The 288,358-nt window shown below is 42.3% G+C and overlaps 1 protein-coding gene across 3 annotated transcripts; it reads right to left on the bottom strand.

Annotated features, from left to right (window-relative positions):
- Positions 1–22,885: 22,885 nt before the first annotated feature.
- FREM2 (FRAS1 related extracellular matrix 2) lies at positions 22,886–224,617 on the bottom strand. 3 transcript variants are annotated; one of them, XM_005305633.5, is made up of 24 exons: positions 219,335–224,617; positions 211,142–211,231; positions 116,902–117,048; positions 110,161–110,391; positions 105,691–105,816; positions 101,975–102,226; positions 80,593–80,742; positions 77,909–78,118; positions 77,057–77,254; positions 74,690–74,854; positions 74,410–74,592; positions 68,240–68,370; positions 65,533–65,691; positions 62,375–62,678; positions 59,261–59,392; positions 52,596–52,927; positions 42,884–43,076; positions 42,022–42,126; positions 40,704–40,831; positions 40,477–40,611; positions 36,375–36,501; positions 33,780–33,967; positions 28,929–29,075; positions 22,886–26,809 (listed from the first exon to the last, which is right to left on the bottom strand). In XM_005305633.5, the coding sequence occupies exons 1-24, from the start codon at positions 224,478–224,480 to the stop codon at positions 26,297–26,299; spliced, it is 9,492 nt and encodes a 3,163-aa protein (XP_005305690.2). In that variant the 5' UTR covers positions 224,481–224,617; the 3' UTR covers positions 22,886–26,296. The 3 variants fall into 3 exon arrangements, 2 of the variants coding, with proteins under 2 accessions (XP_005305690.2, XP_065437357.1); XR_006172745.2 differs by lacking the exon at positions 33,780–33,967 and having other exon boundaries at positions 26,671–26,809; XM_065581285.1 differs by lacking the exons at positions 22,886–26,809; positions 28,929–29,075; positions 33,780–33,967; ... (4 more) ...; positions 42,884–43,076; positions 52,596–52,927 and adding an exon at positions 56,490–56,536.
- Between the last annotated feature and the right edge of the window lie 63,741 nt (positions 224,618–288,358).

Consider the following 288,358-nt stretch of genomic DNA (forward strand, 5'->3'; position numbering starts at 1 on the left):
TGAAACACCAATTGCACTACCTCCTCTCTCCACTGTTGAATGTCAGAGCTAACTTTGATTCCCTTAGGAGTCTAGTTACAGACTGCTGAGCTGAGTTCGCTTTGGGCCAATAGTGCACCAGCACTGGGGCTCCCCTACTACTAGCTGAAATCACTAAGAGCTGAAATCACAAAAGAGCTAAAGCTATTTAAGAGCTGAGATCACTGAGGCTGTGTAAACTAGTGGGGGAGCCTGAAGCTATAGCTAAGCTAACTTAGCTTAGCGGGGAGTGAGCGGAGCGGAGCGGCTCACAGGTCGGTGAGCGGAGCGGCTGGAGGAGCAGCTAGCAGAGCAGAGCAGAGCCTTGTGGGAGCGGCCCAAGGGACAGCTGGAGCGGAGCGGTGCAGCTCACAGGTCGGTGAGCGGAGCGGCTCACAGGTCGGTGAGCGGAGCGGAGCGGCTCACAGGTCGGGGAGCGGAGCGGAGCAGCGCGGCTCACAGGTCGGTGAGCGGAGCGGAGCGGAGCAGCTGCCAGAGCAGTTCGTGGGACTGCGGGTGGAGTGGAGCAGTTCGTGGTGAAGGCTGCAGTGGAACCCCACGGAGAAGCAGCCGGTTGGCCTCGGATCACGTAAGGTGCCCCTTAACACCCTGCTCACCCCCCCCCTTGAACTCTGGGGCTGCACTGATCATGGACAGAGACTTTGGGGGGTTGTCGGACTTTTGGGACTTTTGTGATTCTTGGGTTGCTGGACCCAAGAGACTTTGGGATTGGTGGACTTTTGGGACTTTGGTGATTCTTGGGTCGCTGGTTTCAAGAACCAACGGGAGAGGACACGGCCCAATTTGCTGGGGTGGGTTTTCGCTCATGGTTTGGTCTAAAAACTCTAGTTGTGGTGCGTTTTCCATTTAATGCTGATGTTGTTTACCTCATGTTATTAAACATTTTCTGTTACACTCAGACTCCGTGCTTGCGAGAGGGGAAGTATTGCCTCTTAGAGGTGCCCAGGGGGTGGTATGTAATTGTCCCAGGTCACTGGGTGGGGGCTCGAGCCGGTTTTGCATTGCGTTATTGAAACGGAACCCCTAGATACAGAACCCGGCCCTTGTTGCTGCCAACTTAGATGGGCAGAAGGGTTACACATGTAAAGAAAAAAATAAAGTACTGGGACTTTAGAGGTGCTTACATCTTACCGACACTCTGGGTGTTTACAGCAGCGTTGTATGAGTGTGGATGCATGACGTGCATTGCTGGGAGTGCAGCAACTTCTCTACCATAGTTATAGCAGCAGGAGAGAGATTTCCACATTACAGCCCCACTGCAAAGGGGAGGCTAAAGTCTGTGGGTGCTAAGAAAGAAAGAACAGCCCATGAGCTCATGTCCCCTACAGGTTTTAAAGGACACTGGATGAACTTGCTCTTCCCTCACTTCCAATAATAGTGGTGTGAGATTGCCCTACCATCTGGTTTCCTTGTTAACCCTTTAGTGACAGTGTGTGTGGAAGGGGCTGGGGTCCTAATAGAGAGTGGGGCTATAGAAGAATCTGTGAATCCATGTAAGTTGATCATCAGAGGGTGGATGGCTGTGAGCTGTGCAAAAAGAAGTTATTTTTCAGAGCTGTGATTCGGGTATAATATTTTTAAAGAACAGTGGGTGGTATTAATCACCTGAGGTGGATATATTAAAGGTTTAGCTTAGACACTGAGCAAAGGCATTAAGACAAGGTAAAAGAACACTGCTAGATTATAAAGCTCATTAAAAAGTGTCCATCACTCTGCTATAAAAACACTTTATTAAAACTGAAAGAATTTTAGAAACCTAACTTACTACTCCCTACTTGTGCTGTTTTTTCAGACAGTGAATAGAGACTGATCAGTTTCTACTCAATTCCACTTTCAAGGCTGCAAGGTTTGTATTGCAAACTGTAAAAGGGGATGGGTACTTAGTTTAACCCCCCCCCCCCCACACACACACAAAACCTGTTTCTCACTGGAACTGAAAAAAACGTTATGTGAACAGTTTAACAAGATCTACATTTGAGACCTTGCCCTTACAGTGTTTCTAAGCTAAATATGTAAAAGAGACAGCCTGAACTTAAAGGCCATGGGGTCAAAACAGGTCACACACATGGGAAATAAAGTTTAGATGCCAGCCAGGTCGGTGAAGGGTGCACCGTTTTAGCACTGGCTCGGGGGAAACCCTCTAATTGGCTGCTTTCTCAACTTGCTCGCCTCCTGGGCTAGAGCAGCCAATTGGGCCTGCTGCAAGAAGCAGACAGAGATGTTCCCCTCCTCTTCGGAGCAGACCCCCTTCTCACAGGAGGGAGTAGAAAGAGCCCAGCAGTTCAGGGATACTCTGCTTTCTCCTTTCCAAAACACACAGCCTGGGAAGCTGGCAGGCGGATCCCACTGAAGCCCTCCAAGCCTGGGAGAGAGGGATGAAGGACCACAGAGGTGAAGCTAGCGCACAGGGGGCAGAACTGATGCAGCGAATGGGGGGGAAAGGATTGATTTGGGGCTGAAGGGGAGAATTAAATCCTGGGCAGGGGGACAGGCAGAAGTAGGGCCTATGATAGTCCTCCCTTCCTCCCTGCATACTTCGTTCAGACCTCTTTGCCCTGGAGCCAGCTCAGGGCAAACTGAGAAAGGGAGAAAATTAACCCACTTTTGCTAGAAAAGAAAATCAAGAGATTAATTTGGAGACCGTGGCTGCATCCTTTTATTTTTCAGCCCAGGACAACGTTTTTTTGAAGGAATCAATTGGTTAACTACCCAACCAATCTCCAGCCATCCTCTGGGCCCTTTTGTTGGTGGTGGTGGTTCATTTTTCTCTTGTTTTTGGAAAGCAAACATTTACCTATTCATGCATATTTCTTTAAAACCAACATTTCCACAACTGTTTGGGAGATCCTTTCATGAGAGATGCCCCTCTTACCAGCGTTATTGGTCATTCACTAGGAATCCCAACTATGCTCTGTTCAATAAGTAGGGGCATTGCCAGCAGATCGAGGGACATGATCATTCCCTTCTATTCAACATTGGTGAGGCCTCATCTGAAGTACTGTGTCCAGTTCTGGACCCCACACTACAAGAGGGATGTGGAAAAATTGGAAAGAGTCCAGCGGAGGGCAACAAAAATGATTAGCGGGCTGGAACACATGACTTATGAGGAGAGGCTGAGGGAACTGAGATTGTTTAGTCTGCAGAAGAGAAGAATGAGGGGGGATTTGATAGCTGCTTTCAACTGCCTGAACGGGGGTTCCAAAGAAGATGGATCTAGACTGTTCTCAGTGCTACCAGATGACAGAACAAGGAATAATGGTCTCAAGTTGCAGTGGGGGAGGTTTAGGTTGGATATTAGGAAAACCTTTTTCACTAGGAGGATGGTGAAGCACTGGAATGGGTTACCTAGGGAGGTGGTGGAATCGCCTTCCTTAGAAGTTTTTAAGGCCAGGCTTGACAAAGCCCTGGCTGGGATGACTTAGTTTGGGATTGGTCCTGCTTTGAGCAGGGGGTTAGACTAGATAACCTCCTGAGGTCCCTTCCAACCCTGAGATTCTATGATTCACATTTTGAAGGCAAGCTTCACAACCGTAAGGGCTAGGAATTTAATTATTTAAAAAGAAAAGCATAGATTGTGGAGGACAAGGTGGAGCATCTTACCATCTGGCTGAGCTGCTGTGAGTGGGCCCAGGTTGACCTTGGCTCCATCTTCAGGAGCCAGAGGTGTGGGTGGGCAAAGAGGAGTTAAAATATACATTTATGATGGTACTTGTTCAGTGAGTTTGTGCCTCTCTTGCTGCTTTCAGAAATCTTGGAGTCAGTCCTACAGCAGATGTCTCTTTTTTGTTTACAAGCCAAATTCACTTGCTTCCCAGGCTCCTGATTAGGGTTTAACTTCATACTTTAGCTGAATGAGGCTTTATTGAAATGTCTGGGGACTTGAAAAAAGATTGGACTCAGGCAGCCAATCAGCTTTCATAGCACTCAAAAGCAAACAAATTGTCTGACGTGGGTTCCAGTTCTAATCTGCGATCTTTGCCCTCCATACGAGGAATTTCCACGCTGCAGTATTATTTAGTAACACCAAAAAAATCTCACAGCAATTGCAAAACGGAAGCCAAACTGGCAAAATAGAACTTCACAAAAAAGAGCCTTTTGTCACAGCTGTTATTTTCCAACTGCACTGCTGCCATCACAAAGGATGGGGAAATACTGCTATTACTGCATTTTGAGATAAGGCTGGTGGATTAAGCATTAAAGTGTGGGATTCTGGGGTACTTCTTTTTCAAAGTATTGTTAATGATTTACAACCTATCCCTGTGCACAGGGACCAGCCTGGAGAGTTTCAAACGATTTTTGTTACTTCATCTGATATATGGTACCAGATGTTGAGTGACAAAATCTGGCAGGAGGTGGTGGTGACCAGATGCATGGTCAGTCTCTTCCAGGAGGTGCTAATGCTGAACTCCCATCCTTAAGAAAGTCCCGGGGCAATTTCAGTGTCTTTTCTACATCAAGAGCATCTTGGTCAAATCAACCTTAATGACTCACCAAATTGATTGATGCATTTCTAGTCCTTGACTGTGCAGTAAAGCTGGGCTCTTTCTGGCCAAATGCTGCTTTTCCAGCTACTACCACACACATGGAGGAAAGCAGTCCCTACCCCCCAAAAGGTTAATATCTAAAACAAGAAACATATGCAGCATTGCCAACCCATCACAATCACAAATCATGAGTCAGGCCCTTCAAAATCTTGAGATTGGCATTAAAAATCATGAGATTAAAATATACATTTTTGGTTCTTTTCATTTACCTTTCTGATTTTTGAATCTTTGGGTTACACTTAGGTCCCATTTTCAAACTTCTCTTTGCAACCATGAGGGCAAGAAACTTTCTTTTATTAAAAAAAATAAAGCTGAGATTCTCACATATTCCCAAGACTCCAGGAGCTGGGGAGTCAAGAAACACCAAATATTATGAGATTCATGATAAAACTGGCAGTACTGCAAAGGGTGGAGGAGAGATAGCGTGTGTAAAACAGATAAATTTTTAATGAACCTACATTATATACATTTTAAAAACAAGTAAATAAAATCATCTCTATCCAGTTGATCTTACCCTACATGATCTTGGGTCATTCCTTGATGTTACCATCAGAGAAGAAGTGGATTTTGAGGAGGGACTAGAAGAGACGGGACTGGAGGGACGGGAACCTCTGTGGGTATTGACATGGAAGAAAACAACGGCCTCCACTGTGATTTTCACGCACATAAGCATTTGGCTGGGTAGCTACACTGTCTTGCCAGTGGGACCCCGGGGGTTCTGATGTCTGGATAAGGTGGAAGGGATCTGGGCACACCTTTCCCCCAGTTTTTAGCTCTCAGAGACTAGTGCTAGTCTTTGGGGTTAGTAGCATGACAGTGATTATTATGTTAAAAAACTTGTGACTGTTCTGTTTTTTCTGCAGACAAAGAACAAATAGAATAATTGGAGTCCAAAGGACCTGTATAAAGAACAAAGAGAGTCTTCCTAAGCGAGGATGTACTGAGCACTGAGAACAACATGGCTGCTGAACTCTGCACCCAGGAAGAGCTTTGAAATGTAAAGGACATCTCAGTCTCAGATATGTTCCACAATAGTTAAATTTCCCCCACGTCAGTCAGTGTCTTGCTTCTGCTGTGTCTGTAGAAATGACTGGGAGGTAATGGTGAGCTCCACACTGCATGCATGGAGTTCTTTTAGTTTAAAATTTTCTTACCCACACTGTTTCCTACCACAGACAATAACAAATTGGTGCAGCAATACCTCTTTTAATGGCTGGGAACCTTATGCATGCTTCTGTGATATGTTCACTTTCCTTGTTCTTTTGTTGTGTGAAACAAGCAACTTATTACTCATTTATAATTATTATTTGTATTACAGCAGTGCCTGGAGATCCCAGCAGAGACCAGTGCATGATGTACACAAGGTAAGAGATAATTGTTGCCTCAAAGTTTTACAATCTAAATAGACAAACATGGAGAAAGGGTGGGAGAAAAGAAAATATTATTACCTCATCTTGCAGGTGGGAAACTGAGTCAAGTGACTTGCCACGGTCACACAGGAAGTCTGTGGGTAGGGTGACCAGCTAGCAAGTGTGAAAAACTGGGTGTGGGGGTGAAGGGGGGGAAATAGGCGGCTATATAAGACAAAGCCCTGAATATCAGGACTGTCCCAGAGATGAAAGTAAGCTGGTATGGCCCGATAAGAAAGTGGCTGCTGGTACGGGCCGGGACACAGCCGACCATACTGACAGGGCGGCTGATGGAGTGTGAGGGGGCACAAAAGGGACAGCTGCCCTGGGGCCTGGCGATTTAAAAGGGCTCGGGGCTCTGGGCAGCGACTGGAGCCCCGGGCAGCGTGGGCCGGGCAGCACTGAAGGGTCTGCCCCAGCCCCGCCCCTTCCGCCCAAGGCCCCGCCCCTTCTGGAGGCCCAGAGCCACCCCACACACACACCTTGCCCAGGACCCCAGCCGCCTTGCATACCGGTAAGTCTTTTAAGTTACTTTCACCCCTGGACTGTCCCTATAAAATCAGGACATCTGATCACCCTATGTGTGGGATAACTGGGGACTGAACTCAGAGCTCCTGAGTCTCACTAGTTTTGCATGCACATCTGTATTGTCTGGCCATGCTATTGCTGAGCCGGAAATTCAGGATTACATTTCTGCATGAGTAATTTAATGATGGTGTTTATTTTTTAATTTTTCCCTCTTTTTGGTTAATTGTTAAAAATTATGACCCACAGGTAAATATTGTTATAGCTGATAATGGAATCATTGCAACCATTTGGACAGTGTTTGCTCAAGGTTGTTATAATAAAAATAGTCTGAAAAGGTTAAATGAGTGAACAATATTCTGACACAATGTATCAAGATTAGATATTGTATAAAATATTCCCCTCTGGGCACATTGAAAGCAATTGATAGATTCTGCCTTACAACTGACAGTAATATAAAAAGACTTACCATAAGACATCTGAAATATGCAGGACAATGTTTATTGACAGTGTTTTAGAACATTAGATCACAAGAACACAAACCTAATGATCTGCTGCATTTGAAAAACAAAGTGTCATACAGCAGTGTCTCTCAACCTTTCCAGACTACTGTACCCCTTTCAGGAGTCTGATTTGTCTCGTATACCCAAAGTTTCACCTCACTTAAAAACTTAGATAATCAGACATAAAAATCCAAAAGTGTCACAGCACATTACTGAAAAATTGCTTACTTTCTCATTTTTACCATTATAAAATAAATCAATTGGAATATAAATATTGTACTTACATGTACATCCCTGGCTGGGATGGGGTTGGTCCTGCTTTGAGCAGGAGTTTGGACTAGGTGACCTCCTGAGGTCTCTTCCAACCATAATCTTCTATGATTCTATGTCAGTGTATAGTCTATAGAGCAGTATAAAGAAGTCATTGTCTCTATGAAATTTTAGTTTGTACTGACTTCACTAGTGCTGTTTATGTAGCCTGTTGTAAAACTAGGCAAATATCTAGATGAGTTGATGTACCCCCTGGAAGACCTCTGTGTCACCCCAGGGATATGCATATCCCTGGTTGAGAACGACTGTCATAAAAGTAGAACAGGAAGTAAATTGAGATATTGTGTAACTACTGTTTATAAGTAGGTGCCTCATAAAATACAGTGAGCATCTGGGACAGATTATCAGCTAAAAAGACAGGCATTTTAACAGTCATGATAGTGATCTGAGTCAAGTGAGAAGAAGAGCACTACAAAAGTTGCTATTTCAAAAGGCTAAAGCTCATTTTGATTTTCTGCTGAATATCTGGAGCTCCAGAAGTCTGTTTTCTAGAATAGCTACGAGTCCCAAGTTTATTTCAGATGTTGTGTGACACTGTCATTATGTTATATCAATCTGTGAGGACACATCACACCAAGACATAATGCCATTAAATGATGCAAATGTTGTGGCATGCTGCAGCGTCATACATCACAATTATGTTGTCCCAGAGGACAAAGACACATAGCATACAGATGGGTGAAAATAATAGTTTAGATTCTCCCACATTCTATGGCCCCATTGCACTGCTGTGATGATGCAAAGGGGCAGTGTCCAGACTTGAGGGCACAGTTCAGCATTCTGTATTTAAAATCTATGTTTGCTGCCAAAAGAACCCAACCACATCAGCCTTAGCTGCTATTTTGGCGAGACTTAATGTTTGTTTTCCTCTGCACCAGCACCTACATTTAGTCAAGATCATTTCAGTGCCACCAGGAACTAAAAAGAACAGGGAAAAAAATCAAATGTAAAAGGATGTTTGATAGCCCAGGACATTTCCCTCCCCCACAACCTTCTATTATGAACAGTGGAGAGTAAAAAATAATACACTGATCAGCTAAATAAAAGTATTTGGCAGTATCCTTTTATATCTCCCTACACCTTCTTCTCCCTAGGCCCTTCACCTTTAGCCTGCCAAGATCAAATACATATAGAGGATATGCACAGTGGAAAGTCTGTTGACTGATCACAGCTTGCCAAGCTTTCCTTGACAGATGTGAAGTGGGGATAACTCAGCTGTTAGAGACCAAGGGTGATGACAGCTGATAAGTTTCCTCCCCTCTCACTCCAGAATATTACAAAGTTTGGTGTTTGTACTTAATATTGTCATGCCAAGCTATCAATTTCTTGCTTTTATACATATTGCTGTTAGAAAGGAAATACGATCCCCCAAAGACAGGTGGAACGGACACCAGAACTGTGGCACAGATATACGAGATTATTCACCTTGTGCAGTAACTGAGGTTCTTCGAGCGGTTACCCTGTGCATGCAGCCAACCATCACCCAGTTCCTCCTCTATCCCAGAGGATCGAGCTGAAACTCCGAAGTAGAGGGGAGGAGGGTTGGTAGTGGAGCACCCACAGGGACAACCATCTCAAAGAACCTCAGTTAGTGCACAAGATGAGTAACCTTTTCTTCTTCAAGCTGACTGAAGAGCAGTCCCCCTTGGTGGAGCGGAGGGGCTTTGGAGTTGATGTATGTACAGTGGAGAGCACTGACCCATAGTCCAAAATGAGCATCTGCAGCTGACTGCTGTTCCAGGGCATAATGTTTGGTGAAAGTATGGGGCGATGCCCAGGTAGCTTGTTTACAAATATCCGTGATGGGTACATCTTTGAGAAAGGCTATGGATGTGGACATAGCTCTACTGGAGTGTGTGCAAAGTCTAGAAGGAGCTTGCAGATTGTAATTTTGGTAACATAAATGGATACAATTAGAGATCCACTTAGAAAGTCTCTGTTTGGAAATGGTTTGGCCTCTTGATCATTCTGTTGTGGATATGAATAGTCTGCATGATTTTCTGAATGTTTTTTTTTCTCTCTCTATAGAACACCAGCACTCTACAGATGTCTAGTGTGTGAAGGGATGCCTTCCTGTTGTCAAGTATCAGGGGGTAGCCGTGTTAGTCTGTATCTACAAAAACAACAAAGAGTCTGGTGGCACCTTAAAGACTAACAGATTTATTTGGGCATAAGCTTTCGTGAGTAAAAACCTCACTTCTTCGGATGCATAGAGTGAAAGCTACAGATGCAGGCATTATATACAGACACATGGAGAGCAGGGAGTTACTTCACAAGTGGCGAACCAGTGTTGACAAGGCCAATTCAATCAGGGTGGATGTAGTCCACTCCCAATAATAGATGAGGAGGTGTCAATTCCAGGAGAGGAAAAGCTGCTTCTGTAGTGAGCCAGCCACTCCCAATCCCTATTCAAGCCCAGATTAATGGTGTTGAATTTGCAAATGAATTTTAGTTCTGCTGTTTCTCTTTGAAGGAAAATGATCCCTCACTCTCACAGACCTTGGGAGGCAGGCCAGTCCTTGCTTACAGACAACCCCCCAACCTGAAGCAAATACTCACCAGCAACTACACACCACACCACAGAAACACCAACCCAGGAACCTATCCCTGTAGCAAACCTCGTTGCCTACTCTGTCCCCATATCTACTCTGGCAACAGCATCAGAGGACCCAACCACATCAGCCACACCATCAGGGGCTCATTCACCTGCACATCCACTAATGTCATATATGCTATCATGTGCCAGCAATGCCCCTCTGCCATGTACATTGGCCAAACCGGACAGTCCCTCCGCAAAAGAATAAATGGACACAAATCGGACATCAGGAATGGTAACATACACAAGCCAGTAAGTGAACACTTCAATCTCCCTGGTCATTCTATCACAGATTTAAAAGTCACTGTCATTGAACAAAAAAACTTCAGAAACAGACTTCAAAGAGAAACAGCAGAACTAAAATTCATTTGCAAATTCAACACCATTAATCTGGGCTTGAATAGGGATTGGGAGTGGCTGGCTCACTACAGAAGCAGCTTTTCCTCTCCTGGAATTGACACCTCCTCATCTATTATTGGGAGCGGACTACATCCACCCTGATTGAATTGGCCTTGTCAACACTGGTTCGCCACTTGTGAAGTAACTCCCTGCTCTCCATGTGTCTGTATATAATGCCTGCATCTGTAGCTTTCACTCTATGCATCCGAAGAAGTGAGGTTTTTACTCACGAAAGCTTATGCCCAAATAAATCTGTTAGTCTTTAAGGTGCCACCAGACTCTTTGTTGTTCCTATTGTCAGTGTGTGGCTTGGGAAAGAATACAGGTAAGTAAATGGGTTCGTTAAGATGGAAGAGGGAGGCAATCTTGGGTATGAATTTAGGGTGTGGGCATAGGGTGACTTTGTCCTTGAGGAATGTGGGGGTTGCCAACCTATACCCTGCAGCTGCAAGGGTCCAGGTTTGGGAGAAGAGTGGCGAGGGCTGCCCATTCCTGTCTCCACTTCCTCCTATTCATCACTGGAGAGAGGAGGGGCCGAGCCAGCGGGTGTAATGAAAAAGCTTGGCCCTGACCTGGCTGGGGTACCATCGGTGCTGAAACACAGAGTTCCCAGGGTAGAAGTAATGAGTAGGTCCACCTGGCTGACAAACTGTGATGGCACCAGGAGGCTCGGTACCGGCAGCAGAGGCAAGCTCAGGCTAGGAATCAGAGGAATCAGAGTTGTCGATGCTGTAGATTTGCCATATTGTATTGTATCAGAGGGGTAGCCGTGTTAGTCTGAATCTGTTGTATTCTGTTACATATTGTATTGGTGCAGCAGATGGCGGCATAGTGCTGTTCTATGCCTGAGGTTTGTTCAGCTCCCTTGGTGCCCAGCTAAGAGGCTTAGTTTTGCTCCTATGAGAGCTAGATCGCATGGGGTCTTTTGTTCCTCGGGACGTCTCAGTACCAGACGGTCCCGGTGCCTCGTGGTCCGGTGCTCTTGGTGTCGTCGGTACTGGAGCAGTTTTTGTGGTCGGAGATCGCTTTTTAGGAGGCGAATCACAGTGCAGTGAAGAGTGAGACCACTTTTTTGTGGCTTTTTTAGGACCAGGATCCTTAGCAGCCATTTTTGAAGAAGACCCCATATCTGAGGCAGCTGCAGGTGAGGACTGGCGAGGAGGTGTCCTGGACTCAAGGTTGGAGGCAGGTCGGAGGGAGCTCTCCATCATTAAGCGTTTTAGTTGGAGGTCCCTAGCCATCCTTGTCCTCGCTGTCAGTTTCTTGCAGTGGGAACACTTTGGGTAATGTGTCTCTCCCCCAGGCAATGGACACACTGCGCATGGCCATCTGTCACTGGTATTGAAAGTCTACAGGTGAGACCGCGCTTGAAACCTGGAGAGTCAGGCATGTCTGAGAGGCTAAACTGAATAGAGAACGTGAATAATCCTGTTCTAATGCCTCTTTGATGATTGCCTGCCTGAGGCTGAACAAACAAGGTGCGAGTACTCACTTTGGGCTGAGTGAGTTTGTTTGGCTGCAGGGCCGGCTCTAGGCACCAGCAAAACAAGCTGGTGCTTGGGGCGGCACATTTTTAGGGGCGGCATGGCCGGCGCCAGAATGCCACCCCTAAAAATGTGCCCCGGCCGCCCTAGCTCACCTCCGCTGCTGCTGCCACGGCGCGCGAAACAGCTGATTCACGCATCGCTACTCGCCCTCCCCCCCAGGCTCTCAAACTTGGGAGGGAGGGGGAGATCCCGAGCGGCCGTTTCACGCGCCGCTGCTCCCCCTCCCTCCCAGATTTGAGAGCCTGGGAGTGAGGGGGAGAAGCGGCGCCCGCGTCGCGGCCACTCGAAGTCTCCCCCTCCCTCCCTCCAAGGCTCTCAAACCTGGGAGGGAGGGGGAGACTCCGAGTGGCCGCGGCGCGGTGCCGCTTCTCCCCCTCCCTCCCTCCCTCCTAGGCTTGAGAGCCTGGGGGGAGGAGGCAGGGCTGGGGATTTGGGGAAGGGGCGGAGTTGAGGTGGGGCTGGGGGTGGGGTAATTAAATAAGGGGGGGGGGCAGCCAAAATTGTTTTTGCTCTGGGCGGCAAAAATCCTAGAGCCGGCCCTGATGTGATCACCCTACCCCTGTGTGATTAATGAGAGGGTAGGGCTGACCTAGGAGAGAAGGCCTTAAAAGCCAGAGGCTAAGTGACCAAGGGGAGCTAGCAAACAGGGGACCGCAAAGAAGGGAGTTTGGGGGGGAGATGTAATATAATTGCTATGGTTAGGAAGGGCTGCATCACCAGAGCCAATGCTACTTCTGTCTCCTCCACCTGCACCTTTGACTCCCTCAGGGAACTGATCGGCAGAATCCCCTGGGAAGCTAATATGAGGGGGAAAGGAGTCCAGGAAATCTGGCTGTATTTTAAAGAAGCCTTATTGAAGGCACAGGAACAAACCATCCTGATGTGCAGAAAGAATAGCAAATATGGGAGGTGACCAGCTTGGCTTAACAGAGAAATCTTCAGTGAGCTTAAACACAAAAAGAAAGCTTACAAGAAGTGGAAACTTGGACAGATGACTAGGGAGGAGTATAAAAATATTGCTTGAGCATGCAGGGGTGTAATCAGGAAGGCCAAAGCGCAACTGGAGTTGCAGCTAGCAAGGGATGTGAAGGGTAACAAGAAGGGTTTCTACAGATATGTAAGCAACAAGAAGAAGGTCAGGGAAAGTATGGGACCCTTACTGAATGGGGGAGGCAACCTAGTGACAGATGATGTGGTAAAAGCTGAAGTACTCAATGCTTTTATTGCCTCGGTCTTCACAGACAAGGTCAGCTCCCAGACTGGTGCACTGGGCAGTACAGTATGGGGAGGAGGTAAGCAGCCCTCAGTGGTGAAAGAACAGGTTAAGGACTATTTAGAAAAGCTGGACATGCACAAGTCCATGGGGCCAGATGCAATGCATCCGAGGATGTTGAGGGAGTTGGCTGATGTGACTGCAGAGCCATTGGCCATTATTTTTGAAAACTTGTGGCGATTTGGGGACATGCCGGATGATTGGAAAAAGGCAAACATAGTGCCCATCTTTAAAAAAGAGAAGAAGGAGAATCCAGGGAACTACAGACCGGTTAGCCTCATCTCAGTCCCCAGAAAAATCATGGAGCAGGTCCTCAAGGAATCCATCTTGAAGCACTTGGAGGAGAGATAGGTGATCAGGAACAGTCAACATGGATTCACCAAGGGAAGAGGTAGATACGCTGGAGGGTAGGGATAGGGTCCAGGGTGACCTAGACAAATTGGAGGATTGGGCCAAAAGAAATCTGATGAGGTTCAACAAGGACAAGTGCAGAGTCATACACTTAGGATGGAAGAATCCCATGCACCGCTACAGGCTGGGGACCGACTGGCTAAGCAGCAGTTCTGCAGAAAAGGACCTGGGGATTACAGTGGATGAGAAGCTGGCTATGAGTCAACAATGTGCCCTTGTTGCCAAGAAGGCTAATGGCATATTGGGCTGCATTAGTAGAAGCACTGCCAACAGATTGAGGGAAGTGATTATTCCCCTCTATACAGCACTGGTGAGGCCACATCTGGAGTACTGCATCCAGTATTGAGCACCCCATTACAGAAAGGATGTGGACAAATAGGAGAAAGTCCAGCAGAGGGCAACGAAAATGATTAGGGGGCTGAGACACATGACTTATGAGGAGAGGCTGAGGGAACTGGTGTTATTTAGTCTGCAGAAGAGAAGAGTGAGGGAGGATTTGCTAGCAGCCTTCAACTATCTGAAGGGGGGTTCCAAAGAGGATGGAGCTCGGCTGTTCTCAGCGGTGGCAAATGACAGAACAAGGAGTAATGGTCTCAAGTTGCAGTGGGGGCGGTCTAGGTTGGATATTAGGAAAAACTATTTCACTAGGAGGGTGGTGAAGCACTGGAATGGGTTACCTAGGGAGGCGGTGGAATCTCCATCCTTAGATGTTCTTAAGACATTTCCCATTCACAGAAGGCCAGTCTGGGGGGGACTATCCAGTGTGAAAGATGCCTGTTGGTGGAATCTCTCAGGCAGCAGGTGGAGAGCTACAGGATGAGGTGGCTAGGCTGAGGAGCATCTGTGCCCATGAGGAATTTCTTGAGAATATTCATATGGATACATCCAAGGCTGAGGAAGCTATCCAGCTACAGAGGACTGCTGTCACACCACCGGGGGAGGAGGATTTGGCTCTGTCACAAGGAGGACACTGGCTACTGGTTACTTCTGGCAGCAGGCAGTGTTCCACCCCTGCTCCCAACCCACCCACCAGAGCAATGGAAAACTCATATGCTGCCGTGGCAACAAGCGATAAGGAATCACCCCACAAGGTGGAGGAGGAGAAGCCATGTACCCCTAAGGCTGGCAGGATAGCAGCCACCACTCCCAAGAGGAAACGTAGGTAGTGGTGGTTGGTGACTCTCTTCTGAGGGGGACGGAGGAACCCATCTGTCACCCTGACATGGCATCCCGGGAGGTATGCTACCTGCCAGGGGCCCATAGCTGAGACATTATGGAGGGATTGTCAAGGATCATCCGGCCCTCTGACTACCCCATGCTACTCATCCATGTGAGCACTAATCACACTGTGAGGTATGACCCTCAGCAGGTCAGAAGTGACTACAGGGCTCTGGGAGTAAGGGTAAAGGAGTTGGGAGTGCAGGTGGTGTTCTCTATGATCCTTCTAGTCAAGGGTAGGGGCCCAGGCAGAGACTGATTCATCCTGGAGATGAATGCCAGGACCACCCGGGGTGGGGGGGCAAGTGGGGAAATTTGCCCCAAGCCCCAGGCCCCGCAGGGTCCTCACGAGAATTTCTGAGGCTCCCCCCAGCCCTGCCTCCGCCTCCCCCATCCACCGGCACCTCAGCGCACCGCATCCAGGAGCGGCACTGGACAGCACTGCAGCGGTGTGGCTCCGTCAGGACCTGAGCTCCTTCCGCTCAGAGCTGTGTAGTAAGGGGGTGGGTCTGGGAGCTCCAGCAGGCCGAGCCGCAGGAGCTCAGGTCCTGCCGGAGCCACACTGTTGCAGCACTGTCCAGGGCTGCTCCTGGACGCGGCTCACTGAGGCTCCAGGAGAGAGGGGAGGCAGGGGTAAGCGGCATGGTAAGGGTCCGGGGCTGGGGGGGTTGAATAAGGGGCAGGGAGCCGGGGGGCGGGGGAGTTGGATGGGCAGAGGTTCTGGGGGGGCGGTCAGGAGACGGAGAAATGGGGGGTTGGATCGTGGGCGTTCCAGGGGTCTGTCAGGACTCAGCTGGGGGGTGGATAGGGGTCGGGGCAGTCAGGGGACAGGGAGCAGGAGGGGTTGGTGGGGGGTGGGGTCCCAGGGTGGTGGTTGGGGGGAGTCTCAGGGGCAGTCAGGGGACAAGGAGCAGGATGCTATAACTGAGAAACTGGTACAGTCAACTAGTCCTGCTGCTGTAGATGGGAATGAAGAAGAAGAGTTGTGCAGTAATGACCCAGCCTCTTGGAAGTACCTAGATATAAAGAAAAGGGATCTTATTGTATTGAAGGGTCCACCACATAAGCCTGAAAACTTTCCTCGTGATTCTTTTGGCAGAAAATTGCCGATAACAGTTTTTTCTAAACATCTGAGTAATGGCAAATGTATTGAAAGAGGCTGGATGGTGTGGAGTAAAGATGCTGCAGCAATATTTTGTTTTCCCTGCAGTCTCTACAGAAGTGAAACTCAAACTAACCAATTACATCATTCAAAATTTGTCGAAGGTGGAATTGCTGATAATTGGAAAAAGATTTACGAGAAAATCAAGAGTCACGAAGAAAACACTTTACATTTGAGCAATTACATTAAGTGGAAGGAATTATTTCAGACACTCAGTGATAAAAGAGGCATTGATGCAGCATTACAGCATAGTATTAAACAGGAAGAGGAAAAATGGTGTAAAATATTAACTGCTGTTGTTGATGTAATTCTTTTCCTAGCAAAGAATAATCTGCCATTTCATGGTAACCATTCTACTCTTGATTATGACGACTGTGGGCTTTTCTTGTCAACACTGAAGCTTGTGGGCAGGTACAATACTGAGGTGAAACAACATCTAGAGCTGGTAGCTCAATGCAGAGAGTGTGGTCGAAGAATGCAGGCTCACTACCTGTCATGGCGTAGTCAGAATGAGTTCTTGAAACTGTGTGGGGAGAAAGTTTTAAACTCTATTCTTGAAGAGGTAAGAAAAGCCCGATATTTCAGCATTGTTGATGGTACACCTGATGTTTCACACACAGAGCAGTTAGTTTTTATTCTCAGATATGTGATGCAAAAAACGGAAATTGGGATGTGCATGAAAGATTTGTTAAATTAGTAGATTTTGAAAAGAAGACTGTTGCAGATATAGCAGAACAGATAAAAGAATGTGACTTAGAACTATCTTGGTGCAGCGGCCAGGTATATGACAATGCCTCTAACATGTCAGGAAAATTTCAGGGAGTAAAGACAAGAATTTTGGAAGAAAATGCCCAAGCCTATTTTTCTCTATGCAGTGCTCACACGCTGAACCTCTGTGGCACCCACGCTATGGAAACCTGTGTAGGGGTAAAAACGTATTTTGGAAATGTTCGGAAACTCTATAAAGTATTTGCTCTTAGCCCTGCGAGATGGAAAATTTTGCAGACCACTGTGAATATATCTCTTCACTCTGTATCTAAAACTAGGTGGAGCACAAGAGTTGATGCTGTTTGCCCCCTAATCAAAAATCACACAGGCGTGCTGGAAAGTTTCATTAAAATTGAAGAGGAGCTCCATTTACCTCCCGAAATCCAGGCAGATGTTGACTGTTTGATTAAGTGGCTTAAGTCATTTGAATTTGTACTTCTTACTACAATATGGTTTAAAGTGCTTCAGTGTATTGATGATAAGAACAAGGTCCTACAAAGCGCCAAATTAACAATGGAAGAGGGAGCTAAACACGTGAGCAACAGTCAAGGAAATTCAAACAGTGAAAGCTTCTTGACCAATTTTTTTTGAAGAAGCCAAACAAGTCGCTTCAAGCCTCGGTATTGACCCAAAAATGAAAAGTGACTCAAGGATCCTGAAGAACAAGCAATTCTTTGACGATACAGGGGATGCAGACTATACGTTTGATTCTCCCAATATTCAGTTCAAAGTACAGATGTTCTTCCCGACAATGGATTTGCTTCTATCAGAGCTAGGAGGTCTTGGCGAAAGAATGACTGAAGTCTCAAATTTATTTTCACCCATTTTGTGTCTGCCAGATAAAGTGGATGAATCTTCTATAGAAAATTTTGTTGACACTTTGGCCACAGCATATCCAAAAGACCTCCAGAGAGAAGATCTTAAAGAGGAACTTAGAATCTTTTACAAAATAAAAGAAGATTCCAACTTAAGAGTTGATGGACATATAACCTCTGCACTTACATTTCTTAATGCTCTCTTCAAAAAAGGGTTGGAAAATGTGTTTCCACAGATTTGTATTTGTTTACGCCTACTAATAGTATTGCCAGTGTTGGTAGCATTGGGAAAGCGTGCATTTAGTAAGCTAACATTGATTAAAAATCGTTTGCGTTTAGCCACTGGGGAAGAAAGGCTGAACCATTTGCTTACTTTGAGCATAGAATATGAAATGGCCAAAGACATAAGTTTTGATGACATTATGAATGAGTTCGCCAAAATGAAAGCGAGGAAAAAATTTGCAGCTGTATAATTAATGTTCAGAACAATTTGTAAAAAAATGATTTCATAAGAAGCATTATGTAATTGCAAATGTATACATACCATTAAAGCATTTAATGTTTTTAAATAATGTATTTTGTGTATTTTCAAATGATTAAACTTTAATTTTTGAATGTATTTCACTGGTTATTTTTTACATTTCCAAATACATGTTACTATAGTACTGCAACTTTTTTTATGGAAGGGCCCCCCGAAATTGCTTTGCCCCAGGCCCCCTGAATCCTCTGGGCGGCCCTGGTGAATGCCTGGCTGCGAAGATGGTGTCGCCAGGAGGGCTTCGGCTTCCTTGACCACGGGATGCTGTTCCAAGAAGAAGGACTGCTAAGCAGAGATGGGGTCCACCTATTGGGATGCTGTTCCAAGAAGAAGGACTGCTAAGCAGAGATGGGGTCCACCTATTGAGGAAGGGGAAGAGCATATTTGGATACAGACTGGCTAACCAATTGAGGAGGGCTTTAAACTAGGTTTGACGGGCGCAGGTGACCAAAATCCACAGGTAAGTCAAAAACATAGAGACATGGGAGAAGGGTCGGAATTTTGGGGGCGCATGGGCTGTTATAGCAGGGATAAAGGAGAGACAAGACAGAACTGGGCAGGGGGGAACTGGGGGCGGGAATCAAATCAGTATCTTAGATGTCTGTATACTAATGCCAGAAGTATGGAGAATAAGCAGGAAGAACTTAAATTGCTAGTAAATAAACACAACTATGACAAAGTTGGCATCACAGACACTTGGTGGGATAATATGCATGACTTGAATATTGGTATAGAAGGGTATAGCTTGCTCAGGAAGGACAGGTAGGGAAAAAAGGGAGGAGGTGTTGCTTTATATGTTAAAATGTATACACATGGACTGAGGTTGAGATGGAAATAGGAGACAGACTTGTTGAAAGTCTCTGGGTAAGGAAAAAGGGGGTAAAAAACATGGGTGATATTATGATAGGGGTCTACTACAGACCACCTAACCAGGAGGAAGAGGTGGATGAGGCTTTTTTTAAACTAACAAAATAATCCAATGCATAGGACTTGGTGGTGATGGGGGACTTACTCAGACATCTGTTGGGAAAATAAAACAGCAAGACACAGATTATCCAACAAGTTCTTGGAATACGTTGGAGACCATTTTTTATTTCAGAAGGTGGAGAAAGCAACTAGAGGAGAAGTTGTTCTAGATTTGATTTTGAAAAATAGGGAGAAACTGGTTGAGAATTTGAAAGTGAAAGGCAGCTTGGGTGAAAGTGATCATGAAATGATAGAGTTCATGATTCTAAGGAATGGTAGGAGAGAGAACAGCACAATAAAGACAATGGCTTTCAAGAAGGCAGACTTTAGCAAACTCAGGAAGTCAGTAGGTAAAATCCCATGGGAAGCAAGTCCAAGAGGAAAAACAATTGAAGACAGTTGACAGTTTTTCAAAAGAGCCGTTATTAAGGGCACAAGAGCAAACTATCCCACTGCAGAGGAAAGATACGTAGTATGGCAAGAGATCACCCTGGCTTAACCAGGAGATTGTCAATGATCTAAAAAAAAAAAAAAAAAAAGAGTCCTACAAAAAGTGGAAACTAGGTCAAATTACAAAGGATGAATATAAACAAATAACACAAGTATGTAGTGGCAAAATCAGAAAGGCCAAGGCACAAAACGAGATCAAACTAGCTAGAGACATAAAAGGTAACAAGAAAACATTCTACAAATACATTAGAAGCAAGAGGAAGACCAAGGACAGGGTAGGCCCATTACTCAAAGAAGGGGAAAAAATTAGAACAGAAAATGTGAAAATGACAGAGGTGCTTAATGACTTCTTTGCTTCAGTTTTCACCAAGAAGGTTGGTGGTGATTGGACATCTAACATAGTGAATGTCAGTGAAAATGAGGCAGACTCAGAGGCTAAAATAGGAAAAGAACAAGTTAAAAATTACTTAGATAAATTAGATGTCTTCAAGTCACCAGGGGCTGACGAAATGCATCCTAGAATACTCAAGGAGCTGACTCAGAAGATATCTGACCCATTAGAGATTATCTCTGCAAAGTCATGGAAGACGGGAGAGATTCCAGAAGACTGGAAAAGGGCAATTATAGTGCCCATCTATAAAAAGGGGAATAAGGACAACCTGGGGAATTACAGACCAGTCAGCTTAACTTCTTTACCCGGAAAGATAATGGAGCAAATAATTAAGCAATCAATTTGCAAACATCTAGAAGATAATAAGGTGATAAGTAACAGTCAGCATGGATTTGTCAAGAACACATCTTGTCAAACCAACCTGATAGCTTTCTTTGACAGGGTAATAAATTGTGGATGGGGGGAAGCAGCAGAGGTGGTATATCTTGATTTTAGTAAGGCTTTTGATACTGTCTCACATGACCTTTTCATGAAAAAACTAGGGAAATACAACCTAGATGGAGCTACTATAAGGTGGGTGCAAAACTGGTTGGAAAACCATTCACAGAGTAGTCATCAGTGGTTCACGGTCATGCTGGAAGGGCATAACGAGTGGGGTCCCGCAGGGATCAGTTCAGTTCTATTCAATAATTTCATCAACGATTTAGATAATGGTATAGAAAGTACACTTATAAAGTTTGCGGACAATACTAAACTGGGAGGGGTTGCAAGTCCTTTGGAGGATAGGATTAAAATTCAAAATGATCTGGACAAACTGGAGAAATGCTCTGATGTAAATAGGATGAAATTCAATAAGGACAAATGCAAAGTACTCCACTTAGGAAGGAACAATCAGTTGCACACATACAAAATGGGAAATAACTGACTAGGAAGGAGTACTGCGGAAAGGGATCTGAGGGTCATAGTGGATAACAAGCTAAATATGAGTCAACAGTGTAACAATATTGCAAAAAAAAAGCAAACCAAATTCTCGGATGTATTAGCAGGAGTGTTGTAAGCAAGATACGAGAAGTAATTCTTCAGCTCTACTCCACGCTGATTAGGCCTCACCTGGAGTATTGTGTCCAGTTCTGGGCGCTACATTTCAGGAAAGATGTGGACAACCTGGAGAAAGTCCAGAGAAGAGCAACAAAAATGATTAAAGGTCTAGAAAACATGACCTATGAGGGAAGATTGAAAAAACTGGGTTTGTTTAGTCTGGAAAAGAGAAGACTGAGAGGGGACATGTTAACAATTTTCAAGTATATAAAAGGTTCTTACAAGGAGGAGGGAGAAAAATTATTCTTCTTAACCTCTGAGGATAGGACAAGAAGCAATGGGCTTAAATTGCAGCAAGGGAGGTTTAGGTTGGACATTAGGAAAAACTTCCTGTCAGGGTAGTTAAGCACTGCAATAAATTATTTTGGGAGGTTGTGGAATCTCCATCATTGGAGATTTTTAAGACCAGGTTAGACAAACACCTGTCAGGAATGGTCTAGATAATACTTAGTCCTGCCAGGAGTGCAGGAGACTGGACTAGATGACCTCTTGAGGTCCCTTCCAGTCCTATGATTCTATGTATTAAGACTCAATACCTTTAAAGTGCAAGTGACAACCGTCAAATAGCTAGAAAAAAATTGATGTATTCTTGAAGACTCACTCATGTAATGAACCAAAAGGTGTGGTTCAAAAATCTCTTAACTGATCCATTCATTACCTGTGTGAATCAAAGTACAGATACTTATCTAGGAGTGGTGATTCAAGATGATTACCTGGATGGATCAACTCTCTGGGTAATTAGCAAGAGGTTCAAACCCCAAAGGAAGAGTATCAATTAAAAAGTGATTGCAGACCTGCTTTCCCAGTTTAAGTATCAGATGTAGAGGCTAAATCTAGAGTTATTCTGCTTAAAGGTATAGATAGAAAAGGTGGGTGAGACAATATCTTTTATTGGGCCAACTTCTGTTGGTGAAAGGGACAAGCTTTTGAGCTCACACAGAGCTCTTCTTCAGGGCTGGGAAATGTATTCAGAGTGTCACACCGAAATACAAGTTGGAACAGATTGTTTAGCATAAGGAGTTAACACGTGTTGCAAAAGACCAAGGTTTAGCGATCAGTTAACACCTCTGCAGTCGTAGGACAAAGGAGGATTAGTGGGTTACACATGGTTGTAATAAGCCATAAATCTAGTGTCTTTATTGAGTCCATGATTTTCAGTGTCTAGCAAAGTTATGAATTTAAGCTCCCAGGCTCATCTTTTGAAGATGTTGTGCAGGTTTCCTTGGAGGACAAGGACTGAGAGATCAGATATGGAGTGATGGTTTGTGAAAACTGCCCACTGCTGCCTTTGTCTTCATAAAATACAGGAAACCCTGATAGTACAAAGCTGGGTAACAAATCAAGCGTACAAAGGGCCTGAATCTGGCAATGTTTGTATATTGATTCACAATGTGACCCTTTCCAAACAGAGATTTCTCTTAATCTGCCATGAGAAAAGAGGGGAATTAAACCCAAGCATATTTCAGAGGTCATTGTGTAGGTGGGGTATCTCTGCTATCCATCTCCTCACTCTGAACTGATGACTTCTGCCATCTTGCAGTATTGTACCCCCTTCAAGGATCACTGCTCCAAAAGTCATATTTGTAGTGGATTGAAGATTGCTGCACTGACCAGCACAAATGATCTGACAGGCATTGTGATGTCATTTTTCAGACTACCCCTTTGTGGTCAGTATTTTAGTGATTGCAGTAAAAAAATATTGGTCCCTAGTGTGTGTGGTACTTCTGTCTATCCCTCTGTCTAGGCACTTCTGATCTTCTGAATCTGTAACACTAGACATGAAACATCCATTCTTTATTGGCCATTCCACTTGTGGTCCAGGAATGAAACCATAGTTCTTAAATTAAAAAGCAAACAAATCTTGCACTAATCATTTTATATTGGGAAACAATCACAAGAAGAATGAAAAAAAAAGAGGTTTTATTGCAGACTATGGTAAATTTGTGCTTGACTATCTGAATTATAAATTACAGTACTTACCCCAGTAGTGTATTACTGACCATTCTCAATAATCTGATACTTATATATACATACTTGATTAGTAACCAAAAGGGGAAGTAGCTTTATTTTTTTCCTGATATAAATGCCAAATACAACAGCCATAAACAAACAAGTTGTTTCAAATAAATATGGGTGCAAATCATTTTGACAGTGTAACAAAATCTATATGCATCCAAACAACAAATTACAATACAGTAATCACTGTATAAACATCCTAACAATGCTGGTTATTGATGGTAGTATAATCTCTCCATGGGAAAGTAGGCTCAGTAGAAAAATCTGCAAATAGTTAAATATATACAGTTAATTTATTGAGTGTATAGATAAATATAAATGTATCTGTGCACAGTAACTGGGATTGAGGCACTTATTCAAATTACTATTCACAAAGCCCCTTTTTAAGCAGAAGGGCAAATGTTAATAGGCCTCAAATGATCTTGGTGAAAACTGAAATCATGAAGCCATAATAAAAAGGCATTCTGTTACAGATGTATTTATAACCCGCTGAATTCTAAGAAACCCAATTTGTTAATTATGGCACAAATCTGGCAGACCTTACTGAAACCAATGGGAGTTTTGGAAGAGAGGATTTCAGGATTTGACCTCATGCATCTCGTTGATACTTGTCTATCTTTTTAGTGTTTGATTCCCCCCCCCCCCATTTTTTATCAGCTGCTTTGATTCTATATTGTTTTATATAGTGTTTTTTTTTAATTTAAAAAACCCCCAAAACACTAGAGGCTTTAATCCCCAACAAAGATTTTAAATAAACTGAGTTTGGATAACTGCTCAGTTACCTAAGGGTGCGAGGCTGCTTTTTATTGTACTATTACAAAGTCCTTTGAGTAATTAGTAATTGCATTGGGCTTGTTTAAAGTAATTACTATACTGCCTAACAGGCTCAGTATTTGGCTTGTAAAATAAATGGGTCCCAGATTGACTTCATAAAAGGAATAAGAAGAAGATCTTGTATCAATGTTACCAAATAGCATTCCTATTTGTTAACATTCAAAAGCAGAAAAATAGCTCTGGTGATAAATCCCTAATTTCTGTTTTTATTATAACTTTTTTTTAAATTACTTCTCTGCTTGTAGAAAACAGGCCCATTATAAATATTGAAGTGTGCTATTATTTACATGTGTTCCATTTGACTATAGAGTCATTTATTGCTGGTTTGCTGTACATGTAGAACCTAGGGGACAAATTCTGCATTTGGCTGTGCATTATTCCCATTGATCTCAGTGGGCTTGGTATGCAGACACAAAGGCATATTTGGCCCAAGATTGTTGTTGCTACTTATCTACTTCTGAATTTGAGGTAAAAGCGAAAAATATCTGCCAGTTAAATCTTTGATATATCTGGCATGAGTTATAACATGGCTCTCAAAAACACATCATTATTAGAGACATACAGCAAATCAATGGTGAACTTAGTGGGAGAAAGTTATAACACATAGGGTGCCTTCTGGGCTTCTGTAAATAACTGTTTCAGGCCAAAAATGTTTGGTAACATTTGAAGGCCAGTATGTTTTCTGGCTGATTTAAACAAGAGAAAGGTAGGGTTTGGTTCTCAGGGTATGTCTACACTGCAATTAGATGCTCATGGCTGGCCCGTGCCAGCCTGAGTAAGCTGGGCATGGGCCAGCTGTGGGTCTCTAACTGCAATGTAGACATACCCTGAGAGCACTGAAAATGTCTTTAGATCATACAGCCCATTAGGATAAACCCATAAGGAATCAGTGGGTTAGTTTCTGATCTCAGTCACTGGTGCGAATCTAGAGTAACTCTTCTGAAGTCACTGGACTCACATCAGTGTAACTCCAGAGTAAAAGAGTCCAGATGGGTCCCCCTGTGATTCTATAGTAGAGAAAGAGGATGTTCTAGAAACAGCACAAAGAGCCTGATTCTGATCTGACACTGGGTTAACTCCACTGACTGCAATGGAATTACTCCTGCTTTATGCGTGTGTGAGAGAGGGTCAGACTCTCTCAGAGCAAGGACAACTGACTAAGACTGTGGAGATGACAGAGCTTCTGTGGGCCAGCAGCTGCAGAGAGACCTTTTGGGTGGATCAGGCCCTAACTGGATAAACACTGTAATGAAGCACCATTGATCCAGTCTTCTGCAGAACATGCTGCTGTCATATTACCTTAACCAAAAAGACAGAGAAAACTAGAAGTATTCTTCCAAAAGTGAAGTTACTCATAAAACAGTATGTTTCTCAAGAAGCACAATGATTATGCATCAACTTAATAAATACAACTTGCCCCCATAAAATGTTTGTATTTTCTTCCCATTGTTGCCACTTGTAATATGGTAACTGCCTAGTAAGCACTGAATTCTACATCACAATTCATAGCCTCAGTTCGGACAGAACCTTGTCTTCTGCATTTTGAATCTAACACTACCCCTCCTCTAGACCCTGCAATGGTACCAACTCATGCATTTCCCACCATTGGATGTGCACTGACAAATACAATTTACTGTACAAATATTGTTATAATCCATTATAAGCGTAAGAGGAAACAACTATCCAGCGTTTGTAAAAATCAAGCTTCCTTTTGGACATTACCATATTCTTTGGTTTTATATAAACTTAAATAAGGAAAAAAAAACAGAAGAAGAAAAAAAAGTCAGGTCAAATAGCTGATTGTGAATTCCCAGTGAAGAATGTGTAATGTATCCTGGCATATGTGCCTGCTTATAACTCTGTTGTGACTAATCTATTTGTCTTTGGAAGAAATGTCAGTTAAATGCAAGGGATACAATTCATCACTGGTGTAACTTAACTGAAGCCAAAGGACTCTAACTGCGATGAATCAAGTCAGAGGATTTTCACACTCTACAGACTAACAACAACAACAAGGAAGTTCTGTGTGAGAAATCATTCAGAGAGTGTCAGCATTGCACCTCCCAAGTAGACAAGAGTACAGTAATAAGAGACTTCCTTTTGTATTGCCGAGAGGGGCCCACTAGCACCTTTGGATAATTTCTTCTTTTTAATTGAAAGAAAACACAAAAACAAAACAAAAAAATCTCTCTCTTGTGATGCAGTTTCTTGCAATGCAGCTTAACGTTAGTGCATGATGTACGGACGTCAGGATTGCCTACTGTGCAAAACAGGAGGTTTGGGTTGGATTCTTCCTTTATGTGTGAGAATGGTAGCAAGAGCTCAAATTGGTATTTTCAAGTACAGCTAGATCCATACGATCTTTTAATTTCCAAGCATAATGGTGACCTTCTGCTAACAAGGAGCAGTTCAAGTTTATCTTTGAGGCACTCTGGAGACAGGTTCAAATCCCGTGGTCTTGGAATCAAACCTCAGAGCTGTCACTAGTGTAATTATGTGGTGGCATCATTGGCTCACTGCTCCCTGACCCCTTTGCGACTTCTTTCTTCTCTGAGCTCTGTTTATGCTTTAACAGCAAAATAATAATTGCAATGAAACCGATGGCAAGTAAAACAGCAGCAGCTCCGCCGATGATCGTTACTATGTTGACCTCTGGGTTCCTGTTATTCAGCTCCCTGGGGAGAATTCCATTGACTGTAACTTCTCTTTGTGGGATCTGTTTCTTGTTGGTGTGATCCAAAGCTATGTGCTGAATGTTAGTTCCTCTGCTGTTTTCTATGCCAATTGCTTTAGCAAGCTCTGGAGCTTCTTTGACCCCTCTCTTTTGACGTATCTGCATTGAAGTTCCTGGATTCCCACCACTGACCAGAGAGTGATATTGGTACTCCACACTTCTTTTGCCAATACCTCGGTTGGCACTTTCTTTTGATCTCACAGTGTAGATTGTATGTATGTACCATTCTCTACCCAAAGACACCTAGAAAACACAACATTTTATTCAGCATTACCCACCTCGATGAAGCCGTTACACACCAATACAAACTGAGAAGTAAATTGCAAGCTGTTTCATCATCTGATCCTGAAATGCCTGGACAGCACTCCTGAGGCCATGCTCAGAAAGAATATGCCACATGCCAAGCACCCCAGCAGGAATTGGCAATCATGCCATCTGCTACACATAGGGTGTGGAGCCCGAGTCCCGCCATAGCCAGCCTCCATTGCTGCCTGGTGCAGATGGAGGAGCATGAGCCATCTCCTCCCTGGCCTTTTTTGGTGATTTTAGTGTCACTGGCCTCACAGAGTCCTTATGCAAGGACTACAGTTATGGCTGTACTCCAAAAGAGAAAGAATCATTGCACATTCTGCCCACTATGCATGCCCAACCAGAGGTGAGCCACAATCTGGCCTTGAATTTGCACCAGCTCATCAAAAAGAGGGCATGCAATGAATAGGCCATTTCATGTTCGCAGCGTTGTTGTAGCCACGTTGGTCCCAGGATATTAGAGAGTCAAGGTGGATGAACTTTTATTGAACCAACTTCTGTTGGTGAAAGAGACAAGTCTTTTCAAACCTGAAGAAGAGGTCTGTGTAGTTCAAAAACTTGTCTCTTTCACCAACAGAAGTTGGTCCAATAAAAGACACTACCTCACCCACCTTGTCTCTCTAGGGCTTTTCATAGCTAGTCCATATCTAATTTTAATAAACTATGTTTACTGCCTGACACACCATGTCAGCATTACCTTCCTATAATCTACTTTTATCCCTCCATTGCCTTCCATATACCTATCTACCATTGTCTCTTGCCATTCTCATTGTGTTGCAGTCTAAGAGGGCAGAACAAATGACTAGATTATTACTGGAAACAGAACCCTTAAATAGCAAATGGGATTTTACAATCTCTATGTGCCAGATTGTGAAACCCTTACTTACATGGGTGAGCAGTTACTCATTCAAACAATCCCACTGGTTTTAATGGGACTCCACATGTGCTTAAAATGTTCAGCAATCAGAGTAAGGGCTCCCTATTGTTTCTTCTACTTGGTTATTTTGACCTTCACATATGTTTTTGCAAATGTTAAAGGGGCAAAGTAAAATTTGTATGGACTGCATAAATCAAGAGGCTGAGCATGAATGAAAGATATGGCATCGAGGAAGTAGTTGGATCCCTTACCTGCTCACTTCTAGACATTCTAGGGGTTTTGTGCTTTGGACGGTGTAGAATGGTTGTACAGAAAGTGATACTGTTTTGGTAACTTTAGTTAGCTGGACTTTGCTAAAACGTACTTTCGACCTTAACTCAGTAAGCATTTGTTTGATTTTGCCAGGTTTTTTTTTTTTTTTACTGACCATGAAAAAGTTTATGTTGGGTTGGTGTATAAAGTCCAGAGGAGAAGAGCCCTGCTCTGAAAGGTTTTATGAGGTGCATTTAAGGCCTTATCCAACTCCTGTTGGAGTCAGTGGGAATCTTTCCATTGACTTAAATGGGAGTTGCATCAAGCCCTTAAAATATACTGGGATAAGAGTTCCCCTGCCCTGTATGCGCCTTCCAAGCTCCCCCACCTCACCTCTCTCTGAGACTTCAATTCTAAGAGCAGTTAGCACAGCTCCAGGCCAGTCCTAGTCCACTGTTCTCCTCATCATCACTCATCCTGAACTTTTCCTCTCTAGATTTTCCCCACCTCTACCTCTACCTCCCAATCCAGGACTGGAGTCAAAAGCAGGTCACTTTATCATCATTTACAAATAATTTTAAACTTTGCAGTGTACGTATATACAACAGCTTGGTACATGAGTGACCTGGGCTGTAGCCTCAAGAAACTGGAAAGGGCAAAAAACAAGGGGAAATACCACAAAAATAAGACAGAGAGAGCTAAAGGGGATTGGTTCAATCTCCATGAATATTCTGGGCCCTGCTTTCACTTATACAGGTTTACACCTATGCAAATTCACTGACTTCAATGGTGTTGGTGTCCTTATTGCAGTTTACACATCCTCAAGTTCATTATTCTTATAATCAAGTATTTCCTTATATGATGCCTGACTCTATTTCAGATTCTTAGCACAGTATTCTTGCGGCTGACCCATAGACTGCTCACCTGAAACAGTGGTGTTGATTCTACTTTAAATCCATCCGAGCCAGGTTGCTTGACTAAAGGAATTGCCTCAGGATCATCTATTGCTAGTCTTGCATTAAAAAGCACATTTCCAAAGCTTGTGGCTTGTGTCTCTGGTTGAGCTTTGTCCTAAATGGTGAAAGGGAAAAATAATTCTGTTTGTGCATTGTACATTCACACATTCACTTCCACCAAGAAAGAAGTTTTTATATTCACATAGAAATGCAATTTTCCCAGGAACATAATCAACACATACTATTTTATGTAATCTGGTGCATTCCTAAGGAAAAAAGTGCTCTTCAGCAACATCGTGATTCCATCTGACTAGCACTAATTTCTTTACTGTTTTAGGATTTTTGCCATAGAAATAAAATGGAGGGAAATTCTATAGCTTTTTTTTTTTAAAGAAAAAATCCTTTCACACCTTCTTTACAGATTATTATGAAGATAGGCAGAAACCCATTCCTCCCCCATTTCACAGATTATCTTTAAATTGTAAATAGGTGAGGGCTCTAAGACACTAACATCAAAAGCTTGAACAACTCTCTTCTAGAAACAATGCCTAACTTCCCCCCCCGAAACTTGAGTCCTTGACCACCCTTGACCTTCTGCCAGCTCAAACCACCTCACTGACTCCCTTAAGGAAAAGGAGCAGATGTCTGGCAAGGACTAATTTTCCTTTTATTTAGACTAGTGGTATAATTTTCAAAAGCACCAAAGTAGCCTCAGGAGTCTAAGTCGCATTTAAAGTTATGGGACTTAGGCTCCTTAAGAGTCTAAGCCCCTTCTGAAAATGAGACTTAGATGCTTTAGAAAATTTTACCCTAGGCTGAAGATGATCAGATGACTACTCGACTACTCTACATTGGACAACCCTGGATAGCTCCTGGAAGCAGCCCCTCCAGATCTGTCCAATCAACCTTCCTCTGCTGCTCCAGCTCTGGACCATGGCAGGAGGCATACCTTAGAGCAGGGGTCGGCAACGTTTGGCACGCGGCTCGCCAGGGTAAGCACCCTAGCGGCCCGCGCCGCTTCCCGCCACCCCCATTGGCCTGGGACGGCGAACCGCGGCGAGTGGGGGCCGCGATCGGCTGAACCTGCTGCATCAGAAGGTAAATAAACTGGCCCGCATGACAAATGTTGCCAACCCCTGCCTTAGAGAGAGGTAGGGGACATCAGATTTAAGCGTATTCCCTTCACTTCACCCTCCCTTCCACAGGAGATTTTTGTGCCATGGTACGAGGGGCTCAGTTTCCAAGGAAACCCAGGAACCCAAAATGATTCAATATTTGATTCAACCCTTCTAGGTTGTCTCACCCACTGACTGACCCACCACGATGACTCAACCCCCTGCTGACAAACATGAGGGAGATGTCCTCTCAGTGAATCTCACTGCACTCCTAAACTTGCAGACACGAGGGTCAAATTCTAGGCAGAATGCTTATAAAGGGTTAGGTACCCCTTTTCAAGGGGATCTCTTTCTTCGGAGGCAAGTACTGGGGTATTGTGCAACATGAAAAGGAGATAGCAAGTTCTGCCTTCAAGATTCTGATCACTATTTCCCACAGATCTGCATTTAAGCACTGTAAAATGAAGGTGAGAAAGATTATGAAAGCTTCTCACTTATTCTGATGGACACACGCAATTTGAAGAAGCATTTTTCCACTATGTAATCTCTAGGAAAATCATTGTAAATAGAAAAGAAACATAGTCAAAGCTGGGGGAGAAATGTAATGAAAAAAGCTGCTACTGTAGGGTCCTTTTTAAGGATGCTGGAATGAAAAGAGCAGTCTCAGCTGAGAGGTAGACTCCTCTCCTTCTCTAAATGTACCAAGAGGTCTATCTGGAAGCCAGAACCACTGCTTGATTCCTATTGCCAGGACAGAGCAGGTAATGCAAATAGCAGGCGTTGACAAATCCAAAAGGACTGAGGGAAAACTGTGCCTGAGAAATCAGAGAGGTGGCAGAGATGGCATCATATCCATACGCAGCACACCTCCACCAATTCAGGAATGGACAGTAATGACAATGGATACAGGGAATCAAATCCAAAACCTGGGTAATAATTCTGCCTGCCCCAACAGACACCCAAGGGGTCTGATTTGTTTCTTACACTTTATCAACATTTGTACAGCTCCTCATATCAACAAAATCTCATTCAACTGAATGCTCTCACTATTCCCATTTAATAAGCAAAATTACCTGTTCCTGAAAATCAAAGTTATTCTTTTCTTGTTACTTCTGGTGTGTTTTCCTGTTTTGAAATGTACAATATATGTAGGCTTGGCAGCTTTCAATGATCTTTTAAATAATTTCAATGGAAAATATCGATGTTTATTTTAAAGCATTTTTTCTATTTTTATTTAATTAAATTTTCACAGTTGTTGGAAACTATGGGGCAGGTCAGACAATATGGGTATTAGAAAATAATCATTTAATGACAGTAGATGTTGAGATTCAAAAAGTTAAAGCTTTAAACCCAAATTGTCAACATCACATGTCAAAATACATAAAGTAAATACCCTTAAATCAAACTCTAATAAGTTCTCAAGCAGCATTTTGCTTATTTTGCCTATCTATAAACTTTAATTATCAATGGAAATATTTTTGTGGTTTGTGTGTGTACAGTGAAATCAATGTTCCTCAACTTTTACTGATAAAAATCTAATCCTTCCAAACCTAAACATATGAGACTATACAAGCAACATGTCATACTGTTATCTTGACAAGTCAAACTGTAAGATATGCCACAAGTGCTGAGAGTCACTAGTGGGATTAACCAGGTTGTAACCAGCACACAGAAGGTCCTGGATAACAATATTATGCCCTAACCAAGCTGCAGTAGACTAGAACTGAAGTCAAAAGCTTGATGGAAGAACATAAGAACGGCCATACTGGGTCAGACCCAGGGTCCATCCAGCCCAGCATCCTGTCTGCCAACAGTGGCCAATGCCAGGTGCCCCAGAGGGAGTGAACCTAACAGGCAATGATCAAGTGATCTCTCTCCAGCCAGCCATCTCCACCCTCTGACAAACAGAGGCTAGGGACACCATTCCTTACCCATCCTGGCTAATAGCCATTAATGGACTTAACCTCCATGAATTTATCTAGTTCTCTTTTAAACCCTGTTATAGTCCTGTTATAGAACCTATCCTTGCAACAAAGTCCGATGCCAGCTCTGTCCACATATCTATTCAAGTGACACCATCATAGGACCTAATCACATCAGCCATGCCATCACTTGCACATCTACCAATGTGATATATGCCATCATGTGCCAGCAATGCCCCTCTGCCATGTACATTGGCCAAACTGGACAGTCTCTATGCAAAAGAATAAATGGACACAAATCTGACATCAGGAATCATAACATTCAAAAACCAGTAGGGGAACACTTCAACCTCTCTGGTCACTCAGTAACAGACTTAAAGATGGCAATTTTGCAACAGAAAAGCTTCAAAAACAGACTCCAACGAGAAACTGCTGAACTTGAATTAATATGCAAACTAGATACCATTAACTTAGGCTTGAACAGAGACTGGGAATGGCTGAGTCATTACACAAATTGAATCTATTTCTCCATGTTAAGTATCCTCACACCTCTTGTCAACTGTCTGAAATGGGCCATCTTGATTATCACTACAAAATTTTTTTTTCTCCTGCTAATTGCTCATCTTAATTAATTAGTCTCTTAGAATTGATATGGCTACTTCCACCTTTTCATGTTCTGTATGTATATATATCTCCTTACTATATGTTCCATTCTATGCATCTGAAGAAGTGGGCTGTAGCCCACGAAGGCTTATGCTCAAATAAATTTGTTAGTCTCTAAGGTGCCACTAGTACTCCTGTTCTTTTTTTAGTTTTGTGAGATCTTTTTGACATTCTTCACAGTCTGCTTTGGTCTTAACTATCTTGAGCAGTTTAGTATCATCTGCAAACTTTGCCACTTCACTGTTTACCCCTTTCTTCAGATCATTTATGAATCAGTTGAATAGGATTGGTCCTAGGATTGATCCTTGGGGAACACCACTAGTTACCCCTCTCCATTCTGAAAATTTACCATTTATTCCTACCCTTTGTTCCCTGTCTTTTAACCAGTTCTCAGTCCATGAAAGGATCTTCTCTCCTATCCCATGACAACTTAATTTACGTAAGAGCCTTTGGTGAGGGATCCTGTCAAAGGCTTTCTGGAAATCTAAGTACACTATGTCCACTGGATCCCCCTTGTCCACATATTTGTCCACAAGCCCTTCAAAGAACTCTAATAGATTAGTAAGACTTGATTTCCCTTTACAGAAACCATGTTGACTTTTGCCCAACAATTTATGTTCTTCTATGTGTCTGACAATTTTATTCTTTACTATTGTTTCAACTAATTTGCCCAGTACCGACGTTAGACTTACCGGTCTGTAATTGCCAGGATCACCTCTAGAGCCCTTTTTAAATATTGGCGTTACATTAGCTATCTTCCAGTCATCGGGTACAGAAACTGATTTAAAGGACAGGTTAAAAACCACAGCTAATAGTTCCGCAATTTCACATTTGAGTTCTTTGAGAACTCTTGGGTGAATGCCATCTGATCCCGGTGACTTGTTACTGTTAAGTTTATCAATTAATTCCAAAACCTCCTCTAGTGACACTTCAATCTGTGACAATTCCTCAGATTTGTCACCTACAAAGGATGGCTCAGGTTTGGGAACCTCCCTAACATCTTCTGGTAGGTATGTTTTTAAGAGACCCTTGCCCTGCAGCAGGCTCAAAATAACAAATTGTGTTGAAAATCTGAAAAAAAAAATTAAACATGCTTTTGATTAAATGCAGAACACTTACCACAATCTTAAATCTATATAAGAGGGATGGAGAATCAGCTAGACAGCCATATTCTGCATTTGGTGGACTATACTTGGGTACATATCCATCTGCTCCAGTGCACAGGAAAACCTTCTCAATGCTACAGTAAAAGGAATCACCCAGGTTCTGTACTGGATCCACCATCACACGACCATATATAATATCACCTGAAAACAATCATTGTTTCAAATACAATATATCATTCTGTAAAGCAAGTATCCAAGTATGTCAGATGAGCTGATGGTGGTCAGACACGTATACTGTGAAACAGCAGGTTATAAGAAACAAGCATGCTCCTTTTAACAAATTGACCTCAATTCTGAGCTGTGCTCCAGTCCACTGTTCTAGCAACGTAAATGGACTGGAACCCAGGTGGAATTTCGCTGGCAGTAGGGAATGGGTTGCATTCCATGGCTGGTGTAGTCCTACTACACCTTCCTGCAGAGCTCCCAGCTAAGGGGTTTGCCTGAGGGGCAGGAAGAGGCATGGCTAGAATGTACTGTGCTCCATCTATTCTGGGCCAGCAGAGTAGCCCATAAGTGGCCATACAAGGCTGCTATAACTTAAAGCAGCCACTAGGGCTGCTCAAAAATGAGTTGGGTGCTTCTGGATCCATAATTCACAAGGCGCAAAGGTATAAAGCCACTTCTGTCCTCCCCAAATCCCATCTTGGACAGCAGCCTTTTGTCTTCTAAAAATGTGTCTGGAATAGCAAGATACCTTCTTCTATGTCAGCAAGACCTTGGCTACAGGGTGGCCTTGCTAATACTTAGTTAGATGGGCAGCACTTGGCACAGTGAAAATGACATCTACTCTATGGGAAAACATTCCTCTATTTCCAAAGTGGTTTTGTTTTCAACTCTGGCCTCTTAACGCTTGATTAAATCTGTTCACACCTAACTTTGCCAAAACCGAAGAGAGACATGTGGAGTTTTTAAGACTTTCTGCTGCCTGCCAAAATTTAAGGCAGGTTTTGCTTGCTAAACCCATAGAAGATTTGTGGGTTGTCAAAAAATATGCAACAAAAGAGCACTGCCAGTAGCAGACCATAGTAGTCCATGTCCAAGAGTCAAACAAATATTATAGTGAATAGGACACTGTGAATTTGTCTTCAGAGAGATATGTGGCTTGTTATTTATTATGTGTATTACAGAAGCACCTAAAGGTTTTGACAGAGACTAAAGTCCCATTATGCCAGGCACTGTACCACCACATAGTAAGAGACAATCCTTACCCTGAACAGCTTACATTCTAAATAGCCAAGAGAGACACAGGCTGGGTGATTTGCCAAGGGCACAAAACAGATCAGTGGCAGAGACATGGGTAGACCCCTGGTCTCCTGAGTCCCAGTCCAGAGCTCTATTTGCAGGATCTGGCTGCCTCTCCTTGGGGTGTGAGCTTAGATCTTCAAAGCAGGAATTCCTGAAATCTAATCTCAGTTTTGACTTTGATTTCCATTGAGAGGACAAATCAATTAATCTGCCTTGTTTTCCCCATCTTTACAAAGAGGACTATTAATACTTACTCACTTACATGCCAGATATTGGCATCCCATGCAGTATCTTCGTAGGACCATATTGTATTAACTTTATGTATCACTCTGAGTCAGGACTGTATGCAGTGCAATGGGGGAGGGTTACCTCAGCTCCTCCAGAAATGAAAAACAGTGGTCGGTCATTAAGGTGAATCACTTAGGTTGTAAACACCTCTAGAGAGGTACCACTCCCTGGAGAGGCTTGCATATACTGCTTCAAACTGGGTTTTCCAGAGACCAACAGACAAAGAAAAGGCTTCTGGCATAAAAAGGCTGAATTTAGATTGACTTGGGGCCTTCTCTTTCTGATCCAGCAATTGGACAGGACCTTCTGTCCAAGAGGGGTCCCAACCCATGAGGAAGCGTTGGAAAGACTTTAGCCTCCTGTGGCCCCACCAGACTGACTGGCGACTCCTGGTATACTTAGTGGGTGTTTAAATCTGTTTATAGTTTTTATATTTGTTTCTCTGTAATGCTTTTGCCTTAAGAATAAACATGTCTGCGTAGACAGAGTGGTGTGGTAAGTTGGAACTGCTGGCAATACATTGTTCATAGCCAAACCACAGGCGCTGGCCATTACGCAGACTGGCTTGCTGGGGATATCCCAGTGTAAGGCAGGGAGCTGAGCAGCCTTAAAACTTCCCTGTCAGAAGGAGGGGGACAAGGGTTGTGCCCAGAGATAGGTGATGACTGGAGACAAGAGACCTGTCTGGGCACTCCTGAAGTGGACCACAGGGGTGGGAGGGATACAGGGGCAGTTACCCTTACCTTTTAGGGATGTTGTTAGAGGATCAGCAATGTTTGTAAAATACTTAGAATATGAAAACTGCTATTATTATTATTGCTGCCCTGAGAAGTGAGCAATGAGCTGAACAGGTCTAACCCTGAATGGCGACCAGCAACATGGCCAATTCCCATTTAGGCCTGACAAAAGCAGAAAGACACGTGGTGGTAGTTTGTTCTGATTGAAAGAAAATGCTGATAGAGCGGAACACAGTAAAGGGATGTCACATAAATTAGCCATCATCTATGTATTTTACCTTCTGTGAAAGCAACATCGCTCTCCTGACCAAATCCCATCGAGCCATCAGATAACCAGAGAGTCTTCTTAGAGAGGAGGAACATCTGGGTATTCAGGCTGAACTCAGCAGCCACTGGGTCACTGACCTAAAATACAGCATAAAGCTCTTCAACATGAGGTCATTAATCTGGTCTGTGTATTCACCTATATGAATATATTTACCATGAAACAGCACTTACTTACACTATCCATTTCTTAATTAATATTAACATCAGTGTCTACTATGTTTGCCTTTACATACTTGATACAAATCAATTTTAATTATGCATATTACAGTAATACCCAGGGTCAGTTCAATCAGTATTGGGGCCCCATGAGGCGGTGTACTCTACAAACACAAAGCAGAAGACATTCCCAGAGCTTACAATCTAAATATGGTCAAGACGTGACAGGTGGCATAGAATACAATGGAGGGGGGTGGCAGAAGACCAGAGGAACAGTAATAGGAGAACAAAGATACATATATTAGCTAGGAATACAGTTTGGAAGTTGCACACGTTTTGTTTTTAAAAAGATAAATAGAAAAAGAGATATTAAAGAATCACTAATAAAAGAGAGAATTCTGTTTTTTTTCCAAACAGTAAACAAACAATCTTCTCACTTGTTCTTATGTGAGGCTGATGAGGTGAGTCATAAAAATACCATTAGAAACTATCACTAGAAATTATGCAGCTGACCTACTCATTTCTCTTGAAATCACTTTTCCACGGAACAGACTCCAAAATATCAAAGCAGCGGGATTTGGCAACTGAAAATGTAATACTGAGGCTCTTCTTATAGACCAACTGCTACTCTCCATGGAGATGAAACCTAACAACACTGTTTACAGAAGACATTCCTTTCCGATTTGTTTGGAATTTTTCAGTTTTAATGCATGGATTCAGGCTATAGGATCCAAAGTCCTAGAGGTTCAAAATTCAAATGCCTCACTCACACAGCTGGGTTCCAGCTTATTTTCACAAGCATGTGAAAGAAAAACAAGAGTGGCTGAATCAAACTTTTCTTTCAGAGAGAGTAACTGTCTAATGAAGAAGAAACTGGAAATGTATTTTCAGCTAGTAGCACTGGAATTTAGCCATGAAATTTACAGTAGCGTTAATGGGAACTGTATAACTGAATCTTATATAAGATATAGTTATGCAGTTCCCATTAACACTATGTATAGCTGTGAATATACCCTGACACGTTCCCTTTTACATCTATTTTTTTTTGCAATTTCACATGAATGTCTCACTGTCACACACTGATTGACTTGTGGGTGTTACAGCAGTAGTTTAAGCATACAATTACTTTCATGATGGAAACACTTTAAGCAAAGGTTCTCAATAATATAACATGTAAGGATTATTTGGGGTGAGAAGAGTATCACCTTACTTGCTTTTAATCTTTGAGATTCTCACCAATATTTAACTATCATCACTGCAGATGGCCAGATTTTTGTATGGATGAAGAACATTGTAGGAATTCACTAAAGGCAGAGGTGAAAGTAAGCTGGTCCGGTCCGGTATGGTGTACCAGCAAGAGCCAGTATGCTGTGCCGGACCAGACCAGCTGGTGATTTAAAGGGGCTCGGGTGGCTCTTTAAAAGGCCAGGGGCTCCACTGCTGAGGGGAGCTCCAGGCCCTTCAAATCCTGGCCCGAGCCCTGATGCTGCTGCCCCCACGCAGCGCATTAAAGGGCTAGGAGCTCCACCTCTGCGGGGAGCCCCGGGCCATTCAAATCCCGGCCTGAGCCCTGCCGCGGCTGCCCCTGGGCTCTGGCAGCGGGGCTCGGACGGTGCTTTAAAGGGCCCGGGGGTCCCCGCAGCGGGGGAGTCCTGGGCCCTTTAAAGTGCCGCCTGAGCCCCCAAAGTGGCAGAGCCCTGGGCCCTTTAAAGCGCCACCTGAGCCCTGCTGCCGGAGCCCTGGGGTAGCAGCGGCAGGGCTCCAAGGGTGATTTAAAGGGCCTGGAGCTCCGCTGTGGTAGCGGTGGGAGTCCGGGGCCCTTTAAATCGCCCCTGAGCCCAAGGGCTCTCAGCCACCTCTGCAGCTGGGACCTCTGGGGGTGATTTAAAGGCCCTGGGGCTCCCAGACGCAGCCGGAGCCCTGGGGCCTTTAAATCTTGATTTAAAGGGCCCGGGGAATGTAAAGACCCCGCCTCTTCTGGTTGAGGCCACGCCTCTTCCGTTTGAGGCAACGCCCCCTGCTCAGGACTCCAGAGTACCGGTAAGTCCTTTAAGTTACTTTCACACCTGACTAAAGGGCACATCGGTGGGACCAGAGGACCTCCTGCAGCAAAGCCACTGTGATCTCTGCTACACAAAGAAGGGGCAGGATTTGGGGAGGCTGTGCATGTGTTGTACACCCCAGTGCAGTAGGGATCCCAATTCCTCCCTACAGGAGGTGTGCAGAAGGCTTGGAGAGGGAAGCGTAGGGAACTGCAAAAAAAGGGAGAAATCTCCTGCTTTGTGCAAACAATCCTTTCCCTACTGGGGTAGTAAGGTGCTGTTTACAAGGGTACTAGGATTCTTTCTTCCTGGTCCCCAAGATATTGAAGCTGGACTTTGGGTAGTAGAGTTGCCACTAGCCATGAAGTTACACTGTGTCTTGTAGAAATACCACGAGGACAGTGCTTTCCCAGGGAGAGAAAAAAAGGACACAAAAAGCTTCAACAAGGAAATGTAAAAACAAGGTATTAGAATGGGAGACACCCTTCCCACTTACTTGATACTTGCTTTTAAAAAGAGACCCTCATTCATTGTGTAAACAATTCCCAAGAGGGACAACATAAAATATCCATCATATTAGTCTATTTTAAAAAATAAAAAATTGAAAAAACTACAGGCAAGGTTGTGTAGTCCAGTAGATAGGGCACTAGACAGGGAGTCAGGAGAGACAGGTTCTATTACCATTTTCACCTCTGATTCACTTGGACCTTGAGACAAGTGACTTAGGGCTTGCCTACATGGTGTCACAGACTGGTCTACATGTATGAACTGTAGAGCACTCTCACATGTTGTGCTCTAACTGGCCCATGGTGACCCTGCTGGTGCGAACTCAAAAGTATCTAGTTCGTGATGATGTAGTCCTGTTTCAAACAGGACTTCATTAACACACACTAGGTACAGGGTCTACAGGGGGCAGATAGAGCACAACTCGTGAGAGCGCTCTACAATTTACACTCCCGCAGATCAGACTACGTTGCCATGTACTCAAACTCTGAGGCCCAGGTTCTGATACAGGTACTCAATGACTTCAGTGGGACTATTCTTGGAACAAGGTGCTTTTACAATCTGGCCCTTCACCTTTTGTTTCTCCATCTGTAAAATGTGGATAATAATGCTCACCCACCTTTGCAGAGCACTTAAAAATCTTAGGAATCAGTGCTAAGTTTTATGTGTCTATGTATCTGTGTTCCTATACTGGTGCCTATTATGATGATGATACAGTTTTGGGATCTCAGTCCAGTCTCCCGTGGATAGTTATACACCACAAAAGCCAGGACCAAAATTGGCAACAACTGACACTCTGTCACTCCGCTGTCACAGCAGAGTGGTCAAAGATCACCTGGGTCTTGAGGCTAAGGGCTGGTCTTCACTCCCGGGGAGACTGACGCTGCTGCAATCGATGTAGAAGGTGTCGATTTAGTAGGTCTAGTGAAGAGCACTCTCTGGTCGACTCTGATACTCCAGCTCTCCAAGAAGAGTAAGGGAAGTCAACCGGAGAGTGTCTCCCATCGTCGCAGTGCAGTGAAGACACCGGAATAAATTGACTTAAGCTACGTCAACTCCAGCTACGTTATTCACGTAACTGGAGTAGTGTAATTTAGGTCGACTTATCCCAAGAGTGAAGACAAGCCCTGTGACACACACTCACTCCTTCAGTAGTCCCCCCAGGTCAAGGCTGAGTCACCCTGGTGGGGGTAGCGTGAGTAATTTGCAGTGTCATTGCCCATTCTGTACCTGTTCTGTGGATAAGGAAAGGACTCCATCCCCCAGGACTGTCAATCCAGCATCCTTCGTGACTACCAAAGACATTTTTAGAATTGAAGTAAAAACCATGCAAAACATTTCTTGATGGTACCTGCTGGAATCGGATATCGAGGTCAAATGTGATTGGCTCTCTAGGATTACAGATCACTGGTACACTGTACTCCTGGTGAGGTACCGTGGTACAAGCTATCAGCTTCACGGTGTATGTTCCAGAATAGTCTCGTACCTGTTAAAAGCAAAGGAGAGACATGGCACTTCCACTAAAATATTTCAGAACTGGGACAGAGTAAACCAAGGAAGGGAAATCTGAGGTTTTACCGCAAAATCTGAAACAAAGCTCCACTGCTGTATTGGTTGGTTGTACGTTGGTTCACTCCGCACGAGGCTGAGGCTAAATGTCAGGCCTGGGTGATCAGCTGACATAACCATGGAGCTCAGAGAGGAAGCTAGAAATATGTCAACAGACAAGCTTGTCAGTTTAAATGTCTAGTTGCAGATTCTCAGAACCTGAAAAGCATTCCCAGAGATTCATAAGCCACAATATGACGGCTGATGCTAATACATTTACAGTGCATTGGTTTTATTAACTGAAACAAACAAAACCAATTATAGTCAACACAGCTGAGCCTGCTTGACTCTTGTTCAAATATCTGTTAAACAATCTCTTATGGGGCTATGCAACCAAAGCTGTATAAAGATTAAATTTAACGGAAAGGCAAAACAGGGAGAGTGGAATGGTAAAGATCTATAATCCCTCCTATTTTTAACCTGGAATGTCAACCCAGGGAACATAAAACAATTTCTACTGTATTGTAACTCTTTCAGCTCTGCCCTGGATGTAAAACGCAGTATGTATTTTAAAAGTAAAGAAAGAGTGGAATTGCTATAAAGGAGCTTTTTTGGTTAATGAAACTTGGATAAACTAAAATAATTTCATTAATGATGCTTTTTTTCTTCAACACACATTATTGTATATGATCTTGTTTGGAGGGTTTAATTTATTCAGATATTCTTGTTCACCTTCAGCATTCATGTCCAGAAGTACACTTAGGCCCTAATCCTGCAATTTATCTGTGCAGTTGGAACCATACACCTGCATGTAGTCTAACTGAAATGAATGGGGCTACAATGGGGCACAACGGTCAACGTGTATGGATTAGATTGCAGGATCAAGGCCTCACATATGATTAAATGCCACTGAACATTTTATTAACAGCAAAATATGGTTCACACACTCTTTTCTACCGGATCCTCATCTGGTATAAGTCAACATAGCTCTACTCAAATAAATGGAGCTACTCCAATTTACACCAGCTGTGGTTGTGGCATGATGTATTTGAAATTCGTTACACATTATGAATTTATGAGCGTAGAGCAATGGTCTTCAACCTGCGGTCCATGGACCTCTAAGGGTCCACAGACAATGCCTAAGTTTTCCAAAGGAGTCAGCACCTCCATTCAAAACTTTTAGGGGTCCGCAAATGAAAAAAAGGTTGAAAACCACTCGCATAGAATAAAGCCCCTGCTGCTGGGCACAGCACATTAAAAAGATCCAGATTTTAATAGTAGGAATAAGATAATAAACAGTATAAAATTCACAGCTATGAGATATTATCAGACCTCAGAATTGACTTACCAGGATGAGACATCACAAATAAACCATGAAATCGGGCTTCAGTCTTGAAGTTGACAACCAAACGCCCTTCTTCACTGATGCGCATACTGGTTGGGTAGAGAGAACCTGCCAGCAGATGCCAAGTAGCACTGATTATTCAGCATGCAAATGGCTAATAAATGAGTCATGGTTTGATAAAACACTGGCACCCTTTTATTTCACATTGCCAAGTCAGTCAACAATTTGGCAGGGAGTCTGCTGACATCCTTTGGATTTACTCATGGTGACTGTCAAGTAAGAATTTATATGAAGGGCCCATACTTTGTGTGGTACTACAGTCTTCCAAACTATAAAACATGCCTCCTTGGAACAACAAGGATTTTGGCTTGGTACCCACACTCAAACATTCATCTAGACAGAGAGTTTAATGCATGTGTCTTCCCTGAGGTTAAAACTGCTTCCAGCTATGTAATATTTCATAGCCAGCAGAATAATGAATTCATGTTACTTAAAAGTTTTATAATCAACGACAGCTTGTGCGACAATGGAATAGAAAAACACAACAAATCCTAAATTTCAGTCAACATGTAAGAAAATGGAATTTTATGATTTTTCATAGGTGATTGATAAATATCTTGATATTTTTCATTCAATGCAATAACACATCTGAAGTCAAGTTTACAGACTTTCCAAATCAGAGAGTCTTTCTAGAATATTGAACAGAATGGCTGACCAATGGCAATTTATTTGCAATTAATTATTTTACATATATACTAAAAAGCAATATTTTCATATACAATTGCTTCAAAAATTATTCTGCTGCATGCAACTAAGACTTCAGCAACAGAGCAAGAGTAAAAATCAACTAAGTCTGAACACATACCTTGGAGCTCTGCTTCAGGTGGGCTGCCAATTCCATCCTTCCACAAGATGGCAGTGTCATACACAAAAGTCAGCCGAAGTTCAGACTGTAGGTCAAAATGCTGCCAGCCACCGACACCCACAGGCGAATGGAAAACATAGGAGACATACAAGGGGACTCGCAAGGTCACGTAGGACTGCACTAGATTGAGGACCTATAAAGACCAAAATCAGTTAGTTTGGTACATGGTAATGAAATATAGTCCAGTATAGACAACTCTAATGCATAAGCAAAAAATACAGAAGATACAGATTACTGTAAACATTTTGAATGAGATGAGTACGCTCTGTTCCAAATTATACATGATGAATAAAGCACTGAATTTCAGTGGCTTGCGTGTGGATACATATCTTCTCAAGTGCCCTGTTTGTATTTGAAGCAGGATATGTATTCTTGTTCAGTCTTTGTAAATAGCCAACTAACAATGGCTAGATAGAGAACCAGTTGGGGATAGCCAGTTAACAAAACAAAACAAATCTTTGCTTGTACATTTTATCTTTCTCTTTCAACCTTCACCTAGTGCTCATCTTCTGAGATGTCAAATCCTGCAATAACCTCCGAATGGGAGGACCCTGCATTTGCATGGAGCTCATTGCAAGATTGAAGCCTTAGATTACATTCTCTTCATGGCTTGACCTGTGGCTTCTTCTGTGTGTAGACAGCGGGTGTCATATTGCATGCATTCCCATAAATAAATACTAATAGTGCATTGAAGGATCAAGTTAGAATACTTTCAACTGAAAAGAATTAGAAAGTTAAATCAGATTTTAAAAAAGAATATTTTTGGTTTATATCATATAAATACTAATACTCTATTTAAATATTTTCAGCCAGAAAAGGTATGTTTTACGAAGTAAAGAAGAACAAGGTTAGAAAATCACTATTATATACGATAGAGTTATTATCTGACTTATATGCCCTTTTTATTTTCTGAACAGATTTTTTATATCTATTTAATTTAATATTCATTTTTTTGTGAAATAATACTGCCATTACTGACCTATTATTAGAGATAGGGCCATCCAGAGCTTGTAACTGAGGAGGAACTTTTACAACACCATGGGTTGCATTGGAGGGGAAAGGGTAAGAGGTTATGGGAGAAGGATGGAAAGATTTCAATTTCACTGGGAGAGGGGCACTTAACTGCTTTGAATATCTCCCCCAGATTAATATCTTAAAGGGTTTTAAAAGTGTTTTGCAAGACCTCTAGCGCTGTTTTAAAACTTTACAAGTTGTGTGAAATCCAAACCCTCTTTGGGTTCACCCAGCTCCATTTATTGGGTCTCTCTCACTCGTGTTTTATGTTTTCCTATCCTAGACAAAAAGCACAGTAATACATGAAACCACAAGTATAGCAATATTACTTTTTTGCAGCACTTCACATTCTGAACTAAGTAAGTATAATAGAAAAATACTGTTATAAGGTGTCTGTTATTACTAGTACTTAGCAATTGATCTTGAAATGTGTATTTATGATTCTTAAAGTGCTATGTAATCAAGTGGCCTCACAGCTAATATTAGGTGCTACTGTTAAGTCAGTTAAGATTAATGCTCCTTTGCTGATTCTACTAAATATGTTCAGGAACTTTTTTTCTGGATCAAAATAGCAGCTTTCCTGTCTAGGTGTACTGAATGCCAAGAAGTTCTTAGACAAAAAATTGCTCCTTCAGTCAACTATGTATTACACAAATAGGGCCAAGTTCACCCTGAGGTAACTCCATTGACTTCAATGGAATTACCTCAGGCACAGATTTGGCATGTTGTTCCAAAGCAATAAAACAGGATATTCACTTATGTTAAGACAAATGCACGTTGTGATGCAGCTCCACAGGAGATTTGGCTTGCCTTTGATTCAGGGGCAATCTTGCACTCCTGGCACATAGTCAAGATTCAAACCCATTTGCTTCCATAACTAAACACATCTCTACCATCGCTGCCAGCCCAAATGGCCTTTTCTTGATCTTTACATATGAGTTTTTGTTTTTTATCTGCATGTTCATATAGCAGAAAACAAGCCAACCAACCAAAGGTCTTAAATTGAGTTTGTGTGTGATGACGGGAGTGGAAAAAAAACCCTAGCTAAAAGAGCTAACATGGTAAAAGGTTTGACATATTTTCAATTACCTGTTATAAAGAAAACAAGCATAGTGCAATGCTTTGTTTTTCTGTTACACCTTTTCCTGAGCTGTGTACACCAGACATTGTCAGATATTCATGCATAGTTTACATGAATTAATTAACGTAATCTGTAAGCAACAATTTAGACTTGCATTTCCCCCCTCCATTCTATAGGGCACAAGTCAATGAATGAAATGAGACAATTCATTTCTACTGGTGGAAATAAGTCTGAAGGTCCCTGCTGAGTGAAAGTCTACCTCAAAGAAGGGCCTGAAGCCAGCTGGTACAGCATAGAAAGAATGAAAGGCCTGGCCGGGATCAATGAATTAGGAGATGGGCTAATTCAACGCATCTCTTGATCATCCCCCCTATATGGAATTTAAAAGTTATCCTCCCCTGGGAGAACCCATGAAGGAAGGCAGGGGGGATTGTTAGGGTTGTAAATTTTCTAATCACATAAAACCAAACACCCTTGCTCTATCCCTTCCCTGAGACCCCACCCCTTCTCTGAGGCCCTGTCCCTAGCTCACGCCATTCCCCTCCGCATGTTGCTCACTCTCCCTCACCCTCACTTACTTTCACTGGGATGGAGCAGGGGATTGGGTGCGGGAGAGGCGGAGGGCTCAGGCTGGGGGTGTGGGCTCTGGGGTGGGGCTGGGGATGAGAGGTTTTGGTGAAGGAGAAGGCTCCAGGCTTGGGGCCAAGGGGTTCAGAGATGGGAGGGGGCTCTGGGCTGAGGCAGGAGGTTGGGGTGAAGGAGGGAGTGAGGGCTCTGGGTTGGGGCCAGGGATGAGGGGTTTGGGGTGCAGGAGAGGCTCAAGGCTTGGGGCTGAGGGGTTTGGAGTGCGTGAGGGGGCTCAAGGCTAGAGCAGGGGGTTGGGGTGCGGGAGGGTGTACGGGGTGCGGGCTCCGGGCTCCAACCAGGTGGTGCTGACCTGAGGTGGCTCCCGGAAGCGGCCGGTATGTCCCGCTCCTAGGCAGAGGGGCTAGGGGGCTCTGTGCACTGCCTGCGCCTGCAGGCACTGCCCCCGCAGCTCTCATTGGCTGCGGTCCCCAGCCAATGGGAGCAGCGGGGCCAGTGCTTGGGGTGGGAGCAGTGCACGGAGCCTTCCTGGTCACCCCTGCGCCTAGAAGCCGGACATGCCAACTGCTTCCAGGAGCTGCACAGAACTAGGGAAGGCAGGCAGCCTGCCTTAGCCCCGCTGCACTGCTGACCGGACTTTCAGTGGCCCAGTCAGTGGTGCTGACTGGAGCCACCAGGGTCCCTTTTCGACTGAGTGTTCCGGTCAGAAACTGGACGCCTGGCAACCCTAGGTAATATTGCTGGGTGTGTGTCAGAGAGAAAGAGAGAGAGGAAAATATACCTCTGCCAGAATAGCTGCTCTCTCATAGGTTCAGCAATAGTTTGAAAATTGCACTCCCGATGCTCACCAAGATTAATTAAGTCTATTATCTATACTCAGATTCTACCCCAAATGTTATTAAATAAGTTGCATCACTACACTATTTCTTAATAAATAAGCAGAACCCTGCCAGTGAAAATCATCATTTTAGCCCAGTAGACAGAAAAATAAAATATAAAAACATGTAGTTCATCTCCTCGATCAAACTAAATAAAACTAAAATATAATAGGCAAGCTTCTTAAAAAGCTGCTGTGGAGACTGGAGAGGAGACTTTTTCCCTGTATTCCAAGTTGAGTTGCCAGTGAACAGAACCCAAATGCTTCTGGTTCCAGTCTGGATAGAAAAAAAAAACAAATAAATCAACTAACCATTTCCATATAGTTTGAGAAAACCCTATTTTTACAGTCCTACTTGGGATATGCCATTCAATTGAATATGGAAAACACTCCTTCCATTGTAATATCTCCATTTTTTAGCACTGCCCGCAGAGACTAATGAAAGTAGGCAGCTGTTCCTATTTTAACTTGATGTTATGAAAGCAGGAGGCTAACTGAGAGCTATAAAAGTAGAGTATCAGTTTAAGTGCTATGGAGATACAGAACAGGTGCATTACATATCTATGTATTCCACACTCAGTAGAACTTAGCAGTTGCATTATCAGAGTTTTATTCATTAGCAATAAAATAATGAAAATAATATCTAGAATAATTTCTCAGAATGTTGTATGACTTTTAACCTTATGATGCTGACGTGGATATTCACAGTTCACTGTCACACTCAAGCCAAGAGAGAGGGGGGCTGTGGGATCTAGGAAATTGTGCCTAATGCACTGTAACCATGTCATGCCTGGAGAACATGAGAAGATAGAACAGAGGAGCTGCTCCAAGCAGTACAAGAAATGCACTCTACCAATACACCTCTTCCCCGATATAATGCTGTCCTTGGGAGCCAAAAAATCTTACCGCATTATAGGTGAAACCGTGTTATATCGAACTTGTTTTGATCCACCGGAGTGCGCAGCCCCGCCCCCCCCGGAGCGCTGCTTTACCGCATTATATCCGAATTCATGTTCTATCGGGTTGCGTTATATCGGGGTAGAGGTGTACCTGATAAAGCTGCGGATCAATAAATCACTCTAACAGCTGTTTATAAAAGTCATTCCTGTGAGCGAAGCAAATCTTTTATGCCTGTCATCAGTGTGGGGAGTAGATTTACAAGCATCTCCTTTGCAATCTGAAATGTCAGAATGAGCCTGACATCTGTTTCTGAACATTGATTATTCCCATGCTAGGATTACAAGAGGTAAAAAACAACCCCTGCGTCCACACACCATTTCTACAGGTTCTCTTTTCATTAGAGAACACTTTATTAGATAATACAAATATGTTTCAGTGCCAAATCTGTCACAGCACAGATTAAATGAGAAAACACACATCAGAAAGGACATTCTCTGTTTTTGGTCCATTTTAGGCACATTTTGGTCATAATTTCACTATTGCAACCCCACTGATTTTAACAATATGGCCCTAGTTTAAGTGAGGGCAGAACCTGGCCCAGGGAAATGATCTTTTACGTGATTGTTGGGATACTATCAGGGAAAGCATGAGAGAGTGTGTCCTCATCACTAGGTGTTTATAGCATGAAAAATAGTTAGAGGCAAGCAGTATTCCTTGAATCCTTTGTAATATATTTCTCAGTGAAGGAGGATTTTCATGCTAACTATAATTTTGTCCTCCAAGTTGTCCTGAACCTATTTTTCATTGCATTAGTGGGAGATCTCTCTTCAGTTTCTCCATGCAAGCTTAACAATGTTATCAATCACTTATTTACACAATAACAGTTTGTTAAAGTGAAAAGTCAGTCCCAGGAAGGCAGATGGCCAGGTGAGTTAAAGGTGAAATGCAAAACAGGTATGTTTAAAAGAATTTGAATGGAGAGGATAATGGAACACAGCCTTGACATGTCAGGCCTCTTGAAATGTTTAACCTTTTACTTTGTTGCACAGCTGGTGCCCATATATCCACAAAGTATTCACTTTATAAAACAGTTTTTCTTTTCATCCCTTACTGAATTCACTTATTTACAAAAACAGCTGGGGGGGGGGGGCGGCGGCGCAGGAAGACATGTGTTATGGAACCTGACATGTTTAAGGAAAAATCACAAGTTGATTATGCTAGCTGAGCTTGAAAAACTGCCATGAAAATATATATTTCTTTTTATTTGCAATTTACACTGTTCAGCAAACTTAACAAGAAAATTAACTCGCAGCTCTGAGGTCCAATATTGCTGAAGCTAGATCTAGTGAAGATGGAAAAACACTGTCTCTTTAGAATAAAAATCTGTGAACCTCCGTGTACAACTCAAGGCAGTAAAATGATCGCTTTTAAATGAATTTTTATATGGACCATCTAAACATCTCAGCCTACACCATCTGCACTATAAATATGAGCTGAACAGACTGGAAGGAAAATCTTTTCAAACCCTGGCTAGAAGCTGCCTCTCTATTGCAGAGTGAAATACAACTGCTCGGCTGTATTCCATTACAGTAGCTTCAAGCTACCAATCTGTACATTCAAACATTTTAATGTATGTTCTTCATCTTGTTGTTTCTGGCAGAGACTTACTTAATGTTGTTAATAAAATCTGTTTGAATGATAATTTTCTTGAGCCACCATGTCAAGCCTGGTAATGGACTGGAACCAGAGAAAGAAACTTCCACAATTAAACACATGGCCAGAACCACAAATTGTCTGGCTCAAGAATGTAATTGGAACAGGAGGAAATAAGATCAAATGATACTTTATACTCTATCAAATAAGTCTGGGCTGACTTTTTCCCCCTATATAAATTAAATATTAAAAGGGACTCCAACTTTCTTAGTTTTTTTTTCTCAATTTTTAACTTCCTTTCAAAAATAATACTTTGCACTTCTATAGCACCTTTCATCTGAGGATCACAAAGCTCTTCAGAGTCATTAATTCACTAAGCTTCACAACATCGCTGTGAAGTATTTAAGGAACTTATAGGGGTCACAACCCAGCCTATATCTATCTATTGCTTGGATCTTTCAAGTATCTCAGATCTATTATTTTAAGAGCTTTATATACTTCAAGTTTATACACTTTATATATCTTGAATTTCAGACTTTGGCTTACTGGATTGTGGAGTGTTGGCATAATGAAAACTATTGCTAACCGTAAGGGCTGACTTCAGCTTTAGCCAGAACACAGTTCTAATCTAGACTAACCAGTGTAGGTTCCGATGTAGGTTCCTAAAGTTAGGTAGCTACATCCACATTTAGACACTTAAATAAAAGTGGTTTGATTTTCAAGAGGGGCTGAGCACATGCAATTCCCATAAACATCCACTGTGGAGTTGAGGGTGCTCAGCCCCTGTGAAAATCCCTATGAAGAACTCTGTGGCTCTCTGCTTCAAGAATGCCTGCCAAGAACCTTCTCTAGCCCCTCTTCCCTGGCCTCATGGTACAGATTGAAGGAGGCTGTGCTCATATCCTCACACAGGGTTTGCTGCCACGCTGAGGTAGTCCTGGGAGAGAATGCTCCCTTGCAGACAGAGAGCCCCAAAAGAAATGCTCTGTGCCATCTGCACAGTGTCTGTGGCTGCTGCACCTCCTGCCCCAGACTGCTTGCAGTGTTGCCAATGAAACCAAACAAGTCACTGGGCCATTGACATCACTGCCTCATCTCCCCGAGCATGCACACAATCTTATTCCAGACACTGCCACGGGTGGAGCTAACACAAAGCAAAGCCCCATGGCATGAAGGAAGTTGCAGACCCCTTCCAGGAAATCTTTTCATTGCACCCCTCCTCAGCACTACTTTTTGGGCCACATGGGCCAGGTAGAGTGAAGAACCAAGACTTGGCCTTAAAGACACAAACACAATAAAATCTTCTCACTGACTGGCAATTCATCTGCCAACCTGCTCACCTTGAACAAACAAAAACCAAGACCCATCAGGAGCAGTGGGTAGTATAATATTGCTAAAAGTGTTTTTTGTCATTTCCTTATCTAGTACATTCTGCATTGTGGAACACAAACTTCCTTGGCGTGCTGAACCAAGAGCACGGTGAAAACTGCAGTTGCCAACTTTCATCCACATAGGAGGATTATTAATTGTTAGCTGAAGGGGAAAAAAGCCCCACAATGGTGACAACTGCAGACATAGGGTACTGACTGACTAGCCTCTCAGCTGGAGGGGGGTCATGTGAAGACAAAGACCAAACTCAGAGAAGAATTAAAAATGAAGAAGGCAGTGAAGCGCATTATGACGGGGGGTGGAGAGGGGGGAATGAAGGGCAATGCTTCACTGCTAGAACCAATTCAGTTTGATATTTCACTTACAGCACTGTAATCTTTTAACCACATCCTGCGAGGCACTGAGCAATGACTTCACCACTGCTTGAGGCCTCTCAAGATTCCCCCGCCACACAAAATCATGATTCTTACCTACAGTACAAAATGCTTCCTGAGCTTGAAGCAAGTGCCATGTTTCATCCTGAGCTAGAATATATAACTTCTTTTAATATTCTAAAAATATTCATAAAAATTAGTGTTAACAATGTCCCTTATTTTTTCCAGCTATGTTTATATGTGAAAAGCATCTTATCTTATCTATCTGGCCTTATCTCTGAAGTATTTACAAATATTTTAAAACAGAAATAATTACCAAAAAAATAATCTGTCTGTCTTCCTTTCCAGGTAGTGGGAGAAATAGCTTGATTAGTTACAGGGGTTTCTCTGTGCTTGTTTGTGTGTTAAGGATTGTGTTGTGTATGAGAGAGAAGAGATGAATGTGTGGTTTTAGTGAGTGTGTTGTATGTTTGTGTGAGAGCTCAGAGACTGGGGGAAAGCAGAGCTGAAGACATTAGTTAGTATTTAGCTCTGAAAGCGGTAGGGTCTGTAATCAGTCTTATCTTCTGGGAACATATTCTGCAGTCTAGCTCCACCTGCTGTGTAAGTTTTGCATCCCATACTCACTAGCCTCCCCTTTCTTGCTAATAGTTTCAGGGTTCCAGTGGAATGTACCTCTTGGAGGTTCTGGTTGCATTCTGTAGCATTATCCTAGAGAGGAGTTACAATGAAAGGAAGGATAGTGTTGTGGTTTTGGTCCTGTTCTCAGCCTCTGAGACTATTCCAAGATATAACCTTCTCTGTGAAATAAAAAGATAACTCCTCACAGCCAGTGGTGCTCTATTCTGGGGTTGAGTGGAGGCAGTATGGGCTTATGAAGCAATTTATTGTACAGAAAAGTTCTGGGAGGTGACTTTGCTGTCACAGTGGCAGAAGAAATACAAGCCCCGTTTGCCTCCTTCACAATATTGGCATAGACTTGTAGAAATTCTTTCCCTGATGGAAACCTAATTCCCCTGCTTTAATCCGCACTCCATTTCCAGAGCTCCATATGACAACCACTATATGACATGTAAAACTGGCAGTCTCTCTCCTTCCTTCTTGCCTAAGGGGTTTTCTGTTGAGTGATATGAAGCACACTCTCTTCCCAGGGCTGTCTGAACTCACAACTCTTGCTGCTCCAGAGAGAAAGAGACTAGCACTGACAGCTAAATCTAAGCCCCCCCACATGGCAGCACAGGAAATTGCCATCAGCATATGGGATCAGCCTCCACGCCTTCCTCTTTAATGTTACTTTAAGGTGATTGTATTTTGTCTACATCTAAATATCGCAGTACTTCACAATCTGTACTGGAAACGGGCTAACAATCACTTGATTAAAACCACAAGCTTTTCAGAAGAGCTCCACTCCAAAGTAGGACTGGAGTGGGATGCTTTTAGTACATGTTCAAATGTAAAAAATGTAAATGTATTGGATGAAAACCTGGCTACGCTGAAGTCAATGTGAGTTTTGCCATTAGCTTAATTGGGGCCAGGATTTTACCCATTATGTTTACTGGTATTTAGTGGCTATTGATAGTGTTATGAAATAAACACTATGAAGTAATCGGGTTCATGACAGGCCTACAGATGGTTATGAAAGAAAAGGCTTTCATTCTTAACTAAATGCAGTCCTTAAGCCACTTAGTCTTAGAGCACATGTAAATCACAGGGGAAATTACTGAACTGGATTACTTCATTTTGAGACCACTTTATAGATAAGAAGTAAAAATTTGGTACCTGTCCATCTGTCCCAATGGTGCCTCCACAATCAGTGAGGAGCTCAGACATGTCATAATAGCTGACAAACTCCCATAAACAGGCCTCCAGGTTCAGATTTCGGTAGAAGCGTAAAGTACTGGGACCCCTGATTGATGCACTGTGTTGATAGGGAATGGTTTCTCCAATCACATCTGGATTTTTGGTAGCATCAGTCAAGAAACCATGGTGAGTCTTCACTTCTGTGTAATCCAACAGGTTGGAGCATTTATGATTTCCCACCCTAGTTCCATCAGGGCTGAGGGTTAGCTCAAAGTTGGACAGCTCTCTTGTGGAGATAACAGGTAACATGCCTAGAAGACATATGTGTAACTGGTGGCACCGTAACTACATTTTAACATTCAGTTCTGCCAAAATTTGCCAGTCACCTAACACATTATATCAGCTATATTAGACCCTGCTTTGAACATACAGAAGAACCCCACTAATCAATGCACTTTAAAATGTAAACAAAACTGATGTCCTTTGCATCTGTGTAGCAGAATGTTGGAAAATAATGACATCTTTGTAATATGAGACCGTGGGTAAAACCAGGTGCCTAAGTCACTTTTTAAAATGAGATGTTAGCTCCTAAGTCACGTAGGTGCTTTCCCAATTTTATCCGAGATCTCTTTTATAAGATGTTATTCCGGATAAATTATGTTATAATGCATTAATTGCACATTATTAAGATTAATCATAAAATAATTAAAACTGAGCTATAGCTGTTAATATAAAAGCACAAAGTGCATTTTGTGATGCAGTTTCCTTGCTTTTTAAATTGTTTGTTTACTTATTGGCTAATTAACTGATTTCCTAATCATCCCAGCAAATCAATTTCTATTGCATCCCTCACCATTCATTAAAATGCTTTAAAAACATTCATTAAAGTCTCCTAAAACCTCTGTGAAATTGGTAATATGATTATACCCAGCTTGCACATGGATAAACTGAGGTATATTTAGGGTAAGTAATTTGTCCATGGCTGGCAGCAAGACTGGGAAAAGAATTCTAGCTGTCTGCTCTAACCATTCTACACTCAAGCTAAATTTAAAAACTAGTTCACCAATGGCTGTTGCCAGAATGTTTAGATGCCCATTCTACTGGAGTGACACTTCCGTGTAACATAAGCAACTTCTGAGCTCAAATCAATCTCTGTTTTCTGAAAGGCATTCAATAAGCAGTGCTTAGGTATCCAGGAGATTTCATTCCCTCCCACCCCCCCACTGCATAACACTTAATATTCAACATGGTAAATTCATCCCTGGTGTAACTTCATAAACTTCAAAGGAGTTATATTAAGGATAGATTAGACCAATTTGTGCAAACTATGCAAATAATTTAGAACCATTTACTTTTCACATCGAAGAACACGAGGAAAAGAAAACATCTTGTCAGAAACTGTGATGGGGATGGTCAGGCCTAGTCGTTGGAGCCATGGCGGTCAGGTTTAGTGCTTGGAGCCGGGTGGGTCAGAGCTGGAATCAGGAGTCTGCTACGGGGTTGGAACGAGGCCAGAGTGAGAGCAAGGCTGCAGCAGGCCTAGGAAAAGGGCTGGAGCAGGCTAAGGCTTGTGGAATCTGTTGCCACTATCAGGCGGGGCAGGTTCCAAGCCCTGGAGTGCAATTTACCAGACTGAGCTGCTGTTCCTCCTGTGAGGCTTATATACCTTCCCTGAGAGTCACCAGACCAGTTCCTGTCTTGTGGATTGGCTGAAGCCTAGAACAGGAATGACTGAACAATCCATGTGGCTTAATCAGGGTCTACTTCAGGGATGACTCATCACCTTACATTACCCTCCCACCCCTGCCCCGGGTGCTTTAGACCCCACTTGTCAGGGTGTGATTGATGGAATTCATGTTACTGGCTGGTTCCCATGAATCATTTGCTGGGCCACACCCTTCCAAATCCATGAGGCACAGCAGTCATCCTCGGAGGAGCTTAGAGTCCAGGATCTGCCTCACCACATGTTCTTCCTGTCCCTGAACCATGATGGGGAGTGGAGGTAGTTGTGTGCATCAAGGAAAGGAGTTGTTCACATATTTCTTTAACAAGGAAGTATGGAGTACTGGATGTATCTTCATGGTACATAGTAGCTGGAGTCTGAAGGCCATGGGGTTAATTTGTTGAATCATCTGGAATGGGCCAAGATAATGGTGGTCTAGTTTCCTTGAGGGTCGGGAGGAGTCCAAGTGTTGAGTTGAGAGCCATCCTCTGTCTCTGACTGCCATGGGAGGATGTCCCTGTCAATGAAGGTCAGCGTTTCATTTGTAGTCCTCCTTGGCTGAGTTTAAGTGTGATTTTAATTTTTCTTGAATATGGTGGAGGTGTTGAACCAAATCAGAAGCCACAGGGACATGGGAGGACCGCAGTACAGACTGATGAAATTGGGGGTGGAAGCTATAACTGGCATAGAAGGGTCTTTGGCAGGTTGATCTGTGATTGGAGTTACTGTAAGCAAATTTGGCAAAAGGCAAGAACTGGAACCAGTCATCTTGCTGGTAGTTGATGAAGCAACAAAGTTATTGTTCTAGATTTTGGTTTACCTTTTCTGTTTGTCCCTCCATCTGGCAGAGGAAACGTGTAGGGTGTCTTCCAGGAGTTTGAACAATTCTCTCCAAAAGTGGGAGAAAAACTGTAGCCCGTGATCAGGAATAATGTCTGTTGGTGACCCATGGAGCTTGAAGACGTAGTCAAAAATTCAGTGAGCTGTCATTTCTGCAGTGGGTATCTTTTGACAAGGCACAAAGTGCACCATTTGGGTAAGAAGGTCAACAATGACCAGTATAACTATGTAGCTCTGAGAAGTGGGGACATCAGTGATGATGTCCATTGAGATAAGATGCTCATGGTTGGGTGGGGTTGGAAGCAGGATCAGGGCACCTAGAGGTTTGGTATGGGGACGAGGGGTCTTCGTCCAGTTGCACACCTCACTGGAAGCAATGTAAGACTTGACGGAGGAGAATAGTTTTGGCTACCAATTTGTGAGAGATCAGCTTTGCTGTCTACCCGTACCTGAAGTGGCCTGCCAGAGTGGAATCATGGCATAGCTGGAGCATTGCTAGACAAGGTGGTCCTTCAGGGACATAAATGCGATCCTTGTACCAAAGTACCTCGTTTCTGACAGAGAAGTTTGGGTCAAAATTGGCTGACATCCATGTCACCATAAGCACATCACTGGGCATGAGGATTTTACAAGGGCCAAAAGATTGGTGTTGGCCAGTATGTTTACAAAATGGCAAGGCAAAATTATCTAGGTACTCCCCCTCATGGGATAATGCATCGTCTCTCTCATTTCGGGTTCTGGTCTGGCAGACCAGGGTGAAGCTGAATCTAGAAAAGAAGAGGGATCTATGTATCTGACGCTGGTTCAGGGCTGTGGCAGTTCGGAGATGTTCTAGGTTTTTATGATTTGTGAACACCTGGACTGGAAAGCCTGCACCTTCTAAATAGTGGTGACACTCCTGAAATGCAGCCTTGATGGCCAGTATTTCCTTATAGTAGATTTCTTAATTTTGTTCCTCGAGTATCAATTTTGTAGAATAGAAGGCACAAAAGTGGAGGTCATTTGGGGGCCCATGTTGCTGAGATATTGTTGCCTCGATCATGTAATTGGAGGCATCTGTTTTGATGACAAAGGGTTTAGATGGGAACACCACTTGCGAGAATCAATGGATGAATCATCTATAGAAACTGGTGAACCCTAGGAAGTACTGGATATCATGGATGCTTTTGTGTGTCGCCCAGGTCAAAACTGCAGAGACTTTTTTGGGATCCATACTTATTCTGTTGGGAGAAATGGTATAAACCAAGAAGTCCACAGAGGTGTGATCAAACTTACATTTCTCAGGCTTCCCATACAGACTTGGTTTGAAGGTGTTCAAGTACTAACTAGCCACACTGGTCATGCAAGGTTTGGTTCTCTGAAAAAAATAAGAACGTCATCTAGGTAGAGAACGATAAACTGGTCCAGAACATCCCTTAAGATATCATTAATCAAGTGCTGGAATGTAGCAGGGGCATTACAGAGACCAAAAGGCATGACAAGTTACTCAAAACATCCATACTGAGTACGAAAAGCTGTTTTCCATTCATTGTCCTCTCAGATGAGGATCAGGTTATAGGTGCAGCGTAGGTCAAGTTTAGTAAAAATGTCTGCTGAGCTGACCCTCTCCAGTAGTTCACTGATCAATGGCAAGGGATATTTTATTTTTGATGGTGATACTGTTCAGTGCTTGATAGTCTATGCAGAAGTACAGGGTGCCATCCTTTTTTTTTTGACAAACAAGATTGGGGCCCCGACAGGAGATGCAAAGGGACTGATAAAATTTTTTGCTAGATTTTCATCTAAGTACTCCCATTGGGCCCTGAGTTCATAGAGTAAATTCACCCAAAGGGAATTTTGGCCACTGGCTAGAGATCTATGGGGCAGTAGTAGGGCCTATGTGGGTGCAGAACAGCAGTATTTCTTTTATTGAATATATCCTCAAAGTCCATGTATTTTGTAGGAATTGGTAAATTATCCTTACTTGGAGTCTGCTGTGTGGAAAAAATTGAGGCCTTCCCCAGATTACGTCTAATGTCCTCGACACTAGGTTGGACTAGGCACTGATGCGGACAATAATCAGACTCAAACCGAATGTTGTGTGCTCTCCAGAAAATGCCTGGATTGTGGAGGGAGAGTCAGGGGATACCAGGCACGATTGGGAAGTGGGCTGAGTCAATCAGGTTAAACTGCAGGGTTTCCTGGTGGCTTGAATTACAGTTCAGAGGGGGTCAGTCTGACAGACCACTGGGCCTGAGGATAGCAAGCTGCCATCAATTGCCTCCACCAAGATGGGGGCGAGTTTCCTTTGCACTAGTAGGTGATGGATCCAGTGTCCATGAAATTGCCAGAGCCTCTGGAGTCTATCCGCACAAGCTGGGTGCGGCCTGCTTCAGGTGTATAGAGGGCCCAAAGTCGGAGCGTCATCTGAAGGTGGGATTGGCCATTGTCCACGATGGTTAGGATACACGTAGGTAGCAGAAGGGGTCTGGTCAGGGAACCTGATCCTGTTGTTTCATCTGGCTGTGTCTCTTCTAATGAGGCTGAACTTGCTCATTTTCTCAGACTAGCGACAGAACAGGACTTGAGGGGAAACCTGGTGGCAAAGTGGCCTCGTTCCCCACAGAACAGGCAGAGGCCTTTCAGACAATGATATTCCTTCTTTTGATCTGAGAGGCACCTTCATGTCATGTCTACCTGCATGGATTTGGGTCTGACGACTGCCTAGGGATGTGTGTGTAGCAGGAATAGGTGTGGGCTAGGCAGTGGCCAAGCGTGTACCTTCCTTCATTCCTGGCATTACTCGAACAGTCAATTTGGATACACAACTTGATGTTGGGGAGCAATGCCGAGTGGGGATCTACCTGGGCCAGCTTATCTTTAATCTCATCATTCGGGCCTAGACAGAAAAGGTAAATCTGCACTGCTTTGTTCCAAGCCATGTCAGTTACCAGTGATGGAAACGGGTGGTGTAGGCTGCAACAGAACGGGGATCTTGTTTGAGTGACTGCAGGGCAGCTTCGGTGGAGTGGGTACGGTCTGGGTCATCAAACATGAATGAAAAGACACAAATGAATTCATTAAAGTTCTGCTCCAGGATTGGCGATGCCTAATCCAGTGCTTCCTGTTAATAAGCTGCTGATGACACCACTCTTGGTTTGTTTTTTCATGTACATTGCTAGGTGTAACAGGAACCGTAGGCAACAATGATTGCACCCCCCTCCCCCCAAAACAAAACTTTTGATGGTTCCCATCAAATCTCTCTGGAAGCAGGATCTTTGGACTTAGATCTCGAGCTGTCGTGGCTGATGATGTTAGGGGGGCCTGGGACTGCTGGGAGGTGTGAGCGCAGGAAGGCACTTTCCAATTGTAGCTGGGCCACTTAGTTCTCGAGATCTCGAACTAGTTCTGTCATCTCAGTGGCAGAGGAGTCTAGAGATTTCATTTCAATTGTAGAGCGCACCTGCCAACATAGGAGATCCATCTTGGTCATTGAGCCCAATGGAGGTCAGTCTGCTCTAACTGTCAGAAACTATGATGAGCATAGTCGGGCCTAGTGATTGGAGCTGTGGCAGTTATGCCTACTGGTCAGAGCCAGGGAGTCAAGAGCCAGAATAAGGAGTCCAGTGTGGGGTTGGAACAAGGTTGGAGTGAGAGCAAGGCTGGAGCAGCACTAGGAACAGGGCTGGAGCAAGAGCAGGTTAAGGCTTGTGGAGTCTGTTGCCATCATCAGGCAGGGAAAGGTTCCAAGCTCCAGAGTTGCATTGAGCAGACTGAGCTGCTGTTCCTCCTGTAAGGCTTATATACCTGCCCCGAGAGTCACAGATCAGTTTCTGGATTGTGGATTGGCTAGAGCCTAGCACAGGAGTGACTCTTCAGTCCATGTGCTTTAATCAGGCTCTAATTGAGGGATGACTCATCTCCTTACACATATATCACTATGACATATTGTACTATCGCAGGTTCAAATTACACATTCATGACATTTCTCCACTGTTGTAAACACTACGAGATTACATTGTGCTTTTGGCTACTTAAGACATTTGCTAAATTAAAATGAAGATGATGTGCACGCTGACCTATAGATGAAATTTTTACATACCATCAATATGAGGCATTGTGATGGTCAGTTTGATGAGATTAGCATAGTCTGGATCTTCCGGGCCAGTGTAGCGCAGCTTGGCAGAGAATGGCTCTGCCCCAACCACACCTGGCACCCGGGGCTGGCAAAGACCTAATGGAAAAGGGAAAAGCAACTTCACTTTGTGTCCAGAAGAAAGAACATTTGACTCTGCTTTGCACTAATCTTACATTTCTTTTTCACTGTACATTCTTTAAAAACTAGACAAATTTTCTGGGATGACAAGCAGCCTGTTAGGAGAGGCCAGCATTAACCACAACTTTGAACAGGAATTGTTACCACAGAGGATTTAAGTGGAAATCAGAACTATTTGACCAAAGTGGATCAAATTTTCAAAACCGGATGCCTAAATTGCACACACATACTCTAAGCATATATTTGTATGCATCAACAGGCTTGCAAAGCAAGACACTGTATACAAAAACACACAGGTACCTATTGTGCACCAAAGACTGTCTGTTTGCACATGGGACCATGCTAAATGTGGGGCTGAGTGGTCATTTTTTGAAAGTTTGGTCCATGCATGGGCAGGTTTAAAAAAAATCCTCTTCAGAATGTAGTTTGATTGCATGGTTAATTTTGAAACAAGATTTTACTTTTATTTTTAAACGTTTTCCTCATGTTGTACCTAGATTACATCTCTAGAGCAGAGCAAATTGGAAAACAATAGAAGTAAGTTGTTCATACTCAAATGATTTCTGCAACCATACTGTTGAGGACTTAAATTTAAACAAGCTTACTTAAGATTGATTTAAGATTATATTTATGCATATTGAACTATTTATAAATTAAGAAAATTATAACTCAAATGTCTACTTGTAAACCTGCAGTTAGTTTTCCTCATCAGGGAGTTTCACAAGGGAGTTCTCCAGGTGAAGGAGGAGCAAATACAACACCCTTGGGGTAAGTGACTGTCTGTAGTGTGTGTGTGTGTTTGTGTTTGGGGGTTACTCGCTGTGTGCTGAGCTTGTGTTTGTCCCTGTTTGTTTGTTTGTTTGAAGGACCGTGTGCTGTGGCTGGCAGTTGGAAGCTGTGAGCTTCAAAGGAAGGTTTGAAAGCTAGAAGCCTCTGTTAATTGGCTGAGCCTTAGTCAGTGGGCGGGGCTATCAAGCAGGCCAGGGCTTTATAAAGCAGTGCGCAAGTGACCAGGGAGCTTTGCAAACAGGGGCTGCTAACAGGGAATTTCGCAAGGGAGTTTGGAAGGGGAGTGGGAAGGGGGCAAAGGCCCCTTGCTGTTTTCTTTAAAACTATAAACTAAACTACTGTCAAAACTTCCTGATTTAAACAACACCCTTTCATTAACTAGGAGACCATTCAGGCAGAAGCCCAGCAGCAGAGCATCCAGTTTATTTCTGGGACACTGTAGAATTGTCCCACCTCTGGTCAGACAGCCCCTGCTTTGTTGAGGAGGATGAAAGACCTGTCCTTTAAATCGGCTTCTGTACCCAACGACTGGAAGATAGCTAATGTAACACCAATATTTAAAAAGGGCTCTAGAAGTGATCCTGGCATTACAGACCGGTAAGTCTAATGTTGGTACCGGGCAAATTAGTTGAAACAATAGTAAAGAATAAAATTGTCAGACGCATAGAAGAACATAAATTGTTGGGCAAAAGTCAACATGGTTTCTGTAAAGGGAAATCATGTCTTACTATCTATTAGAGTTCTTTGAAGGGGTCAACAAACATGTGGACAAGGGGGATCTAGTGGACATAGTGTACTTAGATTTCCAGAAAGCCTTTGACAAGGTCCCTCACCAAAGGCTCTTACGTAAATTAAGTTGTCATGGGATAAAAGGGAAGGTCCTTTCATGGATTGAGAACTGGTTAAAAGACACGGAACAAAGGGTAGGAATTAATGGTAAATTCTCAGAATGGAGAGGGGTACCTAGTGGTATTCACCAAGGGTCAGTCCTAGGACCAATCCTATTCAACTTATTCATAAATGATCTGGAGAAAGGGGTAAAAAGTGAGGTGGCAAAGTTTGCAGATGATACTAAACTGCTCAAGATAGTTAAGACCAAAGCAGACTGTGAAGAACTTCAAAAAGATCTCACAAAACTAAGTGATTGGGCAACAAAATGGCAAATGAAATTTAATGTGGATAAATGTAAAGTAATGCACATTGGAAAAAATAACCCCAACTATACATATAATATGATGGGGGCTAATTTAGCTACAACAAATCAGGAAAAAGATCTTGGAGTCATCGTGGATAGTTCTCTGAAGATGTCCACGCAGTGTGCAGAGGCGGTCAAAAAAGCAAACAGGATGTTAGGAATCATTAAAAAGGGGATAGAGAATAAGACGGAGAATATCTTATTGCCCTTAGATAAATCCATGGTACGCCCACATCTTGAATACTGCGTACAGATGTTGTCTCCTCATCTCAAAAAACATATACTGGCACTAGAAAAGGTTCAGAGAAAGGCAACTAAAATGATTAGGGGTTTGGAAAGGGTCCCATATGAGATTAAAGAGGCTAGGACTTTTCACAGAATGAACGATTTAATATCTTGTCTATTATAAATGGTATATTTCACAAAATAAAAAAGTTACTATAGCAGCAAAGAGAGCAGGGGTGACAAAGAATTGTCATAATCTCACATAGGATTTATACAGTGCAACGCTTTGGAATTCTGTTTTGATTGTTTGACAACTATCACATTAAACATAAAAAAAACCCTTTGATTTCTGGGATGACCCTAAATTTTTATTTGACTTTTAAAATAGGAAAGCCTGATTAGTCACGTGGAAGATTATTTAAAGGTGTTCAAAGGGGAGAAATGTGTTTGTACTTTTTATAACTTCTTTATGATGTGTAGAGAAGTTCTAAAAGGTTTTTCTGCATCTCTCCCCATCTCCCCCTGCAGCCCTGCCAATAAAAGTTTATTTAGTGCTTGTTTTTTACCTTAGAAGTTCAGGTTTTATTAATTTTTGAAGGCTCCATGAATGACTAGAGAACAGGCAAGATTATGACATTAAAGATGACATGTAAGTGAAAGCTGATAAAGTAAGAGAGAAAGTAATTTTTTGTGTGGTATGCAAGTTTTGCTATAGTTAACGGATACATTACCCTCCTCGGTGCTTATTGTTACAATAGGACTCATGAGCTCTAGGCCTTCATTCCCATGTGAATTTACAGCACGAGCTGCACACTGGACCCGAGAGCCAGCTTGAAAGTAAATGGAGTCCAGTGTGATTATCTTGGAGGAAGTGAAGAATGTATCAAAGTCAACCTCTCTCATGGGACTGGTCACACCGTCAGGGCCAGTAGGAGCACTAACCAGCCATCGGTATCGAGTCAGCGTGTTATTGATATTCTCGCTGGCGCATATTGAACCTGTCTTGTCATAGTCTGTATATTTAGGATTGCAAGCCTGTGGAAAGAGTCAGACAAGTTATAACAATCTTTATTTGACGATAAAGAAAGCAATCCAAGTAGTGAGAAAATGATTGGAAAATTCAGATAAGGCTTGGCTTTAGCCACTGTTACTCCTGGGGAAATTCTGCGCCACTGTGCATGCACAGTATTCATGTCCCTCACACATTTCTTTGCTTCCCCACAGAAAAATGACTTTCTGATTGGGAAGCAAAGGAAAGCCACAACAGCGGTCATGTGATCCTCCCCAGCAGTATATTTTGGGAAGCCGGCAGAGAGGTAAATCACTGTGGGGCAGGGGGCAGGACTGGGGAAGACATGGCTGGTGGCTCCTACCCTGCGCTGGGCTCAGCTGCTAGTCCCGGCTGGGCTGGGCAGGACGGGACTTCCTCTTCCCCAGCACGGCATCCAGGGCTGTGTCAGACCCACCCCCAGATTTCTCCCCAGGCTGCAGAAAGCTCTGCAAACTCTCCCCCTGCTTCCTGCACCCATTGCTCCTCAGCTGCAGGGGGAGGGATCCCTGTACAGGGAGCTGCTCCCCCATCCACCCAACCCCCATGCATCCAGGCCCCCTCGTACCTAGACTCTCCTGCTAAGCCTCACCGCCCCCGCACACAGAACCCCCCTGACGAGCCCCACTCCCCCTGCACCTGGACCACCCCAACAAGCCACCCACACCTGGATCCCCACCCCACCGAGCCTCAACCAGCTGCACCTGGATCCGCACCCCACTGAGCCCCACTCCCCAGCATTTGGAACCCCCTGCAGAGTCCTATTACTGTTGCACCCAGAACCCCCCAACAAGCCCCTGTGCATCCAGATCCCCCCACACCCAGATCCCCCACTGAGCCACCCGCACCCAGATTGCCCCACACAGAACCCTCTCAATCCACACCTGAATCGCCCCACACTAAGCCCCTCCACACTTGGATACTGCTGGGCTGAGACTGCCTGCCCACCCCGGTGCACCTGGCATGGAGGTGCAGGGTCCTGGAGTGTGTCTGGGGCAGGCCAGGTCCTTGCACTGTGTCAGGGTTGGGAGCAGCCTCACTGCTGAGTCCATGTCCCAGGGGAGAAGGGGAGCTGCACAGTGATCTCCCACCTTTGTGCAGCCAGTGGCCTGTGCTCCCCAATGCCATGCTGGAGCCTCCACATTTATTTGACAAATAAAATTAGCAGATTTTTGCAGAATTTTAAAATATTGTGTGCAGAATTTTTAATTTTTTGGTACAGAACGCCCTCAGGAATACACTGTGGAACAAAATCACCAAATAAACCTTATACCAAAAGTGCAAGTTATGGATGGAGAGCTAACCTGTGCTTTAATCACTCAACAGTCAGGAAACACGACAAAGAAAAATTTCAGTGCAGGGCAAATTTGAATTTTTTTTTTTAAGAATACCCTTTTAGCAACTTATTCTGCTTTATGCTTATAAAGTTATAATTGTGCTTATAAGATTCCAGTTTTGATCTGAAATACTGCATATAGGTCAAATTCAGACCTGGGTTATGCAGTCAGTGCATTTAGTGGAGTTGCACCCCATATGTGAAGTCTGATTTGGCCCTTTGATTCAAGTCTCCCAATGTTCCAATGGCATTGTGCACAGATGTGTAACAAAGTTGCATGCAAGTTTTTACTGTGATTTAGGAAAACCTTGTCTCGTGCAATGCATAACCTGTGAAGGTGCACGTTGAAAAACTGTAAGACTCTAAAGGGAAGTGCAGATGGATGGAATCCTGACTCAATGTATATAAATTTTAATGTCCACATTCGGTTTACAAAAATTCAGACTCAGTGCACCAAGGATTACGGAGGACCCTGACCTAATTCACTGCAGAGACTGGACAGTGCAATAAATTGACTTGGATGGTGTAGGATCAGAGACTGAATGAGATAAGGGCCCTGAGGAAAAAATAGTTAAAGACATAATTAAAGTCATTGGACAAGGCCCTTGAGTCTGGCCAAGCTATGGTTGGCACAAGAAACAGGGGTAGGTGGGTGAAAGACGGCTTTCTGTCCCTGTTCGTCCCCCTAAAAGTTGATTTGGCCTCCACCCAAGTTAGAGCAGCTTCTATACTACAGCTTATACTTGCTTGTAACTTACAACAGCGGGGATTGCTGAAGTGCAGTACTTTCTCTGTCCACATTCCTTCCTGTCCCCCTAACACTCCCTCTATTGGAAAGGTGTCTGAGGGGTGATGTAGATTTGGCTACACTGGCTCTATGCCATGTCCTATTAAAGGAGAATACCCAGCTGCTCTGTTAAGGCAGATTTTGTGGTAGACAAGGGCTGGATCATGAGCTGAAAATCCAGCCTTGAATTTTAACGTATGCACACAAGACTCAAGTTTCTATGTGAAACATTAATTTTGGCAATTTCCTGACTTGGAAATATAGCTTTTTAAAAAACTTATCTTTTTGCTATAAGTATGGTAGCAAACTCTTGCTGGGATTCAGCTAATGGAGGAGGAAACTCCTTTAAAGTCAGATCCAAAATAGTATTTAAACGTAGTTTCTATTTTTAATATGTAAATTCCTGTATTTCACATTTGTTTCCTTTTTCAAAGATTATAAGTTTTCATATTATTTACCCAACCATCTTGTATGAAGAAAATATAGTATCACAAATAGTATTGGCAGTGAACAACTTTTCATGATGCAACATACATACCGTAATAAAAATGTTTTCTGGAGACATTTATTATCTACCATTAGTGGCAAAAGTATTTGGAAAAGGTGTTCTATTTTATAATAACCCTTCACCACTTCCCTCAGGCAGTATACATTTCCATTGTCTCTTTGAAATCAGCCACCTACTAGCTTTGTTCCCACTTCTCATCTTGATACTCACAGTGATACAGACAACAGGGTAGCCAGCAACTGGACCGGTTCTGTCTTTGGCTCTAGAAGTATCATCATATATCAAAAGAGAAGCAACCTGAGGGACTGAAGGAAAGGTGACATCCGCCATGCTGTTCATTTCTTCAATGTACACAATGGCCTTGGCTGTCTGGCAATGAATATACAGAAACACAAGTTTTAGTGCAAATTTACAAAACCAAGGCAACTCAATCTGAAGGTTGATCAGGAAATATTTTCTAGCAGCAGCAGCATTTGTTAGCCTGCTGAATTGTGTCCCAAGAGAAATGACAGAAGCGCCATGGGTTGAGTTATTTAAAGCGGGACTGGAAGCACTGGAAAATATAGCGCAGGGTGAGAAACAGAATGGCAACAAAATATTTGTATTTTTCAGAAGGATGAAGGCATGAGGTCTTCCACTTCCTTCCTCACTGTGTCCTTGAGCCACATAGGCATAATGGCATAACTTATCTCTACTGAATGCTGCACCTTCACATGCCTGATGGATCTGTGGTGTCCGTAACTGCTAATAACAGCTGTATCTTTGCTGCCTGATGATAGGGAGCCAGGCGATAGTTCTTATTTACAACATTATGCAGGTGTGACACAGAGGCCCATTAGGGATTCTCTACTCTGTCAGCAGCTCTTGTCAGGCCAGGCGTACTCCATACAGCTAACACACTGTCGTCATGATATATATCCAAATAGTGGGATGTAACATATCATTTAAAAACTAATAACGGACTTATTAATATTCCTGTGCTGTGTATGTGCAGGGTGTGCACAAAGGGATATGGATAAATGCTAGAATTATGTTCTTAAAATGTGTTTGGCAAGCAATGCACAAGCACAGTCTGCCCTACACAAAGGAATGTGGATTTGCTGGTCATCAGGAAAAGACAATGAAGGCACATTTACATAAATGGTAAACAAAGCCATCAATCTAGCGAGTGGGGGAGCTAGCCTCTTGCGAAGAGCTAAACCTCAAATGATAAGTAATTGATTCAACTGATTGTATACAATATTACTGTATTATACAAGTGTATCAAGTAAGATCTTTTATGAATGTTAACAACACATTGGCGATTAATATCACCTGAAATGTATGTATTAACACTATATGAGCAATTATGAATACTCATTGATATTACACTTAAAGTCTATGACCTAACAAAGGGAGAAACAGGTTTTCTCCCAGATAGAAGGGAAGGCAGCTATCTACCTGTCTCCAACGAAATTAAGCAAGAAGTGACCAAAAACACTGGAAGCCCACATTTACGGGAGGTCCACAAAAAAGTGAAGAATGGTTCATGAGGTCATCCTGAGTCTGGGGACAAAACAGTGAGTTTGGGAAGATATAAGGAGACAGAAGAAGCTATCTTGGCATCCATCACTGGACAGACACAAGGGGCCAGACCTCTTGAAAGATGAGAAAGATTAGTCTTTACAACCCAGGGGGTTGAAGTCTTTGGGAACTGAATATAGGTGAGAAACCTACTTCAGCAAAAATCTTTTGCCTGAGAAGACAAAGGAACCAAGCTGTCTTGACTTTGTGGGAGATGACCAAGGAGGCGGTCAGTCATCTTGCTGGAAGGAGGTGTGGTAAGAATCTAAACAAAACTAGTTCAAGAAAGTCTTGGTCACTAGAAACCATTTCCAACTTTATCCCTTATACTTGAGCTCACTTAAAACCTCTCTCTTTTTGATTAAATAAACTTGTTTTACTTTCATTTTTGATACACTTTTTATACCCAGTGCTGTGTTTGACTTGAAAGGATTATTAACTCCAGTTAAAGCAACAAGCTGTCTCTTTAAAGGAGTAACGGCCCTTATTACTCCTCTGAATATTCCAGGAGAGAGCTGGACATTTCAGGGCAGACAGTTTTGGGAAAATTCAGGGCTGGGGGTTTGTGGGGTCACTTGTCTAGTAGCAATCAAGACTGATAGAGACTGGAGTGTGACTTTATTGTAACAAACATGCTGTTGGCACCTGAGTTGCTGAAACAGGGTGGTTCTACACACAGATACTCAGTGCATGCTTGTACGCTGACTGATAGCATCCAGACAGGGAGCTACAGCAGCAGAGCATTTTAAGACAATCAGGGCTAGAGGACAGGCAGTGACATAACCTCTCACTGGTCTGGGTTGAACCCCACAATGTGACAACTGATTAAGAGATTAAATAGTATTAAGGATGTTGCACTTCTAAATCATAAATATAGAGAATCAGAGAAGGAAAGTATGAGTGTTAAATGCAGACAGACTGTATTAATAGGTAACACTGTGCTACTATTTCAGTTCAAGCAATAAGTATAGCAATAACAGAACTATTATAGCAGAAGTTACATTTAATACATGTGTAGGCAGTCTGCCCAGGGTACTTCCACAGCTTCCAGCACAGGTGTCAGAAAGATCCTGTCACGCAGTGTTTCCAAGACGATGACAGCAGTTACTGAGAACTATCCTGATAAAGAGAATTAATTTGCAGGGAGATATTACAGATATTTATTTCATATATGCTCTTAGGAACATATATGTTCGCTGTGGCCCTTTGGGCTCTTCAGCCACGGAGGTGAGTTATTTTGGATGGAAATTTTAGGCTCTTCATTATAACCCAGCTGAAGAACAAGGCTACTAGAATAATAGCTATAAGAGGTCTGTCTGTCTGCCAGACTGTGCTGTTGAATGGTTTGTATTACCTGTATCTCTGCCACCATGTTCTCATCAGGCTTCAGGTGAACAGTGAAGGCCTCTCTCATCTCCCTAACGCCATCAAAAAGAACCTCAATCTCCACAATGTGCTGTGTTTCACCCTCCTTAAACTCAATTTCTAAAAAACACAATAAGACATTAAAAAAAATAAATCTGCTGTTCATAATCATCAGGTTGCTGATCTATTCTATTCTGGCATGACACAGAGAGCTACAAAAGTTAATACTTGTCTTGCAAATTACATATGTTCACGTGACTTGAACAAACTAGTTTACATTATCCAAACACAATAAATACATAATTAATTACTTACTTAATTAATTAAATGTGTACTGACTGGGCCATCTCATTTCCTGTGGGAGTAAACATACTGTGTAAGGACCAAGAAAATACTGAGTTTTGGCTTGTGGAGTTCCCCTGGGATAATCCAGTCAGGGATGCAAGGTTTGCCCCTACAGCTTAATGGGCTGGACTCTCTAAATCCACAGATGTGAAATCCATGAGGAAATTGTCTGGATCACAGAACACTTGCAAAGGGCTGGGGATTTGTGGCAGAGGCACAGTGTTCTGTCCCTGTGTCTTCTGTGGTAGCATGTTTCCCTCAGAAATCAAACCACTCTGTTGGTTTACAGCACAGAGGTGGAAGCAAGCGCAGGGTAAGGCTTACAGGGTCAGTGTCAGCTGATATTACAAGTTCCTGTGGATCAGAGGATGGATGAGTAAAACTCTTATGTGAAAGAAACACATCCGACTCAGCAACTGGAATGGGACATTTCTTATTTGACAGTCTTCTTTCTGTTAGAAGCTTCTTTCCTCATTCATCACTGGGTAATGGGTAACTGCCTCCCACCTGTGGAAATCTGAGCGGGTCCAGTGTTCTTGCTGGAGGCTCCAGGATCAAATCCTGCCCTCAGCTCAGATCACCAGAAGAGTTCTTCCAAAGTGACAGAACTATTCCAACACCTGATTATGAGCATTTGGTCATTTCCCAGACTACCAGGGTAGGTGGAATGAGGAGAGAAATGCTAGCAGAAAGGGAATTTTCAGCTAAGAAATTTCTCATCGTGCTGCACAGCTTCTTTCCTCACTCCTCTTTTCATGGGAAGTGGCAAGCAGTGAATCACAGAAAGAAAAAAGCAAAGGATAAATAGAGTTTTTAAACTGTTATTAGAGTAGGATAATAGGTGCAAATAGAAGTCTCACCCCATAATATAGAGTAAGAACTTTGTATATTACAGAATTAACCCAGCAACATCTTCCTGCCAATAGACATCTCTGCAGAGGAATGGAAACCTACTTTATAAATCTTCCTCAGATGAGGCTCATATCCTTTCCCCCACGATGATCCTAGGGAGCTTGCAGAGAGAGCCTTGACTCTGTCTCAACAAGTAATTTCTCAGTTGCTTAGTATGGCAACTTGTGCAGTAGTTTAACATCTTGCCTGAAGCAACTTTGAGGCCCTAAGACCTTGGCATTTTGGACAGAATGAGATGAACAGGGTACAAGTGAGTGGCATGTGTACTCCATATGCTTGAAATATCCGTTCAGAAATCCATTTATGCCACCACCTTCCACAGGAGTACTAAGGGCTGAAACAAATGATAGGAGAACAAATTTTCAGGAATTGTGGAAAGAAGAACTTACCTAAACCAGAAAGTTTTCTGGAGCTATACGAATAAGCTATTCCTCGTTGCAACAGCTACTCCTGGGAGAATTCTGCACCACTGCATGTCCCCCCACAGATTTCTTTGCTTCCCTGCAGAAAGTAATGGGGGAGCAAAGGGAAGCTATACGAGGTGGGGGCCTGGGGATGTGCATGGATGTAGTATGGGGGGGCATTGCCCCCCCAAACAGAAGTGAGGCATGGGGGGGCACACAGGGTCACCTGCCACTGCCCCTCCACATTTCTGCAAACACAGAGCTGCCCAACTGAAAGAGTCAGCTCCGCTGACTTTGCAGCTGGATTCAGACTCCTGGGTTCTAGTGCCTGTTGTGCTTCCCTTCTGTGTGCTGAGAGCCATCCTGTTTTCTGTACAACTGTGAGTGCCCGTGGTGGGGCAGGGCAAGGGAGATAGGGTGGGGCTGAGAAAAAGAGGCAGCGGTGAAGGAAGGGGATGGGATTGGGGAGGGGATGGGGAAGAGAAGTGCATCCACATCCCCCACTGAGCCGCCTGCACCCAGACTGCCCCACACAGAAACCTCTCACCCCACATCTGGATCCCTCCACACTAAGCCTCTTTACACTTGGATCCTGCTGGGCTGAGCCTGCCTGCCTACACCTGGTGTGCCTAATGCAGAGCGACAGGGCCCCAGTGTTTCTGGGGAAGACCTGGCCCTTGCACTGCGTCAGGGTTGGGTGCAGCCTCACTGCTGTGTCTCTGTCCTAAGGGGATGGAGGGCTGCACGGTAATCTCCCACCTCCATGCAGCTAGTGGCTGGTGCTCCCCACTGCCATGCTAGAGCCTCCACATTTATTTATTGACAAATAAAAATTGCAGAATTTTGCAGAATTTTAAAATACTGTACAAAGAATTTTTAGTTTTTTGGAGCAGAATTTTAAGGTTTTTTTTGGCATAGAAGTCCCTCAGGAGTAAACAGCCGTGCGGTTCTTGTATGGATAGAGGAACTAATTCCAAATCCTGTCTTTCTGAGGCAATGGTGACTAGAAAGGCCAGCCACAGGTTTAATCTGTCACTCTAAGTAATCTTGCCACCTGATGATCATGAGATGAGGAAAGAGATATCTCTGCCTAAAGACTACCACTAGGGTTGTTATGCCCTTTTCTGTGGTGCTTGGTTGTAGGATTCCAATCAGCCATCCTAGAGTAGCAACTCTAGAATAGCTGAGATCACCAGAACTGTGGTGGTTGCTACTATTATTTATATTCTGGTAGCATTGGGAGACCAAGGCCCCATTGCGTTGGGCACTATACAGACAAGAGGCAGTTTGTTTGCACAAAGAGTTTTCAGTTTCCCCTTGCACCAGAAATGTAAGTTTGACCAGATCAGCAACTGAAATTTCTGGGCTGAGTTCTGCCCGCATACCAAAAAGTACTGATGAGGCCAACTGAAAAACTCTGTCAAACCACACTTCTCTTCCATTAACTGGCTGTTACTGTAGGTCATCAGGTCTGGATGAAGGAGTCCCTGCTTTAAGTTTGGTGTTTTCTGCAGGTGCAATGGAGGTTCCTTGGTTGTCTATTAAGTCTGAAGTGCCTTCTGGGTCACTGGAGGAGTAGGAGAAGGATTTCAGCTCTCTCTTCCCCTTCCCAGGACACTATTTCCACTGCTGAGGAGAAGTTGTGACCTCAGGTTACTCCCTAGTTTTGGAGGGATATAGACACTCCTGCTTCAGTAATAAGCCAGCCTCTAATGGGAGGTAGGAGGAGACTTCCCCTGTGAGCACCATGACTGCTCTCTACGTAGTTTCTTCCACCTTCTTTTGAACTAACTGGTACTGTCATAGACACGACAATGGACTCGATGGACCCACTGGTCCGAACCCATGTGGCCATGTCTCTGTTTTTCTTCAGATACGTCACAGACAGAGTTGTGGAAGTGAACAATACAAGTTGCTGCTTTACAAAGGGGGCACTTGATTTTGCCTTTTTCAAACTCAAACTCTCTGAAGTTTGCAAGACTTTCCCCTGAGACGGCTGTGAGGGGGTTCCCCTCACTGTGGGAATCCTCACGCTCCTGGTTGAGCTTCTCATTTTGGAATCATAGCTTCAGGAGGGGGTTGAGGCCTTACATGCCTGCCTGACTCAAAGCCAACCTCCTGCAGGTGTGAAGGCCAATAGCTTGTGGTAGCCAGGTATAGCACACTCTCTCCAGCCTGTGCCCTGGCAGTGTGAGGGTTGATGGCTTGTGGCATCAGGGCATAGCTCACGCTCTCAAGACCGTATCCCATCATAGTAAGGTTTGATGGCTTGGGGAGGCAGCAGGGACAGTTCGTTCCCTGAAGCTCCCAGAAGGCTGCCCCTTGGACTTGGCTCAATGCTTGCATGGCTTCTCTGCTGCTGTAGAGGGAAGCAGACAGCCCACTTGAGAGGTGTTGTACTGGAGAAGACAGAGGACTAGAACCTCAGTAGTCCATTGATTCTCCACCTCAGGAGAGAGGCTTGAAGCTGAAATGAAGTCACTACTGCACGAAAACAAATAAGAATTCAAGTTATAAAACAAAATGGTCCAAAGAAACTGAACTGCCATTTTCTTCCACTGCCGGAGGCAGAAAATCCAGTGGACTGAGCTAAAAGACAAAGCCTAGTCCCAGAGCCCCCAACAACAACACTGGATCGCTGCTGAAGTCCACAGGTGGGAGGCATTATTCATTAGTGATGAGCGAGGAAAGCAGCTGTGCCCCAACAAAATGACTATGGAATGGTTTTCCAGAAGCAACAGGAATGCCCACAGCCCTCAGCACCTTCACAATGATATCTAACACCTGCATGAAACTTGCCATCATGAGCCTAATTCATCCCTGGTGTAAACTCACCGACTTCCCTATAACAGAGTTACATCAGGGATTAATTTGTTTTATTATGGCTATGGCACCTTCAGAATGGCTACATGATCCCAAAGTAGAGTTTTGTCTGAGGTGAAAAATGGCTGCAGGAAACCATCCTAGGCCTTCAAAGCAGAATGCTAAAGGAGATTAATTTGTTTATCTGTATGCACATTAATAAACAAAGTTGATTAAAAAATTGGACTATTTTGACGTTAACAGTTAACACAAAGGATTCATATTTCCCTTCTATTAGTCTGGAGATTTATTTCAGATAAGTTTCTAGGATGTCTGCGGCCCTCTGGGCGCTATAGCCATGGAAGTGAACAGAAATCCTGAGGAGATGCACATTCTCTGAGGAGGCCACCAGGGCTCGTCTGGCTGCCACACCTGTTGCTCCCCTTCTACAGAGACTGTGACTCTGCCCTCTAAATGGAACATGGGGAATCACTTTATGGAGGGACCACCTAATAATTGTCTCAGTGAGGTGTCCAAATACTTCCCCGGCTGACTGATGTCCAGAGAGTCTGTCCAGGCCACATAGGCTGTAGATTACTGTTCTCATTTTACAGCTCTGAAATGGAGCTGTCAGCAAGACAGCAGAGAATGAGAACAAGATCATGTATATCAGAAGGGAGGGTAGCTAAGAGTACCCCAGCAACATGCTCATTTCCCAGAAGATTGCTGGCCTATATGCGATCCCCAGCCCTTCTGTCTACTAGAGGTGCATGGAAGTTATTGTATCACCAAGGCTGCACTAATCTCACCATGACCTATAAGGATGTAGAAGAGAACCAGTCGCAGGGCTGTTTGGGGTTGTTCTCTGCTCCCCACTTCTTTCCAAGCATGGAGTGAGTTCCCTCCACCATCCTTACACATCAGATCTGACAGTCTTCAGGGTCAGTCAGTTAAGTGCAGAATCAGGTTATGTGACCCTCTGAATCTTATTTGACACTTATGGCCACATAAACTGGATCAGATAGGCTACAGATAGATTACGTGCTTTCCAGATGCTGACTGTTTCTAATAATTTTCTTCTTTACTCCAACGCATATTTCCAGTTATTTCCCAAGGCATTGGTATTGTATACAAATTATCTATATAATCCTGATTTCAGGTCCTTTTACCTCATTTTGCCCTTTGTCTTTCCTGCTGAAATATGCAAATCACATCTATGAGATGCGGCATTAGGTTACTAACTCAGTGTATTTTCTAATTTATTTATCAGTCATTGCTTCTGGTTAACTTTGTTGGTATAACCCTCATACAAAATTTCAATATAAAAGTTTTATTTCCTTTGAGTTTTTACTCTGTGAGTAGGGCTTAGGGGAAAGCATTTCGCACTGCTGAATACTTACTTCAGAATCAGTAATGCTTTCTTTTAAAAACATGCATATGCTGGACTACTCTCCGAATTACTGAGAATACACTGCAACTCCAAATTATTGGAAGCTAAATATAAAAAATATGAAATTCCATTCCTGTGGCCTTATTAATCCCAAAGGCAAAAGGCACTAATGAAAGCAGCTAAAAAGTATTAAAAGCTTAAAAGTTCACAGTGCCTTTTTTCCCTTTAAATACTGTACAATTGTGGCTGAAATAATCAATGGGATGTGATATTGATCTGAATGACTGCCGGAGAGTCTCGTCATACCTTCTGACACGGGGTGATAGTCTTCTCCAGAGGTGGCAGAGCCATCCTTTGTGTGAACCCTCACAATGGAAACCTTTGAAGTGTCTCCCAGACGAAGCACTGGAATTTTTACAACAACCAGCTGTCCTACATCTTTTGGTTCACTGACACTAAATTTGGTCTCACCAAACTTAATAATGGCCTCTGTAATAACAGAAAACAGTGTTTAATAGTGTGCACAAAAGAGCTTTTAAATACCAAAGTCAAAATGATATTTGTATGGTCAAAAATAACTCCTCACTGTCTGCATGATCTCTGATCCTTATCAGGGTTTCATTTTGTTCACCAATAGAAGCACCGTAGGAGGAATCACTTCTTGGAGTGCCAAGAACCAGACGCAGCTCTTCCTCTTCTTCGTGGAGAGAGTCGTCCACAAGCATGAGGGTGCAAGGTTTCTCAGTCTCACCTGGAATCATCATGCAGAAAGTAACATCATGCAGAACTTAAAATTGTTTCTAGATGTACTACAGACATTTCTCTCAAGCTGTAGGACCCACAGGTCAATTCTACTGGTCAAAGCCCTGTACTGGCCCTATATAAGTAAATAACTAATGAAAGTACTAGCAATAGCATCAGCAACAACATTTTTATTTACTATAATAGTAAGACTAGGTATTTACATAGCTGTACAGCTAATATCTCACAACACCTCTAAGAGGTAGAAGAGTATTATCCTAATTTTCAGGGGTGGAAAATGAGAAACAGGAAGGTTCAAGACTACATTTTAAAGAACAGTCTCTAATTTTGGGTACTTTAATTTATGGCAGCTCAACTGATTTTCATATCGCTCTCAGCTCCCACTGATTCCAATGAGAGAAGTGGATGCCTATCACCTTGGAAGATCAGTAGCTACATGTCTCAAGTTGAACAACCAGAAAACAATGTGCCTAAAATTAGTGATTACTCTGAACTTTTGGTTCTAACTGATTTAAGCCTATTTAGAACAGTGGCTCTCAACCTTTCCAGACTATTGTACCCTTTCAGGAGTCCGATCTGTCTTGCATAACCCAAGTTTCACCTCACTTAAAAACTACTTGCTTACAAAAACAGACATAAAAATACAGAAATGTCACTGCACGCTATTACTGAAAAATTTCTGACTTTCTCACTTTTACCATACAATTATAAAATAAATCAATTGGAATATAAATATTGCACTTACATTTCAGTGTATAGTACATAGAGTAGTATAAACAAGTCATTGTCTGTATGAAATTTTAGTTTGTCCTGACTTCCCTAGTGCTTTTTCTGTAGTCTGTTGTAAAACTAGGCAAATATCTAGGTTTCAGAGTAGTAGCCGTGTTAGTCTGTATCAGCAAAAAGAACGAGGAGTACTTGTGGTACCTTAGAGACTAACAAATCCACTTCATCGGATACATGCAGTGGAAAATACAGTAGGAAGATATATATACACAGAGGACATGAAAAAATGGGTGTTGCCATACTAACTATAAAGAGAGTAATCAGTTAAGGTGGGCTATTATCAGCAGGAGAAAAAAAACTTTTGTAGTGATAATCAGGATGGCAGATTATGTTTTCCAATGTGCACTATTTTGCATTTATCAATATTGAATTTCATCTGCCATTTTGTTGCCCAGTCACCCAGTTTTGTGAGATCCCTTGGTAACTCTTCACAGTCTACTTTGGACTTAACTATCTTGAGTAGCTTTGTATCATCTGCAAATTTTCCCACCTAATTGTTTACCCCTTTTTTTCCAGATCATTTATGAATATGTTGAACAGTACTGGTCCCAGTACAGACCCCTGGGGGACATCACTATTTACCGCTCTCCATTCTGAAAACTGACCATTGATTCCTACCCTTTGTTTCGTATCTTTTAACAGTTACTTATCCATGAGAGGACCTTCATAAGAGGGAAGGTCCTCTGCATCATAAGATTTACATACAGCGGAAAAAAACTTGCTTAGGGCTTGGAAAAAACAGAAGTTAAAAATGTGAGCATATAAAAATGAGGAGACAAGAAACTGTTCTCCAGTCAAGTAAAAGGAGGTTTGGATTGATAACCCCCAAGAGGGACTCAAGCAATTTTTCCCTCAAAGGAGAAGTAATACCCCATTTCCTCATGTTTTTTCTTTGGGTTCAACATTTTGAGCCACCCAGGCAGACTGAGAAAGAAGAAATAAGCAGGAAGAAGGAGGAGAAATATCAGAGAGCAATAATTAGCGTAGCTGTGTCCCTATGCAAAGTTAAAAGGTGTTTACCCTTTCCAGCGGTAGATAGCTGGATTTGCTGATGGTCTGCCTAATGGGGCCAGAGCTTCTGGGGGTTTCCTCTGTGATATCACCTGCTATTCAGTTCTGCCTGCAGCACAGCAATGGGATATATCTGTTAGGATGAGTGGCTGGGTCTTTGCAAAAGGATATCCCTTGTGTCTCTATAGATGATCCCCCTCTAGTCCAGGATTAAGGCAGGATGGTGTGAGGAATAGTGTGCTGCTGCTGCCCATGCTCTACCTATTCTGTGGAGAGAGAGTTTTGTTCCCCCAAACAGTCTGTATGGCCCTTGCTATGAGAAAAAAACTCACATGATTTAAAGCAAAACCAACTCTGACAGAAGAAAGGATTCTAACAAAGAACTGTAGCTTACCAGGAAGGAAAGTGATGATGGAATCGTCAGTGTTAGGACGTTCTTCAAAGTCCATCATTACCTGGGCTGAACCCTGCCGACTATAACAGCGCACTGTAGATGTGTAGCGGATATCCCCGCTCCTATATATCATGGCAGAAATCTGTCCATCATTTTCATTGCCAATGTACATAGGTTCTTTAAACTGCATCTTAGGCACTAGACAGACACATACAAAAGAAGGAATAAAATATCCAAAATGATCAATTCCTAGAGCCACTGCTTTTACCATGAGGGTGTTATGTGCCATGTTATATATGATTATGATGTGGCAGACTCCTCACCAGGTAGCAACTGATTTATTTAGTACATTTCCCACAATTCAAAGAGTGAAATCCTGGCCTGACTGATGTCAATGGAAAAATGTCCACTGACTTCAGTGGGTCCAGGATTTCACCACAATTGCTTTACAGAACTACAAGCTATGGCCCTGATTTTGATCTCAAACTGGTATAAATCAGGAATATTACCATTTATGTCTATAACATTAGAACTAGCAAATGTAAAACTAGTATAAATGTATTTATCTTCAGACCTTATGTACATTTTCTACATTCCCCATGGTTTTAGGAAAATAAGTGAAAAATGATAGCCAGCTAAGAGTACATGTAGGTAAGTGCCCAGACATTTTATAATGACCACAAGGGGTCAGGAGCCTGATTTTACACCTCATCCAAAAGATCACAACTTCAGCAATGTAGTGTTTCCAAACACCATGCCTGAACATTGGTTCCATATGGATTCAGAAAGAAGAATACTATCTATTGCATTGCAAGCATCATTTTTCTTCCTGTGAAACTAATTAATACTTACAATCAGAGACTGAGTCATTGATGAAGATGGTGGATTTGCTTGGTTCTCCAAGGATAGCATTCATGGGCATTCGCAGCACAAGCTCAAACTTCTCAATTCCTTCTAAAACTGGCTGTCCAAGGTCATCCAGAATGATCACACGGAAAGTCTGCATGTTGACTCCAGGGGCAAAATCCAAATTACGACTGATGCCTACATAATCTACCCCAGCTACACAAAGAAACAACATAAAATGGAATACATTGATGGAACTGTTTTTCACAGCATTTAGTTAAAGAAAATAAGGGATCTAAAGTCAGGAAGTTGATGACAGTAACTCATAAAAATGTAATTATCTCTTTCTTTTATTGTCAAGAAGTACTTTTTACTTTATCATTTAAAACTCTCTAGAACTTTTGTGGTCATTCAAAGCAAAAAGCTTCTTACCTAGAAGGGATTTGGAGCAGGCCTGATGCTAACCTCACTTACCCTGTTGAAAATCAGGAATAACACCATTTAAGTGAATGGAGCTATACTGATGTAAAACCTTTGTAAGTGAGATACAAACTATAGTTTGGGACCAACCAGAGTGTTCTGGGAGAAATCCCAGAAATGAAGGCGATTTCTTGGAATAAGGATTTAATATTATGCCTATAATTCTAGGGGACAGTGCAGCAAATTATGTGACTAATGTAAAAAGGGAAAACAGAGCAACCAAGAGGCTGATTAAGAGGAATTACACTACTGATATCCAGATGAGATATATAACAAGAATGAAACTTAAGTGCAGGGAAGAGGGAAGGCAAACAGATTTTGGACCCTGCTGGCCAGTGGCTAATGAAAGTCCAAGAGAAAGACAAGACGAGTCAAATTACATCCAGACTATGTCAGGTGGGGCCTGGCACACTTCAGTGTCAAATATAAGAAAACCCAGTTCACTCTAGGAATAAAAAACAAAACAAAACAAAACTAGAGAGAAGTGAATGAGACAGAATGTTGAGTTATACCAGGACATGGTGTCTGGGTTCCAGGGTATTAAAGGTACCTAAGTCTGAGGTGAAAGAGTGGACTTTTGTGCATTTGCCGTGATATCACAGTACAATCTGTTTTACTCCAATAAACTCTTAAATAAAGAGATGAAAAGCCCTTACACATTGCTGAAAGAAACAAAAATACCCCCCCTCTCCCACACCTATTTAACAGTTATCCAGTGAGTGAAGACCAAAAACATGGTCCTATAATGCTGTTATGCTTTTCTGGAACAAAAATGCATTCAATATTTAGGGTGAGGTAAACCCAACAGATCAAGTGAAATAATATTTAAGAAATGAAGTAAATGGACATTCTTTTTAGACATCTTAATAATCTAATTTTCCAAGAGAAAGCACAAAAATGTGGAAAGGCATACTAATGCTAAACCCAGACTCTATGTCTTCCTGTCATGGACATCATAACAAGAAGGCTTATGACAACTAAGAGTATTTTAAAATTATATCAGTAACTAAGCACTAACGTCCATTCATGCTCAATGTAACCATCTAGGAAAAATATTTGGATTCTTCATGACTTCTCCACATCAAAAGAACGCTTTAGCATAAAATGCCACATGTTAGAAACACACTGAGTACAGTACGTCTCCAGCTCCAGATACCAATTTAGAGCTTGATCCTTTTGGCATGTGGATGAAGGCTCTGAGGGTATGTCGGCACGTAGAGCTGGGGGTATGACTCCCAGCTCACAGAGACATACTCACACTAACTCTCCTGGAGCTGGCACACTAAAAACATTTGTGAGCTGGGGTAGCATGGGCAGTGGGTGAGCGGCGGCATGGGCTAGTTGTGCTGAGTACCTACCTACCTACCTACCTGGACCCCATGGGTACGTACTTGGGGCAACTAGCCTGTGCTGCTGCACCTGCACGACTATTTTTTGTCCACTAACTCTCCTCAAATTAGCACATGAGTGTGTCTGTGTGAGCTGGGAATCATTCCTCTAGCTCTAAGGGTAGACACAGACTAAATATAATAAGCTGAGGGCAGCAAGAACTGCAGGCTGGTGGGCTGGCAAGAACTCTGTGCCTAGCATGTATTGGGAGGCAATGAGCAACTGACCATGAGAGATAATAGTTTGTGGGAACCATTGGAAGGCTGAATTTGCCCTTGCTTCCATTTCCTTCTAAGGGCTGCTCTTAAACACATTTGAATAAGCCCTTACTTCAGCTTAGCAGTAGGAATAACTGTGATACCTAAAAATGGGCTGTATGCATCTCAAATAGATCACGTGAAGTGCTGAGCAACTTAAACGTTTAATTAAATTCATGGTAGCTGAGGGCAGCCAGCACCTTCCAGGATAAAGCCCATGATTTCCATTCATATGTTTTCATTTCAACACCTGTCCATGCCCTTTCTCTGTTCCTTATCATGCTCACTTTTCCTCTTACTTACTATCATGCAGTTCAGTGTGGGCACAGATGTCGCCTCATACTTCTGAACATCACACACATGCATTTCTTCACACTACGGAGAAGCCTCTGTCCGAAGGTTCAGAGCAAACACCAAGTGTGGCATGCCTAGCCTTGAGGCTCTCTGAGCCACTTCTGGGGCTAAACCAGAAGCATTCAGGATTGAATCCACGCTGGATGTACCAGTGCTCCATGTTAAGACATATTAAGGAAAAAATGACACTAGAGCAAAATGATCACTCACCCTCTGCAGTTATTGGCTCAGTTTTGCGAGACCTTACTGTAACAGTGGCAGCTTTGGACAAATCAGTTCCAGTTCTCCAGACACGCACCTCAACAAAGCCAGCACTCTCATCAACATAGTATTCGACATCTCCAAAGTAGAAGGCTGGTTCTGGTAAAAAGGTTAAAGTAATTTAAAATCATTAAAGTTTGCTTTTTACCGGAGAACCTACTTTTAAGCATATATAAACAAAAAATATATATATACAAGAGGAAGGATGGTCCAGTGGTTAAGGGCAGGGACTCGGCAGTCTAGGGTTCAATTCCCTGTTCCACCTCTGTGATGTTGAGAAGTCTCTGTCCCTCAGATCTCTGTAAAATGGGGGTAACAGCATTTCTCTACTTCAAGGGGGGTTGTGAGGATGAATACATTAATGCCTGATTTTCCAGGCAAAAGTGAGAATCCATTTAAAAATGCAGTATTGTTTCAGCCCACCCAAATTACAAAGAGTACATACACTTTTTATTTATTTTTACAGTAACTCCTTTTGGTGCAGAATTCCCTCAGGAGTAAACTCCCTACATACCTTCTTGATTTGGGTCTGTCCAAACCCACTGTAGGAGGACAGTACCTGCCTTGAAAAGTTTAGAAGCTAATTTAAAACCAGATGCAGGAAGGAGGACAAAAAGCAGGAAGGAGCACAAGGGATACAGAAACGACACACGTATGATTAGAAATTATTGAAACCTACATCTTACTATCCTGCATACAATTCCCTACCCTGAGGAAGGGAACAAAAGAATGAAACCTCACTGAACCATCAGTAGGAGAGCAGCTCTCTTCTTTCAGCAAGCATAATAAAGCATTTTTTAAAACCTATACGAGGGGTTCCTGGTATAGTTTACATTAATGCAAAATTACAATGTGTTTATTTGTTTACATACTTTGGGCCAACAGGCGATAAATCTGCACATCACATCTCACTCCCTTCCTGAACTTTCAACTCTAGGTACCAGTGTGTAGGAGTGTGTGTGTGTACAGATTAACGTGTTATCTTATTAACCTTATTCCTTGCTGGACCTTGTGCACTAGCCAATACATTCCTTGCATTTCTCACTTCAATGGAAGCAGACAAAGGTGAAGATAGATACTGAGACCTTAAACAGGGTTTCAATGCAGAAATCTGTTATCCAGACCAGATCGGAACATGATGCAGCTTTGTGAACTGTTTTGTGAAAGGTTGTCCCACAAAGTATGGGGACAAAACCCTCAATCTGATTTCCCACAAGTAACATTTAGACTGAAATCAAGCTTATTTCCCATTCCGAACCATGTGAGTACTGTCCTTATTTTAACATGTTAAACCCCTCAGATTATAAGAAAGAACAGCAAAAAATGGAGCAGGGAGCAAGTTATCCCATTTAATAGTGATATATTTATCTGCATTTTTCCTCTTTTTTCAGCAAATAAATTAACAAGCATAAATGCTTTGCACCTAAATACATGGTACTGCTAAGGGCTGGGAGCCCTACAGCTGTCTCTAAGGAGAGAATCTGGTGTCCAGAGTCAGCACTGCCAGTGATTTTGTGACCATGGGCAAATCACTTTATCTCTGTGCATTGGTTTCAGGATAATACTCCTTACCTTCCACAGCAGTTAGGATATGTAAAGTGCTATACAAATACTTTTTAGTGTATTATTAACATTAGAGGCTTTCATAGTAAAAGCCTCATTACATTAATTTTTCATGATTTGCCTAGTGGAATTATTTCAGAATAGCAAGGCTCCAGTATACTAAATCTGCTGCAGAATAGTACGGCAGTACATGACCACTAGGATTTAACGAACATCTAAAGAAGAATAAATGGCTCCATGTTCTAAATATGGTGCTGTGCTATCCCATACAGGACATTTAACATCAAACCCTGAATTTAGTTTTCAACTCCCTGAGAGCAAAAAACAGCACAAAGCCTATTCATAGGGAAAAATCCATTGTGTCATTAAGGAATTCTCAGTGTGTGATTCGAAGTCACATTAATTTATGCCTTCCTAGCTGGAGGAGAATTGTGGCAACATGTGATGTGTGTACAAGGAGGTCTGAGGTTACATGAAGGGGAAAAAAATAAGCCTCTAATGGCAGGCAGGCAGGTGAAAGCCACACCCATTAAATTTCATGACCATAAACTTCATGATCAAGTTTTTCCCAGCTGGTATATATGTTGGAAAAATCTATGACTGCTCCTACAATGTGCTGTGTATACTGGAGCATAAGAACATGAGTGATTGTCAATATGAAAGAATCATTGGGCAAGAGAGAGAGAGAGGGTACAGGCAAACAAGCATGAGAATGACTCTGTTGCCTGGGGGTTAGAGCTACAGCAGTGGTTGGGATGTGTGAGACACACAACCTAGTCCGCCTGCTCCAATGATTTTTTTTTAAATGATCTATGCACAGTGGAACAGCTTCAACAGGAGAGACTGAGGGAGCCCCACATCATAATATCCCACAGCCCAATGGCTAAGGAGTTCACCTGAGAGGTGTTGTTCCCTGTTCAAATCCCTTCTCCCCCTTAGGAGGAAGGAGGACTTGAAGCAGAGGTCGCCCACATTCCAGGTGAGTATCCTAACCCCTGGGCTACAAGTAGTATAAGCTCGCTGCAGGGGCCTGATCCAGCAGGCGCACACTGAGTATGCTTACCAGATTGGGCCCTGCAGGCGAGTTAGGTTAGCGAATCACTTTGGGCTTAGGCTCCACTGCCTGGTGTGGGGCTGCAGTGCACATGTGCAGAAACATAGATGTTGAGGTAGGGTGACCAGATGTTCCAGTTTTATAGGGACCGTCCTGATTTTTGGGTCTTTTTCTTAAGTAGGCTCCTATTACCCCCCACCCCCGTCCCGATTTTTCACATTTACTGTCTGGTCACCCTATGTTGAGGGAACTTCTACTGCAAAAATATAGGTGCCCACCGGGTGCCGTGGCTGTTGAGCAGGGGCCTGATTCTGGGATTTAGGTGCCTTTTGTGAATCTAGCCCTTAGTGTCTTTCACAACAGCAGCAGAGGACACTGTGCCACTAACAATAACGAAATTATCATTAGGAACTGTTCAAAACCACAGTAAACACAGAGAGCCACTTTCATCTGTGGTGTGACTCCACTTCCTAACAAGGAGACACACCTAGGATAAACCACAATTTTCTGATTAACCGAGGGGCTTTCTCTCCCCCCCGCAGTTTTCAGATTCAGTTCAGGTTAAACTATCTCCCATCCCCCACTGATTTTTCAGAACTGCCAGTGAACCAAAAAATCAGTTATTTGCTCAACTCTAGTTAGTAGAGTCAGAACTCGGGGATTTCTAGCAACACGTCCTCAAGCTCTGATTAGAGGAGCATTTCCGGACAAGATACTGGAAACACCAGTTTTGTCAACCTGGGTGCCTGCCCAGTTACAGCTATAGCACTGCTGAAAAACAGGCACTAAATTTGCTACTGCAGCCACAGGCCCATAGAGAACCACATTACTGCGGTAAGTTAGCTAGCCTCATATTCAGGAATGATTTTCACACATTTTGAGCCACATATCTGTAATTAGGGTTACCATACTTAACAAATAAAAAAAGAGGACCCTCCACGGGGTCCTGGCCCCGCCCATTTCCCACCCCAGCCCCGCCCTAACTCTGCCCCTCCTCCCTCCCACTCCCAGCCACGCGGAAAGGGCTGCCCGAGCGCTACCGGCTTCACGGTTTGCCAGGCAGCCCCCAGACCCTGCGCCCCCGGCCGGCGCTTCCCCAGCGCAGCTGGAGCCCGGGAGGGGAAGCGCCCAGCCGGGGGCGCAGGGTCTGGAGGCTGCCCGGCAAACCGTGAAGCCGGTAGCACTTGGACTTCGGGCAGCCCCCTTGCCTCCGGATCCTGCGCCCCCAGTCGGGCACTTCCCCTCCCGGGCTCTGGCGGCGCAGGGTCTGGAGGCACGGGGGCTGCCCGAAGCCGGTAGCGCTCGGGCAGCCCGGCTCTTAAATAGAGCCGAAGAGTCAGGGGAGGAGCAGAGCAGTCGCGGGAGGGGAAGTGCCCGGCCGGCATTTTCCCGGACATGTTTGGCTTTTTGGCAATTCCCCCCGGACGGGGGTTTGATTGCCGAAAAGCCGGACATGTCCGGGAAAAACCAGACGTATGGTAACCCTAATCTGTAATAGCAGACACATTCTTCATGGTTATTCATCCTAGGAACCAAATCCTTACTAATGTTTTGTAGTTAATTTCCTGTAAGTCCTTTTAGGAGCTCCCCAGGGGAAGTAGCAAAGCCAAGATACAAACAGGGAGGCATTGTGTTTCACACATCATGGTTGGAAAACATACTGCCCCATGATTGGGGGCTCACTTATGGCAGATCTTTAATCTAGTAATCGGTCTGAATAGAGAGCATTGCAAATTTAATGACTTCTCTTTCAGAAATAAGAGAAAGCCTTTCATGTAGCAAACACAGATTGAAGATTGCAGATTTCGCTGGCATACAGTTAGAGTAATTAGAGGAGAGAGGATGGGAACTTAATTCCCAATAGCCTCTGATACGGAAATTAAATCTAAGTTGTGTCCTTACTTCCAGCAGAATGGAAAGTACCGGGTATATATTAATTAGAACATTAACCAGCAGTCAAGCAGGAAAATTAGACAAATTTTTGAAGCGGTCAAAAGCACATCCCCACTTGATCATATCTCGTAAAGGCAACAGGTATAAAAAGAAATCAATGCAAATATCAATTTTAATGGATCTTTCTGCCTCTAAACCAACATTACCAGCTACCGTAGAGAGACGAAGTATGACCAACCACAATGGGCAATGAAAAGAAACATGCTACTTTTGCAAGATGTGTGCAGTGCTTTGCCAGATTCTTGGTTTACAATGCATCATGATGCACAAGCCAGAAAGAAGACAGCTTTACTCTTGGATCCCAGGGCAAGATTTCACAGCCAGCAATAAACTGAGCAGACTTGTTATAGATGTAACTGAGAGACAAACATGGAATTCCATTAGGGTTTTTTTACAGTAACTTCTCAGTCTAACTACACTGAAATGAAGAGGGGTTTGGTTTTATTATTATTTATTTGTATTGGGGTATCACCTTGCAATGCAGGATGATGGACCAGGACAGTGCTAGGACCTGTACAAACACAGGACAAAAAGATGGTCCCTGCCCCAAAGAGCTTACCATTTAAGTCAAATGTTTTGATGTCAGGGTAGCCTGCATGCCAGATCCCATATACACTTACAGAATATGCTCGGAAGATTTCAAATATTAGTAAAAATAACTACATTGACTCCCGCCCCCCTTCAAATGGTGCATACTTCCCGAGTAAACTTTCCCTCAAGGTCACTGAGCTGGGGATGTGAGGTTTGCCCACCCAATTTCTGAGAATACATTGTTCTGGTCTGTTTTGTAAAATATCTATTTTCACTGACCTATATGATTTATAGAGGGGACAAATAATAAAGGGGAAATTTTTCTGGTAGCTCTAATATGCAAGTATAAACATGAGGTAGCTGCATAAGCAGTAGATGGAGTAACTATTTACATCTGGACAATGTGTGCTGTGGATTATTTACTAAATCTTTTATATTGGTATTCATGTTGTTTCTGTCTACAGGCTTGAGGCCCTCTTGTTTCTTTGTAGGCTAAACAGGGTGGAGTTAGCAGGTGGAAATTGTTTACTAAGATTTTATGATACTTGTGTGGAAATGTGAATTTATTGGGCTAATGTTAATAAGGATAAACGTCTACATAATTTAAATAATTATAGTTTCTCAGTTCATGTATGTTAATAAGGACAAAAAATAAAAAGTTTAAAAAGAAATCTATGCTCACTAAAGAAAGTTTACATTAGCAAGAAGGACTTTTACATTTGCAAGTAGGTAGCACCATTATACAGCTATTTGGGCTTATTTGAAATTACACACGTGACTGAGCTTGCAGTTAGTACACTGAATTTAGTTTGCCAAGTCATTTTTTTGTTATTGAGTGGTACAGAAGCAGGGGTCAAGATTATATGCAGAGCACAATTTTGGACTGGATATCCCTTGTAAAAATGCCAGTGGTTTTTCATTTGATATGGTCAAAACTGATTATTTTCCAAATGTATATGCTGCAATCTTAACAGCTCAATCATCTCAGCATTGTTATCATAACTTTCACAACCAAAAAATAAATTAATCTTGCAATCAAAATTATTAGCTGCAGTTAAAATTCCACATATAGTATCTCAAGCAAATAATGTCAGTATTTACATTTGTCTCCCATAGCTCACATCTCTTGGTATTCCTAATTGCTCGTGCCGCTCTGAACCCAATAAAAGCAAAGCACACATTCTGAGTGCTACACAAATTATTGGCACCCAATGTACCAACAATAAAGAAAGCTGCACAGGCAACATGTCAATTTGGAGTGTTCTAACATTCATGTCACATATGACATGCGTCCAATCTCTGCACAGCTGGGAAATTAGAGTACTGAGGTTGGTGCAGAGGTGCTGCAAGATCAGACAGTAAGCTTTGTTTTATTAAAAGTGCAACAGACTTGTTTAGATAAATCCTGGTGGACCAACCCTGATGGCAATAGAGTTTCCTTAATCCTGCAAAAGGGAGCTCTGCACCAGTTTTACCCATCTTCAGAATATAATTTACCCCACAGTAGTTCAGAAAGGCTGTGACACCTTTAGTTTTGACTGCTGAAGTTCATTTTGCCCAAGGCAATTGTTTACAGTTTTATATGGATTTTAGAGGCTTCTTTCTGTTTATAAGTGGATTCACGTTTATTGTTCTGTTGCAAAACACTGTTAACTTTTTAAGAATCCCAGATTATCCCACTTATAGGTGTAATTATTATTATTATTGCAAATGTCCTTGAGACAAATTTGGTAAGCAGGTGGACCTTAGTGCCGTCTCAAGACGGCCAAAGATGGCAGATGCTTGCATATGAGGACCTGACCCCAGATGCTGGCATAAGGGGAATAAGTAGTAGTAGTAATAGTCATCCTTGTGACAAATCCTGCAGTCCTTGAAATCAGCGGGAGTTTTCAGAGATTCCAAAGCCAGAAGGAACGATTGTGATCATCTAATGTCTGACCTCCTGTATAACGCAGGCCCTAAAACTTCCCCAAAATAATTCCTAGAACATATCACTTGCTTGACTAAGGTTTGAGTAAAGGATTGTAGGATTTATCTCATTTATATCATCATTACTGCACAGGCCATCCGCACAAGTCATTCACTTATCTGGAGAGTTATTTCATTTAAAATTTAAATAAAAAATATTAGGCAGCACTCCATGAATAAACACATGCTTGGGATTTGGGGACACACCTGCACAGAAGGGGATTGCCTCCAGCCACCATCTGATACTGTGCATTACTTTCCTTTGGGCTACACCGCCTAAAGTATATTAAATGAGTTCAGAATCTTTTTATCATTTTTAAAAGAATGAACAGGAAGCAAAGACTGACGGCTTTAACAGAAACAGCACAGAAATTAGCAACAACAGCAAAATCCTCAAGAAGCTGCTGAAACAGAGAGAGACAAATACATGGGACAGATTTATTAGTAGTAGGTATTTTGTACCACACTCAAAGGCATACTAGGAGCCTCACAGAACACATAGTCAGGCCCCTACCTCAAATAGCTCACAAACTAGGATTTAGACAAGAAATACCAAGTGAGGTTGAATACAAACAAGAGTGGGCAGGGTAGATTTGGACAGAGTTTTATAAATAAGACCAAGCAGAGACTCAATAGGTGTACATTTTAAAAAGCTTTTCTCTTTTTAGGTTAGTTTTAGTTTCATATAGTAATTAGTTCACTTTTTGTTTGCTTTGCAGCAGAGGTTAGCCGTTAGCAGGGATTTGAAGGAGGCAAGTGTATTTGCAAAGGCAAAGAGGTTCAGTGAAAATGGCCTGGGAAATTTGAAGGTTGTTCTTCCTAAGTGGGGTTAGTAACAACAATGAACAAAAGCAAAAAGAAACAAACAAAGCAAGAAACAAAACAAATCAGGACTATGTATTCTGGATGCTTCTGTTTTGGGATCTATATCTTGTAACATCCACCTGATTCACTATGGTGTCTATCTGACTTGATCTCTAGGATTTCACTATCAAAGTCACCCCAGTGAACAAGGTTTTCCTCACCTGGGGATACAGTATTACCAGGGACCCTTTTCTCTGAAATGGAAAAGTATTTCTTTCCCCTTACATTTTCAAACTTCTTTATGGGCACAACTCAGAAGGAAAACAAGGGAAGCAAACACATTTTCACTGACACACCATTACTTATAAACAAGTGATTGTATAAAGGCTTTTAAGTAAATGCACCTGCCTGTGTTTGTTGTTCTTTAGAATATGCAAAGTGAGAGCGGGGTAGAGAGGAATTCCTAGAGCACTGATGGCTAAGACTGATTTCGCTGAGTGAATTTTGACTGACTTTGTATAAAAGCAAATACCTGCAGAAAATGTGAGAAGTCTTTTTGTAATAAAAGCCATTTGATTTCAACTGTAACTAGAGCAAAATTGAAAACCTAAAACAGGATTATTCATTTTCTGAGCCTATTCTCTACATGAATAATATTAGCTTGGACCAATCAGTAGAATCTTATCATAGTCACCTTATTTATTTCACATTTAATTTCTAAAAATATAATTCTCTCTTAAACATAGTAGAACCTGCTTAGTTTCTTTGAACAACCATTTATGAGGCAGGAAAACATTTGGGGGGGGGGGGGACGAATGGCTTAGAGAACAGGAAGTTGACAGTGAATAATGATGGAGAAATATAAACATCATGTGTTCCACATGACTTTTGCTACTGACACTAGCTGAGTAAGATACATCGCTCCGTGACAGCATTTATCATATATCTTGAACCAACTCATGATTTTGTTCAATATTTTGCTAAAAAATAGTTAAGAGCATGGCTACACTCAAAACTCCAAAGCGCTGCCGCGGGAGTGCTCCCGCAGCTGCGCTTTGAAGTGCGAGTGTGGTCGCGGAGCCAGCGCTGCGAGAGAGCTCTCCCAGCACTGCAGGTACTCCACCTCCCCGAGGGGATTAGCTTACAGCTGTAAGCACGGCTCCCAGCGCTGGGGCACTGTTTACACTGGTGCTTTACAGCACTGTAACTTGCTGCGCTCAGGGGGGTGTTTTTTCACACCCGAGTGAGAGAGTTACAGCGCTGTAAAGCGCCAGTGTAGCCATAGCCTAAGTCTGTTCTTTTTCCTGTATGGAGACAAGTGCTTTTCTAGACTGAAGACATCTTCACCAAACTGTAATGGAGCCCAACAAGCATGTTGTCACACTTCTCTCTCCAATGTCTGCCTGTTTAGTGTTCAGCTAACAGTGCTCACTACTATGCCCAGTGCTACCATAGCATACTATGTTTGTTTAACTGGCACGGCACACTGTTTTAGAGATTCCCTGAGACAGGATCAGATTATGGTTGGCCCACCCCAAGTGTGTGTGTTCTGTGTGGGAGGAAAGGAGGGAAGAATGGAATTCAAGAAACTTGTTTTCCTGCACCTCCTCATAGGAGCCAGTCAACCATTCTAGTACTTACTGCTGGCACTTGACTTAGCAAAGGAATCAGGGAGAGGGCAGGACAATGGCCTCACCTCCTCCCCGCCCTTTAATAGAAGAGTTGATAAATTAGGAAATCACTGTTGGCTGTCTATCGCAGCAACAAATTAACATTATATCTCACACTGGAGGGTATCATAGAGACAACCAGGCCTAGTTGGAATTTGCCTTTCTCACAGCACCTGTTACTGTCAATGGTTTTATATGTAGATAGATTTTATTTTTTCTTGTCAATGATTTTATATATAGCGATAACTTTTAAAAATTGGTGCCTTCAAGAGATAGATTTTGAATAGATGCTTCTGGATACTCATTACTTCTGTTACCCTAACAGATATTTAAGAGTACGTTAGATAAATGTCTATCAGGGATGGTCTAGACTGTATTTGGTCCCAGGCAGGGGACTGGACTCGATGACCTCTCAAGGTCCCTTCCAGACCTAGAATCTATGAATTATAAATGGATCATTCTGTTTCACTCATGGTGAAGATGGCTAATGCTTCTAATAATAAAATATTAGTGAAGAACCCTGGGGTAGGGCATGTGTGATAAATTGGCAGCCTTCCATTTTTTGCCCTGATCAGTTAGTTTGGCCATCTGCCAAACACTGGAGAAAGAGTAGGGGGCTATGTAGGTATTTTGCATACAAAGGGGACACAAGAAATGTGTAGGACAATGTTTGTCCAAAATGTAAGAACATAAGAACGGCCATATTGGGTCAGACCAAAGGTCCATCTAGCCCAGTATCCTGTCTTCCAACAGTGGCCAATGCCAGGTGTCCCAGAGGGAATGACCAGAACAGGTAATCATCAAGTGATCCATTCCCTGTCGCCCATTCCCAGCTTCTGGCAAACAGAGGGTAGGGACACCATCCCTGCCCATCCTGGCTAATAGCCATTGATGGACCTATCCTCCATGAATTTATCTAGTTCTTTTTTTAACCCTGGTATAGTCTTGGCCTTCACAGCATCTTCTGGCAAGGAGTTCCACAGGTTGATTGTGCAGTGTGTGAAAAAATACTTCCTTTTGTTTGTTTTAAACGTGCTGCTTATTCATTTTATTTGGTGGCTCCTAGTTCTTGTGTTATGAGAAGGAGTAAATAACACTTCCTTATTTACTTTCTCCACTCCAGTCATGATTTTATAGACCTCTATCATATCCCCCCCCTTAGTCATCTCTTTTCCAAGCTGAAAAGTCCCAGTCTTATTAATCTCTCCTCATATGGAAGCCATTCCATACCTCTAATAATTTTTGTTAAAAGAGATTAACTGCTGGAAAAGAGCATAAAATCAGTGCTTTGGCATGGCAGACCCAGTAGAAAATTAAAAATGACAGAGATCTAAAATACTGTGGCTGTATCAGAGGAAGGAAGTCATACTTGTCTCTTCCTATAGTTCCATCCAGACAGATGGTACTACTCTTGGGCAATGCTGAGGTGGTTGTAGGCACCATCATAACGTTGGGCATGCTGCACCCAGTGTTTGGGCCGGCACTTGGAGGTTGGATGGATATTACTCATCCCTCATGTCTTTACCACTGTTGCATTCGGTTTGAGATTGTGGCACACAACCTGATGATGAGGTGAAGGACCTGTTTTGATGGACTGCCCCTGGAGGCTGATGGAACTAATAGGATTCCACGTAGCCTTGTGGGATAAGATTCTTTTTCTGACTAATTACTTCAGTGATAGTTTGATAGGATATTATAATAATCTTTTGTCCTCCACTATTGATTCAAGGCACCTCATCAATGTCGCCTCTGGCTTTATCCTCACAGGTCACCATAGTTTACAAATTACTTTGCAGATGGCAAAGAAAAGTTTCATCTTCATTACAGCATCTGCAAAGGCTCATACAGTCACACCGTTCCAAGTAGCTGACAGCTTAATGAATCCTAGCTGCCTTCACGCAGTTACTGAGTCAAGTTTTTCCTCACTGTGAAGAATGTTCATGTTATTTTGCAAATAAAATGGCTCACAGCACCGAATAAACTCATTGCCATGGAAAAAGAACTGTGTTCCAAGGGGACAAAGAGTGTCTTCTCTTTTCGAGTCTTAGTCAGTGTTGTTCAATGAAGTAATGGAGGTGTTGGTGCTATTGCAAAAACAAACAAACAAAAAAAAAAAAAAGAAAAAGAAAAAAAAAAGCGCTAATATCATTCTGGAGAGTATTAACAGGTGTGTTATATTTGAGAGTACTGTGTCCAGTTTTGGGCACCACACTTTAAGAAAGATGCAGACAAATTGGAAAAAGTCCAGGGAAAAGCAATAAAAATGATAAGTTTAGAAAACTTGACCTATGAGAAAAGGTAAAAAAAACAGCATGTTCAGTCTTGAGAAAATAAGACCGAGGGCGGGGGGGGGGATGGATCTAATAACAGTTTTCAACTATATTAAGGGCTGCTACAAGGGGGATCGGGATCAGTTGCTCTTTATGTCTACTTAAAGTAGGACAAAGAGTTATGGGCTTAATCTGCAGCAAGGGAAGTTTAGGTTGGAGATTAGGAAAAACTTCCCAACTAAGGATAGGTAACTACTGGAATAAATTACCAAGGGAGGCTGTGGACTCCCCATCATTGCAGGTTTTTAAGAACAAGTTAGACAATCACCTGTCAGGGATGGTTTAGGTTTACTTGGTCCTGCCTCAACCTGGGGGGCTGGATGATCTCTTATAGACCTTTCTAACCCCACATTTCTATGATTCTATGATATTAGAGTTTTTCATGTCTATCATGATACTTAATGCAAAGTCTGTACTCCAGGTCAGATACTGCATTGTTGATTTTCTGCCCCATTTCAGGTTACTAATGGAAGATGTCAGTAAAGAGGCCTCTGGCCAGCTAAAGAATTCCTTTGACTATTTTAATATTCAGAAAAAATTGGACAAATAGAGAGTTGGTGGCTCGTGAATACTGTATGCTTCCTCTAGGGATATTTACAGTTTAACTTCTTGCAGCATGAGTGCCAGCTAGTGGTTCAGGTAGAATATTAGAAGACCCAGGAAAGATGGGTTCTGTTCCTAACTCTGCCACTGGCTTGCTGTGTGACTGTGACCATCTCACTAAATCTCTCCATCTCTCAGTTTACCCATCTGTAAAATGGGGCAGAACTGCTCTCCCCTACAAGGGATGGTTGTGAGGGTTAATGTGGTCATTTTTTCTGACAAGTTAAATAAACTGTAAGTCATGCTGTGATATAAGCCTGTGGCCTTTGCCTCCCCAGTAATGGTGCTGAAATGTTTAACAGGGGTTCAGCAGGAGGAGTCTGAATGGCTGCTTGCCAGCCTTCTGTGAGTGAAGTGGAACAAATCTGTTGAATGCCCTTCCTGCTGTGAACAGTGTGGTTTTTCAGCAATTCCAATAAGGCAAGAAGAGCGTTCATATGTCCTGCAGAGTGGCAGTGTGCTCTCTTGGCAGCACTAAGTATTCGGGAAGAAAAAAAGAACACTTGGGGAGATGATAACCTCTCCGACAACTTAAACCGAAGAAAGCCTCTCACAAATGTTCTCCTTTTTGCTGTGCTCTACCATTTTATTCATCAATGCTGTTCACTTTCAGATTCTAAACATGATGATGACTCAATAGTTTGATATTGGCACAAAAGCCATTTTTACAACAACATAACAACACTATTTAGTTCAATCCCCAGGTGCTGCAACTGTTCGTTTTAAACTGAGTGGATTGGCATCCAGAGAGAAATATAGTAAAATTAGATCATTGCATTAAGTGATCATTAGTGCACCTCTGAACCCAGTCTTTATGCTTGGTCTTTCTTCCCTGATCTTCTTGCAGACAATGTCTCCACACCTGTTTGTGTGGGCATTGCTCCTCTATATCATATTTGTCTGACTCAGACTTAAAGCTCACTGAGGCAATGACCTTGGGCCAAATTCTGCTCTGATTTTCAGCTGAGCAATCTGAGGTGTTCAACTGGGCGTAGAGGTGTGGCAACAGAACTTGGCCTGAGCTTATCTTTAAGTGTACATGAGCTGTGCACTCTCACAGTGCTCTGAACATAAGTGTACAGAAATAAGAATCTATTTTAAAATGACAGCATACAGTCTAAAATATGCTCTCTTTTGTTGTGAACTACCATTCTCTTTAAACACGGTGAGCCAAATCCTGCCCTTATATGAGCATACACAACCTTCACTGACTTCAACGGCAGATGCATCTGCATTTCCTAGGAAGAATTTAACCATGGTAAAAATTATACTTGACTGCAAAGTGGTTTATGAAGAAGTGCGACTAAATTATACCCCTGGATTCCCCCTGTAGGGTATTCCATGAGAGTAAGTGAGGGCAGAATCTGGCCTGTGGTTTTTAATACAGGGCGTTTGGGAGCAAGATTATACACTATTCATTACCAGCGGCACTGTACTGTAAATTCTGATACAATCGCTTTATGCTGTTCTATTTACCTAACTGATTTATTTGTTTATATACAGATGAAAAGCAACTGGGTAGATGGTTAAGACAATAAGCCTACATACCATTGTGTTGGTGATTATTCAATGCAAATTGTTCCAATCTGGTTATTTTATGGGGAAGATTTAACATCTGCTGTATTTAATGCAGAATCTGTTTGTTTGGACTTTTTAATGGCCACTTAATTTTTTTATTCAGAGAAATGTTGGATCAGTTTGTTTATTAGATGACTAAACACTTCATACAAGTACAATTTCTGTGTCTAAAGAATATTGCTAAGCCTGATTATTCAGTTGATTGAGTGAAGATGGTGAAATGAGCTTTTAGTTAGCAAAATAATATTTCACTAGTGAAAATGAATGTATTAAATGCAAGCTCATGTTGAACAAAGTATTTATTGTTAGCAATGGTGAATACAATTTTTCATTTTTTGTTTATTTTGGGGTCTGTTAATTAATTCATAATATCTTATATTTTTATGGTACCAATGGATCCTAACACATTTACAAATTATAGAAATACAGGAATCATTTTGCCTGGCACTGAAATGCAGCAATGTCTGGATGGGAAAGTGGACCAGTTTAACAGCACACCGAAACACTGTACAAAAAAGTGAAGAATATGGTATCCAGTTGACACTGATATGGTGTTTTTGTCTTTTATCATTTTTCTATGAGAGTTCATTCGAGAGCATAGTGGTTGTCTGGTTTCACCCACAGAACTGCTATGGGAGCATTTAGTGCACTGGATGAGGTACATCAGAAGCTGTGACATGTGTAGGACACTGTATCACCTGTGGGTGAACACTTTTCACAGAATGATCACTCCGTATCTGACCCCTCAGTCCTCATCCTCAAAAGAAACCTCCACAACACCTTCAAAAAGTGAGCCTAGGAGCTTAAATTCATAACTTTGCTACACATTCAAAATAATAGTCTTAATAATGACACTAGATGTATGGCTTATTTAGTGGTGGATTATCCACTGGGCCCACGGGGCCCATGCCCGTGTGAATTGGGGAGCCCCGCCCACAGGAGGCAAGCGCTGGGGCAGGGGCAGTCTCGTGCTCCCCTCCCCCCCGACCCTGCTCCCTGGCAGTAGCGCTGGGCGGGGAGAGGCAGGGGCAGGGCCAGACTCAGAGAGGAAGGGGCAGGCGCCAGAGCCTCTCCAGCTGCACTGGGACGCTGCCCGCAGCAGCTGCCTGGGAGCGAGCCTGGCTGGGGATGGGCAGCAGTTCGCTCCCTGCCCGGGCATGGCTTCTGGGGACAGCGGCTGAGCAAGCTGTAGTCCCCTTCCCCTCCCCCCCGGGAACGTTCAGCCCCTGTCCCCAGAAGCCGAGCCTGAGCAGGGAGTGGACTGCTGCCCCCCCCAACCAGGTTCTCTCCTTGTCAGCTGGCTATGCTGCACAGAGCAGTGCCTGGGAGTGGCTCTGTCCTGCTTCTTGCCCGGCCGAGCTGCCGGGACGGCGGGGAGCAGCCAAATGTGCTGGGGGGTGGGAGGGAGCCGGAACCGCAGGAGGACAGAGCCCCTTCCCCGCAGAGGTAACATGGGTGGTGGGGAGAGCAAGGGCCCTTGAATGGGAGTGGGGTGGGGCCACATGGGGAGGTCATGTGTTGTCCCCTTTTGTTGGTGTCCCCCCAGTATGGCGATGGCTGGGAAAACAAGGTGTGAGAAGCCCCAGTGCCCCGTCCCCCACCAAAGCGCAGGGCAGCAGGGGAAACCCCAGTGCCAGGCCCTGGGACTGGAGGAGCTCTGGCTCCATGGGTGGCGGGTGGAGCCCACCTTCTGGGGGCTAGCCCCTGGCTCCGCCCCTTCCGCCTGTTGCCCCCCCACAGCCGAAGCCCTGAGACCTCCTACCTCCCCTGCAGCCAGAGCCACGAGCTCCTCCCTTGCCTGGAGGAGCCCCAGGCCAGCTGAAGTCCTAAGCCTCCACCTGCCCTCCCCCTCCCGCTACCTGCCTGGAGGTGCCCCGAGCCTCCTCCACCCTACGGTCCAGAGAGCCCTGGGCCACCTGCAAGCGCGCCTCCCCTCCCTAGACCCCGAGCCACTCCAGGGAAAAGCGTCTCACTTTCATACCAAAGAACCTTTTTACTTGCTCCATGCAGGTTCCGGTGTGGCTGAGTAGGCGATATTTGCTACTCAGCTTCCTGGGTTCATCAGTAATCTCTCTGGAGTCCACGGAGATTATTGAAGAACCTGGGAAACTTAAGTAGCAAATACAGCCTCGTCAGCCACCCCAGAACCAGCATGGGGCATAATAAAGCAAAAACTTCCCCCGCCAAACCCCGCAACTGGGGTTCTGGCAGCCACGGTAGCACCAGAGGAGGCTGAGCCTCTCCTGGCATATTATACCTGCCACCCATGTCTGGCTCCCCGCCACGGCCTCAGGGATGGGGGAGCTCTCACTCTCTGCTACGGCCCTGAGGCTTGGGGCTGCCGTGGAGAGGCAGAATGGTGTGGGACAGGGGGTGGAACAAGGGTGGGACTGCAAGGGGAAGGGGCAGAATGGTGTGGGGGCATGGGCGGGGCCACAGGTGGAAGGTGTGGGGAGGAGGGCTGCAGGTGGAAGGTGTGGGGAGCCCCACCACCCCAACTTGCACTGGCCCAGGGCCCCAGGAAACCTTAATCCGCCTCTGGGTTTATTACAACCATCTGTAACCCACTAAGCTGCCCTTTTTGTTTTATGACTGGAGAGGTGTTAACAGGACACTTTACCTTGAATAATCTCTTAAAATGTATGTTAACTACTTAGGCTAAACAATCTGTTCCATCTTGTATTTAGTTGTGAAACACAGAGTACCTTTCCAGACCCAAAGCAGGGCAAAAGCTTATCTCTCTCACCAGCAGAAGTTGGTTCTTGCTTCTTTTAGTCGGCAATTTTAGGCCACTTTGTAACATACACAGTTGCCAACTTTCACGCGGTAAATAAGCTCCCCGACTTTCACAATAAGCCAAAAATCAAGCTAATCCCATTTCAAAACAAGGCCAAAACAAGCCAATTCCTAAGAACCCCAAGACTCTATGTGACTAGATCCCCCCGCTGTGCAGCCTGGGACTGTGTGGGCCCACTGTGCACCCCTGACCCTCTCCCCCTGCTTGCCCATGCTTGCCGGGAGCCGATAAAAAAAAAAAAAAAGAAGAAGCAACAAGCTACAACAAGCAACAAGCCAAAAACTAGCCAACAAGCAACTCACAAGCCAATTAAGCCAAAAACAAGCCCAATTTCTGCGTTTTTTTCGCGGGTTTGGCATGTCTGGTAACATACTATGTAATCACCACACACAACACTGTTGCTGTTTCTGGGATCTCCCTTTCTGAAAGCAAGCATCCCATTTTCTGCAACAATTTTCTACATTCAGCTTATATTATTCCTAAATAATGAGATATTAATTAAATATTCCTCCTTACCTTGGCTAAGGTTTTCACAACCCTAAAATATCCAGTAATTTTGAAGTGATGGCACAGACTCAATTTTCTTTAATTTACTGGATACAGCCTGTTGACCTTTGTGTCCATCACTGGTTATTTCCTGCCTCCCTTATTTCCAAGTGATATTGTTTCTTAAAATTCCAACTATCCTACAGAGATGAAAGACTTCACAGTCGTATTCTGAGGTGATAATATATTTCCAGATGGTTGCGACTGCCAATTTGAGGCTTGATCCAAAGCCCAAAGAATTCTACTGACTTTAGTTGGCTTTGGATCTGGCTCAACATTTCTGTTTCCAGGCTGGTTTCCATCAATTTTAACTGCTTTGTTGTCTGTCTTTATAATACCACCTCCACTCCTCTCACAAGAGGACCAGGATCAGTGGACACCAAAGTGGGTACTGTGCCTTCTTTAACATACCCCTTCCCCTGCGCAATCAATCCCTATCAGAAACAAGAGAATTTAAGTGCAGAACTCAGTGGGAAGATCCCCTACTCAGCACCAGAGGCTGAGAAGATTATTCTCAGTACCAACTACAGTACTATCAAAAGTCGCCCCAGAATGCAGCAGAGAGCTGCCCATATTCATGGTATTAGTGCTCCCCCTTACAAGCACTAACCAGGCAATGTTTAAAGTATGCCTAAATTCTGTCTTACTGTACACCTTTCAGACATTTTAAAACCTGAATTTATTATTTTCATATCATTGTCACCTTTGTTACTTAAAAGTTGCATTCAGAGTTAGATATTAGTACCCTTTAAACAGACTGGCTATTAAAAGCGCTGCAACTGCATAAATGCAGCCCAAGGACATTTTTTTTCCATTCAGATGTCAGAATATCCTGAAATTTTAGACAGCACTTTTGATTCTTTCAGACTTTAAATACCTTAAGCCTTGTGCTAAGTCCCCTACAGGGTCATAAATAATAAAATGTTTTTTTTCTGCAGTTGATTACCAGCTATCTACTTCTGTATTAAAGAAACGTCTTTCAGATATTTAGTTCAATGTTTAAAATTTCAGAACTATGATCATGGAGTGTGTTTGTATATCTATATCTACATAATTTCACTGAAAATTATTCTGTTGTTTATAGTGGTAGGGAGGAGGAGAGGGGGTTCTGCCAAAGGCAGAAAGGCTTGGTTCCCTTTACTCCCAGAAGAGTTTCACAAGTGTTTATGACTTTGGAATTGCAAGTTGAAATGACCATATGTAAATGCTCTTTCTGTAGGTTTCTTCACCTACTGTACTTCCTTCTGCATGTTATGGTTTGTAACCTTAATCTCTGACTCAAACAGATCCATGTTATTATTTAACATTTCAATTGTGGTAGCATATGTAACATTGAAACAAACAATTCAAAATGCTATTTACATCAGATGAGGACCTGGTCTGGTGTTCCTTTGGTTGATTTTTTTGCCACCTTTCTATCCTCAAGTGTGTACAGTTTCAAAGTAAAAATATCTCCACAGCACTGTAGATTTTAAAACCATGTTTCCTCAGCCTGTAATACATCAGTACTTGTCTCATTTAAAATTACTTCTTTACAAATTTTTGTTCTGACCGCACAGTGTAACTGCACGTAAGCCACATTAAAATAGTCTATTCCCTGGGGGTTTTATTACACTTAGTCTTTCTTGGGTTCACCATAAGGCTTGATGTGTGTCTTTTCACTTATTCTTGGTTTATCAATTATCATTATTATATTCAAACTCAAATATTTTAGTTTAAATCCCATGGGTTTATGTCAGAAAGAAAAAAAATTGATTAAAGGTTTTGAAGATGAATGTTTCCTAATTAACTTGCACTGAATGCCAGTGGATATAGGCAAAAAGTTTCCAGTGCTGACTTGACTTCCCTTATGAAAGACCTGATGTAGAATTATTAAACTTTGACCTTTCCTATTTGTGGTTTATGACCTTCAGACACTGATGCATGATGTTAATCCAGGCACAGTGTTTGGGGAAATCAGCATAAAATGACAGGTTGTTACATTTGGCTAGAGAAACTTTGTTATCTAAACGTAAATTCCATTAACAAACAAACAATAAGGATAACATAGCTCCAGATCCCCTGTAGGTGTGCAGTAATGGGACTCAGGCTGACTACAGGATTTAGTATGATAATGATTCTGCACTTGATAGGTTACTATAAATGCGTCACAACCTTACCTGCATTTCCATCAGAGAGATGTTTTAGATACAAGTACATTTATAATATTACACAGCCAATGAAAATGCTATTTCCTTCATGTGGCATATTTTTAACAAATCAAAAGACTGAACACAATTACCAGGAATTTTGTGCAGCACACACAATAATAACTAACAAATGTTTCTTAAATTCTACTGTTCATTTTATCCTACTTTCCAAAATATTGACTTCTCAGGTGACCTACAAAATATTAAATACAGAACACTATCAAGTCAGACAAAACCAAAAAGCATTAGACTTCTGAATCGATCCCTCTAGTATGCTTCTTTATAGTACATTCAGACTTTTTCAAACTCTAAACAGAAAAGTGACATGCTAAATGAATTGTCAGCAGCTTTTTAAAAACACTGGAATTTCTTCTGGGAGAAGTTTCACTGACACAGAAAGCGCTGCACAGCTACCTCTGTGTGGGATGGCCTACAAAATATTTCAGATATACCAGATGCAACATATTAGGCAGATAAATTGGGATGTGTCTAAGACGGGGCGGGCAAACTTTTTGGCCTGAGGGCCACATCGGGTTTCCGAAATTGTATGGCGGGCCAGTTAGGGGAGGCTGTGCCTCCCCGAACAGCCAGGCGTGGTCCGGCCCCTGCCCCCTATCTGACCCCCCCTGCTTCTCACCCCCGACGGCCCCCCCCAGGACTCCTGCCCCATCCACCCCCCCCAGCTTCCTGTCCCCTGACCATCCCCGGAACCCCTGCCCCTGACTGCCCCCTGCTGCCCCATCCAACCCCTCCTCTCCTTCCTGACTGCCTCCCCAGGACCCCTGCCCCCAATCAACCCCCCCTTGTTCCCCGCCCTCTGACTCCCCCGACCCCTATCTACGCCCCCACCCTCTGACCACCACCCGGAACTCTCCTGCCCTCTATCCAACCCCCCCGCTCCCTGCCCCCTTACCGCAGTGCCTGGAGCACCGATGGCTGACGGCACTACAGCCACGCCGCTCCGAGCACCAGGACAGGCAAAGTTCACTAAAGGCCTGGGACTGTTACCTGTAACATGTTACCTGAGACTCCTTTCTACTGCTGCGGAGATTGCGCAAAAGATGCTGCTGCCTCAGGCTGCATTAGCTTTCGTGTGCATTCTCTACGAGAGAATGCAATGTGTGTCCCCACTCCCTCCCCAGCCCTACACCTCTCCTGTCACAGATCTCTAGTCCATCACCAAAGTTCTACTCCTTTCAAAGCAATACATCAGAGCCATGGGTTACTCTGACCAGAAACAAAGCATATCATTGTGCTAGTCTCCTGATACAAAGTATGAACATGATGCTGACATCAGATTTGTCAATGGATTGTATTAATATTTTGTAACAAGAACAGAACTAGACTCTTGGATTATCAGGAGGCAGCAGCCTTTGCTTAACTAGAAAGAGTAAGAAATACAGATAACAAACATCATCGACTTCCATTTGGTGTGACCTCCCAGATCACACCCTCCAGAAACTGTGAACTCTGTGAGAGTGGAAAGGTGAGTTCCCAACACCCAGCTAATTTTACAATGACTCCATGTTCTTGAATTTTAAAATAGCAATACTGACCGTTTTAAAAAAATCATTATCCCCCTAATTATACTTTCAAAACTCCTGAAGGCCATGATCATGCATTTGTATCAAGGGAGGGAGAGAGGAAGTCCAATAAACCCGGCTCTTACATCATGATTGAAGGGCCATATTATATGCCATTTCTGTCCCTCACTGGTAATACCATCCTGATAAATTAAGTCTTACCATCATCTTTGTCAGGCACAATAGTAACCCGAGTCCCTGGGAATTCTGAACCAATTCTTCCACCCATAGGCATGCTCAGCAGAACATCAAACGTCTCAGCTTCTTCATACAGGGAATCATCTATGATGACAATACGGCACATTTTCTCTCGTTCATCTTTGTCAAAGCTGAGAATGCTGTTATGGTCCTCGGGCCTGGATATGTAGTCCGAGTAGGACAGCACAGACGTTGGGACAGTACCAGTTGCTGTTCCTGTGAGACAGAAGTAAATAAGCAGCTGTAATATTTGTACAGAATCCCTTATTAAGGTTGAATTGTACTCTCTTTAGCTTTGCATTTTTATTCCTATTTATTTTTAGACTGATAAGATGCATTCATTACAAAGTATTTACGTGCATGTACAAAGAAACATAGGAGATGCCATACTGGATCAGGCCAGTGGTCTATCTAGTCCAGTATTCTTTCTCCAAGAGATGCTAGTACCAGCTGAGTCCGAGAAAGGTGTTAAGAAACAGTGAAGTAGGCAGTTAGGGGATTGCCTGTCCCACGGAAAGTTTCCTTTTAACGCTCCCAACAATTAAAGGCTGACTGAAGTATTTACTATAATGCTACATTGGTATTATTATGATGTACAAAATAAAACAATTCTTAATAGCAGAAGAAGTTGACTAATGACAAATCAATGAGCTCCTCCCTCAAATGAGTTTTTTTCGAACTGGGCTATGTTCTATGTGAGAAGATGGTCTTAAAACTGCCCTAATGGCAACTAATGCAAACTCTGTTTGTTTTAATGAGCACAATGAACAATAGTTTTCATTTCTCTGTTTTTTTCTTTTTTGCTGGCAAGACTCTGAAGAAACCCACGATATAGAACTGATAAAATATAACAATTTCTCTCATCTGAAAAATGTTACAAAGTCACTGCTGAAATACCCCTGCATTAATCCTCTCCAGCTATACTTTTTAGAACCAAACTCTGGCACTCTTTGTTTTCATTCCCAAACAAGTGTGCACTAACTATATCTCTTTGGAATTTCCAAATAGAAAACTGCTGTAATACCCACATGCCAATGTTGTGAAAAAGATTACAATTCAACTCAACATCTGGCCACTTAACCTTGCATGAAATAACCAGTACGACTGCTGAGACACTAATCCACAAATGTATTTACAAAATATTACACATTTCTGCCAATAAATAAGGCATTACACAAAAGAGAGATGTTTTAATCAGTGCAATTTAACATGTCACTTTAACATGTCAATCACTGGGAGTTGTGCACAGTTCAAGGGTACAATGAAAAAAGAAGAACAGGAGTACTTGTGGCACCTTAGAGACTAACAAATTTATTAGAGCATAAGCTTTCGTGGACTACAGCCCATTTCTAATGTAGCCCAGAAACTTTTGGTTAAGAAGAAAATGGTTTTCAAAGTGTTATGGCTTTTCATAACTATTCTGTTTTAAAAGTCAGCAGATTGTATTGTACTTGAAAGAGGTGAACTTGGTAAATGTACATCTATTTAACAATAATAAGGGGAAAAGGCATACTTAGGTAATCAGCACTCTTGCAGTGTGTGCCCTGCTTTCAGGATTTCATTACGAGCTGCAGAAACACCTAATTTAATTCTCCAGCTTGACAACTATGCATCCAAGCTGACATACAAAAAGCATTAATCTTTCCTGCTACCCAGATCTCTTTTGATAAGTATCTCAAAACACTACTCCATTTCTGTGCCTTTAACTTGGTGATCTCCAACCTTTCAGCTATGCAGAGCCATATGTAATTATTCTTGGGTTTGCAAGACCGGGGCTGTTGAGTGGGTGAGAGGAGTTTTAAGCTTATCCTGTATAATTGTACTGAAAAAGCATTTTATAATGTGCTCAGCTACAGGCTTTAACGTCAAATATCTCAATACAGTGTAAAAAAACTACATTCTGAGGTGAAAAATGTGGTTGAAAAACCAACCACATCAGGTTTTACAAGCAAAAAAATAATCAGGTAGCTTTCATCAAAGGTCTCACCGGTTTCAGAATTAGAACTGATTGAAAGCTGGAATTTCTTTCCCTTGGGAAATTCTTCCAATGTTTATTTTCATTCCAATTCAGGACAAAATGTTGAAATATTGAAAGTAAGTTTTAAAAAATGGATTCAGAAACGCAGAAATATTTTGTTTTAATAATTTTGAACAAAACAAAACATTTCCACATTCCTAAACCAAGAGGTTTCATTACAGCTTAGTTCAGCATTGACTTGTATTCAGATGAGCTGCCTGGTGCCTCGTTCTCCTGTTCCTCCCTATGGAATGAGCTCCCTGGTTGAACTACATCTCTCAGGATCACCACGGTGGTTCAGCTAGAGGAGAGATCACAGTACATCACAGAGGGGAAATGTAGTCTGGCCAAGGAGCCCAGCCCAGAGGGCAGAACAGATGCATGAAGAATCTGAACAACATATCCCACAAGGCACTGCAGCAGCTCAGCTTTTCAAACAGAGCCACAATGAAACATTTTGATTCAGTTCCACTAACCTAAGTATTTCGATTCAGGGCAATCTGACCTAAAATGAAATATTTCATTTTAATTTTCCCAACAGAAAACTGAAAACTTTTGGTGCAGAAACCACATTTTCTGTTGAAAATCATTTTGATGGAAAAAACACGGGCCAGCTCTAGTCAGGGAAAAAATAAAAAATAAAAAAATTAAAAGAATCGTCTATATACAAAGGCCCTAATTAAACATCCTATTTTGTACTCATTATTTTGCAGGTGCAAACAACTCTGGGCTCTACAGTGGACCTGCAATTATTTGATGCTGTAATACAGGTAATTTAACTGTCTACTTACCGGAGTTTAAAACTTTATGTTATTTAGGTATCAAAGTGAACATATGATCCCTTTGCAGATGCCAAAAGGGAGGCTACTGTTTACAAATCTAATTCAGAAGGGGAGAGAAACAGACAGCCAGCCAAAATAAGCACACAAAAGGCTTAACAGATGGGGTGGTAAGGAGAAACAATAATAATAATAAATACTATTTTTACTTCTATAGAGCTGTCCATTCAATTGTTTCTTTACAAACATCAATAAAGAAATCTTCCTGGAGCTCAGCTTTGTAGCATAGCCTCTCCAGACCTCAAGCCTCTTTGAAGCAGAACCATAGTGGTTCTGCTGCTTTATTGGCGTTCTGTGGTGTTCCTATAAATGCTAGAATTTCTCACTAAAAAGAAGAGGAAACCTGTAATACTCAGGAAAAAAAAGCCAAAATATATTCCTCTCTGTCATAAAAGCTATGCACTTAGCTTAAGCACGGCTGTATCTTTTTAAAAAAGCTTGTCATTGTTTAATTAATTCAAATGGAAAAAAACTACTTCTACTATCATACTACCTGTAGAGAATCTTTCATCTGGAGGATCTCAAAAAACATAATTGACATTACTTCCAGACATTAGGTACTGTATACAAGACCCTGTGAAATAGGCAAGGAATATCCATCAATGAACTGCAACTACTTCTAGAATGGAACACAGCATCTATTTAACAATACACAGCAACAGTTTAAGACATAAAGTAAAAAGGAATAACACTACCAATTGACATAGAAACTAGACAAGCAGAAAGTAATTACCAGTGCTGGGAATTATTTGTATATTCTGCAGACAGAAATAATAATTATTTTAGCTTTGGTTATTATTTTCACTCAATCTAGATTCTGTTACCTTGCTGTGTATAGCAGATCACCATCAATTCCTGGCTGACATCTCCACTTCTTCTGACAGGAATGAACAGTTCTCCAATGTCTTCTTCAATTGTGTAGGCGGATTGAGAAATAAAAACGGTTGATTCTGCAGAGATCAGACATATTTATTTGTGTTACTTTATATACTCAAAGAGTCACAGGAGAAATAGCCAGAAGTTCCCCCCACCATGAATTCAATGTAACAAAATACTCATTTCTCAATGGTATAGCGAAATGTTAATGACATTTTGCAGCCAAAAAGAAAGCCAGAACCAAGGTCTGATGCTCTGAGGAAGGGGTTCTCAAACTTAATTGCACCATGACCCCCTTCTGACAACAAAAATTACTACATGACCCCAGGAGGGGGGACCGAAGCCTGAGCCCATCCGAGCCCTGCTGCCCTGGGCGGGGGTGGGGCAAAACTAAAACCCAAGAGCCCCAGCTTCAGTCCTGGGTGGTGGGGCTCAAGCTTCGGCTTCAGCCCCGGGTCCCAGCAAATCTAATGCCAGTCCTGGCAACCCCATTAGAATGGGGTCGGGATCCACTTTGGGGTCCCAACCCACAATTTGAGAACCACTGCTAAGCCCTTACTGAGAAGTAGTTCCTAATCAGAAAAGTAGTTCCACTTCCTGGGATTTAATCACTGTAATGGGACAAATCTTGTGATTTACCATTACACCTGTCAGTAAGGGTTTGAAGGACTGGTCCTCCAGTGTACATCCAGAATTCTATCCAACTTCTTTTAGTATTTCTAGACTATTATTATTACTAGCTGTTAGCCACGAAAGGTTCACCACTGAGGATCACACGATCATTTCAGTATCTGCCTCTCTGACAGAAATTCATTAAGACCATTCTTGCTCATTTTGCACACCCAAAACATCTGTTGGAGTCCTTTGGTATTTGGGGTGCTTAAGATGCAGGATTGGGTCCCTTTGTGACATTCACTTTGACTCCACACTATTCTCCTTAGTGCAGGACCATCTTTTTGTTCTCTGTACAGTGGCTAGCATGTGGTGCTACAATAATACAAAGAAATAATAATAATTTCATTTTATAAGAAGTTATAAATTTACCAGCCAAAGAGTGATCCCTAATTTTGTTCTTTGTTTGATTTGTCTGCAACAGTGTAACCAAAACATAGACTTCAAAAGAAAACTGGCCATTAGTGTGAGCTCATAGAAAATCCTGTAAAACATGTAGGATTTGGGCATGTCCATTATCTCTTTAGGCTTATAAAAAAAAAAATAAGACTCCTCTTTCATGTTCTCTGGAATTCCTTTTTCTTATCTAAATAAGTGCTGCAGGCATATTTTTTCTTGTAACCAGATTTGCTCTTTTGACTGGGAATGTATCTTCTGTTAATTAAAGTTAGCTATTTCCTTTTGGGTGCCAGAAGGGAAGACAGAAAAAATTCACCACTAGCTTTGAAAGTTATTTTAGCATTCTCTACTTCTGCAGAATTCTTAAAAACATCAGGAGTACGAATGTCAGGTCCTATTTTTCAGACAAAGGAAATAAAACACTGAACAATCTGAAAACAAAAACTTCTAGTTATTCTACATTCCTATAAAGGCCATTGGCTTTTATGGTGCCTTTGGAGTTCAGATTCTATTTTCTTATGTCCATCAAAAACTTAAGAGAAATAGGTAGTTGTGGATACAGAGTATCCATCCACCCTTACAATTTCAGCAAAGATTATCTGTAATTGATCAAGGTTACTTTAATATAGAGGGTAACACAAACAAACAAACAAACCTCAATTTTTTAAAATCCAACTGCTGTAATGATTCTGTATAACTTAGATGACTATGCAAAGCCAATTATTTGGTTATTTCAGAATTTTTTGCAAGCAATTTCCTGAAAGTGTAATGTGATTTCTGTGAAAGGATGTCCCACTATGTATTTTCTGCAATTGGAAAATGCTACTCGCATGAGAGAAGGTCAAAAGACTGCTATAAAAATGCTGTAATTCTGGTTTGATAAGATCTGTTGACTTTTATTATTTCAGAAAGACAAAAAACACCATAGGAAAAATATCAACCTTTTAGTTTAAAGTAATACCAGCATAATCTTTAAAGAACCGATTTTTCTTTTTCTGTGGAAATAAATTAATGCAGAAAAAGTATATCCTATGGAAAAAATGTTAAAGACAATGTACATTTTGTGCATCCTGTGTTTGCATGACTATGTAACTATACTGTTTAAAATCGCACACAACAAATTAACAAATCTTACATATGGAGGCAGCAAAAATCTTTGGGAAAATGGTCTAAACCTTTCCGTGTTATGATAGCTGCCTAAGGCTCATGGCTGACTGAGTTTATATTCTCTAGAATTAGTATATGAAAATTCTTCTTTATTCAACACCTTCCAGTTGTAACACAACAGTACTTCCGACTTATTAAGGGCTGGCTCAGCTTTCAGCAGGGTCTCATTATTTAGTGCCTAATTCTGAACCACTTCAGTAAATGGGAGTTTTAACAATGACTCCAGTCAGCACCTACACACATGATCCACCAACATTTTGAAAGATGAATTGAGAGACCAACCCTATTTCTCCCCCCCCCACACACTCCAGTTGCCAAAACAACCCCAGGTTCCCCTCTTGCCATATGAAATCTTGAGGGTTGGTACTGATTAAGGGCCCTTAATCACACAACCCTGATAGAGCTCCCACTGGTGATTATAGGAACTGCATGCTTAGTCACTTCTATGTCCTCAACAGACTGTATTTAATTTTGAACTTGATCTACAAACACTGCTGCCCTCTGTAACTAAATAGGGATGCAAGATAACCCCCAGGTTTGATATATTTTAAATCTGTAGCTTGCAAATGAAAAAGATCTGCTGGACACGTTTTTTCCTGCCCAGCCACCTTCAAGTGTTAATTCGAAAAGAACCATATAAAACAAGCTGTTCCAGCTTTTGCTTCTCTCAAGATTCCTTACTGACATCTTTCTGTGACCATGACCACTTGTTTCAAGTGTCTGGATGCAGTTCAAAAGCAAAACCTCCAAACGTTAGCAGGGCTGCTACTCCAGCACATGCTTTTGTTATCGCTTCTCTCCTCACCTACATTCAACTATCGTTTTCTCTATTCTTGACACCTCCGCTGTCGAATTTATCCCTGAAAATAAACCAGTTGTACATTCACCCCTAATATGATTTCTCTCCCCTAAATCCCTGCTCGGGCAGCAGCAACCTGTGCAGAGCTTCTGAAGCTGGGAGGCAAGAGGAACTGGAGCAGATCTTTATATTATATTGGGAGGCTCAAGTGTCACCAAGGGGGCTTGCCCATCCCTTACTCCATGTGTGGATAGGTGTGTGTGTGGGGGGAAGAACAGGGGAAAATAGTACACTTTGCTGAGGAGCATCAGCCAGGAAGGCTTATCTTGGTCCCTGCACCCCAGTCAATCTCCCCAGCTGTCATTCAGCTCTAAAGAGATATTTCTCACTCCCACAGGAACACCAGCCCTGAAGTCAGAATGCAAATGTTTCAGAGAAACAGGGTTGCAGGCACATCATGTTGAAGCCTCTGTGCTGAAGGCACAGCTTGAGCTAGAATTTGGCTCAGTGATGCCTAACTGCTTATTATGATGATGATGAAGAAGCTACAGTAGCACCCAAAGAGCTTACAATGTAAATTGAAATCAGATATACCTAACATAGCACTTTACATATTTAAAGGGATTTGCAAACATTAAATAAACTCTGAGCAACTTGTGTTAGCTGAAAATATTATTAGAGGAAATAGGAGACGTCTTCAGAATGATTTGGTAGAGTCAAGCATGCAGCTAATGAAATCATGAGTGATTTACTTAAATCTGGGGTAACGAAAGTGGTTTCTGAATTTAGAACTACCTTTGGAGGCCACTGTTGGTGTGTAAATTATTTCACGTTCAGTATAAGGTAAATATACATGAGATAAAATCAACATCATCAGGTTACACTTTTTAAGTATATTGAACAACAAAGCAGAGTTTTTTCTCTACTTCTCTAAATTGATTTCCTCTGTGCACTCCACTAATTATATCTTTGAAGAAGGTTTAAGGGTTTTTTTGCCTGACCTTACAAAACAGGCAGATGTCTACTAGCACATGAGCACTACTGAGAGTATGGCTTTTCATTGGAAAGGGGACCCTAAAAGGTTTAGGAAGACTATGAGCCTCAATAGCAGTTCAGTCTATTCAGGCCACAATAAAACAATGCAGAACTAATAAACGAGGGTAAAGCCATGAAAAAATATATTACACGTATAAAAACATACCACATTCATTAGGTTCCCATGAACTACCACTGAACGTGACGTATGTCAAAACATTAAGACGATACCTAAATCTGTTCTCAAAAATACAATATTGAAGGAATCACTTTACGAGTCCTTTCCTACAGTTTCCTCTGCAGCTGTGTCTACAGATTCAGAATAACATTTTTGAAATATCTTTACCATCTCCTGGGTCAATAATTTCCACTGTAGCCACTTCAGGAAACTCTAGGACAGCCATGACAGGCTCAGAAAGCACAATTTGGAAGGTCTCAGACTGCTCATGTTCACCATCACTCAAAATCCGCACTCTCCAGGTAGCTAAGGTTTGGCCAGGATTGAATTGCACCTGCTTCTGGGCTTTTCCTTTGAAGTCTTTATCCTTCTCAGCAGTACCATCTTTAGTGCTAATACCTGTAGAGAAAAACAGAAAATAGGACCATTAACAACAGATCAATTCTATTTTTCTGTCATTCACAGATTCATAGATCTCCAGGTGAGTAGAAACCATTGTTATCATCTATAAGACTAGCAGAGCACCTCACCCTCCCTGATTGAACTAACCTCGTTATCTCCATACTGATTTATACCTGCCTCTGGAGATTTCCATTACTTGCATCTGAAGAAGTGAGGTTCTTACCCACGAAAGCTTATGCTCCCAATACTTCTGTTAGTCTTAAAGGTGCCACAAGACCCTCTGTTGCTTTTTACAGATTCAGACTAACACGGCTACCCCTCTGATACTTGTTATCATCTAGTGACCTGACCTCCTGTATGACACAGGCCATAGAACATCCCCGAATTAACTCCTGTTTGAACTATAATCATTACTGATTTGCCACTATCTAATAATAGTTTAGAAAATATACACTTTTCCCAACAGAGGGTATTAATCTGCAGGGTTTAGGTTGTTGGGGAAATCTTCAGAAATATATAGGAGCCACCCAACGTAACCCTGTTACTCTGTATCAGATTTTGTGTTGGAACATCCAGCACAGGTAAACACAGATTAAACAAGGTTGGCCACTGTCACCCAAATCAAAACTAACTGCTGGTAAATTAAATACTTTCCATGCTAAATGTCAGCTTTTCTACCCCAGGACATTTCAGCTACATAGTTGTTCAAAAGAACTTTTTGTTTTTGTTCTTTAATTCTCTGCTACTCAAAAATGCCTGCACCCTTTTTGCTGAAACTTTCAAAAAACCATTTACCACTTTCAGACAGAGACCGAGCCTGGAAAATTTTTGCTTGAAAGATGAAAGTTTGGGGAAGTTATGAACAACTAAACATGGGAAATGACAACGAATGGTTATGAAACCTGAAATATAGTGACACCCCCACTACAATAACTATACTTTGGTGACATCAGATTGTTTCAGACTTTATATAATGGTCACCACTAATCTCAAACTTTTCATGTCAAAATCGGGTATCAAAGCCAAAGGATGAAATTCAGCACTGTGCCCCTTAGAGAGACAACACAGAACTTGCAGCCCAGGAGGCTGGGGGTCTGAGGTATCTTTAAGTCATCTTTGCGCCCTCCTGAGCTTGGGCTACCTCAATGTAAATTAGACAGCCTGTGAAAGTTGTCTCCAACACATATCTCTGCCCTCATCACCACTGGAATGGCCCCCACAACAGGGTTTCTGCTGAGGCCCTCAAAATACAACTTGTGGCTGTCTTTTCCACTTCTGGCACTGGGAGATTTCCCCTGCCAGATCCAGGGCTTTTAGAGTCCCCTTTGCCACTCCAAGCCCTTTACCCTGTATATTGAGACAGGAGAGGGGGATAAGAATCTCCCCTAACACCTTTTTCATTCTTTTACAATCCTAGAATTACACTCAAAAGGATTAGGTTAGTCAGATGCAAGTTAACGAGCCAGTCAGTCTTGGGATCAGTTCCTTGTTAGAATCAGAGCCCAAAGTATTTAGAAACTAAACTCAATTCATTTTCCAGAGGCAGAAAATTTTGTACATACTGTTATTGAAAAGGTCAGACGACAAATTTGTATTGTTACTTCCTTGAATAAAATCAGTATCTGTTAGCCAATATCAACAACTATTTAAACCAATCAACAAAATTCCTTCACTTGTGCTTTATTATTATACATAGGTCCTGGAACTATGGGTGCTGGCTTGAAGTGGTTTCCATCATATCCAGGGTTTACAGTTTGGTTCAATGGCTCTCAGCACCCCTGCTATACACATTGTTCCAGCACCCCTGTTATTATGTATTATTTTCCGACGTAGCGTTTGCTCTTTGAAAGAAAAAAAAAGTACATAGCCAAGTTAATTGTTATAAACAGAGTCACTTAGACCCTGCTTCAGCTAGGAACTTAAACATGTGCCTCGCTTTAAGCAATGCCTATTGATTTCAGAGGGACTTCTTGTGCTTGAAGCATATCTTGCTGAATCAGGGACTTAAACTGTTTTCCCTCTTCTTCCAATCAGTTTAAGTCTTGCCTGCTATGCTTTGACCTGAACTTGTGCAAGATTAATATTTCAACATCCAAATGTATCATCACTGCCAGTGCAGAGGGAATTGGAATTTAAAAAAAAAGCAGATCCAGAAGCCAGAGATATGTGTGAGGTTGTAGAATGTGATAGCACTTTTCCCCCCTTCTCACTCCCCATCCTCTGTGAGCAGTTTTCAACACCTCTTGGATCAACCACAAATCACTGGCAACATTAACCGAAGAAAATGAGCCTACTTGCTGCAGTTCCTAATGCATATGCTGGTCATTGCTTGATCACATCAGTTCACAGCAGTGTGGCTGGTAAAGGATCTATATTAATGTTTGTCTTAACAGTTGATGCCCACTGTCGTCTACAAAACAACTGCACAGGAGAAAAACTTTATGACTATACTCTCAAAACAATTCCTAAACTTATAGGCAAAGAGTTAGTGCTGTCTTTGGATTTAACTGAGGCTAGAATCCAAATTCTTTGTTGTCTTTATTTATAAAGCATAGATATTCATGAATGTAAGCTCCTCAATAGATGCTCTTCTTTCGTATCCCACTAAATATAAATGGATTCAACAAAAAAAGATAGGTTTCTGTCTTTAGTGAAAACTCCATCTTTTTATTGTTCACACACACAGTATGTGTGAATTCTTCATGTTTAATGACAAGATCAAATACTGCTCACTCTGCTCGGGTGACTAGTCCTTATCAATCCAATTATTCACATTTTAATTGATCTATGTTCTACAGCTAGACACAACTATTATGTACAATTAATCACATACCCGTGTGTGTGTGATTTGTATACAGTTATTGTGTCTGTCTGCAGCACGTAGATCAGTGGTCCCCAAAATGTAAGGCATGCCCCACAAAGGGGGTGAGGAGGAACTTTTGGGGGGCACATGGTGAGACCCACACCAGCCTCCATGAGGGGTGGTAGGGAGCACCACCCCTCCACGCTCTGCCCTGAGCCCAGTTCCAGCTGCAGCTCCACTTCCCCCCCATCTCTGCTCCCAGCCCTTCTTTGCCTCATTCCCTCTCTGCCCCAAGCCCAGCTCTGCCTCTAGCCCCAGCTCTTCCCCCATCCACAGTTCTGCTCCCAGCTCTGCTGCTAAGCCAACTGTGCAGCAATGGGGGGAGGGGGGCTGGACAGATTCCATTATTGGTAAGGGGGGGCATGACAGGAAAGTTTGAGCACCACCGATGTAGATTAATTCCTAATACATATGCCTGGAGAGCTAGGAATGGAATCCTACTCTTTCGACTCAAAAAATACAGAACTAAAGAAAATTCAGAACTATAGTAGACCCTCTTTAATTACAAGTTGTAATAAGTCCCTCAGCCTCCCCAGTCACTCAGCTACCAGAGAACAACATCACACGTGCGTGTGGGCATACACACACAGACACACAAAACCAGTGGTTTCCAAGTGAGTAAGGCGAGCAGGATTTGCTGCACTGCTGGCACCGGCAGCACCATCTCAAGATACTTCTCCGATTGGATTATATCATCAGATCACCCAACCTTATCCCTCATTTCTAAAAATAAAAAATGTAGCATTGAGGGAAGAATTTTTTCCCCCAGCAACTCTTGTTTTTAAACTAGTTCTCAATCTTTCTTCAGTGTTGGATTGGCTATGTTTGAGATGGCAATTGGTTGTTTAAGCTGTTTCACTGTCCTCTCTTATATAGGATTCTGGGGACCATTTAGATTTATCAAGGAGCAAGTTTCCAGAATATAAGAAAAACTCAAACAACAATTGCATACTGGATTCCACAGTAAGATCTATCTTTTAGACAGTAATTGAATTTTTCCGTAAGTACTATGCAACATTGGAGAGGATATGAACTTTCTGTTAGGTATGAATCCCAAAACTCTACTTTCTGCTAAGATCAGTTAATGTTATAGTCGGAGTTCATGTGAGTAACTTATTTTACATTTTGTGGGGGAATTTAGCTTCCGAAGAAAAGAAGTGACTTGGAACAGTCATAGTGTAGTAAGCTGGGAAGTCTGCTGAGCAGAAGCTTCAGTTATGCTAAAATCATGCAACACTGTGGTGGTTTCGTGGTGTAAACAAATGAAGGACCATGATTAAAACCACTTTTCCCCCCTTTCCACTTGTGGTTAATCACCCATAGGGGTAGCTCACTAGAAATTAGCTGAAGTACAGCTGTTGTGGGATGGAATTCCTATGTATAGAAATAATTCTGTATAAAAAAGGTATTGTTACCCATTATCCTTGAAGATATTTGGCAAATTCCACAAATTGTAACTATTACAAAAGATAGTTTCAAGTTGTAAGTTGTTTGAAAAGTTTCAGTAATTGAGTTTCTTAATGAAACTTACCTGTTTAGCTGTGGTTAACCAAATAAGGCTACTCAATACTATATGAATTCATGCAAAACACAACTGCAGATGCAAGTAATTGTAAGGATGGTTAAAAAGCTTTCTGAGCCCAGTTTGACAGTTCCTTTCCACTAGTAAACAGACAGTCTATAAAGTGTATGTGCATATGCATGTGTGAGACAGAGAGTAACATTTACAAAAGCACTGAAGAGCCAGATTTGTAGAGGTATTTAAGCACCTAATGATGGTGTCTAGTGAGATTTTCAAAAGCACCTCAGCATGTTAGGTGCATAACTCCCCTTAGGCACTTTTGAAAATCTCACTAGGCGTCTATATGCATCTTTGAAAATACCTTCAAAAATCTGGCCCTTGGTCACTTAGATGCTTTTGAATATTTTGTCCAGTCAATAACAAAGGATAAAATTCTGTAGCCTTAAATCAAGTAAAGTTCCCATTGACTTCAATAAATGTTCTACCTGACAAAGAAGTGCTGAACTGGTCTCAAAAAGTATTGATAAAAATTCAGTGCTGGAAAATCTGACCAACCACCAAGCTTCTGAAATATATTTTATAGTTCAGTTCATAAACTAAAATCTATGTAATCAAAATATTTTATTGTATTCCAATTAATATTCCCTAGCAAACTCTTTTTGTCCATTTGTCTAAACTTTTCTGTCTCAGAAAACTTTAGAGCATTTACAAACTAGAACCTTTTCAGGTTCTCCTTTAGTTTTAAGACCTTGCTTAAAAGACGACTGTTGATAACTGTTCATAAGCAGCATAACTGGGGACTAAAACTACTAAAATCAGAGTGCAACTTTTTTTAAAAATAAACTGATCACATTCCACATTTTTTTCTGGCTTCCAATCTGTTCATGTGTATTAAATTGACATACCCAATATATTTTCTCTCCATATATATATATTCCACTTGATAATGGCAGAGATAATTACCCTTCCGTCCTCGCCTCTCCTAAAGTGTCCTCCTGGTTTATGACAATACAAGCCCTCTCCCTAACCATCAGGCCAACTGCCCCATCCCTAAAAGAAAGTGTTTCACAGCCTGGGACTGCTGATGATAACTGTTGCTGTTTTATATTGAGCATTAATAATCAAAGTCAGCTAGAGAAACTTCCCCCTCAAATCTCTGCATTTGACACTCTCAGTCTTGTAATGACAAAGGTCAAGGAAAATTATGAGTAGATACAACACATAATTTATACTCTCTGATGCTGCACCATGGCCAATTCTTTGGAAATATTATGTATCAAATGGAATTGAAAAAGGGTAAATTTGTTCTTTTCATTCTTCTGGCACTCTGAGTGACAGACCCTGTACATACTAACTTCAGCCAAATGTTCCAAGTAAGTTCCATAAAACTTCATCCCAGAGTCAGAAATCACAGCTCCGTTCAGTGGGCTAATGGATATTTGGCCGCAATTTATAAATGAGGTATTTTCTGCAGGTGTGCTAAACACAACACAGATAAATATGCAAAAATGCACAAATTTATGAAACCACCATTTTTATTGCACATTCTTTAGTTTAAGCATTTTTAGTTTTCAGTGTATAGTGGATCAAATGTAGTATTTTTTTATTTAAAAGGCTACTTCATATGAAAAAGGAGTTTGGGGAACTAATTAGGGTCAAGGGGGCCCTTTCAGAGCTCCAATTTCAACCCTGTTAACCTAATTTGTAAAGATATATGGCCTTATTTTGCTCCCATTCAAGCAAATAGAATTTCTACATTTGAATTCAAAGAGAAGGATTGGGTCCATGGCAGCTACAACCAGCGATGAGTTGCTGCAGAAACCAGAAAATGTACAGATGAAAGAACCAATGTGGTTACTGTTGAAAAGGAAATTCCTACTAATATTGATTTTTGACTCGAAGAGGACATAAAACTATCAGTAACTGATTTGTAATTTGATTTTGTGCCTTAGTTTAAATGAATCATACAATTATCTGAATAAAAGAACCTTGTCTAATAAATATGCATTCTAGTGTACCTAGTTAGATGAGTACCAAACAGTACCAAGGTAACATACTGTGACACATTTTGCTAATCTTGTTGGTCTATGGCTCAGAAGTAATTTATAGGATTGGAACTTACTAATAAAAGAGGTTTCTCCCAGGTAACCTCTCCGCTTAAGAACAACATCTAGATATTTAGAGTCTTCATTTACCAAATAATATTCCTTCTCTAAAGAGATCCAGGCCCAGTTCAAACGAAAATGCTGGCTCTTCAGCTTATTGCCTCCTGTAAAACAAAATGAAAAAGAAATGCTTATTCACCTTGCCTTTATTTTCTCAGTGATGCAAATTAATGTATCCTATCTAAGCCATATGTTTCAGCTGTAAATTCAAATTCCTAACATCGTGGAGGTTTAACAGTAAGAAAAAACTAATAATCAAGTACTCTATGACATATTTCATATACACAGAAACAAATTCTATGCTGGATGCATATAAACAGGTCACATTACAACTAGGATATGGATCAATTAATCCATTTTGAGTTTTCATCAAAATAATGCTTGAGTTCCCTGTATTTAAAACAAATGAATGAATGACCCCAAAACTTTCCAAGTCTGAGTTTGTATTTCCAAAACACACATTACACAGGATATCATGTGGAACTTCTGAGATATGATCAGAGTGCCTCAAGCAAAGAAAGGCATGTATTATCTTAAGAAATCGGAGATGATATCTGCAATCATTCAAACTGCTACAGCAAAATTAAATACAACTTCTGACACATCACTCCACAATTGCAAAGAGACTAATTCCGGTTACTTGGGAAATTAATCTTTACCCATACAGCGTGCTCTGAAAGATCATTGTTTTGTTCAGTGATCCAGTGTCTTTCTGGCTCAGCGATTATATGTCAGGTATGTGTTACATAACATATTTATGACACAGCTTTCACATCTTATTAGCAAATGGTTTGAGAAAGATTATGTCTTCCTGATAGGTGGGATACTCTTCAAAAGCATATGAAATTATAACTGTAAACTTAATAATAAAAGCATGATTTATCTTCGTAATGTAAGGTGATTTAGAGCACTGCAGATGGTTATTGTCATTCCCATGAATCACTTTGGGAAAACACATGCATGTATACTAGATTCAGCAATGATTATTTTCTTCTAAGGCTTTCAATATATATATTCTATTGATTAAACCTCCAAACTGAATCACCCAGCCGGCTGGGATTTTTTGAAATTTAAATTACTACACATATAGATCAAGTGCTGTCCCTAACAGTGTCTGTGACATGGCACAAGAAGCAACCCTATGGCACAACTGAGTACCACACCCATGGAAGCAAACTGAAATCCTGAGTGGGGAAGGTCCCTAGTAAAGCAGCAGCAGCAGCAGCAGCACAACTTCCCAGGAATGGTCTGGGACGCTGCAGAGCCTGACTGCCATGCCTTCAGACACTGCACGTGAAGTCCAGCATGGCAGTGGGAAGACTGAATGGTCAATATGGATTGAGATGGCATTCCTGGATGGCAGCTCTATGTGTTGATGACATGGCCATCAAGTTGAAGATCATACCCACACACTCATCATTGAAAGAGCCTCTACAACACCCTTCCTCCCATTCCTGTGTGGATAATGCTTATATTGTTCATCATGAGTACTCTACTTTTGTGACCAGGCAAGTATGAAAAAGAGGAACAGGATCCGGAGTTGGAAAGGGGAACTCATTCACATGCCTTCCTTCCCATTCGACTCCAAGCATCTGTATAATACAAGCCCGCAAGGTAGGTATGGACCTGCCCTATTCCTAGCACCGGTCACACTCAAATGCACCTACTTTACATGGCTTCTGGAGTTTACACAATCGGAAGAACATAGCACTTAGATATGGTGAAGACAGGCACTATAAAAAAAAGACAAACCAGACAGACAGAGCTTAATCTACTCTAAAATAAATGTTTCAGAAGAAACATCTGTAAACAGATGGCACTTTAAAGGCCTACATAAGAACACGTTTTTGTCAGATGGAAAGATAAGAGTTGCACGGAGGTAACAGATGTATCACTGGCAGAGAGCTATGTACTGGTTGCACATGCTTATTTATTTGTATAACAAGCACAACCCCCCCTCCACCCAAACAGATTAAAATGATGATGATAAAACATAGCAGAGTTTTATTTTCTGATGTACAGTTTACCTCCATCTGCTACAGATTATCCTAGGTGAAAGGGCAACATAATATCAGATTGTAAATATAGGTATTGTGACTGTCAGACAGAAGTTCAGAACCCATCAATATTGAGTGAGTCAACATGGCGGAGTCTGCTTGTCATTACTCTGCTGGGGCCCTTCATTTCCAGAGAAAGATTAACGCAGTGATCAGCATGGTCGTGGGAAAAATATATATCTAGCACTGGGAACAAAGATGTCCTCTTATCAACAGACTGCTGGGCCTATTTGCTCCTGTGAGAGTATGCAGTCTGGCTCCCCTCCTACAAGGCACTGCTGAAGGGCAAGGTTTGCAGGGATAACTGATGGCTAAACTGTGCAGAGAATTGACTCGAGAACGATTGTCATTTAAGATTTTTATATAAAACTTGTAAACAAAATATATTTTATTGGACTGCAGGAGAAATATTTTCAAGTCTTTTAGTCCTCTCAAATTTTAACTACAATCGGAAGGGACAAATGGAAGGTTTTTTTTATAATGTGTTCCACTCCATTCCCTTGAACAAACAGACAGCCTTTTAAGTTACTTCCACTCTGCTGTACAGTGTTTATACATTGAGCACAACAGTTAAAACACTAAATACAGCTATCTATTCAATGTTAATTAAGCCTGTATTTACTTTAGCTAAAACATGGTTCTATTAGCCTAGTGAAGTTCAGTGTCAATTTCATAATTAGAAGGAATGGAAGGAGTGAGAGCAGCAGAATAAGGACAATGGACTTCAAAAAAGCAGACTTTACAAAACTCAGAATTCCCTTGGGCCTACCTGCGGGAAAAAGGAGTTCAAGGGAGCTGTCAGTTTTTCAAGGAGACAATATGAAAGGCACAACTGCAAACTATCCCGATATGAAGGAAAGATGGGAAGAATAGTAAAAGGCCAATTAGGCAGGGGTGCTGGAACAATTTTTATAGTGAGGGTGCTGATCATGGATTGGATACCACGTATTTGGTGTTTGTTATTACTACTTCAAGCCAGGGGGTGCCATGGAGTTCCAGCACCACTGCAATCAGGAGCTCTTTAATTACATGAAAATCAAAAAGGAATCTTACCAAATAAAGGAACCATGGACAAATTGCTAAGTGGAGTACAAAAGTCTGGGGTGTATTAACAGAAGTGTCATGTATAAGACATGGAATGTAATTAGAACAGATGAAGTCTCAGATGGAGTACTGAGTCCAGTTCTGGGTGCCACACTTTAGGAAAGATGTGCAAAAATTGGAGACATTCCAGAGGAGAGCAACAAAAATGATAAAAGGTTAAGAAAAGCTGACCTATGAGGAAAGGTAAAAAACTGGGCATGTTTATTCTTGAGAAGAGAAGGCTGGAGGAACTTTGTTAATAGTCATCAAATATGTTAAGGGTTGTTATAAAGAGGACGATGCTTGATTTTTTTCCATGTCCACAGAAGGTAGGAAAAGAAGTAAGGGGTTTAATCTGCAGCAAGGGAGATTTAAGTTAGATATTAGGAAAAGCTTTCTTACTACAGGGTAGTTAAACTCTGGAATAAGTTACCAAGGCAAGTTGTGGAATCCCCATCATTGGAAGTTTTTAAGAACAGGTTGGACAAACACTTATCAGGGAGGATCTAAGTTTACTTGGTTCTGCCTCAGTGCAGAGGGCTGGACTTGATGACATCTTAAGGTCCCTTCCAGAAGTACATTTCTATGACAATGTCCCTTATTAGTTTTTTAAGGCAAAAGTGTATGGGGATACTTTTTAATACTGTGTTGCAGACACAGGCTTTTACACAGCTTATTAATGGTTCTGTAATTGGTCTCAAATTTCTTGTTCACTGCTTTAAATAGTTTAAACCTCTTTCTGGTCTACTTTATATTGGCACACAGTTTTGTACATGAAAAAACTATTACTTAACAGAAAGAAACAAACTGGTATTAAAGAAAAACATTCACACAGAGAAACCTAATTGCCCAGGTACCAAACTAATTTATTTTTGTTGTCTGTGCTATGGAGATTGGTAAAATTTACTCTATTGGAAAGGTAAGGTTAGATTAAATATACAATTAAAAAGTTCAGAGAGAAGACTAATGTGAAACATTTTATATTGCCTAACTTCCATTCCTTTTTTAGATTACTCTCCATATTTTAAACTACTTTATTGTAGGCAAACAAACTTTTGGGTGAGGTTTTCAGAGGGCCTTCAACATATCCTTTATTTATGTAAGCCTGTTGTTACTATTATAATACACAATATCGTTAACTCTATTAAAATGAGCAGCACTGTACTATAATAATTGGCAGATTATAAAGTTAGGTGAAGAAATTGTATATTTTTTAAGTCTTTTGTGCAGAAATTATTAAATTAAATATACAAATAATTTAAAGAGAGTCAAATGTTATTCTGAGAACAAGAGAGTTTTATTTTCATTTCAAATCCCTTTCAGAATAGGATGCGACTACGCATGCTCCATTCTAGCATACTAAAATATTACATCCAAAACCAAAACTATATTAAAAGAATATTAAGGTTTTAATGTCAAGCATGACAAAAATGACAGAATTAAGGTGACCTGTGCCACCTTAATTTGGCTTCCTGCTTAATTCACTACCTGTGCTGCCTATGGTAATAAAATAAATACCTGCAAATAAATTAAGGGAGTTTGTATCTCTCATGAACCCTTCCCTTGGGTTTAAGCCAAACTGCTGTGCAAATAATTAAGGTACTATAAATCAACGACAGTTTTGCTTTCATTCCTCTCCCAGATAAGTGCTTGTAATACAAATATATCAGAGATTTAGCGAGGGGAGCCATTACCATAGTGATTTTAAGACTAAACAAAAGGGCTGAGGGCCAAGTTACAATGATATAGTCCAAGAAAACTCCATTGACATCAATGAAATTTGCCCTTGATGGCATAACTATGATTATGCTTAAAACCCAATGCATTTAAATACTCATGATGCCAAATTAGTCATTAACTTCTTTATTTCTAGCAGGGCCGCTTCCAGAAACGTCAAGTCATGTTGCAACTTTGTATTCAGTTGCAATTACTGAATACAAAAAGTTATGTTAAAAGAAAATTAAAAGGGTGAAACTAATCATTACACTACGGTATGGGGAAAACTGATACAAAATTAACACTCCCATTTAAGCAGATGCTTGAAAATCTGAATATCTTACACCTTTCTGGTTCCTCTAATTCACCAGCATACCTAGGGTGGCCACATGCATTTAAAGGAAATAAAAACCGCATGAAAAATACAGGATAAAACTCTTGAGTCAGATCCTCAGCATTCACTCCCATGGTGGAAAGCTGCCCTAACATACAGGGATTACTACTGGGTGACATAAAGCTGTCATAGCCAGCTCTATACCATCTGCTCTTAGCCTCTCCAGCACTGTGGACAAGGCTGGAGCTCAGATGCACTTGAGAAGTTAGCCTTTATGTTTAAGGAACCTCATCCCAAATGTTTTTATTCAAGATACAAAATCATACTATTGTAGCCCAGTGTATAATTCTTTGCTTGATTACTCATTGACAACGTACTCCAAAATCAATTTTCTACATTACTGTATATTTTATATTTATTAGCATTTATGAAGCTCTGAATTTTTAATCACAATTGAAAGATGATGGATTTTTCTGGAAGGGGTTCTATTATTAATATTTTATACCCACATTAACACCCGGGTTTCTTTCTTTTCCTACCACAGCCTCATTCTTACGCTCCTTTTCCAAGAATGGAGGCATGCTTTGACATGGTTTTCTTCATAACTGCAGCCTGAAAATATTGAACACTAAGGATCAGTTTCTGTTCTCAGTGTATGCCACTGTAAATGTATAGAACTAAACTGGAGTTTGATGACCGAGATCAAAATCTAGCTCTACAAACTCCAAGATTACTAGGGCTAGTAGTAGTCCCCTCCTTCTCACCTCCAGCGCTGGGTAGTAAGGAATACTGAGAGTGAACCTTAGCAGTTTGGCATGCCTGGAATATTCAGCCAACTAGAATCACAGAATCATAGAACCATAGGGTCAGAAGGGATTGCAAGGGTCATCTAGTCTAATCCCTTGCCAAGATGCTAACATTAGTTCTACTTGCCGAGATTTCAGTACCAGCATTTATGACTGAAATTAATATGGCACATACAGAATGCTTGGTGGGTGTGTATCATTTTCCTCTATATAACAGGATATGTCAATAACACCTGAGGTGGGAAACAAACGCCACCCAAACAAATATGCTTCTGTTAACTGAATGACAGCTCTCCATTTCCAAAGTAGATAAAGATAATGAAAACCATGAATGTTGTGTTATGGTCCCTTGGTAACTATGCATACTACAAGACACCGATAATCACAATCAGAAATGTGTGCCAAAAGGAAGTATGATCTAGAATACAGTGGCCATCAGAACAGGGCTCAGAAACACTAAAAGGACAACCTGTGTTTATCACCTGAACTCCCATCAACTCCTTGGTCTTTGGATTTCACCCACAGTTGCATGCTGTAGCCACTAACAGTACATCTTCATGGGAAAGAACACCACTGTCAACGCCTCCTCTGCCGAGATCATCAGTGAAGGGTTAGGTTCCAGAATCCCTTGCCCTTCAGCACCTCTCCGTGGAGGTAGAGGTGTTGTCATTTATTTGGGACCATCTGAGTGAAGTTACCTTATAAGAGTAGTTTTCTCAACAACAAGATTTATTAAAAATAGAGAGAAAATAGTAATAGAGCAACACAAACAGTTTGCACAACATGTGTACATTTACACTTCTCATGAATTAAGCTAGATAGGCATTCTAGACATCCTTGTCCTCACTGCATGCTAACCCTGGTGTAAGCAATCGCGGGGCAGTCAACCTGTGGTAGCCTAACTTGCAAAAGTGCAACAATACACAGTGTGCTGTCACTCCCTACATCCACAATAGCACAATATCTGGCTATGACAAGCAATACAGCTATCTGGGAGCGTATCCCAAGATTCATAACACCACAACTCACAATATCACTTTATGGTCGCATTCACAGGCTGTTGTGGGGCTACTTGTCTGCTCACTCTAGGGAGTGTGGGAGGCAGTTTCATGCAGAGAACATATCAGTAAATTCCTTGGTTTGGGCATTTAGGAAATATCAGTCCAAAGAGAAACTGAAATTAATTGAACTTAACATAAAATAGAACAAAATTAGTCAAAAGAAAAAGAAAACAATTAACAATTATTCTCTTAATGATCTGCCTGGTAAGAAGAGCATGGGGAGAAAAAAGTTATTTTAAAGCCTAGTACTTTTCTATCTTTACCTCACTTTAAATGCTTGAATGAGCCAGCCTTTAGAACAGGGGTAGGCAACCTATGGCACCCATGCCGAAGGCAGCACGCGAGCTGATTTTCAGTGGCACTCACACTGCCCGGCACCTGGCCACCGGTCCAGGGGCTCTGCATTTTAATTTAATTTTAAATGAAGCTTCTTAAACATTTTAAAAACCTTATTTACTTTACATACAACAATAGTTTAGTTATATATTATAGACTTATAGAAAGAGACCTTCTAAAAACGTTAAAATGTATTACTGGCACGCAAAACCTTAAATTAGAGTGAATAAATGAAGACTCGGCACACCGCTTCTGAAAGGTTGCCAACCCCTGCTTTAGAATATGCAGTAGTGTTGTAGCCATCTTGGTCCCAGGGTATTAGAGAAAAGATGGGGGAGGTAATATCTTTGAATAGACCAATTTCTGTTGGTGAGAGACAAGCTTTTGAGCTAATCTGAAGGTTTGAAGAAGAGCTCTGTGTAAGCTCAAAAGCTTGTTTCTCTTGCCAACAGAAGTTGATCCAATAAAAGATATTACCTCACCCACTTTGAGCTTTTAGAATAGCCTGACAAGTTATTAATGGCTCTCACTGAAAATTCAACTATAGGTACTAAAGCAGTGTCTGAGAGTTATCAAAAAGTTGGACTAGAAATACAGGTTTGGAATGGAGTGTTTGAAATCTAGTTTAAGAAGTTCACTAGTGGGCACTGTTCTGCTTTATCAAAGACGTGTGATGGCTGAAGCTGGAGAAACTGTATGTAGGCACACTGCTAATTGCAAGTAGGATGCTGAGCAGAGGCTAGGGTGACAAGATGTCCTGATTGTATAGGGACAGTCCTGATATTTGGGGCAGATTGAAAGTCCACTTCTGATCAGGGGTCAGAACACAGATAGACAGCAGGATAGTACAAAGGAATAGGTGCCAAGGGACTGAATGAAGGAAAAGGATTGGAGGACCGTCATATCTCAATTGCTGTGACTGCCCATGGTTGCATGTTTTCACTGCGGTTATCTTGGGGAAGCAACATGCAATAAAAGATACTTGGGGTCTGCTTTATAGCTCCAGAAGCAGCGGCTCCCATGTTGTGTGGCACTAATAAAGGTGTGTAAATGTGTGAAAGTGAAGTATGCTGAGGGGAAAACCCACAGTTGAGTTCAAGTTAAATTTGTCATGAAGACAAAGCCTTGTAGTCACAGACAGGAGAAAAGCAAAGCTTGTATCTCTAGAGATTAGTTCCCTCTGACCATTCCCTGATCTGCACAGACATAGCCTCCCTCTTTGTTTCCATTGAAGCCTTCCCCCCATCCCTCACCAGAGTTGTTTATCAAATCCCAGGTATTAGATTTCATTATCATATCAGGATGAGGTTACAACACCATTTCCACAACGGAGTTTTTGATCAAGAGTAATAAAGAAATACAGAAATCCTTGTCCCCATAAAAAGACTATTGTCCCCAAATTACCCGTGAGAGGTTCCCTCAACTTCCTGTCTCCAGGTCCAGCATTTTACAGACCATTTTGATCTCTACTTCCTTAGCCAAACCTCACTAGTCAAGCTAATTGCCTTCGATTTGTATATGCATTGCTCTTGTCTGATCATCGAGGCAGCATTTACAAATAGCTTGCCTCTTTAAATTCCTCATCAGTATCCTCTTATCAATTTTCTATTGTCATGAAATAAAAATTATTGGCAGATCCCCACATCCTGTGTTCCAGTATGTCTCTCCCACCTGATTTACATGTTAATGGCCCCAGTCCTGCATGTAACACCACGAAGGTGGACCTTTGGGTCTTCATGGAGCCCCACTGAGATCAACTGAAGTGGCATCTCAGGGGTCTACCTGTGGGGAGCCACCTGCAGGGTTGTAGCCCGATTCTCTTTTATGCTAGTTCTCTTTCCCCATGTTCAGAGTACATAAATCCCAGACAATTCTGACCAATGCCAACTGCAGTCAGAGAAATACAGATAGTAGATTTTATGGTAACAAATGCTCATTTTTCACAGTATTAGAGCTCTACACCATCCACTGTTTATCTGCTGTGGAACATACCATAATTAGAACTCACATATTCTACAAAATTAACTTTCTTTGGTCTAGAAATCCTAATAGCAGCAGTAACATACACAAGCAAACCCAGTACATTATATGCTCCATTGAATGGGGTTTTGAGATTGATTTTAACCACCTCTACGGTGTAAGAGAGTCAAATAGTGTCACCTGAAACAAATTAAAATATTTCATCTTTACAAGTCCCTTTTAAATGCCATCATGACACCCTATCTCTAAATTAACCCTCTGAGGTTTCCACTGAATTCTCCCCTTCTGAACTCTGTTTGCTTCATATATGCCACTGCAACACAATATATTTTCAGAGTAGCGAAGAATCCCAACCGCTAATTAATCCCTATCTCAAAACAATGGATTTTCAGATTTTAAGGAGACAACACACACTTCCTATCATCACAACCTTACTTTGTACCCGACTGAATGTAATTGCTGGGTGTCCACTGAACTGCAGACAGTGCTTGACATTAGGGTTGTCAATTAATCGCAGTTAACTCACATGATTAACTCAAAAAAACTTAAATCGCAATGAAAAAAATTAATTGTGATTAATCTCAGTTTTAATTGCACTTTTAAACAATAGAGTACCAATTGAAATTTATTACATATTTTTGGATGTTTTTCTACATTTTCAGATTGACTTCAATTATAATACAGAATACAAAGTGTACAGTGCTCACTTTATATTATTATTTTTATTACTAATATTTGCACTGTAAAAATGATAAACAAAAGAAATAGTATTTTTCAATTCACTTCATACAAGTACTATCATGCAATCTCTTTATTGTGAAAGTGCAACTTACAAATGTAGTGTGTTTTTTTGTTACATAACTGAACTCAAAAACAAAACAGGGTAAAACTTTAGAGCTTACAAGTCCACTCAGTCCTACTTCTTGTTCAGGCAATCGCTAAGACAAACAAGTTTGTTTACATTTGCAGGAGATAATGTTGCCCATTTCTTATTTACAATGTCACCTGAAAGTGAGAACAAGCATTTGCATGGCACTTTTGTAGCTGGCACTGCAAGGCATTTATATGCGAGATATGCTAAACATTTGTATGCCCCTTCGTGCTTCGGCCACGATTCCAGAGGACATGCTTCCATGCTGATGACACTCGTTAAAAAATGTATGAGTTAATTAAATTTGTGACTGAACTCCTTGGGGGAGAATTGTATGTCTCCAGCTCTATTTTACCTGCATTCTGCCATATTTTTCATGTTATAGTAGTCTCAGATGATGACCCAGCACATGTTGTTCATTTTAAGAACACTTTCACGGCAGATTTGACAAAACGCAAAGAAGGTACCAATGTAAGATTTCTAAAGATAGCTACAGCACGCAACCCACAGTTTAAGAACCTGAAGTGCCGTCCAAAATCTGAGAGGGACAAGGTGTGGAGTATGCTTTCAGATGTCTTAAAAGAGCAACACTCTGATGCAGAAACTACAGAATCCGAACCACCAAAACAGAAAATCAATCTTCCCTTGGTGACATTTGACTCAGATGATGATAATGAACATGCATTGGTCCGCACTGTTTTGAATTGTTATTGAGCAGAACCTGTCATCAGCATGGACACATGTCCTCTGGAATGGTGGTTGAAGCATGAAGGGACATATGAATCTTTAGCGCATCTGGCATGGAAATTTCTTGTGATGCCGGCTACAACAGTGCCATGAGAATGCCTGTTCTCACTTTCAGGTGACATTGTAAACAAGAAACGGGCAGCATTATCTCCTGTAAATGTAAACAAACTTGTCAGTCTGAGCAATTGGCTGAACAAGAAGTAGGACTGAGTAGACTTGTAGGCTCTAAAGTTTTACACTGTTTTATTTTTGAATGCAGGTATTTTTGTACATAATTCTACATTTGTAAGTTCAACTTTCACGATAAAGAGATTGCATTATAGTACGTGTAATGGGGGAATTGAAAAATACTATTTCTTTTGTTTTTTTACAGTGCAAATATTTTTAATCAAAAATAAATATAAAGTGAGCACTGTACACTTTGTATTCTGTGTTGTAATTAAAATCAATATATTAGAAAATGTAGAAAACATCCCAAAATATTTAAATAAATGGTGTTCTATTATTAACAGTGCGATTAATCGCGATTAATTTTTTTAATCGCTTGACAGCCCTACATGACATATGAAGAATAGATAGCTGTCAACAGCTACCACAACTTTCTGGGGTGGGTGGGGGTTAGGTCTAGAACCTAGAAACAAGTTGTAAATGGCTGCATTTGCCAGTGTTCAGAATAAGCAAATATTTAAGCAAATCTTTTACATTTGAAGTATACTGTGTATTTGCATTACAACAAAAAGTGAAGGGGGTGAGTGGAGATAGGAGAGAGAAATATAAAGGTCAAGTAGTATATACAAAGAAATGGGCAAAATCTGGATCCTAATGAAGGAATTCAACAAAGCAACCAGGGAATCATTCCCTGGAGAGACTGTTATTGACAGGACACCAGCAAAACAGGGAACAACTCATCCAGATGGACAGAGCAGTGCACAGGATTTAATAGAGCCCCACCTGTTCAACTTAACCTGCATTCAGCATCTCTTTGCTAATGAAACATGGTGGCAGCATCTGAGCTGAGAATTCTCTGAAGTGCAGCAGCTGGCAACGTGAGTCATGGAGGTTGGTCTGACGCCCCCAGAAGTGGAAGGAGGAGTTTGAGCTGTACACAGACCTGGCCATGCAGGACAACGACAACAGTAGGAACGCAAAACTGTTACTTTACCTTACTGGGGAACAAGGCAGAGAGGTCTGAAGCTCACCACTGCCACAAGCCTCACAGCAGTCCTAGGAGCCCTGGGGGTTTACTGCTCCCCAAAAGCAGAACAAAAAACTACGGAATGACACAGGTTTCTCAGTAGATACCAACCCAAAGTGGAGGTGAGAGACCCGTATGTTACTGCCTTACACACGGTGGCTGCTACATACAATTTTGGGGATTTGCCAGACTCCCTCATTTGGGACAGGATAGTGCTACCAGTCACAGATCAGATATTGTCCAGGACGACTACAGGTGTTAGCTCACACCCTGAGCAGGCCATATATACACAGCATAAGCGAGCTGGGGGAAGAAGATCATAACACTGAATTCATTAACACTGAAATCTAAGAGGCTACGGAAAAGAACATCCAACTACAGAAAGTCACAAGAGTGATACTAGCAGGGTGGCCAGAAGACAAAAGTCCAGTACTGGGAAAAGCAGAACCATATTTTCAAATTAAAGATGAGCTGAGTGTGCAGGATGGAATCATATTTCGAGGACAGAGAGCTGTTGTCCCCACTTCATTATGTAAGGGTATCATACAAAAAATACATGCCTCACACACCTAGGAATTGAAAGCTGTCTTAGATGAGCACGATACTAGTTTGGGAATTAACATGTGTAGTCTGGTGTGTTTTACCACGTATGTGGTGGCGGCCATGTGTCCTAATAGTTGGAAACAAGTTCTTGTTTCAATTTGGGGAAAGAAGGAGATTGTGTCTACCAGATATTTTATGGTTAGAACTCTGGCATTCAGAAAAATGCTCTGCCTTGTACTGAGTCAAAGCGTGCCCCGATGAACTCCAGTTGTTGAGTCGGTATTAGTGTGGATGTTATGTTTTTTTGGAGTCCCAGGTTCTGGAAAAGATTGAAGGTGATTTGGGTGAATGTTTGTCTCTGCGTAAGTGCGTCCTTTGAGGAGGCAGTCGTCGAGGTAGGGGAAGATTATGATCCCACATTTGTGTAAGTGTGCTGTGAGAACCGCTAGGGTCTTGGAGAACACCCTCGGTGCCATGGAGACACCAAATGGGAGTACACGGTATTGGAAATGTTCATGTCCGACTGTAAATCAGAGGAATCGTCTGTGGGCTAGATGAATCGTGATGTGGAAATGTGTGTCTTGTAGGTCGAGGGCTGAAAACCAGTCCCCCTGTTCCAGCGTGGGGATTATCATGCCTACAGTGACCATCTTGAACTTTTCAGAGGGAATGGATTTGTTGAGTTTTCGGCAGTCTATCCCCCGCTTTTCTTCTGTGTCAAAAAAATAATGGGAATAAAACCTCTTCCCCCTGTATTCCATTGGTACAGATTCCACAGCTCCTAACTGTAGTAGGCACTCTACTTCCAGTCTGAGAAGCTGCTCGTGAGAAGGGTCCCTGAAGAGGGACAGGGAGGAGAGTAGGGTATGGGGACAAGAAGTAAAGGGGATGGAATAGCCCAATTTTATTATCTCCAAGACCCAACGGTCTTGGGTATTGTGCTCCCAGGCTTGTTGGAAATGCTGTAGATGATGGCCAAATATGGGGGGGAAATAGGGGGCGCACAGGGGCCGCCGCCTGCATGCATCTACTGCAGGAGCCCCTGGGGGGTGCCAGACTGCAGCTTGGGCAGGAGGGGCAGGGGGCATGGCTGCTCCCCGCTAGCGGCACCGCCATCTTTGCAGGGCTGCTGCCCCTCTGCGCCGCGCCGGCTCCTCCATGGCTGGCGGAGGCTCTGGCTCTCCGGTGCCTCTGAGAGGCGGCTCCTCCCTGCCAAGCCAGGGCACCGCTTTTTCGCACCCCCAACCACTTGGTGCCCTAGGTGACCGCCTAGTTCACCTAGTGATTGCACCGGCCCTGGCCATACCATCTCTAAAGATTCAAAAATTGCGTCATTTATAGGAAGAGCTATCTTAGAGGTGGATGATGGTTGTAGGATTTGCAGTAGTTTGTGCTGGTTTTCCTGGACTTCCTCCAGGGGGATGTTCTGATTGGCTGCTACCCTTTTAAACAAGTCTTGGAATTGTTTGAAGTCATCCGCCATTGTTGGAGGAGGTGGCACGCCGGCTTTGTCATGTGTTGCAAGTTATGTGTGGGTGATGTGTCTTCATTGCCCATTTCCCCTTGGGTTCTTGTGTTGTGTCCTCTGGTCCCAGTGATGTAGTGGGGACTGGTGATCCTGGTGGGGACCATAATTCTCCCCTGGGTGGTGAGGAGGGTGCAGTGTATTGGGCCTTATATGTTGCCCATGAGTCCCACATAGGGCACTGAAACCAGAAAGGCATAGGGGGGCACATTTATGGTTGTCCAAACCATGGGAAGGGTGGTTTCACTTGATGTGTATTGGTTTTCAGTGTACCCCACGCCTCTTTCCCTTGGGGTATGGGCAAAGTGGTGTAGCAAAGAGACTCCTTCCACTAGCTCATTTGACTCACTATCTGTAAGTGCCATTGGAGAGGTTGGCTGCGTTAAAACTGGTGATCCCTTGGTGCCGAGGAGGAGTGATAGTGGTATCAATGGTATGGTTATGTCAGCGTGCATGAGGAATTGTTTCAGTACCGATGGTGTCAGTACCTTGTATCGCTTTGTCTACCGGTAGGCTTGTGGTTCGAATTGGTCGGTGCCGGGTCCTTGGCAGTGCCAACTGTGGATGTTGGTGCCGAAGTAGATGTTGATAGTGATGATGTGGATGGTACTGGGGGTGGCAGCATGGTCGGTGTCAACTTAGTTGTCGGTGCTGTATGCATCGGTGCCGTGGAGGAGACGTGGTGTTTTATGTCTTGACTCCTCCTTTTTGGCTTTCAGTGCTGCAGCACGGCTGGTGCTGGAGGTGCCGGGAAAGTCGTATGGACTGACTCTAGGAGCCGTCTGCACCGGGGATAGAGACCGCGCAGGGGACCATTTCTTTTTCTGTGGTTCCTGCTGCAGAGAGGTCAAAGCTCTCTTTCTCTTTTCTGAGGAGGATGGAGCCATGCTCCTTGACGGTTCAGACCGTGTTGGTGAGCATTTTCTGGAGGACCTGTGGTCGTCCTTGTCTGATCCTGGGAGAAGTATTTTTCTTCATTAGGATCATCTTCAAGCGGAGGTCCCAATCTCGGCGGGTTCATGCCTTCAAGTTGCTGCAATGAATGCATTTAGAAGAATGTGCGTCTCTCTGAGGCACCTCACACATTGCCACATCTCTTAAAACCAAGGGAGCCTGGCATAGTCATTAACGTCAATGAATGTGCCCTGAGGGAGGACTAAGAACTAAGAAGAACTAATAAATCTAAGTATCGAAGAATAATGTTTTTTTAACAAATTAACTATGAAACAACAATAAAAGAAAACGTATTTAACTACTAATTTCTATTTTTTTAAACTCTAGGGAGAAAGGGCTGTCACACTGTGGAGAGCTCCATCTTCAGCCAAGGACGACTGAGAAGGAACTGAGGGTGAGTAGACCGCGCACGTGCGCTCAACAGGAAGGACAGGCACTGCGAGACAGCTGGCGTGCGTGTGTGGCCTGGCGGAGCACGGTTATGGAAAAGCCTACAATCAATGGTGCCGGGACGCACTGTCACCTGAAGTGGAGCACCCACAGGGATGGCACTTGAAGAAGAATACAGCTATATAAATTGATAATACACCCACACCTTGAATATTGTGTGGAGTTCTGGTTGGCCCATCTCAAAAAAAGATGCAATAAAATTGGAAAATGTGCAGAGAAGAGCAACATAAATGATTAAGTATCAGAGGGGTAGCCGTGTTAGTCTGGATCTGTAAAAGCAGCAAAGAGTCCTGTGGCACCTTATAGTCTATAAAGTGCCACAGGACTCTTTGCTACTTTTATAAATGATTAAGGGCATGCCACAGCCTCTATATAAAAAGAGATTAAAAGGACTGGGGCTGTTCAATTTAGAAAAGAGACGACCAACAGGGGATACGATAGAGGTCTATAAAATCATGAATGGTAAATAGGGAAGTGTTATATACCCCTTCACGTAACACAAGAACCAGAGGTCACCTGATTAAATTAATAGGCAGCAGGTTTAAAACAAACAAAAGGAAATACTTCTTCACACAATGCAGTCAACCTGTGGAACTCATTACATGGGGATGTTGTGAAGGTCAAAAGTATAACTGGGTTCAAAAAAGAATTAGATAAGTTCATGGAGGACAGGTCCATTAGTGGCTATTAGCCAAGATGGTCAGGGATGCTCCGGGGTTCCTAAACCTCCAAATTCCAGAACCTGGGACTGTATGACAGGGGTGAATCACTTGAAATTGCCCCATTCTGTTCATTCCCTCTGAAGCATCTGGCACCAGCCACTGTCAGAGACAGGATACTGGGCTAGATGGAAAATTTGTCTGACTCTGTATGGCTGTTTTTATGTACTCATGTGTTTGTGTAAATGCTTAAGTACCTTGCTGAATGGCCTTTAATGGGAGTGAAGAAAGTTCAGCTACCCCTGCTAGTCCTTTGCAAGATGGAACCCAGCAGTGGTTGACAAACTATGTTCAGAAATGAAGGAGACACACAATAATTACATGCAATTGAAACATTTATCAGCTAAACTCCAATTTTATTGCATGTTGTTGCCATGCATGTTTTAGTGGAAGATGTACAAAGAGAACATAATACAATTGAATTCAATAAATCCACACCAAAGGAACACCGTACAGAAAAGGATATCTAAAGCAGGCACACCAAATGACTGCTCACACTTCTTTGTTTGTAATTTAAAATTAAAGGATTATCTACTGGTGAAGCTTTTTCCTTAAAAGAACAATTTGTGTATGAGAAATTAGGGTTAGGATACAGCTAAATCAAGGACACTTCAAACAGACTTCAGTACTGTAATCTCGAGCTATTTCACAGAAGGGGCAGTTGGGTAAATAAAAGAACCAATATATTGGTTAGTCTACTTTTGTGGCCAAAGAGGACAAAAATTGTTATACTACTTACAAATTTAAAAGCATACATAATGTAATCAGAGATACCACAGCGCTGAGAATAGCATATAAATTCCTAATCCAAAATCCATTGACGTTAATGGAAAAATTGCCATTGATTGTAATGGGCTTTTGATCAGGCCCTAATTGCCTACGTGGATTAGATTACATAGAAAGATTAGATAGAAGTGCATTCAGCGCTTTCATAAAAGTACATAGGTACCACTATAACTTGCATACTTATCTACTCGCATACATTTAACTGCAAGTAGTTCAATTTCAGTGGTAATTGAAGGAACTTAACACCAGACAGTATCAGGTCCTCATCATGTTATTTGACTAGTTAACAATCTATTCACATTTACAAATTAAATTTGCATGATTGCACCTATAGTGAATCCTTTCACGAAATACCTTCTCACTGGGTGTGCCTGAAATCTCCCATGAAGTCAAAAGGAGCTGAGGGTTCTCAGCACCTCAAAGGAACCACTCAAAACATTGTAGGATCAAACCCTAACCTTGTAACAACATGTAAAGAATAAACAGATATATAAAAATGAACAAAAGAAAGAGCAATATGGGAAATTAGAGTACCAGGATGCACTTGTACCTGTATTTGCAACTGCATAGATTTCTAAGCTAATTTTTCCAATATTTAAATATCACTTCATGTAATTATTACATTGATTTTACACTTTTAGAGGAAGTAGGTTTTTTATTAAGCATTTTTTTGTTCCTGAAAAGCTTGCTATTTTTGTATAATAGCAAACTAACCTAAGGTTAGCAAAATAATTTAAACTCTATTGTGAGTAGTCAAAAAGGAAAAGAAAACTGTACCATTTAAACCATCACATATGCTTGTAAACGATACCCATTTTACCTAGAGCAGAATGTTTTTTTCCCCCAAAGGGATCCACACCCTGTGCCTCCCTCCAAAATAAAACAAGCACCTGGTTTAGTATGGTTTCATGCATGCATAGCCTGCAGCTATAAGCAAAGTTATGAGATCTCTGGCAATGCATTCTTAAAATAAACTTAATTGCCTTGAGGTCTCTTTTCAAACTGTAAGCCTAATTCCTTTTGTGGCGCCAGACAACTTCCCCAAAACAGCAGACTCTGCCTGGAATTGAAAGCAAGGTTTATTTTACTCAGTCACAGAATAACGGGTTTAGTACTGCTTGTTTTGTTAATACCCCTGTGTGAAGTTTTCTTCTGATTTATATTTGTAAAACAGGGCCCCACACATTATCACATGCAGATTAACAGGTAAAATAGTTAGTGTAATTAAAGAGCCTGATTAGGGAAGGTGTTGCAATTAAGGGTTCTTTTAGCATGACACAGGATGTGGCCTATAACTTGCAGGAACTGATCCTAAATTAACTACTCTGTGCCGTATTTTAAAAAATATGTTGTTTCCTCACAAACAGACTAAATAACAGAAAAATATTTAAGAATCAAAATTGTCATATTATATATATTGTATTATTGTAAAAGCCAATTAAAATATCATTTCCCTTTCTTTAAATTACATTTCCATTTTATCAGTCTAGCCATAATCCTGCATGTGCTTAACTTTAAGAATATGAGCCACCTCATGATTTTAATTACACTACTCACATGCTTAAAATTAAGCACATGCATAAATACTTTGTTGAATCAGGGGCCTTAATTTGTAGTTATAATTTTGTTATAATATTATACAATTTATAATATATCATGAATTAATTTTGTAATAGTGATTTGTAAAGTAATTAATGTGTAAACTTTTTGAGCAGTTGAACTTTTAAATCTTGACTGCTGAAAGCAGCATCTTTGAAGAGCATTTCTAGCGTTATCAGATGACAATGCAGATTTTGAAACTTTGGGTTCAGAGATTGAAAAGGAACATATGCAAATAAGGATTGACGTTATTACAATATTATTTTGCAAAACACTATAAATTGGATGAGAGTCTTATTTTACTCTTGCAGTACTAAGTTAACTCTTGTTAAAAAACAGGAGTACTTGTGGCACCTTAGAGACTAACAAATTTATTAGAGCATAAGCTTTCGTGGACTACAGCCCACTTCTTCAGATGCATATAGAATGGAACATATATTGAGGAGATATATATACACACATACAGAGAGCATAAACATGTGGGAGTTGTCTTACCAACTCTGAGTTGGTATATGTATATGTTCCATTCTATAGTCCACGAAAGCTTATGCTCTAATAAATTTGTTAGTCTCTAAGGTGCCACAAGTACTCCTGTTCTTCTTTTTGCGGATACAGACTAACACGGCTGCTACTCTGAAACTTGTTAAAAAACTACACTTTTCCTCCCCATGTCAAAGCGATTGAACTGGTCTCTTATTGAGAACACATCTTTAAAAGGATTTGAATTTTGGTTCCCTCGCTGTTCTGGCAACACAAGAAATAAAATGTCAGAGTGAGTGGGGGAGAACAAATGCCATGCACTTTCATTTAACATTTACTTTTAATTTATTTCAGATTAATTGTGCTGGGTAATCTTTAGTACTTAACTTTTAATATTATTTGATCAGACAAACTCCTTTGTGGCTGCTTTGATCCTTTTAAAGCTATGCCAACCCGAAAACTGTAGCCCTTGCAGATGATTTAACTCTACCAAGAAAAGACAAAATAAAAAATACCCTTTGTTTAGATAGTTTGATAACAAAAACAAAGACAATAAAAGGGTTCATTTTTAATGCATTATAACCTTGTATCACTTTGTTCTATCTACAAATATTAGCTCAAGAAAACTACATGAACATCCACTGACAAAAGAAATATTGCTTACCCAAACTATCTTAACATATCAAAATCGTAAGGATGTTTACTGATATTATGAGGTTATCCCAAAAAGATCTGTATATTCATAACACTGCAACATCAGTATATATGAAGGTAAGATGGATATTTGGTGAAATAACCCAAATCACTTATCTCAGAATTTCCAAGTCAGGTTGTAAATACCTAAATTTGCTGCCATCAAAATGTGGAAATTATATGCAGGAGAGAAACTGCTTTCTACTCGAATGCAGAAGCAAAGATTCAATGCTAGGGTGAACACTGGGAGTTCTCCAACACTGCAGCACAATGTCTACAGCCTGCTCCAGGAATAAATGAAAGGGGCAGGTTATAAAGGGTATTATGAGAATTCAGTTTCAGACTAGCAGCCGTGTTAGTCTGTATCCGCAAAAAGAACAGGAGTGCTTGTGGCACCTTAGAGACTAACAAATTTATTAGAGAATTCACTGTTCATGATACTTTCTTTCTTAAGTTTTGGGAGGAGAGGGAGGACTTTAAAAGCAGTTTTAACATTTCTTAGCACAAACATGTAAAATTTGTAAAGGACGTTCATCATTCTAGCTTAAAGGTGAGCTGAAAAGCTTTCTACCTGCCAAGACCTGAGCTCAGAGTTCTGTGTTTCTTCTACCACAGTTGATAACATCATTAGTACATAAAATGAAGCAGGTGCTGCTGCATTCCCTGCATTCCTGGTCCACAGCTTGAGGTGCTTGTGACATCCTCAGTGTTGGAGGGAAAACACCTTTGAACTCAAACCTCAGCAAAATAAGAAATGCAGCTAACGTTCTACTACATTGATATAAAATGTATTTAACAGTAACTCTGAAGCTGACACATACCTTCTGGTTTTAGTTTAGGATATTAAACCTTCTATTTTTAATATCATTTCATGTCACTTTAAAACTTTTATATTCCTCTTCAATTCTATAATCCCTTTGCTATCAATTATTTATTATTATTACTTCATTGCATTGTGCATAGGGGCCCAGTCATTGATCAGGGCCCCACCGTGGCACAGAACAAAAAATGGCCTCTGCCCTGAGAAGCTTACAATCTAAATATACAGCAAGAGACAATAGGTGGATGCAAGAAACCAATGGGAGGGGCGGGGAGCACAAAGAAACAAGACAAAACTAGTCATCATGATAAGCAGCGGTCAAAGCAGACCAGCTGCCCAGTCGCATTGAATGGACATTCTGGTTAAACAGAACTGAACAGGTTTGGCTGTGCTCAGATATTTCCTCCGCCCCATCCTCTCTTTGTTGGTATTACCCAGATTAAACCAATTTTCAGGTTGAAAATTAAATCTTTAAGACCTCTTATACCACAGTTTTGAGCAGAAGTTTGAAATCGGGGGGTAGGAGGATTCTGATTAAAAATAGACAGCACAGTGTACCTTATGTAACCTACTGCCCTGGTTTCTGTATATAGAGGTCTCCTAACTGTGGGGCATGTCCCCCTTATGGGGGAGCATGGCAGGTCCCAAGTCAATCCCCGGGGGGGGAGGTGGCAGGGAGCGAGCACTACCCAGCCCCACTCCGCTTCCAGCTCTGCTCTGGCCCTGCCCACAGCTGCGACCCCGGCTCTCAGCCCCGCGCCCAGCGTTAGCCCCCAATAGGGTTGCTAACTTTGTAATATTTAAAAACCGGTCACTCTACCAGGAGTGCTCACCTTCCCCGCCCCTTCTGCTTGAGGACCCACCCCGCCCCACCCTTTCTCCCCAGGGCTAACCCCTGCTGCACTTCTTCCCGAGGCCCTGCTCCTGCCCCTTTCACTTGAGGCCCTGCCCCCATTTGCTCCTCTTTCCCCCTCCCCTCATCACTCACTGCTCTTCCCCTCAATTCTGCCCGAGTCGGGAGGGACTCACCTGTGGAGCCGCAGCTGGGAGCTGCAGCCACCTGATGCAGGGCAGAAGGCAGTCCTGGCTAAATAGGGGCTGGTACTGGTGATTACTTGGTGCCGCCCTGCCTCCAACACCTGCAGTAACCGGAATTTGGGTGTCCGGTCAGTAGATCTGACAGGACACCATCAGGTCCCCATTTTGACCAAACTTTCCGGTCAAAAACCGGGCATCTGGCCACCCTAGCCCCCAATTGTGGCCTAACCATGGCTCTGCACCTGGTCCCACTCGCAGCCTTTGCCCCTGGGCATGGCTCCATTCCTGGTCCAGCTCCCTCCTGGCCCCAGACACGCCCCCAGCTGTGGCCCCAACCTCAGCCCCCTTACTCCGGTTCATGTTCCCCTATCTTCCCCGGCACGCCATGGCCCTGCTCTCATCCCCGGGGGGACAGACAGGGGTAAGGAGAGGTGCAACCCTGAAAAGTTTGGGGACCATTGTGTTAGACCATTATAAACTTTAGGCTGGTTTAGTGATTTAACAGTATTTCACTGTAGGAGACCCATTTTCAGCTTCCAGACTGTCCTTCGCTCTTCCAAGCTGGAAGAAGCTTAGACTCTGAAAACACATGGGACCCCAAATTGTATTTCTTGAAAATGCTTGAAACGTGGTTTAAAACCAACCACATTAAGCTGAAACAGGTGTAACGCACAGCTTGGGATGGACCAGACACCTATTATTCAGAAGCCAGATATGTAAGATGGAACCAGGGACAGCACCCCAATGAAAGCCCATGGCTCCTTGCAAAGAAGATATTGGAATGGTTATCAAGGTGTTGCTTGGGGGTTCCTTGTCTCATATTTGGCGTAAAAGTAGAATTCTGATAAAACACAGATCCCTGTATCTTCTGATTGCAATAATGGGCACAGGAGCACACTCTCTCCTCTTCGCTGTGCCTGGCCACCACAAGGGACACAACAACACTCTCTCCCCTGCCTTCACTCTGCCTGCTTGCCACAATGAGAGTGCAACTGTCCTCATTATGTTTTCTCCACTGCTGGATGGTACAGAGTTGAAGTCTGGGTTGGGGGTGAGGAGGAGACAACTAAGGAGTTTCCCGTTCCTTGAGATGCCGGAAAACTCTGTTTAACTTCAGGAACCACATGTCAGGACCCAGTGTATCTAAGGCCTTCCACAGCATGCCAAAGTACTCAAAGATCCACAGGAGAGTGCGTGAGAAATGGGAATCCACAAACCTTTTGGGTAGGGAATGGGAGCTGCAAATCTTTAAAGTGGGTAACAACTTCAGGCCATGTTTTGAAATTGTCTTCAACTTAGCCTCTAAATTTAAACAAGCAAAGTTTTGGCACATGCTAAAATTCAGAATTGCACCACCAAGTGCTGTTTGTATAAACAATTTCTGTAAACACCTACTTACCGGATATGGACACAAAAATGCTATTTGTGAAAACCTATTCAAGTTTTTGTGGCATATCAAAACATATGCAAGGAATTTTGAGTCCATACATTTTAAAACATTTATCAATTTTTAAAATGCAGGGGGAATAAAAATGTGGTCCTCTTTCTGACTGCTGGATGACTAGCAACTCAATCAAGAGTTGAAACAGGCCAACATTGCTCAGTATGTGCAAAACAACCTACTTCAAATAAGTGGACACATATTAAAACAAGTTTTGGTAATGGTTTGCTGATTTGCTTAACAAGATAAATATGACAGGTTAGGAGATAAATAATAAGGCCCAAATCCTGCTAATACTTGCACACGTAACTTTAGTCACACAAGTGTATAGACACTTTCTTGATCAGATCTTCAAGATGCTAACTATTAAGAGCTTGTCTGCACTAGAAATGTACCACTTTATCTATATCAATATGTAGCACATGCACACAAATATACACACATGCACACACACACACACACACACACACAGAGTGGAGGCAATTATTCCAGTATGAAAGTGCTTCCGACTCAGAAAGTGAAATAAAACATACTAGTGTAAGGCACCTTTATACCCACATATCTGCATCCACATAAGGCTTGTTTCAGTATAACTTTTCTAGTAGACTAAGCCTACATTGACAAGAACTTAGACTTAGTCAATGAACTTACAAATACTTCCTATTCTTTATTTACCCTGATTTTAGATTTTATGGGACTCACATTTTGACCTTGAAAACTTCCTTGTTTTAAAAAAAAGTTTCTAACAGATTCTGATCTCCTCTTATTATGCTCATTTACCCTGGAGTTTACAGTAGATTTTGTACCTGGCCTAAGTGTGAATAATATCTCTATTCTTTGTCACTTAACATACACAATGTATAGTTCATTGGAAAGGTTATGAGCCCAAAGCATTTTACCACAATCCATATATGGTCATGGAAAAACACTTACTTTCCCCTTTATTTGGTTAATGTGCAACTTTCAGTCTGAGTTCTACAAAAGTCCTTATGGTAAAGGGCATGGGAACCATGGAGAATTTCTACATAGCAAGGGAGGGGTAAAATGAAACTTGAAAGGACAGTCTCAAGAACTAGTGTTCAGTGCAGACACATTTGCTGTAATCTAACTTTCAGTGTGTGCTGATATGAAAGAGGCCCCTGTTTGTAATCTCAGCAGTCTTTTATCAATGGACATTACAATTTACAACTGTGAACCTGCCTCCAGTTCCCACCTTGAGATATGTGACATATAAAGAGCGAGCTTTATTTCTGGCTGGTATGAAAGAACATGAAGTGGATATTTTCTATCCCAGGGATTCTCAACATTTCTCATAGTGTGAACCACACGTTAATTGAGAGACTGACTTGCAGGCAACCTCTTCACCATTCATGGTAACATATCATCGCTGTGGCATGTACAGCAATTGCTTACATGGAAAAGTGATATTTCATTTATTTTAAGCTTCTTTTAATACAATTTAACAGCTGGAGAGAAGGAGAAAAGCCAATAATATGTGAGCAGCCAGCAACCCAAAGGATACCAGCAAGTATCCCTGCAGATCACAGTAATCTATGAACCACAGTCTGACAACTTGTGTTCTACCAAATTTCTTTTATTTAAATGTATAACAGAACAGACAACCACATCCCAGAAGGGGACATGGGGTTTGGAGTCCATTTAAAGTAATATGAATCCTTCTCTCAGGGGCATTTCAGAACAGTTCCCTCCAATACAGAGTAAGCTTTCTAACTGCAGGAGAATGAGAATTTGTGATGTTATCTGATTAAAATATGACCATATAGATGATTGTTGCTACTGCTGTTATATATTTGCAAGAAATCTTGAACAAAATGTAGCATTTAAGGTGTCTATGAAAAGGTTATGATTTTCTAAATATAATTATGCTATGTGTATGCATGTATCGTTTTTGTATTTGAAGTTCTGAGTATTGGCTCTAAATCTGTATTTCAAATATTTGCTCCTGGAGTAACGCCCACCAGGTAGTTAGCCAACACATCTTCGAGGGGACTATTCAAATTAAGTGGCTCATCAAGAAACACTTGACTGACAATGGACCATGGAAGACGTCCATCTACACTGAATGGGCTGTCCTGCAAACGTGCTGTTTGAAGTCTAGGTAATGGCTTCCTACAGTGTCCAAAGCTTCATGCATGGACATGTGACTTGCCCATGTGACTCCAAACACTATCTTGTCACCTGTAATTTTCCACTAGCTGTGCTGAGGTTTTTGTTTAAAACACTGGGTTTCCCTCCACACAACAGAGGGTATAGAATGCCCTGGAAACCCCTCCATTTTGCCTCTATCCTGCTCCAGCCTCTTTCCTGACCAAGCCTCTGGACTATGAACTTATACTAATGGGAGCATTCTAACCAAGGGACTGAAGTCCTTCCAATTATTTGGACGCAACCAGAGACTTGACTTAAGCCAGCAGTTTATTCCATCACTGCTACAAGCCTGAACCAAGAACTTTGCAATTATTTTATGTATTTGATTCCTTTAACCAATTTTAACTCACAGCTAGCTTTCTTTCTCTTTCTTTCTTTCTTTCTTTCTATGAATAAACCTTTAGATTTTAGATACTAAAGGATTGGCATCAGCGTGATTTTTGGGTAAGATCTACGTTATATATTGACCTGGTGTGTGTGGCCGGTCCCATGGGATCAGAAGAATCTTTTATTTGATAAGACTGGTTGTAAAGAACCACTCACCTTTAAATCCAGTGTTTTCGGTGGTAATACAAGGACTGGAATGCCTAAGGAAACTGCTTTTATGACTTCTTGTTAGCCAGTGTGGTGAAACAGAAGTTTACTTTTGTTGCTGGTTTGGTATATCCTATGGGGGATTAGCCACCAGTCTTGGGGTGTATCTGCCCTAATTCTCAGCAGTTCGTCCTGAATTTGGCATCCTCAGTTGTGGCCCACTGAGGCACGGTTACAGAATCCATACAGTGTTTTGTTTGGAAAGGTTATGTCCCTTTACAGTCAATCATTGCTCCTTCATCAGATGCGCAACATGTTCTGAACAACATAAATGATCCTCAAATGCATGGAAATACTGATTTGCATTACATATATTTATTACACAGTAATGAAAGGGCAGAGTTGTTTGAATTCAGATAATATTCTAGTACCATAGCTGAAGCTCCTTAGTATACCCATCAACAATTTATACGTTGTGTGGAAACTTTAAATAAGAATAAAAGGAAGTTCCCAGGCCCACCAGAGCTGATCTAGACACAGGAACTAAGGCAGGGTGAGCAAAGATGGCTTTACACCACCTTTTCACCTCCTGGATTCTGAAGATCCGGATAGCTGCTCTAAAACTCTGCTACACAAAAGGCTCCATGGGCCTTTGCCAGGGGCCAGAAGAGCTAGAGCACTGTGCCCTCCAGTCACACCACCAGCATGCCCCATACAGGGACCTGGAAGGGCAGGTGATGGGGGAGAGCAGCGTAGGACATTTCTGTCAACCCTACACCACTGAGTGAATCCTCTCATACCTGGGAATTCTGCCAGCTATGTAGCTACTTATGCCAGAATCCAGAATCAGGGGCAATAGGATTTAAGGAGTGCCATTAGTAATACAAGCTGCAAAGTACCTAATGGGACATATTTCCCAAGCAAATATGCAGTAATCAAAGTGCCAAGAAAATAGGGAGGCTGACAAAGTTTTAGCAAAGTTTCCCAAATAAATGTACCTGTTTGTTTTGTCAGGGCTAAACTGATCAGCAAACACATGTTCCACCTCTGATGTGGCTCACCAAAGTGGTAAAGCCGTTTTGTTAAGCAGAAATATCAGCTTCCCACCCACCCTAAAAATAAAAGAATATGCTGCAAGGAGCTCCAAAAGATTGCTAAGGGAAATCAACTATTCTGTACAAAAGTTACATCATCTTCCAATTTTAATTCTGATCTCACTCACGGTAGCTTTTCACATCTTTCAACATCAGTGCCCTTCAAACTGACTCCTAATCTCACTTTGCTCAATTTCTTCAAGCTGCTTTAGATTTGGTAAAACATAATTCATTTGGTCTGATTTAAAACCAAACCCTGATAACAGCTTTACATAACCTGCCAAAAGATCCTTTTTAGAGGCTGTTACAATAAATTCTAGTGATATATGAGGGAAGATACACAGGAGAAAGAAGGGTGTCTGGAAGAAGAGACTCATTTTTAGTGCTAAGTAAATGAGCACTGCCGGAATCACCATCCTGAGACTGGTATCATATGAAGAGAGGAAAATGACCCACATGCTTTTACCAGGTCTAAATCATTGTTCAGACCTAGTCAAGTCCCATGACAGAATGTATTCCTTCGGTTAGTATCTGTAGTGATCCCATCAATTATAAAATGGAGTAAGGACTGGTCTTTTACACAATGCAGTGCTTACTACTAGTAAATTCCACCGAAGTCAATGATATGCTATTCAGCCTAATCTTTGACATTTTGGAGGAGCTGACATTTTATGACCATGCTATGGCTGAGATAAAAGTGGCGCCACACTAGATGAAACAAGTCAATGAGCCTATACCAGGAAGTAAGCATTATGCCTGGCAATACGTGTTTGCAGGATTGGGCCCTAAAATACTGTGGGAAGAAACTGTATTAATGAATTATAATAACGCAAAAGTCAGAACTTGCTAATCATATTCCGATTCATCATATTCATATGCCTAGCCAATTACACATATACATCATTAAACAACTGCAGCATGCTATTAAACAGACACTAATACTTGTTTGTAGCCATGTTATGTCACCAGCTATGAAATTAAACAAAGCACTGATCACTCTACCTTAAATGTCCCTAGAAAATTATGTAAAGAAATGAGAGAGACTCATAATACCAAAACAGATTGAAAGAACACTATATTTTGATAGGATCAAATCCTGCAATCTCCAGGTCCCGTCCATCCTACAAACACACAATACTGAAAGCACAGTTTTTAAGCCACTGTTGTGTCCCACATTTATTGTAACATGGAATGACACTAACTCTTTCCAGCCTGTAACCGGGCCCTGTGAAACAGCAGCATTTGTAGTGCAGACGTAAGGTCAGTCAGACATTACTCAGGAGTTCATAGGAGTTGTGCCTGAATAAGGATATAAAAAGAAGCTCTAAAAATCAGATTGATGTCCACTGAGAAATATAAATGCAGTTCCATTATCATCTTAACAACCTGAATCAGAAAACTGCATTATTGCTTAGCATTGGGAGCTCCAGTCCACTAGCACAAAATGGACATGGCCCAATGGAGCCCAAATTCTTTGACTGTCAGGACAAGCTGTAAGTGCTACTTAATTTCCCAGGCTTTCCTGGAGGCTGTTGATTAAAAGGGAGCATATTTCAGCTGTGTTGGGCCTTGAGCTCTGTACCATTAATACACTGGCCCTATTCAATAAGAAGGTATTTTTGTAAATGGTTTGCAAATGCACCTAGTTTTAGATAGGTGTATTTTTAGAAATCAAAATAAATTAAATTATTATAAGCCACCACAATCCAACTCGCAAAAGCAGTATAAGAATTTTGAAATAAAACTGATGGCTGTTATTTTATGTCAAGCTTTAATTTATATGTAAGGATCAGACATTGACAATTGAAATGGACAACAATGTGTATAACATACAAATGGCTCAGTTCTACACTTTCAAATGTTTGTAACTGTTTTTTTAAAAATCCGTTCCCCCGTCGTGCAACTCTTTTACTCCTCAATGAGTCCTAAGTATACAAGCAATGTGAAGTTTCTAGGTTCAGCAGTTTATGAGATATCCTATGGAAAACAAAAACCACTGTGGTCAAACTTGTTACAATGGGAAAGATGTTTTATTTACCTGATGTGATACTAAGCACCCCTGTATTCAACGCTTACACACTACTGTAATAATCTTTGTATAAAAGACGCCTTGTGAAGTGTCATTTGAAAACTAATAACTCACTGATCATTAGTTTTCTTACATGATGTACATATGCGATGGGTATTAAGAGTTATGCATATATGCTGGAATTATAACTAAAGTGTGCATAAACCAGATGTGTGAGCGAGAGCAGTTAAACAGGTGTATCCTCAAGAAAGTAATGTATGTTTACTTTTATTTACATATAAGCAGTAAACAGTCCCATCAAGTTAACAAGAGGTGGAGGCAAACCTCACACTAGAAGACAGCATGGCGTCTGCACCCAGCAGGAGAGAGAAGCTTGGTTTGGGTTTTACTTTTCAGAAGAACCCATTTCCAAGGTTGACTGGTATGTGAAGACAGGGGTGCTGAACCTCCAGGGATAAGCAACTGAAACAACTGATCGTACACATTAGTGTATTATAAAAGTGGATAGAGGGAGGTCTTTTCTGAAAGCTAATGACACACCACTGATTAATAGAATTGTGAAATGTATGTATTAACACTATAGAAGGAATTATGGATACTCATTGATATAAGAATAGCCATTCTGGGTCAGACCAAAGGTCCGTCTAGCCCAATATCCTGTCTTTGGGTAAATTTGGGACTGGGAGTGTGTACGGATCACCCTGCAATTAGTAACCAAGGCTGGAGAAAGACAGTGGGGCGGTAGACAGACTACTGGGATCAGACCTTCTCAATCAGAGCTGTCTAACATAGTGGTTCTCAACCAGAGGTATGTATACCCCTGAGGGTACACAGAGGTCTTCCAGGGGGTACATCAACTCATCTAGATATTTGCCTACTTTTACAACAGGCTACATAAAAAGCACTAGCAAAGTCAGTACAAACGAAAATTTCATACAATGATGTGTTATACTGCTCCGTATACTATACATTGAATGCAAGTACAATCTTCATATTCCAATTGATTTATTTTATAATGATATGGTAAAAATTAGAAAGTAAGCAATTTTCCAGTAATAGTGTGCTGTGACACTTTTGTATTGTTATGTCTGATTTGGAAGCAACTAGTTTTTAAGTGAGACGAAACTTGCGGGTACTCAAGTAAAATTAGACTCCTGAAAGGAATACAGTAATCTGGAAAGGTTAAGAGCCATTGGTCTAGCACACAGACACTCAGGGTACGTCTTCACTACCCACCGTATCGGCGGGTAGCAATCGATTTATCCGGGATCGATATACTGCGTCTCGTTAAGACGCGATATATCGATCCCCGAACGCGCTCATCGTCGACTCCGGAACTCCACCAGAGCGAGTGGCGGTAGCACAGTCGACGGGGGAGCCGCGGCCGTCGATCCCGCGCCGTGTGGACCCCAGGTAATTCGATCCAAGATACTTCGACTTCAGCTACGCTATTCGCGTAGCTGAAGTTGCGTATCTTGGATCGATCCTCCCCCAGTGTAGACCAGCCCTCAGGGTGTGACCTGCATGCTAGTAGGCTGGTTGGGAGCAGCCCAGGTTGGGAGCTACAACAGCAAAGCATTGTGAGGCACCCAAATTTACAGGGCAAGTGATGGCACAAGCCCTCACTGGTCTGGCCTGCACCCCAGAATTTGACACCCTTTCATAAGTCTCAACACCAAAGAGATATTATGAGATTTTGCTAAAATTTTCAAAAACACAGATCTTGAGGCAGATTTGCTAGTGTGGATCCCCACTGCAAAATTGGTCCCCAAAGACAAATGTTTAGGAAAGCCATGAACATGTAAAAGCAGGGGTTAAAAATGGAAACGATTTTGAATCCTTTACTGTTGAGCAATCTTGAATGGTGGGGTGAACAAGAGAAAGGAGTGCTGACCCCTTAATGATTGCAAATCAAAATGTCATGTTAAACAAAAAGCTTACACTACTCAGAGCCTTGTCAAATGCATACTCAACAAGATAATCCCTATATAAATTTGACAATCAGATACCCAATATTTATATTCTTTGACTTTTGCCAGAATATTTTTAACAGGATACGGAAATGTATAAATGTTTATGCTTCCAGTAAAACTAATTTCTACTATCCCTCTCCATATTTAGGCTTACATTCTACTCTATTTCAAACACCAATGGTGAGCTCAAGTTCAGTTTTCACTTGAGTTTATCTTATTCTGCTCTGAATTTACTGCAGTAAAAATAATCTTCAGCACACAATCCATTATGACTAATAATGTTAACACCAATGTCACTGGTGCAGAATAAAAACTAAATAGATCCTAAATCTGGTCTCTGTAGAACAACAGAAATACTATCAACACAAAAGAACTGCAGAATATAAACTTTGATATGTACAAATTGTTGAACATGACAAAAACATTGAATCTATCGAGTGCACTAAAAAATTTGCAAACAACTTGTGGAAAACTGCTAGCAAGTTTATTTTTTTCAAACAGAAATAGCTATGTATTACATATTTTGAACGAAACAACTGATATTTACCATGACATTCTTAAATCAATGCTTATTTGAGCACTGTCAAGATTGTAAGGAAAAACGTAAGATGTGCATTTTTTATATTAAGATTCTACAGTTTGCACAGTATGCACAAACTGCAGGTGCTCATATACTATGGCAATGGGCACAGTATGGCAATTTGGACACAATAAAAGAGTACTGCACGTTAAATCCATTCCACACTAGGGAATGTGGGATCTCCACTGGTAGTCAGAGCTCAACTGAAGACAATGGAGCTATGACCATTTACACCAGTTGAGGCTCTGGCCCTAGAGTCTCTGTGGTATGGAATGTTCACGGTACATCTGCACGAGTCAAAGATGGAGGAGCTGTGCAAGGAAGCCTCTACATTACCTGTTTGCCAGGGATCGTGCTTCATACCAGCACCCAGGGATTGGAACTGGGCAGGTTCACAGTGACTTTATGAACTGGTGCTTTTTTTTTTTTTTTTCTTTTTTTTTAACTTCAGTGTTGTGCTCCAGAATCTAAGCTTTCATTTTAAACAAAAGTAAGTCTGTATCCACAGTGGTAAAAATTTACTAAGTAATCCTTGGGCTAATAACAGGGTGAAATACACCAAGTCACACATGCACCATCCCAAGCCATGCCCCCTCCTCTGTCTCTCCTGCTGGTCAAGAATCCCCACACTGACAGTTTCCGAGATCCCGGTCTTTGGCTTGCTGAACCTTCAGCTCCTAATTACTGCTGGCTCCCACGGTACACACCAAACAAAACAATTAACCTAATTTCCCATCTCACATAGACACAAGATCAACAAATTAAAGCTTCCACCTCTGCCAATAAATCCATTAATTCGGGCCACCTTCTACCCTACTCTTCACTGAAACAATTCAGTGTCCCCTCCTAACAGATTAATTCTAGGCATCTCTCCCCCTCCCTTCCAAATAACTTTTAGTTTATATGTTTGTCCCAGACATAGAATTGTCTTCTGGGAGGCAGAGGGCTAAAGTTTCCACCCTGAATTGGTAAGGGGCAGGTCCCTGCCAACACCGTCCACCAAGCAGATAGTTCTTTGAGGGGGAATCTCCTGGCCATATAGCAGAGGGTTTTGTGTATGGGACCCCACTACTACCAACCCAACAGAGACTGTGCTGAGGACACACCCTCTGCAGAGATGACAAGGCCCACAGACATATGCAGAAGCCTTTCCCAGGGTGGTTGTGGCAGCCTTCCTCCCCCCTGCCCAAGGCACACTACTCCTAACAACTGCACTTCTTTGGCCACTCTAACAGTGCCAGCAGCAGCCAGGCTCCCTCTCCTGCCATTAGCACAGGAGTAATCTCTCTGCAGACCTAGGAAGAAGTGACTGTATTGATTTACACTCAGTTCATGTTTGGTAGGTTTGCTTTGCAACTATAAGGTCTGGAAACTTGTAAAAAATGAAAAAAGCTTATTTTGCAGAAGGTGGTTGCATTCACACAGGAAAGATTTCTATTTGCAAGCCTCTTATGGTTGTGAGTAGGATGTAAGCCAATGCACGGATTTCTGCCTGTGTCTGCAGACAGCCTGAAACAATAGCTCTGAGGTGTGACATGCCCCATTCTTCTCAGAAGGTTAATTAGGAAACCTAACAACAATTGCAATATAAGCATTGGTATACATTTTATTGCAGAGCAAAGCACAAAATTAAAGACAATGATCATCTGTTGTCACTGCAGGCAGACATGCAAGAAGAGAGAGGGACAATCACATTATAAAGATCTGTACGACAATCTGCTATGAGTGGCAGCTCATTTTGGCCTTAAGCAAAAGTGGTCTCATTTATGTGTGGGACTTGGGATGATATGATCACTTCCTGCCTCCAACCATCTGCACTGCAGCCGGTGCCTAAGATTCATTCATAGGGTATAATTATACTGCAATCAGAAACCCACGCTGGCCCGTGCTAGCTAACTCTTGGACCTATGGCTATGGCTCTGTTTCACTGCAGTTCAGATGCTGGAGCTCAGGCTGCAGCCTGAGTTCTGGGACCCTCCTAGCTCGCAAGGTCCTAGAGCCCAGTCTTCAGCTGGCAGAGGCCAGCTGCGAGTGTCTAATGGCAGTGTAGACATACCCAAGGAGGGGATTATGGGTCAGGCAAGGCAAACAGCTATTGTATCTGAGCTTAAATGGATCTTATATGGGGACATGAAGAAACAGCAGCTCTATTTCAGCAGAGGCTGTGCTGCAAGCCCAGAACCTGCCCTAGGGCTGGGTTGGATTTCATTTCCCACTCCTTGTGCAGGATAGCCCCTAAAACCTGTTCATTGTAGCTTTATGCAGGATTTGAAAATTGCACACTATCTCCTCGTTTTTCTGTGAAACTGGGTTAACGACCCCAAATGCTGTGAAACTGTCCTTGTTTGTGATGTGTGGGTGGGTAGAGTGTTATAGAATCGTAATACATATGAAATACCAACATTTCATTCATACACTGGCCAAAGTATTTATACAGTCAAATGGAACTATCACAGAATCAAATGCCTACAATGCTACCATTTGGGAGTCTCATGTTATCACCTAATAATGATATTTAAGATCTACGAGACCTATGTTTAATGTACAATAACCTGCTCACTATTCTGTTAACTTATCCTCCCTCCATTCCTTTGTCTCATCCACATATTCTATGTTGAGCGCTCCTTTTGGAAGTAACAGTCTTTTTACCGCATGTCTGCAGAGTGCCTAGCTGACCCTGGGACTATGAACTTTGATTGGTGCCCATAAGTGCTGTGGGAATACAAATTTATATAATAAAAATAATAATAATGGTGGATATTAAAAGCTCAGAAATCAATAATTTCAGTGTTCTGCATAACAATTTTTTTAGAGAAATCAATGCAATTTAACAGCCCCAACTAAAGTTGAATGTGCCTGCTTAAGTATCTTGAAAACAAGTTTCTGTTCAGCAAAATATTAGCATTCATAATCACATGTAAGTATCCAGGTGCAACTGATTGTTGTCGTTTGAGATTTTTCAGATCATGGACGCTGCGGTAAAGGGCACCACATGGAAAAGTGAGTCTATGTCTTCGCAAAATGTAATTACTTAGTAAAGGAACTCTATCACTACCATCATAGGGCAAAATTTATATTTTAATTCTAAGTAATATTTGTCTAATTATTTTGTTTAATTTTCAATTTGTACATTTAAGAAAAAAAAACTACAAAACACTAACTTACTCTGATACTCTGTGTTGGTATCAGTTAGTATGGAAAAGTGAAAATCTGGCCATCATTTTTAAAAGTGTGCTTTTCATGTTAAGTTCATTAAGAAACAACTTTATCTCCCCGATCTCATACCTACTGCAGTGTGTAACTAAGGAGCACGCTCCACTACCAACACACACCACATCACTTGTAACAACATGAAAATGATTCTTGCCAGAAGCTAGGAGTTGTTGTGGAAACCAGTTAGATAGGTACTTTACAAGTCACAAAGGTCTCAACCTTACAATGCTTCCCAGGGGGGAAAACAACAACAACAACAAAAAAACACCTGCAGATTCCCTATCTTTATATTCAGGTCCATTTCCATTTATTCCATGGGCAAGGACAGTGCTGTGACTGAAGGTCAGGGCTTTCTGTAATGTTGCAACATGCTCCATTTGCTCATTTGTGAGGTGACATCTTGCTACTAAATTGCTCCAGCCCACCAACCTTACAGAAAATAACAACAGGAATTTGGGGTCAGAAGGAAAGAAAACTTTAAAAGTAGTTTTCTTGAAAATCTTATTTTACAAACACACACACATGCATCTAAACTTACCCTCTCATTACAGAGTGAGCAGAAATGGCTTGCTGTGGCCAAGTTTCAATGTGCTCTCCAGAAGACCTCAAATAAAGTCTCTCTTTGATTTAACATTGTGTCACTTCCGAAAGTATTTGCTGAACAAAAGCAAGGGGACCATTAGGGAATTCAAAATATATTTTGATTTTACAGGCCATGCTAGTTTATGGAACAAGTCAGAAGGAATTAATTTTCTGGTATATCCATAATTGGCCAAATTTACAAGAGTTCTCAGCAACTTGGGCTCGCACTGAGAATAGTGAGAGATGCTGGATGCAGAGTTCTTTTGGAAATCTGGCCCAATATCTTAAGCTCCTCCTTTCTCTGATTTTTCAGGTGAGTGTTTCTAATATACAGTTTAATCCTGCAAACACTTACGCACACGAGTTACTTCACTCAGCTAAGTAGTCTCATGAACATCAATGATAGTACTAACCTAGGGTTACCATCCGTCCGGGTTTCCCCAGACATGTCTGGCTTTTTCAGCCTTAAATGGCCGTCCGGGGGAGGGGGGGGGATTTCTAATGAAGTAGAAATGTCCTGGATTTCCCCTCCTGCAGAGTGCGGCGCAGCTGATTGGATGCCTGGCCTGATTGAAAGCCACTCGCAGCCACTAGGGCCTCTAGCAGCCAGAGTCCCTCCCCCTCCCCCACTCTCTCCTCCCCCACAGAGCAGGCAGAAGTGTTTGAGTCCACGTGGAGCCTGCATTTCTCCCTCTGCCGGGTGAGTGGGGGGAGCAGGGCAGGCGGCGGTGGGGGGGTGTAGAGGCTGCAGGGTGAGTGGGGAGCAGGGGGCACAGAGGCTGCAGGGGCAGGGGGCACAGAGGCTGCAGGGCGAGTGGGGAGCAGGGGGCACAGAGGCTGCAGGGGCGAGGGGGTGCAGAGGCTGCAGGGCGAGTGGGGAGCAGGGGGCACAGAGGCTGCAGGGGTGGGGGTTGCAGAGGCTGCAGGGCGAGTGGGGAGCAGGGGGCACAGAGGTTGCAGGGGCGGGGGGGTGCAGAGGCTGCAGGGCGAGTGGGCAGCAGGGGGCACAGAGGCTGCAGGGCGAGTGGGGAGCAGGGGGCACAGAGGCTGCAGGGACAGGGGGGTGTAGAGGCTGCAGGGCGAGTGGGGAGAAGGGGGCACAGAGGCTGCAGGGGTGGGGGGGTGCAGAGGCTGCAGGGCAGGCAAGGGCATAGAGGCTGCAGAGCGAGTGGGGAGCAGGGAAGCACTTAGCAACCCCCAACCAAGATCAGAGCAGGAGGGAGGAGGGGGAATGTGGGGTGCTCAGAGGAGGGGGCAGAATTGGGGCAGGGACTTTGGGAAAATGGTTGGAATGGGGGCGGAGAAGGGGTGGGGTTGGGGCGGGGGCGGGTCCGGGTGCGGGGAAGGGGCGGAGTTGGGGCAGGGCCGGGGGCGGGACCGGGGCCCTGTGGAGTGTCCTCTTTTTTAAATGTTTGAATATGGTAACCCTATACTAACCTGTAGAAAATTACCAATACAGGAAAGCATTCGAAAGATTGAGCCTACAGCAATTACTTGCTGGAATACCTTTTTATTGTTTGCCTATATGTTTGAGAATAAACACAGCCATATGACAGACATTGAAGGGAATGTGGTTATCTTCCAGGTAACAATGAATCCAAACAGCATATTCTTTAGTTTTCTTTGTTCCTTTTGTGCTCCTTAATGTAAATATATCACACACAGGAAGGAAACTTTAAATTAACCTGCTGGCAACAATTAAAGTATCTCAGCAATTCATGTTTGTCCAAGTTCACTTAAATAATGTGGTGTTTTAAGAGCACATGACAGCGCATGCAGAAGAAATCAGGTATTGGACATAAAATTAAATCTAAAATACTCAACACTCATCCCACCCTCTGAAAATCAGTTTTAAACAGGGAATTATCTATCATCAATCCCGGACTCTGGCCCTTACACTAGACCCTAAAGGTCAACAGATCCAGGCTCTGTCAGAGCAATGAAGGAAGTGAATTTCAAGGGCCCGCTATTGAAAACACTTTGCCCCTAGTCCTAGATGCTCTAACCAAGGGATTACAATCAAGAGCATATCAACTGATTTCACTAATGCAAAGGCTCATGAGGAAAGGACTGGATTCTCAGCCAGTCAGGACTCAAACCACAAACAGCTTTAAAGCTCAGTATCAACAACTCTTGAATTTTACTCCAAAGTTAAAGAAGAACCAGTGAAGTCCTTGTAGCATGGTGTTACGTGTTTCCAGAGACTAACACCACTAAGCAATCTGGCCACAGCACCAGGTGTATTCTCCAAGTGGTTTATGGTAATCTCATGTACAGATTAGAGATTACCAACGTGGAGCTCACCAGGGCTTCCCCAGAACATCGAGACTCTCAATATAGGGAAGTGGTTAAAATTTAGCCACCAACAATGTTGCTTTTGTCATAGGTGCTGGAACCAGGGGTGCAGAGGGTGCTGCAGCACTCCCCGGCCTTGAAGTGGTTTCCATTATAAACAGGGTTTACAGTTTGGTTCAATGGCTCTCAGCATCCCCACCATACACATTGTTCCAGCACCTCTGGCTTTTGTCCCACCACTCACAGATCTAGTGCCACAAGAGCATCCAATCCAGTCCTGATCTGATCAATCATCTCTGCATATAAAACAGAAACCGGTGAGAATTGCAGAGATCTAAAATATAATCTATTAAATATTACTAAAATAAAAACAATTAATTCTATAATATTTTAACCATTACATACTAATGTAATATATATTTTACCTTATTATAAAAATAACAGAAATCAGATGATCTTTTTTAAAGAAATCAAATATTTGGCACAAATCTGGAATTCTTAAACATGCAAGTCCTTTAAGCATACTTGACGATGCCACTCACAGTGGTATAGAGTTATGATGACAAGCTGGAAACTCCAAACTGTTTCCAAATGCAAGGGTCTGAATGCTGCTGAAAAATGGAAAATTATGCCTTTATTAAATGGCTGTCTGGAAATCTCTCTGTGGTACTCTGTTTTTAAACACTAATTTCTCACTTCACAATAGACTAGGGGCTGGATAACTGGGAACTGCAACACTTAAAGATCTTGAGAAGTTTTAATGCAATTAAGATAATCATGGTTCTAGAATGGTTACCATATTTTGTGCCTCCCAAAGGAGGACACTCCGCGGGGCCCCGGCCCCGCCCCCAGCCCCGCCCCCACTCCCCCCCTCCCCAAAGTCTCCGCCCCCTCCCCTGCTTCCCGCGAACATTTGAGTCGCGGGAAGCCTGAAGCAGGTAAGGGGGAGTGTGGGGGGAGGAGGCGCGGCCCAGGCTGGCCGCGGCCCTGGGTGCCGGCCCCGGGCCCGGCCGACCACCCCCGGCCCGCCCAGCACTGCGGTCCCCGGCCCGGCCCCCGGGCCCCCGGCCTGGCACCGCCGGTCCCCAGCCCGGCCCCCGGCACCGCCGACCCATCCCCCGAGTCCCCGGCCCGGCCTGGCACCGCCGGCCCGGCCCCCGAGCCGCCGGTGCCGGCCCAGCCCTCAAGTCCCCGGCCTGGCCCGGCCCCCGAGTCCCCGGCCCGGCCCCGCCGGCGCCCCCGAGCCCCCGGCCCCGCCGTCCCGGCCCCGCCGGAGCCCCCGAGCCCCCGGCCCGGCCCCGCCGGCCCGGCCCTGGAGCCCCCGGCCAGGCACCGCACCGCCGGCCCAGCCCCCAAGCCCCCGGCCCGGCCCGGCCCCCAAGCCCCCGGACCGACCCCGAGCCCCCGGCCCCCGGCCTGGCCCCCGAGCACCCGCACGGCCGGCCCGGCATGTCCCGATTTTCCCGGACATGTCCGGCTTTTTGGGCTTTCCCCCCGGACGGGGATTTGGAGCCCAAAAAGCCGGACATGTCCGGGAAAATCCGGACGTATGGTAACCCTATTCTAGAAACCAATAACTTTAACAGGAATAGATGACATGGAGGCAAATATGGAAAGCATGGTATTTTAAAAAATAAGTCAGTTAGTCCATTGAGCTCTTTATCCACAATGAAATTTAATGATCTGAACTCTACCAATTATTGCCAGCATGTTTTGCGGAAGAATGTCCTGCCTCTAGGCATGTTGTTTTTATTTGTCTAAACTCTACTGATTAATATAGAACATATAATCCTTTAGGCAGCGATCATATTCAGCTTTGTGTTCTGTGCAGCACCGAGCATGCTGTTGCTTTGTACGCTTTGCTCTGTTTACATACTTTTGCAATAAAAATCTTAAATCTGCCCTCTGACCCTAAACTACATTAATCTTAAGGAATACTTGACAAGCCAATGTCAAGGAGGACCTGCTAATATATTTTCTGTCAGACCAGTACATTCTTTGACCATGTGGTGACAGGGCTGGAGGGTTAGGTGAAGTTCAGGATTCTTATCATGCAGAATAAACTTGATGGTACAGGTAGATACATGGACACCCAGAACCCTTTTGCTTTCTGAGCATACGGACAAGGAAGCAGTAACGCTACCAGGAACTGCAAAGGGGATGGGATCATCACACTGGCAGCTGATTGAAGCTGACACAGGGAGAGCACATGTCCTGCTTCCAGTCAGAAAGTCTAGGTGCTCTCTCCATGCTCCTCCAGTGACATTTAGGGTCTTAGAAAGGCACACTGGAAACCTAAGGCAAAAAGTTTTAAAACTTTAATCACCTAAGTTATGTACCTAAATAAAGTGGCCTGATTTTCAAAGGTACTGAGTACTCACAGCTCCTTAATGGCACAATATAACCCTAGTGCATCTAGTCTTACTAAACTGTAAGGTAAGGAAGCATCATCACCTCCACTTTAATGCTTAATAAATATCTATGAGTATTTAATGTTGACTCTTGTAAAACACTCAAATGTCATGATGCTGAGAGCAGTAAAAGCACCTAGTGAGAGAGATTAGATGTGGTTGGAGGGGACTGAGATGCAACTTGCCCAACATCACAAAAGATTTCTTTGGCACAGCCAAGAGCAGAACCCAAGTCTTTTGACCTCCAGCCTTATTCTTTAGCCACAAGACCATCACAGGGGAAAAAAATCAGGTGATGTTTGCACCACAACCAAATGTAGAATTGCTGCTTTTGGGGGGAGAGAGGGGAAGAGGAGGGAGGAGAGAATGTACTAAATTTAAATAAACTAATAAATAAACCCCAATGCAGCCAATTTATTTAGCGTTTAAGTGCATAGTCGTCTAGCCAAGTGATGGCATCTTCAGTGGCGTGATGCAGTTCTTCTAGGCCACTGCTGAACCTAGTCAGCAGGCATTCATCGACAATTGCGTCATCATCTGTCTTGCACCACAGCTGCACAAAGAGCTGTCACGAAGGCCCCAGCGATACTGGTTGGCTGCACAGAGACCTTGCCCGGTCTGGAACTTGTTCAACAGGAACCATTGGCGACGGGGCAAGTCAAAACCAGATAGGCAAATTGCGGGGTTGGTGATGAGGGGTTGGGGATTTTAACAGATATCCATTCCTTTCGCCAGAGTGTTTCCACCCTAACATTCTGGCATGGCGGATGAGACTATAATGGGAGACGTGACGGCAAACGTGCACCTGGTGGTTTTAAAAGGTCATTGTGCAGTGGCAGGCTGCAGCCAAGACAAGCACACACTATGTTTTAGGACTGGGCTGTTAAAAGCAGTTACACTGCTTTCTTACAGGTTAGATACAATGACAAGGAATTTTTGCTCTTTTCACTAAAAAAGTGCATTGCCAAAGGTTTCCTATTTGTTCTTCTTCTGGTAAAGGCTAATTCTCTCCCAAAGGTATAGGCCGGGGTGGCCAACCTGTGGCTCCGGAGCCACATGCGGCTCTTCAGAAGTAAATATGCGGCTCCCTGTATAGGCACCGACTCCGGGGCTGGAGCTACAGGCGCCAACTTTCCAATGTGCCAGGGGGTGCTCACTGCTCAACCTCTGGCTCTGCCACAGGCCGTGCCCCACTCCACCCCTTCCCGCCCCCTCCCCTGAGCCTGCCATGCAATTGCTCCTCCCCCTCCCTCCCAGAGCCTCCTGCACGCTACGAAACAGCTGATCAGGAGGTGCGGGGAGGGAGAGGGAGGTGCAGATCAGCGGGGCTGCCGGTGGGCGGGAGGTGCTGGGAGCGGGAGGGGGCGGAGCTGATGTGCGGCTGCTGACGTATTACTGTGGCTCTTCGGCAATGTACATTGGTACATTCTGGCTCCTTCTCAGGCTCAAGTTGGCCACCCCTGGTATAGTCAATTATGACAATATTTTATATATGCAAACCCCCAAATTTTCCCAACATCTTCCTTTTTCTTTATGGGTCTAGTATGAATTAAAAGTGACTCATAATTTGTAAATAGCACATTTTCTAGTGAACAAGACTTTCTTTTCCCCCCCATTTGAGTTAGGGCTGGTCTACACCCAGTTTTTATACCAACTTAACTGCATCAAGGTTTTTTTCTGTTTGACAAACAGATACAGTTAAATCAGTACAAAAAAACTATGTAGACAAGCCCTTAAAAACATATCAGTTTCAAGAAATGACCCAGTCTGATCAAGTGTGAGTTCACTTCCTTTTCAAGCAAGTGCAGTTATAAGTGTACATTTTGCCCAACAGCTAGCTTTTTGACCTTTAGATTTGTACTAAGAATAAATGGTCCTGGGAACATAGATTGCAGGTTATTCTTATAGTAGCTGCACAGAATTCCGAAGCATACATAGTAACACTTCAAAAAATAAGAGGTGAAATTATTGGCTGGGATGGGGTGGATGAAGAGCAATAGAAACAGCAGCTGTAGAATAGAACAGATTTCACACAACACTGAGATACTATAAGAATCAAGAACGTTGCAGTTTAAACATTCTTGACTGAATTTCCAAACATGGCCTGCACTTTTGTACGTCTGCCTTTGAGATCACAACTGATGTTGCCTTCAAAAATACCCATGCACACACTTTGTATGCAAACCAGGCAAATGGAAAGACTGAATGTTTGTTTTAACATGCTAAATGTGTGTATACCACTTTTTCAGCCCAAAACAGTGACAGGACTGAAAATTTGGCCCTTTGTGTAAATACAGCAGTAAACATTACAGTTCATTTTCTGACTCTGACACAATCGGTCTACCTTTCTAAAGAGATTTTACATTGGTGGCCTACCATTAAAGTTAAGGCAAGATACGCATCTAAAATATGACATCTCCTTACACTTTCCTTATTTGCTTTTGGCATTATAACCCACATTCAGCACTTCCTCGTGTTTCTTATTGGAAATCTTAACAGTAAAGTTTTTGATTTAAATATATTTAGTCCCTTTTAAAAATTGTGCTTTGGACAGGCCACTCGGTGGCAGATCGATCTAACAATCAAGTTCAATGCTTTTCTGTAAGCCACATTTCTCCAAGGGCTAAATGTAAACATACTACTTGTAATGGTAAGCAGTCTCACAGCCCAACTAACTTCACAGGAACTACTCACGTGAGTAGCTCCTCACCAGAGTTAATGACAGACTCACAATTTGGCCCCATATGTTTCAGGTTTATTAGAGATGGACACACCCAAAAACAATAAAATATCTGAAAGTGAGGAAATAAAGTTGGATAGTAAGAAAAATAAGCCCTAAATGATGCTACTAATCACTGAAGCATTATGGGTGATAAGCTCCCTCTCAAATGCTAAGGGCAAGTCTACACTACAAAACTAAATTGACCTAAGTTCCGTTGACTTACAGCCACCACAGTAATTAAGCTGCTTTTGCATGTCCATGCTATGCTCCTTGTGTCAGCGGTGCATGTCCTCACCAGGAGCACTTTCACCAATTGAACTATCAGTGTGGGGCATTGTGGGACAGCTTCTGAAAGGCAGCAACAGTCGATGTTAGCAATGCTGTGTCTACACTGACACTGCCTTGACCTAACTACATCGACCTCAGAGCTATACTTCTCATGGAGGTGGAGTTATTAGGTCAGTGTAGTGAGCGAGTTACAACGGTGGGAGCTGCATTTTATTGTAGACACTTACAGAGTTAAATTGATGTAAGCCGCCTTATGTCGACCTAACTCTGTAGTGTAGACCAGGGCTAAGTTGGTTATCATTATACCACTGATGTATTAAAAACAGGATAGGAATTTTTATATGGAAAGTGTGACAAGGGAATATATAATAAAAGGGGCGTATATATATATACTTAGTCTTTAAAGTAGACAATAATTGTTACAAAGCCTAGCACCCTCTGATTGTTCTCCTGTCTCCATGCCTGAAGGACTCACTAATATCCCTTTTTGGCACAGTTTGAGGAGGGAAATTACAAACTCTTTTGCCCCTAACCAAGAACTCAAGTCATTACTCCCTTCCAACCTCTAGTTCAAATCCCTTCTTCCCAGGATTATCCCTCATTTAACCAGTTCAATATCCAATTCCAGTCACCTTAAACAAAAGCAATTTTTGTTGGAATGGTACAGAAAACAGAGGCAAACATAAAATGCATGTTGGTCAAAAAAGTTAGACAGTTAGTAAGTTGTAAGATAAAGTGTTCCTAAAACTGGTTCCAAATGTTAGGTACAGGATAATGTTAAATGGAACTGAAAACCTAATTGAAATCCTTTTTGGTGACACAGAGCTCAATCTAGGTGCCTTTTTCTTTATTCTGAGTCCTAAGTCTCAACTCACAACCTATGACTGCATTCCATCCCCTTCCTGGCTGGTGAGAGTCATGAACAGCTGGTCTTGCTCTGGACCGAAATAGCCAATACTTCATTCAAACTTGCAACACTAAAGAAACCAACCCTGGATACATCTGTTCTTGTCAGCTACTGCTCAAACCTTCTTATCTGAGTAAACTCACAGAGAAACTAATTGAAAGCCAACTACAAGCTTACCTAATCAAAGCTAATATCCTAGACCCAGTACAATCTGGATTCAGACCAAGACATACAATGAAAACAGCTTTAGTTTCTATAATGGATGATTTCCTGCTGTCGATGGATGGTAGACAGACATCCATTCTCATCCTGCTGGACTTCCCTGAAGCATTCCACACTGTCAACCTCAAGATACTGCTGTCTCACCTGAGAGAGGTGGCAGGAGACCAGGGGAATGTGCTGAAATGGTTTAAGTCATACCTGGAAGGAGAAACTGAAAGAGTAGTGAGAGGAAACTGTGCCTCTGCCACTAGCCCCTTCACATGTAGAGTTACACAAGGATCAGTTTTATCTTTGATCCTATTCAACATCTACATGCAGCTACTATGTGAACTGGTCGGACAACATGGATGCATTTTGCCAGCACTATGCAGCTGACACATAACTTTACCTATCCTTCACTCCAACGACCCCACCCCTATCATCAAGATGGCCCACTGCTTGGACAAGATCAGCTCATGGATGAAGAACAGCTGATCGAAGCTGAACCTGAGCAAGAAAGAGGTGATGCTGGTAGATAGAGGAAAGCACACGATAAGTTTGCAGCCATGGAGCAGTCTCCTTTGGTGGAAGGTACACACCCACAATTGGTCAGTTCAGTCTGTAGTTTAGGAGTCCTGGATACATCACTAACAACGATCTCTCACACAACAGCATCCACAAGAGATGCTTTCTACCATCTCTGTGTGGCTAGGAGACTCCATCCCATCCCACAGAATGACGATTTACGTTATATATTCCTTTGTCACCTCCTATCTGGACTACAGCAATGGAATATATCTGTTCATAAAGCCACCAGCCCTTAGGAAACTCCAACTAGTACAGGACGCTGTAGCACATCTATTCAGCAACACAGGCTACCATGAGCCCCTCAGACCTGTCCTCCACCTTCTACACTGGCTTCCCACACAACACTGAGTCAAGTTGAACGTCTCATCAAGGTGTTCCATAAGCTGGGCACAGCATACCTAAAACACTTCCTAAAGCTCCAATTCCAGTCATCAGGTACAACGGAGCTTTCTACCACAAGGGTAAAGCATGTCTCTGCAGGAGACAGAGCTTTCTCAGGTACTGGTCTGAGACAGTGGAAAGAACTCCCACAGGAACTAAGGCCTATCTCAAACTTCACCACTTTCTGCCCCAAGTGCAATCACATTTCTTTGGCCTGCCTTCTCTAACACACACAGAGCAGTAGGTACATGAAAAAAAACAACCAACCTACCAAAACAAAATACTACATGGCACACACAATTCTCCCTGTGGGGAGGGAATGAGAGAAAGAACACACCTTGTGTGACAGATGTTAATCACACTGTTTCATGCACTACTAGTATGTGCTCAAATACAGCGATACAGGGGTATCACCTGTACAGAATAGAACAGCCTCAAAGTCTCAAGTTCCAGCATGTTTCAAAGAAGTGTTTCCCTGTCCCAGGGCGGTCGCTGTGGTTTTATCAGGAACACGTTTTCTTTGTCTTCTCCAAAAGCCCATACCTTCGTAAATCAACTTGACAGGCTATCCATTAAGACCCCTTCCTAAAACTAGCAGCATTATGAACAACTTTGTAAAAATAGTGTTCAGCTCTCAATAAGCCAGGCCCCAAACCAGGGAGTAATATTGATAGTAGAGTGTATTACTGAAAAACTTACTCCTAAACATGAAGTGCAACAACATCATATTAATAGATGAACTTTCTATTAGTCACCTTTCGTTTTCAAGCAATGCTGCCTGGTCACTAATATAGTTCTGTAGGTTTCTCACTTTCTTCCATTATTTTCTCAGAGCCAACTAAATACCAGATTGCACATCTGTTCTTATGTAAACCTAAGTAAAGCCCTTGTTGGGATTTAAAATTCTTACAATCTGCAAATCTTATTTAAGGCACCAAATTCTATACAGTTCCTAGAAATACAAATTATTACATTAATCCTAGCTCGGAAAACTGATACTAAGATAGTTTCCTGTCTCCGTTCCAACTGGCATTGTGCTGACAGTTGTAGGTTTTATCACAAACAGAATCTGTGTATTTCTTACTTGTCTGAGGACATACAATAAGGGGAAAGGAAGAGACCAGTTGACATGATTTGATTGATGGGTGAAACTAAATACAGTGTGCAAATACTATGTCTTGCAAAATGGTCATGAAACAGTTTTAGACACTAAGCAAACTGACAATAAAACTTTATGCTGTACATTTTATTGTGCCACATATGTTTTCATTTAACAATGTATTTGTCATGATTGACCTTGTAATCTTGCCACATTTCTCAAAGTGACAGTTTTGATAGTTACAAGCTGCACTTTAAAGAGGCTTCTTGAGGAGATTTATATATGTAGGTCCAAATTCTGAAGTCCTTACTGTATTTTTACTCAGTCATTGAAGTCAATGAGAACTTTCCCTAAGTAAGAGCTAAGTAAAACCTCAGTATGGGACTTGGGTTTTGATACTTGATACCTCAAATGAAATCTCTGTCAAAAACAGCGAAGGTAGTACAATAGTTTCTATCCATGAGAAAGAAACACCCTTAGCTAACTACAGGAATGCAGTGTCTGTGGCTTTAAAAGGCAAATCAATTTGGAAGATATAATACCCCAAAGCCCATTTTAAGAGGATCATTACAAATACACAATCTCCACACTCTTTTTTACATGTGCGATCCTGTGAGGTACTTTAGTACTTCTCTTTTTGTCACTGCTACTTTGCTGGCTGTCTTTCCATGGCCCAGCGGTCCCCCTGAAGCCAGGGGCGCTGGAACGGGGCGGCCATGGCCCTCCCACCTTTTACCGGACATAAAGGTGAGTGATGGGGGGAAAGGGTTGACAGGAATGAGTGGGGGGCATGGTGTCAGGGGAAGAGGTAGGGTGGGGACAGGGGCTTGGTGCAAGGACAGGGGCTCAGGGGAAGGGGCAGTGCAAGGGCGAGGGCTCAGGGGAAGGGGTGGGGCGGGGGTGGTGCCACAGTTCGGGAGCCTGTGGCTCCCCCCACTTTTAGGGTGCATCCACCACTCCTGCCTGAAGCCGTCATCCTTCCGTAGAATCAGACTGCTCAAGCAATGCATAAGAAGCAGACCCGCTGGGCCAATCACAGTCTTTGCAGTGACTGTTGCCCTCATGGTAAGAGACCACAAAGAAGATGGGGAGGGAAGGTGCATGCCCCAAGCCCCACCTCCACATTGGTCAGCAGAAATGGTCAGAAGTGTATGTGTAACCCGCACACTGGAGTGGTGTTCTGTCCCATCTAGTGGCACCGAGACCACTTAGAGAGAGATAAGTGAGTCTGCTCTACAGCCTTAGCTAACAGCCAGTTGGCTTTTAGCTCACGCAGTAGAGGCTCACGCATAGGGTGACCAGACAGTAAATGTGAAAAATCAGGACAGGGGGTGGGAGGTAATAGGAACCTATATAAGAAAAAGACCCAAAAATCGGGACTGTCCCTATAAAATCGGGACATCTGGTCAGCCTACTCACGCACTAAGATCCAGGGGCCCCAGGTTCAACCCACCCGCTGATGACCGGGGTCTGTTAGTGTTACATATGCATACCAGAGAGCTGTGGGAAAGGTTATGTTTCCTGAGCCAGAGTTCCTCCTGGAGTTCCTCTTGGGCATTGCTGCTCTGCACTGCCTCCAACAAGGGCAAGTACCAGTAAACAAGGGCCTGTGTTCTCCAAGGAAAGATGGACCTACATTCTGCAGCAAGGCCCCCAGATTTCTACAACTCAGATACAGCAGACTGGAAATTCTATAGCATGCTCATTTACATTTTAAAAAATGGTGGGTTGTATTTAATTAAATATGAAAATGAGTGATACAGTCAGTATAGTAGTCCCTATAGTATATATTTTGATGCTAAATTCAATTAATTTACACAGTCTCCACATTTTCAGTTTTCAGTGTGCTGCAGCTAAAAGGTGTTGTACTGATAATGTATAACTGCACTGCAGAAGTTGGCAGAGAGAGAGGAAGCTAGGGGTTTGGGCAGCGGTAATCAGGGCTTTTGGTATTCAGGATATCTTGGAAGGAAACAATGTTGGATTAGCACATTATTGTTTTTAGGTTTTAGTGTTAAACTATTGGTGATTCACACTTCTCAGAATAATTGCTTTAGGCTGCCTGCAGACCCAGGAAGTCAACACTGCATTAGCTACATTGGGTTCAAATTTTAAAGTTTTTCTTCACAGTCATAAGGACTAACACCAGCTTTTTAAAAATGAAAATGCAGGGTGGAATTTTAAAAAATACTCAGTAGTAGCTTAAGTTTGCTTCCACTAAAATCAATGGTAAAATTCCCATTGATTTCAATGAGAGCAGAGGTAGATCAATGGTGAGTGCCCTTAAAAATACCACATTCTGGAGAACAATACATGGGCTGTACTCTGCAGCAACAGCTTTATGAAACATCTGGAGCTTGCCTAGAAGACCCAAGTGAGCCCTTAACTAACTCAGGGTCACTACCATTTTCCATTTGCTGAAGGCATCATTGATATCTCCTGTATTGAAATCAATCTTGATTTCACCTTGATATAACCTTGTGTTTTTAAAGCAACAGATCCCGCTGATAATCAGTTCTTTGTTGTACAGGTGCCTCAGTGAGTTGTTACTCTTTTGCAACAATAAAATACAACTGAACCACATGGCTAGCCAAGATGTAATGCCAGCCAGCCAGCCAGAAAAAAAAAAGCTCAAGCTAAAATTTGGTCTCTCCCAGTCGAGTTGGCAAGGGTTCGAAGGATCATGAAAGAATATTACTCAGCTCCTGACAGAGAAGGATCAGTCTTGTGATGACACCTACTGGCTAACCAGAAATGCATTAACTGAATCGTTAACGGAACTCATTTCAGTATTTTCTATTTACAAACGCGGATAGTAAAGCTGTCATGATGCACACTAACTTGGAGAATAGCAGCTGTAATATTTAGGGAAAGTAAGGCCTTCTGAGAACTCAAATTTGACATAGCACCCTTTCTTTTCCCCTCTACTGCCAATGCTTGTTCTAATTACATCCTCCCATAATCTAAAAAGTTAGCAAAATAGAGACAGGAAGTATCAGGGTACATTTGGAATGATTCAATATTGAGAGTGGAGATTTCCCTATTCCAAGTGTTATTGTAAATGTCACTAGTGCTTCTGAATGGGAAATTGTAATATCACCGGCAAGATGTGTGTTCTCCCTGTCAGATGACCAGGGGTTCTTTTTTTTTTTTTTCCTTTCTTTTTTTTCAGAATTAGCATGCATGACAGAACCTATACCTTGCAAATAATCAGTAAGTGTATTAGTACACACATGCACAACAAAGAAAAAGCATAACCCCCAAAACAGGCAAAGGAAGGGGGTGGGGAAGGAAAGCCCTCTTCAGAGCTCCAGTTTAAAAAAAAAAAAAAAAGGGACATCTTATTTTCCTCCCATTTTCATTTCCACTTAAACTATTAAACTGTTTGTTTTAAAATGTGCATTGGTCCAAAAAACAAAACCATGAAAATGTAAGAGATTTCATGATATATTTGGTGTTCATTGTGATCTGAAAAAGCAACGTGAATCTGTGTCCTCTATAATGAGATGAAGCATGGTCTCACGAGTAAAGCACAAGCCAGGAAACCTGCATTCTGTTCCCAATTCTGCCTTGGATAGGCCACTTAGGCCCGAAATTTTCCTAAGTGTCCACATACAGGACTTGATTTTCTGAGGTGTTGAGTTCCCACAACTGCAAAAGAAGTCAATGGGAGCTGAGGGTTCTCAGCACTTGTGAAAAATTATTATGCTCTATATGTCTCAAGTTGACAAAATTGAGGTACTCCTAATTAGTGGATGCTTTCATACACTGACCTTTCTCTTTTCTGTACCTCAGACCAATATGAAAGGGCTTGTCTACACTTACCGCGGGATCGACATGTGGCGATCGATGCATTGGCGCTTGATTTAGCGGGTCTAGTGAAGACCCGCTAAATTGACCGCAGATCACTCTCCTGTCGACTCCTGTACTCCACCGGATCGCGAAGATTAAGCGGAGTCGATAGGAGAGCGTCTCCTGTCGACATCGTATAGTGTGGACCCCGCAGTAACTAGATCTAAGCTATGTCGACTTGAGTTACGCTATTCACGTAACTCAAATTGCGTAGCTTAGATCGACTTTTCCCTGTAGTGTAGACAAGGCCTAAAATGGGGATAATACTTCTTTACTCTGCCCCCCCACAAGGTACCTCTTCACTAATCTCAGGTGTTAATTAGCAACATAGGGACAGTAAAGACAATTTTTTTTAAAGATTTTTTTATCTTGAGTGTCTTTAAATGTATGTATGATTTACATTTTACTAGCGCCATGCACTCCTTATGTCCTCACTGCAGAATTAACTTGAATTGTCTACACATAGGACTTGTCTACACTTGAAAGGCTACAGTAGCACCGCTGCAGTTGTGAAGCTCAGCCACTGTAGCGCTTCAGTATAGACACTACCTACATCAATGGCAGGGGTTCTCCCATCGGCATAGGTAACTCACCTCCCCAAGAGGCGGCAGTAGCTAGAAGAATTCTTCCATTGATCTAGCACTGCCTAAATGGAAACTTAGGTTGGCTTAACTATGTCACTCATGGGGGTGGATTTTTCACATGCCTGAAAACTGCAGTTATGCCAACATAATTTTCAAGTGTAGACCAGGCCTCAGGTTAACTCCTCTTGAGTGAGAGCAGCTAAACAATAGGAACTGCACAGAGTAAATTGTATTAAAGCACACAAAGTGATTGTGTTATCAGTTGATGAATTAGGCTAACTCAAGCTGCAGTCTATACCCGCTGAGGGACCAGACAACTTAAGTTAAAAGCACAAACACACTTGAGTTAAGGGTTTGTGTGTGTGTGGGGGCCTCAAGTTAGTGGCAACACTCGAGTTATAAAATGTGAGTTAAGTGTGCAATAAAGACAAGCCCTATGCTTTTTTCAATTGGATAGCAGGATTTTTCCTTAGCCTCCTTATTAGCATAAGGCACATGTAGATGTTTAAATTAAGATTCAGATATTATCCCTCAAAAGAAAATTGTCACATTTTCATGTGTTGGCATCCCACAAAGAATGTTTATGTGACAATATAAGAACTAAGGTTAAAGAATCAGTCCATCAATCAGTGTTTCTGCTTCTATCCACTGACCTTTCCGATTAAATGTAGGACACGTTCCTGGATGAGATAAAATATATTTGAAACTTTAAGTCACACGGGTGGGACAATTGCCAGAAGCAAACTACTACTCTGGGAGCACCCTTCACTGATCACTCTCTCTGCGTTCATTTAGTTTATGTTTCTTTTTTCCCCTTGGGCAGAATCACTTGTTAGTCACATATCTAAAATGCACATAGTTCTCTGGTATCAGGAAATAATTTCTTAATGCATCCTGCCTTTCGGCTTTGCTAATGAATGGGTAACTCCTGGGTTAAAAATTATCTTTCAAGGTTTATCTTTCAAGGTTTGTTTATGCACTTTATGCCAGCAACAGAAAGTAAGAGTAAAATTAAAGAAAGGTGCCACTTCTGTGCAACAGTTTATTGCATATTAAAGCTATTCTGACCACTGTGGATGTGTCAAGTGATGTCAAAGATCAACTATTTGCCAGTATGCTAAAAAATATTTTTGGGAGGTTACATTGCTTGCTCTCTCACACACACACAAGACATGAAGTTATTAACAGCAGTCATTATATTTACTGAGTTCCTGAAAAACTAAGATTTACCCCCCCCCCATCCCTCCAAAGAGTCATTTTTGTAAATTCTGTTGTCATGTCTTACATTCAACACCCTAGGAAGATTTCCCTCCGAATTCCCAACCAGAACCAATGAAGAAAGTAATGTCACTAAATATTCCATACGAGGTTTTACACACAGCCCAATGCTGAGAGAGTTAAGAGTAAATTTTTAGAAGTGGCCATAAACAAATATATTGAAGGAAAAAAAGGGGGGGGGGGAATCCTGAGAGAAACAACAATATTGCATCATTAATCTACTAGATATAGTGCAGAAACAACCCACTGTATTAGACTGTAACCCCACTCACTGTAGGGTACCATGGTGACTGCACCAGGCCTGTGTATATTGGGTGTACATTAGCTCAGAGGCAAGCACTGTGAGTGCTCCGAACACTAGACTGTAGCTCTCAGTGCGCTCCCAAAACAGATTCCAAACAGGGAAGGGGAATCCTTTTCCTTCCTTTACTACATAGGTAAGAGGAGTCCACTTCCATTTCTGCCAGAAATAAATGGTGCAAATCCCCCCAGCCAGAGTTCCTTTAATGGTTCCAGTAAATGAACCAAATGACAACTCCTGACTGAGCCCCCTAAGGGCAGGCCTGTATGGGGATATGAAGGTGAATCTTTTCCACCTCAGGGCAGAAAGTTCCATTGTGGATTCAATCGGGCAGATCCCCAGGCCAGAGTTTGGTTCTTTTTGTCCATCTTTTTCAGACCCGTCTGCACAGCTCTCCTGTCTGCTCCCAAAGATCTCTCATGGCTACCACTGACCCACTGGCCAGCAACAGACAACTTCCCAACTGTCAGTCCCAGATCCCAAACAGCCTTTTCTCTGCAGCCAGCTGCAGTATTAGCAACCCAGAGTGTTCAAAACTCATGAGTCAGGCCCCAAGAATCATGAGATTGGATTCAAAAGAATTAGATTTAATTTGCCTTCTGAGCCTTTAGGGTGCATCAGTTCACATGTTCAAGTTTTCTCCATAACCACAAGAGCTACACACTTATGTTTATGTTGAAAACGAGAGCTGAGATACTCTCACAATCTCTTGATTCCAACCACTGGAGCGTTAAGAAAAACAACAAATAATACAAGACTCATGATAAAAATCACAAGATTTGGCAAGGCTGCTGCTCCAGCTCCCACACAGCCTCGGGCTCCCCTTAACTCTGACGGGCAGTACTTCCCTTTCCTGTACTCAGGAGGTTATGGAACCTCTGCGGGCTGGATGCTGCACTGGGTATAAATGTGGTCCCCTGTAATGAACTAGCAGGTATGTTACAATACATTGATCATTTGTAACCAATCTGGAAGTACTGCAGTGTGTATTGGTATGTCTGAATTGTTGATTAATGGTAATATAGAACTTTTTAAAAATTGAGGTAAAACTGTATTGTTGGAGACAGAAAACCCTCAATCAACATTTTCAATAAGAAGGCAACATATGATACAGCAAGTGGGCTTGGGGACAGATTAACTTCGAAAAATATTTTTTTATCCTGAATTTTCTGACAATCACTTTAGAGCTGGACAGATGCATTTACATGAAATCTCTGTTCCTCATGGGCTCTCCTCCAAAAACTTTAAGAAAACATCAAATGAAGTTCCAGCAATCAAAAACTTCATCTCATATCAACATACATATGGACTGCAAGTGCACTATAATTAATTATTTGTATTACAGTAGTGCCTTTGGTTCTAAGAGCTGTACATAAACACAGTAAGAGATATTCCTTGATACAAAGAAGATATAGTCCACATAAAGACAGAGAAAGTGTTGGAGAAAGGAAGTATTACTATTTCCATTTTAAAGATGGGGAACTGAAACAGAGAGAGAGATGAAATGATTTGTCCAAGATCACATATAGCGTGTGACAGAACTGGAAACTGAACCTAGATTCCAATTCACAATGTAGTGCCCTCATCACAAGGCTTAGCTTCCTCTCATGCCTCAGGCCTTCTAAAGTGAACTCAGGTTTCTAGAATATATAGAGAGGTGGGAGACTTTTTCACCTCTCTCTGTGATCCCCTTTAATGAACTTAAAAGGAAAAGAACTGAAATACCCTTTTCAATAGATGATCAGTTCCCTTGGCTTCAGTTGCTTATACTGGGTTAAATTAAATTATTTTTTAAAACCTCCTTAATCAGCTCATTAAAAAAAAATCCTTAAGAACACAGAATATATCCATGACATTTTATATGACAGTTTGTGAAAAGAACTTCTTGGTAATCTTTCTCTCACCAGACAGGAAGCTGACAGTTATGTACAAAATGTTTAAGACATAGTATTCTCTTGTATAGGGACTGTGCTGTACCCTATACTTAGAAATCTCTATGTATAGCGCTATAGTATAATTAATCTGGAGCTCCCCTCTCAGCTTTGGTTATTTTATTTCAGTGTAAAATTTTCAAAAGCATCTAAGTGATGTAGGAGCCCAAGTTCCACTATAAGTCAATGGGACTTGGGCTCCTAAGTTACTTAGACACTTTTGAAAATATTACCCTCGGTCTTTATTCAGGCAAATCTACTGTAGACTTCATGGGAGTCATTTACTTCACTGGAAGTTTATGCCTGATTAAGGACTTCAGGATTTGGCTGAACACCACATTGCAACAGCAGGAATTTAATTTCTTCCTGGACCCTCTCAATGTGTGATATCTATTCCATGATAAAAATACTGCACTAACTTATCTTCTCAATTCCCCAAGTACAACCACAGTCAATCGTATGTTGTACCTGATATATCCTCCTGAGTCGATCTCTCCAAATTTTGTGTAGATAGACAATGTTTTTTTGAAAGAAACTAGTCAACACTTTAAGGTTAGATTGCAAGGGACAAATTTCAGCCAGAAACAAATTTCAAAGATTTTCTATTGCAGTCTGACCTTTCAGTGCTGACTAGTTTTATTACAGTTTGCACCTAGTCCTTGCCTACTGGAAAACTGCCACTGACTTTGAAAAAAGAGTTAAGGGTAAAAATTGAGTAACTGCTGTAGGATTTGGGTCTCTGTAAGAAGTCACATCAACACCTACTTGGTTAGAGAAAATCAGTAGCAGTATAAACATTAACTTGTGGTTTGAAATAAATTAAACTGATCACATGATGGGCCAGACCTTTGGCCTCACTAAGGCTGCACGGCACTGCTCCAATCGTAATTTTGGCCTAATCTTCCAATGGGAGGATTCTTCCATTCTAGAGAAATCCCCACATAGCAATGAGCAACACCAGCTCATCTGACATCCACCATCTCCACCCCCAGCACAAGTGCCTCTCACCTGGGAAAGAAGTATGGCCAAAGTTACCCTGTGCACCAACATTTAATGTCTTCTGGGACAATGCCTTGGAATCACAGACTGATCTAGGCTGCTTTTTTCTATGCCGGAAACCTACTAAATCCTCAGTCTGCTTCAGGATTGGGATCATAAAGTTAACCTCAGATGCAACGCAGGATTGGGACTAATGTCTCTAAAACAGAGTTAAAAGTAATCTTATTTTAAATCACCTTATCAAAAAATGCAAAAGAGTAGTATGCAAAAGAGAAGTATTTATTCCAGCTGGACATCACCTTGATCAGTAGAAATAGCAACCTAACATTTCAGTATGTTCCTTGTACAAAAGTCACTTTTTATTAATGCTTAAGGTATCCCATTACTACATCATTTTGAAAAATTGGAAGAGTCCCATTTATTCTTTCGTATGGAATGCAAAGGCCAATGTTTTATTTTGTAGTATTACTGTAAAACGGTGTTATCTGGCCCTGTGCCAACTGGAAAGCTCTATAAACCGGCATTTCTAATCTTCATAGAAAGTCCAGTTTATAGTCCAGTTGATGCAGGGCCAGCAGGCTTCCTACGTGGCTCCACATGGCTCCCCGGAAGTGGTGACATGTCCCTGCTGCTCCTAGGCTGAGGTGTGGCAGGTAGCTCTGCGCACTGCCTCCACATGCAGGCACCACCCCTGCAGCTCCCATTCGCCGCAGTTCCCAGCCAATGGGAGCTGCAGAGCCAGTGCTCAGGGTGGAGCGGGGGCAGCACACAGAGCCCCCTGTCTAGGAGCAACAAGGACAGGTTGCCGCTAGCGGGGAGCCGCCCAAAGTGAGCACCCTCTGGATCTGGCACCCCACACCCTCTCCCGTGCCCCAACCCCCTGCCCTGAGCCCCTTCCCGCACCCAAACGCCCTCCCAGAGCCCAAAGACCACACCCAAACTCCCTCCCAGAGCCTGAGCCCTGCACCCCCTCCTGCACCCCAACTCCGAGCCCCCACCCCCACCCAAACTCCCTCCCAGTGCCCATGCCCCGCACCCCCTCCCACGCCCCAACCTCCAGCCCCGCACCCCCTCCCACATCCAAACTCCCTCCCTCTTAGTTAACTAACATTTTTTATTTACTGGCACCCCCCCATTCCGGCAACAAGCCGGATAAAACAGCTTTTACTGTACTTGGATCACAGGTTAAAAACATTTCAACACCAAGTGCAAACAGAAACAGGAAGTTAGCCAAACCCCTGAGGACAAATGGAATTATCTATATATCTGCATCTGTCATCTAAAATGTTTTTCTGCAGAAACATCCAGAGGCTAAGTTTTGTTCATTACACAAATGGGAGACAGTAAAATGTCAGGGTAATTTGGAATCAATACAGACATAACATGTCTGGATAAAAGTGTTGCAACTTCTTGGTACATTACAGCAACATCTTTGCACTTTTCCTTCATAGTTATAGAAATGGGATGGTAGAGTTTTCTCTTTAATTTCAGCTGGAGTCTCATTAACCCCCTCACTTGTGTAAAATGTTAACATTTAGGGTTTCTGTATCTACGGTCTATCTTCTTTGCTAACTGCTTTCTATGCTTTAAAGAGAAATACATAGTGTGATCAACATCAGTAGTTGAGTCTTAATTTGTTTAATTATGCAGCATGAACTGTAAACTCTTTGGGGCAGGAACCATCTTTTTTATTGTGTTTGTACAGCACCAAGCACAATGGGACTCTGGTCAATGACTGGGGCTACTTGACATTACCGCAATACCAAGAATGTAATGTTCTCCAAAGAATTTACTCAATGTAAAACATGCAAGTATTATGGAATTTCTCAATATTCTCTTCTCTAAGGATTAACTGGATACTTCTCAATTTTTCACTCGAAAGATGAATACAACATACAAAAATCAAGTCTCTTCTGAAAATGTGCTTTTCAAGTTTACAAAAGCAAATTGTAATATGCCAGAGACTTTATCCAGGCCTCAGGTCCAAGTCTATACTACAAAGTTAGGTTGATAAGTCACCTTGCTTCTACCTATTTCTGCATGTGTCTATACTCAAATTTGTCTCCGGCCAACATAAGCACCCCATTATCACAAAACAGTAAAATGCCCTCCCCCTAATGTTGGGGAGCTGTGGTTGACTTCCTGAGATCAATGCAGCATGAGTGTAGACACTAAGTGACCTGTGCTGATCCTAACAGTCCTCTAACAGCTGTCCCACAATGCCCCATTCCCTGTGACAGTGATGGCTCTGATCACAGTTGAAAACTCTACTGCCCAGAGGTTATGGAGTCTGGAAGCCACCTCACCAACCCCCTTAGAAACAACCCACATATATCTGAAATGCCTCTTCCTGAAGGTCCAGCTTGGTGAACACTCCCAGAAGCTCTCTCTTGTTGTGTGCAGCTGCACAACTGACCCTGCTGGCTACATGCTCTAGATGTGCTCCTGCCTGGAGTAGACAGGAGGTATTGGACCTCCTGGGCCTCTGTGGAGAAGAGGCTGTGCAAGCACAGCTATGGATCAGCCACAGCATCTATGAAAAGGTTGCATGGGATGCAGGCAAAGGGGTATGACAAGAATTAGCAGCAGTGCCGTGTGAAAGCAAAGGAACTGAGGCAGGCATAGCATAATGCCAGGAAAGCCAACTATCAGCCTGGTGTTCAGCCACAGACCTGCCACTTTTACAATGAGCTGAATGGCATACGTGGCATAGACCCCTCACCAGCACCCTGCAGACCACCATGGATACAGCGCAGAGGCGCCTGAGACTCCTGCTGTGAACAGCGAGAAGGGGAAGAAGAGGAGGAGGAGGGGAAAGATGTGGCAGGGGGTTCCAGCTATGCCACGAGCCAGGACCTATTCAAAACTCTACCACAGTGTAGCCAGTCCCACCAGCTAAGCACAGACAAGATCAATGAAGTGGAAGAAATCTCAGATAAGCGTGTACATGCATTTTCCCTTACAATGTTTAACTTTAAAGATGGCATCCTGCCCACCCCCAAGTTAACAAGACACAGGTTTTGACTTTTTGTTGTTTTTCTCATATGAGAAGAGGTAGTGGGACCACAAAGCTGGATTAGGCAGGAGGTGGGTTGGTGGGGAGAAAAGCCATGCAAAGCAGTTTGTTTACGCACATAGGGATGTGCCTTGTATCCTCCTGAGAGATCTAGACTAAAAGCTTTCATGGAGATACTCTGCAGTCCTCTCCTGAAGGTTTCTAAGGCTGGCTGCCTCATTTCTTCCTCCACAGCAGAACACTCCCATGCCACTCCACGATGAGTGTGGCTGGATCACTACAGGAAACAGGCTAGCAGCATATGAGCCCAAGTGGCTTCAGGTTGCAGTAGTAGCTGTGTTCTCTGTGCCTTTGTTACCCACAGGAGCGAGATATCAGCTAAACTCACAAATGCCTGTGGAAACAAGTGCCAACTATTCAGTGCCATTGCCCTATACTTCCACCCATGGAATATGGACCAAAATTTGATTGTTTTATGCAACTGAAAATTTTAATTCCCTTTTAATTAATTAATTAATGGAGATATCTTCTCTCCTAGAACTGGAAGGGACCTTGAAAGGTCATTGAGTCGAGTTGAGTCGAGTCCAGCCCCCTGCCTTCACTAGCAGGACAAAGTACTGATTTTGCCCCAGATCCCTAAGTGGCCCCCTCAAGGATTGAACTCACAACCCTGGGTTTAGCAGGCCAATACTCAAAGCACTGAGCTATTCCTCCCCCCCCCCTGCCCATATCCACTCCCGGTGGGCCACACTCACCATGGCGGGGGCTGGAAAGCAGTGCTCCAAAGCTGAAGTATAAATAAGCATGTCTTATTCAAAGTTTTGATGGGAATAAGGGAAGCAAGTTTTGAAACATACCTTTCCCTTTCCGTTGTGACTGTAAATACAATGCTACGTCTGTGTGTTTTTATCAGCTGCTACTGCCATTGCAGCCGTGCCCCCTGCACACCCACAGAACAATTGACCCTGATGGGATGGAGAAATAAGAGGGCTGGAGAGGAGAGATCAGGGAGATCCTGCAAGCCAATCTTCATCAGAATGTGAGCAAAGGGGATGGAGAGTGGATGTGGCAGATGGCATGGAGAAAGACAGAGCAGACAGGAGAAAGGCCCAGGAATCCCAGCAGGAAAAGGAGAGAAAGATGTACCAGGACATAATGGGTCTTCTCAGGCAGCAAACTCAAATTTTGCAGATGTTGACTGACCTACGGGTCCAACAGTCCAGAACTTCCCACCCATAGCAATCCTTGGAGAATTCCATGGTAGCAGCTCACTACACCACATCCTTACCTCTACCACTTCATGTCAGGGGACAGCAAAAAAAACGCAGCATCACATACACTGACCTATGAGAACCATGGCTGGTGTATGTCTAGCCAAAACAGACTACATTTGTGCACTGAAATGGACAAAAATGTTCACTGCCTTTCCAATTTTAAAGTGTTGTTAATTAGCATTAACAATTAGTATTGAATTGCCTTTTTTGAACATTGTTTTTCTGCATTATTTTTGCTACTCGATAAATTTCTATTTTTTTTTAAATAAAATCATCTTTATCAGTTCACAATGTATTTTGAGGAATGCACAGCAGTACTCAAAGCACCCAGTACTCGTAAGTGTACTGCACTGCAGAATTCAAAGGTTCAAGAAAACACCTTGTCTAACATTTATAAATGTGCAGCAATCCCCGCATAATTCATCGCTTCAGTAAAAGTCTAATATTTATAAATGTACAGCAAGCACTACACAATTCCCAACAGCAGCCAAAGCTTCAGGGCCAGAGAACAGTCCAGCACAGAAAATTAACATGGCTGAGCACTGAACTGCTCTTTCAAAGCCTCCCTCAACCATATAGTTCCGTGCTGGACTGTTGTAATGGCCCTTGTGTCTGGCTGTTCAAAGTCAGCAGACAGCCACTCCACTTCTGCCCCCCATCCTGGTGGCAGCTTTGATCCTTTTGCCTGACAGATATTATGCAGGACAAACAGGCAACTCTAACCATTGGGACATTTTTCTCATTGAGATATCAATCTTGTGAATAAATATCGTCAGCGTCCCTTCAATCTACAAAAAGCTCATTCAGCGGTCATTCTGGACCTGCTAAGTTACTTGGTGCTGTCGAGGTGGCCAGCATATGGTATTGTGAGCCAGGAGAGCGAGGGCTAGGCTGGGTTCCCCAGAATCACTATTCGCATTTCCATATTGCCAATCGTAATCCACCAGCTGGGAAAGAACGTCCCTGCATGCTGCTTTCTGAACAGTTCAGTGTCCTTAAAGATGCAAGCAACATGCACCTTCCTTGAGCAGCCCACAGCGAGATCAGTTAAACATCCTCGGTGATACACCAATGCTTGCATCACCATAGAAAAGAAATCCTTTCTATTGATGTACTCTGTGACAAGGTGGGCTGCTGTTAAAATAGGGGTGTGCTGGCTATCCTCCAACCGCAGTTTAGAACCTCACTGCTGCAAATCCATCCACCATCTCCTGCACATTGTCGAGAGTCACAGTCCTGAACAGCAGGAGACTATTAATGGCCCCCACTGTGTATTTCCCAACACCAAAATGATATCCCATTGGCGCTGCTAGCTTTCAGAATTGCCACTCACTTCTCTGTCAATGCAGCTCTCATTCTGGTGTTCCTGAGCTGGAGGGCTGGGGCAAGCTCAGCACACAGATAAAGGAATGTGACCTTTTGCGTTTGAAAGTTCTGCAACAACTGCTCATCATCCCAAAGCTACATTATGATGAGATCACATCAATCAGTGCTTATTTCTCAGGCTCAGAAGTGGCACGCCGCCATCTGCAACTGCTCTGTGAACGCCACCAACAATCTTGAATTGCTTTCATTATGTTCCTTAGCAATCTGTTCTTGAAGGAACTGTCATGACCCCTGTTGTTGCATTACTTCCTGCACATCTGCAAATACTGGAGGATCATGCATCCTGTATTTGCAATGCTCATGAGAAGAGTGCAGAGCTGTGAGAACTCCATATATTTGTCCGAGGTGGCAGTCACTGAGTACTGCACAGGTTTGAGGGATTTTAAAAAAATAAGGTGCAAAAATTATGGAATACGGATGGCATAATACAATGGAGACACTTGCATGCTGGGAACTTGACCCTTCACTCCTTGAGATTCCTGGGCAACTCATTTCTATCTCACAACAGACTGTAAAAATTTCCCAAGAGGCACTGCGCGAGATGGCAGCTCATACCACACTGGGATACCTTCCCATGGTGCACTGCACTTTTCATCAAGATAAGCACTCCTGATGAATACGCACAAGTCTGATGCAGGCAGTCAGGCATGCACATGCACGAGTGATATACTAACTTCGGCATCTGTACCAAAGTTGGCAGTCTAGACATGACCTTATGCAAACAAACTCCAACTGAGGTATTTGTCTAAGAAAAGGCCTCAGCATTTGGCTCCTAATTCACTATCCATTCTGATATCCCAAAAGGGATGCTGCCCCCATGCTCTGCTGTTAATATGGATGCCATACTCTGATTTGGTCATTCAGGTGTTAGGACTCAATCTGGTAAACCACTCTCAAGACATGCCCCGCCTTTTCTTTTTAATACACAAGTTTTAAAGCAGAACAGTGTTACAACATACAAAAAACAATGCATGAAAACATACAAAATATCCAAACTAGGGGGAAAATACTGATTATCACTTTGTAACAAATCCACTTAATCTCCACCATAAAATAAACTTGGAAAAGGAATTTCTCTTTATTAAGGAAAAGGAAGATGAAAATTCTCCTAGGAAGTCAGTTTTTAAATGTATTAAAATAATTAAATCCACAATTTTATAATTCCAAACACTTGAACATGCATCACTCTGTGTGGCTAGACAAATATAGAGTGAGAAATCAAAGTTACAAAACAAATTAAATTAATGGATGTAATGCAGCTAAGCCCATCCAAAGCAATATAATGTTATTATTCGGAGAAATAAAATTCTCAATAAGGTGAGAGCATGACCCATCATTTCAATAATCAAAATGTGTATCTCCTTCAAGAAACACACATCCCTTTTGCCACATTCTTAAAATGTTTAATCCGCTAATCTATAGCCTATATTTTTGCAGGGTACTAAGGAAAATCAGAATGGATCTTCTCATGGTCTGACTGAAAGAATCTGTATGCAAACTGGGAGATACTAAAGTAATCTGAACTAGAAACCATGACATTATTGTAACACATGTAATTTCTACTTTTTCTATCATAAATATTAAAATATTTTGCATGAGTCTTAAACACCTGCATCACTTCTTCACTTGTTCCTCTGTAATTTTTTTTAAAAAGCAGGACAATCGTTGGAAATGCTTATGCCCCTCCTCCCGAATTTGACAAAACTATAAAATATATTTTAGAGCATTTACAGCACTATGTGAAACAAAAAGCCTTCCAGATGTTACTATGGAATATTGCTTTCAGGTGGGAAATGGATTGCTAACATTTTAATATATGTCTATTCTACTTTACTTATAAAGCTACCATATTAAAGCCAATGGCATATACTGTTCAATGAAATCACCAACAAATCAAATACAACAAAAATATGGACATCTGCTAAATTGTGTAGATATGGCTAATTAAACTTCTGATTCATTCATACAGGCTAAAAAAATCAAGGAATAAGTTGTGAGTCAATTCCACAAAACTGCAAAAACTGCGTAAAAGAATCTTCTCATAGTTCATTTTGGGAATGAATCATATTTTAAGCCTTTGTTTCATATACATACTTTTTAAATTGAGGAATTATTTTGATGGTCCCTAATTTCAAAATTAATAAATTTAAGATTAGCACTTTTCTAGTTTGTCTGACATCACATAATTCTACCAGCTGCTCCGCATAGGAATATGGAGGAATAAATAGCATTAAATGTCTATGCTCAAACCTACTACATGTCAGATACAAAGAGGAATAAAAAAAGATAGCCTCCAGCTGTTTCACCAAGAACCAGGTATTAAATGCTAATAAATCCTGAGAACTTGTGCAGCAGCCTTTAGTGTGAATTCCCCCCTCCTTCCCCCACTATAAGGTCTATTCACTACATAAAACTAGTGGTTACTGGGTGACTGCTCTGGTTTATGTTAAGTATGGAAGCCAGCTGGTAGTCTAAACTCAGATGGATATGATTCAAAGTAGCCTGGGAATGCCTCTTGCTTCATAGCAGGTGAAAATGTGTGAACTGTTCATATACTTAATGCTTTAAGATTATCGTTCCTGTGAGACTGAATAGAAAGTCATTATCACTGTAAAATGAAAGTACTGGTGTATCTGGACTGATATATCATAGCATGTCCCCCATTGTTAGTAATTCATAGGTTTAAAGAAGACATTTTTGTACATTAAAGACTATTTTCTTATTGAAATTTATAAGAAAAGCTCATGTCCAATCCATATAAAAAGTTAAATACTGACCACTTACTATTCAACAACATGAAGCTTTTCTGTCTTGATATAATGACTAGCATAGTCCAAGAAGTGAAAAAAGTATAAATATTTTCAAGGGTTTCTGTGTAAATGTCACTGTCAGTATTATAGTCGCATTAAAGTCCCAACAAAAACTGGGGTCCCATTGTGCTAATGTGTTTACACCTGCATAGTAGGAGACAATCCCTTCCCCAAGGACATTACATTTAAATAGACAAACAAATGACGGGAGAAAGGATTACCCCCATTTTACAGCTGTGGAATTAAGGGACTGAGATAAGTGACCTGCCCAATAATACCACCATCTAGATCTTACACAGTGGTTTTCACATAGATCTCAAGGTCCTTTACAGGGCAGTTAGCATTGTCCTCATTTTACAGATGGCCAAGTCACACAGGGAGCCTGTGGCACATCCAGTGATAGCATCTAGATCTTGCAAGTCCCAGTTCAGTAATTTCACCACAAGACCACCCTTCTTCCACTTAGAAAGATAAAAAAAATCAGGAAAGTAGATTTTCCCAGTCATAATGGTTTGTTTTACCTAAGAAATGGGAACATTCGGTTTCATTAAAATTGTTTCTGCTTCCTTAATTTCACTGCCACTAACCGAATTTTGTGCATCAACCACATGTACATATATACATACAAACATGTTATTAGGGACATAGTCTATATTCATACCACACAGAAGAAAAGCACAGAAATGTTTATAAAGAAGCACATAAAGTCTTTTGGCTTACAATTCTGTAAACTTCAGTGCTCGACTCCCTGTTTTCTATAATCACTTGGTATCTTAAAGGATTATATGTATCAGATAAAATTCCCTTGCATCTTTTAGCATTTTCTTTTATCTGCAACGTAACTGTTTTAGTACTTTGCTCCACTGACAATTATCTCTGTATTCTTTTTCAAACTTTTAGATAAAAGGAATGACTGATGTACTTGAAAGTGCTTTATCATATTAACAGTCAAGGCAAAGAAAACACAATTTCACTTCCATGAAGTCCACCAGCTCATTAAATTAAACCTGCTTTAATCAGATACTGTATATGTCGGAGCTGTTATTCTTTTTAAAGAAATAAGCTGTAACAGTGATAGCCCCTAGTTCACAAAGTGGGTAAAACACAGAACTTTAACCTTAGCTTTAAGAACATTACACTCATTGACTGCACAGAGCTTCAGTGAAGTTTTCTTGATTTATCTTGATATAAACTGAAACCAGACAGCACAGTCTGGCCTTCCCTAATTAGGATTTTATAAATGCCCAATCACTATGGTAGATGGTATTCTGGACAACACATTAGGGTAATTGTCTGGCCTTCAGCCATGGTGCCTTGAACTAAATGAAGGGTACATTTGATACATTCTGCAACTCAGAATGTAACAACAATAAAAATGCAATGAAAGTCTTTAAAAAGGTTGAATGAGTTTTTCAAGTTGGAGAAGAAACATGGCAGTCCATCAAAAACACTGGTCTCTGGGTAACAGGATTCTAACCAGTCTAATGTCACAGTTAAATGTTTCTGCCTGATGAGTCCCATTTCAACTGATTATTAAACTAAATATTGATAATGTTCAGTTAGTTTAGTATATTCCTCTTTTTGGATTGGACTCCAATTATTGGACCCAGCTCTTATTTACATCAGTACTATTCCATTAACTTCAGTGGAGGGTGCAAGAAACATGGTGGACAAATACAGAATTACAATCTACCAGGGAAATTTCTTCCTAACCGCCATCAATTAGTGGTTGGGTTAGGCCATGATGCATGGAGTGTTTAAAGTTACATCCTTTAAAAAAAAAATTAAAGAAAAAGAAAAAAAAAGACTTACTCTAGCTCATGTCATTTTGGACATTTCCATGTCCCATATCAATGTTAATCCTCTGTTAACTCATTAAGTTCGACAGGTTTATTATGTGATGTGTAAAGTAGTATTTCTTTCTACATTTTTGAATTAGTTGCCTTTCAATTTCAATGGCTGCCCCCGTATTCTTCCATTATTAGAAATGATACACAGGAACCCCACCCTTCTCTTCTACGCTCTTCACTATTTTGCATATCTATCATGTCCTTTTCTGTTTGCCTCCTCCATAAATTAAACAGTCTTATTTTTTTCAGTTTCTTCATAAAAAAGACTTTCTTTCCATATTTCTAATTATTCTGTCACTCATCTTTGGACCCCTGCTTTTTCTTCCATATCTCAGAAAGAGAGTGACCACCAGTGAACATAATAATCCAAGTGAGAGCATGCTATCAGTTTAAATATTTTCAGAATTATTTTCAAACCCATTCCTTATATACCCTAATATTTTGTTTATTTTTTTTATCATGGCGGCACACCGAATAGATGTTTTAAAGAAACTGTCCACAATGATGCCCAGCTTTTTTTTTCTTGAGTGTTTAAGGTTAGAACTCAGCAATGTGTATTAGTTCAAATTCTTTCTAATGTTCATTATCTGGATTTTATCAACAGTGAATTAATCTGCTATTGTTTTGTCCATTCATCTACCTTTGTTTGGGTCGTCTGAATTTCCTGACGGTTTTCACTGGTCTTGTCTATACTAAATGTTTCCGGTTCCACTTTTCCGATCATTACTGAATATATTAAATATGACCATTCCTCACAAACATTAACCCTTTGCCAAGATGAAAATTGACCATTTATTCCTATTCTTTCTTTACTGCCTCTTAATCATTTGTAACGCATGACAGAATTTTACCTCTCGCCCTGTGATTATTTAGTTTCCTTACAGCCACTTGAGAAAGACTTTGTCAAAGACTTTTGGAAGTCTAAAGTGAGTATGTCAAACAGTTCTTTAGCCACCAGATTCTACTACATGCTAAAAGAATTCTAGTAGATTAGCAAGGCTTTGCTGGCATGTTTATTTCATATCATATGCATGTAGGTGTTTTAACATTCTAATTTAAATTATAGTCTCAACCTAGTCCCTGGTACTACAGTAACCTTATTGGCCTATATGTACCAGAAACACCAGTAGTGCCTTTCCCTCCCTACCCTCTCCTCCCAAAACAGATACAATATTTACCATCCTCCAGTCCTCTGTTATAGAAGCTGATTTTAATGAGGGCATAGCTTTGTTAGATGTTCAGACGCTTGATTTTAAGTTCCTCTTGGATGTATATCATCCAGTCCTGGTGAACTGGTGCTTTTCACATGATAAGTTTGTTCAATTTGTTCCAGGACTTCCTCTTTGGATACATCAGTCTTTGACAGTACCACATATTTATTACCTAAAATAAGTATATTAATTATGAGTTACCTAAACTATATTTCCTTTAATGTATTTTAAATTTGCTGTATTTTAGATCCTCTTTAAACTTTCAGTTAAATGCTAATATAGGCTGAGAAACTGTCAAGACTAACATGCAGATTTTCAAAAAGCTTAAGCATATAATTGTGCACACAAAATGTGCACCTAACTTGTGTCTGCAATTAGCATGATTGCACTTTGAGCTGGGTAAATGCCTGTTCAAATGAGCAGGCTAACCCTAAAGTGCATAAATGGTTTCAAGACAGAGCCTGTATAATGTATTCTATCTCTGTTATGAAAGAGCCTTAGGGTGAGAAAAGGATAGGGACATTAATTCATTTCTTTCATAAAGGGAAAAAAAAGTCCTTTGGGACTAGAGTTCTAAATCAGTCGTTTCAAGACAAGGCTAAACATACGATGAACTGAACTAGGAGATGCTCAGATCCATCGCAGAAATTACTGTTATGCTGGGATAGTCGGCACAAACTAGAAATAGACAAGGTCATTTATATATAACCCCAGATTATGGAATTACACTTCCCAAGGTCACTGGTGCACTGGCAGATCCTAAAACCACATTGGACAAGGTCATTAATGCACTGCCATTGTATGTAGACAAGAGAAGTAGATAAGACCACAAACACTGTATGCTAGCTAGGATAGTGACAAAAATGATAAAGCCAAATGATTGATACTAACTGAACAGGTACTGTACAACAAAATGCATGAATTTACCTTCATGAAAATATTTGGTGCAGGAAAACTACTAAAGGGATATTTACCAAGCATACTGAAAACTTCCATTGATGTGAACTGGTACTTCAAATATTTAAATTTAGAAAACTGACATATGTACTGATTAATTGGACAAAAATGGTAATAAAAAGCAGTTTGTCCTGCTATGGCATTTGTGGTCTGAAATGAAATTTTAGAAAGGTTCATGAACTGTTATTTGGAATAACCAACTCTCTCTAATAAAATTGGTATTACCATGTTGTTAGTCTGAATTGCAAAAATCAAAACTTCAAAGACATTAAAGCAAAACAACAATTTTTGTTACATCTTAATTAAAGAGAGGCCAGAACTCACAGAAAGTTATTGCAATGGCTTTCACTTTGTTTACCAATTCCAATTTAAAAATGTCCTTATATGGAAATAAACTGCAAGCCCTGCTAGTTTAGCAAAATCCTATTAACAGAGCACAGTCACTTAACACACAACCCTGAGTGGAGGATGGTGCTGTGCTGCACTGCCTAAAGTGGATTCACAGAAGGATAGGGCTTTAGGGGAGGGGAAGAGGACAGGTGTTTTTCACTCTGACAGGGAAATCTCAGTCCTTGGGCTAGTAGATTGTGGAGTAAATATCTCAAACTCTTTTAGTGGAACCTGCAGTTAAACAACATTTCATGGTGAAGAAAAGGCTGCTAAAATGAAGGCACAAGTTTACTGTATGTATCAGTACATACTGTACATGCCGCTTTGCACTGAAACCCACCCCAAATATTTCATTCTACTCTTAACCTCCAAGCCTTCATTTATCAACTTCTTGATGATCTCTTATCAATTTTACAGTGGAGAGGTGGGTTGGGCCGGAGAGCGGATGATATTAACAACAGTGAAAGCTAGAAGTTGTTCCAAAAGTATTACTTAAATGTGAAACGACAGTGCCACCCACCCAGCCCTTCCCCATGTTTTCCAAGAAATTTGTACTGAAACTTTGACTCTTCAGTGTAAAGGATAAATGTCCTTCATATACTTAAGAACACACTACTGCCTAAAACAGAATGTTATGTCTCCTACCCATTTAGGTGGCTAATTGGATGAACAATATCTATAAACAAAGTTCAAGGAATGAATTGTTTATGCAAAGCTGAGCACTGAAAGAAATACTTGCCTTTCTTCTGGTAGAATACTAGTTCAGGCATGACAAGATTTCAGAGTTCAAGACACCATTGTGAGCCACATTACCTACTAAATCAACCTCAGTTGAATACAAAAAAGAGCAGGAGTAGAGCAGAAAAGAAAGATGACCTGTTTGAAAATGTACTAGCCACACAAAGTCAAGGACCCTGGTAGCTCAGGGGATTATTAGTGGGCTACAAAGCCTTTTGCCGTTAGGTCACAGGTTCAAATCCAGCTCAATTAAACAATAAACTACAATGAAACTTATTGCCCTCACCCAACTGGTGGGCCACATGAGATGAGTTGGTAGTCTTGGTGTCTGGTCATAGCAGGAAACTGTCTATAGCATTGCATTTGGTGTTAAGTGATACCATGGCTAGCAGTGAATGTGGATAAAATTATTACAGCCTTGTCATTTGAGGTGTTCTGTCCAGAAGAAGGGTTTGAAGCATATTGGTGGGACAGTGTACAGAAGCTGCCACATTAGCTAATAGGTACAGAACAGGAAAGTCACTTGTATAGGAGAAATATAAAAGGTTTAAAGACATGCAACTAAATCCTGCTCTCCTTTCTACCACCGTAAATCTGGATGACTTCCCTTTATTCTAGATTTACCCTGCTGTAACTGAGCATAGCAGAATTTGGCCCATGAAAGTCTTAAGAACACTGCACCTGTGTTTCAAAATATAAAATTATTTAGAAAAGAAAGGTATACAGGTTAGGTCTGTTATATATCAGAGATAAAATGTGTTTATGCAATAAATTTGGCATCTTTTAGACAACTTTCATACTTATTTGTTAATTACGTTTGCCCTTGAAATTTAGCAGGAAACGGTAGATTTTATTTTCTTAAAATATTGCACACTTTTATAATTAAATAACTCAATGGAAAAAAGTTAAGAATGTTCAGATTACAAGTTCCACCTCATGAGCTTGTATGGGAAAAAACATTAGTGTATCATATTTTAGAAATAACATTCCATCGTTTAATTAGAGACTATCAAAAGTCATACAGAGCCAGAGTTAACGTTGCACATACAGCGCCTACCACAATGTGGTCCTGGTCTATGAGAAGAGTCCCCACGTATTTCACAATATGCCTAAATAACAACAACAAGATTCAACCTTAACACTGGTATTTCCTGACTTTTGAATTCTTAGCCACATGACCCTAAGATTCTCGTTACACAGTAGAACCTCAGAGTTACAAACACCTGGGAAATGGAGGTTGTTCGTAACTCTGAAATGTTTGTAACTCTGAACAAAACATTATGGTTGTCCTTTCAAAAGCTTACAACTGAACACTGACTCAATACAGCTTTGAAACTTTACTATGCAGAAGAAAAATGCTGCTCACCCTGTGATGGGTTGGATCACAGAAACCCCGTTGGGAGCTGCCACCTGACGTGCGAAGACTACCTCTGCTCCTGTTTTCCCTGCCAGCTCAGGACTCCAGCACCCTGTCTTGCTGAGCCAGACACTCCCGTCTGCTCCAACACAGACCCAGGATCTGAATCACTTGTCCCAGAGCTGCAAGTTTACCTGAAAACAGCTCCCAGAAGTGTGCTTGTCTTTAGCACTCAGATGCCCAACTCCCAATGGGGTCTAAACCCAGATAAATCCGTTTTACCCTGTATAAAGCTTATGCAGGGCAAACTCATAAATTGTTCGCCCTCTATAACACTGATAAGAGATATGCACAGTTGTTTGCTCCCCCAGGTATTAATACACACTCTGAGTAAATTACTAAATAAAAAGTGATTTTATTAAATACAGACAGTAGGATTTAAGGGGTTCCAAGTAGTAACAGACAGAACAAAGTAAGTCACCAAGTAAAATAAAATAAAATGCGCAAATCTATGCCTAATCAAACTGAATACAGATAATCTCACCCTGAGAGATGCTTCAGTAAGTTTTTTCTCAGACTGGACACCTTCCAGGCCTGGGCACAATTCTTTCCCCTGGTACAGCTCTTGTTCCAGCTCATGATGGCTCCTCTCCCCCCTTGTTCTCTTCCACCCCTTTATATATCTTTTGCATAAGGCGGGAACCCTTTGTCCCTCTGGGTTTCCACACACACCCCCACACACACACACTGGAAAAGCACCAGGTTAAAGATGGATTCCAGGTCAGGTGACATGATCACATGTCACTGCAAGACTTCATTACCCACTTGCCAGCACACACATATACAGGAAGACTAACAGGTAAACAAAGCCATCTGCAGACAATGGTCCTGGTTAATGGGAGTCATCAAGATTCCAAACCACTATTAATGGCCCACACTTTGCATAATTACAATAGGCCCTCAGAGTTATATTTCATATTTCTAGTTTCAGATACAAAAGTGGTACATTTATACAAATAGGATGATCACACTCAGTAGATTATAAGCTTTGTAATGATACCTTACAAGAGACTTTTTGCATGAAGCATATTCCAGTTACATTATATTCACTTATATTTTTATAAAATTATTCCAGTTACATTATATTCACTTATTATGTTTTTAGAAAACCATATAGACTGCACAACGTCACACGCCCTCCCCCGCCCTTTTTTAGTAGTTTACATTTAACACAGTACTGTATTTGCCTTTTTTTTTTTTTTTTTTTTTTGTCGTCTCTGATGTAGCCTGATTGTGTACTTCCAGTTCCAAATGAGGTGTGTGGTTGATTGGTCAGTTCGTAACTCTGAGGTTCTACTGTACTTTTTTGAAAGAATTTTCTGGGTTTGTTAAAAGAAAAAAAAACTTGTAGTATCAGCACTATTTTTTCAGATTGTACAAGAGTGCTTTGGCTTGCACAAGTTGTGTACTTTGGACCCCATCCTTCCTCACTGAAACCATTGAGAATTTTGCCATTGACTTCAACTGAAAGTAGGATCAGGCCTATCAGGCAAAGGTTTCTACAGAACCTTGCCTCACTGATGAGACGGTTAATAGTTTTATGACCAGAAGGGACCTTTAGATCATTTAGTCTGACTTTCATCCTCACTGCTAAAACATGCACATTATTTCTCATTTGAATGTCTAGTTTTAACTGCCAGCTTTATTTTTTTGTTATGCTTTTCTCCACTAGATTAAAGAGCCCTCATGTATCTAGTATTTGTCCTGTGAAGATTCTAATACACTGTAATCAAGTCACCTCTCAATCTTCTTAAACTGAACAAACTGAGCTCTTTAGATCACTCACATTAGGAGATTTTCTCCAGTCCTCAAATAATTTTGTGGTTCTTCTCTGCACTCTTTCTAATTTTTCAACCTCCTTTTAAAACATGAACTGGATGCAGACCATTTTAGTATCAATCTCCCCAATGCCACATACAGAGCTGCTCCTACTCATTACTCCCCTGTTTATATATGGCATTGCACTGGGAGCTCATGTTCCATTGCTTGTCCACTATGACCCCTAAATCCTTTGCAGAGTCACTTCTTTCCAGGCTACCCTCCCCCCCCCCATTCTGTAGGGTTACCATATTTTGTGCCTCCCAAAGGAGGACACACCACGGGGCCCCGCCCCCTCCCCCTCCCCAACTCCGCCCCCTCCCTTTATGGAGAAAAGCATAACAAAAAAATAAAGCTGGCAGTTAAAACTAGACATTCAAATGAGAAATAATGTGCATGTTTTAGCAGTGAGGATGAAAGTCAGACTAAATGATCTAAAGGTCCCTTCTGGTCATAAAACTATTAACCGTCTCATCAGTGAGGCAAGGTTCTGTAGAAACCTTTGCCTGATAGGCCTGATCCTACTTTCAGTTGAAGTCAATGGCAAAATTCTCAATGGTTTCAGTGAGGAAGGATGGGGTCCAAAGTACACAATATTCCGGCGGGGCCGGACCGGGGGCTTGGAGGCGGGGCGGGGCCGGGCCGGGGGCTCGGAGGCGCGGCCCAGGCTGGCCCCGGCCCTGGGGTGCCGGCCCCGGGCCCGGCCGACCACCCCCGGCCCGCCCAGCACTGCGGTCCCCGGCCGAGCACCCCCGGCCCCCGGCACCGCCGGCCCGTCCCCCGAGCCCCCGGCCCGGCACCGCCGGCCCGGCCCCCGAGTCCCCGGCCAGGCCCGGCCTGGCGCCTCCGAGCCCCCGGCCCGGCCCCGCCCCGCCTCCAAGCCCCTGGTCCGGCCCCGCCGGCCCGGCCCCGGCGGAGCCCCCGAGCCCCCGGCCTGGCCCCGGCGGAGCCCCCGAGCCCCGCCGGCCTGGCCCCAGCGGAGCCCCCGGCCCTGCTGGCCCGGCCCCGGCGGAGCCCCCGGCCCCGCCGGCCCGGCCCCGGCGGAGCCCCCGAGCCCCCGGCCCGGCCCCGCCGGCCCGGCCCCGGAGCCCCCGGCCAGGCACCGCACCGCAGCCCGGCCCCGGAGCCCCCGGCCCGGCCCGGCCCCCAAGCCCCCGGCCCGACCCCCGAGCCCCCGGCCAGGCCCCCGAGCACCCGCACGGCCCGGCCCGGCATGTCCCGATTTTCCCGAACATGTCCGGCTTTTTGGGCTTTCACCCCGGACGGGGATTTGGAGCCCAAAAAGCCGGACATGTCCGGGAAAATCCAGACGTATGGTAACCCTACATTCTGTAGGTATGGCCTGATTTCTTTCCTCCCAGCTATTCAATCTTACATTTGGCTGTATTAAAATGCATTTTGTTTGAATGGGCCAGCTTACCAAGCAATCCCAACCTCTCTGTATGATTGCCCTGTCCTCATCATCATCATTTACCATTCTACCAACGTGATATCTGCAAATTTTATCAGCAGTCATATTACATTTATCAATTATTGATGAAAATATTGAATATTGTCAGGCCTAGAACCTATCCCTGAGGAACTTCACTTGGAATAACTCCACATTCAGTAGTGATTCCCTTCATCAACTTCATTTGAAGTCTGTCATTTAGGCATTCTTAATTCATTTAACATGTGCTTTGTTGTTGTATAGTGCTAGTTTTTTAAATCAGTTCTAAGTCAAACACTTTACAAAAGTCTACATATATTACATCTACACAGTAAATTACTACCTTTTTCAACCAAACTTGTAATCTCCTCAAAGAATGAAATCAGGTTTGTTTGACAAGACCTATTTTCCATAAAACCAAACTTACTCTGGACATACATCAAACAAAAAACAAAACTAAGTAGAGGCAATACCATGGGAAAGAGAGCTTAAAAGTCTCCCTTAAGTCAAAATGAACACACCCATGTTAGTGTACCAGAAGTGTGTTAAAAGAATGTTATTTAGGTTGCAAAATCAAGCATTTAAAAGTTATGAAATGCCAAATTTATTGTTGCCCATTCAATTTCATTTGTGCCCTCCTGTGGATCTATCCTGGGCATTGAATGAAGCCAATATTCTATAGAAAAACAGCATGTAATTAAGCTTGGCAGAACTCAATTTTTATTTTTTTATCATTTTGATGGACACCATCAAGGTTTATTTTTAAGCATCTTTTTTCGATTTTTATAAATTTAAATTTTCACAGTTGCAAGAATTTATGGAGGGCTCAGACAATAATTGTTTAGTGAGAGTAGATGTTGTGATTCAAAAATTTTAAGCTTTATAACCTTTAAAACACAAATGGTCAACTTCACATGTCAAAATATACAGTCAATATCCTTAAATCAAACCGTAATAAGTTCTCAAGCAGCATTTTTCTTATGCAACCTATCTGCACATTTCGATTATTATCTATAGAAATATTTTTTCAACGGTTTGTATGTCCGTGATGAAATTGATGTTTACTGATATTTACCAATACAAATCTAATCCTTCCAAGCCTACATGTAATCATGTAAGTAAAATGCCGTATCATCAAGCATATGCATAAAAGAGCTGAATGAATAAATGTTTACAGGATCAAGTCCTTATAGATAGAACCAGTCCTGCCTCAAAGAGCTTACACACAAATAGGATCGCCAAATAAAATAAATCAAAATTCCAATAAAAATACTGTAAATATTCCCAGGCAGTGATATAAACCAACACAAGACAGCACTTTGGTAGTGAATAAACACCAAAGAGTAGTAAAGACTATGAACAAAGTGAAAGCTGACCGTTCTTGTTAAACTGTGAAACGTGAGAGAAATGCAAAATGTAGACACTATAAAAGGTGAAAAATTGATCTTCAAAATGATTTCAGTTTGAAAATTCTCTGGTGCAACTGAAGCAAGAAAAGGAATATTTTATAGAACATATTGGTCCACATATTTTAGGCAGAGTTCCTATCAGGAGCGACTTCTGCTTAAAAATTGATGATATGATATGGCCCAGTGTTTTTACGTTGCTAATATCCCTTTAAACAATAGTAGAAGCAACTTGCAAACGAATGATGTAAAACTGCATTCACACATTATTGAATTCACTTTGCAGTTACTAGAGCTTTACCATAAACAATTTAACTAACCTGACATGTAAATCTAAGTTATAAATTCCTTTGGGGCCCTCTTCTGCTCTTTCAATATGTAAGCACTCTGAAAGTAGCAAAGAGCCATTCCACAGAAACTTAATTCTCTTGGCTGCCTGAAAAGTGGGATTAGTAAAATGCATTTAGCAGCTGATGTGTGGGCTGTTCTAGAGGACTTAGTGTGGGGGCTCAATAAGGAGCAAAACCAGACCCCCTGAAATATCTTTCTTCCCCCTCCCCCTCAACCATTCTAAATCTGTGGCAAATATTTGCAGATCATTTATGCATCTTGGAAAAATATGATTTACGGTGACCCACCCTGGCCTATGGATTTAGCAATAAACTTGGAATGTTATGGACATGTATTTTACTGGGCTATTTGTCCAAAATGCATACATACTGCAAATCTATAATCATTCCATTTGGTTCAATTCATTAAAATAAAAATTGGAATAAATCATTTTGCCTTTTAATTTATTCATACAAAACCCTACGAATTCTGATGAGAAGCGATCATTATGGAGACATGAGAAAGAAATTGTCACAAAGAATAAGGATACAAGGATACAAAATGTGAGCTGGTGCTATGTGTACTCAATGGCAACAGGTACACATACGATGGATGACATGTTCGAGAGGGAGAAAGTGAAATAATGTTGAGGCTAAATAAATAAAAAGTTAACTGGACATTTTGATTACCAAGTGGCTATGCTTTTTTCCATCATTGCTCTCCTTTCTGGTGGTTATAAAAAGCAGAATTATGGGACAGTTTATTGTTGAAATAAATAAAAATCACATTTTGCTGGATAACAATGGAGGAGAGAGTCTCATTAAAATTACTTGAAAAAAAGAAATGTATCTTAACCATTGTAGTTTGTTACTTCTCACTCTTTAATAAAAGGATTACACTTTAAAGACAATGAGGCATATTATCAGTGGTGCAAATTTTCATAGCTCCATTGAGGACAATGGAATTATGACAGTTTAAACCAGCTAAGCATCTGCTGCAATATATTTAAAGATAAATACACTGTACATGGAAATGTTAGTCTTCAAAGAGTTATACAGGCAACACCACCTACGTGAGATACTAGATAAATTTAATTTTGCAAAGGGAGAAATTGAGCCACAGAAAGGTCAAGTGACTTGCCCAATGATGCTCTGCAAGTGATTGGCAGAACTGGGATTAGAATGCAATACAATTGATTCCATATCTTCCTTCACATAGCCTTCTATGAATGGTAAAAACTCCCACACCTCATCTGCAAGTCCCCTGCCCTGTCCACATTTAAGTCCATTTTAAAGATTCCAGCTGTGCTGGGGTGCCATGCTATGGACCAGGGGTCGGCAACCTTTCAGAAGTGGTGTGCCGAGTCTTCATTTATTCACTCTAATTTAAAGTTTCGCGTGCCAGTAATACAATTTAACGTTTTTAGAAGGTCTCTTTCGATAAGTCTATAATATATAACTAAACTACTGTTGTATGTAAAGTAAATAAGGTTTTTAAAATGTTTAAGAAACTTCATTTAAATTAAATTAAAATGCAGAGGCCCCAGGACCCGGGCAGTGTGAGTGCCACTGAAAATCAGCTTGCGTGCCGCCTTCAGCACGTGTGCCATAGGTTGCCTACCCCTGCTATGGACAACCTAGCTGATCTGTAATAAAAAAAAAAATCCCTAGTTGTTGTTCTCCTTCCCCTATGTGACTATCTGTTCTAATGCTATGAGCAAATTAGAGCAAGGATTGTCTCTTCATGAATTTCTAAAAGGGCCTCGCTTATCACGGGTGCAACTAGAAACTTGAAATTAATAACAGTCCCTCCTTTCCAATCCCTTGCTCGCTTGCAGAACCATACTGCCAGTTCTTATCTGGAAACAAGACCGAAGCCTGCCATTGTTTTCCCTTTGGCCATAATCGGAGAGTGAAGAAGACCAGAAATCTGCCAACAGTCCCAATTTGACCAAAACCATCCTCGGTTTTAGAAGTTTGTCCTGACTCAAACCCCAGATCTCTGGGACAACAGTGAAAAGTTGCTGGCATTTTTTTAAATCTTTCCCTCTCACCTGCTGCTGGGGGGTGCGGTCAGTGTTGCAGCTGTTGGGTCAAGTAGCTAACAGATGATTTTTCTCCTGCCCCACCCCACTCAATGCTGTTGATGCTGGTGGTTCCTTCTCCATACTGTATGTCTAACTACAAAGCAGGAAGAGGAACTGAGACAGTGAATTTAGTGAGGGGGAAAAGGAATCAACTAGTCCAGCAGTTAGATGCAGCAATGCTTCGTCCCTGACTTTGGGAGAGTGAACCACAGAAGAAAAATATATGTCTCTTGAAAGTACTACATGGGGAGACAGCCAACTATCCCTGTAGACACTGGAGGAGGGGAGCTAGAGTTTTAGAGAAAGCAATGGCTGTGAAGGATTGAACGCTTGTGAGACTAAAAGATGTTTTTTTGCCCAAATTTTTACAACTGTACATAATGTATTTTACTGAAGTCCATTTCTCTAATAGAATCTGATCTTGATCCCACTGAAATCCTGGCAAACTTCACATTGACTTCAATGGTCCTTAACTTCTAGGCACAAAGGGTGGATTCATAAAGGTATTTAGGTGCCTAACTCTCACTGATTTCAGGAGGAGTTAGGTGCCTAAATATCTTTGTGACTCCCACCCAAAGGGCCTCATCCAAAGCATACTAAACTCCTTGGAAAAGCTCCCATTGACTTCACTGGACATTAGAACAGGCTCTAAATTTGCACCAAAGGCATTCTTACTGCTTTAATCAATGTGCCCCACCCTAACTACAAAGCTTTACCGAGGCAGCAAGGTGTGTGATAACAGCATTCCTTCAATCCCAAAGAAAATGTGTGTGAAACAGTAAAGTGACAGAAGCAGTGTGCTAATACTTAAGTTACAAGTAACTGGAATTTGAATCCTGGCAAACATACAGGGAAATGTTCTATCGAGTCTAAAGAATTAATGTTTTACTAATGATTCTACCATAAAAAACAAGCTGAAAGCCTGCTTCAGAAAGAAGAAAATAGAAAAATCTCTTTTCACAGAGCTTTCTAAGAGCCTTGTTCTTAACAAAATTCCTTCTATTACTAAAACCAAAAACCAATTAGCTGTTGAGCATTCTGTAAAAGAAAGATTAACTGAACAGACTCCCATGTAGGCAACCAAACCACAATATACCAGTTTAAGAAATTCCCATCTAGGCCAAATCCAAACAAAAAACTTCATTTACTGTATTGATGATTTTTCACTTTGCTTTTATTATTCCCAACTTCACTCCTCTCACCTTCCTCTTTTTAAATTCTTAGTTAACAGCTATAAAGAATATGTCCTACTACTACTGTGAGAACTTGAATTTCATCCGAATATAGTGCGTGTGTATTAAATAAAACCAATCTCTTCCTTTCTTCAGAAGTATATGAAAGTGTTGATTGGGCCAGAATGCTCAGCATCTTTCAGGATCCAGCAAAGGCACTTAAGCATGTGCTGAACTTCAAGCACATGAATGAGTAATACCACAGCTTAAGGGCTCTGATTCAGGATAGCATCTCCACTCAGGAAAACACAGTTACTTGTCCTCCCGAACCGGGTCCAGTTTTGCTGGATCAGACCAGAGGGGTCAGCTCCCAAAAGATTAAAGATATAGATCAATAAAACAATAACACTGCCTTTCATCCATAGATCACTGGTTAAAATTTAGCCCAGGTGAACAAAAGTTGCTAACGTCATTCCTTTTCCCAATAAACCAGTTTCCACATCCCAAATAGTATCACAATTTGCCCCCACGTTGGCAGTCTCAATAGAGAGGCCAAGTAATGAATAGACAGAGACAAAAACATTAATGGAGGTCTCCATACAAACTTAAAACATTCAGTTTAAAAGCAATCCTGATGATACATCACATGTATGTTGTGGGGGATAAGGGAATTCTTTGCCTGTTTGATATTAGATAGGAACACTCACATGAAAACTTTGGGTGAAGAATCTCTGCTCCACTCAAGTAATATAAAGAAAGCAAAATCTGACCCTAAGCACTTAGCTGTGGATACACTTAGCATGGGGAAGTCTCCAGCAAATGTAAACCTCAGAAGCTGGCTTCTATACTTTCTTCAATGCATCCCGTGGCACAGGGGGGAGTCAGGGCAACGGAGAGGCATGTGTAGGGTGTGGAAGGATGTACAGGTGGAGTGGCTAGAATGCAAAGCTCCCCAGAAACTGTTAGTTGGTATACAGCTGCTTAGGGAGCATGGCCAGCTAGCTCATTTCAGAGCAATTCCCAGGCTGCAATGACCTGCACCTGCGGCCAGAGTCAGCAAAGAATGGGACTAAATCGGGGGGGGCCCAGAAAATCTTCATCCAAAAATATTAAAGGAACTGGCACGTGAAATTGCAAGCCCATTAGCAAGAATTTTTAATGAATCTGTAAACTCAGGGGTTGTACCATATGACTGGAGAATTGCTAACATAGCTCCTATTTTTAAGAAAGGGGGGGAAAAAGTGATCCAGGTAACTACAGGCCTGTCAGTTTGACAACTGTAGTATGCAAGGTCTTGGAAAAAATTTTGAAGGAGAAAGTAGTTAAGGACATTGAGGTCAATAGTAACTGGGACAAAATACAACCTGGTTTTACAAAAGGTAGATCATGCCAAACCAACCTGATCTCCTTCTTTGAGAAGGTAACAGATTTTTTAGATAAAGGAAATGCAGTGGATCTAATGTACCTTGATTTCAGTAAGGCACTTGATACAGTTCCACATGGGGAATTATTAGTTAAATTTGAAAAGATGGGGATCAATATGAAAATTGAAAGGTGGATAAGGAACTAGTTAAAGGGGAGACTACAACGGGTCATACTGAAAGGTGAACTGTCAGGCTGGAGGAAGGTTACTAGTGGAGTTCCTCAGGGATCAGTTTTGGGACCAATCTTATTTAATTTTTTATTACTGACCTTGGCACAAAAAGTGGGAGTGTGCTAATAAAGTTTGTGGATGACACAAAGCTGGGAGGTATTGCCAATACAGAGAAGGACCAGGATATCATACAGGAAGATCTGGATGACCTTGTAAACTGGAGTAATAGTAATAGGATGAAATTGAATAGTGAAAAGTGCAAGGTCATGCATTTAAAGATTAATAACAAGAATTTTTGTTATAAGCGGGGGACTCATCAGTTAGAAGTAACAGGGGAGGAGAAGGACCTCGGAATATTGGTTGATCACAGGATGACTATGAGCCGCCAATGTGATATGGCATTGAAAAAAGCTAATGCGGTCTTGGGATGCATCAGGAGAGGTATTTCCAGTAGAGATCAGGAGGTGTTAGTACCATTATACAAGGCACTGGTGAGACCTCATCTGGAATACTGTGTGCAGTTCTGGTCTCCCATGTTTAAGAAGGATGAATTCAAACTGGAACAGGTACAGAGAAGGGCTACTAGGATGATCCGAGGAATAGAAAACCTGTTTTTTGAAAGGAGACTCAAAGAGCTCGGCTTGTTTAGCCTAACCAAAAGAAGGCTGAGGGGAGATATGATTGCTCTCTATAAATATATCAGAGGGATAAATACCAGGGAGGGAGAGGAATTATTTAAGCTCAGTACCAATATGGACACAAGAACAAATTGATATAAACTGGCCATCAGGAAGTTTAGACTTGAAATTAAACGAAGATTTCTAACCATCAGAGTGAAGTTCTGGAACAGCCTTCCAAGGGGAGCAGTGGGGGCAAAAGACATATCTGGCTTCAAGACTAAGCTTGATAAGTTTATGGAGGGGATGGTATGATGGGATAGCCTAATTTTGGCAATTAACTGATCTTTGACTATTAGCGATAAATATGTCCAATGGCCTGTGATGGGATGTTAGATGGGATGAGATCTGAGTTACTACAAAGAATTCTTTCCTGGGTGTCTGGCTGGTAAGTCTTTCCCACATGCTGAGGGTTTAGCTGATCACCATATTTGGGGGCGGGAAGGAATTTTCCTCCAGGGCAGATTGGCAGAGGCCCTGGAGATTTTTCGCCTTCCTCTGCAGCGTGGAGCATGGGTCACTTGCTGGAGGATTCTCTGCACCTTGAAGTCTTTAACCATGATTTGAGGACTTCAATGGCTCAGACATAGGTTAGGGGTTTGTTGTGGGAGTAGGTGGGTGAGATTCTACAGCCTGCATTGTGCAGGAGGTCAGACTAGACGATCATATTGGTCCCTTCTGACCTTAAAGTCTATGAGAATCTGGGAGCTATAACCAGCTCCCTGACAGACCTCCTGGCATGATAAGAGAAGCTTAAAGACAGCAGGGAAAAATCCAGTTGGCAGGGATTAGGGTAATGAAAATGATTTTTTAAAATATATATTAGGTACTAAAGAGATTCTGACAATAGTATAGACCCAACACTAGATGAAGATGGTAATGTTGTTAATATTAATGCAGAAAAGACAGATGGGCTCAGTAAATATTTCTGTTCTGTATTTGGAAAGAAGCAATATGATATGCTTGTAGCAGGTAATGAGGATGAAGTACTTTCCAGGCCATTAGTAACCATAGAGGATGTTAAACACCATCTGCTGGGGTAAATGTTTTTAAATCAGCAGTCCCGAATAACTTATACCCAAGATTCCTTAAAGAGCTGGCTGAGGGAATCTCTGGCCTGCAGATATTCATTTTAATAAATCCTGGAATACCAGGGCAATGCCAGAACACTGGAAGAGTCCTAAAGTTGTGCCAATATTCAAAAAGGGCAAGTGGAATGATCTGGGTAACAATACGCTGCTTAGTCTGACATCAATTCTGGGCAAAACAATAGAAAAGCTGATATGGAAGTCAATTAATAAAGAAAGAATAAAACAACAGTAATATAATTAATAACAGTCAACATGGTTTTATGGAAAACAGATCTTATCAGACAAACCTGCTTTTATTCTTTGATGAGATTAGAAGTTTGGTTGATAAAGGTAACTATAGAGATTTAATATACCTAGACTTTTGTAAGGTGTTTGACTTAGTACAATAGGACATGCTGATTAAAAAGTTAGTATTACACAGTATCAATAAAGCACACAATGAATGGATTAAGAACTGGCTGACATATCTCAAAAAGTAGTAGTCAATGGGAAATAAACATCAAATGGGGGTGCTTCTAGTGGGCTTCCGTAAGGATTGATCCTAGGCCCAATGCCATACTACATTTTCAACAATGATTAGAAGTAAACATAAAAATCACTGCTGAAGAAATTTGTGGATGAAACAAGGATTGGTGGAATGGTAAATAACGAGGACAAGGCAAAAACAATGAAGGGTCCTTGTGGCACCTTAGGGACTAACAAATTTATTTGGGCATAAGCTTCTGTGGGCTAGAACCCACTTCATTAGATGCATGGAATGGAAAATACAGGAGCGGGTATAAATACATGAAAGGATGGGGATTGTGTTACCAAGTGTGAGGTCAGTCTAATGAGATAAATCAATTAACAGCAGGATACCAAGAGAGGAAAATAACTTTTGAAGTGGTAATGAGAGTGGTCCATTACAGACAGTTGACAAGAAGGTGTGACTAACAGTAGGGAGAAATTAGTATTGGGGAAATTAGGTTTATGTTTTGTAATGCCCCAACCACTCCCAGTCTTTATTCAGGCCTAATCTGATGGTGTCCAGTTTGCAAATTAATTCCAGTTCTACAGCTTGACATTGGAGTATGTTTTTGAAGTTTTTTGGTTGAAGAATTGCCACTTTTAGGTCTGTTATCAAGTGACCAGAGAGATTGAAGTGTTCTCCTACTGGTTTTTGAAAGTTATGATTCCTGATGTCAGATCTGTGTCCATTTATTCTTTTGCAAAGAGACTGTCCAGTTTGCCCAATGTACATGGCAGAGGGGCACTGCTGGCACATGATGACATATATCACATTGGTAGATGTGCAGGTGAATGAGCCCCTGATGGTGTGGGATGATGTGGTTAGGTCCTATGATGGTGTCCCTTGAATAGATATGTGGACAGAGTTGGCACCGGGGTTTGTTGCAGGGTTTGGTTCCTGGGTTGTGTTTTTGTTGTGTGGTGTGTAGTTGCTGGTATTTGCTTCAGGTTGGGAGACTGTCTGTAAGCGAAGACTGGCCTGTCTCCCCAGGTCTGTGAAAGTGAGGGATCATCCTTCAGGATAGGCTGTAGATCCTTGATGATGCACTGGAGACGTTTTAGTTAGGGGCTGTAGGTGACGGCTAGTGTCATTCTGTTACTTTCTTTGTTGGGCCTGTCCTGTAGTAGGTGACTTCTGGGTACCCTTCTGGCTCTGTCAATATGTTTCTTCACTTCACCAGGTGGGTATTGTAGTTTTAAGAATGCTTGATAGAGATCCTGTAGGTGTTTGTCTCTGCCTGAGGGATCGGAGCAAATGCGGTTGTATCTTAGAGCTTGGCTGTAGACAATGGATCGTGTGATGTGGTCTGGATGAAAGCTGGAGGCATATAGGTAAATATAGCAGTCAGTAGATTTCCGGTATAGGGTGGTGTTTATGTGATCATCGCTTATTAGCACTGTAGAGTCTAGGAAGTTGACCTCTTGTGTGGACTGGTCCAGGCTGAGGTTGATGGTGGGGTGGAAATTGTTGAAATCTTGGTGGAATTCCTCAAGGTCTTCCTTCCCATGGGTCCAGATGATGAAGATGTCATCAATGTAGTGCAAGTAGAGTAGGGGCGTAAGGGGACGAGAGCTGAGAAAGTGTTATTCTAAGTCACGAATAAAAACGCTGGCATACTGAGGGGCCATGCGGGTACCCACAGCAGTCCCGCTGACTTGAAGGTATACATTGTCCCCAAATCTGAAATAGTTGTGGGTGAGGACAAAGTCACAAAGTTCAGCCACCAGGTTTGTCATGATGGTATCAGGGATGCTATTCCTGATGGACAAGGCAGTAACACAGGGTGATCACATTTGCTTGGTAAGCTGGGCCCTCTCAAACAAAATGTGTTTTAATATAGCCAAATACAAAGTTTAACATCTAGAAACAAGGAATGCAGGTCATGCCTAGAGAATGGGGGACTGCATCCTGGAAAGCACTGATTGTGAAGAAGATTTAGGGGTCACAGTGGACATGCAACTGAACATGCCCACCCTGTGCAATGTTGTGGCACAAAAGGCTAACATGATCCTAGAATGTATAAACAGGGGAGCAGGGAAGTGATTTTACCACTGAATACAAAGTTGGTGAGAGCAATATTAGAATACTGCATCCAGTTCTGATGTCCACATTTTAAAAAGGATGCTGATAATCTGAAGAGGGTGCAGAGAAGAACCACAAAAATTATTTGAGGGCTGGATAATATGCCTCCCCGTGAGAGATGTAACAAACTCAATGTGTTTAAAGAACAGGAGTACTTGTGGCACCTTAGAGAGACATCTAAGCAGCATGGACATCATCACTCCTCCTTCACATCACAGTGAGTGTTTGCCATCTGAAAGCCTAGGAGCAAGACCACCTACAGAATCCGGTTCCTTTTCCTCAGGCCGATAGCTGGTGTCTTTCCAAACAGCAGCACTAATCCATCCTCTCGCTAAAAGGCTGTAAGCTTCAGGCTCCGCTACATCATATTCAAAACTCCTGCCAAAACGCCTTCCACAGAGCTGAGTTGGGAAGCTGACCAGGGAGGAGTCAATTCATGGAGTCAGTAAGTCACATGATGCAACACAAATAAGAATTTGAATATAAAGAAGCAATAAAACCCATCATATGGTCTTTGCTATTACGCTGTTAAACTGCCAGAAAGAAGGATTATTATGATGGCAAAAGATAAATATGTTTCATTTAAGAAGCAGGTGCTGTAATTGTTTAATGCCAATAGATACTTATATTATTTAAATTAAGATATCTCATGTTTTAATGTTCTCCAGTAGATCAAGAATCACTAGCTTTGTTTGTCAGAAAACAATTCTAACATAGCTCTGAAGTTAACCTATATAAAATCAGATTGCATATACAGTAACTCCTCACTTAAAGTCGTTCTGGTTAACATTGTTCCATTGTTACGTTGCTGATCAATTAGGGAACATGCTCGTTTAAAGTTGCGCAATGTTCCCTTATAACGCCGTTTGGCAGCTGCCTGCTTTGTCCACTGCTTGCAGAAAGAGCAGCCCTTTGCAGCTAGCTGGTGGGGGCTTGGAACCAGGGTGGACTGGCAGGCCCTCTATCAGCTCCCCGCTCCCCTAAGTTCCCCGTGCGGCAGCCGCCCAGAAGGGTATCAATTGCTGGCAGTTCAGCTGTCCCTCCCCACACTGCCATGTGCTGCTCCTGCCCTCTGCCTCGGAGCTGCTCCCGGGAACCTCCTGCTTGTTGGGTGGGGGGAGAAGAGGGGGACTAATATCAGGGTGTCCCCCTCCCCCCTGCTCCTGCCACCCGCTTACCCCACCTCCATAGAGCAGGGGACACGACAGGGCTCGGGACGGAGGGAGCTTGCTGGCCGCAGCGGCTGTCTCAACTTCCTGATCTAAAAAGGCAATGTACTTAGAGTGGGGTCAGCGTACTTAAAGGGGCATCTCTCACTCTCTCTCTCACAGGTGTGTGTCTCTGTCTGTCATGCTGTCTCCCCTCCCTCTATTCGTGCTGCCTTGTAGAGTGTGAGGCTACATTAACAACAATGTGTTAACCCTTGAGGGCTCAGCAGAGTGTTAGTTCATCATTTAGCAGTAAGGCATTCCCTGGGAAATATCCCACCCTGACTTCACCACCTCAACCAAGCTTCACAATCATCATCGCTGTGTACCATTATTAAATTGCTTGTTTAAAACTTACACTGTGTGTGTGTGGATATATATATAGTCTTTTGTCTGGTGAAAAAAAATTCCCTGGAACCTAACACCCCGCTATTTACATTCATTCTTATGGGGGGATTGGATTCGCTTAACATGGTTTCGCTTAAAGTCGCATTTTTTAGGAACATAACTACAACATTAAGCGAGGAGTTGTATACAACTTTTCAGAAAGGCCAGATGCACCCAATATAAGACTAAACTTTCTGGGTTAACATCTTCTGTAGATGCAGAATTTGGCAAATTATTATGGGCGGAATTCAGGGATCCGGTGTTATTAAATGATGAATAAATCTATAAATAAGAATAATAGTCATAGCTCCATTGTGTACCCTTCAGTGTAGTATACTGTGCAACCAAATTGCCTGAGCTATTATTCAGTGACCAAGGAAAGGATGGAGCTTGTCATGTTTCTCTAGCACCTATTTAGGCTGCCTCAGTCAAACATGTTTGTATCCAAGCCCTGGTATTATTGCACAGCTTTATTATAACTCCGTTTAGGCATTAGTGTCTTTCTGTAAATTCTCATGTCACCAGCAATCCATTTTATCTCCTAGAGTCCTCCGTTTTTCACTTTAAATCTAATGTTTCTCCTTAATCTCTTAATACTTGTACTTGGACCTCACTTTACTGACTATTGCTTTTATTATTTTTATTGTTATCCATGCCTTTTTATGCATAATAACAAACAAGTCAGTGCTTATTTTTTTACATTAGGTACCTAAGGAGCATGCACTCAGGGCAGCCTGCTTTCATGGAGTTGCCTCATCACTTGGCCTTTCCCCCTTCCCCCTCCCCTTTTTGGTTCTGCTGTTCCAATTGTCTCCCCCCTGCCTGCCACGTTATTTATTTATTTATTCTTTTGCCCCGCTGTTTGTTGTTGTCATTGGGTTTGTTTGTTTTTTAACTCAGCTACTCAGAGGACAGCAAACACATTTTTCATACTGGCAGCAAAACACCTAAGGCCAGCCCTGTTAAGTAGTTCATGTTTGCACAGAACTTGAGCATACAGAGCATTATCTGAGTCAAATCTTGCTTACTTCACTCACCAGAGTCCTCCCGATGAAATCAGTGGGCCTACTCAGGTGAGCAAGGCAAGCAAAACGTGGATCTAAAAGAGCTAAACATAACAGAACCAATCCAACTCCTACTGAAATCAATGGGAGTCTTTCCACTAATGGGAGCTGGATTGAGCCCTCTACATTTCTCATTGTAATCACCTGCTGACAAAGGGCATGGAACCTCTCTTATTCTTTATGTTTTTCTACATAGCTCTTCATTTAGCTTTGACTGTTCAGCCCCCTAAAGTAATGACCAAAAAAACCCCCCAATGATTCAGTTACAAAAAAGATTTTTTTATACTGTAGTGTCAAGCTACTATTTAAATCTTCTGGTAAAGCTTACAGTGAGAAGTGTGGTATGTGGAAAATTGTCTGGACACCAAAACAGCTGCAACAAGACTGGCAATAGATCAGAATCCTATTCAGTCGTCACCAAGAGAACATCTACCCTGCAATAAAAGGCCCACAGCATAGCCGCAGCTGACCTGTTCAATTGACTTGGGCCCATGGGGCACAGGTTGTGGGGCTAAAAATTGTCATATAGACATTTGGGGTAGGGCTCAGCCTAAATGCCTACACTGCAATTTTTAGCCCCGCAGCCCAAGCCCCGTGAGCCCGAGTCAACAGTCCAGTGCCCTGAGAGTCGGTGCTGCAGGTGTTTTATTCCAGTCTAGACACAGCCCACGTAATGAAAGGTACCACTAGCATAACCCAGGATGCCCCAGTTTTTAGTGTCAAAGATAAATGTAATTGAACTTTCCTTTCATAACTGACATGCCCAAATCCCACAAGAGAGTTCGCGCAACGCTACTCCAAATAATTCTTAATGTTATTTTAGTACATTGATTCTTTAAGAACTGCCAGATATTTTGATACAACTCCAAAACTTCTGTTCCTAAATTATTATACTACATACTGGAAGCCACATCAGTGTCGTGGCTTCAAAGAAATAGCACTGACACCTGTTTTAACACTATAATTACATCCAGGAACACCACACTGATCGCTTACTCTCTCTCTCTCTCTCTCTTTGAAATGAACAAACTGGGGAGGGAGGAGGGATTGAAATTCCAAAAATGTTTTATGCAATGTTTATATAAACAAGGAATATGACCCAGACAAAATAGCGATACTTTATAAGGTATAATAACGGAAGATTGCTTTAAGTAGTAGACATGGGTTTCTTTTATTAACATCATTTCTTGTATAAACATATGTGGAAACTGCCTATCAAGTTTACCCAGAAGTTAAGTCTGTAAATTAAGCATTTAAAACTATCTTTGAAAGGTTCCTTGATTCTGTGAGGATTTAACCAAGTGGTAAATCAGGAAAGTGTGCTGCAGAGTTAAGGTATTTAGGGATCTGAAATGAAGCGTTCAAGTGATATTTATCTAATGATGTAAATCGCCATTTTCAGCGAGCCTGGGCTTTCCCAGGCTTTGGCTTAAAGACAGAAAGATTGCTCAAAAGAGCCCTAATCACAGATTCTTGTTTCTCTCCTTCACTGGGGATCCTCAGCATTCCTGGTACAACCATATGAATCTTTGTTTCTTCATTCAAAATCATTCCACCCTCAAGGCACCATATCGCTGCTCAGGAAGGATGGGACTCCTTAAGAAGCAGTTCTGACAGACTCCAAACTGCAGTCTGGGGGTGAGGATTACTGTTGAGACTAGGAGTAGGCAGGAAACAGTTTACCCATCCCATGAGACATTGAGATTTTGAAAAGTGTTCCCATTTCAAATCAGGACAAGTCAATCTTGAAAACATTTTGAGATCCAAAAATAAAAAAAATAAAAAAATGTTTATTGGGTCAATCAAAATGTTTTGTTTTGATAATTTTGAAGCATTCTGTTTAATTTCAACATCATCTTTTTACATTTTTACTATAAATTAGCTTACATTTTGAAATAAAGTTATTTTTAATTGAAAAATTGAACTTTCTTGAAATTGTTGAAAAACTCTGTTTTGGCATTTTCAACCCCCGCCCCCCCTCCCCCCAATTATTTTTAAACAGGAAATTCCTCAGAACCAGCCCCTTTCCCACAAAAAGTTTCAGCTTTGTCAAGTCAGCATTTTCTGATAAAACACATTTCATCGAAAAATTCACGACCAGGTCTAGTTGAGACGTACCACCTGAATCCCTCCAACCAGGAACTCAGTTCTGTTCTCAAGTGCTCTGAGCACCAGATGGCTTGCAGAGAAAGAAGAGGAGGAAACAAACCGAAAACCACTGACATTAAAAGGGCCAGACAAGAGATGAAAGACTCAGCAACAGGGTCCCCAGATGTAACATGTACTGGGGCCAGATTCAGAGCAAGTGTAAGTCAAGGCACTTCCACTGAAGTGAATGGTGTTACGTTAATTTATACCAGGTTAAGATCTGGCCTTAAATGTTTCAAAGGTATCTGTCATATCAAAATAGAAAGGATAATTTTATGTGCAAAAAAATGAAGCTATGCACTTCCTGGTGGCACTGATAAAAAAGAAGCTTTTGATTTTCTACTGCCAGCACTGTATGAGGGAATGAGTACAGGATTGGGATCAAACAACGCCTGTACTCCAGTATTAGCTCTAGCATTCTTGGCTGTGCGACTCTGGGCATACGGCAACTTTTCTATCAATGTTCTTCCTCATCTGTTAAGTGATTTTTCCTCATCTTACAGAGGTATTTGAGGATTAATTAGTTAAGGTCTGTGCAATACTTTGACATTATGGTTCCAGATGTTGGAGTATATTTTGCTCTGCACTAGCAGCAGAATCTGCCCATAAAGTCAGTGTAACCCATCTGAACTAGTTTCATGTTTCTTGAGACATGCACCAAACTCCAAGAGGAAAATGACAATTTTTCATAGATTGAACAAGACAGACATTTAGCTCCACATTCTCATTAAGATTACATAAAATAAATCTGAATCATACTGGGCATAAAATGAAGGTAGAATAGGGTCCTTAGATTTCAACCATGTATTTACTTCAGTCATTTCTCATCTATGAAGCAAGAATGCTTCACATAGTGGATAAGGGGATATGGTGTGGAATTTTCTGCGAGAGGAACAGGGTTTCAATGCACTGAAACAAATTTGTGCATTAACTTTCATTCCAAATGGATTAGTGCCATTTTGCACAGTTGAAATGCTAACTCTACACATATACAGAAGGCACCATGTATCAAGCTGACTTGACTTCTTTAACACTGTAAAGTTGCCATACTTATTAAAGCCTATCATAAATCTATTATACTATGTATAAACTACACAAAGAGTCTGTCTTAAACCAATTAAAGGCTCAGACATTTTGAGTTAAGGTTGAATCTCCATCCTCAAGCCAATAAATATACTTATGTACTACAGGAGGCTCTGAAGAGCTTGTGACTGTCCATCCCATAAACATGTACTCGCAACAACATGGGTAAAGTCCAGGAGTTCAGCCATCACCCTGGATTTCCATTTCTTCCTAACATTGCCACTTCTGCCTCCTGTGTTCTTTCCTGCTTTCTGGTAATATTGGTTCCTTTGTTGTTAATATTAACATGACAAAGGATTCCAGGCAGTTAAGATTCAAAATTCACTACATTTAAAGGTTTGCTCATATGAAAAGGAGGATTTTTCCAACTTTTTTTTTTCTTTTTTCAACCTATCACTACAGTGTGCACGATTAAAAGAAAAAAGTAAGTGTGGCTCTTGTGCCACCCATACATAATCAAAGCCCAGTTTCTGCACCAGGCTCAGCAAGCATGGCTCCCCAGCACCAATGTGTACTCATATTAATGTCAATGGGACTTCACACAGGCATAGGGGTATGTACCAGCAGATCCCAATACAGGACAGAACAGTAAATCGGAAGACGTGGAGTTACCACCATTAAAATCTCAATACAGTTACCACATAATATCTGAGATAGTAGTTATTTCCTGTTCTAAGAATAGTGAAATTTGTCCAAGAAACCATCCTTATAAAGCAACTTGCTGTCTTAAAAGACTGTCCCAAAGAATTCCCAAACATAGTAAGCACAACTCTGCTCCACCTTTAGTAGAATATCACTTTTGAAAGTGTTTGTTCAATACAGCTTTTGACTTACCTAAAATAATATTTATGGAGTAATTTCAACAAACATTCATTCTTTGATCAAGTCATATTCTGACTGATTTCACTGTGGTTCAACTCAACCAGAGTTAAGGGTTCCCACAGAAAGAGTGAATTACTTATTTTACACCTTTAGGTAATGTACAGTAGACATCACAACCTTGTTTACTACTGCAAGATTTCAAAAAGCAATGCTAATTCAGGAGACAGAAATCAAAACAGGAGAAAATTGAAGCATGTCATATATAATTCTATTGTGGGTTTGGGTATTCTGTACTGAATCTTTCACTCCTTAATGTTGTGTTTATTCTCTCAGAAATAGCTGGCTTTGCATCAAGAACATAGAAACAAATGTCTCTGCATCACTGACATTCTGCCAAAAAACCTACGTGACCTGCGCAACAGAGGCTTTGATGTCTTTTTGAGGAAGAGTGAAATTTAGAAAGGCAAGTTTCTGCTTTTTTCTCACATGAAATTATAGATCCTGAAGAGCCTGCTAGTATAATTTAGTTATTATTCCAAACAAAGAAAACTATTAGTGTCTCAGTCCCAAATTTCATCCCTTCCAAGTTCTTTAGCCAACCATTTCTCACAAAATATGTTGAAATACAATACAACTCAATGTTTTCCATGGTTTAAATAAAGACTACAACATTAATGTTAGTGTTACCTTACCACCTAGGTAAGGTATGTGCAACATGATAATGTATCTGGTAGAGCTCTGTTGAAAATACCCAAAGGGTTAGAAAATCAACAATCAGCTTTGAAGTAGAATGATTCCTTTTCTTATTATGAAAAAAATCTCATACTATTACAGGTTACAATTGGACACAATAAATATTGTTGCCCCTCTGCCAAGTGGCAGCAGATGTCCAGGACTTTGGCAAGCTAGCTTCCCAGTAAAAGAAAAATCAGTGACACGGAGTCTGGGTGTATGCTATGTGTACCTTGTTTTAGCTACACATATACACCAACAGAAGTGGCCAAACACTACAGAGGCCGATCTGGCCATCAGGAAGCCTTGCCCATGTCCTAGGGAGCAAATTTGTTTCAAGAATTGACTCTAATCACAGACCATGGCAAAGAAAAGGAGCACTTGTGGCACCTTAGAGACTAACAAATTTATTAGAGCATAAGCGTTCATGGACTACAGCCCACTTCTTCGGATGCATATAGAGTGGAATAAATATTGAGGAGATATATATACACACATACAGAGAGCATAAACAGGTGGGAGTTGTCTTACCAACTCTGAGAGGCCAATTAAGTAAGAGGAAAAAAAACTTTCTCTCCAGCTGCTCACATAGCTCCCTCTACTCAGAGCCTTCCGTAACAAAACTAATACCACCATACTGCTAGTCTTCCTAACACTGGAGCTCACACATTAAGAAAAAGAACTTGGGAGATTCCGTGTAACGACATTTGGTGACTCTTGCCATAACAATACTATGGCATTGCATGCAAAATATTTCACACAGTGTTTCATACACATATGTGTACTTACCCTTTCATTTCCCTGATCTAGGTACTGGTTTAATTAAGATATTTTGGGAAAATAAGCCTGGATGCCACAAATAATTAATTCATCTTGGTGTCAATGGGCCAGTACAGATTAGCAATCACATTTTGAAAAGTGGCCTCTAATTCCAAGAGCCTGATTTGTGCCTCAGGAGACATCATCTCTTAGACAGATCCCTGGCACACAGGAGGGGGTACACTCTGTGCCATCCAGAAGGATGGCGTAGAGCACCCCACTCCCAGTGCATTGCCCCACTCCACAGGCCAGCGAGGATGGGCTCAGGGCTATTGCCAACCTCCTTTGGGGCAATTTGCTAACTAGGGAGAGGGTGAGCTGAGCAGTTTCTGCTCACAGAGACTGCTATTGCAATTGGTTGTTAGATGGACAGTGCTTCTTGTCTTTGAGTGTGTGTGGGAGGGGGGGGACACACAAGGGCTGATCACAATCCAGCTCAAAATAGCTTTGTTCTTGAAAAGAGATTTTAGTGTTAAATTAAACTAATTAAAACTCACTGTTGCTTAGACATAAAGCAATTTAATTTATTGAAAAATATACTAAAGCATCCTAACTTAGCAATCACCTACCAAGCCATAGGGACATCTACACATAGAAAGATCTCTGGTCGTTTCTTAAAATGTAACTCTCTGATAAAAAGTTAGCCATGTTCACACATATTGTTTCCAAAATCTTGTATCAATATTTGTTTTGTAAATCATTTTTGCTGAAGAGCAACTGTTAGATATATTTCAAATAGAAACATTTTCCCCCTGCCTCCAAAGTCTCAATTATTGAAATTCATCTGTTACTAATCACCCTGAGTAAGGCCTTGCATGTGACCAAACCCCAATGGATTTGACAGAAAGGATATGCAGAACAGGGACTCCACACGACTTGTGTGCTGAAAGGATTAGGTCCACGATGGCTCCTAATATTCTTCTTAGCATATGCGCAACGTGCTTCAGGTGGCATGTGACCAGGATTCATCACCAAATTTGGTTCGCTGGTTGAATCATTAGCTTCCCCGGCTTGGGCTGGGTACTGATGGGGAGTGCGCAGAGAGGTATTGGGCCTCGTGGTCAGGAACCGCAACATGGGGCTTCTAAGGTACAGCAGCCATTACTGTCGCTCACAAGACAGTGCAGTAATTGCAGAGATATTATGCTGCAACTATGAGTCTGGGTTGGGGATACGCAGGAAAACTGCATAAAGCCCCATAACTTGAGCTTTATGTGGGATTTGAGGATTTCATCCTTTTACCATAGTAGTCTAAATATTTTCACATTGAATATAGTTACCATTCCTTCAAAACAACTTTTTGTAGCCACAATAATAATAGTCCACAGTACTGAAAAGCACAGAAGCTGGTGAAGTAACAACTTACACAAGCTTCCTGTAATTAACCTAAACATCTGCACAAGGTAGTTCAACCCACAGAAAGCTGTTTTAGAAGTTGAATACTTACCACCATCTTCAACAGTAAAATGGAAAAGGTCACTTGTGGCATTTTCACCTTCTCTTAAAACATAGCATATCTTCATGTCATCAATATCAGCTGGAAAATGTCAAGACAAACACATTTTAACTTAAATGTAAACAGAAACAGTTTGAATAGGAACACTTAACAATTATCATTAATTTGTTCATCAGAGGTCTGACTTCACTATTAGGTTATGTCTAAACTGCAATGTTAATCCAGACTGAGGAGACACTGGGTTTGTTAACATAGGTCTTGAGCATCTACACTCATTTTTAACCCCAGGCTAGGAATTGTTGAACCTTGGGTCCCAATCTGGGGCTCCAGAGTCTACAATGCATTGTCTAGCCCCGAGTCCAACCACCCACATCCCAGATTTCCTAGTACCCTCCCAAAATTTGGCCAATTCTTGCCCTTTACTTGTGGGGCTCTGTGGGAAAACTTGACTGTCCACCAAACTTTACTGTCCAGAAGACAAAATCAACCCAGGGGATTGTGGGATACTTTTGGCAGACTCCCAGGGCACGAGTCCAGTGAGGCCATGTCTACACTGCAAAGCAATATGGTTTGAACAATAGGTCCTGGCTTGACTCAGGCTTGGACCCTCCAGCCCCGTGGGGTCCTGGGACCCTGGGTTTGAGCCCTGTGTTAGCATGATTTATGTGTACATGGAACGGGGGTTAGGCTTGAGTCTGAGTTCAAACAGAAGCCTAGGCTTACACTAGACATACTGTTAGACTCAGAGGATTTCAGTATTAATGGACTGCATGTTTTACAAAACAAAGTTCACTGTTTTTTCCTATTTATATATATTTGATAAACAGAACCCGGAGGAAATATGCATACATGTGTGTTATGAGTGCTGGTAAGAAGGTATGGTCAATGGTGAGGGTTTTACATGCGGGGCGGGGGGTGTTTTGTTTTTGTGTAGCACTTTGTTCAGCTGAAATCATCACTAAGGGCCTGATTCTGCTACTGTTACTTATGCTGACTAGTACCTCACTCTGTAAGTAGTCTAGAATATGGTTCTACTCAACACAGATAAAGGTTGCAGAACTGGTCCTGAGTGCCTTGCCAGTGCCACTCATTCTGAAACATATGCTAACTTACAGAATTAGTGCCCTCTACAGTTACATGAGGTGTGTCAAGCATGATCATTCAGCAGGGCCGGCTCTGGCTTTTTGGCCACCCCAAGCAAAAAAAAAAAACGGGGCGGCCAGAACAGCAAAGCAAAAATAAAAAAAAAACAGTGATCTGTGCGCTGGAGTACGGGTGCAGGGGCACTGGCTAGCAGGGGGGAGAGGGAGGGGGAGGGAGCGGGCGGGAGAGAGAGAGAAGGGGGGCGGTCAGGGCTACAGCGGGGCGCTGCCATGCGGCCCCTCCCGCCACGCCGCCTGCTGCCTGCAGGGAGGGCTCCACTCAGGTCGGCGGGGAGGGAAGGACAAGGACTGCCCTGCCGGGCTTGCTGCAGGGCGCTCCCATCCTCTGCACCGCCGCCCCCTACAGGGCGGCCGGAGCAGAACAACAACAACAACAAAAGCGGCCGTGCCGCCCTAGGATTGGGCGGAATGCCGCCTCGTTCAATCTGCCACCCCAAGCACCAGCTTACTCAGCTGGTGCCTGGAGCCAGCCCGGTCATTCAGACCACTGTATAACACTGGTTTTCTGGATCAATAAGCTGTCCAGCAACAATTTAGACAATAAAAAAAGGAGAAAAGGGATCAATCTTGCTGGTTGTACAACTAGGGAAAATCTTGACACTCAAAGGAAACCTATTGCCATGGCTTACCACCACTAATGAATGCTGTTGCAAGGAGGTGCACTTCATAGACTAAAAGAGAATGAAGGAGCCAAGATAGATTATTGTGACCTAAAAGTGCACGATATAGGAATGTCAATAACAACAAGGTTACTGATGCTAGAACTCATGTTACTTGCCTACCTCTTTCAAATCCATCCTCTGAATTTACTCTTAGAACAAGCTTTTATTAAACTATAAAAACTTTAAAATAAAACAAGGAATTATTCTATGCTATATTTTAATTGCATTATTTCGTGTCTTTCCTTATTTATTTCTGGTAAAACTTGCTTTTTTCATTTTAATTATTGCACTGAATTCAAACATGCCTGTATGCAATGTGTTTGATGTCAAACAGGAACCATGAAGCCAAATTCTGCCCTTACTTATACAATACCAAACTGAAGTGAAACCAACCAAGTCCTTTGAATCCCAGTTCAGTGCCCTTGTCACTAAACCATCCTTCCTACAGACCATCTACTCTACCGAATATGGCTTACAATCTTTATAACTGAGCCATCACAAACAGAGGTACTCAGACACTAGTGATGCACTGAAAAACCTAGACAAATTCAGTTAAATGAAGTAAGAGAGAATTCAACTTATTTAGTTTAATAGATGTTGGAGCATCAGTTGCAGCAAAATAAATAGAAGAGAAAAAAGCAAAAGGCAAAACAGTTATTTGTTAATATGGGTTTTCTAGTTTCTTTATGCGGTGACATGAATTCTTTAGTAAATACAAACTTGTCCTTGTCACTTACTTTGAAAGAGAAATCCTTTGTTTCTCCCAACCATATAGGGCATCATATCATGAACAATTTTAGACAAAACTTTAGAAAGTAATAGCATTTAAGTGGAACTCAAGTATCATACAGATTCTCCCCACAAGTCAGGACGTGTATTGGTTGGTAAAAACATGTCAAAAGCATTTTTGTTAGAGGTTGTGTGTCCCTCTGCATAATAGTTCAAAAACCAGACATGTATCTTTTATGTTAAATAATTATCTTTAGTACACATTTTTTACTTTCTTTTAAACAAAGAACTCCTGGAGTAATAAAGAGGTTGCAAGTGAATATCCTCATGTCAATGTGGCAAAAAATTAAAACTCTGATCCTGCGAACAAACACTTACACAAGTGCTTAACTTTACACATACAAGAAGTCCTATTAAAGTCAATCGAACTAACATGCATAAAGCCAAGCACTCAAGTAAAGATTTGCAGGATCAGCTCCTAAAACAATAACATCTACCAAAATTTTATATTTAGATGAAGTATCCTATATGGATGTCTTTCTTTGTGTTTGTTAAACACATATTAGCGTTATTTGAGCTAACCTACATTGTCCTTCCATAGCTCATTTGATTACACTAGCACTTTCTTAGTTGCAAGCAGTAATGCAGTCCTTTGTGACTGCAAACTCAGCTAAACTATTGCTGAACAGTTTCTGGAATTGTGGCCTGATCTGCAATCCTATAGCTTTGTCTTTGGCCAGGATTACATAAATCTGTTAGCCACACAAGATTAGAAATTTGATTTCCCAGTTAAAATTATGCCAAACTCATTTGATTGTCATGAGTTTTTTCCCCAATAATGTACTTTATTTTTATTTTTTTTTGAGAGAGAGAGAGAATGTCTTCCAAAGCACTTGCCTCAACAGGGGAAGGTGTGGAGCCACCCCACCCCAGGGGGAGTTCAGGGAGGAATTTTGATGAAGAATCTTGATTGCAGCACATCCACTAAATCCCATGCACAGGGCCAGATCCGTTGGCAGGTGTATTAGTTAGAGACCAGGCAACGGATCAGCCCTCCTCACTGGCCCCTTTGGGATACCATGTGTCCCAGAGGATTGTGCCCTATTTTTGTATACAATTGTAAAATGGGCTTCTTTTGCTTTCACTCACTGGCATACTCATAGAGCTGCAGGTCATACTCTTGCCCTTAATAATCAAAGCTAACCAAATTGGATTGAGTAGGCCCCAAAATAACACTTAGCACTTATATAGCAGTATACATGTTCAAAACACTGAAAAACAGTAGCTAATTAAAAGCTACATACATTTTATTCTCCTTAATGGAAAAGACTTGGCAGTTCATTAATAGAGTTCCCCTGTTCATAGTCAATTATCTAATCTTAATAAATATCTTCTATGAACAAATTCCAGCCCTAACTTGCAGAGATGAGTGCTGTGCGATTATGCATAAGCAATTTTCTTAGTAAATATTTTTGTCCTCAGTAGAACTAAGAGAGAGTTTGAAATTACTGGCTAGGGAGGGATTTTTGTTGTCGTACATTCTCCACCTTTAAAATCCTTGCAAGCCTAAGGCAAGCTATGTGAAAGTAAATGGAGAAAATAAAAAATAAATAAATAAAGCATCAGAATGTAATGCTTTGAAGTTGAAACAACTTGAGTAATAGAAAATAGTTTTATTATACATTTTCAAATGTTACTTAGTAGTTGGGCCTGTCTGGGGAACATTTGATCCTTCTATCTTGCTGTCCTTTTTTCTTCTTTATACGACATTAATATTTATAAGCATATGGAGGAAGCGAGAGCAAGAAGCAATCCTGTATGCTTGCAAAATCTTGGAACTTATTACCCTGGGGCTCAACTCTGCTAACTTGTAATTTACCCATGTGAGTAATTAATATTTGTATTATTTTAGTGCGTAGGGGCCCCAGACATGGACCAGCACCCCACTGTATCCCAATTAAGTCCACTGTCTACTCATGTGAGCAAGATGCTACCTAATGTAAACCTAACAAAAAATATCTAACTTCCATTAGTAACCCAAACCAACCCATATTCTGTATCTGAGCAAAGGAAGACATACTGCAGGGACAAAACCTGAACCGGATCATCAACTGTCAGTGCAAACTCCTCTAGTATGTGGTATGTCCAATTACTGCTCTGGAATTTTCAATTGGAGTTTGTGGTTTATCTGACATATTTGGGTGATTTTCTTTTCAGTATTTGGTAAAATATTAGCAGCTATGGAAAAAGTGGCCTTCCCAAATAGTAAACAAAAAGTTATTGTGTGGTTAACATTTTTCCCCACTGGGGCAGTTGCTGCTAAAGCACAGTGGATCTCAAATCAGAGGAGTTCTCTCTTTCTATGAAATTAGTCTGTTCATTAATACAGTTATGGAGGCACCATCTTAGGGATGGGAAAACAATGTGGGCAGAAGTGTCTTCCCCCATGCTTGGTTCACCATCCAGTAGCTAAAGCTCTAAGGCTAGGACTCATGGCAATAAAATGGCCCTTTGGGGGTGGGGGGGGGAGTAAGGGAGAGGGGTTAGGACCAGAGCCTTCCAACTGCTGCATACCTCCTGTAAGAGGCTGAGCTTTATCAGCACCCAGTGACATTCATGAACGATGAGGGCATTCAGCTCCTCATAGGAGGTTCTCTGTATGTTGCAGAATGGGGCCCTTAAAAAGGGAAAAGATATAAGACACAAAAAGAAATAGATAGATGGCAGTAGGAGACTCATGGAGTCAGTAACAGGAAACTCCCACTGTCAAAATTGACTCTTGACAGTCAAAAAAAAAAAAAGTGGGGGGGGGGACTGTACTCACAGTGGTCCCCAAAGATGGGAAAGGTCCAACAAGAAGAAAGGCTGTTGCCTTGCATGTTGTGTAATCATTTATACCAGTGAGTGAACAGGGTGTAAAAGGCTACCCATTCTGGATCTGGTAATGTTTTACATGCTTCAGGCCAGTGTAATGGGTACACAAGGTGCAAGGCCTCAGCGAATTGGGCCCAGAATTCTGTACAGGCTCCTCAATCTACAGGACTGAGTAAGCTTCTCTCACTACCTGCTGAAACTTAAACTTTCTAAGCCTAGCCAAGAAGTTGTAGCTCCCAGCACTGATAACCCTCTCCATACACCCAGTAAGAGATATGGTGAAGAGGGGATCTGGGGCAAATGATCTTTCATCCACAGCTTCCACCTCCAGGTTTGCCCTACTAATACTCCTGCAGCTTCCTGTAAGTGGAGCCTTTTTCCCTTTCCCTCTTCCCAGCAGGGCTGATGTCACCCTTCTTCACTTGGGGGGGCTGTACTTGCCCTTGACTAGGACCTTCCAATTTTGCAAGACTGCTGCCCCTAACCAGGAGTTCCTCCCCTGCCTAGAGTTTCCTCCACTGCCCTGGTGGAGGACTGCTCCTTTTCTCCCCAAAACTGCTACCTTCCCCAACCCATACATCCTGCTCCCCTGTTCTTTACTCCTTCACCTGAAGGTACCTGCCAGGTTTGCCTCCCTCCTCTTGGAAGCACATGCTTCTCCTTGCTATGACTGTTCTACATGCCTAAATGACCTAGTCTGTCCTAGGCTTTTTTTTTTTCTTCTTCTTCTTCTTCTCCTACCACCAGTGGTAGACTACTGCAGACAAGGTGCTGGAGGCCACTGGCATTTTAATAAATATGCTATATAAACCTGCTCTGAGCAGAGACAGTCACGGTACACTTAAAAACACTGGTGCCTGATTGAAGCCTTAACTACACTAGCACTACTACCATCAGCACTGCTGTTGGAAACAGCAGCTGATAGCAAAAGTGGAAAATTTTTGGCAGAAAAGCCCAGGTGCAGACACACCATAGTATGGGTGTACTGCGGGGAAATGTGGAGGGAAGTAACTCCAATAGTTGCAAATGTCTGAATTAGGATTAGGTAATTAATCATTTATATGGCACCAGGATTCTACATGTTGCTGAGTACAGCATGCAGAGTTTCCCTGCTTGGCCTCTTACACATCCCATCTCTTCCTCCAACATGGTCCATTCTTCTGCTATGCAGGATGTAGCAGCCAGAGGGCTGCACATCTGTTAAACAAGGTGGGTGGGCCGACCAAGTGGCAGGCAGTAACAAGCTGTCAGTATTCTCACAAATGAGCCTCTTTGCTTATCTGGAATGCTGTACTGTGGTTTGCTCCAAGGAATACACATGACCCAGTCTATTTCAAATGTAAGACAAGGCCCTTAAAAATGAATATTTCCACTCAGGAGTGCACACTCCCTATTCCTCTGTACTTCTCCCTGATACTCACCACTTCAAAAGGTCCTAACACAACATCATTAGGAATGTTTCTTTATACATCAGCTGTGTTGGTTCCCACAGTTTAGGGAGCTTGAATTTCCTGCCATATTGCAATGATTTGGGGCTTTTCTTTTTCTTTTTTAAGGTTTGCCTATCACTGCAACTCTTGGGATACATATTTTGACTGAATGCCAATGTAAGGTTTGTGGGGTCTGTTCGCTGGATTTGCAACTCGAGCAAACAAACTCACTACAACTAAGGCTCCATGAAGCACCATTTCACTTTTACTCAGCCAGCTATTAACTAATAACATAATACTGAAAGCTCCCCAGTGGATAGATAATACACCCTTTCTTACTCAAGGAGGTTATTACACAGCCTTGTTTTAAGGCTTTATTTCAGTGCATATAACATATGTGGTTTCCATCCTAACTATGCCACCTAGTACAGTTTAAAAAAACTAAGTAGCAAGCATCAACATAATTTAAAATATTTACATTACCTCTTATTTTACCACAGAGACTTTGTGATTTAAAGTTTGTGCAATTAAGGCAATAAGGTAGTCATGAGATATTTGCTCCCTGGGCTTAGGGATAATTTTAAACTATGTAAAGTGCACCCAGGCAGTACATGACAAGAACCTTAAATATGCTAGGATAGTTACTAATGGAGCAGTCAACTATTATTATTTTTTAAGGAAAACAATTTGAAAAAACAAGAAGTTATGAGTGTCTAATGTTTTATGGACCAATCCTGTAACCTGTACTCATGTTGAGTAGCTAGACTAAGCCCTTGAGTAACTGATACTCAACATGAATACAGGATGCAGAATTAAATTGTAAAATCTTCAGGGCAATGACTGTCTTATTCTGTTTTTGTCTGCAGTGTTGTTGTAGCCGGGCTGGCCCCTCAATATTAGAGAGACAAGGCAGATGAGGCAATATCTTTTTTTGAGCCAAGGTCTGTTAGTGAAAGAGACAAGCTTTCGAGCTACACAGAGCTCTTCAGCTGTGCAGCTTGAAAGCCTGTCGCTTTCACGAACAGAAGTTGGTCCAACAAAAAAATATTACCTCACCTACATTGCCTCTCTAATATCGTGGGATATTACCTCACCCACCCGGTCTCTCTCATTCGGTTTGTACAGTACCGAGCACAACTCGTAGCTGTTCTCTGCTGAAGCCTGGACACTACCACAAATATACATTAAAAAAAAAAAAAAAAGAATCAGGCCCTTAATGCTGTAAACAAGCTCTTTCTGGGATCAATTATTTCAGAATTAAGTATGCTTCATTCCTGCATGCATGTTTCCAATGCTCTAAAGACAGAGTACCAGACATGGAAATACCTTGTGTGAACTGAGTGATACTATGGTTGCCTTTTCCCAGGTGGATCAGGAAGCCATGGTGAGGAGCCTCTGTGATCCTGATCTTGAGGGTAATGTGCAAGCTGTCCCTGTCTTCCACTTTGAATACTTTGTTGGTAATCATAAAACCCAAGTGGCCAGTGGCCAAAACACGGAGAGAAGGGGCACCCTTATTTACTACAATTTGGGGTACACTATTGTCCACAGCCATTATCCGAATGTTCATTGTTTGGGGTTTCCTTGTTTCAAACACAGTGTCAGGGAAGACATAGAAATCAGTATGTGTCCCATCTGTAACAGTGAAAGAGAAGCTGTCTTCAGCTGACTCTGTGCCATCATGCTTGTAGCTTATAAGATTTTCATTCAGATCTTGTTTGGTAAAGGATGTAACTGGCTTGGTGTTATTGAACATGAGCTGACCATGAACTGGCACTTGGGTGATAATAAATTTAAGCAACATATCAGGGGTGTCTTGGTCTTCCACTGTCAGTTCAAAGGGGGTTATCAGTTTATTTTCACTTTCACACACCAGCAGGTTATGGATTGTGACTACTGGCTTTTTATTATCCACATCACTAATGGAAATTCGGAAAGTACGAAATACTGGGTTATAACCATCAGTCACTTCAAACTCAAAGCTGTCCATTTTCACCTCATCTTCTGAAGTGTGAATGTAGTAGATTTTATTGCCTGCTAACTGGAGCTGAGTGAAGGTTTTGATGGGCACCCCAGACTGATCTGTACATTCGAGATGGCCACGAACAGGTGCCCGGGTAATACTGAAAACCAAGTTTTCATCTGGGCTATTCAAGTCACTGGTGCTCAGTAAATCAGTGGTAAGTGTAACTTTTCCCCCTTCCTTCAAGGACACCCCTTTGCTGATCACATCTGGGAAGACAATATCAATGCTACCTATGGTCACATAAAAATATCGGTCAATGAGAGGATTTATCCCATCTGTCACATCAAATTTGATAAGATCCCGCATACCTTCTTGGCCAAAATGCATGTACTGAATTAAGTTTCTGTCCACTTCATCTTGGGTAAAGTTCATTCCCAGTGTGATATTCTCAACCCCACCTGAAAGCTTTATTCTTTGTAAGAGGCCTTGTCCTGGACCATACCTTATAATGTAAGTCAAGGTTTTGTCTTCAGAATCTAGATCAGTAGCCTTCAGTATTCTGTTGTGGATGATTTTAGTCTCCCCTATTTCAACTTCCAGCCCATCATTGATGGTCATTCTGGGTGTCTCATCATCTACAGCAATAACCATGATTAGCACAGTTTTCTCTACAGCATGTTTACCATCTGTGAGTTTCACCTCAAAGCTGTCTTCCTTTGTTTCAGAGTCATCATGTTCATAGATAATGCTGGAGCTCTCAGTTATCTGAGCCAGGGTGAAGCTCTCCACCAAGACTGTCCCATTGATCAGCTGGTTCACAATGTGGCCATGCGTGGGAAACTTAGTGATAGTGAAGGTCAGTTCATCAGCAGGGATGTCCCCATCTGCTGCATTGAGGATGGGAGTATCGATAACCAGGCTCATTCCTTCCATCACTACAAACTCTCGCATAAAGATTTCAGGTTCTTCGTCATTGGTTGGGATAATGACAATGGGGAAGAAGTGCCTTTCAGAAAAGTTAATGCCATCAGAGCAGCGGAAAGTGAACCTGTCTTCAACAGGCTCCACACCCTTATGGATGCTTTGAACGTAATAAATGTGCCCTTGCCGGACGTCTTTCAAAGTAAAGGCACTTATAGCTGTACCTGCTCTGGATTTTTCAGATCCTAGGGCTGGAGAGATGTTCTCTACATAACCGGAGGTTGGCTGTGCAACTATGGTGCACAGAATATCATCACTAGGTGTATCCACATCTTCAGTCCTTAAGTGGGCATGTGTAATGACCCTTTTGTCACCCTCCACTACCATTAAGTGTTCCCCCACAAAAACCTCAGGGGCTTGACTGTCAACAGGAAGGATTGTCACCAGCACTGAAACTCCACGAACAACATTGCCCCCAATGCTCCACTCTTCAGACAGGTCAGACAAAGTGAGGTTAAAGGTATCTTCTTTGGGCAGCAGCCCTATTTCACCACCCGTGTGAGCATATACCACAGCCCCATCCAGCAGGTCTCTCTGGGAAAACCTCTCTGCAGGCACCCCCTGGACCAGGATGTCCCCATGTTGGGGAGGGTCCTCCACAATGAAAGTCAGCATCAGATCATCTGTATCCTCATCCGTGCCCTGGATGACGTTAGTGGTGATCTCAGCAGCACCATTCTCCAGCACGTCCAAGTAGGAGCCAAGTGTCCCTGGGGGCAGCCGTAAGGTGGGCACCTCATCATCCACAGGGTGCACAGTCACCTTCAGTGTGATGGGCACCACATGGACCCCATCACTCACATCCAGGCTGCAGGCATCACTGTGAGACTCAGTACCACTGTGCACATAGACCACCCTACCATGTTTAATGTCCTCCAAGCCAAAGGCTGCTCCCATGGCCAGACTATGCCCAGAGAGCTGCAACTGTCCATGCTGGGGACCCTGGGTCAGGGTGAACTGGAGGTGAGTGGGCTCAGTGTCAGTGTCGCTAGCATCCAGCTCAGCCAGGCCCAGCACATGCCTGGCCCCCTCATGCACAGTAAAGCCGCTGTTGGTGATCTCAGGGGGCTGGTTGTCTATGGGCTGCAGGTAAATGGTGAAGGTGCCTTGGGCAGCATTACCAGCTGCATCCTCCACCCGGTACTGGAACTGGGCCAGGCGGGGAGCCACTCCCAGCTCCTGCTGTGGGGGCCGGTAGGAGATCTTGTGGTGGTTGATCTGGGCCTGGCTGAAGTGCATCACCTCCACTGAGTGGTCATCGGTCAACACCAGGGATCCCAGGCGGGTGCCCTTGGCCCCCCCAGGGTGGTTGGAGTCTGTGTCAGTGGGGGGCTGGGTGATGGTGTAGTGGATCTCCCGGTCCCCAGAGTCCTGATCTGTGTAGCGCAGGTGCTTCCTCCGCAGTGGGGTCACCTGCTGCTCAGCCACCACCAGGCGCAGGCTGCTGCCACCATGAAGCACCGGGGCCAGGCGGTCCACTGGGTGCACCCGGACCATAAAGCTCTGGGGCCCAGAGCGGTTGGGCGGGTCGTTGTCATCCTGGACCCTAAAGACAAACTGGTCCAGCACCATCCTAGGGCCAGGACTGTGGGGCCCGAGGTGCCTGTAGAAGAGCCGCCCCTCCACGATGTCCTGCTGCAGCCATTCACTCACCAGCCTCTCGTACATTGGTGGGTCCCCAGGCAAGCCCAGCACCCTCCTCCAGGGGGAGCCCCCATTCTCACCATCCCAGCCCAGGGACGGCTGGGCCTGACGGAGCAGCAGCTGCCCTGCAGCAGGGCCAGACTCCAGCACGAAGCGCAGCATAGCGTCGTCCGAGTCGATGTCGGTGGCGCTGAGGGCACGGGCAGGGATGGGGGCTATGTCACCCTCAGCCAAGGACAGCCCCGTGTTGGCGTTGAGCAGGGGTGGCTGGTCATCGGTGGGCACCAGGGTGATGGGGAAGAGAAACTCGACATGGTGCCGGGCACCACCATCCTCCAGCCGCAGCACCAGGTTGTCACTGAGTGGGGACTCGCTGCCGTCGTGCTGGTAAATGATACGGCCAGCCGCCAGCTCGGCCACCGTGAAGTGCTTGCGGACCTGGGGCTCCCCGGCCTGGGGCTCCTCCAGCAGGGCCAGGTGCCCGTGCCGCAGCCCTGCCAGCACACTGATCCGCACCTGCTCCAGGTCATCCTCGTCGCTGATGAGCAGGCTGGGGCTGGGGCCCGGGCTGGAGAGCGGCCGCGACTGCCCCTCGTAGAGCACCAGGCCTGTGTTGCGGGTCACCACAGGTGCCAGCGTGTTCATGGGCTTCACCACGATCATGAAGGCGAAGGGCTCGGAGGCAGCGCCCTCGGGATCCAGCACCTCCAGCTCCAGCTCGAAGAGCCGCTCCCTGGCCGAGTCCTCTGCAGGCGGCTGGTAGGCGACCCTCAGCTCCCGCACGTCCCGCTGGCTGAAGTAGGCGATGGGCAGGCTGCGGTCGTCGGTGCTGACCACATGGCCCTGGCCTGGCCCAAAGGGGGAGGTGATGTTGAAGAGCAGCAGGTCCGGTGAGGACTCGGTGTCCTCGGCCGCCAGCATGTCAGGGGTGAGGGCGGTCAGCACGAACTGGTCCACCTCCATCATCAGCATGGCCAGGAAGCTGGGCCGGGGCGGCGTGTTCTCGGCGCCCGCCCGGATCCGCACCAGCACCTGGAAATGCTCCCGCTTCAGCAACGAGCCGGCGCCCGCCGCCTCCCGCAGCTCCACCACCAGGGGCAGCGAGTCTCGGTTCGGGGAGCGGCCGGCCGCCGAGTGCCGGTAACGCAGCCCCAGCCGCAGGAACTCCTCGCACTCCCACCAGACCGAAGGCGACGGGGCGCCGGCCGCCGACGGATGCCACGGGGCAGCCGGCTGACCGAGGAGCTCCCCGTAGCGGGGCAGCCCGCCCAGCCCCGGCAGGGCGCCCACCCTGCAGCGCTGGCTGCCCGGCTGGAAGGCGAACTCCAGGCTGCGGCCGTCCAACGCGTTGCTGGTGCCCAGCAGGCTCTCCACCGTGAGGGGCAGGTTGCGGGTGACGATCTCCAGCTGGGCGAAGAGCACCTCCACCTCCAGCGCCAGGGGCAGCACCACGGCGCGGCTGGGCGAGTCGTAGCGCAGCTGCAGGCGGACCCGGTCCCGGGACGGGCTGCGGGAGCCCAGGTGCCAGTACGTCACCTCCCCGGGGGCGAAGTCGCAAGGGAAGCGCTGCGGGATTAGGCGGCCCGGGCGCAGCCACAGTGGGTCGTCGTCCAAGACGCGCAGGTGGCAGCGGTCCCCCGGCTGCACCTGCAGCACCAGGTCGCTCAGCGGGTCCAGCCAGACAGAGCGGCCGAAGGGGACGCGTAGCCCTCGGTTCGCCACCACGATGAAGGCGTCTTCCTGGGGTCCCAGCGCCGAGGGGTAGGAGAACGCGGGGCCGCCCGGCGCGGGCGGCTGCTGCGACCGGACCCCGCCGCCCCTGCCAGCCAGCAGCAGCAGCAGCGCGGGCAGCAGAGTCCGTGCGGCGGGGCTGCCCTGCATGGTCTCCGTCTGCCGAGCACAAGCCAAGCGAGTCCCGTCTCAGCACGCGCAGGGCCCCCGCTGCGCAGCCAAGCCCCCTTCCCCGCCTGCAGCCGCTTCCCCTCCGCCCGGCAGCCCCCGGGCCCGAGCCACTGCACCGCGCTCCGCAGCCTGGCGAGTAGGCTGCGTTATAAACTCGCCCCTAGCCCGCCGCGAACAGGGGAACGCTGCGAAACCTCGCCCTACCCCCCCCCTCCCAATTTACCCCACGCTATCCAATAAGCACTCAAGGGAGCGCTGTCGGCGGCGGGGATTGGCCAGCAAAGCTTGCCAATCATCCAAGTGGCGACAGCACAGAAACACCCCTCCTTGCAACAGGTTGCTTAGAGGGAAGCCGCGGGAAAAGCAGCGGAGCCTCTCCCCCCCCCCCAAAAGGGAGGGTTAGCAACAAAGGGGAGCTGGGGGGAGCCGGTAGGCTGCTTTCCCCGTGCCATTGGCAGCAGGAGAAACAGAGTCCTGCAAGCGCAGGGACGGCGTGAAGCAGGGGAGGGTGCAAACTCTCTGGGAAAGGCCAGCAGCCAGATCCTAGGGTGGTAACAGAGCGTGCCCGAGCATCCCTCTCTGCAAAGGGGGAGTCTCGCCCCTGCCCGAAGGAGAGGGGGCTGGGATGTAACACACCCCGACACGCGAAACCTTATGCCCAAATAAATTCGTTGATCTCTAAGGTGCCACAAGGACGACTCGTTGTTTTTACTGCCTTCAAATTCATCCGTAACAAGGCGTCATTCCGCCTCTCAGTGAATGAAACTGCTCCAGGCTAGTGCAGCTTCTACAAAATAGCGCCTAGAGCAGAGGAAACAATGTTAGGAATTACTCAGGAGAACTATGAGTTAATAAATCCAATAATTAAGGGGGGGTACTTTCTTTTCTTTCCACGGCTAAAAGAGGGAGAGGAGTTGTCTATAATTGGCAAGAAAGACAAATTAATAGGGGGAGAGAGGGAGGGAGGACGGTGAAGGTGGAAAACCGGAGGAGGTTAAGGAAAAAAGTGCCCCAAGGCACTGAGAAAGCAGGCACAGTGCAGAGCTGTCATTTGAGAGATATATGACTCTGTTTTTGTTGCAATAATTAGAGTGCAAACTGTGTTAGAAATCTGCTTGTCAGCATCACATTTCTTTGCCCCAGAAGGAAAACTGATAAATATCTGTAGGGAAAACCACATTAAGTTATATCCAGTTTCACTCTTTGGAGCTGAGTTCTTTTAGTGGTGGAAGAATAAAAGTTAAAGCTCTTTCTGCCCCTTGTGTTTGTAAGTTTAGGTTTAAAAAAATAGAAACTACAAAGAGTAGAAACATGTAAAGGAATTAGTTTCCTTTTGGATTTTAATAAGGGAACATGGCCTTTCATTCATCAAGTTTGTCATCTCAACTTCTATCTCTGATGAAAATGGAAATGTAATCTGTAAAAACAGCTCTGGAACAGTGTTATAGGCAATTCGAAACAAAAAGGATGCCGGGAAATAAGTCTTAGAAAACAGATTATTTTATCATAAAAACTAGTTGAAATTAGTCAATGTCTATGCTAAGGGGACCATAATAAAGCAACCTATTGTTGTCTAGATGGAGCATTGAATGTGGAAGACTAGGTGGCAACAACCCTGGAATAGTTAATGAAAACAACTTATTTATATTATTGATATGGACACAGCTGGAGTTATTTTAGCAATTTGATATGATGGATATCACTGAGCTGACACCTTTACAGGCTTAGATGGGTCACTCTGTGGCCAGCAAATCCATATTTATTTTAGCATAATATGAATACAGCTATTATTAAAAGCATCTTTGTGATTGTTATAATTACTATACTTCAAGCCTGCAACATTTTCTTATAGGGATGGCAACACCTAAATGCTAGTAACCCATTATGAGACGGGCTATTATAAGAACCTAAGTAGAAAGAGACAGACAATAAGGTTCTATTTTGTTAATTGCAACATTATACAAATCAGTGTACGCTACATTTATATTTTCTTTTAAATTTCTGCTTCCTTGTCTTTAATGAAAGATGAAGAACTGACACAAATGTCTTCCACATTCAAGGATAGCCCTCAGATTAAGAAATGAAGCATTAGAGGTGACCCGAGAGGTGAAAGTAAGCCGGTACGGTATGCCATGCTGTGCCGGACCAGCTTTCCCAGGCTGGCAATTTAAAGGGCTCGGGGCTCCCCGCAGCGGCCGGAGCCCCGGTCCCTTTAAATTGCCTCCCAAGCCCCGTTGCCAGAGCCCTGGGGTAGCGCCTGCAGGTTCCGGCAGTGATTTAAAGTGCCCGGGGCTCCAGCTGTTGCAGGGAGCCTCAGACCCTGGGGCTACCCCGGGACTCCAGCAGCGGGGCTCGGGCGGTGCTTTAAAGGGCCCAGGGCTCCTGCCGATGCAGGGAGCCCCGGCCCTTTAAAGCGTCGCTCAAGCTAGGCTGCCAGAGCCCCGGGGTAGCGGCAGCAGGCTCCTGTAGTGATTTAAAGGGCCCAGAGCTCTGCTGCAGTAGTGGTGGCTGGAGCGCCGGACCCTTTAAATCACCCCTGAGCCCCAGGGCTCCCAGCCGCCTCTGCAGCTGGTAGTTCCGAGGGTGATTTAAAGGCCCCACCTCTTCCGGTTGAGGCCACGCCCCTGCTCAGGACTCCGGAGTACCGGCAAGTCCTTTAAATTACTTTCACCCCTGGGTGACCCTTTAGAGAAGGGATGTGGTGAGGGAGATTACCAGTATACAAGGTAATGGAAGAACCTCATACTTCAGGCTCTGGAGTATAATTGTCTCGGTTTTATTTTTAAACAGAAGTTTTGGGGTTGGGGAGTGGTAGAGTCCAATGTAAAGGAATACCCTCCTTTACCAACATATGTTAATTTGTTAAAGGGGTCTTGTCCTTTTAAATTTGATCCCATGTAAGTTTTGTTAAAAAGAAGTTTTTGCCCATGTTGGTCCAATATGAATGTTCTCATTAGTTTCAGTAGAAACTGTTAAAAACAAAACAAAACAAAAAAGACTTCCCTAACCAATGTTTGCAACTCATATAGTGCAAATTTCTTTAAAAGGACATTGAAGCCAGAATGTGAAAATAGATTAGAAACCAATTAAACAAAGCAAAACTGACGAGGATTTTCACTGTTCATCTTATAAAAAAAGATAAACCAAACAATATCACTAATAAAAAGTGCAGTCATTTTAGAAGTCAGCTTTTGATAATCAAAATCTTACACAGGTAAGGAAATTTTTAACCTGACAGTGTTGCTTGAATCTCTTAAGATGTATCAATCTGTTTTAAACACAGTTTAATGTTTGCTGTGATGTTTCACTAAACCAGACAACACACCCTTGAGAGGCCATCCCATCTTCTCACTAGTTTATTTGTAATTTTACCTCATTTTTAAGCATTCTAACACTGCTTATTGATCTCTGGTTTGTTAAGAGCTTTGGCTTTCCCTTTGGTTGCAGCACAAGAGTGAGAGAAACCCATTTTAGGGAGTTGGATTTTAAAATATCTATATTCAAAATACAGACAATTTCAATGTGCAATTTATTAACTGGAAGGATTTCCTATATTTTCCAACAAAATTAAGAATAAATTGCGATGAAATATGTAATGGAGTGGATTTGGGATGTGATCCTTCTGCTACTGAACTCATGAAATTTTGCCACTGATTTCAATGACTGCAGGATTAAGCCTGTGATGTTTATCATCATCAAATGGTAAATCTACATGTGCACAAATCACAGCAGTCCTCTAATTTTAGTGTTTTCTGTCCTGTCAAGCAAGTCAGCAAGCTCTTAGCTCACAACCCACCCTAAAAGTGAAAGATAAAAAGGATCATCTTTTCATGGATAGAGTAAATAAAAAACATCCCAAAGCTGGCGGGGGGGGGGGGGATTTGGGGGGCAGGGGGAGGGGAGGAGAGAGAAGGATTTTACTTTGCTTGCTATCTGGTGGAGTTTGCCTTGTCCAATTTAGATTTTAAGAAGTTACAGTGTTTGTGATACAGAGGTTTGATCTGCTCTATAAATACTGCATACAAATTCCTAGTTATCAAAGTCTGCCCTCTGTTGTTATATAATAGTCTTACATGTTAACTCTTGCAGGGCATGATTACTGTTATTACAATAGTCCTGACAGGATTTCAGCCTTACAGAATTAATTTCAGTAATTAAAATTTAATTAAAATTAAATATAAAAAATAAGTGACTAAAAACTGTACCAATCAATTTAAATGAGACCAGTTATTTCCAAATAATCTGAGAAAAGGGGACTTGCTTCAGAAGACGAGTATCAGCCACCCGCACACAATGACCAGCCCAGTGAAGTTGATGTTTCATAATCTTTGCCTCACCACTGGTGACATTAGCTGAAGAGAGAATGCTGGCATTGGTGTGATGGTCTTTCCATCTGATATGGAGAATCTTCCTGAAGCAGCACTGTTGGTACCACTCCAGATGCTTAAAAAGGCTTCAGTATGTCACCCATGTCTTGCACCAATAAAGAAGAGTGAGGATGACTACTGCATTGTAGACCAGGAGTGTTTCCATCACAGATCTCTCTCAATAAAGACATGATGAAACAACTTTCTGAAATATGCACTGGCACAATGGATCATATGTTCAATCTCCACATCAAGATTGGCTGTCTGGGAGAGGTGGCTACTAAAGTAAGGGAAATGCTCAATGTTTTCCAGGGGTTCACCATCGATAACAATTTGTGGGAGAACAGGGGCAACTTGTGCTGGGGCAGGCTGGTGGAGCACCTTAGTCTTCCCAAAGTTGAGGGAAAGTCCCAGGCTACGATAGGTACCTGAGACGAGAACTAGGGTGGATTGCAGGTCAGCCTCAGTGTGCGCAAGGATAGCACAATCGTCAGCATACTGAAGGTCACTAATAACAGTCCTGGTGACTTTAGTTTTAGAATGAAGATGTCTCAGATTATGATACTCAATCCCAATTCCAGAAGAAAGGTGGTCATGAATAAGAATCAAGAGTACGGCAAGATAGATTTAAATGATTGTATCTTGGCTGGTTAGGCATACCGATGGTTTACGTCATCTGTAGTTTGACATATGTACTGGTTAAACTTCTATAGTAGGCATTTAATAGATTAATCTGAACTCTTCATATTTTAAACTTGTTTTCGGGATACTTACCATTTAGTAAGGAAATTTTTACATTTTATTTTATATAGAAACAAACTTTGTTAGGGGAGGTTCACAAAGACTGAAGAGAAATCACATCTACTACTCACTTGACAAGGACAATCAAAATTTGGCCTTTTCACAAAGTGGGAATTTTCTGTAATTTTTTATGAATGATTTGCTTAGTAGTGACGTACATGACCAGGGATTGCTACCCAGTGGGTGCAAAAGGATTAAAAAGTTGATCTAAGGGCAGAACTGGAGATATGAGATGTGTGTCATGAAACCATATGGGATGGGATGAATGGTGTTTGTGTCATGTTACTGTCTGGAGCAGTTGTTAAAGGACTGGCTGAAACCCAACTATATCAATGGAGGATCCAGAGAGACAATAAGGAGTCCGGTGGCAGAGAGACAATAGAAACCCTAAAGACTAAACAATTTACACTTATCCATAAGGAACTCTAGCAGGCAGAACATGTGAACTCAGCATGGGTCTGCAGGAACAGGACAATAGACTGAGAGGTGACAGAAGGCTAGCCTTTTGAGACACATGGCATCTCTCCTAGGACTTACAGACAAAGGGACAGGGAAAGAAAACCAAGATAGTTCCTTCAGCATCATGGTTCAAGGGAGCCCTGGCTTGGCCAGTATGGAGTATGCTTTAACCCTTGCTTCTCTATGCTAACCTAACAATTGTCTACAAACCATTAGTTGTAGCTAGAGTGAACAGATAGCAAGTGTGAAAAGTCAGGACAGGGGGTGAGGTGTGACAGACACAAATATTGGGACTGGCTCTATATGTGCTACAACTAGGGTGACTAGATGTCCCAATTTTTTTTTTCATTCAAGTACTTATATGTTTGCCTAATGAAATAAGTAGGGTAGCATTCCTGACGCCACATTTTCTGAAATAGAAAATAACACTGAAGTCATTCAATGAGTAAGAGCATACCACACGGAGTACTTTAACTCTCCTAAATGCACTATAGAAACTTTATTTTCTTGTTCAGATATATATGATGCCTAGCCTGCCCCTAACCACCAATGGGGAACATGGTAGGAGGGCTTTGCCAGTAACGGGGACACTTCCTAGCCATCCCAGACCTGGTACCAGGGCCAAGAGCAGATCTTCAAATTTTTCCTTCTTTGTGTGCTTGTAGTGTGTTAGTGGTCATCCCTCCCCTTCTGGCTCAGTGGAAAGCCTCTCCGCCTCACTATGTCACTGGGGCACCGCCCCACTTCAGGGGAGTAGCAATTCAAGTGGTAGGGTCAAGGACCTCTGGCAGAATAGAGCAAAGCAAACAGCCTCGGGGCTCCAGCACTCAGGCAGGATGGAGGAACCAAATAGTCTTGGGGATAAGATCCTCAGGCAGGGCAGAACAAACAGCCTTAGAGAGCTCAGAACCTCAGGCAGGAAGGAGCACCAAACAGTCTTAGGGGGCTCAGGCCCTCAGGCATGGTGGAGTACCAAACAGTCCGTCGTCCTAGCTCTGGCAGATGGCAGATAAACGCAGGCCCCTTGACCTAAGGTGGGAAGGCTGCCAACCCAGTGGGACCCAGGCCCACCTTACTCCACCGGGTCCCAGCCCAAGGCCCTAACAGTAGTGGAGTGTTCCGCCATTGGGTCAGCGGGGATCTACCCAAAACACGCTGCTGTTCAGGCAGCAACACAACCGGACTATAGTCGGCTGTCCCTGGGCTACTTCCTACTCTTCCACCATTATGTACCTGCAGCTCGGGGTTGTCCACGGCCTCTTCGGGGTATGTGGCGAGCGGAAGTCCTGGCAGTTCTTCGCCTGGGTCAGTCTCCTGGCAGGGCGTGGCACAGCGTGGGTTCCACTCTGGAGATCTGCAGTGGCCTGGAGACGTCTGCTCCCTTACCAGTCTCAGACTCAACTGTGTTAGAGGCTCTGCCTTTTATACTTCCTGTCGCACCCCTTAGCTTCCAACGGGAGGGGCGAGCCCACCCTGCCTCTGTCAACCAGGGAATCACAGAGTGGCTCCTCCCCCTCTGGCTCAGTGGGAGGCCACCTAACATCACTACAGTGCTCTTGTCCACCTGCTACTCACCCACTCTCCTCTTCTGCATCAGAAGTCTGCAGTCCTTCTCTGTCCTCCTTTCCCCTCTCATGCCCCAAATGGCTACATCTCCCCTTCCTGGTTATCTTCACCCCTCTACAGTTCACTCCAGCTCCTTTTCCCCTCTCCACCCTAATCTTCCCCTCCTCCCACCACCACAAATCTAGATCCCACAACCACATCCTCCTCCTCACCTCTGGTGACATTTACCCCCAACCCCACCAACTCCCACACCCATCCCTGCCACCACCTCTGCCTCTCTCCAACTGCCATTCCTAACCTCATGCCCATCCTCCTCCATTGCCCCTCCCCCATCCCATCTTGTGCTGTCTCAAACACCCATTCCATCTCTACAAAATATCACAGTCATCCAGGACTTCTTCATATAGTGCTCCCTCCAGCACCTGGCTCTCTCAGAGACCTGGATTCCTCAGCCTGACATTGCCACTGTAGATGCCCTCTCTTACAGAGGCATCTCCTTCTCTCTCACACCACCTCCCTGGATCAGACCATGCTGGGGCAGCTGGGTTTCTTCTCTCCCATTCCTGCTGCTTCCTCCCTGCGTTCCCCTTCCCTCTTTTCAAACTGTACTGTATCCGACTCATCTCTCCCATCCCCCTCACGTTGCTGTCATCTACCGTCCATCCAGCTCCTTCCCATCAGCCTCCCTCTCTGATTTTGACTTCTGGCTATCTCTCTTCACAATCTCCCACTCATCCATGGTGCCTTCAGCTTCCATGTTGATGACTCACCTGACCCTTTAGCTGTACATTTCCTCACACTTATGACTTCATTTGACCTGCAGCCCTAGTTCATCTCTTCTACTCACCAAATGGCCCATTCACTTGACCCGGACTTCATCAAGCATGCTCTCTCTCTGCCACCCGGCCCCAAGTTCCCCCTCTCTTTCCATCACCTGGTCTCTTTGAGCATCACCCATCAACATCCCACTCCTCACCCTATCAGTGATTTCTAGTCTATCAGCACTGATGACCTCATCTGCTCTCAGCCCTCTCCTCCCTTTCTTCCATTGATATGGTTGTCAAGTCTCTCCACTCTCTTCCACCCTTAACTCTTTTGCCCCTCTCTCCCATTGCAAGGTCTGCCCTGCCAACCCCCAGCGCTAGCTCACCCCATACACCTGCTTCCTCCATGTCTCTGGCAGAAATTCCATGACCAGGCTGTCTTCTTCCATTACAACTTCACTGTCTACTCCTTCAGTTCTGCCATCTGCCTTGCTAAACACTCCTGTTCTCCAACATAATTGAATCCAGGCTTGCAATCCCAGCTACTACTTTTCCCCACTCCTTTGGGGCTCACTCCTTAAACCCTCTTCTCCTCCTGCCTTCACTTCTCTCTCTACACAGGATCTTGCAGATGTCTTCCAAATTGACAGACTATGATGGGAATTTGAGCTTTCTCCTGTGCTGCCCCACATGCTTGGGAGGAGCTCCCTATAAACATCACAGAGATACCTCTATCCTCCTTCAAATCCCTCCTCAAAACACTTTTGCTGTGATGGGTACAAAACACGACAGCAGTTAGGCTGCTGGTTTGCCGAGATCACTGCCTACCATGGTGACCAATATTGTCTGATTGTTTCCCTGTATGTCTTCATCCATCTGTTGTCTCCTCTTATGTTTGGATTGTAAGCTCTTTGGGGGCAGGTACTAGCTTTTTGTTCTGTCTTTTTACTGCACTAGCACAGTGGAGTCCTAGTGCATTACCGGGGCTCCTGGATACTATAGTAATACAAATAATAAGATTTAGATAAAAACAGCTCGTTAAAATAAATGTATGGATCTATTATTACTATTTGACACTTAAAAAGTAAAATGTAGATTGTTGCCTATTTTACAGTTGCTGCCATAACTTACTGTCTATTTCCATTTTATTGTGAATAAAACTTTTACAAATATCTGTTTTCATATATATGCCCACATTACAAAAATTGTTACAAGATAGTTCATATTGAAAGGATATTCATTATTACAGTTAAAATCCAGCTAAAACTTCTTAAACCTCCCTATCATACACTTATAACTCCCCCCTAAACTTTAGACAGTCCGGAAATTAACATTTAGGCATCCGCCTCACCACTTTCAAACACTCACTCTACATTAGCTACCAAATCACACCACACGTTCAGCCCCATTTGTCTTGGATTATAGGGATTTTCTTGTGTTAGGGGTTTTTTAAATGGTTACACATGTATATTGATACAATAAGCAGTAATAATGTTTTTTATTTTTTCATACTTCGCGTAACTGAAATTGATACTCAGGGAGGATGTTTTGTAGTATTGTGTGTATCTGTTTCACTGTTTAGTATCACAAGAAGTTTGCAGAACATGCATTTTATAGGTGTAGCTTAGGGGACAAAGTTCTGCTTGGATGAATGTGTGATTTGGTTGATGAGAGTGTTAAGGTTGGTTAGATGATGCAGGGACTTTGAGTGTTATGGTTAATGTCAGAATTGTTTATGCAACCGTGGCTTGTAATTTCCGCAGTATTGAATGTGTGTGGATTTTTTCAGACGCGTATTATGAGAAGGCCTTCTTTGAATTGCACTTGGCAACCTTACCTGGAAATTAATGAAGTTTTGTGTGGGGATAGATGAGGGGGATTATGCAGCCCGTATGCACAGTGGCGAGCAATTACTTTATCCGAGTAATGCCACTAACTTCCATAGGATTACTTAGTTGAGTAAGAGTTCACCAATGTGAGTAAAGATTACGCAGTTGGGCACTTAACTAAAACTCATGTCACAGATGGAGTTGAGGATGTAATTAATGTTGCTTTCATTCAGTAGCCTATTTTCATAGAATGAATTTTATGTGTGTGATCAGTTGCATACGGAAAGTAGGGGAAGAGGGAACTCAGGTGGATACTTTAGGACTCAGGAGAAAAGCACAGCAAAATACTGAAATTGAGTTCTTTCCATCAGTCAGATCCCCAACTCTTCAAATTTAGTTTATTCTGAGTTTTTGGACTGTAGAAAAACAAAAAACAAATTGAAATGCATTTCACTGTTGTTATTGGAAGGGTGATCTCAGGATGAGGGAAGACTGTCAAGCTGGTGACAACTAGAACTGAATCAAAGTAGAAACTTGAGAAAGGAGTTGAGGTGACAGTTACCATTCCTTGTTCTGCAGTGAGGAACCACAGATGAGGAAGAGGAAAGAGATTGGGGTTGTTCTGTCTGGTAGTGCTGTGGCAGGAGAGATAAGTACTGAGAGAGGCAACTCAGTATGTGAGGTGATTACTTGGGTAACATTGGTCTAGAGCAGCCATTGATTTTATGGGGAACTGTGATTGTACAACTCACACTATGCCTCTGAAATTGTGGCACCCAGTCTCTGGCAAGGAAAAGTGGATGCAACATAGGGGTAAAGTTTCTTGCGGAAGTGGTTTCTCAATTTCCTGTATAGTAGCCCAGAGCACTATTGCCACACAGTGCAGTTAACCATTGCTGAATGGAATACAAAAAAGAGTGTCCTGCGGTAGGGAAGGGGGTGGGGAGAACAAAGCACTGCATGATTGCATAGGTGATGTGGAGCAAGCTGAAGTTATTTGTTTAACCAACATCAAAAGGAACTGTTGTTTTAGGAGGTGTTAAGCACATCCTAGATCAGGCCTGTGAAGCTTAAGTTCTCCATCATCAAGGAAGTTGAAAAGAGCCCCTGACAAGCTAAATGCAGGTCAAATAGACATTTGAATACAACTGACAAACAAATCAAGAAAAGAAAAAACCTTTTGTATGTAACATTGAAGATGATACTTTTCTGCAGTAATGTTTGCGTCATCTTCTATGGCTGTGTTATACAGGCAGTCAGACAATAGGATCACAGTAGACCCTTCTGACCTTGGTATCTCTGAGTTCTGTTGTCTCTCCCTTCTTCCCTACTAATGAACAGAATTCCAGTTCTTATTTGTTCTGCATTTGCTGTGCTAGGGTTCTTTCTGGTCACTTACTGCTGTAAGATTTTGTACTGATTGCACTAGCATTTCTGAGCACTCAGCAGGAAGACTGGTTACTCATTTGTTAAGCACTATTAAATCTATCAACAAACAGTCCTTGTTCCTGGATTTTTTGGTGGGTTTCAGTTTACTTGTGTTTGGATTGCTTATCTTCTCTACTTCCAACTTTTCTGTTCTGGTTATAAGTAACTGAAATTATGGCTGCAAGGACTTCTTTGAATTTCACACAAGACAATATTTGAAGGTCTCTTATGTCCACTCAGCGTGCCAAATTCTGCTCTTGGATGAACATATGCAGTTCCCATTGCAGTTAATGGGAACCAGGCACGCACATTGAAAGGTAAAAGTTTGTCCTCAGCACAAGTGAATATCACCATGTATTTTGCTGTCTTGTTAAACAATCATGGTAGTGAGTAGTAATATTTTTGTGGCTGCCTCTCAGATTAAATTTGAGCCCAATAAATTGAGCACATGATCTGTCCAGCTATAACAGAGGGATGTCTCCTACTCTGTTTATTGAAATATACACTCATCTTAAGCCAATCAATGAACCAAGTTTTGCCTCTTTACTCAGGTAAAATTCCTAGTGATGTATTGCTAGGTAACAGGCATGCACCTAGTGCCAGCTTCTGATCTCATAACTGTGTAACCAAGATCAGGCATATTGGGTTTTGGATGCCATGTAGTGGTATCTTAATTACACTGCTTCTTAGCACAAGAAATCCCTCTTGCTCAACATCACCCAGAATAAATGACAGGAAGTTGGGTATGTCTGCCTGGTACTATTCAGACACAAATTCTGGAGACTGCTAGCTGCATTCCTCTCTCTCTTTTTTGAAACCTCCTAAAATCTAACATGTGTGAACTGACTACTATTACTACTCCTGCTTCATTACCTAGAAGCCCCAGTCAGGAACCAGGGCCCCATTGTTCACTCTGCTTGTATGTCATGCCCCTTTCTCCTCCCCAGATTCAGAGATTCCTAGGCCAGAAGGGACAACTGTGATCATCTAGAGCAGGGGTAGGCAACCTATGGCACGTGTGCCCAAGGCGGCACGTGAGCTGATTTTCAGTGGCACTCACACTGCCATGGTCCTGGCCACCGGTCCGGGGGGGCGGGGGGAGGGGGTTCTGCATTTTAATTTAATTTTAAATGAAGCTTCTTAAACATTTTAAAAATCATATTTACTATACATACAACAATAGTTTATATATTATAGACTTATAGAAAGAGACCTTCTAAAAACGTTAAAATGTATTACTGGCACGCGAAACGTTAAATCAGAGTGAATAAATGAAGACTTGGCACACCACTTCTGAAAGGTTGCCAACCTTTAATAATAATTAAAGACCCCTGATCTAGAGTCTAAATTCTAGACTGACCTCCTGTAGAACACAAACCATCGAACTTCCTCAAAATAATCCCTACAATATCTGTTAGAAAAACATCCAGTCTTGATTTTAAAATGGTCAGTGATGGAGAATCTACCACAACCCTTGGAAAATTGTTTCAATGGTTAATTAATCTCACTATTAAAAATATAAATCTTATTTATGCTCTGAATTTGACTAGCTTCAGCTTCCAGCCATTAAATCATGTTATACCTTCCTCTGCTAGATTGAAGAGCCCATTATTAAATATTTGTTCCCCATGTAGTACTTACAGCCTATAATCAAGTCACCCTCTAACCTTCTCTTTGTTAAGCTAAATAGACTCTTTGTTGCTTTTTACAGATCCAGACTAACACGGCTACCCCTCTGATACTAAATAGATTGAACTCTTTGAGTCTATCACTCTAAGGTACATTTTCAAATCCTTTCATCATTCTTGTGGTTTTCCTCTTAACCCTCTCCAGTTTATTAACATCCTTCCTGAATTGTGGACACCAGAACTGGACACAGTATTCCAACAGTGGCTGCACCAGTGCCAAATACAGAGGTAAAATAACCTCTCTACTTCTATTCAAGATTCCCTTGTTTATGCATTAGCCCTTTTGGCTACAGTGTTACACGGGGAGCTCATGTTCAGGTGATTATCCACCATATCTCCCCAATTCTTCTTCAGAGTCACTGCTTCCCAGGATAGAATCCCCCATCCTGCAAGTATGGCCTATGTTCTTTGGTCCCAGGTGTATACATTTAGCAGTATTAAAATGCAATGTATTTGTGCTCAGTTTACCCATCAAACCAGATTGCTTTGCATTAGTGATCTGTCTTCATTATTTATTTACCACTCCCCCAATTTTTGGGTCACCTGCAAAGTTTATCAGTGATGATTTTATGTTTTCTTCCAGGTCATTAATAAAAATATTAAATAGTATAGGGCCAAGAACAGATTCCTGCAGACCTCACTGAAATATACCCAGTCACTGATGATTCCCTGTTTATAATTACATTTTGAGACCTATCATTTAGCCAACTTTTAATATATTTAATGTATGCCATGTTAAGTTTTTAATCAAAATGTTGTGTGTTACCAAGTATAAGCCAGGAGATATCAAGTTGATTTGACAGGTTCTATTTTCCTTAAACCCATGTTGATTGGCATTTTCTATATTACCTTTCTTTAATTCTTTATTAATCAAGGCCCATATCAGCTACTCCATTATCTGCCTGGGATCTATGTCAGACTGTCAAGCCTACAATTACCTGGGTCATCCAGTTTACACTTTTTAAATATTGGTATGTATATTACCTTTCTCCCAATCTTCTAGAACTTCCCCAGTGTTCTAAGACCTATTAAAAAAAAATCAACATTACTGTCCAGTGAGCTCCTCAGCCAGCTCTTTTAAAACGCTTGGATGCAAGTTATCTGGACCCACTATGTCCATCTAGTCTATTTGCCTCTCTATCAGAGGATGGCATAACAAGAACTAATGACTGGAGGCTGAAGACAGACAATTCATATTGGAAATAAGGAACAAATTTTTAACAATGAAGGTAATTAACTATTGGAACAAATTACCAGGGAGAAGAGGTGGATTCTTCACCTTTTGATGTTTTCAAATAAAGACTGGATGCCTTTCTGGGAGATATGCTTTAGTCAAACCCCACTTATAGGTTCAATATAGGAGAAACTGGGTGAAAAATCAATGTCCAGGGATATACAAGAGATTATCTAATGGTCCTTTCCAGCCTTAAACTCTGAATTTAGATTGTGAGCTCTTTGGAGCAGTAACTGTCTACTAATCTGTGCAGTGCTTAGTGACCAGCTCAGAATGGGGCCCTTGTGCTGCCATAAAAAGCCATGATTAAATAACATAGTGCAAGGCAGTAAGACAGTTAATAACTGTTTGTATTGTGGTTGTGCCTAGAGGCCAGCCACCATTGTGGAAAGCTCTGTCAAAAAATAGAGAGATGGTCCCCATCCCAACTAGCTTACAACCCAAGTATAACACAATAGACAACAGGTGGATACATTAAACAGATGGGGAGTGAAGGGGAAAGGAAACAGTGATATATTTGTGAATAGTAAAATAAGCAGCCGTCACATCACACCAGCTGTCTAGCCTTTGAAATGACATTTAAAAGCCTTTACATTTCAGGAGGCCTTCAGCATGGCACTTTGGTCTGATCTCCCTTAAAATATACAGTATAAAATGAATGCATTTCACACTATTGCCAACACTAAATGTTTAAAGTCATGAGTCAGCCTCCCAAAAAGTTACAAGATTTTAGAAAATACATTGTTTGCTTTATAGGTTTTGAACTTTAGTGTACACTTGGCTGCAGAAAAATAGCCTGAAAACAGAAACCATGGATGTTAATAATAGTGTAGCCTAGTGTTTACATAGTGCTTTTCATCAGTAGATCTCAAAACACTTTATAAAGGAGGTTGGAATCATTATCCTCATGTCACAGATGGGGAAACTGAGGCACAAGGAGACGTGACTTGTGCAAATGCACCCAGCCCACCCATGGCAGAGACACTAATAGAACCCTGGTCTCATGAATCCTAGTTCAGTGCTCTATCCACTAGACAACAAAAGCTGAGATTCTCACCTAAACTCTTGTTTCCAGGAGTTGGGGCTCTAAGTAAAACACCTAGAATCACAAGAGTTGGCAACATTGATTTTGTGCATGATCCTTGAGCAGCTTTTGATGGATTGGTAACTAATACATTAAATGATTGGTGTGGGTATTTTTGTTGATGGCAATACAATAATTTTACCACTGACAAAAGAAAACATTTAATTTAGCAACATTTAGAGTTATTTGAATTTGTTTTTGTTTCAAGATGCTGATTTACTAAATAATAGAGCTCCCCTTTCCTCAAAGGAAATTAAAAAAAAACATTTTTTTACACACACACACACACAGAGTAAATATTATACATTTTGTATATGGATTTGTTCCATTAGAAAGACAGATAAAATAGGCCAGGAGTTTTTTTACTAAAACTGACAGATATCCTAATGCTGAATGCTTTTAATGATGCAGGGCATATTGGTATGTGTCATAAAATGCAGCAACTTCTTTTGAAAGACGATCCTGCTGTCTCTGGGCTGACCTAGTACAACTATTAAAAGACGTATCAAAGGCTGCTTGAAATTGTTATTCAAGCACATATAGTGCTTTTAATTGTAATTCTCTCTTCCCTGCTTCACATGAGAAATGTTATCTAAGCTTTGGAGCCACAGTTGTCATAACAAAAAACCACCACACATAGTCAGTTTCATCATATTATAGTTTAAACAATGTAGCTGCCAAGTACACACGTTTTCTTGTCTCCTGTGAACTATTAGCATTTACGCTGGCAATGTTGAACAGTTTAGGTGCTGGGAGGTGAATGAGGAAACTGCAGTTTGAAGGCATTGAAAGGACCAGAGGAGCAATGCGCACCTTTTCATACTAAACTAGTGATATCAGTCACTTAACCCATTTCTTTTCTCAGTAGAGAATTTCCTAAAATAAATCAATATTCGCTTTACTCTTATCAAACACATACGGGTTTCAACAGAGTTATCCATTGGAGCCTGATCCTGGAGTCTCTCCTTAGGCAAAACTCCCACTGATTTCAGGAAGCTTTGCTAGAGTAAGAACTGCAGGCTTTGCAAGACCAAAGTGGACAAATATATACTATAGATAGAGGGGCTATAAAAGGAACACTGAATGTAAAACTTGTGGATCAAATTAATCTTTAGTGCAACTCCATTGATGCAAATGGTATTACACCAGGGACAAATTTGGCCCTCTATGTTTAAACAAAATAATCCTAACCTGCATTACTATTAACACCTGGGAGGGAGATTGTCAAAGGCACAAATGGCTGTTAAGCACCAAACTCCCATTGGCTGTCAATGGTTGTGAGGTGCTATGCTGGAAGCCCTTCTCTCTTCTTCCCCTCTGCAAGAGCCAGACAACAGTAGCACCTGTTTGGAGGAACACTGTTACTGCATTCCCAGGAGTACAAGTCACCCTGCACACTCAAGGAATGGTGCAGCATGTACATTCTTCCGGCACATCAAGGATCTATGCCTCCAGAGGCACAATTCCTCCCGCAGGTGATGCAGTTCCACCCTGCCCCCAACACTCCCTGGCTAAGATGTACATTACATGATTTGGCCCATTTTTTAAATCTACATTTTGGAGCAAACCAAGCTGACTGCGTCTTAATAAGCATTGGCTTTTCAAATGTGCTCAGTAACTTTAACTGAGGCCAGATTTTCCAGAGACCTCAGCGTGCTAAATGCTGGGCTTTTCTTAAAGTCTGTCTCCATGCCTTGTGCCATTTCACACGTGCTCATATTCCTCAGGGAGGGACAAGTCTCTAGAGCATCCTCAGAATTTGTCTGAAGATGGCTGGTTTTAGTACTTGAATATGGAACAGAATACAATGCATGAACTTCATTGTTTTCAAGGTTAGTCTTGTAACAGTTGTGATTTCTAAGTGCCTGGTTTACAAATAATTCAAAATCTTAACTATCAGTTTCAAATGACTACCTATGGTTGTGAGGTCTCTGTCTTATACCTAGCACTTACCTGACACAAAAGGCCAAATCCATCCTTGGTTAAAAAATCCTCTGAAATCAATGGTGCTATACCAGAATAAATTTGGCCCAGATGTGCAATAAAGGGATAGAGCAAACAATTTTTCATTCTGAGTGCCTGCTTCCTGACCACTTAAAGACAAAGTAAACCACAAGTACACCTACCCTTCCCATTCTTAAAAATCAGTACACTATAAAAACTTAAAAAAAAATGCTATTTGCCATTAGCAGATCAATTAGCAAACATACACTTAACAAATAATGCAGTATGGGGCTCAAAGGTCTCCACTACATGAGCCACCATAAAGTTTAGTGTTACTATAACACAGGAACCTCCAGTTGAGCTGGTATATCAAGATCTCTACCACGACCACTGAAATTTTGCCAACTGCCTTAGAGAGCTAAATAAGTATTGTAGTTAGATAACCTGAGCATTTGCAGTATTTATGTATCTGACAGTATGGTGCTAAAAAGTAAAATTGACAGTTTTTTAAAGGGCCATCACTGTAAGGTGACAGTTGTCTCAGTATTAATTCCTTTGGATTCGTCAACATTAAGCTTCATCTGCCATCATGTTGCCCATTCATCTAGTTTAAGTCCCTCTGAATCTCCTACACTTTGTCTATCCTGCCTATTTATCTCTGGAGCAGGGGCTGTAGCTAAATTCAATAGACCTCAATCTCATCAGACCCCCTCTTCAACCCTAACATCCCCCAACCAATCAAACCACTCCCTCAAAAAACAAAAAGACAAAACTCCCCCTAAGTAGAGATTTTACCTCAAAATGGGGCAAAGTGCCAGAGACTCCATGAAATCCACAAGGGACTTTGCTATTGCGATTGATTTTGCATGAAAGAGGTTCAGGCTTTCAAGCTGATGGGTGGCAGGGTAAAACCCTAATAGATAGGCACTACTGTAAACCAGGGGTTCTCAATCAGATGTACACGTACCCCTGGGGCAGGGGTTCCCAAACTTGGTTCGCAGCTTGTTCAGGGTAAGCCCCTGGTGGGACATGAGATGCTTTGTTTACCTGAGTGTCTGCAGGTACAAACGCTCGCAGCTCCCAGTGGCTGTGGTTCGCCGTTCCCGGCCAATGGGAGCTACAGGAAGTGATGGCCCGGCTTGGGATCTCCTGGGTCCCAGTCCACAACCTTAGCCACATGGTCATCTTTGTGTTTCTCTCAGTGCCTCAGTTTCCCCTCTGTAACAGGGGATATAGTACTTCCCTATCTCACAGAGGTGTGGTGAGGATAATGGCATTAAAGACTGAGGCACTCAGAAACTGTGGTGATAGGGGCCATATAATTACTATAGATAGATCTCAAGAAAAACAAGTGGTTCCTGGGTGTAAAGTACAAAACCTGCATTTCCTCTATAGTGGTATAGGACATTTTATACTATATCTTCCTTTTGCTTATTCTATCTATTTTATGGTTTTCGATACTGCCTATCAACATAATGTCTAGATGCTGATGCAGCTGATATTTTGCTCCTTATATGTTAGAAAGAAATGACCATTGGTAAATGGAGTTTTAATTTTGAGTGAGATGGCCAAGAGTTATAATAACTGCAGTGACATCTCAAACTGTACTAAGGTTTGCCTAACCAAACTATCCACTTGTAAAAAGCTGAAACAGGTTAATTATGCTGCATGATTTATGGTGTGTACATAACCATCTACCATAACAGACTTAGTCTAAAGTTAGTGAAAAGCAGAAAGTATCTCAGGATTAATAACATCTCAGACTAATGATGCATTGAAATTAAATCTTCCAAACTGTAATTAATTGACTTAATCAACAGAAACAGTGAAATGAGTAAAATAAGAGACCTGAAGCTCAGTTTGTTTAAGCAGAACATATTTTAAAGGATTGATTTGCCATTCATAACAGTACAGTGTACCCAATTAATGTCTTGCCAATGCCACACAATGAATTAGAGAGTCTATCCCTTCATTTGGGGAAAGATTATTGTGTTTGGTTTATTGTGTGCTGGAGCTGAAAGAAATTAAACAAGGAATAGAACTAAGTTTGTTCTTTTTTTTTTTTTTGAGTCAAAATATATTGTGCCAATAGTAATATTAAACTGAAAAAACCATCCCACATTAATGTAACATTAATGGCAACATCTTGGCCTTACTTACCCAACTTTCACTGTGGGGAATGGAGCAGTGGCCGCTGAATAGAAGGCCTAGATGCCATTTTGTTGTTGCAGGTGAAAAAAAGTCTCTGAGTTGCACAGGCAGTTCCATAGTGCTCCTTACAAAAAAGGATAGCTTGTACCTCTCTCAGTACCCGCTGATGTCAACATGTGGATAGGAGGGTTGAGGGCTGGCTGCTTTAAGCCATGGTGTGCCGGCAGGGGTCAGGTCACCTTTTAGTGCCCATGAGGGCATTATTTTCTGCCTGAGCCCTGCTTAGTGTGCTGGCAGAGAAAAGGCTCCTCTGTAGGGTGACCAGAGGGCAAGTGTGAAAAATTGGGACAGGGGGTGGGGGATAATAGGTTCCTATATAAGAAAGAGCCCCCAAAATTGGGACTGTCCCTATAAAATCGGGACATCTGGTCACCCTACTCCTCTGCACCTTCTTGATCCCGAGTGCTCCCATGAAACACATGCAGGAGTTTGCCCTAAGGGTGCAGATTTAAATAAAAGGTTACTATCAGATTGGCACCAAAATTGCCAATCCCGCATTCAAAAAAAAACATGAAACTGGCTTAAAATCAAAAGATTTAAGTAACGATTATTTTCTTTTTATTTGCCTTCTGGTTTTTGAGTCTTTAGAGTTCATATTTTCAAGCATTTCTCCATAACCATGACTAGAAACTGTTGTTTTTTTTAATGGAAGCTGAGATTCCCACATCAGAACATGACACCAGGAGCTGGGGCTTGAAGAAACACACCAAATATCATAAGACATCATAAAATCATGAGAGTTTGCAACATTTAACACTTGGTTTACACATTAGTTATACATTTAACAGTTTAGCCAGTAACTAAAGTTACTACATATGCAGTTAGGAAAGGTTAGGCTCACTACTGAAGCCCTAACTTATGAAGGGGTCTTGTGTTGAGATCTGAAGCCACAATGTTGTACTAATATAACGTTTTCCATTCAAGGATCCTGGATTTTATTAAAAATAAACCCTCATAACTGAGCCATGATACGATTGTGCAGCTCTGTCTTGTGTAATTCCATAGTAGATCTATGAGACCAGATTACACAGACGATAGCTGGTCAAAAAGAATTTCTATTCTGTGGGAGAATTTAGTGTTTCAAAATTTTCTTTCACCTCAAATCAGAATAAGAAATCTAAGTTTTGAAATTTCCCACAAAACAAATTCCCCAAAATTTTGTTTTGGAAATATTGAAATGAGCTTATTGAAGCACTGTGTTTGGACTAAATATAATATAATATAAAAGTGGAAGTGAAAGTCAAAATGAAACAATTGGACCTTGTTGAAATGAAACCATTCCCCCTCCCCCAAATGCTGATGGAATTGGTATGTTCCTGAGGAACATTTCAATTTCATCGAATCAGCATTTTCAGAAGGAAAATACTGTTCTTTCAGGAAATTTTTGACCAGCTCTACCTGTAACCAAGTTGGGTTCACATTTCAGTTGGTTTACATCTACCCAGGCTCATTATCAGTTCACAACCCTGATCTTATGCTCCCCCGCACCACAGCCCCTTCCTTCCATCTCCTACCCAAAGCCCCAGCAGTCCCGCACCTTCCCTGTTCTTATGTTCGGGGACACTGGTGTTCTGCCCCATCGTGTTTCATTCATCTTCCTTTGGCTGGGTGGCTGGATAATTTACACCAGCTCAGAGATTCTCACATTTGATTCTGCTCTCAATTTACATGAGTCAATAGAGTTATAATGATTTTAGACAAGTGTAACTCTATTGATTTTGACAGAACTACTCTTGATTTATTCTGGTGTTAGATCATAATCAGGACCTAAGAGTTTGACACTGAATAAGGTTGTTCAGAGTTTTAATACGAATAGTCTCCATTCCTTAAAATTTAGTTGTTATTGACATCAACATGATACAGCTTGGTGGTGGTACTATTCATTATTAGCTCAACAGTAATTCCTAAGCATCAAGTAAAAAGTAATTATTAACTTCTCTCAATACTTGAAATGGAAATTGGCTTAATGAATTGCAATTGTTGTTTAAATATTAAGTACAGCGACTACACTAATCCTCATAACTGACGCAATCTTCATAGTAAGATTTTTTTCTTTATAGTTTCTATGGCAGCTACTTTGTGTATCTTTAGAGAGGTGCAGAGTAAAACCTATGAAGCAGATCTTTTCAAAAGCTGCAAGATTTTATTTGTGAATGGACTTTGGTAGTGTCCTTTTGCAGGTAGAGAAAATGATGCCAGTTCACTTGGAGAACTGAGTTCTAGCTAAAACCAAACCTCCAGGAATACTTCCATCTCCACTCCCCTGGAGCCAAGAGAAAGAGTGAACCAGTGGGTCATAACTTCCATGATGGGCCATTAGAAGAGGAGTGATTACCCAGATAACTCATTCCTAGACCACATATGGCTTTATAGAGGATAACCAATACTTGCAAGAAGTTAATGGAATTTTAGGCTGCATATGCTGAGGCACCAGAAGTAATGTGAAAGGAAGATGATAGCAAAGGTCCGACCCCACTTGAAATATTGTGGTCAGTTTTGCCTCCTTTACTAACAGGATATTGTCAACCTAAAGACAATTCAAAGAAGGACAACTGGAGTTAGAGCAGGGGTGGGCAAACTACGGCCTGCGAGCCGTTTTAAGCCTGCCCGTGAGCTGCACCACACGGCTTGGCCCCGCTCCGGCTCTCCGGCCAGGTCGCCGGGTTGGGGGCCGGACCAGCAGCTCGGCCCTGCTACGGCCAGGGCATCAGGTCAGGGCTGGACCATGCTGATTGGCCCCGGTCCGGTGCTCCAGCTGGGGTGCTGGGTCGGGGGCCGCACCACACTGCTTGTCCCCGCTCTGGCTCCTATGCGCTCCAATGGGAACTGCAGGGGTGGTGCCTGCGGATGGGGCAGCCTGCAGAGCCATCTGGCCACGCCTCCGCGTAGGAGCCGGAGAAGGGACATGCCACTGCTTCTGGGAGCTGCTTGAGGTAAACGCTGCTTGGAGCCTGCATCCCCTGAGCCTCTCCCCACACTCCAACCCCCTGCCCCAGCCCTGATCCCCCTCCTGCTCTCCAAACCCCTCGATCCCAGCCTGGAGCACCCTTCTGCACCCCAAACCTCTCATCCCCAGCCCCACCCTAGAGACCACACCCCCTCCCACATCCCAACCCCAATTTTGTGAGCATTCATTGCCTTCCACATAATTTCTATTCCCCGATGTGGCCCTCGGGCCAAAAAGTTTGCCCACCCCTGAGTTAGAGGATGGAGGGACTGATTTATAAGGAAATAGCAAAAGAACTACATATGTATCTTGGTTAAGCAACGGTTGGGAGCAGGAAAGAAATGAAACAGTTTACCAATATTTGAAGAGTATAAATACCAAGGAAGAAGAATTACTTAGCACAGTAAAAGGAGCTATAACTAGGAGTAAATTAATAAAGGGAAATTTACCCTGAAAATTTTCAAGGAAGAAATCCTATAATACAATCTGTTCATTATGAAATAGTCTCCCAAGAAGTGTGGCCGAAACCCCATTGCTTGGGGCATCTAAAGTTAGACTGGAAAAAGTAATAGTAAACATTCAATAAGTGACAGTCATGGACTAACAGGGAGATGGACTAAATGACCAAATTGGTCCATTCTATTTCTGGAGTCTACCGTTCTATTAAAAACAGGTAGCCAGTGGTATGTGTCTATAGGAGCCCATCCCAGTTATAGACAAACCATTTCCATCTGCACTAGCTGAAGTTTCCAAGCCATTTTCCATGGGAGCTGCAATTGCAATAAACATAGCTTCTAGACATGGATCACTGTGGCAAAGCCTGCATTAGACTGTGTTGCAATAGTTGCAACTTATGTTTCAATTAAAGGTGAAACTGAAAACTGTCCCTACATGCCACAGCTACTATGCAGAGAGGGTCCAATAGGATCAATCTCAAGGCCATAAACTACATTGACAGAAAGCTTACACCTCAAGGTTCACCCTCATCCTTCCCCTAACCATGCAAGACTTCTCTTTATTTACCCATATCATTGCTGGTTTAATCAGAATGATTGCATTTAAGCCAGTTTGTTCCCATTCACTTCCCCTGTTTGGCCCTGGAAGAGTTCAGGAACTGCAGTATCTGGATAGAGTCATTAATATAGGGAAAATGCAGACCCAAAAAACCCCTCTCTCTCCCCCCACCTCCCAAGCAGTCACACACATACACATTCTTGTCACGCCTCACGTACCATTAAAACCCAGAAGAACCCTACATATGGACAACTTGAGGCTGGAAGTGTACGTACCCTTTACTCCTCTCTGGGACAGGTACAAGCCCATCCATCAATCACCCAGTCTATTGCAGGAGCATCATGCACATTTCTTGGCCAAAGGCTTGGAAGGCTGTTTATTCCAAATCACGCAAGCTATATTCAAACACAAACATTGTAATCTTGAATTGTTTAAAAGAGCTTTTCTACACATTAGAAGCACAGACACAAAAGAAAACCTCCTTTCCTCCACTTGGGTTTTCGATCTCTGCATACATGTGAACAGGAATGGGACTTTGGAGTTTCTGTTGGCTTTGGAATGGCTTTCTTTTTAATATACTGGCTTTCTAGGTGTGTGAGCTAGTGAGCAATGTTGCCCTTTAGTGGCTGGCTCATAGAAAGGATAAGTGATCTGTGCTACCATGCTAAACCATTTTGCAAGGTTTTTGCTTATAGTTTTACCTGCTTATTAGCACACTTTTCCCATTGGCTATAATTTTATATGCTGAGAGTTAGTGTCCTAAACCAAGGGTACTATTATTACTATTTAAACAGGACTGAACTGGATGGAAAATTATTTGCCATATTGTCCTGCCAACAAGCACTGAAACTTTAATCTTTGTGTAGATTTGTACAGGTCTCTTCACTATAATTTCACATTAACATTGTTTTATTTGGGGGATTTTTGCATAGAAAAAACTTGCAGCAAAATACAGGAAATAAAAATGTAAGAAAGTAAACTGAAGGTGCAAAATACAGAGTAAAGTAAGCCTGGTTTCTATGAACTCTTACCTACATCTAGACCTCCTTATGCTGTAGAGAATAGGTTTCATTGGAACTTTGGTAACCAGGGCCGGCTCCAGGCACCAGCTTGGCAAGCAGGTACTTGGGGCAGCCACTCCGGAGAGGGGCGGCAGGTCCAGCTATTCGGCGGCAATTCAGCGGACGGTCCCTCACTCCCGCTCGGAGCGAAGGACCTCTCGACGAATTGCCGCCACAGATCGCGATCGCAGCTTTTTTTTTTTTTTTTTTTTTGGCTGCTTGGGGCAGCCAAAACCCTGGAGCCGGCCCTGTTGGTAACAGTGAAATGTGTTATTTTTTTCCTTCAAATTCTAAATGTTTCTACTGTATCAGTGATTCCCTCTGAGAAAAGGCTCTAGATTCAGGCTGATAAACAAAGGTCTTCTAATCTTACCCAGCTTCAGTGCAGACATGCTTTTTGAGCTGAGTTAGTGTTGTTGCTCAAAACCTCTCAGCTGTGTTAGTGATTCTTCTTGAAGTCCACTGATTGCAGTGCCATCACATGGAGTCCTTAAAATAATCCTTGAGAGAGAGAGAATGAACAAACATAGCTACTGAGAACCACACAGAAGTTTAACCTATGTCAGCATAGTAAATGGAGATTGTAACTCTCATGAACAGGATTGGCCCTGTGTAATACCTCTCCCTCCTCTCCCCCCACCCCCACATGCACTCTTTTCCCTTACGTAAAAGGAAGGAAGGACTCTGCCCCAAAAGCTTTAAGACAGAGTTAAGGATGAAATGCTGGCAATATTTGCGTAGCCAATAAAGCCTCATTGAATTGAAAACTAAAAATATGAGACCTTGAAAGAACTGTTGCTTAACATAATAGTATAAAAAAGACAAATGCTAGAAACTCAAGAAATTTGCAGTTAAGGTTCCAGAGGCAATCTTAACTCTGACCAACAGGTGGAAAGTGATATGGAGTCAGAGACCCTCTTGTTCCATCCATTCTAACCTGTCTATATTTATTTCCATTTATGAATAGCAGACTACTAACATTCTCTACTAACCCACTCCATTCACTGGCTGGTAAACCATTCATCCGCCAAAAAAATGCAGGTCTGAGACTCAGTGCTCCCTCTTCCCATCCACAAGGACTGGATTAGGGGTCAGCATTTGCCAACTGAGCGCTCTCACCCCAATGTAAACAAGAAGCTGGGGCACTACTCCAGCAGTGCAATCTTTTGATCTTAAAGCAAAGTTAGCTCCTTCCTCCAGCCAACTCTGCAGTTCCTCCTCTTTTTCCAGGTTTCAGACCCTCTCCTACAGGATTCCCACAATTATAATTGTCCTCCTTTCCTTCTGGCTTCCCTATAGTTTGATACCACTGCTGGGTTCAGGTTACTCTGCTGTACCGGAAACCAGGAAGGAGTAGTAAGCATCAACTGCTAGAACAGGGGAGGGCAAACTATGGCCCGCGGGCCGGATCTGGCCCATCAGCCCACGGGATTGCCAGCCCTGTGGCATGGCGCAGCAGGGCTAAAGCAGGTTCCTTGCCTGCTCTGGCCCTGCGCCGCTCCCAGAAGTGGCCAGCATCATGTCCCTTCGGCTCCTGGGGGTGGGGCAGAGGGCTCCGTGCTCCGCCCTTGCCTGCAGGCACTGCCCCCTGCAGCTCCCATTGGCTGGGAACAGGGAACCGCAGCCAATGGGTGCTTCGGGGGTGGTACCCACAGGTAAGGGCAGCGCACAGAGCCCTCTGCCCCACCCCAACCCCAGGAGCCATTGCCAGACATGCTGGCCACTTCAGGGAGTGGTGTGGGGCCAGGACAGGCAGGGACCCTGCCTTAGCCCTGCTGCGTGCCACTGCCACCCCAGAGCCGCTCGAGGTAAGCGGCGCCAGGTCGGAGTCCGCAACCTGAACCCTACCTACACCCCAATCCCCTGCCCTGAGCCCTCTACTGCACCCCAACTCCCTTCCCTGACCCCCCTCCTGCACTCTGCACCCCCTCCTGCAACCCAACCCCGTGCCCTGAGCCTCTTCCTGCACACCACACCCCCTCCCACACCCACTCTCATACCCCAACCCCCTGCCCCAGCCCTACATTCATGGCACTGCCTACAATTTCCCTAACCAGATGTAGCCCTCAGGCCAAAAAGTTTGCCCACCCCTGTTCTAGAAGGAGATCCGAAGTGTGCAATAGGGTTGCCAATTTTGGTTGGATGTATTCCTGGAGGTTTCAGCACATGACATAATCTTTAATTAAAGATTAATCTTTAATTCTTGGAGATTCCAGGACAATCCTGGAGGATTGGCAACCCTAGTGTGCAATCTGTATTTTATTCCTCTGCCACTCAGTCTGGATCTTGCATGACCCACTGGAAGCAATCTCAGCATTCAGATGGGCACAAATTTGGAAGCCCTTTCTCACACGGGATCTAGATCTCAAGGATACAAAATGTGACACTCATGATATATAGCCATGCCTGGTTTTAGGGACAGGCGAGTAAGACAGTCACTCTGGGCACCAACTTCTGGAGACACAGGGCACATTGCTGTGGCACTCAGCTTTTTATTTATTTATTTAAAAGGCTCAGCTGCTCTGGGCGAAAGGGAGCAAAATGTTTTCTGGCTGGCTGGCAAAGCACCTAGGGCATGCTCTATACACAGCATGGACCTTCTTGTGCTGGATGAAGACTAGAAGAGAAGGTGGGGGTTATTATGGGTGGGGCTGGTAGCACAGCTTATTAAGGTTGCCTGACACTTCCCCATTATAAAGCTCTGTTTTCAGTGTCTTATAACTGTGCCAAATTTTAACCATTTGTACCCATGTGTGGGCAATTTTAATGCTTAACTTTTGAGTGCTTGACTTTGTCACCTTACTAATGTTATTTTAATGTAATTTTGTGTGCAACATATTATATAATTTAAACATTTTTGAAATTCATATACTCAAGAGGATGAGTTTGGAACTAATGAGGATATCCATCCCCTGGGTGTAAAGTTTGTGGAGTTAAGGTTGGTGTTAGAATTTTCATATCAAGTTCTTGAGCACCTAGAATTTAGGGTTTTAAAAATATCCCCTTAATATTGTTTGATGGAAATAGTCTAATCTTTTCCTTTATCTTAAAGTGTTTGTGTGTCCAAGAACTGTAGTAAGTTCATTCAATCAAGAATTCAGATCCAGAAATTAATAGACATTAGGAGAATCATCTCTTTTGCTATGAGTTGATTTACGGCCTAGTTAACATCAATGATTTAGATAATGGCATAGAGAGTACACTTATAAAGTTTGCAGACAATACCAAGCTGGAAGGGGTTGCAAGTGCTTTGGAGGATAGGATTAAAATTCAAAATGATCTGGACAAACTGGAGAAATGGTCTGAAGTAAATAGCATGAAATTCAATAAGGACAAATGCAAAGTACTCCACATAGGAAGGAACAATCAGTTGCCCACATGCAAAATGGGAAATGACTGCCTATGAAGGAGTACTGTGGAAAGGGATCTGGGGTCATAGTGGATCACAAGCTAAATATGAGTCAACAGTGTTATGCTGTTGCAAAAAAAAGCAAACATCATTCTGGGATGCATTAGCAGGAGTGTTGTAAGCAAGACTCTAGAAGTAATTCTTCTGTTCTTCTCCATGCTGATTAGGCCTCAACTGGAGTATTGTGTCCCGTTCTGGGTGCCACATTTCAGGAAAGATGTGGACAAATTGGAGAAAGTCCAGAGAAGAGCAACAAAAATGATTAAAGGTCTAGAAAACATGACCTATGAGGGAAGATTGAAAAAATTGGGTTGGTTTAGTCTGGAGAAGAGAAGACAGAGTGGCTATGATAACAGTTTTCAAGTACATAAAAAGTTGTTACAAGGAGGAGGGAGAAAAATTTTCTTAACCTGTGAGGATAGGGCAAGAAGCAATGAGCTTAAATCACAGCAAGGGTGGTTTAGGTTGGACATGAGGAAAAACTTCCTAACTGTCAGGATGGTTAAGTGCTGGAATAAATTGCCTAGGGAGGTTGTGTAATCTCCATCATTGGGGATTTTTAAGAGCAGGTTAGACAAACACCTGTCAGAGATGGCCTAGAGAATACATAGTCCTGCCTTGTGTGCCGGGGACTGGATTAGATGACCTCTCGAGGTTCCTTCCAGTTCTATGATTCTATGATCAGTCCATTCTGGGAATCATGTTTCTTACATTTGTATACTTGGTTTATGTTCTATTCCACACTATCTCTGTTAGTGTGGCAGTGTAAAGTACACCTCTACCCCGATATAGAGGTAGGGGGGGGCCTGCGCACTCCGGTGGATCAAAGCAAGTTTGATATAACGTGGTTTCACCTATAACGCGGTAAGATTTTTTGACTCCTGAGGACAGCGTTATATCGAGGTAGAGGTGTATGTCTATTTTAAGAGGCTTCTGCCAGTAAAGGGCTCAGAAATGTCTGTTCTAATGAAAAAAATCAGCTAAGTGTCTGGATGTTTTAAAACCAAATTGTTATGTTTTATAGTTTGCTGATAAGGAGTGCATTCTTTCCTTTAGTGTTTTCAGACTGTGTGGCTTTACTTTCAGTGCAATATGCTACTACTACTAAATAGGCATAGAAAATCTAGATATTTAAATGTTTTGTGAGTTATTCCTGCCTAAGTTATTACTACATAACTTTCTCAGCTGATTCGCTCCTTTTAGAATTATTTGATGTTCAGGTTTGTTTAGGAACTAAGGCATCTATTTATGGATGCAAGAACAAGTTTGAGGATTTTTAACATTGACATAAGTTATGCAGTCTAATCACTCACTGCACGTTTTCCACATGTACACACACGCTCCCACCCCTCCACCCACAGACACACCCAAGCTTTCATGCATGCACGCACAGCAGACTTCATAGAACTCCTATATCCCTGCTTCCTGGCACAGGTCAATGGGAAATGAACAGGTAGATCCTTTGCTTTGCCCTCCTCCCAAATGTAATAGGCATCATAACATGTCATGCATGTGTACACTGTGCCAGTTGTGGAGTGTGTGGTTCCCTCTCTCTTTGGAGATGCATGGGAATGAGGAGGGAGATTGAGAGTCTGTCATTTGCTCCCTCGGGGCAGATCCTTCTCTCAAATCTTGCCCTATAATGCCTGATCTGTACACACTCTACTTTGTTGAAATTCATCTGACAACTACTCCAGTAAAAACAGGAATTGGCACACCCTACATCCTCTTGTGACAAGGATTAAAAAGCACAATAAACTCATTTGTTTGAATATCAACTATGAATGTCACAATATTTTGCTAATATTCTGGGTAACATTAGAAATAATCTGGGCTGTTCAAAGAATGAATTGGCCAGAATCTGATCTCTCCCTTACAGTGGTGTAAATTTGAAGTTATTATTTTCAGTGGCATTACTCCAGATTTATAAAGATATAAACAAAAGTCAAAATTTTGCCCAACATGTTTAACAAAACAAAATCATCTATGAATAAGCGACAAAGAGTCCTGTGACTAACAGACGTATAGACTAACAGACGTATTGGAGCATAAGCTTTCGTGGGTGAATACCCACTTCGTCAGACACATGTTAGTCTATAAGGGCCACAGGACTCTTTGTCGCTTTTTACAGATCCAGACTAACACGGCTACCCCTCTGATACTTGTCATCTATGAAGGACAGTGTTTTCGATGCTAGGGTGAATAGTGATCTCTTTTGAATAAAAGAGCCACACTTTTGGAAAATATAATTTAGTTTTTCACTTGATATATTTCAAAAGGAAAATACACAGTTAACCACTTTCCATAAGGGACTCTTCATGTGGGTAAAGTGAACAGGATTTGGGCTTTTAAAAAGCTCATCTGCCTGAATGTCAAAAAATGATGACTTCATTGGCATAAGGAAAGTAATTAGCTATGTATTTGCAATTGCAATACATCAGTTGATGTTACATTTCCTAAAAGTATGATATTATTCCATTATTGTGACTATTTTCATGCATAAGGTAAGTATGATACAGCCCATTTCTGAAGTCATAAGAGAAATCTTTTTCTCTTTGCTAGTTTTCGAAATATATTTAGTGGATATAAAAATGTACGTGTTTTAGTAACAAGGAATAATGTAGGGGCCTGTCCCATGTCTGGGGGGCTCCTAGGCACTATGATAATACAAATTAAATTATAAAATAAATTATAGACAGCCTTGATAGCAATTCCTAGAGTAATGGTTCTCAACTTATTTGAGATTGTGGGCTGTATATGCAGCTCTCTGCGTGTTATGTGGGCTGCGTCCATACAATATATATACTACCTGTATGGCCCTGAGGATGCCACATGGATTGCAGCTGTGTGTTGAGTGGGCTGCAAACAGCCTGCAGGCCACAGGTGGAGAATCACTGGCCTAGAGTTACAGTGCTTAACACTCTTCATTCAAAAACCCTGGTTTTAGTTTCTTCTAGAAGTGCCAATCTGAAACTGTTCAGGCTGAACTTTTTTATTCTAGGTGTCTGCCTCAGGCTGAATATTTCTGGAAAGTTTCAGCAAGAAACATTGAGCCAGTTTTGGGGGGGGAGGGATAGCTCAGTGGTTTGCGCATTGGCCTGCTAAACCCAGCATTATGAGTTCAATTATTGAGAGGTCCATTTAGGGATCAGGGGCAAACATCTGTCTGGGGATTGGTCCTGCTTTGAGCAGGGGGTTAGACTAGATGATCTCCTTAGGTCCCTTCCAATCTTGATATTCTATGATTTCCAAGAATGACATTAGGGAAAAATATTTTGTTAGCCCATGTTAAATTCTTATATCAGTTTCATTGAGAAGCTCTAGCACCTCCATACTTTGGAGCAGGGACTTTAAATTTTCAGAGAATCCACACTGTTCCTGTGTACAACTGGACTGCACATCTGTCATCCCAGAGGTTCAGGGGGCTGAGCAGGACTTTGTCTGCAATTGCTCCTGCCAACTGCTAAGAGCTGATATGGCACCAGAATTGTTAGAAGGGAAGATTCTCTCCTGTGCTCTCAAATGATCCCCCTGCTGATACCTAGTAGTGAGGAGGAGAAAGAGGAAGCCGCCTGACTCAGAGGGGAGAATAGGTGTAGGCTGAGGGTAATAGGAACCTAGTGGCAGGTGGGTAATAGCTGGGGAAGATCAGGTACAGGGATCTGGGGTAGTCAGAAATAAGAGGGGTGGGAGCGCAGATGAATAGGGGCAGAACAAATGGAACACACTCCCTTCCAGAACCTGGAATTGAATCCAGCACTCCTGAGTCTCACCATTCTTCTGCTCTCAGTCAGCAATTAGCTCTGAATCTGCTGGCAAAATGCACTTTTTCCTCTAGTGGCTGATCCACATGGAGGATGATAACCTACTGCTGCAGTCAGGTACTCAGCTCAAGTGGCAGAGGTCTGTGTGGTGGATCTCAAGGTTCAAGCCCTGTTGATGAACCATGTGGAGGTCAATATGGTTCTACATGATGGAATTAGTTTTTCAATTTCCTTTGTTAAAAACCTAGAAAATTACATTTACCCCCTTCCCCCATATGTTAATAGTGCATTATGGTTTTAAAGTCCAGCAGTCAAAAGTAAGGAAATGCCAGAATTAAGGTTGCTTGGGCAGGGGGTGGAGGAAGAGTGGAGCCCGGGGGAGCCTAGTCTCAGAGGGAAACATCTGGAGCACAGCTGCTATGTTTCCCCCAAGCACCAGGGCTGCAGCTGTGGCCAGCCCGTACATGACCATGTAAGGGCATTGTCCTTACCTTCATGTTACTCCTCTATATAAGGGCCAGTCCCAACCTAACCCATAAACAAAATATTTAGAGTGAATTATCTCTTTCCTTCAGCTCCTTTTCTTTTCTTCCTTATCTTTTACTTAAAAGTACCATGTGATGGGTCTGGATCCTGTAATCATAACAGCAATTGCAGCTACCTGGTTCTCTAACTGGAATGCTTGAATAGTTAACACACACTGATCAGACTCCAGAAAGTAAATTTTTGGAGCGATGATAAACAAAACTCCATTCTTTTGGCTCTCTCTGTGGTTGGTTTTCTGATAGATCTACTTCACATTTATTTCACATTAGGTCATACATTTCTGACTAGGACAAGATGGATGGGACACATGTGTGCATGAAGGGATAACTTCTCATGCCATTGTGAATTTACAAACTGGCTTTACAAGCTTATTGTACAATTCTTGTCAAATGAGATTTGTGGCCCAGATAAGTTTTCCGATATCTGAGCTCCAAATTCAAATTGAACATTGCTTAGTGTGCGGTGATGAACATTGTTTCTTTGTGAACGTTATTTGTGATGAACTATTTAACATACTTATGAACTAGGAAGCCTGGTATCCTGGGTGAGGAGAAATTACTCTTACACAGACACATCAAGTCATTGAGACACAGTTGATTTAATGCTAGTGGCATAGTACAGTTCTTCTCTGAGCTGGCCTCTGAGCATTGTAGATTATGACTATAGTCTAGGGTCAGGGTTTAAGGCCAGAAGGAACTACCAGATCATCTAGTTTGACCTCTTGTATAGCACAGGCCACCAAAATCATCCAGCACCGGTGCACTAAACCCAACAACCGAAATTAGACCAAAGTGTTACAGCTCACAGGAGACCAGACTATCATGTGCCACAGGCAGAGCACAGGAGGGTCCGAGGTGCACCAGTGCCTGAGGCCCCCACAATGGCAGGGAAATGAGGATGTGAGATATTCCCAGATAAGCCTGGCAAGTGACCTGCACCAACAAGCTGCAGAGGAAAGTGAAAAAAACCCCAAGGTTATTACTAATCTGACCTGGGGGGAAATTCCTTCCCAACCTCACATATGGCGATCAGTTAGACTCTGAGCATGTGAACAAGAACCAGCCAGCCAAGAATTGAGGGGAAAAATGCTCAGTGCCACCTCAGAGCCCTGGCTTACCACATCCAGCGTCCCATCCCCAGTCGTGGCCATCCCTGATACTTCAGAGGAAGATACAATACCCAAATGAAAATACATTTAGAGGGTGGAGGCAGAGCTGTCTCTCGGGTACGATGAATCAGAGCGACTGCTCTGGGCCCCGTGCTTTGGGGGGCCCTGCGGGCCGGTGCGATTGGCCGGCGCAGTTGATCCCGGAAGTGACAGATTTGTCACTTCCACCCTAGGTCCCGCACTCCCCTAGGAAAGGCCCTGGGTGGAGGGAATCCCTTCCTGATTCCTGCACAGGTGGTTTACTGAGACCTTGAAGCATAAGCCCATAGGGAAACAAAACATAAACCAGAACAGAGCCCCAGGGCTGCTGAGCCCTGCTTCGTAGCATCACAAGCAATGCCATGATACAATCACCCTCATAAATTTGTCCAGGGCTCTCTTCAAACTAATTAAGGTGTTTGCTGCCACAACTCCTGCTGGAAGGCTGTTCCAGAACCTCACCCCTCTGATGGTTAGAAAACTTCTTCTAATTTCCATCCTGAGTCTGTTCATGATCAGTTTATATCCATTTGTTCTTGTGGCAACATTGTCCTTTAGCTGGTATTTACCCCCATAAAATGTAATTGTAGAGATCAATCGTGTTCATTCCCAGCCTTCTTTTTGTGAGACGAAGAGCTCGGCTTATTTACAGTCTCCTCTTATAAAATAGACCTTCCACTGCCCTGATCATCCTAGCTCTTCTCAGCACCTATTCCAATTTATCTTTCTTGAACAGGGGTGACCATAACTGTACACAGTATTCCAAATGAGGTCTTACCAGTGACTTTTACAGTGACATCAATACTTCTCTCTCTCTCCTGGAAATGCCTCACCTGATACATCAAAGAATCACATTTGCCTTTTGCACAGCTACATCCCATCGGTGGCTCATAACCATCCTGTCATCTATCCACATACCCAAGTCTTTCTTCTCTGGTCGCTTCCAACTGACAAGTCCCCAGCTTATAGCAGCAATTCTTATTATTAGACCCTAAGAGCCTGACCTTGCACTTTGTACTGTTGAATTTCATCCCATTTCTGTCACTCCAATCTTCAAGGTCATTCAGGACGTCCTGTATAATATTCTGACCCTCCTCTGTATTGACAATGCCTGCCAACTCTGTATCATCGGCAAATTTCATTAGCACACTCCCACTTTTTGTGCCACGGTCAATAATAAGAAGATTGAGTAAGATTAGTCCCAAGATTGAGGAATTCCACTAGTAACCTCCCTTCAGGCCAACAATTCGCTTTTCAGCAAAGCCCATTGCTTTCTCCTCTTTAGCCAGTTCCTTATACACCTTACAATTCTTGTACTAATCTTCACCTTCCCTAATTTAACTAATAATATCCCACGTTACCACGTCAAATGCTTGTACTGAAGTCCAAGTTTATGAGATCTACTGCAGTTCCCTTACCTAAAAAACCCCCGCCAACTATTGTCTCGATAAAGGAAATCAAGTTACTCTGGCATGATGTACAATTGGTTGGATTACATCCCCCTTACCTCCATGAATTTAATTATTCTTTCCTTCACTATTTGTTCTAAAGCACTGCATACTAATAGTTTCCGGGAGCAGTTTAAAATTTAAACACCTCTTAAATTGGGGGTATCCAACAATAGGTTCTCAAGCTCTTTGTCAGATTGGAACTTGTTTTGAAAGAGGGTGGTGAGGACTTTTACTAGCTGATTTAGGCAGGGCTGTGGATTACATAGGGTGTTCCTCAGCCAGATGCTACTATAACTCAGGGAAAGAGAAACTGGGGAAGGGTGGGGGAAATGGAAGAAACACTGAAGAATCGGATGGGGAAAAAATGAAAGGAAAATTGATTACATAGGAAGTGCCATACCAGCTCAGACCAGTGATTTATCTACTCCAGTATACAGTCTGACAATGGCCAGTAGCAGAGGCTTAAGATGAAGGCGAAAAATCACTGCAGTACAATTATGGAATTACCTGATGTCAGGGATAGCTTCTTCCTAACCTTATCAGTTGGCTTATATACCCTGAAACATAAGGGCATATACTGCTTTTATACAAGAGCAAGTGATCCTATCATATAAAGTTTTGGATGTTTCCATTACTCTATCCAACATAGCTGTGGATGTTTTCCTAAGTAGCAGGTCTAAAGGATATAGCAGCTAAAACACCAGCAACCTTTAAGACACAGTCCTGAGCAAGGAGCTGTGAGTAGGTGCATTGCCCCAAGGCTTTCCCTCAGAGCGAAGGGTCTTTCTGAAGCAGGGCTTCGTGGACGTGCAGAGGGTGTATGTCATTCCTGGGAGGAGAACAGCGTTGATGATTCCCCACCACACCACTATGCATCTATAGGCCCAGGGCCTGATTCAAAGCCCATTGAAAAAATCAATGGGAAGCCTCTCATTGACTTCAGTGGCCTTTGGATCAGGCCCCGTGTGCCTGTCAGACTCATTTGCATTATTTACAGTAATTAAAACGACTAGGTTTGTTGCAGTAAACATAGACAAGAGAATGGAAGGTTCAATAACTTTGTTTATGTAAGCCTTCTGCCAGTCAGAGTTGGCAGCAATAAGGGCCGGGTTCAGTATCTAGGGGTTCCTTTTCAAAAATACAACGCAAAACCAGCTCAAGTCCCCACCTGTGACCTGGGACAATTACACACCACCCCCTGGGCGCCTCTAAGAGGCAATACTTCCCCTCTTGCAAGCACAGAGTCTGAGTGTTGCAAAAACTTCTAATAAAAGGAGGGGAGTAACTCAGCATTAGTTTGGGAAAACACCACAACTAGGGTTCGTTAACATAAACCCACCCCCAAGTAAGTTGGGCAGTATCCTTTCCCCCTCAGGTTCTTAAGTCCAGAAACCCAAAAGTCCCTTTAATGTGCCCGTCCCTTCTCTGCACCCCACTCATAGTTGCAGTCTTTGATCAGTGCAGCCCCAGAGTTCAGAGGTTCATCTGCAGAGTTCACCTCCCACCCTGCGTGGAAGGAGGGGTAAGGAGGCACCTTACATGCTCTGCTGTTTAGACACTCGCTTGCCACCCCACTGGCTGATTGCTACACCTCTCCACCAGCCATGCCTCTCCGCCAGCTGCCCGCTCACCAAGATGTCTTCAGGGCCCACCACTTAACACAGCTCTCGATGATTTCAGCTCTTAGTGGGGGAGCCTCACTGCTGATGCACACTGGGAAGTCTCTTGCATCAGAGACACTGTCCCAAAGTAGGTCTAATACTCAGGTTAGAAGTGACATATCTTTTCCAGTAGTGCTCACTACAGTACTAATATTTACTAATACATTTGTCTCCCGCAATAGAGAACTTTAAGTGCAACTGCTGTAGACATGCCTCTGAAACTAACAATTATAGATGTAAATCTAAAATTTGTCTTGCAAAAGCCATATCTAACAGGCTATTCACTTTGCATAGACAATCATAGTAATAGAGTTTGCATGTTTGTATGCACAATTATGTGCACACATTTTTTGAAATTTGGTCCATGTGTGTGCCAGCTTCATATCTTCTATCCTGCTGCACTCTACAATTGGAGCAGCTTTAACTCCTCTTGCATAAAGCGTCCTTCAGATCCCTTCCTGAAACATCTTCCTTAGTTTTGATCATGGTTCCTCCATCCATTCTTGTGCTTGGTCTATTATTTCATGTATCTTATCTATGTGAATTATGCACTGTAAACCATTCAGGGCAGGGATGCCATCTGTATGTTTATGAAGAGTCATTTATAGTTATTTAGCTCTATAAACAGTCCTGTTTAATCTGAATGCCTTTTCACAGGGAAAAGGGGAGTGGATCTGACAGAAATACAGCGGAATGTCATAGTCAGTGGAGATAGGAGTGGAAAGTAAAAGGATAAACTGAGGGGGAAAAAATCATAGCCAAGAGAAGGGTGTGTGAGAGAATTCCCTCTATTGGCAATGAAGTCCACACTCCTAAAATTTAGTGATTGGTGAATCTCAAAGGGTATATAAAATATTCTGAAGTTTGGAGCTCTTATCTAAGTCTTTCATAATTCTTTAGATACACTTTAGGGGCTAATAACCTTTCTGTCCAGCCTTAACACAACCCTTATACATTTTGAGTCTCCTCAGAAGTTCATGCAGTGATGTGGCTAGCCAACATCTCCTTGGCTCCTTTTCTGCCTCCTCATGCATGCACAGATTATCTTCATTCCTCAGTGACATCAGGAGTAATTCAAACTAACAGGATTTTTCAACTTAAATCTATTCAAATTAAAACAAACTTAAAAAAAAAAACATTTGAAAGTAAATTTAGTGCTAAAGGAAAGGTCCCAGAGTAGCAGCTCTGGAGGCCAAAACCCTCTCTGTACAGAACTGGTGTAGTATCACAGGCTTCATTGTGCCTTAGTCCTGAACCAACTCTAGAGGAGAGAGGGAAGATCAGTTTTAATTTTCCTTAAATCTTTGTGCTATCTGCTGACATAAAAAGTGCCAGTTAGATTACCAACTCATACCAAAATGCTACCAACCAGCCCTCAAATAACATTCAGTTAAAATAGATCAAACTAGAGCCCTAGGGGTGAAAGACTACCTCAGTCACAGAATTCCCCAGGCCTGAAGCAGTGCCTCAGACAGATTCTCCATTGAATATTGCAGTTTGGGTTTCGGACCTTCCAGTCATTTTGGATACAAGCCTTCCAGGTAATATACTTATTCAGTTTTAGTGCTCTCACAGAAGAGACCCTTCATTTTACAAATGAACATCCCTACTTTGACCTTTAAAGACAGAATCAGTGTTAGTCATTTCGTTCAAATGCCTTTTGATCTCTGTTGCAAATAAAATTATGATCAAATGCAATGACAGCTATCCAAATTTTAATGTGGCATTTAGAGTTGCTAGCTGGTCTTACAATTGCAACTTCTGAAATGGAGCAAGTATACTGAAAATAAAGAAACAGCTGCTACATAAATAATGAATTGCATGTGTGCCTCTTAGTACTTTTGGCATCAAACCCAGATTTCTATTCTTTTTCTAGTACCTCTTAACACAAGCCTTAGCTAAAGATTGATGCCAATAATAGAATGAATAATGTAACTGACATTACTTGTCTTACAGACTCATGAAAAGAAGTTTTACAGAGTAAAGGTTTTTTCTTTGTGTGTGTGGGGTTTGTTTGTTTTTATACAATATGGACATATAAAGTTATATTACTGCATTTGTTTCCTATCCATTGTATTCTCAGTTACTGATATGTTCAATCAAAAAGATTTGTCTAAATAATTGTATACAAGTGCTAATGAAAAACATCTTACAGAGTGAATTGCAATTTGTTGAAATTAGAATTTTTCCTTAAGTAATTAATCCATTAGTTTAACTCCAACCTTTGTTTCGTTCCAGCTTTTTTGCTGTTGACTTTGGACTTCTTTTTGGAGTAAATAAAATAGAATTCTAAAAATAAAATTTAGAGGAAAACAAATATCTGATTAGACTGAGGAATATTTGAAAAATTCTTAACCCATTTAATTTTTGTATGAAAATTGAAATATCCAACAAAAAGCTGTATAAAGTAAAATAAGAGTGAGACACAAGACAACTTTATAGCATTTTAACCAATATTATTACGGTGACAGTGCACCCCCTAAGGCTTTATGGAAATATGCTTATAAATCTATATATGACATAACTAGAATATGTTTTATGCTACATATGCCATGTAACATATCTCTGTAAAGGTTATGATCTACTGAATCTATTCATCCTATTTGTAGGCATGTATCATTTTTGTATTCAAAGTTATGAATATTGGCTGTGTACTGGCTTGATTTTAAGTAGTCTGAGTAAAGCATTTGGTCAGCTTCTTGAGAAAGGAATGTGCAAATTAAGTGCCCAACCAAGAAACACTTAACAAACAATGGATCTTGGAAGGCTCCAATCCACATAAGAAGTCTTCCTGGAGACATTCAAGATAGTTTTTACAGGCAGCAGCCATTGCATACAGGCTGAGTCATGCATGGACATGTGACTTGCCCATGTGACTCCAAAACTCCATCTTGGAGCTGGACTTTGCATAGGAGAGAGGAGGGGGTCTCCACCCACAAGAGACTCTACATAAGCCCGTGGGAGACCCCTCCATTTGGTCTTCAGCTGGCTCAAGAGTTAGCCTCCCCACCCCAAAAGGATACCTGAAGGAAACTGGAACGAAGGACAGTAACCCCGGGCGGGGGGAGGGTGAGTGAGTGCTGGACCCAGACTAGAAGGAAACTAGTCTGTAAAAAGAAGCTTACTGGAACACCTCTGAGGGTGAGATTTTGCTTGGTAATTCACTTTGTTCTGTCTGTTACTACTTGGAACCATTTAAATCCTACTTTCTGTATTTAATAAAATCACTTTTACAAATAAGCTTTATACAGAGTAAAACGGATTTGGGGTTTGGACCCCACTGGGAGTTGGGCATCTGAGTGTTAAAGACAGGAACACTTCTTAACCTGCTTTCAATTAAACCTGCAGCTTGTGGGACGCAGTTCAGACCTGGGTCTGTGTTTGTGGCTGACAAGCGTATCTGGCACAATCAAGCAGGGTTCTGGAGTCCCAAAGTGGCAGGGAAGGCAGGGGCAGACGTAGTCTTGGCACATCAGTTGGCAGCCCCAAGGGGGTTTCTGTGATCCAACCCATCACAATTACCATATTCAAATTAGGCTTCTTATATTTTTTTCTTTTATTTAATTATTGAACTGTTTATTTCCCACACTTTTAGAAACCTGCATAACAGGAAGTTTTCCTCGTATTTACCCATATCTCTTTTCCTCTTTCATGTTCACAAAATATACTATCTAAGCATTTAACAACTTACCCACTTCCACCAAGGACATTTGTGACTGGCAAATACAAGCGGCTCACATAACATTTCATAGTCCTCATTGATGGCCTTAAACACTTGAATATGCAAATGAAGGTAGCTTAACATATTGCACAGAATAATTCACATGACCACAGCGTAACTTTCAGAACACTAAAACTTACTACAGCAGATACAATTGACATCAGACAGTCAAAGCAGCATCTGTCAGTTACAATATTCTTTCATCACAGGGTTAATGTTTTCACTTCTAAATGCCATCATGGTATTTGTATGTTTACCCGTCAGAGGCACGTGTACTCTTCGGGGATTTTTATGCTCAGAAATAGTAAGGTTTTGAATATCTGTGGCTCACATTGGTACCAATGGGAGTTGTGGGTTCTTGGCACCTCTGAGGATCAGGCGTTTTTGATTTAAATTTATTAGGAAGAGCCCACATAATACATTGCTAAAAAAAACCTTGGCTTTAGATATTCCGTTGTGATTAAGAAATGGAATCCTTTAGCAATATGGAAGAAGCTAATATTCTGAGAATTTTCATACTTGGTTCTTCAGAGGATTAGTTCCAAGAGAAAGCATTACACAAGAGAAAGCATTGCTTGGACAGGCAAACAACTTAAGAGAGCTGGTTAGGCAGGTCTTGTAGTGCAATTCCACTGAGATTAATAGCATTGCACCTGCTTCCACCAGTGGCAAATGAGTCTCATGGACTTTTTCCAACCTTAATTCTACATCTGTCTTTCTTGAACAAATCTGTTAGGTAACTATTTTGAAGTTCTAGTAATGGCTGCTACGTTGCTTCTTTTGATCCTAAATTAATGTTTTTAAAAAGTTTTCGTTTGGTCACCAAACTGGTAAATGTTATTTATACAACTCTAGCAGCAAGTAGGGAATGATCATAAGGTATACATTCTTGTTCTGGCATAGCTTTGGTGGCTGTGTCATGGGTTCTGGAATCTATATGAATGTCAGTTCCTAGCAAAATTCTGGCTATTGCAATCTTGTAAGTTTGTCTAATTTGAACTGCCAGCATTAGTTTTCATAGATTTTAAGACCAGTAGAGGCCATTGTGATCATCTAGTCTGAGCTCCTGCATAACATAGTCCATGTGACTTCCTTGAATTGATTCCTTCAAGTCCAGTAGCTATGGTGGAACTAGATCAGGGGAGGACAAACTTTTTGGCATGAGGGCCACATCGAGTTTCAGAAGTTGTATGGAGGGCTGGTTAGGGGAGGCTGTGCCTCCCCAAATAGCCAGGTGTGGTCCGGCCCAGCCCCCGCCCCTTATCCAACTCCTCCCCCCCCCGGGCCAGGAACTCAGGGGCCGGGCAGGAGGGTCCCGTGGGCCAGATGTGGTCCGCAGGCCGTAGTTTGCCTACCTCTGAACTAGATCATAGTTTTTAAAAACCATGCAATCTGGATTTAAAGATTTCCAGAGATGGAGAATCCACCTTAACCTGTGATAAATTATTCCAATGGGTAATTACCCTCACAGTTAAAAATGTGCACCTTATTTTTAGTCTGAATTTGTCTAGCTGTAATTTCCAACATTGGATCTTGTTATATCTTTGTCTGCTAGACGGAAGAACCCTCTATAATCAAATTTCTTCCTGTATTCCTCATGTAGTTACTTCTAGACTGATCAAATCATCCCTTAAGCTTTTCTTTGCTAAAATAAATAGATTGGGCCACTTCAATCTATCACTCTAAGATATGTTTTCTAACCCTTTAATCATTCTTGTGGCTCTTTTCTGAACCCTCTCCAATTTAGTAACATCCTTGAATCCTACCAGAGGCACTAGAACACTTTTTAGAGTGTGAACATTGTGCCTCCCCTTTACCTGTCTGTGCCCCTCCCCCGCTGTGCCCTAGAGCTGGGGCCAGGAGCAGGGCCGCAGCTCTAGGAGAGGGGATGCAGCAGGATAAGGGGAGGCCGAGGCTGGGATCGGCAGCCAGGACCACGCATAAAACCTGGGGGTGCTGTAGCACCCCCACACCTCTAGTTCCTGTGCCTATGATTCCTACTTGAGATGCCCCTGTTTATGCATCCAAGGATTGCATTGTCCCTTTTGGTTACAGCATTACACTGGGAGCCCATGGTTCAGCAGATTATCCACCGCGACCCCCAATCTTTTTCAGAGTCACTGCTTCCCAGGATAAAGGCCCCCATCCTGTAACTATGGCATACATTCTTTGCTCCAAGATGAATATATTTACATTTAGCCATATTGAAATGCATATTGTTTGCTTGCACTCAGTTTACCAAGAGATTCAGATTGCTCTGTATTAGTGACCTGTCCTCTTCATTATTTCCCGCTCCCCTAAGCCTAAGTTTCTTACATCAACATTATCTTTATCAACCAAAGTTGAATTAAAAGAGGGTAATATAATTAATGACAAGCAACATGGGTTATGGAAAATCGATCCTGTCAAACTAAATCTATATATTTTTTGAGATTACTTTATTAATAGAGTGCCATATCATCCATTCCCTTCTTTTTTCCCCAGGGTTGATGTCAAGCTGACAGACCTATAATAGCCCAGGTCATCCTATGAATCTTTTTTTGTTTAAATACTGACAAAAAACATCTTTCTTACAGTCCTCTGGAACTTCAGTTTTCCAAGACGTATTGAAAGTCAACATTAATGGTCCAGACAGCTCTTTGGCCAGCTCTTTCAAAACTCATGGATGCAAGTTATCCATATCTACTGATTTTAAAATGTCTAACATTAATAGCTGCTATTTAACATCCTCCTTATATTTACTGTTGGAATGGAAAGTATATCATCTGAAATGAATATATCTGGCTATTTCCAAATACAGAACAGAAATATTTATTGAAAACTTCTGTCTTATTCTCATCACTATTGACAATTCTACCATTTCTACCTATTAATGAACCAATACTAATTTTTGTTCGGAATATACGGAAAATACTCGTCTTTAACTCTGCCGGCTAGAGATTTCTCCATTATCCTTTTGCTTCCCTTATCAATTTATATAATTTTTTTAGCTTCTATTTTATTTTCATTGCTATCAACTTCCCCCTCCCTCCTCTATGCACATAATATAAATTATTGCTGCTTTTACTTCCCTTGTAAGCCAGGCTGTTTTTGTTTGTTTGTTTGTTTTTTATAAACAGTGTAAACTTCTCTCTCAGTTGTGGCTTTTTGTGCTACTGAGAAAGTGTTTTTAAACAGTTCCCTGTTATCGTCCACATTTTTTTGTTTAATGTCTCTCCTGCAGCTAATTTTGCTCAATTGTTTTCAGCTTTGTGAAACTGGCCCTTTTAAAGTACCAAGTATATATAATTACTTGTCTGGACATTATTCTGTTTGGACATAACAAAAGTAATCAAGTCATGATCACTCGCACCTATGCAACTGTAATGCCAACAGACCCCAGTTGTCTGGAACTCTGGAGCTTAATGGATTAGCCTCTACTGTAGGAGCTAAAAGACACACATCTCTTAGCTAAGACTGTAGCAGGCTCATCATCTCTAGCTGCCACTAGAGGGGGACAGAGTGCCACACCAAGTAGGTATGGGTTATAACAGGGGTAGGCAACCTATGGCACACGTGCCGAAGGCGGCATGCAGGCTGATTTTCAGTGGCACTCACACTGCCTGGATCCTGGCCACCGCCTGGGGGGCTCTGCATTTTGATTTAATTTTAAATGAAGCTTCTTAAACATTTTAAAAACCTTATTTACTTTACATACAACAATAGTTTAATTATATATTATAGACTTATAGAAAGAGACCTAAAAATGTTAAAATGTATTACTGGCACATGAAATCTTAAATTAGAGTGAATAAATGAAGACTTGGCACACCACTTCTGAAAGGTTGCTGACCCCTGGGTTAGAATATCAGGGTTGGAAGGGACCTCAGAAGATCATCTAGTCCAACTCTGTGCTCAAAGCAGGACCAATCCCCAGGCAGATTTTTGCCCCTGATCCCTAAATAGCCCCCTCAAGGATTGAACTCACAACCCTGGGTTTAGCAGATTGATACTCAAACCACTGAGCTATCCCTCCCCTACCAATACACAACCACTATACTTACACAACCACTAATTTTTATTTCTGTGATCAATTCTTTATATTCAAGACAAGGTCCAAAGTAGAATTTCCATATTGGATCCAACACGTTCTCAGTAAGGAAACGTGTCATCTATGATATTTAGAAGTTCAACTGGCCCTGGCAGTGTGAGACCTCTAACATGTCTCTCATATTGAAGTCTCCATGATAATGCAGCTTTTCCCCCGCTACACATACAGTCATCCTGTTCTCTAGTATTATTTGGCAGTCTACAAACAACACCAGCTAGTACCTCATCTTATGCTTTACCTGTTGGAACATGGATCCAAAAGCACTCAATTTCATTTGTTTCTGAGTTGGCTCAGAAACAGGTAATGCCATTTTTTTTTAAACAGAGTGCCACTCCCCTTCCCCTTTTGCCCACTTGATCCTTCCTAACAAACTTATAACTAGTGATTTCGCATTCCAATCCTATGATTTATCCCACTAAGTTTCAGTAAAATCAACTAGGTTGAATTTATGCTCGTAAATAAGCAATTCAAATTCCTTGTTTATTACCCCGCTGTGCTGGTAAGCAGGGATTGAGACTTCATCTTTTCAAAGAAGTATGGCATTTTTTCTAGATTTGGGGGCTCATTTCAGGCTTAAAAAAAAACCACACACACACATTATTCAGACAATATTCTTGGATAGCTTGTGTGTCCTGTACTATTATAATAACATGCTGGCCTGAGACCTAGTCAGTCATACTGTGATATTATCTGTGTAAATACTATGCTTCCTAATAGCTGAATGCAGTTGTTCTTTATGGAGATTGCTCGTTTGGAACACAAATAGCTAAAACTATGTTTAAAGTGTTAATCTGAAGGTCAGTTCATTTCATGGCATTATGTGCCCTCTGAAATCCATGAGAGAGTTAAGAGGTTATCTGAAAAAAAAGTGAGCCAGCTGCCCAGATACTCAGTTAAATATGGAAGCTGATGAGTGCTTTGTCATATGTTATTTCTAGATGTATATTTTAGAATAAGTAAAAATAAATGGAGCGGCCATTGAAATTTGAGAGGTTGCAAGATATACAGGTCACAGCAGGATATGGCCCTATGTTCTACTATTATTTCTGTTATTCCCTGTAATGTTCTCTCACTTCAGTTATGAATTACCTGTTTCAACAGAAACTCCTGAACACAATGAAACCAAAACCTGTATTCAGATATTTTCCAAAATATTAAACTTAGAATCTTGGACCAAATTTTGAGGCGGCTTGCACCAGTGTGCATGCAAAATTTACGCATAGAAGCCAGACACGTCTCAAAGACATCACCCTTGTACATTATTACCTGAATTCCAGTAGCCACTTAAAAATGTGGCTGCATGAATATCTGATAAGGACCCATTGCTGCACTGGAAAAATAAGGGAAATGGCACACCCAAAGCCCTGCTCCTTGCATCACGCCAACCCCCAAAATATGCACACCTGCCATATGAAGTATGCAAGTAATTTATGCCAATGAATAGATGGGATAAGTCAGAAGTAGACTATGGGAAGGTGAGAGCCCCACTTCAAGATAATAAGCAAACAAGTGGACGGATTATAGGGAAGGATCATTCTGCAACCAATACAGATGCAGGTTGACCAAAATTATTTGTGAATTTGGGTTAATTTTGGCAAATAGTTTTGGTCAAAGAAATTATTTTGGAAAGGTTGAAACTGTTTACTTTTGTTTTGAGCAGATGTTTTTGTTTTGGAATGTCCCTAAATTGTATTAAAACATTAGACATTTAAAAACCCTGAAAACAAAAACAGAACATTTTTTGGGGGTCAAGGAAAACATTTTGTCCAACCCAAAAATAAACCTTTTGACTTTCATTTCATTGAGAAATTGGAGATTTTTCATTTCAGTTTGATCTGAACCAAAAATTTCAGATTTTTTGGTTTGGCCACTGAACTGAAAAAAAATCAGTTGTTTTCCCAGCTCTAGTAATGTATAAAATGTGAACACACTACTTTACAGAGGCAATAGCTAATTTGTACGGGGTTGAGAAGCTTGGATTAACATTGGTATATATGTTTTTATTAAGAGCCTACTCTGGATGAGGAGTTCCTGGGTCCCAAATCCTAGCCCTTTAGTCAATCCATTACTTACACTGTGGATCTGAGACCCAATAGTTTGACTCACTGTCTCAGAGCAATTCTTTGCAGACTCTGGAAAGCTCATAAATGGATGGTGAAGATTCCTAAGGTGGTAAAACCTGTTGTGTAGAATTAGGAGTCTAGTGGACTTCCTAAACTGTGAATAAAATGCTCTTAACTAAAAATATTTCACATACCCAAATTAGTCAAAAGGATCAGTCCTCACCGAGGCCAGCTGGTAAATTTAAAAAAATAAAATTTCAAGCTCAAGGTATTTGAGATATGGTAAACCAGAGGAACACACTGAAGATGTGAAACTGCCTCATTTTTAACCCTCTAAATCACAAAACTTGTCTGATTTGCCCCAACCCACCAGAAAAACTTTCAGAATGATTGATTTTGAAGTCCCACCCCTAATTTTGCCAAAACTAAAATAAACTAAGAATGAAAACTCGAGTTTCAGCTTCAAACTAGAGAGAGAACAGCATCTGCATAACACATTGTCTGCTCAGTTCTTGAAGGATAATAATTATCCTCAGTTTAAATGGGCTCTGCTTATTCGGGACATAAATCACTTTGATAGAAATAAATCTAACTTTAAGAAATAGGCAAGATGTAAAGCATACTGCTTTTTTTTTCCCTCATGGAAAATTTGGATATAGCCATAGCAGCTTATCTCAACACTTCATTTCCAGAGTGTAATTTGAGATGGATTTCTCAAAATCCCTATAGAAAGATGGAATTAGATATGGTCTGTAATCTGAGAAATAAGACTGACTTCGACTACTGTACCAAACAAACAGTTACTGAACATAGGAGGCACTTTTCTTTATTTAGGGCCAGAGTCTGACCGGCCCTTCCACAGTGGTGCACAATGGGAAGGGAGGGTATAAAAAGCCTGCCCTGATTGCACAATTGGTTTAAGGGCCTGGCAGACCTGCAATCCCTTGGGCTGGAGTTGCTTCATGTCCCACATATATATGTACAAGTCACATAGCAGCCAAAATCCTACAACTGGCTATAGTACTGGGCATGCAGGGTATATCTACATGACAAAGAAAAACCTGTAGCTGGTCCATGCCAGCTGACTTGCACCCATGGGGGCTCAGACTCAGGCTGCGGGGCTGTGTAGACTTCATCTCAGGCTGTAGGATCTTGCAGGGTGGGAGGGTCCCAGAGCCTGGACTCCAGCCCCAAGACTGAAAGTCTACACAGCAGTGAAACAGCTCTGCAGCCCGAACCCTACGAGGCCAAGTTTTTTGTCACAGTCCAGCAGTGGGTTTTCTTTGCTATGTAGCTATTCCCCCCCGCCCAATTCAGCACTCCTGGCAGGAGCAGAATGTGTCACCATGCTCCTCCACATCCCTCAGCTAGACACAAAACCGAGATAAATAACTAGGAAGAACATCCGTGAATATTCTGGGGATAACTAAACATTCTTATATGGGAGCTCATCTGTATCAGGCACAGCTGTTGAAACTCTTCTACTTTGTCCAAGGTATATGATTCTCACCAAGGGCCAGTTTCTGCCACTCTTACTCACATTTAGCATATTACTCCATGAGCAATCCCACTGTAAATTCCATATAGGAACTCAAGCACTTTGGAGCAGTTCCTGAGAGGGCATTAAACTATCATAGCTCCAGCTGAAGTCAGTGGAACTACGGTAGGACCTCCAAATTATGAACACTAGAATTACAAACTGACTGGTCAAGCACACACCTCATTTGGAACAGGAAGTACACCATCAGGCAGCAGCAGAGACAAAAAAAAGGCAAATACAGTACAATACTGTGTTAAACATAAATTGCTAAAAAATAAAGGGAACGTTTTAAAAAAAGGATTTAATAAGGTAAGGAAATTGTTTCTGTGCTTGTTTAATTTAAATTAAGATGGTTAAAAGCAGCATTTTTCTTCTGCAGAGTAAAGTTTCAAAGCCATATTAAGTCAATGTTCGGTTGTAAAGTTTTGAAAGAACCACCATAAAGTTTTGTTCAGAGTTATGAACAGCCTCCATTCCCGAGGTGTTCACATCTCTGAGATTCTGCTGTATGCTAATTTTCCCCAGGTGAAGATCCAGTCATTTGAAATGACTGAAAGAATCCCATTGATTTAGTGGCCTTTGAATCAGGCCCTTTTGAGGGTCTGGCTTTCTATTCAAAAGGCAGTAGAACACCCATGCAGACAAAGTCAATATGTGACAAGGTAGAATGCACTGTGGGAGTGTTCGAGGTCTGTGTCTAATTAAGGAAATAGAGGCAGCCAGAAAAAGTGGGCACTGGCAGTAGAATTCAGGAAAAGGTCAAGACCCTTAGTAATTAGCAGGATAATGGATCAAAGAACTTCTGCTTAGCACAGGAAATATTAAAGCACCTCCTCCCTCTAACTGGATCTGATAAAACTTCAACAGTTATACATTTTCTACTAAATGAACTGGAGGCAGCTACGAACAAGAAGCTATTGTTTAACCTCTGGGAATTCAGATGTGGCTGGGCTGTTGCATGCTTGACATGCTCCAAAATAGGAGCACTTATGTCACAAACTGATGTAGGTCTAATGATCCGTTAGCTGTACAACCCAAGGATCAGTGGGGTGGTAAGCAAAGGAGCAATCCTTTTAAACAAAGTTGTCTCAAAAGAAATAACTGTTCTTTTTCTACTTCCCTTCACATATTTCTCTTGTCTTCTCAAGTCACACAAATGAAGATACCAAATACTTGAAACCTTGTTTTCTAATCCCCTCTCCCCCCCTCCCCCGACCACCACCTACACAGTAGTTTTCTGAGTAAAAACTGCTAGCATGAAACCAACAATCCCAATTCAGGTAGCATACACTTGAAATAAAGGCTTATGGATACCCAGACACCCAGACATTATTTATTTTAATCCCTGTAAATTAGCTTTCAGTGGGTATTGTACTGCTCCAGGCCCTGCCCAACTGTCATTGCAGTGACAATATTCTTCAATTTAATTAAGGAAATAATCTTGCTGTATTTGCTTGAGTCACTTTGCTCAGTCTAAAAAGTGGTTGGTTGGTTTTCCCCCATCATTTGATGCCCGTTTTTCAAATTTTCCTTGAGACGCATAAGAATGTCAAGTTAGGATGCATCAGTCACCGGGCATTACTCACGAGCAAGGCAAACAGCCATGAACATGTTGCAATATACTGCAACATATTTGCTAGACTGTTACTGAAGTATGCAGTTTGGAAGTCTTTTTGGATGTTTGGCTGTTTCAGGATGACCTAGTAGCAGTAGTGGTAAAAAGTGTTGTTCTCCCTCTAGACTTAGCAGGGAAACAATGAGCTTTTCTCACAGAAGAGTGCCTTGGCACAGTTATCTATGTCTTTGTCACTGCCAGAGTGCATTAGTTTAGTGTGCTTCACAGTACAATAGGAGTCATCATGGAACACCACCTAGAAACTTAGCTGGTGCAGAATGTTCCTGTCCATTTATTATTAAGTGATATTTAGGCCTGGAAGGATTCAATTTTTAATCAGTAAATATTGGTAAATGGTTGATTTCACCATACATACAAATTAACAAAAATATTTCCATTGATAATGAAAATTTACAGATAAACCAAGAAAGAAAAATGCTGCTTGAGAACTTATTAGAGTTTGATTGAAGGATATTTACTTTTATATTTTGACATTTGATGTTGACAATTAGTGTTTTAATGGTTATAAAGCTTTAGGTTTTTGAATCTGAATGCCTGCTGTCGTTAAATTATTGTCTGACCCCCCCCCCATAATTTCCCTCACTGTGAAAATTTAAATAGATAAGCATTCTTTCAATTTTAAACACTAAACATTGTTATGATTTTGATGAATGGTATCAAAGAAAAATTGAATTCATGCCTAGTGATATTGCATGTAGGCTAGGGAACATATACCTGTGCTCTGTAGTCTGCAATGGCTTCCAGCTGTTTTCCAAGTGACATTTAGCATAGATTTATAAAGCCCTAAGCAGTTTTGGCCCTGGATACCTTAGAGACTCCCTCTCCCTTCCTCCCCCTCTTGTCATGACTTGACCTAACCTACAACACATATCCTGCCATTTGAAAGTTGTATTTCTGAGTTTACAATATGCTGCATTTCAGATCATTTCGAAGGATAAGGATCTAATTTAACTCCCACTCAAGTCAATGGGAATATTTTGAATGACTAATGAAATTGAATCAGGCCCTAACTAATTAGGAACAATCTCTCTCTCACACACACGCACACTATCATCACAAGCCTTAATTCTGTTCTTCAAATGCTGATTCTTCATTATGCTGAGCTTTGCAACATTTTACATTATGTATGCATATATTTCTTTTGATGTGTAGATACATTAAACTGAAATAGCACAGAGTTTATGATCAGCCCAATAGTTAAAATCAACATGATTAAAAAAAAGTCAGTCACTTAATTCAATTACCACCAAAAGTCATCTTAGTACCTAAACTGACTAAATCTTTATTTACAAAAGCCTGATAAATGCACTACTTACAAAGCATCCAGACCTCCCCACAGTTCACTGGTGCCAAATGGATTAGGCTGGCAAGGATTCTACTTACTTAATCCTCTTTAATTCCTTGCCCTTCATGCTGCTTATCAACTAGACTTTAGCACCAATTCTACACTGAGCTCCTCAGTGACATGGTTTAATGCTACAAATAAGCATTATGCCCATCAACATGAAGCTGTTCCTTTCCGTCTGTTCCAGGCCTTACCCTCATTTAAAAGAGCTTCTGAAAAATAGAAATTCTAACTAGAATTTTCCTAGCCTAATGACCTGTGCAACTCAATGACAAGCCACCTAGAGAACTAACCAAGAATTGCAAGAGTTTTAATGTGAACTTGCATCAGTAAGTAGCATTTTAAATGCTTCCTGAAATGCAAATCATCAGAGTGAAAAACAGAAACAAATACTTAACAAGAAAGTATTGTGAAATCTTGGAGGCAGTGATAAATTTGCAACGTGGCCTTGAATCACTAGACCTGAAGAAGAGCTCTGTGTAAGCTTAAAAGCTTGTCTCTTTCACCATCAGAAGCTGGTCCAACAACAGTTATTACCTCACCCCCATGTCTCTCTGATATCCTGGGACTGATGCGGCTACAACGTTTGAATCACTACAGACAGTTGGGTGCTGAAGAACTGAAGTGTTCTACAGCAATTGGAAGGCTATGCAATACTGAAATTTCTGGTCAGCACAAAAGACCCAGTTGCGGTCTTGAACTCATGTACAGGATCTTTTAAAAATCACCCTCAGCATGAACATTCACTGCTCAAATATATCCTATTAACACCCAGTGCATAGTAATATGCATGCGTTTCTGATTGTGATACAATTAGTTGAATCAGGTCTTCTTCTCCATACATGTGGAGGGAATCTGGGCAGAATCAGTGCAGTTCTGTTCTCTGGGGGTGGGTGAGCAGGCAGGATTCCAAGTCTCTCACATGCAGCATGCACCTTCCATGTCACAAAGCACACTTCTGTGAGGCTTTTTTCTGCCCCTACTGGAAGGAGGTTGGAGTGGCAGGGGCAAGCCAAGGGAAGGGTGGAAGGAGATGGTTGCAAATCCATTTCCCGCCCCCACCCCACCATGTAGTGTCTGGGAGGCAGGGGCACATAATGGCAAGTCTGCTCCATGTCCCAGGGGAGGACTCCATCTCTATCCTATGGGGGCCCTGGGGCTCCCTAGCCAACCCCACTCATTTGGGCTTAGCAGATGGGAAAGATCTGCCCTAATATAAATATGCAATGGTGAACTACTTGGAAATTCACATGTAAAATGGCATGGTGGGATGTGGGAGGGTAATATCGCTACTCTGGAGTATAATACACAAACTTCTGGGAATAGTGACCTGCTTAAGCCCAATCTCACCCCCTCCCACCATTCTTCCTTCTGTAGCTAATGCTGCATTGTGGCTTCTGAATGTATATCTCAGAGGGTCATTTCAGCTCCATTGATAACAAGAGCACTAGTGCAGACAAGGCACCAGAGGTTGCTGGTGTTTCATGAGCTCTCTCATGTAGATCTGATCTGAGGGTCACCTGGCTCTCTGTCTACAGCAGCACTTCCACTAGCATTATGACCACTGGAGCAGGAACCATGAGATCAACAGTGGGAAATGTTAGCAGAAGTGTTCTAATGCAGGCAAGACTTCTGTAGGCCTATGAACCCGTTTGAAGTTGTGTGGCTGCCTGGGCAGAAAGTCGAGGGAGAATTTGACCCTTCATCTAATATTTTCCCCCACATCTGTAAAATGGGAGTAAACATACTTACTGACCAGGCAGCTAGTAAAAAAAGTTACACGTGAAGCTTTTTTTAAAATATATATATATAAAGGGTATACTGACTTAGGCTCCCAGGCCATTTATAGATTTTTGAAAACTTTACTGTACTTGGATTGGGTTTGATCCCAAACCCACTGAAGTCAAACAAAGATGTCATTTACTTCACTGGTTTTGGGTCAGGCTGTCTGTACATGGCCCTGAAGATAAGGAATGAGATGCTATGCTAGAACACTGGCATATTTTTACTGTGATCTTTATGGTACGCAGATATTTGTTATCATAAAAGAGTGGGAAACTCTTAAAAACATTAAGTTGTGAGCCAAAATTCTGCTTTCAGTTACACCAGTGGCTTCACTATTCTGAGAACAGAATTCAGCACACTGGTTTTAAAGAATGACAGTAACCGAGGAATGTGTAATAGGCAAATGTCAGTAATTATTTTGTGCTCTCTCCAGAAATAACCTTTTATCGTGGTTTGCTATCAGAAATACCACCTTGTAGTTTATATATGCCCAGAAACAATGGAAAAACTTGATGCATTACTGATGAGGTCTGATGTAAGTCAGAAGTTATTTCTGGTCTTTATTGCTTGTAGATAGCATATGCCTTTGTAATAGCTTGGCACGTAATGCCAGAAATAACCTAGCATAGCACTGCCATGAATCAGACGTTTAGTATTTTGTAGACTATAGTAGCCGTGAAAAAAAAATGTTACCTGTTATAATACAATGAAAGCTTTTTTTCCAGTTTAATATAATAAAAGCTTAGATATTAAGGCAATAGACCTTTAGAGGGAGATAAAGCAGACTGATGATAAATAAACAAGATATGCAACTAACTGGGACTGCTGATGCCCAGACCTATGATGGTGTGAAGTGCCAGTACTGCTTGAGTGATCTACACTATTGTGTGCTGTATTGGCTGACAGCACAGCACTAATCGCACCTGCTAAGTGCCCCATGGAACAGCACGGCTGGCAGACATCTCTGAAAGCAGGGAAGGCTGGACACTAGATCTGTCAAGCAACAAAATCTTAGTTGGACTCTGGAGTGGGGAGACAACAGCTGTTCCGCATACCACATTGGCCAATACATGGGGAATTTGCATTAGATTGTGACTTCATGTACAGTAAATGACAGAGGCATTAGTAACCCTGGCTTCAAGTGAATTGTGAACGAACAAATTGCTGAAAGGGCTTAAATGCTAATGCCATTTTGATCGCAGAATTGCCTAGCAGAGCTTGTAGAGGTTGTTTCCATTAGGATTTGCTAGTCTTCCTAGTTACTGTTCCTTCTTGGACAACTATATTTCAAAATCCATACAAGCACTCAGCATTTACATCAGTCACCGTAGTACCTTTGATAGAAAAAGTGGATGTTGGGCCTACTCTCTTCACACCTGTCTTCGTGTCCTTGATGCTGAAAAATGTAAAAACAGCCAGGCTAGTCAAGTTCTCTTATTCTGAAGGAACTCTGGATAATGAAACCTCAACTTATTCCATAATGTGGGCTGATAGATATTGATTAGGCTATTCAGATATTAGGATAAATAGATACTGTAAACTCAGAAATAAAAAAGTCTGTTACATGCATGGAAAACTCCTATAGACTTCAATGCGGTTTGGCTCAGGGTCCCAGTTTGTAAGTGTGATCAGTGGCAGATTAGCGCTTCCAGTTCCTGGGTACTTCAGGCCAGTTTATGATGGGAATGGGCAAGAATGGCAATCCAAAGGGGAAAATTAACTTACATCAGTTGTATTATTCTAGAAGGGAAATTCCTGCCCCACAGGATCTTTGGCCATAAAACAACAAGGAGGATAAATGTGAAGTGGATTTCTCTTTTTTTCCATTGCAGTGGTCACCTTGTTAATCAATCACTCTTTTGCATAGGAACGGAAACCCTCTGAGAGCCATAGTTGACATGACAAGCCAGTTTTAAGATCTTCCCCAAGTTTTGTACCAAAGGTCTCTGTGCACAGGCTAAAGGCCAAATTCACTATCGCTACATGCACTATTACAGGTATTACTGATAGGAGCAGACTTGAGCTACTTTCCAATCCTCAGACTCTAAATAAAAGTGTGCCCAGTGTCTGCCCTGCAAACCAAATATTCATCTGCTGCATGTAATCTTTTATTTCTGGAGAAAAACCAAACCAAACCCTGGTAAGCTTGTTAAAGGAAACACAATGAGCTTCTCCTGTTTTTGGAGAGCAAGTCATGATTTTGAATTAAACTCCTTAAAAAAAAAAAAACAAGCCGTAAAAGCCGGAAGAAATATTGAAGTAATGTCACTTAGGAATTATGCCAAAAGCCATTTATCTGCTTTATCTCCAGTGCCCAAACTTGACTGTGTACATACTGTAATAGGTTGTTCCATCATGTTTGTGATAATGTGAATCTAATATCACATATAATCTTGGCATTCTGACTGTATGAATGCTATAAGACCTGAACTATTTCTAGACCAGTGATTCTCAAACTTTTGTACTGGTGACCCCTTTCACATAGCAAGCCTCTGAGTGCGACCCCCCCACTTATAAATTAAAAACACATTTTTATATATTTAACACCATTAGAAATGCTGGAGGCAAAGCAGGGTTTGGGGTGGAGGCTGACAGCTCATGACCACCAGCGGCGGCTCCAGGCACCAGTGCTCCAAGCGCATGCCTGGGGCGGCAAGCCACGGGGAGCATCCTGCCGGTCCCTGCGAGGGCAGCAGTCAGGCAGCCTTCGGCGATTTGCCTGTGGGAGGTCCGCCAGTCCCGCGGATTTGGTGGCAATTCGGCGGCGGGTATGCCGAAGCCATGGGACCAGCAGATCTCCCGCAGGCATGCCGCTGAATCCGCTGGACCAGGGACCTCCCGCAGGCAAGTCGCCGAAGGCAGCCTGCCTGCCGTGCTTGCGGTGGCAAAAAAGCTAGAGCCACTCCTGATGACCACCCACCTAATAACCTCACGACCCCCTGAGGGGTTCTGACCCCCAGTTTGAGAACCCCTGTTCTAGACTATTACATTGAAGGACATGCTAAGTAGGACTGAAAAGTTCAGGTTTTTTGTTTTGCAGTATGGGAGTAGTTCAAACCTCAAACCAGGTCAGTAGATATTAGTGATTGTCATGTAGGTTCTGCACAGGCAAATAAATATTTGATTTGTAAATTAATTAATTACTGGTACATCTACGAGGATAAACTCAATTAAAAAGATATTCATGTTTAAAATTCATTTTTTTTAAACACACCTAACACTGATTATAGGTACTCAGGCAGAATTATCTAATTTTGCTAGAAATTGGTGAGGATTCATGCACTATTTGGGAGTATATTTGAGTGTTCTAGATAATGTAAAATCATTTCACTTTGAAGTTGTGGGATTTTTTTTTTAAATTGTAAATATTTCAACAGGGCAAAACTAAACTGATTTTTTCCCCAGGATCTAATTACGTTTGAAAAATAACCTCTGTATTCCAAAAGCTGAGCAACATGTTAAAGACTATGGAAATCCTGTAAGGTTCTGTGATTTGTTTATTAGTAGGAAAAAGAAGCGATGGCTGAAATTTCATATGCATTTGAAAGAAATAGCACCTAGAGCAGAATTATGCAATGGACCACACTGGCAACTAATTTGCTCATACAAGTTATGTATTTATTTATATAAAATAAAGATGAAGGGTAACTGCAGAAGACAGTCACTTTTGCTTATATACCTCCCTTGGCGAATACAAACTGCTTGTTTAAATTCAGCAGCACAGTAAAAACATGCTATTGAAAAGCTGGTCTTCATCCCATGTTGCATCCAGGAGTCACGTTTGGCCTTAGTCCATAATAGAGTTCGATACTATAGACAGTGGCTTGAATTCACAAACAAGCCATATTTCAGCCGTTTAAAATCACATAATTCTGACACATGAATTCACTGGGTTTTAAGCTTAAGCTCTCTAAAAAAAAAAAAGACGGGGGAAAAAATCCTACAAGGTAGATATAAATTTAACCTGGAGCCACTTAATGAAAGGATACGCTCTAAAAGAAGAGATGGTCTGACTTTTTTTGGGAGGGTGGAGGGGTGAACTCTCCATTAAACTTTACCCACTGCATGCATTTTCTATACTGGAAAAAAAAATCTTAATATTGCCAGAGAAAAGGGGCTGAAGCAATCATTGTCCCTCAGCTATGTACACAGGACTCATTCACAGCGATTTTGGAGGAGAACAGAACACCAAACATGTTCATATGCTTCATTTTTACTGTTACCTGCTCCACTTAAGCTATGGCTACAATAGATCAGAGCACAGTCTATGAACTGCAAATGATAAAATCCCTCTGCTTTTGACGAACTGTTTATTACTGACGACTTCACATGGCAGAAGATGAAAGAAGGTGAGGCAAGGTAGTAAATGCTGTAGGCAAAGCCTGTTTTCGAAGACCCCACTGCCAGATATTAACCCTTCAAAAACTGGTATTTTCCAAACAGCTGCCCAGAGTGAATACTTACATAGTAGGGGAAATGTCTTTTGGTATTTTCACTAAATGCTTTGAAAATAGTGAGAATTTCAATCTACTTTATTAAATGGAGACTTGCATCTGAGTTTATTGTGAACAATGTTTGTGTGCATTAGTCAGAGGATTATGTACTTCCATTGCACAAGAATTCTGAGATTCAGATAACCCACCACCTTCCTGTAGAATAATCCATAGGGGCTGAAAAATCTGTGTATTTCCCACTGTAGAGTTTCCCCAAAACTGTTCCATAGCTGGAAGGAGAGGCATGGGAATTGACCCTTGTGGCATGGGCTGGTCCTCAAAGATTGAGGTCTGCACAGGGATCAAGGGATTTTCTAGAGACAAGGTCTCTTAGGCAGACGCTGTGTGACTGTGCCCCAACTCTGGAGACTCCTGCATCTTCTTCTGTTCCCTGGCTTCTCCTGCCCATGGAACCCCTCCTAAGTAGGGGAGTGAACATGAATGGAATTCATTAGAAAATTTAATGCAGCTGTAGGATGCATTAACTTTTCAACATATTCACCATTAGCTGCTGGGAAGAGTAGAGAAGGAGGGACAATGGTGGCAGGGGAGGAGGCAGAGGGATAAGGGGCAGTGATGGTGATTGAAGGACCAGTTCCATGGACAAAAAGTTGAGATAAGCACACATTTAGTCTGATTCACACTGAGTCACTCTGGTGTAAAATGGTGGTGACTCAGGCTCAGAGAATCCCTTTTCACATACAGCTCTGAGCAGGACTATCTGTACGTACCAAGGATTGGATTGCTAAATGAGTTTTGGAAAATTTTCCGTACTGTATCTTGGTCCATTATGCGCACACACGCCTGGTAGTAACCCTGAACCTGCCCTGCAGAAGCCACTTCCAAAAGGAGAGGGAAATAATGCTGTTCTGGCTGGAGGAGCCAGAACTTGTCCTCAGCAGAGTCTATTGTTTGTAAAAACCATAGCAGTACCAAAATTTCAAAGAACCAAAATCAAACTAGAAAGCTGGAAACATATTACAAGATGCATCTTGAATGGCAGGTTAAGGATATGAAATTGCTGTGTTCCACGAGTTGGAGGGTGGGTAGGGAACTGGGAAAGGATTTCACAGATGTGACTGCGAGCATTGGCATGAAGTGTGACTTGAACGCCAGACACTCCCCTCCAGGCAGTTAGTGCCCATAAATTGCAATCCTTCCAGCAATTTGGTTCTAGCACGTTACTATACATACCAAATGTAGAAGATGTGGACTTTCTCTCTACCTTAGCACCTTCAAAAATTTTCTCAGTCAGTCACCTCTATGCATCTACTTTATTTTCATTGGTGTTCTGAGTCTACTCCATCATTCACCACTGCACATACAGAAGAGGGTGTCACGTCTTGGTTGGGCCACCCAGAACTGTGAGCTACCATGTTACCACTGTGCCTCAGCAACAGTGAGTTTTGCTGCTGCTAAGCTGTGCGTGTCAGCTCCCTGACACCAGTGTGTCTGCCTTGTCAGTAAACTCTTCAGGACTCTGCCATCCAAATCTTGCCTTGCAGGCAAGAGTGAACTCAATTCCCAAGTTCCTCAGAGATGCCTTTCCCTCTCACTGAGCCTCAGAGAAGTTACCAAGTTTGCTGATGCCAAAAAGAAAGAGCATACACCAGCCTGTTAGTTTAGCTGAAGACCTTCACTTCTGGTTAATACACAGCACAGATGGTTTTATTATAAAGTTGCTTTTTTTTATTAACAAAGAACATAGGTTTAAGTGATTTCCAGTAAGAGGGAAAGAGATAGAAAATAGATTGTGTGTGTAAGCTTTCCTACTGACTAAAAAATAACTTCAGGAAGTTACAATCTTTGTCTAAGAGACTTGAACCCCCTTGGCTGAAGGATCCATCTTACTCAGATTTCAAGAACTCTGGCCCCTTGTGTCCATCCAGGATGCCAAAATGGTTCCCTGTTTCTGCATCTCCCAAAGTTCATCAACCCGGTCACAAGAAGTAGGAAGAGTTCCTGGGGGGGTTCAGCCTCCATATCATAGAATTGTAGGACTGGAGGGGATCTTGAGAGCTCATCTAGTCCAGTCCCCTGCATTCATGGCAGGACTAAGTATTATCTAGATCATCCCTGACAGGTGTTTGTCTAACCTGCTCTTAAAAGTCTCCAATGATGGAGATTCCACAGTCTCCCTTGGCAATTTATTCCAGTGCTTAACCACCCTGACAGGAAGTTTTTCCTAATGTCCAACCTAAACCTCCCTTACTGCAACTTAAGACCATTTCTTCTCCTCCTATCCTCAGAAGTTAAAGAGAATAATTTTTCTACATCCTCCTTGTAACAACCTTTTATGTACTTGAAAACTTATGTGTGTCCCCTCCTCCCCCAGTCTTCTCTTTTCCAGACTAAACTAACCCAATTTTTTCCAATCTTCTCTCATAGGTTTTTTTTGCTCTTCTCTGGATTTTCTCCAATTTGTCCACATCTTTCCTGGCATCCAAACTGGACACAATACTCCAGGTGAGTAATAAGCACAGAGTAGAGAGGAAGAATTACTTCTCGTGTCTTGCTTCAACATTCCTGCTACTATATCCCAGAATGAGATTTGCTTTTTTTTTTTTTTGGCAATATATTATTACACTGTTGACTCATATGTAGCTTGTGATCCACTATGATCCCCAGGTCCCTTTCCACAGTACTCCTTCCCAGGCAGTCATTTCTCATTTTGCATGTGTGCAACTGATTGTTCGTTCCTAAGTGGAGTACTTTGCATTTGTCCTTATTGAATTTCATCCTATTTACTTCAGACCATTGCTCCAGTTTGTCCAGATCATTGAGTTTTAATCCTATCCTCCAAAGGACTTGCAACCCCTCCCAGGTTGGTATCTTCTGCAAACTTTATAAGTGTACTCTCTATGCTATAATCTAAATCACTGATTAAGATATTTAACAGAACTGTTCCCCGCAGGAGCCCACTCAATATGCATTCCCAGCTTGACTGTGAACCACTAATAATTACTCTCTGGGAACAGTTTTCCAACCAGTTATGCACCCAGCTTATAGTAGCTCCATCTAGGTTGTATTTCCCTCATTTATGAGATGGTCATGTGAGACAATATCAAAAGCCTTATGAAATTCAAGGTACACCACATCTACTGCTTCTCACCTATCCACAAGATTTTTTACCCTCTCAAAAACAGCCATTAGGTTGATTTGACATGATTTATTCTTTGCAGATTCATACTGACTGTAACTTATCACCTTATTATCTTCTAGGTGTCTCAGTTGATTGCTTAATTATTTGCTCCATTATCTTTTCAAGTACTGACGTTAAGCTGACTGGTCTGTAATTCCCCAGATTGTCCTTATTCCCCTTTTTAAAGACTGACACTATATTTTTCCTTTCCCTGTCCTCTGGAATCTTACCTGTCTTCCATGATTTTTCAAAGATAATTGCTAATGGGTCAGATATTTCCTGTTTGGATAAGTGGCCACCTCAACCCTTCCTCTCTGGATGGCTTTATGTACCTTACATGTAAATGTACTTTTCATTGTCTTTGGCTCACATTGCCAACCTTGAAAACAGTCAAGTAGGCGAAACAACATTCTTTTGTCAGAGTCCTTGGCTACACTCGCAGATTCACAGCGCTGCCGTGGCAGCGCTGTGAAGCGCGAGTGTAGTTGCGCCGCCAGCGCTGCAAGAGCTCTCTCGCAGCGCTGCAAGTACTCCACCTCTCCGAGGGGAATAGCTTGCAGTGCTGCGAGCGAGCGTGCAGCGCTGCAGGTGCTGATTACACTGGCGCTTTACAGCGCTGCACTCACTGCGCTCGGGGTGTGTGTGTTTTTTCACACCCCTGAGCGCAGCAAGTGCAGCACTGTGAATTGCCAGTGTAGCCAAGGCCTAAGGCAGGCTGGGCTTAGGAGCTGCCTACTGAACACATTTTTCAGAACATATTTCCTGCACACATCTATAATTCTTTATTCATCACCCATCCATATGTCATGCAATAGTATTAATGACCTGCATATCCCCAGTTTGGATACTATATCTTACATGACACCTTGAAGACACAGAATATAGTAACGGTAACTTTGGCTATGAGTGTGTCAGGCCTTATGTGAGGTAAGGTATGGTGTGCCCCCTGCCAGTTGGCAGTGTGAGGGGCTTACTGAGTCAGAGGGTTTAACATCCAACCAATGAAATTCATTAAGCCGTGATGCATTCAGAGTATTTTTGTATTAAAAAATTGAACTTGTCATACGACGATGGTAGATAATTTTCTTTCAACAACAAGGAACTTACTAGAATAAGACACACGCTTACCCCTAAAATGACACTCTTTCACTGTAGTTTTTCTGCTGAGAACTTTGCCCTGCCCCTCCTGCCTGATTTCCTGCTATACATTTAAAGAAAAATCATACAAATCCTCAGAACTCTGTTCCCGCAGTAATATGCCTGTGCAGGTTCGTTAGAAGTCTGTAAAGACTGACATTTTTGTTGCCTTTGCTGTTCAGGATTTTCCCATAAAATGAAAACATGGTAACTGTACAGCTCTTTCTGTGGATGCCCTTAATTTGTGCCACCATAATCAAAAGCTTCAGCACAGTGCAGTAATAATGGGGTTATGTTCATCTCTCTTTCATCAGGCAACAAATGTTCAACCCTTTAAGAACACATGTGACAGCACTGATGGTTTAGTACTGTGATCTCTGTATGAATATAAATAGTAAGGAGCAGGTTCTCAGATCTCCCAGTTTTGCAAACATTCAAGTGATAGAGAAATTCATTGTGCTGCAGGAAAGCCTCTGGCCTCTACAAAGATTTATATTCCATTATAGTAACAGCTGAGCTTCATGTTCTGTAATGCCTGTAACATCAGTTAATGTTTGCTGGTGTGCCTTTCCTTTGGCTATTGAAAGGAAAATTTAAGGTGGATATTTTATATTCTCACTACATATCAATACAAAGCTTCTGCTGTTTGATTTTTAAACCAAAGACCCCATAATTCATACTTCAGACAAACCTACCAGGATGTTTAAACAATAAAGCTTTAAAATAAGTTTCTTTACCAACAAAAAGTTTATATTTTACTAGAAAGTTTTACTAGGAAGACTTCAGCTTTTTAATGGGGTTTTAAAACAAAAGGGCCACTGTGTGGTAAAAGCAATTTGTGTACATACTGCTCTTTTATCAGATTCTTCTCTCCAGGGATTTGTATAAAATAAGAAAGTAGATCATTCCTAAATACCAGAGTTGTGATTGCGTTGTCTAGTACACACTAATCAGAGTATAATCAACAGGCCAAATGCCAAAAAAACCCACATCTCTGATATCTGTTGGAGATTATAGGTCAAAAGATTGAGTTTCACATTCCTCACTGATTAAGGGTCAAACCATAAGCCCAGTGCACACTCTGAAGAGCCAGGCTGTGCAGGGAGAGATTCTGTTGGTGACAACAGGGAATGAATTCTGTCCCACAGACTGTGTGCAGAGGCAAAGAAGCTGGCCTCAGGTCAATCTGCCACTGCTCCATGGGGGAGAATGGCTGGTCAAGCAGCTGAGTCACTGATCCAGTGTCCAGGACTAGCCCTGTTGACCCCATTCTCATATTGTTGGGCAAGGAGTCCCCATAAAAATGTCCCTCATGGCATGTACATTTGTGGACTTTTTTGGTCTTCTCCTCCTCAACTCCTGACCCCACAGAGAGAAACTACACTAACTCTGCTGCACTCAGCCTTCCAAGCACATAAAATGGGGGAGGGGAGGAGGAGAAGAGAGAAAGGGAGGAGCAAGATGTGTCTCCAACAGCGTAACTCTACACTACCACCTCAAAATACTAAGAGTTTAAATTGCAATGCTACCCAATCTATTCGGGTTGTCTAATGCTCCATTCTTGGTCATATTTGAGTGATGCAAAATATAGTCAATATGACCCCAGGGGGCAACTTTCCAAACATTTCATTAAAGACAAGTCAAGCCTATACACATTTGTAGGGTATTAAGAGGAGGCCGTGGTGAGGAGAGGTGATCATGCTTTATAATTGTTAATAGGGATTTTCTTGAGGGTGGTGTGTTCATTTGAAATGCCTAAACCAAATAGACTGACTTATTTTAAATCCTGTTTAGTGACTAGCAAAAATATCAGGCAGATGTCCCAGCCTGGACCTGTATCAATAGCAGAAGACACATTAGGTGCTACTATTATTTCATAACAGTAACTCAAAAAAAAAAATCAGATATATTGGATAATTGACCTGATATCCATTAAATTAAGCATACCTTGAAGTGTAAGAAACCAAAGGAAAAAATATGGACCTGGAGGGTTTACATCTAGATACAGTAATTCCACATCTGGGTGAAACTATTTAAAGTAGTTTTATAGCAAAATAAAGTAACAAAATTGGACTGATGTCCTTGAAATAAAAAATGAGGCCAGAATGAAAAAATTAAGAATTGTTTGTGTATCAGACTATGGAAAAAGAAGAAAAAGAAAATAAATCTTTCAATATTACTCATGGAATTCTCAAAACTCATCTTTTAGAGAATCACTATCAGTGAATTCTGCTAGCATACCCACAAAAGGTGTTGTATTGTCCCCAATCCTAGAAGAGTTCTGGTGATGTGTAGTATGGTAGCTGTTGTATGAGGAATCAAAGTCAGCACACCTGCATGATAAAATTCCAATAGGAATTTTCTTGTGCAATGTTGCTAGATTAATGAAAAACCAAACATTTTTGCTACTATGAACAGACTTGCTGTGCTGGGAACAGAGCTGGTGGTATGATGAAAAAAATGAAGTTTGAATAAAAAGTGACTTGAGTTTGATTCACTATGCCCTGCTATTCATTTGCAGATATTTGGA

This window comes from Chrysemys picta, chromosome 1 (genome assembly GCF_011386835.1).
Source record: "Chrysemys picta bellii isolate R12L10 chromosome 1, ASM1138683v2, whole genome shotgun sequence".
Classification (NCBI taxonomy): domain Eukaryota; kingdom Metazoa; phylum Chordata; order Testudines; family Emydidae; genus Chrysemys; species Chrysemys picta.

What these genes read in the sequence shown, in the direction of transcription:
- FREM2 (XM_005305633.5), bottom strand. Translation starts at nt 224,480, where the DNA reads ATGCAGGGCAGCCCCGCCGCACGGACTCTGCTGCCCGCGCTGCTGCTG. An exon ending in CACAATGCCTCATATTGATG is followed by an intron (nt 52,928 to 59,260) that starts GTATGTAAAAAT and finishes TATGTCTTCTAG; the next exon opens with GCATGTTACCTGTTATCTCC. An exon ending in CGATGTTGCTTTCACAGAAG is followed by an intron (nt 33,968 to 36,374) that starts GTAAAATACATA and finishes GATTGTTTTCAG; the next exon opens with GTGATATTATATATGGTCGT.